Raw genomic sequence first — 288,358 nt, 5'->3', positions numbered from 1 at the left:
CCAAGCCTAAAGATGTGCAAAACTGTTAACAAAACAATTGCACATTAATAAAGGTAATTATGGCTTCAGCAACTTGATCCAGCACTGAAATTTGAGCAGTGAGATTAAAGGGATATTTTGGAATTTTGGCAATGCAGCCCTTTATCTACTTCGTCAGAGTCGGATGAACTCATGCATACCATTTTTATGTTTTTGCATCCATTGTGAAGGAAGTTAGAGGTAGCTTTGCGAACTAATGTTAACTAGCTTTAGCGCAATGACTGGAAGTCTATGGTATCCACTAGCATGCTAGAAGTTACCATAGACTTTCAGTCATTGCACTAACGCTAGCCAGCAACTTCCTTCAAACTGCACGCAGCGACATAACAATTGTATCCATACGTTCAACTGACTCTGGTGAAGCAAATAAAGGGCGCAATTGAAGTAGATAAAGGGCATAACATTATGAAGTATCCCTTTAATTTCTCCCCCCTTGTCTCTGCTTGTTCCAGGTTGAAGCACATCCCACCCAGACACCCGGCAGATGTAAATAACGTGTTGTAAACCTCCCAGCCACCAGGATAATGAGCATATCACGGAATATTATTCAGTATTGTGCAACATCACAATGTTGGATAGAAATAGATTCACCCATGTTATTGTTTATCATGCAGATTTGTCAGGACGTTGTAATTTATGAAGCTAATTCTAAAATATAGAAGTTATTTCTGTCCCAGGGAATTGCACTGTGTGCAAGTATTTTATTTAGACCACAATTAGTTGAATTAGGTTTTAGTGAAGGGTTGGAACAAAAATGTATTAACTCCCGTCCTGTCCAGCTGTGGTTGTCATGACTAAATTTGCCTCGTACTGAACAAGCGTATTAATGTTTGAGGTTAATCTCCCTGATATCCCTCACTTGGGAATGACTTATTTTGTACAATGGACTGTGTATAAGGACTCATCCACAGATACAGGAAAACCAGTACTTTTTAAACATTTATTGTGTTGATGTATCCACATGTTTCTAGTTTTGAGGCTTGACTGCAGTTCATCTGTCTAATACCCTGCAAGGAGAGAGAAATGTGTCAATAATATTACAATGCTGTATTCATTTCATTTAATATACCGTATATTCCTGTTTGATATGCATTTACAGTATGTAAGAGATAAATGCCAACGTTCTGTACATCACCTTGGAAATATTAAACTCCACCCTTTGCGGGGGAGTTTATCCCACTACTACCCCAGTTGTCAAAGAAAACAATACTCAAGCACAAATTTCCTAGTAGAAATAAAAGCATTTAAATGTCATTTTCATTTTTGTAAGCAAATTCATAATTTCTCATATTTTGGTTGCTAAAGACACCCAGCTGTTCATTCAATTAGTTGTATATTTATGGACACAACCCAGTTGCTCTGCAGTACCAGTCAAAAGTTTGGACACACCTACTCATTCAAGGTTTTTCTTTATTTTGACTATTTTCTACATTGTAAAATAACACATCAAACATTATTGTAAAATAACACATCAAAACTATGAAATAACACATATGGAATCATGTAGTAACCAAAAAAGTGTTAAACACATACAAAATGTATCTTATTTAGATTCTTCAAAGTAGCCACCCTTTGCCTTGGTGACAGCTTTGCACACCCTTGGCATTCTCTCAACCAGCTTCACCTGGAATGCTTTTCCAACAGTCTTGAAGGAGTTCCAACATATGCTAAGCATATATGGTTTTCCTTCACTCTGCAGTCCAACTCATCCCAAATCATCTCAATTGGGTTGAAGTCGGGTGATTGTGGAGGCCAGGTCATCTGATGCAGCACTCCATCACTCTCCATCTTGGTCAAATAGCCCTTACACAGCCTGGAGGTGTGTTGGGTCAAATACAAATGGTAGTCCCGCTATGCGCAAACCAGATGGGATGGTGTATCACTGCAGAATTCTGATAGCCATGCTGGTTAAGTGTGCCTTGAATTCTAAATAAATCACAGACAGTGTCACCAGCAAAGCACCCCCACACCTCCTCGTTGCTTCAAGGTGGGAACCACACATGCAGAGCTCATCTGTTCACCTACTCTGCGTCTCACAAAGACATGGAGGTTGGAACCAAAAATGTCAAATTTGGACTCATCAGACGAAAGGACAGATTTCCACTGGTCTAATGTTCATTGCTTGTGTTTCTTGGCAAGTCTCTTCTTATTATTTGTGTCCTTTAGTAGTGGTTCCTTTGCTGAAATTCGATCATGAAGGCCTGATTCATGCAGCCACCTCTGAACAGTTGATGTTGAGTATTGTCGGTTACTTGAATTCTGAAGCATTTATTTGGGCTGCAATTTCTGAGGCTGGTAACTCCAATGAACGTTTTCTCTGCAGCAGAGGTAACTCTGGGTCTTCCTTTCCTGTGGCGTTCCTCATGAGAGCCGGTTTCATCATAGCGCTTGATGGTTTTTGCAACTGCACTTGAAGAAACGTTTTGACTGACCTTCATGTCTTACCGAAATGATGGACTGTCATTTCTCTTTGCTTATTTGAGCTGTTCTTGACACAATATGGTCTCGGTTTTTACCAAATAGGGCTATCTTCTGTATACCACCCCTACCTTGTCGAAAACACAACTGATTGGCTCAAATGCATTAAGAAGGAAAGAAATTCCAGAAATTAACTTTTAACAAGGCACACCTGTTAACTGAAACGCATTCCAGGTGACTACCTCATGAAGCTGGTTGAGAGCGTGCCAAGAGTGGGAAAAGCTGCCATCAAGCAAAGGGTGGCTACTTTGAAGAATCTCAAATATAAAATATACATTTTTTATGTGTTTAACACTTTATTGCTTACTACATGATTCCTTATGTGTTATTTCATAGTTTTGATATCTTCACTATTATTCTACAATGTAGAAAATAGTAAAAATAAAGAAAAACCCTTGAATTAGTAGGTTTGTCAAACTTTTGACTGGTAGTGTATATGTTCAGTTCCCATGCTCGCTGGTAACGTTCTTATCCCTTGTTTGGTAGCTAGCCAACTAGCTACGGCAAACACAGTCACGACATCTGCAGCCAGAATAACAGCAAAGTAGCTGCATTTGCGTTTGTTTAAGCCGTTTTAGATTGACATTCATTTGGATATATTCAAATGAATGATGACACCCGATTTTGCCTCGCGTGGCTAGACACTCAACACTGTTCCCTGTAAGGAGATCGTATTGCATATCCAACACTAGGCTAGAAGCTACCATAGCTAAATAGTTTGTTGCTAGCAAACCTGCCAATATATGACAACTGACTTCAAAGATATCAGTTGCTGAAAACAGCTGGTCAAACTACATGTGGGAGGATTTGACAGCATAGGGCCACTTGTGTCATGGCTGCAACAGTAGGGTTCGGATAAATGAATGTTCGTCACTAACCACCTTAGGTCATCAGATGCTCCAAAAAAAGAAGTCTGCAAAAACAAATCAATGCTGGAAGTTTTTCCCTAGTTGAACCTACGTTTACCATGTATCCAATTTTGGTTTGTGTGGTTGTTGGTTTAGCTTTCTGTAACAAGTACGGTCTGCAAGTGCAGCCGCATATTGGGTCATGATTGCAAGGTGTCCCAGATACCTTTTCCAACTGTCCCATTATCTGGTTTTAATGTCCATTCTAGAATGCCCTTATAGCCAATCAGAAATAAGTATTTAACAATCCTGTGATATAAATAATTATCCAATGCATTTAGCTCACATTAAGATTAAGCCCAGCCTTCTAATCTAGTTAGACTGCGTCATACCACCTTTCAAAATTAGTTATCAACGAATATAAAACCATGGTATCTTGAACATCGGTGTCATTTAATATTTAATAATATGCACGGGTGTGATCGTTGTATGAATTATTCACAATGCAAGCCTGCTCATTGGAAGAAGAAAAAAACGTTAGTTCTAATGCAATATTAGCTTCACAGAGAAACACCCCTATTATTGTTATTAACGAAGTGTCAAAACGCTGGGCACTAACTGGCGATGCCCGGAGCTGAAGCATGCTGCTCAGGCCACTGCTCTATGGCAGTTCACAATGCTCTAGCAAGCCGTCAGAATACCTGATGATACTTGATAGTATGAGGTCAGTTGGTTTACAGAGCCTTCCCCAAACCATAGCCCCCTAGGTACAGTACTGCATAGCCTAAAAACACAGCTTCCACCTACCCCCTGGCGGTAATTCTAAATATTCATTATTCATTCAAATCCTCCTGCGGCAGGAATATTTTCCTACTGGGACGAAATGGGTCATATTAAGATCCAACAACTGAAGTCCATCTGAGGTCCAAAAGTTTTTGGAGAGTGACACGTTTTTGTTGTTTTGCCTTTGTTCTTCATCACTTTGAATTTGAAACTATACAATGACTACGAGGATGAAGTGCAGACTGACAGCTTTAATCGGGTGATCCGTTTAGAAATTACAGCACTTTTTGTACATTGTCTCTCCCCCCCCCCCCCCATTTTAGGGAACCAAAAGTATTTGGACAAATTCAGTTATATGCGTATTAGCATTTGGTCCAATATTCCTAGCACGCAATGACTACATCAAGCGTGTGACTCTACAAACTTGTTGGATGCATTTGCAGTTTGTTACGGTTGGGTTTCCGATTATTTTATGGCCAATAGAAATGAATGGTAAATAATGTCCTTTTGGAGTCACTTATACTGTAAATAAGAATATAATATGTTTCTGAACACTTGGATGCTGCCATGACTACGGATAGTCCTGAATGAATCGCGAATAATGATGAGTGAGAAAGTTAGAGAGGCACAAAGATAATATCCCCAAGACATAGTAATCTGTCCCCATTACCAATTGCAGTGGAGGTTCAAATTTTTTGGGAGGTATGATATTTATGCCTCTAATGTTCTCACTCATCAATATTCCATTATAACAGTACAGAGACGAAACAAAATTAAATGTGTCACTGTCCAAATACTATTTACTATTTTAGGATTTTAAAGGTGATGGAACGGTCACTAGAAACTTGTTGGTTTTCCATGATCCTTTTCAACAGATCTCAACACTGTACTCTGTTACCCATCGGCTCTCAGCCACTAAATGTGCTGAACAACCTCTGATCAGGCCCCACTAAGACTATTTTTGCGTTCCAAAGAAGAAGAACAAAAAACACTGTATTACAAAAGCTGTTCATCTCAAACTACTTGTGGTTCTCTTCACAAACCTGTGCCCTTTCTGAGCTGTGAACACACACAGTGCATTGCTACGACTGAACACCCAAACCAGCACATTAGATTTAGGATGTGTCATCGGCGGCCTGAGCTCCTCGGGGGTTCAGACAGTCTGGCGAGGATTACACTGTCATGTCCCTGTTTATCCTGCACAATGAATAAAGGCAAAGACAGACAGGCTAAAATTATTGTTACTTAATGGCCTATAATAGGGGGAATGTTTAAGATGTCTCTGAAAAGACATTTGATGAAGGCCTGAGTAAACAAAACATTAAGGATACCTGCTCTTTCCATGCCACTTGTTAAATCCACTTCAATCAGTGTAGATAGAGACAGTGCCTTCGGAAAGTATTCAGACACCTTGACTTTTTCCACATTCTGTTACGTTACAGCCTTATTCTAAAATGTATTGAATATTGATCATTCTTGAAATGTTTCTACAACTTGATTGGAATCCACCTGTGGTAAATTCAATTGATTGGACATGATTTGGAAAGGCACACACCTGTCTATATAAGGTCCCACAATTGACAGTGCATATCAGAGAAAACCTAGCCATGAGGCACAGATCTGGGGAAGGTTGCCAAAACATAATTCTTAAATTAAAGAAGTTTGGAACCACCAAAACTCTTCCTAGAGCTGGTCGTCCGGCCAATCTGAGCAATTGGGGGAGAAGGGCCTTGGTCAGGGAGGTGACCAAGAACTGATGGTCACTCTGAGAAAGCTCCAGAGTTCCTTTGTGGATATGGGAGAACCTTCCAGAAGGGCAAGTCTCTGAATGTCTTTGAGTGACCCAGCCAGAGCCCGGCTCTAACCTCTCTGGAGAGACCTGAAAATAGCTGTGCAGCAACGTTCCCCATCCAACCTGACAGAGCTTGAGAGGATCTGCAGAGAAAATTGTATAAACTCCCCAAATACAGGTGTGCCAAGCTTGTAGCGTCATACCCAATAAGACTCGAGGCTGTAATCGCTGCCAAAGGTTCTTCAACAAAGTCCTGAGTAAAGGGTCTGAATGCTTATGTAAATGTGATATTTCCGGTAAAAAAATAAGCTAAAATCTCTAAAAACCTGTTTTTGCTTTGTCATCATGGGGTATTGTGTGTAGATTGATGAGGGAAAAATCTATTTGATCAATTTTATATAATAAGGCTGTAACATAACAAAATGTGTAAAAAGTCAAGGGGTCTGAATACCTTCAGAATGCACTGTAGATGAAGGGGAGGACACGTGTTAATGAAGGATTTTTAAGTCTTGAGACATTTGAGAAATGGATTCTGTATCTGTGCCATTCAGCGGGTGAATGGGCAGGGCAAAATATTGAAGTGCCTTTGAACAGGGTATGGTAGTAGGTGCCTGGCACAATTTCCCGTGTGTATCAAGAATGGTCCACCACTCAAAGGACATCCAGCCAACTTGACACAACTGTGGGAAGAAGCACTGGATTCAACATAACTCAATATTAAGAAGGTGTCCCTGATGTTTTGTTCACTCAGCTTATGCATAGTAGTCTGTTTCTTCATACACAGTACTATATAATCATCCAGCTTTAATGCTAGATGATACAACTTCTCAATCAAATATCCTAAGATATAGAACTTATATAGATGCCATATGCCATTTAATGTTAAGCCCATGTAAACATTATTATGTACTATTTATGAACAATTACAGTTGAAGTCAGAAGTTTACACAAACCTTAGCCAATTACATTTAAACTCAGTTTTTCACAATTCCTGACATTTAATCAGAGTAAAAATTCCCTGTCTTAGGTCAGTTAGGATCACCACTTTATTTTAAGAATGTGAAATGTTAGAATAACAGTAGAGAGAATGATTTATTTCAGCTTTTATTTCTTTCATCACATTCCCAGTGGGTCAGAAGTTTACATACACTCAATTAGTATTTGGTAGCATTGCCTTTAAATTGTTTAACTTGGGTCAAACGTTTCGGGTAGCCTTCCACAAGCGTCCCACAATAATTTGGGTGAATTTTGGCCCATTCCTCCTGAAAGAGCTGGTGTAACTGAGTCAGGTTTGACAGCCTACTTGCTCGCACACGCTTTTTCAGTTCTGCCCACAAATTTTTCTATAGGATGGAGGTCAGGGCTTTGTGATGGCCACTCCAATACCTTGACTTTGTTGTTTTGCCGTTTTGCCACAACTTTGGAAATATGCTTGGGGTCATTGTTCATTTGGAAGACCCATTTGCGACCAAGCTTTAACTTCCTGACTCTTGTCTTGAGATGTTGCTTCAATATATCCACGTATTTTTCCTCCCCATGATGCCATCTATTTGTGAAGTGCACCAGTCCCTCCTGCACCAAAGCACCCCCACAACATGATGCTGCCATGGTGTTCTTCGGCTTGCAAGCCTCCCCCTTTTTCCTCCAAACATAACGATGGTCATTATGGCCAAACAGTTCTATTTCTCTCTTTGTCCCCATGTGCAGTTGCAAACCGTAGTCTGGCTTTTTTTATGGTGGTTTTGGAGCAGTGGCTTCTTCCTTGCTGAGTGGCCTTTCAGGTTATGTCGGTATAGGACTCGTTTTACTGTGGATTTAGATACTTTTGTACCTGTTTCCTTCAGCATCTTCACAAGAAGAGCGTCCTTTGTTGTTGTTCTGAGATTGATTTGCACTTTTCACACCAAAGTACGTTCATCTCTAGGAGACAGAACGCGTCTCCTTCCTGAGCGGTATGACGGCTGGGTGGTCCCATGGGGTTTATACTTGCGTACTATTGTTTGTACAGATGAGCGTGGTACCTTCAGGCATTTGGAAATTGCCCCCATTTTCTTTCCTGAGGTCTTGGCTGATTTCTATCGATTTTCTCATGATGTCAAGCAAAGAGGCACTGAGTTTGGTGCCTTGAAATAAATCCACAGGTACACCTCCAATTGACTCAAATTATGTCAACTAGCCTATCAGAAGCTTCTGAAGCCATGACATCCTTTTCTGGAATTTTTCAAGCTGTTTAAAGGCACAGTCGACTTAGTGTATGTAAACTTCTGCCCCACTGGAATTGTGATGCAATGAAATATAAGTGAAATAATCTGTCTGTAAACAATTGTTGGAAAAATTACTTGTGTCATGAACAAAGTAGATGTTCTAACCGACTTGCCAAAACTATAGTTTGTTAACAAGAAATTTGTGGAGTGGTTGAAAAACTAGTTTTAACATCTCCAACCTAAGTTCCAACTTCAACTGTACATACTATAATATGTAATTATCGATATGAACAGTCATATGAACTGAAGCTTTGACCAGAGCTCTAATCCTAACCTTCTCCAACTCTAATCCTGAACTTCACCTAAAATGTATTACATCTCAATGTGAGGCATACATTTAAGTCATTTATAAATTCAAGCTTACAGCAAAGTATTCCCAATAGGGAGAGGCTTTGATTGTTGGCTGTTGTAAGTTTGTTATCAACCTGGGAGCTTGTAGCTACAGTGATCCCAAAATGCCTGAGTGACCTAACAAAGCCGAAGTTATATTTAGTTCTATAAGAAATCTAAATCACAGTCAGTCTGCCCTCTTCAGTATTTCCTGCTTCCTTCCTTCCCTTCCTCCCTTCCCTTCCTTCCTTCCGTTCCTGTATCTGTGTCTTTACATGCCACACCTAGATTAATGGTAAAGTCACACACAACTGGCAGATGAGCCTTAAACCCAACTGGTCCCAGGGATTTCCACCGTGAAAAAGCTTGAATTCACTACTTTCATTCATCTGCTTGCTCTGCACCCATATTTAGACTCACATTAAAGTATTTTGCACATTTATATTCAGGACAACCAGAGCTACAAGTTGAACACAAAACAATTTAACATACACAGTTACAGTCATGAGTTTTATGAAAAATGTCATTCAAATAAAAAAATGGACAAAGATGCATTTATAAGAATGCTGTAAATACAGAAATTGCTCAGTGGGATATTAATATCCAACTAGTCACTGACAAATGTGTGATGTTTTGTGTTCGTGGCGATCCTGGGATTTCCTCTGATCTTCTATATAGAATAACCCCTTACCTTCTAGAGACTCTTGTGTGCCTTGTGGGTGTTATAGAGCAAAACCGATTACCTGTGCGTATTCGTGAGAGTCTCAGCTTTTTATATCCCTTGTCTCACAAACACCGCTCTAGCTCAGTCCCACGCACAGGTTACTGGTTGGTTAACAGAAGGTGCAGAAGAAATAGACAAACCCAATGCAACAACTCAAATGTCTAGCTTAATTTTGATTTATTTATATTTTTTTCAAGATTTTATTTTATTTTCCAAACAGTTTAAACAAACACAGACAGGGGATGACTGACAGATGCACACAAACATTAATGATGTCACCACTGCCCAGACACACATGCTCCAACTGCCTCCCTCCTCAGCGCCCGCAAGACTCTATTGCACATGACCTCAAACTGCTCCACTCTGACCTTTTCTGTCACCCACACCCTTTCAATATTCAAATAATAATGCATTTGATTCTTCCACCATCCCAACAACGAAACATCACTTGATTTCCAGTTTTTAAAAGCATTTTTTTGTATTCTTATGATTGACGAGAAAAGTACAGTCCAACCCATTGGGCATCTCACTGCACCCATATATGCCTTGTCTTGAAATATAAGGATTACATTTATTTTTTTTTGTCAAACTTCTGACAGCCAACTTTCTAACTCCGCCCATAACTTTTGGATTTCATAGCACTCCCAGAAGGCATGAATCATTGAGTCACTGTTAGTTTTAAGACATGATTCTGCTGTCATGCTGTAGAAATTGTAAATTTTGTCTCTTGTATAATAAATTCTGTACACGTTTACACTGGATTAAGCATGCATTTTTGTTACACTCAATGTTTAAAAGGGGTTGGAGGCACTAAATTACACGTGATTGTCACGCCCTGACCTTAGAGCTTTTTAAGTCTCTATTTTGGTTTGGTCAGGATGTGATTTGGGTGTGCATTCTATGTTCCTTTTTCTATGTTTTTGTATTTCTTTGTTTTGGCCGGGTATGGTTCTCAATCAGGGACAGCTATCTATCGTTGTCTCTGATTGGGAACCATACTTAGGTAGCTTTTTCCCACAGAGTTTTTGTGGGTAGTTAATTTCTGTTTAGTGTTTGAACCTTACAGGACTGTTTCGGATAGTCTCGTTTTTATTTTTGTTATAGTGTTCAGTTTTAATAAAGAAAGCATGAACACTTACCACGCTGCGCTTTGGTCCCGATGATTCCACATCTTCCGACGACGAATACCGTTACAGTGATTGTGGGACTCGAAGCTTCAAGCTCACCACAGTGAATGGAGATCCACCTCAAAAACATGCACATTAAAAGAGGGCTCGATGATAAACTGGGCCCAGTTAATAATCTGAATATATTGGTTCTGGATTTACATTGTCTGTGATACTTGGACTTTTTTCCCTTTAAACTGAAGTTCAGGATATAGTAGTGGCTCCCTAAAGTCAGAAAGACGAGAATGAAGCGACTCTGTTCTAGTTTCATTCATGTTCAATTGAACAGGGACGGGAAGCTTTTTGAAGTCGCATGAGTCATGCAGCCAGAAGCATAAACAAGTCATTGATGGATGGCAGTAAACAAAAGGAAAGGGGATTGAGAAGAGGCACGTAACGCAAACTCTCTCTGAAGGCTACTATTACTTATGAGAGCAGATTGTCTGATGTAGGTTAGAGCCCCCTCACCTAAGAGTGTCTGTCTCAACCTTTAAATCCATAGCTCCAAGAGTTACTCACAACTGTGAATCTTAATTCCTTGCGATGAGTGCTGTAGATTCTGTTAGACATTGAAGTAACTGGACATTTCAAGCTTTTTGGTGCACAAAAGATGCTATTGACAAAGGAGGTCAAATGACTGAACTCACAGCCCTTCTATAATCCAACATTTAGGGTTGTTTACAGTAATTAACACCAAATATATATTTTATGTTCAAAACATTACAATACTACAAAAGATTTACATGTTATGTTCCCACATATTTCTGCATGTATTGTGGGTTATCTTTCATTCTGTATTTTAGACAATATATTTTCTTTCTTCGACGTTTAGCCAAAGACATTTTCAAATTAAAACTCTCCTTCAGTTATCACAAAGTTTGAAAGAATCTTCTCTTTCTCCACAAAATCGTTTTTTGATCAAGTTTTTGCCAGGGGAAAAGAGAATAAGATCAAGGAGGACACTACAGAGACTCATCCTTTCAGAGGGAAACAATGGGGGGTTCTGGGTAAGGAACTATATCTAACAGGAACGTAATACAAACATGTGAAGCCCATCTGTTAAATTGTGCGTAAGTTGTTGCTGTTGTTGTTGCAGTTGTTTTTCCTTTAGTTGGCACAAAAGGACGTGCTGTGTTATTATTTTATCCCTTGTCCCCTGCATGGCAGCTTAGTCAGGGGCAGACGACAGTATCTGCAGCGCCATCAAAAGAGAAGCTCCCAGCTCCATCTCAATCACCAGGCTCCATTAGGAAAGACAGTCATGAGAGAGAAGGATGACTATAGTCGGAAGGGAAGTGGAGGGTAAGCGAGTAGAGGGAGGAGAGGCAAATATTCTGCCAGTTACAGTGACAGAGGGTAAGAGACAGAGACTAACGTCTGAAAGACGGAGAGGACGGTGTAGAGAAACGGTGAGTCAGAGAGAACAAGAAAGGTGGGAGAGGAATGGAGAGTGATGGACACATCGACTACGAGGAAGTGCTGGAGGTGGAACAGGAAGGGGTAGTGAATGAAAAGAAGGATTTAGGAGAGAGGTAGAGGGAGAGTCCTACTGTTCAGATGAACAGAAGAAAAAGGACAAGAGCGGCAGATCAAAGTAGACGGGTGATCTGTCAAGGGCCCACCTTAGATTTAATGAAGTGAAAACTTTTCCTACAAAACACATAAAACTGCCTGCCCTTCCGTAGATAAGAGAAGAAAATTACTTAATTTTCATGATGGCTCTGCTAAAGAATGAACATGTCAGATAAAGACAGCGTCATTTAAATAATGGTGCCAGGCAAAGGAAGTTGTAATCGCCTGCCCGTGCCAAATCTCTCCCTTCTCTTTCTTTTCTCTCCCTCTCCTTCTTTCTTGTTCATCCTCTTTCATCAACCACTTCTCATCCCTTTGCCTGTCCATTTTAACATCACCCTGGATTTCTCTCCATGTTACCATCTGTTATTTTATCCTTTCTTCCTTCCTCTGCCCTCCTTGACACTTCACTTTCATCTCTTATTCATTTGCTCTGTCTTTGATTTCGCTTCTTGAACACTGTCCGACTTCTGATCAAGATGAGGACGAGGCTCAGATGAGAATAAGGAGGAACGTACACCAACCCCCCCCCCCCCCACTCAAACTGCCTTATCCCGCCCCCATAAACAGACATCCTATGCTGCTATCCTATGCATTAGTTCTTAAAGGGAGGGTTAAACCAGGGTGAACTTTTTCTCCTGGCCTGAGGTTGAATTTGGCCTGAGCTACCCTCTTCCTTATCTCAGGGCAAAGTTAATTAGCTCTTACTTGTGCTCCCATATTTCTCTCCCTCCTCACACCCATAATCTCTCTCTCTCTCTTTGCTGAATGACAGTATTTACCAGTTATCACGTTTCATGGGCACATATTGTGCCCTTCCAACCTCAAAGGCTATTTGTCAGCAATATCGCAAAACCTCAATGAAAAATGGTAGGAAATAAGAAAAATACATTTCAAATGGCACAAATCCTAGCATTTACCTTTCGGTAGAAATGACAGAAAACATTTTATAATACGTGATGTTAATATACACATTTGACCACATCACAATTAATAAACCAAGATTTATTTACTAATTTAATGACATCTACAGTAATACAATACGATATTGTAGCAGTTATCTTTAGTGACAGCTACAGTAATGCAAAACAATATTGTAGCAGTTATCTTTAGTGACGGCTACAGTAATACAATACTGTAGCAGTTATCTTTAGTGACAGCTACAGTAATACAAAACAATATTGTAGCAGTTATCTTTAGTGACAGCTACAGTAATGCAAAACAATATTGTAGCAGTTATCTTTAGTGACAGCTACAGTAATACAAAACAATATTGTAGCAGTTATCTTTAGTGACAGCTACAGTAATACAAAACAATATTGTAGCAGTTATCTTTAGTGACAGCTACAGTAATACAAAACAATATTGTATCAGTTATCTCTCTTATCTGAGAGAATTGTAACTGACTAATAACTTCTACTACCATTCACATTGTAGCTGGTGGCCAGCAAATTAAATCAATAACAAGACTGGAGCTTAATCGGCAGACCTAGAACCTGTCACACTGAACGAGCCAAGACATTGGACAATCGTTTAGAAGACTCAAGAATTTACCCAGGATGTGAAATTTTTGTCTTGGATGGAAAAAAATTGTGGCATAAGACAATTAAAATCATATGGTCTGCAAAGAAGGAGATAGGAACTGCACTGGCATTTCCTTCATTTTGGGCTCTAGGAAAAGTCTTGGTGGTTCCAAACTTCTTCCATTTAAGAATAATAGAGGACACTGTGTTCTTGGGGACCTTCAATGCTGCAGAAATGTGTTGGTACCCTTCCCAGGACCTGTGCCTCGACACAATCCTGTCTCGGAGCTCTATGGACAATTCCTACGACCTTGTGGCTTGGTTTTTGCTCTGACATGCACAGTCAACTGTGGGCCCTTATTTAGACAAGTGTGTTTCTTTCCAAATCATGTCCAATCAATTGAATTTACCTCAAGTGGACTCCAATCAAGTTATAGAAACATCTCAAGGACAATCAATGGAAACAGGATGCACCTGAGCTCAATTTCAAGTCTCATAGCAAAAGTTTATTTTTTTTCATTTGTAACATTTTCTAAAAACCTGTTTTTGCTTTGTCATTATGGGGTATTGTGTGTAGATTGATTACGGAAAAAACGTATTTAATCAATTTTAGAATAAGGCTGCGATGAAACAAAATGTGGAAAAAGTCAAGGTGTCTGAATACTTTCCGAATGCACCGTATATGCCATAATGTATTACTGTAAATGGAGATGTAAGTGACTTGAAATATACATGATATGGAAAAATGTTCCATTCAGTTTCATTCTTCATAGCTAATATGTAAGTTTAATTGTCACCTTGGAGGCCTGAAAGAACAAAGGACATTTAAAGCTATTGGGAATGAGCCATTAATTTACAGATAGACACATTCAGTATGTCCCCCAAGGCCTGAGTTCTGGTATGAAAAGAATATCAAGCACACAACTCATCCCAGACGCCTCAAGATTTCCTTCAGTTTTAGGCAGTCTTATCATACCATTATTCAACTGAAAAGGGGTGATCCTAGATTAATGTATTAAGCAGAGGCATCTTTCCAAAAAATCCATTAGCCAATATGTCCATTACACCTGTGCAGACTTGCTTCCAGAAAATCAATATCTTTAAAACTAGCAATTTCTTGGCTAATCGAGTAATTCTGCTAATTGACAGTAATTCTACGCAAATTATTTAACTAGGCAAGTAAGTTAAGAAAAAATTAATATTAACAATGACCTGGACAACACTGGGCCAATTGTCTGCCGCCCTATGGGACTCCCAATCACAGCCAGATGTGACACAGCCTGGATACGAACCAGGTACAGTAGTGACGCCTCTGGCACTGAGTAGACCGCTGTGCCACTCGGGAGTCCATTATGCATGCATGAACTACACATGACACATCCAGCCCAAAGCGGGAGGTTTAAAAAATATTTAGTAGTCGCCAAAGTCCCGGAGCTTTAAAAGGCTAAGCATTCGCTTTGACTTTCAACTGAAAATTTGCAACCAGACCTGTCATTAATTCACATTAGGTGAAGTCTCAATTCCTGCAGGGCTAGCCTGAGGTGATTCTCACTATCAACAGGGTGAGTCCGAGTGGAGTCTTTGTTCTCTAATTCAAATATGCAACCGAGTACTATTCGCAATATTGATTGGTTGTTAGTGTGTCTCGCTGCTCCTGTCATGGAAATAACATCCTAAACTACTGTACACCCTATAAGAATCTGAGAGCCAAGAGCGACCAACAGGCCAAGGACTTCGATGTTTATCACATAAGAAGTGAAAGAGAAATTATATGAGCAACCTATGGTCGCCCACTTCCTTTGTATTTTGACCAATGTTATGAGGATGTGATGCAGATGAGGATGTGGTTTCTACAGAGCTAATAGCTTTTGATGTTCCAAAGAGCTTAAACGTGTGGGGGGCATGTCTTCAAGTCTGACCCTGTTAAAGTGAATGCATTGTGCAGTAACACCCCCACACCAGAAAGCTATGGGTACCAATTTGACGAGATGACTTTAAATGTTATTTTCATCACCTTAAAGTGTCAATTAGCTCTAAAGTAGGAAATACAATTATTGAAGGTTGCGTTTCTTTGATTTTAGCCTTTGACAAACACCGCAAATTCGGCGTACATTAAGATTAGGATTATTACCATCATGCTATCAGTTTATTATCAGTAATGATGCAGAGGAAATAGTGTTGCTAGCGTAACTGTATAAAATACGCAAAAGCAGTTCAGTCATTTTGAATTGCATGAGCAATTAATTTGTGAGCAAGTAGACTATACAATTCCATGCTTACTTCCTGTGAAAAAGTTGCACCTACAATAGCAAACATCTCATTTGAAACCGAGTTGGCCAAACGGGGCCATAATCATGGCTGTTGAACTCTAGTATTAGTATTGTAATTAAACATTTGCCAAGACATGAGGGATGAAACTGACAAAGAGAACATTACTTTCTATTTGTTGTGGTCAATTATACTGTCAAGGGAATGCCAACACGGATCGAAACTAAAGGGGTTGAGACATTACATGAAGAGTTTCCGGTGTAATTATATTTTGATTAATTATGGGGAACATTGGATGTTTAACTAACACCTGTGATGGATACTAGCAGAAGGTTGGTCCTGTACATAGCACATGCCGATCAATACAAACATATTAAGGGAGAATTGATTAAGGAAATTAAACTTTTAATAAAAAATACAGTGCATTTGGAGAGTATTCAGACACCTTGAATATTTCCACATTTTGTTACATTACAGCCTTATTCTAAAATTGATGAGGATTTTCTTTATTTAATCCATCAACACATAATACCCCGTAACGACAAAGTAAAAACGTGTTTTTTGAAATTCTTGCACATTTATTACAAATAAAACACTGAAATATTACATTTACATAAGTATTCAGACCCTTTACTCAGTACTTTGTTGAAGCACCTTTGGCAGTGTTTACAGCCTTGAGTCTTCTTGGGCATGACGCTGCAAGCTTGGCACACCTGTATTTGGGGAGATTCTCCCATTCTTCTCTGCAGATCCTCTCAAGCTCTGTCAGGTGGATGGGGAGCGTTGCTGCACAGATACTCCCAGTCCCTGCTGCTGAAAAACATCCCCACAGCATGATGCTGCCACCACCATGCTTCACCGTAGGGATGGTACCAGGTTTTCTCCAGACGGGATGCTTTGCATTCAGGCCAAAGAGTTCAATCTTGGTTTCATCAGACCAGAACATTTTGTCTTTAGGTGCATCTTGGCAAACACGAAGTGGGCTGTGTGCATTTTACTGAGGAGTGGCTTCTGTCTGGCCAGTCAACCATAAAGTCCTTATTGGTGGAGTGCTGCAGAGATGGTTGTCCTTCTGGAAGGTTCTCCCATCTCTGTCAGAGTGACCATTGGGTTCCTGGTCACTTCCATAACCCTAACCCTTCTCCCCCGATTGCTCAGTATGGCCGTGCGGCCAGCTCTAGGAAGATTATTGGTGGTTCCAAACTTCTTCCATCTAGGAATGATGGATGCCACTCTGTTCTTTAGGACCTTCAATGCTCAGAAATGTTTTGGTACCCTTCCCCAGATCTGTGCCTCGACACAATCCTGTCTCTGAGCTTTACGGTCAATTCCTTTGAGCTCATGGCTTAGTTTTTGCTCTGACATGCACTGTCAACAGTGGAACTTTATATAGACAGGTGTGGGCCTTTCCAAATCATGTCCAATCAATTGAATTTACCACAGGTGGACTCCAATCAAGTTGTAGAAACATCAAGGATGATCAATGGAAACAGAATATGCACCAGAGCAAAATTTCAAGTCTTATAGCAAATAGGTCTGAATAAGGTATTTAGTTTTTATTTTAATATGTTTGCAAAAATGTCCAAACTGTTTTCGCTTTGTCATTATGTGTAGATTGATGAGGGAAAAAAATATTTAATCCATTTTAAAATAAGGCTGTAATGTAACAAAATGCGGTAAAAGGGAAGGGGTCTGAATACTTTCCAAATGCACCGTACACAAACAACCCCATGATGGGACTCAAGCTGAGGCGCAAAAACCAGCAGACAACATATTCAATCTGTTATTCATACAAAATGTAATAATGTCTAAAAAGAAAGTAATTCATTATAGAACCAACTATTTCTGCTGTAGACAAATAGAAAAAATATTGATATGCTATTAAAAAATATATATTTTTTATTTGACCCCTTTTCTCCCCAATTTCATGGTATCCAATTGTTAGTAGTTACTATCTTGTCATCGCTACAACTCCTGTACGGGCTCGGGAGAGACGAAGGTCAAAAGCCATGCGTCCTCCGAAACACAACCCAACCAAGCCGCACTGCTTCTTTAACACAGCGCGCATCCAACCCGGAAGCCAGCCGCACCAATGTGTCAGAAGAAACACTGTGCACCTGGCGACCTGGTTAGCATGCACTGCACCTGGCCCGTCACAGGAGTCTCTGGTGCGCGATGAGACAAGGATATCCCTACCGGCCAAACCCTCCCTAAGGTTGCAAACCCAGAGTCTCTGGTGGCACAGCTAGCACTGCAATGCAGTGCCCTTGACCGCTGCACCACCCGGGAGGCCTTTGCTATTACATTTTGTATACAATAAGTCTTTATAAAATAATTCCCCCACAGGTACTTTTTGGTTCATGTTAAATCTCTAGTAACAAGATAGAGATAATTATTACTGGGAAGTCGTTGCAAACATGGCCACAATCTTTGTAATAATGGCCAAATCTATTGATCTAACAGCTTGAATACATTTAGTCAATGCAATGTATCCAAGGTATGTAAATCTGTATTGATCAAATATCCCTCGAAAGCAATTGAAAAGCTAACAATGGTCATGGGCCTGCAACTATAAATACAACACTCCATTCTATTAAACAAGTAATTCCACTTGGTGTTGCTTTCTCGTTCTCCTTTAAAACCTCTACGGGATCGGTGTCCCTATACCAGGACGGGTTAGCTAAAGTGCGCTAATGTGATTAGCATGACGTTGTAAGTAACAGCAAACTTTGTTTACATGTTTTATATGGGCAGAAAGCTTAAGTTCTCCTTTAACTTTGTCACTATAAACTGCGCAGGACTCCCACTATCTCTTAACCAGACACACATAGTCCTGTCTCTCACCTTACCTCAATTCCCCGGTAATTTCCCAGTTGAAGAAAAATGCTACATTTAATTTCAAACAAATGATAGTTCTTTTCTACTTCACAAGAAGTGTACTAAAGTCAGCCAGAGGTTTTTGGGTGGCAATAAAATGTATGTAATAAGATGCAGCTCGGTGGACTAATATTCTAAATGCCACGAAAACAACTAGACAAATAAAGAAACATTGCCTTTTTGTATGGTGCTATTCCCCTGTCTGTGACTTCAAGTGGCTTGTTAGCATGCCAGTGTGTTGTGGCTTACAATGGTGGTGCTAGCCCCCTGGGAGCTAACGGCTGTGGAGTTTGATTTCCTGTGCACACTGTCGCATTAGCGCCAAGGCTAATGCCCTGGAGTTTGTGTGTGCTGCATTATGAGGCAGAGGTTTGGCCGTCTCTCACTGCCAGCTTGAATAAGGGGGGAGTCAACAAGGGGAAAGGGAGATATGATTGATTTTGGAGTATTCACAGGCTACTTCAGGGGTGGCTAACCGCACTCCTGGAGAGCTAAAATGGTATGCACACTTTTGTTGTAGCCCAGCTCTATCACACCGGAATCTAATCAGCTGAATCAGGTGCTTTGTTGCAGGTCTGGAACCAAAGCCTGCACACCCTGTAGCTTGCCCTGGGTTACATGATCTGTGCAAGTATAGAGCACAATGTTTGCAACTGTTAGAAAATGGAAACGTGGTACCCGACCTGACCTTGTCAACTCAAGTCTGACATGAGATGCTTAACAACTTAGTGCCATTAGAAAGACAAGGGATGAGAATGGAGGAGAAAATGATTGTTTAGATACAATTGAGAGCCGATAATGAGATAAATAAGTGCAAACTCTGAACCTTTTGTTTTCACAAATGACAGACAGGAGGTAATTGATGCTTTTGTTAAGCCTGACCCACTGACCTTACCCTTAGAAACGCACTGTTTATGTCTCCACTACTGCAGAGTGGCATACAACTGTCACGGCTGTTGGAAGGATGAGGACCAAGGTGCAACGTTGTGAGCGCACATTTTCTTTATTTTAATCGAAATGACGCCAAACAAATCAATAAACACTACAAACACCAACCGTGACGCTCAAACGCAAAGTGCTCTAAACAAAGTCAACCTCCCACAAATACAGGTGGGAAAAAGGGTACATAAGTATGGTTCCCAATGAGAGACAACGATAGACAGCTGTCCCTGATTGAGAACCATACCCGGCCAAAACACAAAGAAATAGAAAACATAGAACACAAAATATAGAATGTCCACCCCAACTCACGCCCTGACCAAACCAAAATAGAGACATAAAAAGGATCTCCAAGGTCAGGGTGTGACAACAACTATGAATTATCAATCCATAGAGATCGCTATTAAATTACTAGATGGGCTATGTCATAAACCCTCAAAGTTCCAGAATGGGGTAAAAATGGTAGCCATATTGGTCAGGGAGAAATCCAAACCAATGCATGGATTGAGTAGCAGTAAAGGCATAATCCAAATTTTACTAATGCAGGAAAATAAAAGTAAGGCATGTATCAGAAATTGTGTAATAGAATTATAGTCATATAATTATAAATACACATATGGATTATATACAGGTTTAATACAGTTTTGGCATTAATAGCATCTAAAATATATGTAAACAGACCATAAATATCTACATTTTTTTGTTTTTTTTGGAAAGCTGTGAGTGCTATTAAATGATACAACATCAGTACTTGTTTACAACTTGTCTGTCCTATCATCAACTGATTTCAGCCAGTGTATGGTTGTGGATTGACGGTATTGTTTGAATGGAATGTAGGCATATTGGCAGTGAATTTAAAGAATGAATGGAATAATTCCTCTAAAACTGGATGGCTAGCTATCTAACAAACATACAGTGCAGATAGGGCTGTGGCGGTCACGACATTTGGTCAGCCGTTGTTTGTAAAGCAAATAACTGCCGTTCTCAAGGTAATTGAGTGTTAATTAACATGAACACATTTAGCACCCCCTGGACTACAAGCCACTGATGCAGACCTTGGGAACATCTACGTTTTAAAAAGTCTAAGAAATCCATTTAATATTGCCTACACCAACAGTACTCAACTCTTACCCTACGAGGTCCGGAGCCTGCTGGTTTTCTGTTTTACCTGATAATTAATTGCACACACACCTGGTGTCCCTGCTCTAAATCAGTCCCTGGTCGAAATCAGTCCCTGATTAGAAGGGAACAATGAAAAAATGCAGTGGAACTGGCTTCGAGGTCCAGAGTTGAGTTTGAGGGGCCTACACCATCATAATAAATGCATTATTTATTTTAGACTGGTCTAAAAAAAACATGAAAGGAAGAAAATGTAGTATATTCAAAAGAGAAAAATAGCATACTATGCCATATAGCTGTGGGCTACACCAGTTAATTTAGTAGACAAAATTAGCTTAGAATGCCGTGGCATTATTTTATAATATGAAGAATACAATTAAACATATCTGAATAAAATAGGAAATATGTTTTCTCCAAAAGATTTCTGATGGAGTGCGAACATGTGACTATTCTGTGTTGAGAGGTTAACAAAGAACTCAGGTCCTCCTATATGCTTCAGTTAGAGTTATTTATGCAACTTCAGTTGTGATACAAATGTTGGGCTATAGGTTTTGATTTTTAATACATTCTAAGGCTGCATGATCTGACTCATGAAAGGCATGAGCACTGCTTTGTTACTTGCACAGGCTGCACACACTTCATCAGTCTCTCATTCACAATTTTACAAGCACTTGATAATGCCTCGAATTTCCCAGTGGCATCCCCCTAGTGTGGCCGTCTCCCTTCTGCGTGTTCTGAAGCACCTCTCACTCGCATGGCTCTCTCAGATCTCAATTCTTATTAGCCAATGCCCGTCACGTGATCAGGTTCTTCTCAAAGACATCTATCTCAGCTCCGAAGTAGGCTGGCTACAAGTGAAGACAGACACATTGGGAAAGCAACTGCTCACATCCTTCTTATCGAAGAACTGTCCACATTTATTTTCGTCTGCCAACAAGATGAGTAGGCCTAACGAACAGCAAAAACACTAGTCTATGTTGATCTACTGCCCCCATAGTACAAATGTTGACCTATTCTATTTGTCAACTTGTCCTTCTGAGCGAGAAAGAAATATTCCGAACGTAGTCTGGGACAGTTGTGGTATGCGATATATTAATTAATACAACCACTAGCATCAAAAAAACGTTTAAAAACAACGAGGCTGATGCAATAGGTCAGAACGTCTAGCTGAAAATGTTTATAAACTATTTATATTGCTTCACACTATAAGCACAGCAATGTGCACACGGCAGTAGGCTATAAGCATGAATGTTCCAAAATGCAATCAATTAGCGGGAAAACACCGTACTCAAAAGTGACCACAAATGTGATTATGCATGTAATCCTGCATGTAAAGGTGTGTTTTTATGGTGAAAGTTATCTTCCCCAAACTTGAAACTCACGCTCTCGATGTTGCAGTTGTAGAACCTGTTGAGGATCTGATGACACGTGCCAAATATTTTTTGTTTCCTGAAGGGGAATACGCTTTGTCGTGCCATCTTCACGACTGTCTTGGTGTGTTTGGACCATTCTAGTTTGTTGGTGATGTGGACACCAAGGAACTTGAAGCTCTCAACCTGCTCCACTACAGTCACGTCGATGAGAGTGGGGGCATGCTCGGTCCTCCTTTTCCTGTAGTCCACAATCATCTCCTTAGTCTTGGTTAGGTTGAGGGATAGGTTGTTATTCTGGCACCACCTGGCCAGGCCTCTGACCTCCTCCCTATAGGCTGTCTCGTCGTTGTCGATGATCAGGCCTACCACTGTTTCAAACTTAATGATGGTGTTGGAATCGTGCCTGGCCATGCAGTCGTGGGTGAACAGGGAGTACAGGAGGGGACTGAGCATGCACCCATGAGGGGCTCCACTGTTGAGGAGTCGGCCAAAATCCCTGCTGCAGTGTGTGCAAACCTGGTCAAGAACTACAGGAAACGTATAATCTCTCCCCACTGTATGTGTGAAATTTGTTTTTAATTTAGAATGGTTCATTATCATGCACCTGTCTCGGAAGAGGGGCGGGGGGGGGGGGGGGGGGAGCATGTCATCTATGCACTTAAATAGCGAATAGAGGACACTTTTCCCATGGTTAATTTTCATGCCAGCCAGGTAGGCTATACTCCTGTTGTAAAGCAAAGCAATGTGCGTAATATTAGGAAAGTTGAGAAATAAATATAGTAGCCTAGCCTATAGAAAGCTGATGTGATCCTCCTCTTTTTAATAGAGGCCATCACTCTGTTTACTCACGCAATTGCATAGCCTAGAGAAATGTTGTGCAACATGAGCTCATGGGCTCTCATGAAATATTTGATTTGATTTTCGATTACATTTGCATTGATGTCAGAGTGATTAGAAGGACAATAAAGTGCTGAGTACCAGGCAGATAGCAAGTTTGGTAGGCTACTAATGATCATCAGCAGCATCAGAGCTTGGAGAAGCATATAGTAGTTACCGTGACTAAATGGTCACGTGGAATTTGACTGCGGTCATGACTCGTGACTGCTGGTGTGGCGGTAATGTGGTCACCATAACAGCCCTAAGTAAAGATAAAATCATCAAATTCATTATTTTACACAATATCTTATTACAACACTGGAAAACCATGGTTGACCAACTCCCTGACCAAAATGGCTGACCTTTATCCCATCATAAGAAGATTGATCCATTCTAGTATTCTAATTCCTAATTATATGTATCAAACGACATCCTGAAGTTCAACATGATGAACAACATGAATTTGCCCTGACCTGACTTCAAAGGATATTTGCCAATGACAACATAGTACATGCTGATACAGCTAGATGCAACTCAAAGCCAGCTGTACACTGAAAGACAACTTCTAGAAACTAATCTGAGGATCAATGATTCCCACACTAACCGAAAGAAAGAGAAGAACATCATTGGGTAGGTTTGAGTCTAAAATGTAATGGATTACAGTGTCCATGTTGTCCAAGATGGCTGTCGCAATCACAGTGAAAACATGTTGGACAGACTTTAATTTTAGACTGCCAAATGAGAACCAGTCATATCGTGGAGGTCACACACACATCACACACACACACACCTAAATAGAATTTGGTAGAGGAAGAAAAAGTGAAAGCAATATCCTGTTCTCACATTATATCTGACAAGACAGTACATTTGAGATGATATTGCTTTCAGTTGAGTCCATTCAGACCAGCTTCATGCACAGAACGCAATCCAGCATCACCAGCCCTATGGCTGTTGATAAAATATTAAATGCAATTTTGCCAGGTATGCTGCATCCCAAAAATAAATGCAGTCATGGCATAAACAACATTTACATAGGAATACAATTAAGTTCCGCCTCCTGAAGTGAATACATCATTTAGTAATGTAACGCATGAGCAGCATATTGTAGAAATACCACTGCTGACTTCAATAAACACCAGTGCTGGTGGCTCTTTCCAAAAACAGAATATTGTTAATATACTGTAGGTGGCAGTCATTTCTATGTGAAATATAAAGTATTTTAGATGCTATTCCAAATCTACTCAGTTGATCCATTGGATCTACACCTCTGAATCACATCCTTCACAGAGGGACCAGATACTAAAATTAAGTAGAGACTGAATCCAATTCAAGTACTGGAGCATTTGACCAATGAACCACGTTTTCTGTTGTCAATTCAATTCAGAAGGACAGATTTTTTAGCGTTTCAGCTCAGGGATTTGATCTAGCAACCTTCCGTTTACAGGCCCAACACTCTAACCACTAGGCTATCTGCCGTGTTGATAAAGAAAGGGAAGTCAAAATAGAATTTGTTCATCCCGGATCCCCCCCGGAGGACACCAGGGGGGCTGCTTGATGACAGCGGGGCCTAGGACGTTATCAAAGCTCTGGAATCAAAGCTGTGGAATTTGGGGTGGCAGGTAGCCTAGTGGTTAGAGTGTTGGGCCAGTAACCAAAAGGTTGCTGGATTGAATCCCTGAACGGACAAGTTAAGAATATATCATTCTGCTGCTGTGCAAGGCAGTTAACCCACTCTTCCCTGGTAGGCTGTCATTGTAAATAAGAATTTGCTCTTAACTGACTTGCCTAGAAAAATACATGTAAAAAAAAATCCAACTTGCTTCAGTTAAAGGCTAAATTGGGGATATAAAATCAAAGGCAGTGCTTAGTAACCTGTTATGCAAGAGTGGCTGGTTTTGGCATCCATTGTTAACAAATAGGGATGTTTCTCCTTTATTCACTGGAGGATAAATAGTATGAGTGAGGCCTATTTTGGAGGAGCAGAGGGAAGTCTGTGCCAAGCAAGAAGAAGTAGATGACCTGTGCCAAAACTGAGTAACTGAAAAGTACTCGCACTCAAACCATAAAGAAACAGAGGCCAAGATACGAAAAAGGCCTATTGTAACCTACCACTAGAGCAGTTGTTTTATAAACGATCAAAACGGTCTTCAAAATGTAAATCAACATTTCTTAGTGTTGCTCTCCTCCTACACAATGTACTGAAGCTTTGTTGAGCTGCAAATGGCAAACATCCCAAAATGCAAAGTGATGATTCAAACATAAAAAACGCCTTATGAGATGCCCAAGTCTTGCTGCGTTGGCAGGATTTTTTTTTTACTGCCACCTTCAAAAGATGCTGCTTCCTGTTTGAGTGTGCAACAAAAAGGCTTGGCTTCCCTAACCGAGAGATTTCCACTTTAGTGAATATGGAAGCGATTAAGTATCTGTTTTTCAAAGTCTCATAATGAACACTGGCATTGTTAACGTGTTCAATGTAAACACATCAAGATAGTTATGCTGCGAGCCATGATCAACCACAATTGAGCGGAATTAAATGATGTGATTGTGGCCAGACATCCAATTAAAGATGCTCTAGTGACATTGATGAGCCATTGTCAACTCTTTGGGAAAGATGTGTCCTCTAGTCAGGATTAATCACACGCATATTAACGTCATCACATTGTCAGCATTTCCTTTACAATCAATCTTTTATATATGTCTTTGGAATCAGTTTTATTTCAACAGCTCCCAGTCTGTGATGTTTTTCAAATGTAGGTGTTTTACCACCAATCCAACCTTTTTGCAACATTGTGTAATGCATATACTGTATATATATATATATATATATATATATATATATATATAATGGACCACTGAAATTATTGTGTGTCTAAAGAGGCAAAGGATTACAAGTGCGTTCGCACAACGGATCATGACTCGAATTGCCTGAAAGGTTATATTTCGCTAAACAATTCAAAAATGTAATTGGCAATCAAATAAACATGGTTTCTGCTCTGTCCCACCAATATATGAACATTGTTGCAAAATTTGTCAAACGTGTACATCAGAGGCAATGATCTTAAACAATTTAACAAACCCTTGAACAACGCATGGTGCTAAACAAGCAGACTCACTCCCACAAATGTCAACCATACACATGTAGAGCTGTTTCAGTACCTGATCTATAGAATATATAGATTTCAAACATATTTTTCATATAACTCCCCAAGGCTATTTCATCAGACTACTACTTCATTAATTTCCCTGTGATTTGAAAGAAATGTGACATTTATGTCCTCAACAATAATGATTAGTTCCCAATGCGGTTTGGGCCGTTGTATGATCAGCTTAATATGCAGTCCTCAGAGCACCACAGTCACTAATTGGCTGCCAAAATGTCCAGACATTTTTTCTGCCCTTCGTCGCAGCTCTCTTCCCTAATGAACTGTTATTCTCCAAATCAAGATCTATCTGGGTCTGTGCTGACCTCCGACCAAGAAGCACTAGCAGAAGCCACGTAACAGGCGAGGCCGAGATATAATCAAATTTCTTGCGGAAGTGCTATGAAAGGAATTTATTTCTCATTTTGGTAAATACATTAATGTCTGCTCACTTCTCCCGGGTCACCTCCACATAGACTTGGAATGATGACTCAGTATTGCACTCTGGGTAACCATATTGGCCATTATTGAAAAATATATTTAGATTCCATTCAGGAGAAACTTATTACATCAATATAAATTTGCCCTACATTAGAATTGAGGTGGTTGGCAACGCAGAGAGGAGAGTACTCATTGCCATGGTTAGCGGTGCCAAGCTTTTAAATCAGACTTCCGTTTCCTACAGAACAAATCATATTAGTAGTTGTTCTCTCAACAGAATTGTTCAACTGTGGTTGTATTGTTTTTATATTGTCAAATATATATATAATATAATCTATGCTTAATCATTTCATTAGCATAACTGGTATATACAGTAGTACAATGACTTGGTTTGCAGTATGTCCGTGTAATGGAGAAGTCTGCATATGCTTGTTGACTAGCCTTTTATTGATCCATTTCACTCCAGGTAAGTGCTGTTGAAGGGTTCCTCCACGTGTACTGCAGATCCGAAACAAGGTATTCAATTCTCAGAAAAGCTCAGTGAAAAGCCTAGTTCCAAAATGTTGATTCTGCACAGAAACCGACTGGGAGATTTCTCCCCTTCAGTTCCTTACATGGTACTATTTCAGTAGAGACTTTGTGAATCACACATGCACTGATACTATCACCATGACATCAGATAGACCTAAGTGCCTGGAAAACGAGTGTCAACTACATCCCCGCCCGTGGTCCCAGAGACAATCTTTGTAATGGAAACAAAAGAAGACCAAACAAGGGAGCTCAGTTACAATGGCACCATTGTGCCAAGCTCTGCATCAGTCCCGCAGTGGAAAACTGGCATCAGCCAATGATGGCATAGCTCCTGTGGAGCCACTCTCTGCTGGTGATCACCTGGGTCTACGCCCATCTCAGCACTGGCAGGCAGTTGGTGGGTGATGGCAGACAGACTGGCAGAGCATGGCCATCTGGTGAGGGTGGCAAAGCCTAGAGAGCTTTATCTCAGCACTACATTGCACACGAGGGCAGGCTTCCAGTCCACGCAAAGCCACCCCCTGTCAAACGTCTTCATTAGCATCACATGCACGCACACACACACACACACACACACACACACACACACACACACACACACACACACACACACACATCTTTTACACAGACATCTACACATAAAAACAAAAGAGTACTAAAATGACAAAGCCCGATTGCGACAGATAAGATTGAAAGGAAAACTGCAGGGAATATTCCTTGAATCCAGTATGCTGCTGGCCCGTCAGACACAGCTCCATCACTCAATGACTCACACTTAATCTAGAGCCCTCAAGCACAACGATGTCAGCTCTTGATTGTGTGATTGGTTTCCAGCTATAAACTGTCATTAATGTAACTACTGATGATTATTAGAAGAGATATCTCACTGGAGTAAACTGTAGTATTATGGACTTGAGGGAAATATAGAATGTGAATGTGGAAATGATGGCCCATTTAAAGCTCACTGTCATCATTTTAATAACAAAACGTCCAGTATAAAACGATATGTGAATATCCTATTGAGATATGACCAATGATGTATATAAACACTAGATTGCTGATGCTGTGTATTGGCTAATGAGAGGCCATATTGGCACTCCCCAGACTCAGCAGTCCTTCATAGGAATGAATGGAATTCTACAGTATTTCAATTAAATGTTTCAAGGACAAAATTAAATGTATTCAAGTATTTTGGCTGTGGTAAATAAATACATTTTAATTGAAATGTTTTCATATATTCTTTCATTTCTTTGTTTAACTCGTATAATTTAAAAGTATGCATTACGGTTTCTGTAATATAATAAATGTGGCAAAAACAAATGTAGATATCGATAAATGCATTTCTAAAGCTTCCAAAATATAGTTTACAATGGAGTGCCAAGATGGTGGCACGGTGGCTTTAAAACAGCACCGCCTGTTAGTCATCACCGGGGGCAAACTACCTGCCCTCCAGGACACCTACCCCACCCGATGTCACAGGAAGGCCATAAAGATCCTCAAGGACAACAACCACCCGAGCCACTACCTGTTCACCCCGCTATCATCCAGAAGTCGAGGTCAATACAGATGCATCAAAGCAGGGACCGAGAGACTAAAAACAGCTTCTATCTCAAGGCCATCAGACTGTTAAACAGCCACCACTAACATTGAGTGGCTGCTGCCAACATATTGACTCAACTCCAGCCACTTTAATAATGTAAAAATGTATGAAAAATGTATCACTAGCCACTTTAAACAATGCCACTTAATATAATGTTTACATACCCTACATTACTCATCTCATATGTATATGTATATAGTGTACTCTCTATCATCTACTGCATCTTGCCATCTTTATGTGTTACATGTATCACTAGCCACTTTAAACTATGCCACTTTGTTTACATACCCTACATTACTCATCTCATATGTATATACTGTACTCGATACCATCTACTGCATCTTGCCTATGCCGTTCTGTACCATCACTCATTCATATATCTTTATGTACATATTCTTTATCCCTTTACGCTTGTGTGTATAAAAGGTAGTAGTTGTGGAATTGTTAGGTTAGATTACTCGTTGGTTATTACTGCATTGTCGGAACTAGAAGCACAAGCATTTCGCTACCCTCGCATTAACATCTGCTAACCGTGTGTATGTGACAAATAAAACTTGATTTGATCTAGTGTATACATAGTAAATCATTGGATATGACAGGTGATATAGTGCAGGTGTTGGTAGGAAAGTAGGACCAGAAAAATAAGGAAGTAAAACAGGAGGAAGGACACTACAGGGGATCACAAAAAGAAGTAGGCAGGACATGACACAATGGGAAATGTACAAATATGAAATTATTACAAGAAAGTTGAGCGTACAGCATATATTGCGCAACGTTTTGGTTCAACCTTAGACCAAATGGCTAATAGGTCCTACATTGAAAATAGGAATGCGACCTAGAGATAAAGCCGCAAACATCCTTGCCACGGGAGACCTGGGAATAGACTATCAAATCAGTGGATGGGAGATTCATACATTAATGCTGCACCCAAAACAAGTCAACATTTCATCTGATTTATGATAATGACGGTTTGAGTCATGAAAACATGGTCATAAACTGATGTCGGCTGTTATTTCATTACGATGCCAGTGTTAAGTGTACATTATAACAGAGTGAGCTCCATCATTGACTTCCTAGCCTTTTGCACAATGATACAAGGTAATCCAGAGGCACAATCAATATCACTGACCCAGAAGAGTATTACTGGATGTGAAAGTACTTCAGGTCCTAGGAAGGCAGTTGCAATGCTAACTTAGCCAACCCCAATAATATCTAATGCAGAAACTGAATTAACCTTATGGGGTATCTTTCACTTTTCGGACTGTTTCTGAGAGTGAACTTTTGGCCCATCTGAATTATCACTAAAAAATAAACCAGTTAGAGGAACACAATTCACCTTGGCATGATGGCAATGCAAATGAACATTGGTGTTGCAGAGACTGGCAGAGTGTAATAATTGTACACTTTACTTCCAGAAAATGGAGCATATGTGTGACAGTCTTTTGTTTTTTTGCTCCAGTTGGCTGCCGTTGTCAACGCACTTTTGTAAGGCACCACTAATTATCACCCCCGCAGAGCCCTAGCAGATGCAGGCGATTACAGCACAGAACGACAAGAAATGCCCGAGATTACTTCTCAACCATCAAATTTACTCAGTGTTGCTGTTGAAACAGGAACCACTAGTATCCTGAACTCCTGTCACTCACTCCAAACAAACCCGCTGATAGTGAATCATATCTTAGGCCACACTGCTAATTATCTATGCTGCTGTGAAAATGAAGAGTGCCACTGAAATTTCCTATAGAGAGGAGCTGGTCCTCAAGGGAACTTAGCTTAATATATAAAACCACTTAGACCCAGAAGGTGTTGGATTTATAAATTGGAGATTGAACTATGTTTAGTTGATGCTGGCATTGTACATGGGCGTATTCCCTCGGCCCAGGAGTAGGTTATTGATATAATCAATAACAAAATAGATTTTTGAAACTGTGCAGCATATATTTCCTGGAAAACTCTGGATGCATGTCCCTTCATAATCCTCATTACTGTAAAACACATACGGTCTTTTGTTCGCAATCAGATCGATATCAAATACTCAAGCCTAATGGGGAAACATAATGGGGGAAAATAAACATGCAATCGAACAGAGGCAGTTCCAAATGGAGACACACGCTTGTCTTGTCTATTGACTCTGCCACAGTGAATGTAAGAACAAGTGTTTCTGGTGGGAATGGCTCATGGTCTGACAAACATGTCGGGTGGGGGGGAGCAGGAAATGAGCACATCATTAATCAAAGTCCACACAACTGTCACAGTAAAAAGGCTGGCAGACCCAGACACTGTGCCTCCTGACAGATAAAGACGTCTCAATAGAGACACACACACACACAGACATCAGTGTCTGGAGGCTGGCAGGTTCACTTCAAAAACCGAAAAGCTTATCACACGCCAGCCATATCAATTAACACTAATTGATCATTTGGAAGATTTTTCACAAACCTTGTGTTAGATAGAATCTACAAAGGCTCTACATGAGATCTGTGAGAACAGTTCTCTCTGACATATGCATCAATCCCGTAGTGGAGAGGGATGAAGAGACATAGTGGAACCATTGTGAAACACCCCAGGAGAATCTGCATGTCCTCAGGAATCTGTTTCAGGGCAGTGCCTTCAGTACCAGTACAGACACACACCAGCTTCATAAAAGTAGATGATGGTCATTGATCCTACATCTTAATAATCCTTAAGAGTCCATTGACAAACCCGTGAGTCAATCTAAGTAAAATAATGAAAAAATCCCCATCAAAATCCATCAATTTAAACTAGAGTTTTTGCATGGGCTGGGTCTCAATCCACTGCAACCGCCTATGTCGGCCTTCCGCATCTGAGGCGTTTGTCAGACCATGAGCCATCCCGAAAATCAGTCTTCTCATGAAAACGTATGTAGCGTCAAACTATTTTGACCACTCTATGGAAAGGGGAGACTGAAATGAACACGGTGGTGTTCTCCGTTTTGCTCTATGACCCTCTCAAGTGTCACGGGACTCATCTGACTGTAACCCATACAAACAAATGGAAGTATGGAGGTAGTTTTGTGCCAACAAAAATAAGGGTTTAAATATCTAGTATATCTAGTTTTCTTATATCTTCTAGATAAAGGACAGACACTTCAAAACCTTGTTCCTTATGATATATTTTTTTTACTGTCTTTTTTGCTATTTATGAATGAGTTATTCAATGCATTTCTATGGGCTATAGTAGGAAAGGCCAAATTCAATATTTAATCATCAAAAATATTTAGATTTTTTTATATACCTTACGGGGTCCTACAATTTAAAATCAAATAGCAAAATGATTCATGGTATGATCATTTAAAAATAATTCCATATGTTAGCTTAGACTTTTAGAGGTTTAACTTACATCTTCACCAACACGGTAAGGCAATTCAGTAGTGCATTCTAAAGATGTGAAAGTGTTAAATTAATTACGCTAAATGATTCTTACCTCTACTTAACAAACAATGTTTTGCTTAACCCAAAGTTACTTACATATTCTCCATTTGAACATTCGCTAAAGCAAATCACGTTAAATGCCTTCTCAAGGGCACAATAGCAGTTCTACACCTGGGATTTGGCCCGCAACATCCATCTGATCACTAAGTTGTCACAAGTCTATATCCCTAACCGCTGGTTCACAACCTATTGGATCACTTCCTGGGAACTGTTGCCAGGAAACAAAGGCTCTGTCAGGCCAGAACTAGTACAGGGCCTCCTACTGAGAGACGGCGGGGCCAGCCTCTCCTGTGGTTGGTCTTAATTGTGCTGTTTGCTCCAGCTGCCACCCCAGACACACAACGGTGGTCATTACTGCTGTCATCTCTAAACCCCACTGCACTGTCACTGACAGCTGTGCACATCTCGTACTTAGTGGCATGGGGGCACTTGAAAGACAAGGCTGTCTCTTAAAATCAATTCCAGATTGGGATTAAGTAATATTTTGGGACTCTTTGTTGAAGTTAGTTTCTTTTTTTCAGACACATTGGTCATTGTCAAGGAGAATCATGGGCAAATGTTTGATTAGTTGTGCCGATGCTCGTCTAGACTACATGTTGGAATAAATGCAGATTGCTGTTTGTGTAGATGAGACCTTGGCATTGTGCAACATCGGTGCTAGTCTCCAGTTCGATAGCTTTTCACTCCGAGCACCTTTTCCAAAATCGCAACCCTTCAATAAAAACTGACAGATTGAACTACCGACCCCCTGGTAGGTATGCTGGCACTGCAGAAGCGAGCATGAGTGTGAAGCTGGCATGTTGCCCTAACACCTATTATAGAGGCCCTGTCCTTTGCCAAGGTCTCTGCTCAGAGCTTTCCCCCCTCTCCTTTCAGCCCAAATGCATTACTTTGTGAAATGGACTCAGGCTAAATTTGATCACATGGCCCCAGAGACACCAAGCCTTTCACACAGGACTTTGAGGTTAAATGGATTGAGGTTTCATTCATCTCTGAGTATGTGTTTCACTATTGGGTTGTCTGCCTGGAAATAAATAAATGTAATATAAGATTAGATTATAGACTGTCCTCATTACTTATTGTGAGAAAGTGTCTCCAATAGGAACTGATTGGAACAATCAGGTTTGCCTCAATAGCACATCTGCTCATTTGAAGAGGGAGTTTGAGGAGAAGTTCAGTACTCTTGAAACTCGGCAGAAAGCTGATAACTATCTCATCAAAAGTGACATGGTGAGCAGTTTGTTGTTTTTTATTCTACTTTCTGTCCAAAACCATGACTGTCTGAATAGCAGGTGCTAATTATCCCTTGTCCTCTCCTTGGTCCCTGCTGGGTGCTTCAGGGAAAGAAGAGAGAGAGAAACAGATGAAGATGGCCAAGGTCAACTCCATTGAGCTAATGAGAAAACCAAGACGGCTTCTGAGCACGCTCACAGATCCACTCCAATCCCCCAAGCTCACCGGGGTTCATTAAATCAATATGTTAATGACACCAACACTACCAACTCCATGGGGGTCAGGAAAATAAGGCATGTGTTAACGGTAACAGGCCTCGAAGGATCCTTCTGGAAAATTCCATCTGCCTAAGTACACACTTCAAAGGTGTGTTCAATCAGGTCCAAAATGATTGTCACCCTTGATAAAGATGAGCAAAAAATAAATAACAAAAATACTGAGCTATATTGTATGTAAAAATTGGAAGATGAAATTATGTTATACTTATACAATTGATCAGTAAGTAAAACAAAATAAAACAAAATTATTTTTAAAAGATAGGGGTCCAAATTATTGGCACCCCTGTTTTCAATACCTTTCAATACCTCACCTAGCGAGGATAAAGGCACTGAGCCTTTTCCTAAAATGTTTTATGAGTTGGAGAACACATTGGGAGGGATCTTAGACCATTCCTCCATGCAGAATCTTTCCAGATCCTTGATATACTTCGTCTGCGCTCATGGACTGTCCTCTTCAATTCAAACCGAGATGGCCATCTCAGAATGTTGATTTTGGGATTGTTGTCTTGCTGGAAGATCCACTTGCGGCCAAGTATCAGCCTCCTGGTAGAGGCAACCAAGTTTTCTTGTTGTCAAGGTGCAAGACAATATGCTACTTGAAGGAAATGAGCAGACTCTGAATCTCTTAAGCAAAATGTTTGAAATTCAAGCAGTTACAGGACAGTAAGCAGGACAATCAGGACTGTACGTCCTAAACATTTCCAGTTTCGTTTCCACCTGCAAAGTGTGGCAATAGTACACCATCATTCACTGTCATCATAGCATCAAGCCACAGCTAACAGTTGTGTGACATCTAGTAGCAGTCAACCCCACAACAACACTGCCAACCTGACAACAAATCTTTCATTTAGGCTGTTTTTGGACATTGATAAGTACAGTACTTGTTTTATGAAGAAAGTGGTGGGAAGTGCTATACCTCATCGCCCAAGCTGCCACCTGCAGGGAGCTAAATGTCAGGTATTGTGAACATATACTGCGTTCTGGTGAACAGTATGCTAGGCGAGGCATCACACTGCTTTGGACTGACTGCAATAACAAACAACGGCTTCACATGCAGAGAATTCTGACCCGAGTTAAGCGGCGTATGAAATGTAATTCCCGTTTTATGCACTTTTCTCTCTTTGTGTATTCTGACCTTGAATTTAAGCATCACAATAGCATGCTATTCACCCGCTGTTCGTTCGGGGTGGATATTTGATTTATTTTATTGAACTACTTAAGTTTATTTAGTAAGTATTTTCTTCACTTTATTTCTTGAACTGCATTGTTGGTTAAGGGCTTGTAAGTGAGCATTTCACTGTAAGGTCTACACCGGTTGAATTCAGCACATGTGACAAATAGAATTTGATTTGATTTGATCAAATAAATTAAGGTGTGGCGGAGGGATTCAATGAGATTCAAATCTGATCTCTGGCTGGGACACTCAAGGACTTCCACATTCTTGTTCTGAAGCAATTCCAGCATTGCTTTGGCTATATGCTTGGAGTCATTGTCCTGTACTCTGAAGCAGGTTCTCATCAAGGTTTTGCCTGTATTTGGTTCCATCCATTGTTCCCTCTATCCTTACCAGTCTCCCAGTCCCTGCCGCTGAAAAGCATCCCCAGGTATTGTAATGTTTTCTTTATGTTGTCATTGTGGGGTATTGTGTGTGGATTGGTGAGAAGTGTGCAGGAAAGGTGTGTGTAAGAAAGGAGTACATTTCCTATGTCTGAATATACAGTGGGGCAAAAAAGTATTTAGTCAGCCACCAATTGTGCAAGTTCTCCCACTTAAAAACATGAGAGAGGCCTGTAATTTTCATCATAGGCACACTTCAACTATGACAGACAAAATGAGAAAAAAAATCCAGAAAATCACATTGTAGGATTTTTAATGAATTTATTTGCAAATTATGGTGGAAAATAAGTATTTGGTCAATAACAAAAGTTTATCTCAATACTTTGTTCTATACCCTTTGTTGGCAATGACAGAGGTCAAACGTTTTCTGTAAGTCTTCATAAGGTTTTCACACACTGTTGCTGGTATTTTGGCCCAATCCTCCATGCAGATATCATCTAGAGCAGTGATGTTTTGGGGCTGTTGCTGGGCAACACAGACTTTCAACACCCTCCAAAGAGCCACTCCTTCGTTGCCCGGGCGGTGTGTTTGGGATCATTGTCATGCTGAAAGACCCAGCCACGTTTCATCTTCAATGCCCTTGCTGATGGAAGGAGGTTTTTACTCAAAATCTCACGATACATGGCCCCATTCATTCTTTCCTTTACACTCAGCATTCTTTGTCCTCCAAACACGACGAGTTGAGTTTTTACCAAAAAGTAATATTTTGGTTTCATCTGACCATATGACATTCTCCCAATCTTCTTCTGGATCATCCAAATGCTCCCTAGCAAACTTCAGACGTGTACTGGCTTAAGCAGGGGGACACGTCTGGCACTGCAGGATTTGAGTCCTGGCGGCGTAGTGTGTTACTGATGGTAGGCTTTTTTACTTTGGTCCCAGCTCTCTGCAGGTCATTCACTAGGTCCCCCCCGTGTGGTTCTGGGATTTTTTCTCACCGTTCTTGTGATCATTTTGACCCCACGGGGTGAGATCTTGCGTGGAGCCACAGATCAAGGGAGATTATCAGTGGTCTTGTATGTCTTCCGTTTCCCAATAATTGCTCCCACAGTTGATTTCTTCAAACCAAGCTGCTTACCTATTGCAGATTCAGTCTTCCCAGCCTGGTGCAGGTCTAAAATTTTGTTTCTTGTGTCCTTTGACAGCTCTTTGGTCTTGGCCATAGTGGAGTTTGGAGTGTGACTGTTTTAGGTTGTGGACAAGTGTCTTTTATACTGATAACAAGTTCAAACAGGTGCCATTAATACAGGTAACGAGTGGAGGACAGAGGGGCCTCTTAAAGAAGAAGTTGCTTGTTTGTTGGTGACCAAATACTTATTTTCCACCATAATTTGCAAATAAATTCATTAAGAATCCTACAATGTGATTTTCTGGATTTTTTTTTCATTTTGTCTGTCATAGTTGAAGTGTACCTATGATGAAAATTACAGGCCTCATCTTTTTAAGTGGGAGAACTTGCACAATTGGTGGCTGACTAAATACTTTTTTTGCCCCACTGTAGCGTCACCTTTGACCTCTCTGTAGAAGAGAAAAAGGCATAGATGTGGTCCTGTTCGAGTACTCTTAAAATGCATCTTTCCTTCATCCCTTCCATCCCCAATTATGTCATGTAAGTTCAATGATTACTAAGTGAGGAAGGAAGGATGCATTTTAACAGTATTCCAACAGGACCTAGTGCTCGAACTAATGGAAAACTGAGTGGTAGGAGAAGAAAATTATGTTCTGCAAAAATGTAAGGAGGCAGGGAGGTATAATCAAATCAAATCACATTTTATTGGTCACATACACACATTTAGCAGATGTTATTGCGGGCAATGTCGGAGTGGCATTGACTAAAGCACAGTCAAATAGAATACAGTATATACATATGAGATGAGTAAGCAGTATGTAAACATTATTAAAGTGACTAGTGTTTCATTATTAAAGTGACTAGTCTATGTATATAGGGCAGCAGCCTCTAAGGTGCTGGGTTGAGTATCCATATGGTAGCCAGCTTGTGATTGCTATTTAACAGTCTGATGGCCTTGAGATAGAAGCTCTTTTTCAGTCTCTCGGTTCCAGCTTTGATGCACCTGTACTGACCTCGCCTTCTGGATGATAGCGGGGTGAACAGGTCGTGGCTCGGGTGGTTGATGTCCTTTTTTTGGCCTTCCTGTGACATCGGTTGCTGTAAGTGTCCTGGAGGGCAGGCAGTGTTCCTCCGGTGATGCGTTTGGCAGACCGCACCACCCTCTTGAGAACCCTGCAGTTGCGGACGTTGCAGTTGCCTCACCAGGTGGTGATACAGCCCGACAGGATGCTCTCAATTGTGCATCTGTAAAATTTTGTGATGGTCTATTTCAGATCGTCAGTGATGTGTACACCGAGCAACTTGAAGCTTTCCACCTTCTCCACTGCGGTCCCATTGATGTGGATAGGGGGGTGCTCCCTCTGCTTTTTCCTGAAGTCCACGATCAGCTCCTTTGTGTTGTTGACGTTGAGGGAGGGGTTATTTTCCTGGCACCACTCCGCCGGGGCCCTCACCTCCTCCCTGTAGGCTGATTACCATCATTGTTGGTAATCAGGTGGTTGTGTCGTATGCAAACTTGATGATTGAGTTGGAGGCATGCGTTGCCACGCAGTCATGGGTGAACAGGGAGTACAGGAGGGGGCATACAGTGAATAGGAGAGAGAGAGAAAGGGGAAGAGAGTTTTGTAAGAATTTGCACTTCATGAAAGAAGGAGGCGGAGACACTTCTGATAAAAGTTTCATGAGTACAACTGACTTTGAGTGAATATTTCATAGTTCTACATCTGTTCCCGCACACTCAAAGCACGGAAGAGGCGGCTGCCGTTGCCACTGTTCCTTTCTCACCAAGGTACTTATAAAGTGCTGTGCCTCACTCTTCATTCGAAACACAGCGTAATACAGAGGGATTCTACTCTTGACTGCGAACTTGATATTCAGTTCAAATCCCACAAAAGAATGAAACACTCAAACATGTCAAACTCCGTTCATAGGCGTTGTACTGTAAACTGGTATAAAAAAAAAGAAGACCAATAACAGCTCGAGTTACCATTTTTATTTACTCATCAAACCACTCAGATGAACTTGTTCCAAAATATCTGCATACACCAGAATGGAACGGGCATGTGTTCTTAAAAGAGTCCCCTTCAGGAAAAGCCTATACAGTAAAACACAAACATGCTATTCCACACAAGTCACCAAGGTAATAGCTTGGATTGTATTTCTCTACAGAGGCATCCAATCCTAAACAAGGTTAAATATTGAGTGTATGGTAGCATTATGTTATACATGTGCACCCCTCCTCATACCCCTCTGGCAGAGGTCCCGTCTGGAGATAAGTGAAGCATTATTCACAGTATGAATAATAAAACATGATTGTTATTGCCAAATGTGTCTTTCCAAAAATAAACAGCAGTGATGATTTACATCTGCCCAACAGTAAGGTACTGACTTACGTAAAACAAGCAAACAACCAATGCATTCACTACAACTTTCAATGGCCTACTGTTTGCGCACCTCGGGATGTCAATGACCTCTGGGTGTTGAAATCTCAAGTCAACCAAATGACCCTTTCCTCATGACCTACACCAATGCAGACAATTCATATTTAAATATGGGCCATGGCCATTAATCCAAAATGATCCCAAGAACACCTCTGCATTGACAACAAATCCTTAGAAAACGCTTGCTTAAAATTACACCCCCAAAAATGAATAGTCTCACTGGCTGAAGCAGAGTCCCCCTCTACCCCTTTAAAAGGAATTGGTAAAAGTGGGTCTGAAACATGAAAAGGGACCCAGTACAGAGGCGTCTACTTCTTCTTATCTTTCAAAGGCCAGATAGAAAGAAAATGACACCCACTGTTCTCTTTTAACCCCCTCCCCTCTTCCAGCCATTTTCAGATGAAATATTAATGATGCCTTTTGTGGTGAACCGCCTTAAGAAAGCTCTCTCAATATTTTGAAGGGGGGGAACTGGCGGAACTAATAAAGATGATCAGTCTCTTGTGTGCAAGACTCCTCCCTGAAATACATAGAAAAGGTTTGAGTCAGGGCAAAGTTGTGGGGGGGGGGGGGGGGGGTCAAGGAAAATGAGGGACGATATTACATTTAGGATGTCATGCTTCTAACAGACAGAATATAGGCATCTTCCCAAGCGATGAGACCAGAGAGATTCTACTTGATGATGCACAGCAATAAAGGAGATCTTACTACACTCAGGTACATCCTGTACTGCGTGTCAACTTATGTGCCGCTATGTTTTTCTTTGGTTCTATCTGTTGAGGCCAAACGGAAACACCAGCTAGGGTCATGTTTGCCGTCTCTGTGATGATGAAAGGAAACCGCAACATGGGGTGGTTGCTAACTGATCTCAGGTGGTGTCAGTAGGGTGGTCCTTCAAGACTATCCGTCGGCCCAGAACAATCAACACAGATTTTTTTTTCAAATCACTACGCTTTTAGAAAAAAGGGTTTCAAAAGGGTTCTAGGGCCATCCCCATAGATTAACCCCTTTTGGTTTCAGGTTGAACCCTTTTTGGTTCCATGTAGCATTCTTCTGGGTTCCATGTAGAAGGGTCCTACCTGGAACCAAAAGGGTTCTACTTGGAACCAAAAGGGGTTCTTCAAAGGGTTCTCCTACAGGGACAGCCGAAGAACCCTTTTTGTTTCTAGATAGCACCTTTGTCACTAAGGGTGTATGTTAAGATTTCTCTGGGGAGGAAAATGAGAACCAATGAAATATTGGGTTAGAGGTGGATTTCTGCACATGAATGGTTTCTAATATGCCCTCACCACATGAGCTCAGAGACTACATGCTCCTTTAACATACATTATGCATTATATTATACACTGTTTTAGATTGATCCCAATCATAACATATCCTCTCTGAACAATACATTGATATGTTCCACACCTGTCACTCATGTCCTGAGAGCAATGGACACTATAGGAACCGGTGACCTCATGACCTCAACATAAACACCACAGCTGTAAGCTTTCCTAATCAGGGGGGGGGGGGGGGGTATATTGTCTGAAAGACAGAGAAACAGGGGATGGTACTGTTTCGAGAGTCCCATTGATAGCAAATTTGCGATCAGAGGTCATCCATTTTATTATGAAGGGAAGTGGTGGCCATTTTTCTCTTTGTCTTAGTCTCACCAGGACGCCCGCTTTCCAGCCTCACTTTAGCCAGTGCTTCGTCTTGGGTAACCAGAGGATTGGATCGGAGGTACACAAAGAGTCCAGGGCAGATGAGATAAAGTCGAAGTTAAAACCAGAATTAAGGTTAGTAACTGCCAATCTAATGTTCAAAAGTTTTTGCCCATCATAGAAAGTGATAGAGGATACATTTCGTACAAAAAAAATAAAGATAAATGACAAAAGAATCAACAACAAAAAAATAGTTCGGAGCACGCAAGAAAGCAGCCATACAGTACGGCGCCATCTTCATAAAGGTGTCTTCAGCTAGTGCACATAATGTAATTACTGTCACAGCATGGCCACGGGAAGTAGTTTGGGGGAGCGACAATGCAGAAGAAAATAAATCCTTGCATTGATGACGTCTATATCGGTCTGCTAATACAGAACTAGTAAAAGCCCTGATCTGTTTCACCTGTCTTTATGCTTGTCTCCACCCCCCTCCAGGTGTCGCCCATCTTCCCCATTATCCCCAGTGTATTTATACCTGTGTTCCCTGTTTGTCTGTTGCCAGTTCGTCTTGTCTTGTCAAGCCTACCAGCATGTTTTTTCGTGCTCCTGTTTTTCCTAGTCTCTGTTTTCTAGCCCTCCCGGTTCCAACCTGTTCTGCCTGCCCTGACACTGAGCCCGCCTGCCTGACCATTCAGCCTGCCCTGACATCGAGCCTGCCTGCACCCCTCTACCTTTCTTAATGAACTTCTGCCTGTCCTCAACCTGCCTATTGCCTGCCCCTTCTATTCCAATAAATAGCAGAGACTCAAACCATCTTCCTCCTGTGTCTGCATCTGGGTCTCGGCCTGTGTTGTTATAGTACAAACTGGCAATGACTGACCCAGCAGACTCTTACCGGCTCCGCAACGCTGTCTCCCTGCAGGGAACCACCATTGAAAAACTCCCTAATAGCCTTAACAAAAAGGATCAATGGATGTCTACGGGAGCGAAGGAGGGAGAGGAGGTCTGTTTTCGGCCCCATTCGTTCATCCACGGCTGCTTGCTCGCCGCCGAAGAACCCCGGAAGTCCCTGACGCCTGCATTTCCGAAGGGATCCGAATGCACCCGGGTCCCCGCGGGAACGAGCGGCTTGCTTTCTACTGTGCCTAAGCAACGGGGCAGAACTAGGTTGTCACCTCAGCAACAACTACAGAGGCTTAACTCCAACAGTTGCCTGTATTGTGATGCTACAGGGCATTACAAATACGCCTGTCCAGAAAAGACCAGACTCATCAGCTAGGTAAGAGTACTATGGTGAGTCATACTGGGAGTTTTCTAACTCCCATTACTCGTACTCTCTTCCATATTATCCTGCTGTGGGGTGACCAGTCTAAATCTCTCCGAGTGCTCATTGAGTCTGGAGCTGATGAGAGTTTTATGGACTCTACTCTGATATCGGAGCTGTGTATCTCCACACAACTCCTCTCCGTTCCCATGGACGCCAGAGCACTGGACGGACGCACCATAGGCAGGGTCACTCATAGTACGGTGCCCATTAACCTGCATGTATCAGGCACTCACAGTGAGTCCATACAACTTCTTATTGAATCTCCCGATGTTCCTGTTGTTTAGGGATTCTCATGGCTCCAGAGGCACAACCCCGTTATTGACTGGACCACTGGTTCTATCCTGGGTTGGAGCCCGTTCTGACACTCACATTACCTTAAGGTGGTGCAGCCTACCCTGGGACGTCCTTCTGCAGGCTCTGGTAAAGCCTCTGATTTCTCATGCTTTCCCACGGAATACCAGGACCTCCTGGAGATGTTCAGCAAGGCTTGCGTCACCTCCCTCCATCCTCATTGTCCCTATGATTGCGCTATTGAATTCCTCATGGGCACAACACCGCCTCAGGACGGCTATATTCCCTGTCTGGCCCTGAGACCAAGGCCATGGAGGAGTACATTGAGGACTCTCTGGCTGCTGGGAGCATTCGTCCTTCTGCTTCCCCTACCAGCGCAGGGTTCTTCTTTGTGGAAAAAAAGGACAAAACCCTGCGTCCATGTATCGACTACCGGGGCCTCAATGACATCACGGTGAAGAGTCGCTACCCTCTACCACTCCTCTCCTCGGCTTTCGAACCTCTCCAGCGGGCAACCATCTTTTCCAAGTTGGACCTTTGGAAAGCCTACCACCTAGTGAAGAGGTGATTCCGGGATGCTGGCCTTATAGGCAGAGTTCCTCTGTCCAATGTCTTTGTTCTTTTGCCCATCTTAATCTTTTATTTTTATTGGCCAGTCTGAGATATGGCTTTTTCCTTGCAACTCTGCCTAGAAGGCCAACATCGCCTCTTCAACTGTTGACATTTAGACTGGTGTTTTACGGGTACTATTTAATGAAGCTGCCAGTTGAGGACTTGTTAGGCGTCTGTTTCTCAAACTAGACACTCTAATGTACTTGTCCTCTTGCTCAGTTGTTCCCTCGGGGCCTCCCACTCCTCTTTCTATTCTGGTTAGAGGCAGTTTGTGCTGTTCTGTTCTGTGAGTAGTACACAGCGTTGCATGAGATCTTCAGTTTCTTGGCAATTTCTCGCATGGAATAGCCTTCATTTCTCAGAACAACAATAGACTGACGAGTTTCAGAAGAACGTTGTTTGCTCCTGGCCATTTTGAGCCTATAAACGAACCCCTAAATGCTGATGCACCAGATACTCAACTACTCTAAAGAAGGCCAGTTTTATGGCTTCTTTAATCAGAACAACAGTTTGCAGCTGTGCTAACATAATTGCAAAAGGGTTTTCTAATGATCAATTATCCCTTTAAAATGATAAACTTGGATTAGTTAACACAATGTGCCATTGGAACACAGGAGTGATGGTTGCTGAAAATGGGCCTCTGTATGCCTATGTAGATATTCCATAAGAAATCTGCCGTTTCCAGCTACAATAGTCATTTACAACATTAACAATGTCTACAATGTATTTCTGATCAATTTGATGTTATTGTAATGTACAAAAAAAATGTTTTTCTTTCAAAAATAAGGACATTTCAAAATGACCCCAAACATTTGAACGGTAATGAACGGTAAATTAACTATGTTATTGCTATTCCCGTCGAACGCTGTAGGCCTACTGTGCAATGTGTAAACGAACAAACACCAGAGTCTGGTATTCATGTAATTTAATTAGAATGTATATTTATTTTGTTTGGTATTGCCAACCAGTCTACTCATCACAGGTGAGCGTGTGTGAGTCATCTTCACGGCTTTAGCACAAATTGTGCACTTCTCGTTAATTGGTTTCTCCCGTTTCGGGGGTGTTTTCGTTGTCCATCAGAAACGTTAATAATCCATTAACATCATTCCCAGTGGAGCCTAATACAACTGTGCATTAGGAATTGATCTGTTTAAAGATGTGAAGGTTTATACTAGGTTAAGGCAGATCCTTTTTCAGTTAGGAAGAGTTGCTTGTATATAGGGGTTGTTCGTATACTTAAAGTGTTGTCAGACTGTCTGTTAATAAATTCAGACTATTTCCCTCTCTGAGTTTTCAGAGCACACACTGGACACTCTGGCTCAGAAGTAGGGTTGAGCCGAGCATTCTGACCTCACAGATTCAGTTTCAGATAAACTTTATTAGCATGAATGACAAAGCCACCATTGCTAAAGGGAAGTGACATAATGCCACGAACAATATATTTTTTTAATATATAATAAATCATAATAATAATGATAATAATATTGATGGTTATTAGAGAAAGGGGACAATATATATATATGTAAGGCTGTAAATATATAAGGCTGTAAATGAACAAAATGTGGGAAAAGTCAAGGGGTCTAAATACTCTCCGAATGCATATATATACAGTGCATTCGGAGAGTATTTAGACCCCTTGACTATACATATACAGTGCATTCGGAGAGTTTTACCCCTTACCTTTTACCCCTTACCTTTTCCCACATTTTGTTCATTTACAGCCTTATTCTAAAATTGATTCAATCGTTTTTTCCCCTCATCAATCTACACACAATACCCCATAATGACAAAGCAAAGCAGGTTTTTAGACATTTTTGCAAATGTATAAAAAATACAAAAATTGAATATTACATTTGCATAGGTATTCAGACCCTTTACTCAGTACTTGTTGAAGCACCTTTGTCAGTGATTACAGCCTTGTGTCTTCTTGGGTATTACGCGACAACCTTGGCCCAACTGTATTTGGGGAGTTTCTCCCATTCCTATCTGCAGATCCTCTCAATCTCTGTCAGGTTGGATGGGGAGCGTTGCTGCACAGCTATTTTCAGATCTCTCCAGAAATGTTAGATGGGGTTCAAGTCCAGGCTCTGGCTGGGCCACTCATGGACATTCAGAGACTTGTCTCGAAGCCACTTGTCACGATTCTTCAAAGTCGAACCCAGAAGCAGACCAGGACAAGGAGAGTAGAAAAAAGGTGAGTATTTATTTACAAGTGAATGGGTAGATATATCCAGGTGGTGTAGCGGGTAGCGGTGATGAGTTGATGGGAGTAAATAGGTGGATCCAATGGGGAAGCGGAATTTTCTGACGACCAGGCGGGAATGGGGTAAATGATCCGGGTGAGTAATGTTCATGGCTAACGATCCGGCAGGGAATGGATGTCAGGTCCGGGCTTATGAAGAGGAGAGATGATCAGGACCAGGTGTGCAGATAGCTGATGGGATACAGGTGCGGGTAATCAGAAACCCCAACTGGCTACATTTCCCGGCAACCAGACAGGGTGCGTTCCAGGACGCCGGAAAAACTCTCCAGGACAGAACATAGGCAAAAAACAGACTCATGAAACGGGATTCGTGACACCACTCCTGCATTGTCTTGGCTGTGTGCTTAGGGTCATTGTCCGGTTGGAAGATAAACATTTGCCTCAGTCTGAAGTCCTGAGCGCTCTGGAGCAGGTTTTCATCAAGGATCTTTCTGTACTTTGTTCCGTTCAACTTTGCCTCGATCCTGACTTGTCTCACAGTTGCTGCCTCTGAAAACATCCCCACAGCATGATGCTGCAACCACCATTCTTCACCGTAGGGATGGTGCCAGGTTTCTTCCAAATGTGACGCTTGGCATTCAGTCCAAAGAGTTCAATCTTGGTTTCATCAGACCAGAGAATCTTGTTTCTCATGGTCTGAGAGTCTTTAGGTGCCTTTTGGCAAACTCCAAGCGGGCTGTCATGTGCCTTTTACTGAGGAGTGGCTTCCGTCTGGCCACTCTACCATAAAGGCCTGAATGGTGGAATGCTGCAGAGATGGTTGTCCTTCTGGAAGGTTCTCCCATCTCCACTGAGGAACTCTAGAGCTCTTTCAAAGTGACCATCGGGTTCTTGGTCAACTGTCAGGTTCTTGGTCAACTTCCACTATTGACAGGTTCCACATAGACAGGTGTGTGTCTTCCCAAATCATGTCCAATCAATCGAATTTACCAAAAGTGGACTCCAATAAATCTGTAGAAACATCTCAAGGATGATCAATGGAAACCGGAAATACCCGAGCTCAATTTCGAGTCACATAGCAATTGGTCTGAATACTTATGTAAATAAATTTGCAACAATTTCTAAAAACATGTTTTTGCTTTGTCGTTATGGGCTATTGTGTGTAGATTGCTGAGATGTTTTTCTTATATACTATAAAAGTATAGGGGTGTGAATACTTTCTTTAAGAGTGTGCTCCTAATCTCAGCTCGTTACATGTATAAAAGACACCTGGGAGCCAGAAATCTTTCTGAGAGGGGGTCAAATACTTATTTCCCTCAATAAATGCAAATCAATTTATAACATTTTTGACATGTATTTTCTGGATTTTTTGTTTTGTTTTTCTGTCTCTCACTGTTCAAATAAACCTACCAATAAAATGATAGACTGATCATTTCTTTGTCAGTGGGCAAACTTACAAAATCAGCAGGGGATCAAATACTTTTTTCGCTCATTGTATATTCAAATTTTGTTTTATGTATGGAAATTAAATTAAGAAATAAAAATAGGAATATTAATGTGACAAACTTAAAAGCATTTTGCTTTGATAAGTAAGCAAACAAAGTGTGTGTGTGTGCGTGTGTGCAAAAGTGCAAGCACATGCAAGCACACACTACCTCAACAATCTCATGGGTGAGTTGAGGAAACTTTGCTATTGGCCAATTCATTATTTGAAACAAGTTAAGTATTTTTGTCAACTGCTTTTTCCATGATTTTTCATTATTTGTATATTTTGTAAATATCCTCAGGATACAGTCTTTATCATCACCTACAGCACTGAAAATACCACATATTTTTGCCCCTAGATTCTCTGACTAGGTCTAAACTGTTTCTGCTCCACACCAACTAAATAGGCTGCCCGGCTCCTGGAGATAGGCGGTTGTTTTTTATTAGGGCAAAATGCATTTACAAATCGATGTTCTGGGGGAAAAAAACAGACATTTTGAATAGCATTAGGCCTATTAACCGCTGTAGTAGATCCAATCACACTAATGCCGTGAGGGAAATAAGGAGAGAGACAAGATAACGATGAAAAGGCTGAGGTAAGTAATCAGTAGTGTACCGTTTCCTGTAGTATGAAGTGAGTGAGCCAGAAGAGGGACGTAATATGAAAGGTGGGCGGTGGAAAACAGAAGAGAGCTTCAAAATGAAGAAAAACACGAGCTAAAGAATATGAACGGTTGTGGCAAATGGTGTTTCGTCAGTCTATTTTTTTTCCACTTTCAGGTGTCACAAGACTCAACTGGCAAGGTACAGCGATACACAATACAACAATGTGAGGGGACATGGACAGGAATTGGTAGATATTCAGGGGAATGTTGTAACATTTCAAATATGTGTTCTCGCTCTCAGTTTTTGTCAGAGCACTGTGCTCACAGCACCGTCCTGCTTTCCTTACTGTGTGTATCAGTGTTGGTGATCAGGTGTTTTTTCTCTGCGGTGGCGATGAGCCCAGGAGCACTGGTCTGTGACTGGTTCAGCTCTACCACGGACACCGGAGACAAGGGGTGAGTGATGATAACAGAATATGGTGCTGCATGCAGCCAGCAAGTTTTCTCCCCTATCCTTATCCGCGCACCAGGCATTACTATCCTTATCCGCGCACCAGGCATTACTATCCTTATCCGCACACCAGGCATTACTATCCTTATCTGCGCACCAGGCATTACTATCCTTATCCGCGCACCAGGCATTACTATCCCTATCCGTGCACCAGGAATTACTATCCTTATCCGCGCACCAGGCATTACTATCCTTATCTGCGCACCAGGCATTACTATCCTTATCCGCGCACCAGGCATTACTATCCTTATCCGCGCACCAGGCATTACTATCCTTATCCGCGCACCAGGCATTACTATCCTTATCCGCGCACCAGGCATTACTATCCTTATCCGCGCACCAGGCATTACTATCCTTATCCGCGCACCAGGCATTACTATCCTTATCCGCGCACCGGGCATTACTATCCTTATCCGCGCACCAGGCATTACTATCCTTATCCGCGCACCAGGCATTACTATCCTTATCCGCGCACCAGGCATTACTATCCTTATCCGCGCACCAGGCATTACTATCCTTATCCGCGCACCAGGCATTACTATCCTTATCCGCGCACCAGGCATTACTATCCTTATCCGCGCACCAGGCATTACTATCCTTATCTGCGCACCAGGCATTACTATCCTTATCCGCGCACCAGGCATTACTATCCTTATCCGCGCACCAGGCATTACTATCCTTATCCGCGCACCAGGCATTACTATCCTTATCCGCGCACCAGGCATTACTATCCTTATCCGCGCACCAGGCATTACTATCCTTATCCGCGCACCAGGCATTACTATCCTTATCCGCGCACCAGGCATTACTATCCTTATCCACGCACCAGGCATTACTATCCTTATCCGCGCACCAGGCATTACTATCCTTATCCGCGCACCAGGCATTACTATCCTTATCCACGCACCAGGCATTACTATCCTTATCCACGCACCAGGCATTACTGACCATGTCAGCCGTCGCTGTGGAAACAATGCCCTTTTTTTCTTCCACCTGCATCCAGGATTGTTTTTGTGGGACATTTCCTTCCTTCCTTGTCTGTAGGAAAGAGATCTTTCCCTGTCGGCAGCTGCAGCAGTGTGCTGCTGTTACTGCTGCAGGATAGAATACTCCAGATACAATCTCTGTAATTCCATCATTAAATTGGTGGAACAGCTATGTCTTTCTATTTCAAATAAAACTTGCTTTGTTGCAATAAGGCTTCCCAAGTACTGTTACGGTATATCCTACACTGCTTCGCGGTGTTATGGTAAGCACATTCTAAGATGGCAAAGATTGAACATTTTCCCTCAGAGAACTCTGATGCTGTCCCAGAAACATTCTGACAAGTGATTGCCCATTGTCCATGAACCCTGACATCCTGGCCTCGTTGAAGGAGGAAGGAACTTGGAATTATATTCAGTGCCATGGCATGCCTCTGAAAGAATGATCACAAATTGCAGGGGGTTGGATGGTAGCAAAGGTGCTGTTTGCAAATGTCCAGAAGTTCACACGTCTGGTGATAAGGCCAGGCTTGAGGAGACACAGAGCAGGAAACTAAACAGGACGGAGGATGCTAGGTAAAGAATGGGAGGAAGTGAGATGAGAATTTGATGGTGGCCTGCTACCGGGGGACACGCCGAAGGGCAAAAAAACAAAAGCATATCATCATAAGGAGATTGGGGGCGTGCCAAGATTCTCAAAACAAGAAGGGAGGAAGCAGGCGAATAAGAGAAATATACTTTTTTAAATGTTTGTTGTAATGGAGAACCCTGTGTTTTCATGTAGGCTATCAGCTTTGAAAGGTTCAGACAAAATGCTAAGAGAATGTTCACTGGAATCATGATGTCTGTAAAAAAAACGGACAAAAACAAAAAAATCTAGAATTGTTCTAATCACTCTAGGTAGTTCCCTGGAATAAGTATACTAACTGTCTCCAGATGGAACTTTCTCCAAATAATTTGAGAACTTGAGGAATAGACCAAGGATATTGTCAAATCTCAAGGTCTGTGGCCTTGGGTGCATTTCTTCCTCGACATAGCTGAAGTTCCTCAACTGTGTCTGTCTTTCCTCAAGTTCTTTAGCGCTTTCGATTTTCCCTTGAGCATTCAAAGTCACTGTCACTCAAAAGCTTAGTCATATATCTTAATGAACACATCTCCTGCCTCACTCTCTCTCTCCAGGGACCTATCATCGCTATCATCTTCCCACGAGGCATCAAAGTTTGCCAGCAAAGTCTTTTAAAGCTTCCTTTCATATGTAAACACTGACGGAGTGTAAATAGCATCTTTGCTTCCCTCTGCCTAACTGATTCCTCCCTCCAGACTTCTTCCTGTTGACACCCATTCTCGCTTTGTTGGTGGGGATCTTGAGGCGGAATGATTATGCTCCTTATCAAACAGACGAGACACTGTGAGTAATCTGGTGTCAGATTCGTGACACGCTGCATGGAAGTGAAATCAAAGCCTTCTTTTAGGCTCCCCCTACACGCTCCCTCTTCGGTTCCCAAACAAACATCTCAGTTATCAATTAAGAAGGAGCACATCGTCAGGGATGTTCAAAGCCCAAAATGAGTCTGTGGCTAGCACCGCTGTCGTGTTTGAAGGGATGGGACAAATAGGAATGACGGGGGAGGAGGAGAAGGAGGCGAGAGCTGCCGTGGTGGTAGAGCCAACTCCTTCTCGCCTCGCATGAACACAAGCGCCTTTGGTGAGGCAGTGGCTGACGGGACATTTCCACAGCCCTGAAAAACCTCATCTGTTTCGCAAAGAGAGGAAGTGTGAGGGAGAAAAGAAAGGACACGTGGAGATGTGAAGCCAAACACCTGAAACTGTCAGAGCCTCACTGCAGTCACACCGGTTATGTGGAGCTGGAACCGTCAATGTTCAGTTGTGTCAATCTGCTCCAAACCCTTTTTCAGTATGCAGCCCAGCTACAGCAAACAAACTGCAAGCTTTAAATGGTATCATCTGTTTCAACTCACACATTTAATATCGGATTAATTCTGACTGATCAGCTTGTTCAAACAGTTTATAGGCAATGCAGAATGCTATCACTTGTCTTGGCTATTTGTTGACATTATTTTGGAAAGAACTTACTCAATCGATTCATTGCATGAATGAGTTGTAGCCTTCAGGCCTTAAGAATGAGTCTGCTTCAGTATGACTCAGTCATAAACCATAAGTCCACGAGGGTTAATATGTTGAATGCCATGTTCTCTCCTAAAATAATGGGCTCGCTTATGGGAAGGACAGTTGGCTTTCTCCTTGTGAATACAGCATTACAGCATTCCACCCCACACCCACATCTTATTCCCAATTAATTAAGATCCTTAATAATTCCTTTATTGTTGTTTTTTTTAGATAAAGATATGGTAATTAGGAGATATGTTGGACTAAAGAGCTCAGAGATACAGTAGTACTTGAGTCTTCGTTTGTCGCTCTCATCCCCCACAGACTTAGCGTTTAAGCTCTTCCATAAAGGCTGTTGTATTCTTGCATTGTTTGTTTAGTTAAATCGTATTCTCTACGCTCACAGGAGGAGTGCTGGCCTCTTTCCAGTCACCTGCAGGTGTGGTTGCATGAGAGGCAGCGGAGGAGAGTCAGGGTAAGTGTTATTTTATATTGAGTGCAGCACTGGTTGCTGAAGTTAAAGTAGTCTTGCCGGCAGTCTTTCTAAAATGAAAAGGACTTTTCTATCTGTGGGCCTGGATGGATTGGCAAGCCATATCGAATTGGGAAGGAGGGAAGTGGGAAATAGACCAGTTAGCCTGAACAGCTGTTTTAAGCGAAGAGCTACCAGCACACACACACACACACACACACACACACACACACACACACAGAGCGAGAGAGACACAGGCACACACACCTCATCTGTCTCCCCCTTTCCCTCAAGCTCAGGCTGTAGCCTTTGTGGTGTGAAATGGCATTTACACACTGGCTAGTGAGCTTCTCTACACTTTATAGAAAATCCCTTTCTGTGTGTGTAGGCAAGGCAGGCAGAGGAGCATGTCAGCAACGCCTTACCTGTCAGAGCTACCTCATGGAGAACCTGTCAAGTCTAGGATGAATGGGTATTTTATTTGCTCCATATTCCTCCAGGGTGATGAAGCTGTAGGTCTTTGAACGTTAGCAGAATGTTTGCAAAGGGTTGCAAAATGATGTCTGGACATTGTTGTGAATACTGTAGCTTCCTTGCCACTTTGATCAGTCTTATAGAGAACATTGCTGCAACATTTACAAACATATTTTTAACCAAACTGACCAGTGTATAGGATAGTACGTCACATCGAATGGGAATTTAAAAAGGAATGCTTCCTCTTATGTGTCCTAAATGAATCATTACCAAAGTGTTAGTTGTTTTTCATGTGTTACTTTTTAATATGTTGCTGAAAAATGTGTTAGGCCAAAAACAATTTGAGAATGTTAAGGAAACATTCAATTATGTGGGGCCCACAATGGTTGAATCAACGTTGTTTCCAGGTCATTTCAAGGAAATTACATTGAACCGTTGTGGAATAGACATTGAATTGATGCCTGTGCCCAGTGGGGCTAGACTGTTTCAGATACCGTGTTTATTTACTCAGGCCAACAGCAGTAGTTTGACAGAGCAGACCTAATTAAAATAGAAACACTGCATCGCTAGTGTTCCTCCAGTCACTCAGGACTGTTGGGGCTGGCAGGAAGTGTTGTTCAGGGTTTCCATAAAGAAGGGGAAGCTGAGAGGAGTGTCAGTATAACTGAGATTCTTTGGGGAGTGTAAAGTGCATACATTACTGATCATAGGGGGATTCATCTGCCATACAGAGATTAACGCACATGCACACAAATATGCCCTCTCGAAAACATCTGTGTGCACACAAACACACACATACAAACGTGCACGCACACATCCACGCACACACACAACCATATCTTCTCCCTCATTTGGCCTCTATTCCCCCTGCTCCTCTTACACACACAATCCTAGACAACCCCCGTTGTTGGCTGGGTTCAGTACTGTGCCATCATTCCAAGGAATGCCAAGGTATCAGCTGTAGTTCCCCCTGCAAAAAAGCTCTCCTCCTTCTCCATCTCCACGTTTCCCCTTTTCCACTCTGCCCTGGCAGCCTCTCAGGTTAGCTGCTAGTCCTGATTCCTGAAACAGAAGTGCTGCATGTGGAAGGTCTGCTGTGACCACATCTACTCGCCCACACACACATAGACCAGCTGTCACTCACTCTGGGAGAGAAATGTGTCTGGGAGAGAAATGAATGGTGTGAGTGTGAAGAAAGAGACAGAGAGAGTTTGAGAGAGAGAGAGAGAGAGTTAGAGAGGAAGAGAGAGAGTTAGAGAGGAAGAGAGAGAGTTAGAGAGGAAGAGAGAGTTAGAGAGAGAGAGAGAGAGAGAGAGAGAGAGAGTTAGAGAGGAAGAGAGAGTTAGAGAGAGAGAGAGAGAGAGTTAGAGAGGAAGAGAGAGAGTTAGAGAGGAAGAGAGAGAGAGTTAGAGAGGAAGAGAGAGGGGGGAGATTCCAAGTGTTAGGGTTTCTGTGTCTCTGTATCAGAAACTCTACAATCCACCTTGACCATTATCTTGACACTCCATCCTCTATCAGATTCCCTGGCAGTTGAGCTAGAGAGTGAGGGTGGTGACAGACGCTACAGTACATTCTGACACAGAGGATGAACACAGGCAGCTGACAGTGCAAAGGGGCTAAAAAAGTAACCTGCCCAAAGCTAACAGATTATCTCACATGCCCTCCTCTGTGGCTTGCTTGGCACAGCTGGCCAAAGAGACAGTGCTGCTAAGAGGACACTACACCACCCTGATAGTGGATCCACTCCAGATCACCTGTCAATCTGAGATCTGTCATCACATAGACCTGGGAACAAGGAAATATACTGTATCCACATCCAACTGGTTCAAGTGCAGAACATGAAAAATGCATACAAAGACATGAAGGATGTTGGTAACTTATGAAGGATGTTGAAAACTGGGAATCATGCAATATACGGAAGTATGTGGACACCCCTTCAAATTGATGGATTTGGCTATTTCAGCCACACCCGTTGTTGACAGGTGTATAAAATCGAATACACATCCATGCAATCTCAATAGACAAACATTGGCATCAGACTTTCAGTGACTTTCAACGTGGCACCGTCACCTTTCCAGCAAGTCAGTTCATCAAATGTCTGCTCTACTAGAGCTGCCTTGGTCAACTGTAAGCGATGATAATTGTGAAGTGGAAACATCTAGGAGCAACAACGGCTCAGCCGCGAAGTGGTAGGCCACATAAGCTCACAGAACAGGACCACCGAGTGCTGAAGCGTGTAGCGCACAAAAATTGTCTGTCCTCGGTTGCAATACTCACTAACTGCGAGCCAGGCCTAATCATCCATATCAGTGCCCGACCTCACTCTTGTGGCTGAATGGAAGCAAGTCCCTGCAGCAATGTTCCAACATCTAGTGGAACGCCTTTCCAGAAGAGTGGAGGCTGTTATAGCAGCAAAGGGGGAACGAACTCCATATTAATGCCCCGTGATTTTGGAATGAGATGTTCAACAAGTAGGTGTCCACATAGTTTTGGTCATTTAGCGTGTGTGATTCAAAAATGTATAGTATAATCGTTTTATTCACATCAAACCATGTCCATTGATGTTGCCCAAGTAACATTTGAGTCACTTCAAACAGATTTGCTGGCAAAAAAAGGCAAATCCAACATGAAAACAGTGTATGAATTTGAAGCTACAAAGATGTGTGATGTCAAACCTCCTGTGAGTATGGGGGAGTTCAAACAATGGGGAAGAAGTGCAAAATGGAGCCATGAAGTTCCTGTGAATTGAGCGTTTTTTAATCACCTCTTCGCCTTGGTTACATTGCTGCTTAGCAGACACCCGCATAGTCATAGGGTGCCTTTATTTATACTGTAGCAAGACTGGGGTGGAATGACTACAGACTATGGAGGCTCAAGATGTGCGGCCTAATAGTTCTCTCTCTTGGCGCCAGCTACCCTCTCAGGACTGGCTGACGTCCTGGCTCAAGTCCTGTTCCCTAACCTCTGCTCTACACCTTTACCAATGTCTGTACCACACTGTGCTAGAATCCCCTTGAACAGTTATTCCCCAAAAATGACCAACCTGGGTATTCTTGCAGATGAGCAAGTGCCCAGAACTCTGGTTTGGGGTCAGTTTTTGAGGCTTTGAACTCTTTGCCAAATGTCACAGTATTGGTGGAATAAACAGATCTAGCATCAGCAGTAGAGGTACGCTACACCCCTGCTTTCAGTTTTATAAAAGTCAGTGGAGGATTCTAAAGAGCAACAGTGGCCCCTAGTGGACTTTGTATAGAAAGTATAGACACTGAAGCACATACTGTTGGGACCACAGTGCTCTAAAGTCAAATCAACTTAATACTTGAATCTGAGGTAAGCAAAATATGTCCATCAATACCTAACACATTCTGAAACAGCTGGTTGTTTTCTGATGACACAGCTTATTTGGGTAGGCTCAATTCAATCATCCTGAATACCGGAGGGAAATTACGGGGAGAAGTGAATGTCAGTGCTCAGACCAAGAAGGCCACTGCCATCTACTGGTAGACGCATACTATAATAATGATGTGTAACTGCACAAGGGAGAGTGAAATTAAATGTAGACTCAACAATAGGACATCTTCATACACGGTGGGGAGACTTCCTGCTTACAGAAATTAACAACACAATTCAAAATCTGCCATCACTGCCACGGTTACTACTCCTCAATATGGGCATGCCTCAAGAGAAGGCACAGATTTGGAAGGGACAATAGCGGAAGTCTTGTCAGATTTTGAATTCTGTAGAATTCTGTTGTTGTTGATGGCTGAAAGCAGGAAGTCGCCCCACTTTGTAGTCATATTCCTGAGTCTACCTTTAATGTGACAAATGTTAACTCAATACAACATCAAAGTAATGCACCAATGAGCTGAGCAATCACACAAAAATACTTCATCTTGGAGGATCACAGTTTATGTTCATTTGAATCTAGTGGTTTAGGGCCTTTGTTGAAGTAATTGCATGCTGATACTTTAGCTCAGGGTTTTAAAAAAACTTGCCTAATGTGCTGTAGAGGTGTGTCTAAACAGTGTTACATTGCTTCCTCTCCTCATTCATCTGCACTGATATATATATGAGAGAGAGAGAGAGAGAGAGAGAGAGAGAGAGAGAGAGAGAGAGAGAGAGAGAGAGAGAGAGAGAGAGAGAGGCTTCTGAGGTAGGCAGAGACAGGGTGGTCGGTATAGCGAGAGGGCACTGTGATCATCCAACCCCTTTATGTGAATCCTCCTCTAGGAGACTTATCATCTGACTCAGGAGCACTGAGTCTATCTGGAGCCAAGGGTCCATAGGCACTCAGGTAAGCATGTCATAGCACTGTAATTTCCGTGGAAGATGATGTGTGGTTTGTGAAGTTAGAGGTAGTTTTGTGAGCCAATGCTAACTAGCGTTAGCGCAATCACTGGAAGTCTACGGGTGTCTGCTAGCACGCAGTGTGTGAGTGTATGTGTTGTTGTGCATACTTGTGTGTTTGTGTATAAGCAAACGTTTGTCTGTGAGTCAGTGTACAGTGCAGCCATGTGCCTTCAAATGAGCTCAGACATTTATGCCCCAAAACAGCATTGTTTAAACTCCACAGCCTCAGTTTTATGTAAGACATTAACCATAATGTCAAACCTCTTTTTAAAGAGTGGGTGCTTGGCTACATTGCTAGAGGTGGAGAATGCATGGAAAATATGAGGTCATATTTTTAGTCCCATCGGTTTAGCGACAATGACCACGTCTGTGATTATCAGAGCCACTTAAAGACAAGACAAGACAAAGACAAAACCTTGGAGGGAAAAGAGTGATAATAGCTTTCTAGTAGCTTAAAAAGAACTCTGTGGGCAACTGTGTGTGCGTGTGTATACGTTTGTGAGTTTGTACGTGTGCTTTTGGGATTGTTATGCTTATTCTAGTATATTACATTTGATTGCTCCACTTTAAAGTTTCCCAATATCGTGGAAGGAAACAGATCATTATAGTATGCACCAATATCCTCAAGCTCCTTGGGTCTCTTACAGATGTAGGATCTTCATTTGAGCCAGTTTGCTAGAGCAGGGAAATTATCTCGCAGCAACCGGAAATGTGAATTACTATGTGGATTGAAATGAATGGACATTTTTGGAGGGGTTGATACTTGTACGGGGGAAATCAAGTCTGACATTTTTAAGTGGAATTTCAAACCTCAAATACACTACAAGTTTGAAATATCCTGAATTGCAGGGAAGTTATGCAACAGGGTGATCAAATTAAGATCATACATCTGTATCAAAACATCCTGTGTAAAGGGGTGGGGGATTGTGGTAGATATCAGAGTTAATCAGCCTTTGTAGGTCTGAATATGAACAAGAGATACAAGTTTAAGGGGATGAGTTGAAAATATGAACTTTGTGGAACTGAATAAATTTGGTGTAAAAGGATGAAGAAGAAAAAAGATTGTCAGTTTGTTCAGCTGTGACCTACAACTAAACTTAGGGGCTGAGTCATTGTGTAAAAGCTGATTTAAACACATTCAATTTGAGGTTATCCAAACATTGACAATGCAACTGGGTGTCCATAGGCATGATCTCAGCTATGATCCCATTCAAGGCAATAGATACAGTATGTGTAGCGAATGAACAAGTTAGCATGCTACTGCTTTCTTGAGACCTGAAGTATGGTCTACCCATGTGCTTCTGGCTAACCCTATGCCTAAACCAATCACTTGTTGTTGAAAATCATTAGATGCCTAAACCAGTCACTTGTTGTTGAAAATCATTAGGCATCAGCCAATCAAGGCAACCAAACATCTCCCATTTCCAAGTCGAGCACAGGCCATGAATAATTAACTGCTTGTTGTTTTTGGCGTTACTTCAAATTTAATTGCCCAATATATTTTGTGTAAGATTTGATTTCTACTTGAAACACTTGGAAACAAGTTTCTCCAGGAGGACACCAACACAGAAGGTCATGTTGCAAATTGAAATTGTCAGCCTACGTGTTATGAGTTTCTCAGACAGCTAACTATTAGCTCTGTTAGCTTTAGCTTACATTGACCCAACAGGAAATTAGACCTTCACTGTTTGAAGGAAGACAGTTACAGCATACAGGCACTGGTAGCCAACTTCTTCTATTTCATTTCAATGTCTCCATCTTATGACTGTTTCACACAGGAAGTCAGACACTTCCGTAAAAAGGTGCAACACATTTTGAAACAAAACAGCCAGACTTGTGAAGTAAGTCAGCTTTCATGTAGGTTGTTTCAAGGAATCACACATGAGGAAGGTGTGCAAATGCAGTTCAACATTTTAACTGTTCCAAGTTTTAACTCTCTGTAATTATTGGGACAGTGACACATTTTTGTTGTTGTTTTGATGCTGTACTCCAGCACTTGGGATTTGAAATGATACAATGACTATGATGTTAAAGTTCAGACTGTCAGCTTTAATTGTTTGGGGGTATTTTTTTTCATCCATATCGGGTGAACCGTTTAGAAATCACAGCGCTTTCTGTCCATAGAAAGCTTTTTGCACTTTTATCCATTTGTGCCACTGGACCTTGAGTGAAGCGATGTTAACCCCTGCAATAACAGGTCATACACACTCCTACAATTACAGTACTTTATGTACTGTGCAATGCTACATGATGAGCTATTCAGAAGATCATAGAGGGAATATGTCATCAGGAACAAGGTCATATGCCAACATTTTTGACATTTGCGCTTAGTTCATTTTTTCCTCGAACTGCTCCTTTGTTTATACTATACTGAACAAAATAATAAAACGCAACATGTAACAATTTCAAAGGTTTTGCTGAGTTACAGTTCATATAAGGAAATCAGTCAATTGAAAAAGGCCCTAATCTATGTATTTCACATGACTGGGCAGGGGCGCAACCATGGGTGGGCCTGGGAGGGCATAGGCCCACCCACTGAGGAGCCAGGGCCAGCCAATTTCCCCACAAAAGATCTTTATTACAGACAGAAATGCTCCACAGTTTCCTCAGCTGTCCTAGTGGCTGGTCCCGCAGGTGAAGGAGCCGGATGTGGAGGTCCTGGGCTGGCGTGGTTACACGTGGTTTGCGGTTGTGAGGCCGGTTGGATGTACTGCCAAATTCTCTAAAACAACGTTGGAGGCAGCTTAAGGAAGAGAAATTAACATTCAATTCTCTGGCTACAGCTCTGGTGGACATTGCTGCAGTCAGCATGCCAATTGCACAGTCCCTCAAAACTTGAGACATCTGTGGCATTGTGTTGTGACAAAACTACATATTTTAGAGTGTCATTTTATTGTCCCCAGCACAAGGTGCACCTGTGTAATGATCATGCTGTTTAATCAGCTTCTTGCTATGCCATACCTGTCAGGTGGATAGACTATCCTGTCATTTTTGAGTGAAATATGCTTTTTGTGCCTTTACATGTTGAGTTTAAATTTTTGTTCAGGATATATAGGATGTAATATTGGGCCATTAACTCAAAATGTAATACATTTCAACTGTATATCTGACATGGTACAGTTGTCTTTTTTTACGACCATAACCATGTGTGTGAAGTGTATACTTTTGTTTTAAAGTAGATTTGTTTAAGACTACCAAGAATCACTCTGTGTGACCAGATTTAGCCCACTACAGTAAAAGTATAAAGGTAATTTGACAGAGAAAACCAGCGTACATCAGTGAACTAACAGGACTGGGACCAGACAATGAGATATTTCACTTAACCCATTTATTCTGTCTCATCAACTGTAATTCCTTCCCAGAGTCAAAATGGAGTCCTTCAGCTCTAAGGACATGGCCATGAAGGCCCAGAAGAAAATCCTCAGCCACATGGCCAGCAAATCCATGGTGCAAATGTTAATTGACGACACCAGCAGCGAAATCCTGGACGAGCTCTACCGCATCTCCAAGGAACACTCTGGAAACCGCACAGAGGCCCAAAAGGTGGTCAAGGACCTGGTAAAGGTGGTGGTAAAGGTGGGGGTTCTCTTTCGGCACAACCGCTTCAGTAAAGAGGAGCTCAGCCTGGCTCAGGACTTCAAGAAGAAGCTGCACCAGGGGGTCATGACGACAATCAGCTTCCAGGAGGTAACTTTACATCAGAATATTCATCAGAACTCTTCAAAGACTTAGTTTAACCCAACCTAAAGCATGCGTGATAGAACTGACATCTCCCTACAGTCATTGATTATACCTACTAAAATGTCAAACTATCTGGACAAAATCCTAAGGGGACTTACAAAAGTCTATATCCTGAAGCCAATACCATAAACTAGCACCTTAAATGGTGATTACAGCTGTTCTAAGAACTGTAATTACTACTGTGCTGTCACTAATACTTTATTTGCCATCCCTCTGGCCCAGGTGGAGTTCACATTTGATAAGGCTGTCATGATGGAGCTTCTGACAGATTGTAGGGACATCTTGCTGAAGCTCGTGGAGAAACACCTGACACCCAAATCCTTTGGACGTATTCGGCATGTCTTCAACCACTACTCTGACCCAGACCTACTGACCAACCTCTACACCCCCGGCGGCCCACTCTGGCCTAATCTCACCAAGATCTGCAATGGCCTGAACAAACTGGTTGAGGAAGGCAAGCTTTGAGTGGGAATTACGAACAACGCTGGAAAAAGGAGAAACTGTGGCAGGCCTATTAAAGAATTCTGAATTCAGTTTGCCCGTGAAAATATCATTTTGGTAGCTTAATGGGGACATTGACTCAGTGTGAGTTGATGATGTAGATATGGATTTATGTTGGGATCTTTATGAGGGCATGGAATCGTCGCCCTTGCTTTACAACATAAGCCATCTGCATTAGGGCTGGGCGATATATTGTGCATTCATCATTATCACAATATGAATGTGATTGATATGCGTAGTCACATTTCACCATCAGGATATTACCTCTGCCTCTGCCTAAATGCATTTCAGTCAAATGCTGTTGGAGCTAAGTAAAGTCCATTCAAACATTTGCTAAAATCACCTGTGAAATCGTCCAAATATTTTTTGTTGACTTCTTTGTCAGGACTCCCTGCTTCCAGCACGATAAGAATGCATCTGTGGTCTAATTTCAATTGACTAGTCCTCCTGTTTTAAGACATTAGCTCTTTTATTAGCTATTTTACGAGTGAGTTAAGACTACAGGATGGGGTTGGGGGGCTAGCAGTTTAAACGTTTGTTTATAATATGTTACAAGTGTGTAGTATTTCAGCAGTAGCACTTAGTGGATGTTATGCAATGGGAGAAGAATGAGGCAACAATTAACCATGAACCATAACACTTTCCACAGGAGATACAGAACTGCACAGCAAGTGAACTCTAACGGGTGTTCCCTACCCCTTTGCAAGTTATCTGTTTTCTAGAACTGTCTTAGATTTCGAAAGGGAATATCTGCAATTACAGGACTTACGGGCCAAAATATAGTTTGTATCTATCAGGCTTGAAAGATTATTGTGAGTTCTGTTTTGTTAAACTTCAGACTACAAAATGTTTGGCAAAGAAGGAAACAGGAACCGTCAAAAAGACAGCACCCTCAGGCTTTCCCCGGAAAATGGCCTCAGGAAATGAGGCAAGCATGCATCACCTGCCTGCATTGTGAGACTAGATATGCAAACATTGATTAACGTGTCATTCCAGTTTCAGTACATGCCATTAATGCAACAGGTTATCATGTTCTTAGCCAAAACTGTGAACAATGACCGGTTCATGAAGCCATGCTGTCCTCTAGTGGGCTATAGTGAATATTGCACCTGGAGTTGGATTACTTACTGGCACTTGTAATTTACCATAATTCAAGATGCTTCTTTCAATTCTGATGAATATACAATCAGTACTATCACATAGGCAACTGTATTAATATCATTGAAAGCTACAATAAAAGCCTTAAAATAATCTGCTTCTTGTGAGGTGGGACTCCAATTTATCTTGTAGCAGTTAGGACAGAATTATTCTTCCAACATCCATTAGATATAATGATAATTTAATCCCTATTGTTTGAATCAGATCAGAGGCTTGTATCAAAACACAGATGACCAGTAAACTCCATATGTATCCAAAATCTACATAGGGGAGAGTGGGGCAATTTGAGCCAAAAGGATAAGTTGAGTTATCGTGTTAGAGGTTTTATGATGCTTGTATCTAAGCCGAAGTAAATCATTTAAGATTGTTTTATACTTCAGTTGGGGTCTCAATAAGTTTCAATGTGAGGTCCTAAATCTGGCTTGAAAGTAGCTGTGTGGGCTAATAAAATCAAAATATTTAGTCGTGCCAGTGGTTGAGCCAATGTTGTGCTGAAAAGGTATCAACAGGGCCTGGTCTATGTTAAAGGTGCATTTAAAAAGTACAAATTGTTTGTTAGGTGTTAAACCTGTGAGAAAGAGAGAAAGAGAAAGAGAAAAAGAGAAAGGAGAAAGAGAGAAATGTACCTTAACGAGGAGGTAGAAGTTTGGGCGGGATTTCCCATTGAATTCACATTAGTTGACAACTCAACCAAATGTAAATCAAAACCAGACATTGAATTTACATCTGTGCCCAGTGGGAACTATATATCTGGTCTGATGAAGTACAATTCTGAAATTGGTTACCTGCTGGTCGAGCTCGGACAGTCCGCTCAACACCATCCACACAGCGTGGGTGAGGTATTTGAGGGAGGTACTGTCTGCGGATGTCAGAGTCTGTGAAAACAAGTCAGTACATTTACAAATAATCCAGAAATGTTCATCAAGTGAAATACAAAATGTGCTAAATTCACACCTTCTCACCTCCACGTCGGATACCGACTATCCTCAGAGAGAAGTTGGTTGTCCCTTGGTTTGCAAAGTAACCCCTGTAAATAGAAATGTTTAAAAATAAATGTTAAACCTAGGAAGCTAAAACATAAACCAGTCCCATGAAGTTAAGAAATAATTTTATGTTAGCCTATGTTATATCTGCAGGATTCAGAAAGACCATACCAATGATCTAATTTGATCACTCTTTTGTTGCTGATAATTTCTCTGCACAGAAGGAAATGCAAACTTTAAAAAGTCTTTTCAAGTTTGTAATTTCCACTTTGAAATGTAAGACTTGATTTGCCTTAAAGAAAAATGTATTCTGTTGCTGCAGGATTTTTTTCCTGCTGTAGCAAACTGGCTCAAATTAAGATACTACGTCTGTATAACTACGATATTGGGCTGATTATTTAAGAATAAGAATAAGAAGGGAAAAGGGAAAAGGGGAGGAGGAGGGGGTGGCGGAGAATCATTGGGGAAGGAAGGCTCATGAGGGGTGGTGATGATGTCAGAGGTGGAGAGTTGATATGCCGTCATCTCATCTCCTGGAACCGCTCCACCGTGGTGGAGATATCCACCTGCTGTTTAACACACAACATGTGACACTGCCAGCTCAACACTGTGAAAAAAACCATATTGAGAACCCCCCAACCAAACTCTGAAATAAACCTGGGCGTCCTCATAATAGGTGAACTCTGACCTCCTCCTTCTACCAAGGTAATAAAAATGAGGCAAGAGATTAGAATGTATCATTTCATTTTCTGTCAACATGTATTTATGCAAATAGGTAAATGGACCTTTGCCACTTATTCAGTGAAAAAGTGCTTGACTGCACCTTAATACCAGTCACCTCCTTGTTGTTGAAGACCACCTGGACGAGACCCTTTAAAAGAGACACAGGGAAACATTACATTTCAGGCAGGAAATATAAGTAGACCTATAGTTTGTGCATCATTTGACACAAATCAGGTGCATTTCAGAGGAAAGATCAGTTGAGGATCTCTCACCCATGGGTCCAGGATTTTTTCCTGAATGACTCTGCTCCACCACAGCTGCTTCTCCACTCCCCTCAAAATGCACAGGTGATGCATGTCCTCTTCATTTTGCTAACAAGAAAAAAATGCCTTCAGACTCCAGACCTCTCTCTATATGTTAGCTGTAGATGTTCATATCATTTGGCAGACGATTTCAGTGTAATCCCTGGCATGATGTTCGTACGACAAGTTTCCCCTAGGTTTCAATTAGGGCCAGACATACAAAAGAAAACCCAGAGACAATTGGGAGTTCAAATACACAGATGTGTTTAGAAATGTTAAGAATATGGCTGAAGTACCAGCACTCATCCATAATGGATCTTCCAGTAATGAAAATGAAACGAACCCCAGTTCCCAACCAGCTGCAATTTCCCATAAGGAAAAGGAGTCTTCACTATTTGGCTGCAAAAAAAAAAACATCACCTAATATTAGAGATTGCTCTGTGATTAATAAGATACAAAATTGTGGCGCTAGAGGACATGTTCATGTGTACTATTACTAATCATCTATGACTGTCTAATAATGTGATTGGCTATGTAAGAATATGTTGAAGATAAATACACAACGCAGAGGACGAGAGGATTAGAATTAACGATCAATGGAAATAGTTGTTTTTCAGGTCAACATCTGTTTAGAAAATTTTCGGAATGTCAGTCCTGAACTCAGTGTGTGTGCTATGTTTTCATTGGTCTGAGTCTGGAGCAGGATACTTGTTATTTGGCCATTGGTCCAGTTGTTTTGCAAGGACTTCTAATCGGTCAGCCTCAGGCTAGGGTGGGGGGGTTATAAATTACATCTTGTTTCTTTGTTCTGTGGAGATAATCACTGAAGAGAATCACTGGGGAGAATCACTGAGGACAGGGGAGCATGAACATCTACCATCTACCTCCCCACATGAGTCATCCTCTTTGAATGAGAATAAACCTGTTTTCCACCCCTTTATTTGATTTGGGGTCAGTGTGATTGAAGAGTAACATCAACTGCTAACAGCTACCTGTGAATGGCAATCTGAAGGTGCTGACAGTTTGTCAAGCACTAGCCTCCCAGCTTCTGTAAGGTGAAGGGTAGGCTCCTCCATAACCAAATTGGAAGTCTGTGGAAAGAAAAGGTAAAAGGGTACAGCCATCAAACTAAGTAAATTCTCCCTATAACAGATGAGCTTTGGTTAATAATGTGTTTGGTTACCTGTGTGTTTAACACTGCAAGCTCTGTTACTAGCATTCTCCAAGCAAGGGTGAGGTAGTAGACTGGTTTGGCCTTGGAGAAGGCAGGCTATGAAGGCAAGGGAATATGTTTACAGACATTTTCATTATGTTGTTTAATAGAAAACGAGTGACTTGATGTTAATGTTTAATATCCTCTAAAGACTAAAGAGTATCAGAATGGATAGACTCGTGGAGATAGGAACATAAAAGGGTCCAGACCAAGGGATTAAAGCCAGACAGGTCCACTGACCAACCTCCTCATCCACATACTAAGGAACAAGACACGATCAAATTAAGAGTCCGTTTGAATGATAAACAGGTAGCCTACAGTATAGGACTGACATACTGGTATAAGGAGGATTGCATGAGGAGGCCACTGCATGATAGATTCTAAGACAATCGGCAGTTGAACTACACATGCCTGTGTTCAAAGGGTAAGGAAACATCTGAGGTACCTGCATATGAATGACTTCCTGTTCAATTTGAGAGGACAGTTCCTCCCATACCATCCTCCTAGCAGGAGTGAAACAGATAATAATGGGCTGCTCCATTGTGCAAATCTGAGAAAATGAGGGAACATGTGGAGGCAGGGTAGCCTAGTGGTTAGAGCGTTGGACTAGTAAACGGAAGGTTGCAAGTTCGAGCTGACAAGGTACAAATCTGTCATTCTGCCCCTGAACAGGCAGTTAACCCACTGTTCCTAGGCCATCATTGAAAAAAGGAGTTTGTTCTTAACTGACTTGCCTAGTTAAATAAAGGTATTTCCATATTGTTCTACAGAAAATGTCATGTTTAAGTTACATAAACCAGTCTAAAGACCAAAGAGTATCAGAATGGATGGATTTACAGAGGTCCAGACCAAGGGATTAAAGCCAAGACAGGATTAAATTAGGAATCAGTTTGAATGATAGACAGGTAGCCTATAGGACTGACAGACTAGTATAGGGAGGATCGCAAGAGGGGGCCACTGCATGATAGATTCTAAGACAATTGGCAGTTGAACTACATGTCTGTGTTCAAAGGCTACGGCAACATCTGAGTGACCTGCATATGAATACCTGTTTTAAGACCAGAGAGAAGACCAGAGAGTATCAGTATAGATGGATTTACAGACCTGGGAACAGACACAGGTCCAGACCAAGGGATTAAAGCCAGACAGGGCCAGTGCCCAACCTCCTCATCCACATACTAAGGAAAAAAATCTGGATCAATTTACTAGTCAGTAAAATGACAGTTTGAATGACAGATTGTTATTGACCCAATCCTGCTAATGAAGCAGTGTTGTTATAGCCTGGGTGCCAGTCTGTTTCAGCTCTCTGCCCACTCCTTATGGGTTTGTGATCCAAGAGAGCAGAAAGACTGTCACCCAGGCTATTGATAGGCCTACAGCATTCTTACCTGGACCAGGACTGGGTCCTCCTGGTCCAGAGTGGGCTGATTATCTTTATGAATAAACAATAAAGGATATTTTCTCTAAGTTTAGGAAATACCAGCTACAAGACATCAGACATTTGTCCATGTAGTTAGGCTGATCATATGTTTTACTTGTGTTTTATATTGTATGACATCAAATGTATTTATGTGTCTGCATAATATACTAACATGTTCAATTAAACCTAAAGCAAAGGTTTGGTTTCAAAGGAGCATGTTTGTTTGTTGTTGTTAATAGTGGAATACCATCGCATTTAAGGCTACACTGTAAACATATAAAATATCCTCTGGCCTTTGCTAGTCATCATCAATCTGCATCCAAAATGACACCCTCTTCCCTATTTAGTGCACTACTTTGAACAAGCGTTTGTTGACCATAGAACTATGGGTCCTGGTCAAAATAAGGTATAGGGTGCCATTTGCGACGAAACCTAAATATAGTTTCAGTCCGGACTTAATATGTATCTATTCCTATTTAGACATGGTCAATTAAGTAAACTAACCCTCCTCAACCGTGACTACACGGTCCACCCTCTCCACAGTGGCAGGTGCATCCTCACCGACTCCACATTTGCTATAAAAGTAGACTGCCGAACCGATCGTAAGCACCAGGCCAGCTGCACACAGAAGCCACTTCTCGCGGAGCAATCTCAGCGGGGTCGCTGTCAAAAAACGACTGAACATAGGCCTACTCATTATTGCCCTTCATACCGCAAAACCCGTCTGACCCTTATTTCTTAGAGTTACAGAGTTTATAGGGAACCATTAACACGTCAAATTCTTACATACGTCATGGTTGGCTATGTCACAATGGGCAATGGGATGAACGTGTTAACCAAACTGATTAAAACAAAACTCAACAGTGACATCAATTAAATTGAATTTTGGGCATGATTTGGGAGTTTATAAAAATGGTGTACTAAAAAATACTGTATCTATGGCTCTGAGTAGGAGTAGAAGAAGGGACTGCGCCACAATGCACGCTGCACTCTCCATGGTTCTGAAAAAGGGCAGGTTCATCAGCTCCGTGATGTTCTAGGCCGAACCCACTCACTGAGCCATTCTCCCTTTCACGTTCAAGGTGTCAATTCGTTCAACCACCATGCATTGGACTAAAACATAATTCAAACAGTTACTAAAAAGCACCACCTACAGAATTTTTTTTTAAAAAGTATTTTAAATCCCCTGCATAAATCAACTGAGATAGCCTACTCTTCTCATTTATTTTTTATTATTTCACCTTTATTTAACCAGGTAGGCCAGTTGAGAACAAGTTCATCATCTCTTCGCACTTGCGCCATGGTGGTTAACTGATTGATAATTTGGATAATGAATATCCAAAGTAAAATGCTGATTGTGTCATATTTAAAATGTAGGCCTAGCAGCCCACATTGCATGACACAATCCTAATCCTAAAATAGAAATCCTGGACACACAAAATATGGCTGTACAGCCGGCAACAATAATAAATCCAAAGAGGGTAGCTGTTGAGGAAAACGAGTAGACCAACACAAATCTTCATTAGGAGAGAAAAGTGATCAGAGGCTAAAAGACAGCAAAATGGCAGACAATAGAAATCGAATATGTATGTTACCGCTGGTTAGGGTTATTGTTGTAATTAGGAAGGACTCCCGTAAATATGTTGTCTCTCTAAAAAACTGTAGACTGCATATTGGTGATCAAATTGGTCAAAGCAGGGTAGTGATACTCACTAATATGAACCAGTGACCCATACTACAATTCTCACCAAATTGGCACGATTCGAAGGGTGCTTGCTTTTCACGCCAATGACCTGAGTTCGCTTTCCCGCCCCTCTATTTGCTACAATATTTTAGGAAAGGGACATCTTCATGACCAACAATCTTACTCTAAAAACTTTTGTCAAAAAATTTGGTCAGTCTGTGAAAGTTAGAAATGGTTGGTTAGTCTGTGAAAGTTAGAAATGGTTGGTTAGCCTGTGAAAGTTAGAAATGGTTGGTTAGTCTGTGAAAGTTAGAAATGGTTGGTTAGTCTGTGAAAGTTAGAAATGGTTGGTTAGCCTGTGAAAGTTAGAAACTTCCAGCATGAATTGACAGTCATCACTCTGACCAAAGGGAATCAAGGTGGATGTACAGTGGGGCAAAAAAGTATTTAGTCAGCCACCAATTGTGCAAGTTCTCCCACTTAAAAAGATGAGAGAGGCCTGTAATTTTCATCATAGGTACACTTCAACTATAACAGACAAAATGAGAAAAAAATCCAGAGAATCACATTGTAGGATTTTTTTATGAATTTATTTGCAAATTATGGTGGAAAATAAGTATTTGGTCACCTACAAACAAACAAGATTTCTGGCTCTCACAGACCTGTAACTTCTTCTTTAAGAGGCTCCTTTGTCCTCCACTCGTTACCTGTATTAATGGCATCTGTTTGAACTTGTTATCAGTATAAAAGACACCTGTCCACAACCTCAAACAGTCACACTCCAAACTCCACTATGGCCAAGACCAAAGAGCTGTCAAAGGACACCAGAAACAAAATTGTAGACCTGCACCAGGCTGGGAAGATTGAATCTGCAATAGGTAAGCAGCTTGGTTTGAAGAAATCAACTGTGGGAGCAATTATTAGGAAATGGAAGACATACAAGACCACTGATAATCTCCCTCGATCTGGGGCTCCAAGCAAGATCTCACCCCGTGGGGTCAAAATGATCTCACCCACGGGGGGACCTAGTGAATGACCTGCAGAGAGCTGGGACCAAAGTAACAAAGCCTACCATCAGTAACACACTACGCCGCCAGGGACTCAAATCCTGCAGTGCCAGACGTGTCCCCCTGCTTAAGCCAGGACATGTCCAGGCCCGTCTGAAGTTTGCTAGAGAGCATCTGGATGATCCAGAAGAAGATTGGGAGAATGTCTTATGGTCAGATGAAACCAAAATATAACTTTTTGGTAAAAACTCAACTCGTCGTCGTTTGGAGGACAAAGAATGCTGAGTTGCATCCAAAGAACACCATACCTACTGTGAAGCATGGGGGTGGAAACATCATGCTTTGGGGCTGTTTTTCTGCAAAGGGACCAGGACGACTGATCCGTGAAAAGGAAAGAATGAATGGGGCCATGTATCGTGAGATTTTGAGTGAAAACCTCCTTCCATCAGCAAGGGCATTGAAGATGAAACGTGGCTGGGTCTTTCAGCATGACAATGATCCCAAACACACCGCCCGGGTAACGAAGGGAGTGGCTTCGTAAGAAGCATTTCAAGGTCCTGGAGTGGCTTAGCCAGTCTCCAGATCTCAACCCCATAGAAAATCTTTGGAGGGAGTTGAAAGTCCGTGTTGCCCAGCAACAGCCCCAAAACATCACTGCTCTGGAGGAATGGGCCAAAATACCAGCAACATTATGTGAAAACCTTGTGAAGACTTACAGAAAACGTTTGACCTCTGTCATTGCCAACAAAGGGTACATAACAAAGTATGGGGATAAACTTTTGTTATTGACCAAATACTTATTTTCCACCATCATTTGCAAATAAATTCATTAAAAATCCTACAATGTGATTTTCTGGATTTTTTTTTTCTCATTTTGTCTGTCATAGTTGAAGTGTACCTATGAGGAAAATTACAGACCTCTCTCATCTTTTTAAGTGGGAGAACTTGCACAATTGGTGGCTGACTAAATACTTTTTTGCCCCACTATAGCTAAAGTGGTGCTATGGTTCCAAAAGTGCTGGTGATAAAATTAACATTACTGGCATACACATTTCAAAACAAAAGTCTATGATCATGTATGTAATTTTGGAAATGTTGTTAAACCCAACATTATATATTCTATAGCACAAAGTTTGATGTCCCCAATGATAAAATGGTATGTTACTCTAATTGTCAGATGTGTTACAGTTTACAATAGGCTACTTAGGCCTACTATACCTTCATCCTGATTAAATAAAGGTGAAATAAAAAATAAAATAAATGAGAAGAGTAGGCTATCACAGCTGATTCATCCTGGCTCCAGGTCATGTATAAATCTATGCTAGGTAAAGCTCCGCCTTATCTCAGCTCACTGGTCACGATAACAACACCCACCCGTAGCACGCACTCCAGCAGGTATATCTCACTGGTCATACCCAAAGCCAATACCTTCTTTGGCCGCCGTTCCTTCCAGTTCTCTGCTGCCAGTGACTGGAACGAATTGCAAAAATCGCTGAAGCTGGAGACTTATATTTCCCTCACTAACTTTAAACATCAGCTATCTGAGCAGCTAACCGATCGCTGCAGCTGTACATAGTCCATCTGTAAATAGCCCACCCAATCTACCTACCTCATCCCCATTTTTTATTTACATTGCTGCTCTTTTGCACACCAGTATCACTACTTACACACCATCATCTGCTCATCTATCACTCCAGTGTTAATTTGCTAAATTGTAATTACTTTACTACTATGGCTTATTTATTGCCTTACCACCTCATGCCATTTGCACACACTGTATATAGACTTTCTTTTATTTTTCTATTGTGTTATTGACTGTACGCTTGTTTATTCCATGTGTAACTCTGTGTTGTGGTTTCTGTCACACTGCTTTGCTCTATCTTGGCCAAGTCGCAGTTGTAAATGAGAACTTGTTCTCAACTAGCTTACCTGGTTAAATAAAGGATAATAAAAATTAAATTAAAGCATTCCGTTTCTAGCATTATCTCCACAAGCAAGGGTATCGTGGGGAAATACAATTTAATGGGAATTAGGCCTAGTTTACATAATTTAACTCAAATATCCACAACTCATGTCAGGGAGCCACATTGTCTGACTGACTCTCTCTCTGGTAGCCTATTTCATTGAACACAATGGCAATAGTGGCCAACAGTACTACACAGTGCCTCTTCTCCCAGGAGACTAATTGAATCAAAGCCAGTAGCCTCTAACATTACTGCTAGATAGCCATGAAAATACGAACCTCAGTGGCAGAGCTACTGAGATCTTGAATAGGCTGTTGTTTACCGTAATCAGGATATTGTTTTATTAACCTTGTCCTTGGCGATACTTTCTTTGTTCTCGATTCGATGGAAACATGTCTCATATGAACACATGTGTGAGTTGCAGGTGGAACTCCAAAAAACAGAGAATATTCAGAAAAATATTAAATCCACTTTCGGTATTGAGTGAGAAATGCCTATTGCATGTGTGTAGATCTTTATTTTGGTCGCGCTACGGGAAGTGCTGTAATTAAGGCTACTACTAAAAGCGCCGCAGCGACTAGTTACTGTAAAGATGTTGGGAAATGCGAGATGTGCAGCAGCTAAAATGCGGAGGAGCTCCTAGCACTATGCAAAAAGTGGATTTCGCGAAATCTTCAGTTTTTTGGAGTAGGCTACCTGCAACCACACACATACGTTTATGATATACACGTTTCTTCCTAGGTTAAGGGTCTAATTGTAAAAGAATTGTATTTGATTGAATAACTAGCCTAATCTAACTCTCGTGGTCATACACCTGGACTCTTCATCATCATAATCAACACTTTGAATTACCTAGGAATATTACTGTAGCAACTGGTTGCTAAGGGAACGAGACACCACCATTATCCTCTTGTTGTGTGACTGAGAGGCGGGATTGGAAAATTGCACGAGGAGGGGTGGGAAGCGGAGACGGAGCGTGGTTGAAATTTCACGAAATGGATAAGAGGCAGACAAAGTTTGACACGTTTATGTTTTCAGTGGTTGGCTGACACGAATGAACGAGTAAACGCTGCTTTTAGCCTAGTGGAAGTATCACAAATGAATACCTCCGTATTATTTATTCACTGCACTGAATCTCCACGAGGGCACAAGTCCGCCTGACAATTTTCGCGTAGAGAGGCAGCGCGGGAGAGCTCACTTGTAGCCTGGCAGGTATGTTCTGCTATTTTGAATAAAGCAAGCCATACATGTCATAAGTTTTAGGCTATTATTATTTTTAGTATAGCTAACTAAATAAATGAAGCTATTGTGAAGCTACGCTGTTGTGAGCTTTCACATGTAATTAACTACAACCAGGAGCCTATAACGAATGAAGTCAGCTTTTCAGTCAGTCCTATCGTTTATATTAAACATAGGTTATTATAACACAAGGTAAACACACATTTACAATAATTGTTAGGTCTATGTTATTAGCTTAAAATGTACTGATACAAGTACAGAATCATTCCCTCTGGCATAGCCAGAGGCATTCTAGGCTACACTGCAATTAACACTACTTATTATACAGGCTATATGTTCTTACAGTGCTGTTTTGACTCTAAGAACTCGGTTGTTTGCCATAAAGTCTTATTATCTCTGTCTCTATCACAGACATGCATGACCAAGGAAGATAGGCGACATAAACAGATACAAATAGAGAAATAAGGCGCAAGGTAACAACACCCACCCGTAGCAAGGTAGACAGAGGAAAATAATTAACAGTGAGAGGGTAAGAATTGGAGAGTACGCTCTGTGATGGAAATGCCAGAGCACATCTGCTCCGGACCGACGCCTAGTTTGATGTAAGGAAGTAGCCTCCTCGATTGCCTCTCCAGTGTGAGGGAGATGAGGCCAAACCCGGGGCATTGTATGTGATCAGACCTATTGAAGGGGTTCGTGTATGGATGTGAGTATGAAAGTGTGTGTATTCATAGCTGTAAGTATGAGGATGTATCCGTGTAAATACGTTGCCATTTGAGTTTTGCCACAATGTACTAGTATCCGGAGTATTTAAGTGTTAAACCTCATTCCTCCTGTTCTACTTCAAAATGATGTCTTACCATTTCTTCTGTCCTCCAGATATAGGGGTGCATTTTGTTTAACATATGTTTAATCATGAATTCATAGTAACTAAACATGTGTGTGTGTGTGTGTGGGGGGGGGGGGGGGGGGGGGGGGGGGGGGGGGGGGGGGGGGGGGGGGGGGGGGGATTAAATCTTATCTAAGTCTGACAAAAATGTTCAAATACAGGTCCAGGCGTTTTGAAAGACTGTTAGACAACTTGGATAGAGGTTACATTTTCTTTGGAATCGACCATACATATAGTTGGCCGTGACACTTCCTCAGGGGATGGCAGTGATATTTTTTTACTTTAAATATTTTATTTCAATACAGTGCCTTAACTTACTGTATTTTGTTGTATTGCTCAAGATACATAACAATACTATTAGTCTGTTCTTTGCATTGCGTTTGAATACACTTTAGTATCACACATATACAATCATCCAATGAGTGATATACTGTTTGAATCATTTGTCATCAGATGCCTATAAGTGTGAGAACAGAGTTTGGGGAGGACAAAGTGCCGGAGATAGGGCCGAGTATTTAAGTGTCAAACCGCATTCCTCCCGTTACACTTCTGAATGATTTCTTAACATTTTATTCTGTCGTCACATATCAGCCTCAGAGCATGTTATTCTCTGAGTAACGACTTGCGTGACCTGAGCTAGGTAAGACCTTTAGCTTGTTAGATGCATCACAACTGTGGCTATAGCTGGTCATACTGAAAACATTACGGGGCCTGAAAACATTGTCACGTGAAGAGAAATTAGGTTGTTCCGCTTCCAGGCTAACTCCATTAATCTTAATGCTGGAGGCTGAAACAGTTGTAGCGTAGGCTACGACTACTTTTTTCCCTACCCTGCAACCATAGCCATGGGAAGTAGTTTGTGGAAAATTCTGAAAATAATTATTACCAGAGCTGAAGCCGTCTATATCGGTCTACTAATACAGAACCAGTAAAGGCCCAGTGTGGAATATAAAAACACATGCTCTATATATGTTTCCCAGTTTCTTGAAATACTTTGCAAATGCAACTTATTTCTACGTGAAAACTAAAATGATCTTACACTAGTGAGTGCATTTTCATACTGGTCCCCCGTGGGAATTGAAGCCACAACCCTAGCATTGCAAGCTCCCTGCTCTACCAAATGAGCCACATCATCACAAACCACCTGATGCCTGAATGTACTCAATTACTGTGCTGTCCATTGTTTTTCTTCATGGTGATGGAAAGTCTACAGGTACAAACCTATAAATGACCAACCTATGTACAATACAGTAATGGACATTTACATTAAGAGGTTTGTAAGGATGCAAAATTAATACAACACAAACAGTTGTTGTTTTCTGAGTGGTGCAGCGGTCTAAGGCACTGCATCTCAGTGCAAAAGGTGTCACTACAGTCCCTGGTTTGAATCCAGGCTGTATCACATCCGGCCGTGATTGGGAGTCCCATAGGGCGGTGCACAATTGGCCCAGTGTCACCCGGGTTTGGCCGGGGTAGGTCGTCATTGTAAATAAGAATTTGTTCTTAACTGACTTGCCTAGTTATATAAAGGTTAAATAAAAAATGTGATCATGAAAAATATTTCATTTGATGTGGATGTTTTGTGTCTTTGCCCATAACTTTGCACCTTTTGATGTAAATGTTTGAGGACAGGGTTTTGTTCTTTCTGGATTCCATTAGAATGGCAATGGCAGAGAAAGGGACAGGGCAACAACTCTTGCAATTCCAACGATTGAATCCTGCCAGTTTCATTAAATAGTGCCCGCAAAACACCAGTCTCAATGTCAACAGTGAAGAGGCGACTCCAGGATACTGGCCTTCTAGGCAGAGTGGGCCAATAAAAAGAAAAGATTAAGATGGCCAAAAGAACACAGATACTGGACAGAGGAACTAGAAGGCCAGCATCCCGGAGTCGCCTCTTCACTGTTGATGTTGAGACTGGTGTTTTGCTGGTACTATTTATTATAGCTGCCAGTTGAGGACTTGTGAGGCGTCTGTTTCTCAAACTAGACACTCTAATGTACTTGTCCTCTTGCTCAGTTGTTCACCGGGGCCTCCCACTCCTCTTTCTATTCTGTTTAGAGCCGTTTTGCGCTGTTCTGTGAAGGGAGTAGTATACAGCATTGTACGAGATCTTCAGTTTCTTGGCACTTATGGAATAGCCTTCATTTCTCAGAACAAGAATAGACTGACGAGTTTCAGAAGAAAGTTCTTTTTTTTCTGGCCATTTTGAGCCTGTAATTGAACCCCCAAATGCTGATGCTCCAGATACTCAACTAGTCTAAAGAAGGCCAGTTGTATTGCTTCTTTAATCAGAACAACAGTATGCAGCTGTACTAACATAATTGCAAAAGGGTTTTCTAATGATCAATTAGCCTTTTAAAATTATAAACTTGGATTAGCTAACACAACGTGCCTTTGGAACACAGGAGTGATGGTTGCTGATAATGGACCTCTGTACACCTATGTAGATATTCCATAAAAAATCTGCCGTTTCCAGCTACAATAGTCATTTACAACATTAACAGTGTCTACACTCTATTTCAGATACATTTGATGTTATTTTAATGGACAGTTTTCTTTCAAAAACAACAACATTTCTAAGTGACCCCAAACTTTTGAACGGTAGTGTATATATTTTTGAAAGACTTTTAAAAAAAAGTTAAAGGGGTACTGCAGCACCCATACTTTCCTTGGCTATGCCTGCAACCCACGGTTGCCTGTGTAAGACAGTCTGTGGCATCAGCACTGTTCAGGCCCTCATTCAGTTCTTCAGGAAGCTGTGAGCGCCGTCAGTCGCCGATTACATAAATGTATGGGCCGTTACCGGCTGCAGAGCTCACCATGCTGGCTCACCGTGCTGGCGCCGCATGAATCATCCTAAGTGACAGCTGCCATTACCGCCACAGACAAAGAACACAATGGGAGATCGATAACGACTATGCAAGGCTAATAGCAACAGTGATACATGGCAGCGCGACGTTACCGTATCCCCCAAAGGGCTCGAGTGCGGCTGAGAGGGTCAACCAAAAGCAGTCATACAGTAGCTGACCATTATTTACCACGAGTAACACAAATGTTTTAAGCATAGGGTTTGAAAGGAAAGGGATGTGAATCAATCTTAATGAAGCCAATTCTGTACTCAAACCTTACTGCTGTTGTACAAAATGAAATGTAGTAGAATAAGGGTTGTCCTCGCCTGGGGGGCCCAACGACGATGTGGTTCATCAAACCAACTTTACAGTGCGGATTTAGCCTAATAATGTCAGTATTCTCTGCATTCCTGTTAAAAATAACCATTAGGATATATTTTTATTGTTGAAATTCTCTTCTAAATGCACAGTGTACAGACATACAGAATTGATACACTGGATGAGGGAGATAAAACATTGTAGGTTTTACATGATACATTGGACGCGTATAAATCCCAGAGGAAGAGGTGCGAGCCACGTGATCCAGTGTTCTCAGATGTGAGCCCGCACACATTGTTTTCTTGGAAATAGAGCCAGAGCATAATTTTAAACTCGCAGCACGCAGCATTGCTTTGCTCACACGGCCAGTGGAGCAGGTTTTCATTGACCGCAATGGAAGTGTAGTTTCACTTGCGGCTCACGCCCAGCAAATATGTAGCAGGTCTGTTAAGGTGACCCTAGTCTACATTTACCAGAAGTCATTGATAGTCTGAATATCATTAAATTCGTGGTGCTCTCCATAGCATTGTGTTACCCATAATTCCTATCCTAACCACTGAATTATTCCGTTTTTCATTCCCTTGTGTCTGTAATTGTCACTGGAAGACTGCAAAATCATGAGATTTATATTAGTCTCAAATAGTGGACATTTCCTATGCGTTCTTGTTTCACATTTGACTCACATTTCATATGGTGTTGTAATGCATATCGACCATGAGCCATGAACTGCTGTCGAATTTGTAGAAAAAAACCAAACCAGAGGCATTTATTTCAGCGTTTGTAAAGAGCAGCCCTATCTCGTATGAGCAACTCAAATGCTGATACGTTTTTACATTTTAATTCACTGGACTGAAGTATTGATGTCATATTATGAAAAAGTATAGTTGACCCAGAATCAACTATGTGTATTCTTGAATCATCCAGAAATGCTGAAGTGAACAATATTAATTAATCACACCAATCCCACTCACACATATTCACACACCTCTCCGCATTATAGAAACCTGCGTTCTTTCTTTTTTTCACGCGTAAATACTGACTATCTGCAGATAGATATGTATTCTCCCCCTCTCTCTGTCTCCCTGGCAGTGGAATAGATAACGGTAATCAAATTCCAGCCATGTTAATGTATTATACCATACTCCCAGATGGATGTTTGGGTGGGATGCCAAGAATGTGAAGTAAATGATTGGTCAGTATTCTCATCGTCTATGCGCTCTGTTGTGGAACTACATGAATGTCCTCTCAGACTGATCGTGTTGAGATGTAAGAGCCATACTTGATCCACTGAATAATGCAGTGGGTTTTCTGATTGGAAAGGCAAAGTCAATTTTCTATCCAATAGACGAAAACCTGTAGTCTTACAAGTCAGAATTAAGTATCAAGATTGTCAGATTGCCACCTGTTATTGTGAATTCATGGCAAAAATGAGCATTTATTGCACAATAATGGGGATATTAGTCAAATCAAATCAATAGCATTAGTCACATGCGCCGAATACAACAGGTGTAGTAGACCTTACAGTGAAATGCTTACTTACGAGCCCCTAACCGACGGTGCAGTTTAAAAAAAATATGGATAAGAATAAGAGATGAAAGTAACAAGTAATTAAAGAGGAGCAGTAAAAAAAATAACAATATATATAAATAGGGGAGTGCCAGTACAGAGTCAATGTGCGGGGCACCGGTTAGTTGAGGTAGTATGTGGGGGGGGGGGGGGGGGGGGGGGAGCGATATGAATATTCTGGGTAGCCATTTGACTAGATATTCAGGAGTCTTATGGCTTGGGGGTGTTTAGAAGCCTCTTGGATCTAGACTTGGCGCTCCGATACCTCTTGCCGTGTGGTAGCAAAGAGATCAGTCTATGACTAGGGTGGCTGGAGTCTTTGACCATTTTTAGGGCCTTCCTCTGACACCACCTGGTATAGAGGTCCTGGGTGGCAGGAAGCTTGGCCGTTCGCAATACCCTCTGTAGTGCCTTGAGGTCGGAGGCTGAGCAGTTGCCATACAAGGCAGTGATGCTCTCGTTGGTGCAGCTGTAGAACCCTTTGAGGATCTGTGGACCCATGCCAAATCTTGGGGAATAGGTTTTGCCGTGCCCGCTTCACGACTGTCATGCTGTGCTTGGACCATGTTAGTTTGTTGGTGATGTGGACACCAAGGAACTTGAAGCTCTCAACCTGCTCCACTGCAGCCCCGTCGATGAGAATGGGTGTGTGCTCGGTCTTCTTTTTCCTGTAGTCCACTGACATCTGTTGTAGGCTGTCCTCCCTGTAGGCTGTCTCGTTGTTGTCGGTGATTAGGCCTACCACTGTTGTGTCATTGGCAAATTTAATGATGGTGTTGGATTCGTGCCTGGCCGTGCAGTTATGAGTGAACAGGGAGTACAGGAGGGGGCTGAGCACGCATCCCTGGGGGGCCCCTGTGTTGCGGATCAGCGTGGCGGATGTGTTGTTACCTACCCTTGCCACCTGGGGGTGGCCCGTCAGGAAGTCCAGGATCCAGTTGCAGAGGGAGGTGTTTAGTCCCAGGGTCCTTAGGTTAGTGATGAGCTTTGAGGGTACTATGGTGTTGAACGCTGAGCTGTAGTCAATGAATAGCATTCTCACATAGGTGTTCCTTCTGTCCAGGTGGGAAAGGGCAGTGTGGAGTGCAATAGAGACTGTTGGGGCAGTATGTAAATTGGATTGGGTCTAGGGTTTCTGGGATGATGGTGTTGATGTGAGCCATGACCAGCCTTTCAAAGCACTTCATGGCTACAGACATTAGTGCTACGGGTCGGTAGTCATTTAGGCAGGTTACCTTAGTGTTCTTGGGCACAGGCACTATGGTGGTCTGCTTAAAACAAGTTGGTATTACAGACTCGGACAGGGAGAGGTTGAAAATGTCAGTGAAGCACATGCAAGCTGGTCAGCACATGCTCGCAGTACACGTCCTGGTAATCCGTCTGTCCCTGAATGCCTTGTGAATGTTGACCTGTCTAAAGGTCTTACTCACATCTGCTGCGGAAAGCGTGATCACACAGTCTTCCGGTACAGCTGGTGTTCACATGCATGTTTCAGTGTTATTTGCCGCGAAGCAAGCATAGAAGTAGTTTAGCTCGTCCAGTAGGCTCGTTTCACTGTGCAGCTCTCGGCTGTGCTTCCCTTTGTAGTCTGTAATGGTTTGCAGGCCCTGCCACATCCGAGGAGCATCAGAGCCGGTGTAGTACGACTCGATTTAGTCTTGTATTGACGCTTTGCCTGTTTGATGGTTCATCGGAGGACATAGCAAGATTTCTTATAAGCTTCCGGGTTAGAGTCCTGCTCCTTGAAAGCTGCAGCTCTAGCCTTTAGCTCAGTCAATGCCATTGGAGGATTCCCGGAACATATTCCAGTCTGTGCAAGCAAAGCAGTCCTGTAGCTTAACATTTGCTTCATCTGACCACTTTTTTATTGATCTAGTCACTGGTGCTTCCTGCTTTAATTTGTGCTTGTAAGCAGGAATCAGCAGGATAGAATTATGATCAGATTTGCCAAATGGAGGGTGAGGGAGAGATTTGTATGCATCTCTGTGAGTGGAGTATAGGTGGTCCAGAGTTATTTTCCTTCTGGTTGCAAATTTAACATGTAGATAGAAATGAGGTGAAACTGATTTAAGTTTCCCTGCATTAAAGTCCCCGGCTACTAAAAGCGCCGCCCCTGGGTGAGCGTTTTCTTGTTTGCTTGTGGGGAAATACAGCTCATTCAATGCTATCTTGGTGTCAGCCTCTGACTGTGGTGGTATGTAAACAGCTACAAAGAATATAGATGAGAACTCTCTCGGTAGGTAATGTGGTCTGCAGCTTATCATGAGAAACTCTACCTCAGGTGAGCAATGGCTCAAGACTTCCTTAGATATTGTTCACCAGCTGTTGTTTACAAAAATACATAGACCACGCCCCTTGTCTTACCAGACGCCGCTGTTCTATCCTGCCGGTACATCGTATAACCAGCCAGCTGTATGTTGATATTGTCGTCGTTCAGACACGACTCCGTGAAGCATAAGATGTTACAGTTTTTAATGTTCCGTTGGTAGTTTAATCTTCCCAATAACTTGTCCATTTTATTGTCCAAAGTGTGCATGTTTGCGAGCAGAATTGAGGGGAGTGGGGGTTTATTTGATCGCCTCCTACTCCTCAGAAGGCAGACCGACCTCCAGCCTCTCTTTCTCCGCCTCCTCTTCACGCAGATCACTGGGGTCAGGGCCTGTTCCAGAGGGAGCCGTATATCCTCCGCCTCGGGCTCGTCAGAGTCGTGAAAGAAGAAAAAGTTTTCTGCTAGCCTGTGGTGAGTAATCGCAGTCCTGATGTCTAGAAGTTATTTTCGGACATAAGAGACGGTAGCGGCAACATTATGTACAAAAATAGTTTAAAAAAAGAAGTTACAAGCAATGCAGATGAACTAACAAAAAAAACACAATCGGTTAGGCAACATAAAACTCATTTTAGCATCATTACGGAGTAGAAGTAAATGTTAGGACATTACGGAGTAGAAAATTGTGGCTGTCTGTAGATTGACAAGATTGCAAACATGACAGTCTCAGCCACACAGGCATGAAGTTGAATGGCATTAGTAACATGTGGTGGGATTGGTTTGGTAGTGTTCATATTTTACAGTAATATATATCTTTCATATCTAAAAGTAGCTTTGAGATGAAGTATTTGCGTAGTTGATAAAGATGGAACGATAGGGCCCTGATTGACCACTATCGCTGCAGTTTGCGCGAGGACGTCCATCGGGAGTTGACCTGCAGGGACACCACCCTCACCTTCGACCAGCTGGTGGACCTGTCCATTCGGCTGGATAACCTGCTGGCTACCCGTGGACGTCCAGATCGGGTTCTGTCGGTTCCATCCCCCAGCACCGCCACTCCGGTGCCCATGGAGCTAGGAGGGGCTGTGCGTAGGGAGACTGGAGGAGGTTCTGTCTCGTGCACCATCTGTGGCCGCAGAGGTCACACTGCCGGTTGGTTCTGGGTTGGTTCCTCTGGGGATCGAGGCAGCAGGCAGGGCACTCTGGCTTCATCCCAGGTGACCCGGCACCATTCTCACCCAGAGCCCTCTGTTGCACACATGTTTCTGTATGTTACTTTTCCTGAGTTTTCCCCACATTCATCGATTCAGGCGCAGCTGGGAATTTTATAGACAGATCGTTCGCCCTTAGTTTAGGGATCCCCATTGTTCCCGTGGCTGTGCCCTTCCCCGTTCACGCCTTAGATAGTCGACCATTAGGGTGGAGGCCACCGCTCCTCTAGCTATGGTGACGCAGGGTGGTCACAAGGAGAGAATCAGTCTCTTCCTCATTGACTCTCCTGCATTTCCCTTGGTGCTAGGCCTACCCTGGTTAGCTTGTTATGACCCCACTGTTTCTTGGCAACGGAGGGCTCTCACAGGGTGGTCGCGAGAGTGCTCGGGGAGGTGTTAAGGGTTTCCGTTGGTGCTACTACGGTGGAAAGTCCAGACCAGGTCTCCACCGTGCGCATTCCCCCTGAATATGCCGATTTGGCTCTCGCCTTCTCCAAAAAGAAGAATCAATTACCACCCTATCGACGGGGTGATTGTGCGATAAATCTCCTGGTAGACTCTGCACTTCCCAGGAGTCACGTGTTTCCCCTGTCACAGGCGGAGACGGCGGCTATGGAAACATATGTCTCCAAATCCCTGCATCAGGGGTACATTCGGTCCTCCACTTCACCCGCCTACTCAAGTTTATTTTTTGTGAAGTAGAAGGAGGGAGGTCTGCGCCCGTGTATTTACTATCGAGGTCTAAACCAGATCACGGTGAGGTACAGTTACTCGCTACCGCTCATCGCCACAGCGATTGAGTCAATGCCCGGGGCATGCTTCTTCACCAAACTAGATCTCAGGAGTGCTTACGACCTGGTGCGAATCCGGGAGGGAGACGAGTGGAAGACAGCGTTCAGTACGACCTCAGGGCATTATGAGTACCTCGTCATGCCGTACGGGTTGATGAATGCTCCATCAGTCTTCCAAGCCTTTGTAGACAAGATTTTCAGGGACCTGCATGGGCAGGGTGTAGTGGTGTATATTGATGACATTCTGATATACTCCGCTGCACGCGCCAAGCATGTGTCCCTGGTGCGCAGGGTGCTTGGTCGACTGTTGGAGCATGACCTGTAGGTCAAGGCTGAGAAATGTCTGTTCTTTTTGCAGTCCGTCTCCTTCCTAGGGTACCGCATTTCCACCTCGGGGTTGGAGATGGAGAGTGACCGCATTTCAGCCGTGAGTAATTGGCCGACTCCCACCACGGTAAAGGAGGTGCAGTGGTTCCTAGGGTTTGCCAATTACTACTGGAGGTTTATCCAGAGTTTTGGTCAGGTAGCGGCTCCCATTACCTCACTGCTGAAGGGGGGCCCTGTACGCTTGCAGTGGTCGGCTGAGGCGGACAGGGATTTTGGTCACCTGAGGGCACTGTTTACCTCGGCTCCCGTGCTGGCCCATCCGGATCATTCATAGTGGAGGTGGACGCGTCCAAGGCAAGGATAGAAGCTGTGCTCTCTCAGCACTCGGGTAAGCCACCGAAGCTCCGCACCTGTGCCTTCTTCTCAAAGAAGCTCAGCCCGGCGGAGAGAAACTATGACTTGGGGGGCCAGGAGCTGTTGGCTGTTGTCAAGGCTCTGAAGGCGTGGAGACATTGGCTTGAGGGGGCTAAACACCCTTTTCTCATCTGACCTGGCCACCGCAATCTGGAATACATCTGTGCAGCGAGGAGACTGAACCTTCGCCAGGCAAGTGGGCCATGTTTTTCACTTGTTTGGTTTTTTGCCTTTCCTACAGACCAGGTTCCCAGAACATGATGGCAGAAGCACTGTCCCGGCTGTATGACACAGAGGAGCGGCGCATGGATCCCACTCCCAAACTCCCAGCCTCCTGTCTGGTGGCGCCGGTAGTGTGGGAGCTGGAAGCAGACATTGAGCAGGCGTTACGCGCAGAGCCCGCTCCCCTCCAGTGTCCCGCTGGGCGTCTGTACATTCCGTCTGTTGTCCGTGACCGGTTGATCTATTGGGCCCACACATCACCCTCCTCTGGTCATCCTGGGATCGGTCGGCCGGGACGGTGCACTGTTTGATTGGGAAGTACTGGTGGCCTACCTTGGCCAAGGACGTAAGGGTTTATGTTTCCTCCTGCTTGGTGTACGCTCAGAGTAAGGCTCCTAGGCAGCTGCCCAGAGGGAAGCTACACCCCTTACCCGTTCCACAGCGGCCTTGGTCACACCTGTCGGTGGATTTTCTTACCGATCGCCCCCCCCCGGTTCTCTAAGTCCTGCCGTTTCCTCGCTCTGCCCGGTCTCCCTACAGCCCTACAGACTGCGGAGGCCTTGCTTACGCACGTCTTCCGGCACTACGGGTTGCCTGAGGATATAGTGTCTGCTCGATGTCCCCAGTTCACTTCGAAGGTCTGGAAGGCGTTCATGGAGTGAACCAGGATGTGGGCAGGTTTCTGCAGTCGTATTGCCAGTATCGGCCGGGGAGTGGGCAGCATTCGTGCCCTGGGCCGAGATGGCTCAGAACTCGCTCCGCCACTCCTCCACTAACCTCTCCCCCTTCCAGTGCGTACTGGGAGTACCAGCTTGTTCTGGCGCCTTGGCATCAGAGTCAGACCGAGGCTCCTGCGGTGGACAACTGGTTCAGGCGCGTGGAGGAGACATGGAACGCCGCCCATGTTCACCTCCAGCGGGCCGTGCTGCGCCAGAAAGCCAGCGCAGTGAGGCCACGGTGTTCGCAACGGGGGACCGGGTCTGGCTCTCGACCCAAAACCTGCCCCTCCGCCTGCCCTGCCGGCAGCTGGGCCCGCGGTTTGTGGGGCCATTTAAAGTCCTGAGGAGAGTGAATGAAGTTTGTTATAGGTTACAGCTTCCCTCTGATTACCGTATTAACCCCTCGTTCCATGTGTCTCTCCTCAGGCCGGTGGTGGTTGGCCCGCTCCAGGAGTCTGAGGTGTGGGAGGTTTCTCCGCCCTCTGGACATCGAGGGGGCCCCGGCGTACTCCTTCCGCTCTATATTGGATTTGAGGCGTCGGGCGAGGGGCCTTCAGTACCTCGTGGAGTGGGAGGGGTACGGTCCGGAGGAGAGGTGCTGGGTTCCGTTGGAGGACGTGTTGGACTCTTCAATGCTGCAGGAGTTCCACCGTCTCCATCCGGACCGCTCTGCACCTTGCCCTCCGGGTCCTCCCTGAGGCCGGCGTCGGTGCGCTGCTGGAGCCGAAGGGGGGTACTGTCACGGTACCCCATTTCTTTGTGTGTGATTGTTTATTGTAGTGCTTGTGTACGTTCCCCGGGAGCGCACGATGGGTTATTTTCTGCACATTTATTCTTGTTGTTGTGGATGCCGTTGGTTTTGCTTAATAAATCTCCGGTTATTACCCAGTTCTGCTCTCCTGCGCCTGCTTTCTCTGGCACCAATATTACCAATATTTGTACTGTGTACTTGAGCTTGTGTCCTCAAAAGTGACTACACCTCAGCAATTTTTACCAGAAAGGTGAGATTTGATTGAACCTTTCTTGGAGTATGCAGCATTACTAGTTATTGTATATGGCCCTGTCATAATACATAATTACTTTTGAGGATAACATAGATTACATTATCAATTACATTTAGTTACATTCAACAGTGTTAACAACCTTTTGTGACTAGGGGGCAGTATTTTAATTTTTGGAAAAATAACGTTCCCGTAGTAAACAGGATATTTTGTCAGGACAAGATGCTAGAATATGCATATAATTGACAGCCTATGATAGAAAACACTCTAAAGTTTCCAAAACTGTAAAAATATTGTCTGTGAGTATAACAGAACTGTTATTGCAGGCGAAAGCCTGAGAAAAATCCAATCCGGAAGTGCCTCATGTTTTGAAAGCGCTGCGTTCCAATGCGTCCCTATTGAGCAGTGAATGGACTATCAACCAGATTACTTTTTATCCGTATTCCCCAAGGTGTCTACAGCATTGTGACGTAGTTTTACGCATTTATGTTGAAGAATACCCGTAAGCGGCTACATTGCGCAACTGGTCACCTGATGGCTCCCAGAGTGATTCTCACGTAAAATACAGAGGTAGCCATTATTCCAATCGGTCCTACTGAAAAACCAATTGTCCCGGTGGATATATTATCGAATAGATATTTGAAAAACACCTTGAGGATTGATTATAAACAACGTTTGCCATGTTTCTGTCAATATTATGGCGCTAATTTGGAATATTTTTCGACGTTTTCGTGACTGCAATTTCCGGACGATTTCTCAGCCAAACGTGAAGAACAAACACAGCTATTTCGCCTACAAAAATAATCTTTCTGGAAAAAAGGAACATTGGCTATCTAACTGGGAGTCTCGTGAGTGAAAACATCCGAAGCTCAAAGGTAAAGATTTAATTTGATTGCTTTTCTGATATCTGTGACCAAGTTACCTGCTGCTAGCTGAACAAAATGCTATGCTAGGCTATCGATAAACTTACACAAATGCTTGTCTAGCTTTGGCTGTAAAGCATATTTTGAACATCTGAGATGACAGGGTGATTAACAAAAGGCTAAGCTGTGTCTCAATATATTTCACTTGTGATTTTCATGAATAGGAATATTTATGTTCGTTGCGTTATGCTAATTAGTGTCAGTCGATGATTACGCTCCCTCATGCGGGATGGGGAGTCACTAGAGGTTTTAAGGAGCAAAGCGTTCAAATATTGAGGCTGTCACTCTGTCCCACCATGGGTTTTTGAGGCAGCATTGACAAAATATCATTTGGAGAAAGAACTTTGATGGATTACCTGACAAAGAGCCCATAAGTGGCCTCTGAAAGGCAGACAGAGGCGAGAGAGTTGCTGCATTGGGTGACAAAGTGACAGAGGAGTAGAGTTATGAATAAATAGGCTGGGAACACAGAAGGGTATATTGCATTGGGGTAAGAGGTTATCAGATGAATAGATAGCAACAAAGACTGACGAGGATGGGGAACGTGGGGTCTGATCAACTGTGGGGGTAAGGAAGTGGTTGAAATGGAAAGAGACAGACAGTAGAGGGGAAAACAAACAGACTGACTGATGGACAGATAGACGTAGGGACAGTTTCACAGGGAGACGCAAACAGACTGATTAATAAAAACAGACACATGTAAATGTGAACAGAGAAAGCTAAAATACGAAGAGAGAAAAACATTAACAGTGATAGAAAAAGACAAACATAGACTTACAAACAGACAAAACAGAGACAAGACAAACAGAGAGAGAGCCAGACGTAAACATAAATCTGCACAGGGCTGTTGACCGTTTTGGAACATGCCCAGGTGCCCTGTGGCGCCTGCTTACGTCTACGGCTCCCTGGCGACCCCCTTCAACTCCCATTTCCCCATCACCATGACGCCACAAAGCGTGACCATGGATCAGAGACTGACTTGCCTCAGTGGAGCACTCCAGACCGCTGGCACTGGGGCCCCAGCTTTATCGCCAGTAACGTCTGCATGACAAAGCAGCTACACACTGGGGAGCACGTGGCACACTGGGGACTATGGGAAAAGACAGTAATCATAGCACGATTTATACACCCACCTGCCTATACAATACAATACCACCTGCTCATGATCCTGTTGCTCCCAGACAGTGGAACATTATGAAGCATACAAAAGGTCAGACTTCTGTTGCCTACAATTACGTAAGAAGCTAGATCTCTTTGGCATTTTGGTGAGTAAACACTTTTATGTCAAGCGTGCTGCTTAATAATCTTTTGATTTAACGATTACAGGTGGAGGATTAATAGTAATATTTGTCCAAAATATAATTTTTGCTTAAAAGCTTGCTATAATTTCAAGTTTCTGCAATTTAATAGTACTGGCCATATTCTGGGATATATATGGATATATCCCCACAAATCCCCCAAGCTTTGAGAGTAAATGTCCAGAAATAAAATTCTCTGCAATTGAATATACAGATGTAGGACGTTGATTTGAGGCACTTTGCTACAGCAGGAAAATAATCCTGCATCAACAAGAAATGTGCATTATTATTTGGATTATAATTAATGGATATTGTTGTAGGGGTTGATACTGTCGTGACGTTGTATTAGTTAATGTGACAACTGTTGCTCATCGAATGATTACAAGTTTCTAATTACGTGATTAACTGAATCAAGCAATTATTAACTCATTAACCTGGGGCACCATGGGAAAACTAGTTTTTATTGAGTTTCTATTTCCCAAATTAACTCAAAGAATATCAGAATATCGATTTTACAACAGCCGCTAATTAACCAGTTGCCTCTAACAATCTTGTTCTGAACGTCGTATAACCTGCGAAACTGCACAGACCCGGGTCCCACCAATGAATTTGTACCACACCAATCTTAGTTGAATATTTATTTACTAAAAAACTAAAATGATGGTAAAAGATACACATAGATAAAACACATTATAGGCTATTGATTAGAACTTTGTATAACGGGCCAACACACTATGACGCGTGTTACCCACAATGGGAATTTCAAAAGAGAGAGAAAAAAGAAAGTACACAAGAGAAATATTCATTTGGGTGAATTTGTCAGCTATGCTATTCTAACCCTAGCCTTGCCCCAAACCGCCGCTCTTATGGGTCAGAATATAATGATGTAATTACGTGGGGATGATCTCAGAGGATTCTCTGCGTGGACCGTTCCGCTGTTCGATGACGCACTTCTACTGCGCACCTCCCTGCTCGTCCTCCCGGTGTCAGTGTCCTTTTTTGGCTTAGGAGTCTGTTCCCTCACCCTTTTCTCTGGAAGGGGTCTTCTGAGGACAGACAGATCTATAGCTCAGAGCTCACAGCATAGGAATGAAACCCTTTAGATACCACGATTCGATGGGAGATAGAGGCTAGGTGGTTTGACTTGAATTCACCCGCTTAGACACAGCTACTCATCCGTAGCTTGGGTAGCAAATAATTTTTTTGTCCTCAAACTTCTGGGTTCGTTGACTTTTTTAGACCTCGCTGCAGCTGGGGTCACGTAGCCCTGCTGTAAATTCTACACTCACAGGTTTTATACCCTTGGGTCAGAAGTGGGCGTAGCTGCCTTTAGGGCAATTCTCTGGGCGTACCAAGTTAATGAGGTAAGGTCCAGATTTGACTCAAATCCAATTTTAGACAACTAACTTAACATTTCATCTTCCCCAAAACATTCTCTTTGATTTGGATATTTTCCATACAACGTACAATGTATAAACATCAAACATATACTAGGAAAACCCTTCACATTACAATGTTTTCGTAATAACGTAATCTATTAACCTTTAATAACAGAACAAAAATGACATACATTTTCATATTCCATCTATCGTCATGACCACCATTGTTCCAAAGTCCCTTTAGTTCATGTTTAATGTTCTGAGGCTGGTTCTCCATAGTAACAGGACAAAGGAATTTGTCTGTGGCCTGAGATTTACCAGGGGTGTGAGGTGCCATAAAACCTCCCACATCTTCAGACCCCTAGATCTCTCCTCCTCTGTTAGGGTTGAGAGATAATCTGTAGGGTTGTGGTCTTCTGTAACCTGACCTGATCAAGACAGTCATGACAATACTTTTTCGTAAGGGAAAATCAAGTCTGAAATATCTACATTGAAATGACTAACTTCAGAAGCCTTTTTCAACCTCACATACACTACAATTAAAACATGTCCTGCATTGTGAGACATTTATCCTGCAACAGGGTGATATATATATATATTTTTTTTTTACCTTTATTTAACTAGGCAAGTCAGTTAAATAGGCACACTTAACCAGCATGGCTACCATAGCATTCTGCAGTGCTACACCATCCCATCTGGTTTGGGCATAGTGGGACTATTATTTATTTTCCAACAGGACAATGACCCAACACACTTCCAGGCTGTGTAAGGGCTATTTGACCAAGAAGGAGAGTGATGGAGTGCTGCATCAGGTGACCTGGCCTCCACAATCTCCCAACCACAACCTAATTGAGATGGTTTGGGATGAGTCAGACTGCAGAGTGAAGGAAAAGCAGCCAACAAGTGCTCAGCATATGTGGGAACTCCTTCAAGACTGTTGGAAAAGCATTCCAGGTGAAGCTGGTTGAGAGAATGCCAAGAGTAAAATAGATTTTGATTTGTTTAACACTTTTTGGGTTACTACATGATTCCATATGTTAGAGCGATTTCAAATGTTTAGATGATACAGATAAAATGTTTAGTTGAGCAAGAGTAGTGTGGAATTTTTTGTTGTTGGGGGGCAGTTATGTGGGATTATGACATTGTTTCAGTATCTTACTTTCAACAACCTGATTGGTTGAAACACATACTTGGTTGCACTGACATGAGGGATATGAAAGCATCTAACTGACAGACAATACATGAAGCTCTTTCAAAAATGTTTTTAATTTGTGTAATACAACCTTTTGCTGGTAAACAAGTCAATCATTGCGATATCTTTGTTTCATTAAAGTCAAAACATTATCATTTCCAATTAATTAAGCCATTGAGATAACGACAGCCAGGCTAATTCAAATAAACCTTCCCTGGACATTTCAACCTCAAAATTCTTCCCCCGATTGACCTGTCCTCGAGCCAAATTGGCCTCAAGGCTAAATCTGACAGCAATCGCTTTAGCACAACATACAAGACTATGAGCTCTAGAATTTCTTCTGCCATTTTTTTCTCCCGTCATTTTTTCTCACATCCCAGTTTTTCCAAATTACTGAACAGCCTGCCAGTGGGAACCCTGAATCTAGGTATTGAAAGCCTTCCTTTGTCTCAATGATAATCTCTCAGCTACATGGGTCCAACAGGCCATGTAGGTGACATAGGATCTGTCTCAAATCTGCTCAGCCACTGAGAACCAGTCTACATGTATGTCACAATACTAAAACGATAGGTTTCAAGCCCTTTCTTTTGTCTGGATTCTCCTTTTGTCATTGTGAAACATTAGACGAGAATGTTTCCTGGACACTGTTCAAAAATGTTTCTGTACAGTAAGCATTGTTATTGAATACATTTTCTAAAATGTTTGAATGAAAATGTTCTCATTGTCATTGAATCGTGCATAATACAACCACATGGCCAATGGAGATTTCACTTCCTATGTTTAGCAAAAACATTATAAGTGCAGTGCAAAGTTGGCAGTCTGCATTTTTATTTTCTTTGTTCTGCATGTGTTTGAATCCCAGCTTCATAGTTTGACTTGGTTTAAAAGCTGATCAAAAGACTCATCCATCTTGTGTCTACGTAGCCTTCCTCTGAGTCTGGTCATATGTCTGGGAAAGGCACCAAAGCCCATGTCATTTGGTTGGTGATACCACACAGACTTGAGTCAAACTTTCTCCGACTCTCTTTTCAAGTCTGTTTTGCCTGTTTGAGGAGAAGTGAACCTGTCATAACCTCATCCCTCTTTTCTGAATCAGTGAGATTATCTGTCTGTTGCTGGGCCTTTGACAACACAGGAAGATTTTGGGGTGAAATATAATGCATTTCTTCAATGCCCCAAAAAAGCCTGTACTATACTTGAGTACACTAGTGAACCTGCAACTAAAAAGTTGGGTAATGTCATAGTTTATGGTGCAAAAATATCACTTGTATATGGGAGGGATGGCTTTACAAACCGAGCACCTCATATACTCTTGTGCTCCTTTCCATAATTGGACCGATGTTGATGACATGTTTACTTCCACTCAGTCTGGTCTCATAGATAGATGTACCATAATGTAAATGAGTATGACATGATGTGTTTAGTATGGTTACATAAGACAGACAGTTACTTAAGGGTGGGGGGGAGAAAGTAAGGTTGTGGGTGGGTGGGCATATAATGCAAATGTCTAGCAACCCAAAGGTGACGAGTTCAAATTTCATCATGGACATCTTTAGCATTTTAGCCAATGAGCAACTTTTAAACTATTTACTACTTTTTAGCTACTTTGCAACTACTTAGCATGTTAGCTAACCCTAACCCTTTGAGCTAACCCTAAACAAATATTAACCCTTTTAGTTAACTCTTCTCCTAACCCTAACTTTAACCCTTTGAGCTAACCCTAAACTAATCTTAACCGTTTTAGCTAAACCTTCCCTTAACCCTAACCCTTTAACCTAACTCCTGAACTTAACCCTAAATTAGCCTAGCTAACATTAGCCACCTAGCTAGAATTAAGCAATAAGGCACGGGGGGGGGGGGGGGGGGGGGTGGTATATGGCCAATATACCACGGCTATGGGCAGGTCTTACGCATGATGCAACGCGGCATGCCTGGATACAGCCCTTAGCTGTGGTATATTGGCTATATACCACAAACCTCTGAGGTGCCCTATTGCTATAATAAACTGGTTACCAACATATTTAGAGCAGTAAAAATACATGTTTTGTCATACCCGTGGTATACGGTCTGATATACCACTTCTTTCAGGCAATCAGCATTCAGGGCTCGAACCACCCATTTTATCATTCGTAACATAGAATATGAAATGGTTGATAGAAATCCACAAATTAATACATACCATACTATTGTTCGGTTGTTCCACTAAGCAATCTGATCTATAGCCATCATACATACATCAATATCACAGAAATTATAGGGACTTAGGTGTCCAGCCTTCATAATTTTCTCCTTAAACCATCCCATTTCATTTTATAATGCATTGCTGTAAAACTGCTACACACCCACTCCTGGTAAAGAGAAAGGTTCATTCTATTTTTCAATAGCAGAAATGTAACAACTTGCACCTACTTTGTATTCTCATTTTCTTCTACTTAAGAAACTCAAGATTTCCTTTGGTGAGTTTTGCTCTTGACCTTCTTGGAGTTGGATTCATATGAGACTGGGTCCTTATCGGACCACAGTTCCTGTCTCAACTGTCCTGGCATTCCAGGTCTCTAGGGACCTCTAGGGACACGCCCAGGGCTAATTACTTTCTTCCCATCGCCAAGAAACACTACCCTGATGGATCGATGAACTGCTCAACGTATTGCAAGACAATGCCTGCAATAAGAATTATTTAAAGGAAAACTCCACCCCAAAACTATATTTTGGTATTTGTTTCATTAGTCCATTGTTGATTTTGCCCCAAAAGTTTTCTATGTCAGCAAACAAGTTTCCAAGATATGTAATTTTCAATGACAGTGAGTTAACTGCTTTGTTCAGGGACAGATTTGTACCTTGTCAGCTTGGGGATTTGATCTTCCAACCTTTCGGTTACTATTCCAACACTCTAACCACTAGGCTACGCTGCCGCCCCGGCAGTATATGTATACATATATTTTTGGGCTCTCCATCCATACCAATATACATATATCAGGCACAGCTCAACACCCCCGTGATTATGTAATCACGTTGACAAGAACAGCTCTGTTGTCACTCACACTTTCCTACTTGTTTTTCTCCGTATTACGATCACAAACATCACACTGCATCGTAACATTGCACCCTTCACCATTCACACCATGCTCAGAGACACACGCAGTGAATTTACTTGGTCCAGCCCTCGAGCTGAAAGGATGGCAGCCTCTTTTCTTCGGTCTTCACAGTAGACTAATGAGGTCTTAGTGCTAACCCCATGCCACTGTTCATGCCCTCTCACACAGCAGGGCTAGGTTATTCTGAAAGAGGGAGGCAAGGGGAATTTTATTTTTTCAATCAATAAAATCAAGCGTCTCATGGCGCAGTTCGGGAGGAATAGCCCTAACAGGGAGTAAGGAGAGAAGGAAAAACTGTTGAATTTCTTATATTTTCTTGTCAGTTGGAGGTTACCTCCTGAAGTTGGAAAGAATAGTGCTTTTAAAGAACGACAACAAATGTGCAGTTTGTTATCTGAAACTCTTTTTGGAAACATTAAAGCTGATCATGAAATCATTTCAACAGGTTTTGAAAATGTTTTTAAAAAATGTTTTTAATTTGTACCTTTATTTAAGAAGAGAGTCACCATTGAGACCAGGGTCTCTTTCACAAGGGAGCCCTGCATAAACAATTTCATAAGATAAAAACAGAAAACATTGAAAAAAGAGAATGTATTTTTTCCACTTTCACTTACACACTACAAGACAATAACTCCTTTGGTTTTCCACAGCCGCCAGCAGCGTCACTATCCCTCTACCTAACACACTGAGTTGACCTCCTCAGTGCTTGTGTGACGGGTGGTGAGGGTGAAGAAGGAGGGAGAGTTTATCAGTGACCCAACTTCGCCCAAGATGGATGAGGATTTCCTGAGCAGTACCCTGACTGCCTCTGAATCAGACCTGTCCTCAACCTCTTTTTTGACATTGGAGGCGAAGGCGGCCTTCATCTTTGTCCTCATCCTTTTCCTCGTCTTGGGCCTCCTGATCATACGCTGCTTCCGTATCTTGCTCGACCCTTACCGCAGCATGCCCTCCTCTACCTGGACTGACTACATGGAGAAGGACACCTTTGATTACCGTATTGCCTGAGGGGCCTTCCTTATCAAAGGCTGCTGTACTGCATAGCCTGAGGTGCTGGTGACCAGAGCTGCTGCATTGCCAAAGAAGCATCAAAGATAACTATCTAAGAGAGTTTCCACGTGTCCGGATTCAGCACATTGAAACACATCTTCTGATTCCTGAGTGTTATCTTGAGATACGGGCTGACTATAGAATTGCCTGAGGACTCCTACTCTGAGGCAGGAACAATGGCAGTGGGAGGTTCTTCACCTTGGCCACAAGGGGATCACAGTGTTTCCTGAGCCCTTAAACATTTCCGAGATACTGCAATGCCAGTGGGGTCCTTCACTGGTGCTACGAGGGAAGCTGGTGTTTTGCCCAAGGGACAGGCTATAGTAACTGAAATAGAAAAGCTGTTTTTCTCTTGAAGGAACAGGGGGAGCCTGTCCTCTCCTGCAGCAAGTGATATAACTACTCCAGTGACTGAGCACAGCTTGATCACATCACCTCCTAAACCTGACCTGGCATGCTAAGAAGACCACCTTTTTGTACACAGCCCTTTCTGATTTGTGTTCTAAAATGTTGGTTGTTGGAAAGATCTTTAAAGCTGTAATTCTATGGCCTAGGTTTTAGGTTCCTGTACTTAGTCAGTCAGTAACACACACACACACACACACAGTCATACAGGCCCCCTGTACAAACACACTACACAAACTATTCTCCTACACAAAGACACCCACACAGACTCGCAACACTCATGCACTCTATGCTCATATATACTCAGAAACATGCAAAGACCTACAATGACCATCACACTTTGTCCAATATCACACCCCAGGAGCCTTTCGACAAACGTGGTTTTATTCTGGCCACGTCAGGGGAACGAGTGCAGCACTTTCCTCTCTGTGACAAGGGGTGGGAGTGTGTGTCGTTATCTCTCAAATTAGCCTGCAGTTGTCCTTTTTCTGGGAGTGCATTTCAGTTCGGCCACTGACGATGAGTCTTATTACTCTGGCTGTCACTGACAGTGCAGTGACAAGCCTGAAGAAAATGATTTCCACGTCATCTCAACAAAATAATTCAATGTGATGACGTTGAATCAGAGTGGAAAACTGGTTGAATTTGCAAACAGTAATCAATGTGAGGGAATTTCTGCCTAAATCCAATGACAGTGATTTTTTGTTGTTGATTTCACGTTGAATTCACATTAGTTGACAACTCCACCAAATGTAAATCAAAACTAGACGTTGAACTGACGTCTGTGCCCAGTGGGGCAACAATTCACTGAAACACGGCTATTACTACTACACAGATGTAGAATCTTAATTTGATCAGTCTTTTGTTGCTGAGAATTGACAAGCACAGCAGGAAATGCAACCATTTAGTGTATTTGAGGTTTAAAAATAATTTAATAATAATTTATTTGTTTCCATTTAGAAATTTCTAACTTGATTTATTAAAAAAAAAATGTTTTTATCAACCTTTACAAAAATGTCCATTAATTATAATCCACATAATAATTCACAATGTTCTGTTGCTGGAGGATGATTTTCCTGCTGTAGCAAACTGACTCAAATTAAGATCCTACATATGTAGCACAAGGCTCCTGAAAGTTCTGAATCCTAACTTGAAATACATTTGCGTAACTCATAGTTTCTGAACTGGGGACCTATCTCAATCGACTGAGAGTCATGTAACCAGGTGGCATTATTGATGCTGTATACCGGCACAGATGTTCACCGAATGCAGACTTTCTCTGTTTCTAATCCCTTTAATGCCGATTTTCACCGCTCTTAGTCTGTCTCCTCCTCTTTGTTAGCTCTTTGCCTTACATAAAGCTTGTTTACATTTGACAAACTGGTGGTGGAACAGCCTGGGAGCCTATAGCGTCATAAGACATGTATTACCCTTTAAGATAGTTGCCCTATTCTCTGATGAAAGTTCCTGTTATGATGAGCTGCTGCTCTACCTGCAAAGAGACTCGGATGATCTGTGTTGTTTGGTAAACTGGAAATGCGTGTTACTGTATGTGATTAAATTGGGATTTTTTTTTTTTGCAGATCCCAAACCTTAGAACATGTTTGCTCCTCCTTTGATGTTCTAGTCCAGGGATGGGCAACTTTGATGTGGGTGGGAGCCACCATAAATCTGAAGTCATTATGAGGGGCTGCAGTGGCTCACGGGTCTGCATACCCACATCCATAACCGCACATGCAGTCAGAGACAGCCCTAGACTTTTGGGGACCCTGAGCAGAATGTTTTTGTTTTTTGGGGGGAAATTCATCCGCAGGCGTGCAAAAGGACCAGTTTCCCATCCCTGCTCTAGACTGGCCGTTAGGCATGTCTCTGGATTACAGCATCTGCTAAATGACTAAAATGTAAATGTTAACCAAGGGGTGATTTTATTATTGAATTAGATCATAAGTCATTTGACATAAATATCCACACATGTTTTATTAGACAGCGATACTATGATCTGACATATTGACCACATACATATCTGTTTCATTGGAATGTCAAGAGGAGAGACGCAACTCAGTTGACTGTATTTTCCAAAAGGTTGTGGCATTTTTTTGTTTTTGCATATGTCTGTATACAAGTCCTTATTGTTGTACTCACTCATTGGCTTACTGCATTGGTGACATCAATTCACATTGATCACAAACAGGGCAGTGCATAAAATCTTTTTTTGTTTCAGCATTCAGTTGAACATGGGTAACTTCAAAAACATGACTTAAGTGAGAATATTGTGTTTACATTAGAAGTTTATTCCACTGCAACTCTGTTACTACATACACCGTCTCAATGCAAATGCTTTGATACAGATTTGGGATGGTGGTCAAATTACATTAGAAACAAGCCTATATTCCATTTTAGACTTTATGTACAGAGTTCAAATTACGACGTGTTGAATTACTTGACATGACTAGAAAAGAAAGTATCTTTACAATATATTTTGTTGTTATTGAGAGTTATTCTAATAGGATAAACCTGCTGTTTACGTACAATGGTCCAGCCTAATGTTTAATCTGTGATCTCTTTTACAAGTGTTTTTTTTTCTTATTGTTTAGTAAATAAATAAAGCTTCTTCTTGAATTGAGTAAGATTTATGTTGTCGCTCTCTGTTGCTCACTTCTGCACGGCCTCTCATATTGCCTTTTGATGCCAAACCCGGAGTTCAGCAAAGCACGCAAGCTAGCTAAATCTGAGTGAATAAATGGATTAAAGTCTCTGTCACATGGCAGAACAAACAATGCTGACCTTTTGGACTGCGAAAAGGTTGTCTGAATTATCGATCTATGAATCAAGCAGTAGTTGTAAACAAAATTGTCACAAAATGCTACTTTGCCTATTTAATTAAATGTTCATATATCACTATCAGGAAATTAAATGTGTTGTAGTATTGGGCCACTACAATGGGCAGCTCATCTATAGACCATTATGTAATTAAATACATCTCCAAATACTATCAAAATACAAACAATTCTACAAACAGGTCATTTCCATTACAGGACCTATATAATTACGTTTCTGCATACATGGAGGAGTCTAACTCTTGGCTTTGGTGCTGGTCAGCTGCATCTTGGGAGTGTTGACGGCCATGTTAATTAAGCCCCAACAGACGGTTGGTGCGGCGAAGCAAAGAAAAACTCAGCGCACGGCAAAATCACAGGGCGTCACCACAAGCCGCCATGCAAAATCTGTCACCACACTGTCTGCAGTGCCAGCCTTATCTGGGGGGTAGTGATAGTGCCAATTTGTTTTCAGTCAGTGGCACTTCTTTTTCTTGACAGACACACAGCTATTCATATCTGCCGCATAGAGAATCGGCTGTGGACTGATTCAGTGCTGAACAACTTCAGTCACCGTAGAATTTGGAAGTCTTTGGTGCCCTGGGCCAGCAGGAGCAACTCTGCCAGCTGAACCTCACTGTTCCATATGACTCCAAACTGTGCTTCAGGGCTTAGGCCTTTAGGTCTTCAGATAAGTGACATATTCTTTTATCAATATGTAATATATGTATTTCTCTCAAAATAAAAATCCTTTGCCATTAGAGTGAAGGTTTTAAGGTTTTCAGCATTATTGATTTTCGTGCACAGAAACATAATGAATTCCTTGAGGCAAAGGATCTCAACAACTTTAATATTACGTACCTGTTTTATTCTTATTAAACCTTATGCTATTTAATGCTTACTTTTTTGATTATGTTTGATTGATAGACATGCAAACTAATAAGAAACATTAAAAAGATTAGTTAGGTGACAGTATTCGTATCATAGTGTTTGGGCACCACTGGAATTCACTCACTTCACTATTTTGAAAGAAACTGCATAGTCCTTCCATACTCTGACTACAATTTTAGAAACTACTGATCCCAAGGCATATTATAAGTTCTGTAGGACGTTCCTGTAGTGCTCCCTCTGTATTTATTCACCTTGTCCTTGCTTCCTCTCTCTTCAGGTGGGTGAAGAACACTAGTGAACCCCACAATGCAATTACACTAAAAGGTCCTTCATAGTGAGGGAACAATCCGCAATCACTTTGAAACAATGTTGCAGACCTACCACTTGTAATGTGAGGGTAATGAGCCCACAGTTAACGAAACACTCATGTAATTACTTAATGGAGGAGGATCGTGGGGAGGCGCAATCTGAGGTTTCCTTTCTGGTGCGGTAAGAATATCCAGCAGTTTAGTCAGGAACGAAAGCGCCCCTTATGCATAATAAATGTGTAAAAGGCATCCAGCTTAGAATTAGAAGATTCAATCAAGACGGGATGGATTTCAGGTTCAAAGTTAGTTTGTGGTTTCCTATGATGAGCGTGTTTTTGGTTTTCAAGTTAATTCAAGTTCAACCTTTTATAAACACACTATGTAGGACAGGACACAGACCATGCCTATGTCCTCGCCTAATCTGAACGATAACGATAACAATTAAAACCCTACAATTCAATTCAGAGTTTAGAGGCAAATTTTGTTGTATATATGCAGAGTATTTAAGTAGTAAGGTTTTGCTGAAGAGAATATCTAAAATGGTGGCCGTGTTGTCTAACCATGAAAGTGAGGCCACGCGATAGATATATAGTGTTTGCCGGAGCTCTTTGATTGACAAGTCCACTTTGCCCCCTCCCACACCCTACTTCCCATATCACCACAACCTGCCTTCTGTTCTACCAATCCAGCGGTTCCCATGGAAACCAGACCCAAAATAGGACCTAGTGGTAACACCGTCTCCCACTTGCCACCTCTACTATTTATCAGGCATACGGACCGGGGAAGGGAGAAAAGAAAAGACCATGACCAAAAAATAGGATGAGAGTAAATCCATGGGAAAAGTGTTAGCATACCTGTAAACATATTCACGTAAGCTGGTTTTCTCCATTTCAGATATGTTGAGTTTTTGTTTGCTCTGAATAACTTTCCAGTAGCAAGTAGGGCAACTATCCCTCCTAAGAACAATGTCCAATTGCGGACACAAAAAAAACATTGCTCCATTGTAGGGGAGGGGGGCAGTTTCCCCCAACACAATCACCTTAACTTTTACTGCTTTATTAAAAACTGCTTACAATTTTTATCTCTAAACAAGTGGATTATTTGTCTTTAGGCTCCCCTAATGGTATATATTCACTACCGGTCACACGTTTTTCAGAACACCTACTCATTTAAGGGTTTTTCTTTATTTTTACTATTTTCTACATTGTAGAATAATAGTGAAGACATCAAAACTAGAAAATAACACATATGGAATCATGTAATAACCAAAAAAGTGTTAAACAAATCAAAATATATTTTATATTTGAGATTCTTCAAATAACCACCCTTTGCCTTGATGACAGTTTGCACACTCTTGGCATTCTCTCAACCAGCTTCATGAGGTAATCACCTGGAATGCATTTTAATTAACAGGTGTGCCTTCTTAAAAGGTAATTTGTGGAATTTCTTTCCTTATTAACACGTTTGAGCCAATCAGTTGTGTTGTGACAAGGTAGGGGTGGTATACAGATGACAGCTCTATTTGGTAAAAGACCAAGTCCATATTATGGCAAGACCAGCTCAAATAAGCAAAGAGAAACGACAGTCCATCGTTACTTTAAGACATGAAGGTCAGTCAATACGGAACATTTCAAGAACTTTGAAAGTTTCTTCAAGTGCAGTCGCAAAAACCAACAAGAGCTATGATGAAACTGGCTCTCAGGAGGACCACCACTGGAATGGAAGACCCAGAGTTACCTCTGCTGCAGAGGATAAGTTCATTAGAGTTACCAGCCTCTGAAATTGCAGCCCAAATAAATGCTTCACAGAGTTCAAGTGACAGACACATCTCAAAATCAACTGTCCTGTGTGAATCAGGACTTCATGGTCAAATTGCTGCAAAGAAACCATTGCTAAAGGACACCAATAAGAAGAAGAGACTTGCTTGGGCCAAGAAACACGAGCAATGAGCATTAGACCGGTGGAAATGTGTCCTTTGTCTGGAGTCCAAATGGGAGATTTTTAGTTCCAACCGCCATATCTTTGTGAGACGCAGTGTGGGTAAATGGATGATATCCACATGTGTGGTTCCCACTGTAGGAGGAGGTGTGGGGGTGCTTTGCTGGTGACACTGTCTGTGATTTATTTAGAATTCAAGGCACACTTAACCAGCATGGCTACCATAGCATTCTGCAGCGCTACGCCATGGTTTGGGCATAGTTGGACTATCATTTATTTTCCAACAGAACAATGACCCAACACACCTCCAGGCTGTGTAAGGGCTATTTGACCAAGAAGGAGAGTGATGGAGAGCTGCATCAGATGACCTGGCCTCCACAATCTCCCAACCACAACCGAATTGAGATGGTTTGGGATGAGTCAGACCGCAGAGTGAAGGAAAAGCAGCCAACAAGTGCTCAGCATATGTGGGAACTCCTTCAAGACTGTTGGAAAAGCATTCCAGGTGAAGCTGGTTGAGAGAATGCCAAGAGTAAAATCTATTTTGATTTGTTTAACACTTTTTGGGTTACTACATGATTCCATATGTGTTATTTCATAGTTTTTATGTCTTCGCTATTATTCTACAATGTAGAAAATAGCCAAAATAAAGAACAACCCTTGAATGAGTAGGTGTTGTATACTGTGGTGTATGTATAAAGTTTATAGATCTAACTTAATTCGATTATAATTATAACTGTTTCTAAAATGCAAAATATTAGATCAATTTATCTCAGAGTCGTTTTGTTGTTGGGGGGCAGTTATGTGGGATTATGACATTGTTTCAGTATCTTACTTTCAACAGCCTGATTGGTTGAAACACATACTTGGTTGCACTGACATGAGGGATATGAAAGCGTCTAACTGACAGACAATACATGAAGCTCTTTCAAAAATGTTTTTAATTTGTGTAATACAACCTTTTGCTGGTAAACAAGTCAATCATTGCGATATCTTTGTTTCATTAAAGTCAACCCATTCAAAATCCTACTCTGTGCAATAGCTTAGGGAGTCTGAAAACATTATAATTTCCAATTCATTAAGCCATTGAGATAACGACAGCCAGGCTAATTCAAACAAACCTTCCCTGGACATTTCAACCTTAAAATTCTTCCCTCGATTGACCTGTCCTCGAGCCAAACTGGCCTCAAGGCTAATTCTGACAGCAATCGCTTTAGCACAACATACAAGACTATGAGCTCTAGAATTTCTTCTGCCATTTTTTTCTCCCGTAATGTTTTCTCACATCACAGTTTTTCCAAATTACTGAACAGCCTGCCAGTGGGAACCCTGAATCTAGGTATTGAAAGCCTTCTTTTGTCTCAATGATAATCTCTCAGCTACATGGGTCCAACAGGCCATGTAGGTGATATAGGATATGTCTCAAATCTGCTCAGCCACTGAGAACCAGTCTGTCTACATGTATGTCACAATACTAAAACGATAGGTTTCAAGCCCTTTCTTTTGTCTGGATTCCCCTTTTGTCATTGTGAAACATTAGACGAGAATGTTTCCTGGACACTGTTCAAAAATGTTTCTGTACAGTAAGCATTGTTATTGAATACATTTTCTAAAATGTTTGAATGAAAATGTTCTCATTGTCATTGAATCGTGCATAATACAACCACATGGCCAATGGAGATTTCACTTCCTATGTTTAGCAAAAACATTATAAGTGCAGTGCAAAGTTGGCAGTCTGCATTTTTATTTTCTTTGTTCTGCATGTGTTTGAATCCCAGCTTCATAGTTTGACTTGGTTTAAAAGCTGATCAAAAGACTCATCCATCTTGTGTCTACGTAGCTTTCCTCTGAGTCTGGTCATATGTCTGGGAAAGGCACCAAAGCCCATGTCATTTGGTTGGTGATACCACACAGACTTGAGTCAAACTTTCTCCGACTCTCTTTTCAAGTCTGTTTTGCCTGTTTGAGGAGAAGTGAACCTGTCATAACCTCATCCATCTTTTCTGAATCAGTGAGATTATCTGTCTGTTGCTGGGCCTTTGACAACACAGGAAGATTTTGGGGTGAAATATAATGCATTTCTTCAATGCCCCAAAAAAGCCTGTACTATACTTGAGTACACTAGTGAACCTGCAACTAAAAAGTTGGGTAATGTCATTGTTTATGGTGCAAAAATATCACTTGTATATGGGAGGGATGGTTTTACAAACCGAGCACCTCATATACTCTTGTGCTCCTTTCCATAATTGGACCGATGTTGATGACATGTTTACTTCCACTCAGTCTGGTCTCATAGATAGATGTACCATAATGTAAATTAGTATGACATGATGCATTTGGTATGGTTACATAAGACAGACGGTTACTTAGGGGGGGGGTGAAAGTAAGGTTGTGGGTTGGTGGGCATATAATGCAAATGCCTAGCAACCCAAAGGTGACGAGTTCAAATTTCATCATGGACATCCTTTTCAACTATTTACTACTTTTTAGCTACTTTGCAACTACTTAGCATGTTAGCTAACCCTTCCCCTAACCCTAACCCTTTGAGCTAACCCTAAAAAAATCTTAACCCTTTTAGTTAACCCTTCTCCTAACCCTAACTTTAACCCTTTGAGCTAACCCTAACCCTAAACTAATCTTAACCGTTTTAGCTAAGCCTTCCCTTAATCTTAACCCTTTAACCTAACTCCTGAACTTAATCCTAACCCCTAGCCTAGCTAACATTAGCCACCTAGCTAGAATTAATCAATAAGGCACGAGGGGGTGTGGTATATGGCCAATATACAAAGCTATGGGCAGGTCTTACGCATGATGCAACACGGTGTGCCTGGATACAGCCCTTAGCTGTGGTATATTGGCTATATACCACAAACCTCTGAGGTGCCTTATTGCTATAATAAACTGGTTACCAACATATTTAGAGCAGTAAAGATACATGTTTTGTCATACCCGTGGTATACGGTCTGATATACCACGGCTTTCAGGCAATCAGCATTCAGGGCTCGAACCACCCATTTTATCATTCGTAACATAGAATATGAAATGGTTGATAGAAATCCACAAATGAATACATACCATACGATTGTTCGGTTGTTCCACTAAGCAATCTGATCTATAGCCATCATACATACATCAATATCACAGAAATTACAGGGACTTAGGTGTCCAGCCTTCATAATTTTCTCCTTAAACCATCCCATTTCATTTTATAATGCATTGCTGTAAAACTGCTACACACCCACTCCTGGTAAAGAGAAAGGTTCATTCTATTTTTCAATAGCAGAAATGTAACAACTTGCACCTACTTTTGTATTCTCATTTTCTTCTACTTAAGAAACTCAAGATTTCCCTTGGTGAGTTTTGCTCTTGACCTTCTTGGAGTTGGATTCATATGAGAATGGGTCCTTATCGGACCACAGTTCCTGTCTCGACTGTCCTGGCATTCCAGGTCTCTAGGGACACACCCTGGGCTAATTACTTTCTTCCCATCGCCAAGAAACACTACCCTGATGGATCAATGAACTGCTCAACGTATTGCAAGACAATGCCTACAATAAGAATTATTTAAAGGAAAACTTCACCCCAAAACTATATTTGGGTATTTGTTTCATTAGTCCATTGTTGATTTTGTCCCAAAAGGTTTTCTATGTCAGCAATCCAGTTTTCAAGATATGTCATTTTCAAAATACAGAAATCTGGCCTATGTGATCATCATCTTATAATGCAAAAACAGCATCACGTGATGCAAAGATTTGGGGGTGTAGTTTTCCTTTAAGGGAGATATATATATACAGTGGGGAGAACAAGTATTAGATAACCTGCAAAATCGGCAGTGTTTCCTACTTACATAGCATGTAGAGGTCTGTAATTTTTATCATAGGAACACTTCAACTGTAAGAGAATCAGAATCTAAAACAAAAATCCAGACAATCACATTGTATGATTTTTGAGTAATTAATTTACATTTTATTGAATGACATAAGTATTTGATACATCAGAAAAGCCAAATATTTGGTACAGAAACCTTTGTATGCAATTACAGAGATCATACGTTTCCTGTAGTTCTTGACCAGGTTTGCACACACTGCAGCAGGGATTTTGGCCCACTCCTCCATACAGACCTTCTCCAGATCCTTCAGGTTTCGGGGCTGTCGCTGGGCAATACGGACGTTCAGCTCCCTCCAAAGATTTTCTATTGGGTTCAGGTCTGGAGACTGGCTAGGCCACTCCAGGACCTTGAGATGCTTCTTACGGAGCCACTCATTAGTTGCCCTGGCTGTGTGTTTCGGGTCGTTGTCATGCTGGAAGACCCAGCCATGACCCATCTTCAATGCTCTTACTGAGGGAAGGAGGTTGTTCCTCCCCTCAATACGGTGCAGTCGTCCTGTCCTCTTTGCAGAAAAGCATCCCTAAATAATGATGTTTCCACCTCCATGCTTCACGGTTGGGATGGTGTTCTTGGTGTTGTACTCATCCTTCTTCTTCCTCCAAACACGGCGAGTGGAGTTTAGACCAAAAAGCTCTATTTGTGTCTCATCAGACCACATGACCTTCTCCCATTCCTCCTCTGGATCATCCAGATGGTCATTGGCAAACTTCAGACGGGCCTGGACATGCGCTGGCTTGAGCAGGGGGACCTTGCGTGCGCTGCAGGATTTTAATCCATGACGGCGTAGTGTGTTACTAATGGTTTTCTTTGAGACTGTGGTCCCAGCTCTCTTCAGGTCATTGACCAGGTCCTGCCGTGTAGTTCTGGGCTGATCCCTCACCTTCCTCATGATCATTGATGCCCCACGAGGTGAGATCTTGCATGGAGCCCCAGACCGAGGGTAATTGACCATCATCTTGAACTTCTTCCATTTTCTAATAATTGCGCCAACAGTTGTTGCCTTCTCACCAAGCTGCTTGCCTATTGTCCTGTAGCCCATCCCAGCCTTGTGCAGGTCTACAATTTTATCCCTGATGTCCTTACACAGCTCTATGGTCTTGGCCATTGTTAAGAGGTTGGAGTCTGTTTGATTGAGTGTGTGGACAAGTGTCTTTTATACAGGTAACAAGTTCAAACAGGTTTAGTTATTAGAGGTAATGAGTGGAGAACAGGAGGGCTTCTTAAAGAAAAACTAACAGGTCTGTGAGAGCCGGAATTCTTACTGGTTGGTAGGTGATCAAATAATATATGTCATGCAATAAAATGCAAATGAATTACTTAAAAATCATACAATGTGATTTTCTGGATTTTTGTTTTAGATTCTGTCTCTCACAGTTGAAGTATACCTATGATAAAAATTACAGACCTTTACATGCTTTGTAAGTAGGAAAACCTGCAAAATCGGCAATGTATCAAATACTTGTTCTCCCCACTGTATATACACAGTACCAGTCAAAAGTTTGGACACACCTAGTCATTCAATACTTTTTCTTTATTTTTGCTATTTTCTACATCTTTGAATAATAGTGTAGACATCAACACTATGAAATAACACATATGGAATCTTGTAGTAACCAAAAAAGTGTTAAAACAAATCAAAATATATTTTATATTTGAGATTCTTTGAAGTAGCCACCCTTTGCTCGATGACAGCTTCACACACTCTTGGCATTCTCTCAACCAGCTTCACCTGGAATGCTTGTCCAACAGTCTTGAAGGAGCTCCCACACATGCTGAGCACTTGTTGGCTGCTTTTCCTTCACTCTGCGGTCCAACTCTACCCAAACCATCTCAATTGGGTTGAGGTTGGGTGATTGTGGAGGCCAGGTCATCTGATGCAGCACTCCGTCAATCTCTTTCTTGGTCAAATAGCCCTTACACAGCCTGGAGGTGTGTTGGGTAATTGTCCTGTTGAAAAACAAATGATAGTCCCACTAAGCACAAACCAGATGGGATGGCGTATCGCTGCAGAATGCTGTGGTAGCCATGCTGATTAAGTGTTCCTTGACTTCTAAATAAATCACAGAGTGTCACCAGCAAAGCACCCCCACACCATCACATCTCCTTCTCCATGTTGTCTTATTTTCCTTTGGTGTTTCGCATTAGAGCCAGTTTCATCATGGCGCTTGATGGTTTTTGCGACAGCACTTGAAGAAACTTTCAAAGTTTGTGAAATTTTCCAGATTGACTGACCTTCATGTCTTCAATTAATGATGGACTGTCATTTCTCTTTGCTTATTTGAGCTGTTCTTGCCATAATATGGACTTGGTCTTTTACCAAATAGGGCTATCTTCTGTATACCACCCCTACCTTGTCACAACACAACTGATTGGCTCAAACGCATTAACCTGTTAGATCTCTAGGGGCGCTATTTCATTTTTGGATAAAAAACGTTCCCGTTTTAAGCGCGATATTTTGTCACGAAAAGATGCTCGACTATGCATAGTTTTGGAAAGAAAACACTCTGAAGTTTCAGAATCTGCAAAGATTTTGTCTGTAAGTGCCCCAGAACTCATTCTACAGGCGAAACCAAGATGATGCATCAACCAGGAATTAGCAGAATTTCTGAAGCTCTGTTTTCCATTGTCTCCTTATATGGCTGTGATTGCGCAAGGAATGAGCCTACACTTTCTGTCGTTCGCCCAAGGTCTTAGCAGCATTGTGACGTATTTGTAGGCATATCATTGGAAGATTCACCATAAGAGACTACATTTTCCAAGTGTCCGCCTGGTGTCCTGCGTGGAATTCGGTGCGCAATTGCCAGCTGCTCGTACTTTTCCATTTGATATAGGGGAGAAACCATGTGTCCAAGAACGATGTATCAATGAAGAGATATGTGAAAAACACCTTGATGATTGATTCTAAACAACGTTTGCCATGTTTTCAGTCGATATTATGGAGTTAATTTGGAAAAAAGTTCGCGTTTTGAGGACTGAATTTTCGGATTTTTTTTGGTAGCCAAATGTGATGTATAAAACTGAGCTATTTCTAATACACAAAGAATCTTTTTGGAAAAACTGAGCATCTGCTATCTAACTGAGAGTATCCTCATTGAAAACATCAGAAGTTCTTCAAAGGTAAATTATTTTATTTGAAGGCTTTTATGTTTTTGTTGAAATGTTGCGTGCTGGATGCTACGCTAATGCTAACGCTAAATGCTAACGCTAAATGCTAACGCTAGCTAGCTACTTTTACACAAATGATTGTTTTCCTATGGTTGAGAAGCATATTTTGAAAATCTGAGATGACAGTGTTGTTTACAAAAGGCTAAGCTTGAGAGATGGCATATTTATTTCATTTCATTTGCGATTTTCATGAATAGTTAACGTTGTGTTATGCTAATGAGCTTGCTGATAGATTTACACAATCCTGGATACAGGGGTTTTTTCATAGCTAAACGTGACGCAGAAAACGGAGCGATTTGTCCTAAACAAATAATCTTTCAGGAAAAACTGAACATTTGCTATCTGAGAGTCTCCTCATTGAAAACATCTGAAGTTCTTCAAAGGTAAATTATTTTATTTGAATGCTTTTCTGTTTTTTTGTGTAAATGTTGCCAGCTGAATGCTAATGCTAAATGCTACGTTAGCCATCAATACTGTTACACAAATGCTTGTTTTGCAATGGTTGAGAAGCATATTTTGAAAATCTGAGATGACAGTGTTGTTAACAAAAGGCTAAGCTTGAGAGCTAGCATATTTATTTCATTTCATTTGCGATTTTCATGAATAGTTAACGTTGCGTTATGGTAATGAGCTTGAGTCTGTATTCACGATCCCGGATCCGGGATGGGGAGATCAGAAAGGTTAATAAGGAAAGAAATTCCACAAGTTAACTTTTAACAAGGCACACCTGTTAATTGAAATCCATTCCAGGTGACTACCTCATGAAGCTGGTTGAGAGAATGCCAAGAGTGTGCAAACTGTCATCAAGGCAAAGGGTGGCTACTTTGAAGAATCTCAAATATTAAATATAAATTTAACACTTTTTTTGGTTACTACATGATTCCATATGTGTTATTTCATAGTTTTGATGTCTTCACTATTATTCTACAATGTAGAAAATAGTAATACATTTTAAAAAACTTTAAAAAACAACCTGGAATCTGTGTCCAAACTTTTGACTGGTACTGTATATTTATATTTAGTATATTTCTCTTCCTATTTCTGTTATTTCTATTCAGATTGTCTTCTGCTGCTTATTCTAATCGATAATTATCATTGCCAATTGTTAGAAAGGAGGATACCAGTAATTAGGGCCGGGATGATACCAGTATCACTATACTTGTTAGTATCATGGCAAGGAATCAAAACACGAAGCGGATTTAAATTCTATAGGAAAACAGCCCTAATGTTGGAAACAAGCAGTCACATTTATTTATTTTCAAAGCTTAGCACACAGTATTTTACATACAGAAGGTTTTTAAAGGGCCAAAGAGTTTGGTATGCTTCCTGTTTTCATTCAAAAAATATTGCGATATTTGTATCGTCATGGCCCTACCAGTAATAAATGCCAACTGTGTCATGCTTAGTCACAGATTAAAAAAAAAAAACTGTGTAAGATCTAGTAGCCAAGTCATTGGAGGGAGAGTCCAGAGAGGAGTTCATAAGATGGGTTGAGGGGTTGAAGGTGGCGTGGATGAAATGTAAGAATGCTGCTCATCTGTCTTCATCACCTGCTGTCACCGTGGGGCCGAGAAATGCTCTCTCACTCCCTACAGTCTGGCTGACAGTTCGATTTGGTCCCTCTCTCTCCCAATGCCACAAACCATTGGGGAGCTTGCCTCAAGGTGCTCTCGGCTCAAGAGGCCCCAGACTGGATCAATAACCGTCATCACTTTACTGAGGCAGGGGACTGAAAAGAGGAACCAAGGGGAAGATGACTCCTGATCACATTACTACCCCCCCCCCCCCCCCCCCTGAGAGGGTAAGGTATTGTTACTGTGGTTGAGTGTCAGCAAAAATACTGATTTCGCCTCCATCTCTACTATCCAACTCCTCAGGGGAATAAATGGTGTGAAAGCATTCATGACAGTTGAACAAAAGGGCAGCATTTATCCTGAAAAGGCTGGGAAGGGATGGAGGAAAACAAATCTACTCCCACTATCTTGGATAGGCTATATTGTTGGATTAGAGCATATTACAGAGGTGCTCACATGTTACTGACTGATGCTAAGCACCATTCTCTTTCTTGGTCTTAGCCTTGTAGCCAACATACAGAGTAAATGATATACTATATGTATGAGGGTTGGGGTCAATTCCATCTCAATTCGGTCATAGGGCTCTATTTCCAGCTGGTGCTAACATGCTGACCACACCAGTCGAGTCACACGAGCGTTGCAAAATAAATGTACACATACATGTTATTCAATCATTGCACCCACACTGCTTGCGGCGCCAACGAGCTTCTGTGTTGCCCAGCGCTAAAATAGAAGTCAGTTCTATTTGTGATGCGAACCGGTGCCAGTCCTGCCTCTCCCATCTCCTCATTGGTTTATAGAAGCAGATACCCACGTGCCATCTCCTCATTGTTTAAACCCACGTGGTTGATTGAAAGATGAACTGAGGTCGGTAGGGTCGGTTGTGGTAATACTATGAAAGTCAGATGCCTATCACCATATAAAGTCCAAAGAAGAAAAAACCTGGAAGGAGGAGAGATGACTAGAAACAATTTGGTTGTCCGTTTTATGTGTGGATTAATTGGTGGAGTAGAGGACCTTGTCCATTTCAGGTAAAATAACAACATTTATATCCCAGGACAAATTAGCTAACAACAGCAAGTTGCTAAATAGTACAAATTAGCTAGTAACTGCAAGTTGCTAAATAGTACAAATTAGCTAGTAACTGCAAGCTAGTTAGCTAAATTGCCATAAATCTTTAATGCTTTTCAACCTGTCCCCAAATGAATGTAATTGGTTCAGAGTTTGTTTCGATATTTCAACCTGATCACGTTTGGTGTGAAGGGACAAAATCAATTTTCGCACGATGGCGCTCGTCTGGTCTGGGCATGGTAATGGAAATGGCATCCCATTTCGTTTTATTTGATTGAAAACCATGCATAGCTTCACCTCCCCTTAATAAGGAAGGCTCTTTCTTATCCTGCCCAATGCATTTGACAAACAGCCAAGTCGATCAATAAAAGGGTTTTGCTCATGAGACTGCCTTGGAATAGGTCTAAATATTCATCACCAAAACTTTATTAAAAGGTGACGTTTGGACATTATTTTATCCAGCTCCTGTTATTTTATTTGGATGTGCGTAAAGCCCCCATCCATGCACGTGACCATTATGCTCATGGAACGAGTGATGCGATGATGTTGGTGACCCAGTGGCAATTGCTTGTTTTCTGTTTAATTAGATTTTTTTTTAAACAAGCCCTCCGTAGCCTACAATAACGAAGGCTGGTTCAACAGCAATGAGTCTGTGTGTCTTTAAAAAATATTTAAAAATTAGCCATTAGCTAAGTCAATAAAGGGTTTTTCAATTATCTACTCGTAAGAGTGCCTTATATATTTTGGAGGTTTTTGCCTGCATTATTCAAATTAATCACAATTCCCATACCTGCATAGGCTCCTTCATTTAGCTTGTTCAAGTATTCATCCCAATTTCCAAAGAGCGCCTCTCGTCCGATTAGCCAAAGACGCGTCCTCCAAACGTATTTAAATTATTCAGTCCTATCATGCCACATCAACGGTAGATTTATATCTCTTATTGAAAACGTGCCTCGCACATACAATGAGCCTGAGTTATTTTGTATTTCTGGAGAAGTGTAAATGTTGGCTATGTGATGACGAAAGACATTTGGCCTATGCTACATAGTCAGTTAGAACAACGTGAACTGGAAACATGCCAAACATACTGTATTTAGCAAAACTGGATGTATTTTGCTGTTTCTATTTTTTGATGCAGTATGCTGTCTATGCAGTATGCCTTATATACTATGACAGAGCTGATTCATTTTCCAGGAAGTAGCCTTGTCATTTCTTTTCTTTTGTCGGCTTTTTGAATGGTCTTCATAGGGAAAAGAACATAACACAATGGTCTTCAGCGCAAAATCTTAAAAGGCATCTGGCAGAAGAAAAGACATCTACAAACACAAAGGATGTATGGGAAGTTGGGAATCTTGCCCAAATGTTAGAGGGATGCCACAGACTAATCTAGTCAAAGCTTCGTCACTGCTGTTCACTGGTTCCACTTTCACAGACATACCGGGCTGAACTATGTAAAATACCGTTCCCTGTGCGATCAGCATACTTCGCTCTACAGTCCTCTTGGTGCTTCGACACCTGCATTGCTTGCTGTTTGGGGTTTTAGGCTGGGTTTCTGTACCGCACTTTGAGATATCAGCTGATGTAAGAAGGGCTTTATAAATACATTTGATTTGATTTAGTTCCTACCGGTCATAAACCAGGATTACAAAAGGAAACAGAAAAATCTAATTTCCACTATGGTTCAGGATATAAATACAGCGAAGGCAGTCCACATGTGGTGACAGAAGGAGTGACAGCCCTGGCTACTCTGCAAAATATACAACATACAGTGGCAAGAAAAAGTATGTGAACCATTTGGAAATACCTGGATTTCTGCATAAATTGGTCATAAAATGTAATCTGATCTACATCTAGGTCGCAACTATAGACAAACACAGTCGGCTTAAACTAATAACACACAAACAATTATACGCTTGGAATTCTTTATTGAACACACCATGTAAACATTCACAGTGCAAGGTGGGAAAGGTATGTGAACCCTTGGATTTAATAAATGGTTGACCCTCTTTTGGCAGCAATAATCTCAACCAAACATTTTCTGTAGTTGGGATCAGACCTGCACAATGGTCAGGAGGAATTTTGGACCATTCCTTTTTACAAAACTGGGATGTCTTGTATGAACTGCTCTCTTGAGGTCATGCCACAGCATCTCAATTGGGTTGAGGTCAGGACTCTGACTGGGCCACTCCAGAAGGCGTATTTTCTTCTGTTGAAGCCATTCTGTTGATTTACTTCTGTGTTTTGGTTCATTGTCCTGTTGCATTACCCAACTTCTGTTGAGCTTCAATTTAGCGGACAGATAGCCTATCATTGTCATGCAAAATGTCTTGATAAACTTGGGAATTCATTTTTACGTTGATGATAGCAAGCTGTCCAGACCCTGAGGTGGCAAAGCAGCCCCAAACCACGATGCTCCCTCCACCATACTTTACAGTTGGGATGATGTTTTTATGTTGGTGTGCTGTGCCTTTTTTTCTCCACACATAGTGTTGTGTGTCTCTTCCAAACAACTCAACTGTAGTTTCATCTGTCCACAGAATATTTTGCCAGTAGCGCTGTGGAACATCCAGGTGCACTTTTGCAAACTTCAGATGGGTTTTTTGGACAGCAGGTGCTTCTTCCACGGTGTCCTCCCATGAACACCATTCGTGTTTAGTGTTTTACGTATCGAAGACTCGTTGACAGAGATGTTAGCATGTTCCAGAGATTTCTGTAAATCTTCAGCTGACACTGTAGGATTCTTCTTAACCTCATTGAGCATTCTGCGCTGTGCTCTTGTAGTCATCTTTGCAAGGCGGCCACTCCTAGGGAGAGTAGCAACAGTGCTGAAATTTCTCCATTTATGGACAATTTGTCTTTCTGTGGACTGATGCACATCAAGGCTTTTAGACATACTTTTGTAACCCTTTCCAGCTTTATGCAACTCAACCATTCTTAATTAGGTCTACTGAGATCTCTTTTTTTTGAGGCATGGTTCACATCAGGCAATGCTTCTTGTGAATAGCAAACTCACATTTTGTAAGTGGTTTTTATAAGGCAAACCAACTCTAAACATCTCCAATCTCGTCTCATTGATTGGACTCCAGGTTAGCTGACTCCTGACTCCAATTAGCTTTTGGAGAAGTCATTGGCCTTGGGGTTCACATACTTTTTCCAACATGCACTGTGAATGTTTAAATGACATATTCAATATAGACAAGAAAAATACAATCATTTGAGTGTTGTTAGTTTAAGCACACTATAATTGTGACTTAGATGAAGATCAGATCAAATTTGATGACCAATTTATGCATAAATCCAGGTAATTCCAAAGGGTTCACATACTTTGTCTTGCCACTGTATATGTAATTGTAATTATTATCATAAGCTGTCCTTTTTAAAGGAGTTTTGCATAGTATACAGTATCAGTCAAAAGTTTGGACACCTGGCCTCCCGGGTGGCGCAGTGGTTAAGGGCGCTGTACTGCAGCGCCAGCTGTGCCTTCAGAGTCCCTGGGTTCGCGCCCAGGCTCTGTCCCGGTCGCGGCCGGGAGGTCGCGGGGGGTGACGCACAATTGGCTTAGCGTCGCCCGGGTTAGGGAGGGCTTGGTCGGTAGGGGTGTCCTTGTCTCATCGCGCACCAGCGACTCCTGTGGCGGGCTGGGCGCAGTGTGCGCTAACCAAGGTGGCCAGGTGCTCAATATACATGCAATATAGCATGTACTACTATTACTGTCATGCTGTTAAATTTAAAGTTGTATCTTGACATTTGTGTCTTGAAAGGTGGTTTGAAGTTTACACAATTGTCCTAACCTGGTGAGAAGTTAGTATGTTTTGGGGGCATGATCTTTGTGCATCTTTCGCTTTCTCACCAATCATTATTCACGATAAATTCATGATTATTCGTAATCATGGTAGCATCCACATGAATGTAGAAGTGTTCAGAAATATATTATATTCTTAATTACAATAGAAGTTACTCCAAAATGACACAATACATTATTTGCCATACATTTTTATTGAGCACAACACAATCCGAAACACACCCAAAGCAAACTGCAATGGCACCCAACAAATTAGTAGTCACAAGCTTGATGTAGTTATTGCATGCTAGGAATATGGGACCAAACACTAAACGTTTTACTAAATTGAATACACTATAGGTAAATATGTCCAAATAGTTATGACACCTTCAAATGAGGGGACTAGATACAGTACACAAAGTGCATTCATTTCTAAACGGATATGTATGAAAATACCCTCAAATAAAAGGTGACATTCTCGACTGTCACCTCATTTAAAAGTCCTCTCACATTTGATCTCATATTCAAAATACTGGCGTATAGAGCCAAACTAAACGTTTTAGCTTAACTGTCCAAATAAATACGTATTCATGGACATTTGTGTAGGGGTTGATACATTTCTTGAGGGGGCAAATCAAGTCTGACATTTTATTTGGAGTTGTTGGGAAAACATGTGGTAGCTCCTAAAGACAGATTAGCTTAGTATTCTCTTTTCAGAAATAGGCCTTTGCTTTCCAAAATCTGCGTTTTTACCTCAATTGCATTTTCAACCATAGAAATTGAATCCATAGATTGTCCGTGCCCATTCAAGTCAGGAGTTGCAGCCATCTTGAGTGTACCATACGTTTACCAGTCAAATTGCCAGTGTTAGAGGTTCCAACACCCTTCTATGGATTCTATTTCAATGGCCGCAACGCATAAAACTGCCCAAATCGCATCTTTCTCAACTATGCAAGACAGGAGTAATTATATAATTTTGTCAAATGTATGTACATTTATCAGAGGGGGCTGCAGCACCTTCAGCACCCCTACTTCCTGCAGATATGGTTGTACCTCTGCATAACACCATTCACTGTTTTCACAATAATATAGAAAACACAGAACAAAACAAAACATTAGTGTGTACTTTTCCATTTGATAAGGGGAAAACAACCTTATTTTACTGTAGGATGGGATCAATTGCAAGGTAGTACAATTGGGTAGTTTGTGAAAACAACATTTTTAAACAAAACATATACTTCTTCTCCGCTCACCCTAGGAGCTGTGTCTTCTTCTTCTTCTTTGATGAATTTTCCTCCACAGAGACAGAGGGAGTTGATGAGGACGAGTCCCTGCTGCAGTCCCCTGGGTGATTCCCCCTTGCTGCTGGAGTCTCCTCCTGATTCGAGCATGTAACCTACTGCTGGTCGGACCTTACACACAGACTAACTATTTAAAGCAGCAAATGAAATAAGTAATGTAGCGTTTGAAATCATGATACTCATAACAATACAGTCCATCTTTTAATCTTAGGACAGACTAATTCTCAATTGTAATTTAAATGTAAAAGTTAATTAAAAGATTATGTACCTCTTGGGTAAGCCAGCTGGCTTTAGAGGAAGACCTTGTCTGTCTTCCTTCAAGCTGGTTATGGTGTACAGCAGCACTTTGTTCTTGTCTTCTGCCTGTAGCTCAGCTCTCAGCTTTGGATCAGCTGTGATACACATTTTAAGTCAGGACTCCCGCCCACCAGACTGCTTCTCTCTCTCTCTAATCAACTGGAAGTGAGGCTATTGTAGGCTCCCCATGCATTGCATAACCACAACTTGTCTACTGGGATATTTTAATGGCCATCCCCCACTTAAAAAAGGGGTATGAATGAAAACTGCAAAATCCCAGTTATTTTTCATGTTTTGCCTACATTGTGACACACTAGCATCAATATAAACATATTATATTGTTAAATGTGCAATCAAAATAGTAAAAAAAAAAAAAAAAAAGATCCTTTCAAACGATGCTCATGTTTTAATTGCAGGTTGGATCACAACTTCAAAGTCATTTCCCTTCATCATATTGACCATGCTGAATACAGCAGTAACTATAGGCTAATAGGCAATGTAATTACTAATATTCTTTATATTCCCTGCAGAAACTCCCATAAACTCCCATAAAAAGAACATTCACTGAGACATCGTACTCTTGTTAAAAAAAAATGTGTCGCTTAGCTAAATTCTCCGGCCATCAAAGTATCATCTTAAAATCATTAATGAAATTAGTTCCCATCAGAGCCATCATTTATTGATAGAGTTGGGACATTGTGGCTTCTGCATTATGATACATTTACATGACACCACAACATTCTATTGCACCCTAAATATATGGCTCTGATTCTCATTATCTGGATTACCCTCTTCTATTACTCATTAAACTGAAAATAAAGTTCTTTGATTTTGAACATATAGGCTTCAATTAATTCTACAGCAATTTACCTAAGACTTACCACTCGTGCTAGCAACAGGCTTGTCATCTTTTTGGCGTTTTCCGCTGCCTCTGGTGTTCATCGTGTCTGAAAAAAGACTACTGTTATTAATAGAGAAGGGAGGGGTGAGATGACTTCTACTCGGGCTATGTTCCCATTCTCTTCCTTTTTCCTGAAGTGTGCACTCGTTCACTCCCCCTTATGCATTTAAAAGCTTTGGATTGGTGCAGGCATGGCTGGAAGGAGTTTCCCACCATATTCTTCACACCAGTCCATTCCTTTTAAATACATGAGGGGGAGTACACACTTTAGGAGAAGGGATGAAAATTGAAATACAGCCAGAATGTAAAGTGTAACACCCTGACTACACAGCTCGTGTCGCGTACTCGGGCGTTGCAAAATAATTTTAGAAATCTATTTTATTCAATTATTGCACCCACACTGCTCGCGCGCGTCAACGAGCGTCTGCGTTGCCAAGGGCTAAAATAGAAGTCAGTTCTATTTGTGACGCAGATCGCGCTGCAAGTCCTGCGTCTCCCATCTCCTCATTGGTTTATAGAAGCAGATACCCTAGGGCCATCTCCTCATTGGTTATACCCACGTGGGTGATTGAAAGACGAACTGTGTTGTCGATCGTCGTGGTAATACTATGAAAGTTTAGATGCCAATCACCATATAAGTTCAAAGAAGAAAAAGCCTGGAAGGAGGAGAGATGACTAGAAACGATTCAGTTGACCGTTTTATGTGGATTAATTGTCAGAGTAGAGGACCTTGTGCATTTCAGGTAAAATAATACATCAATGTTTATATCCCAGGACAAATTAGCTAGCAACAGTAAGCTAGCTAAATAGGAGAAAATAGCTAGCAAGTGCAAGCTAGCTACCTAAATTGCCATAAATGTTTTATGCTTTTCGACCTATCCCCAAATTAATGTAATTGGTTCAGAGTTTGTTTTGATATTTTAACCTGCTTGTCATGATCATGTTTGGTGTAGGGGGACAAAATCAATGTATGCACAATGGCGCACGAACACAGACGGTTTGGGTTCTGTGTAAAGCAAAAGGTTTCGTAGAATAACATTCAAGCATTTATGTGGATTCTTTTTAAAGACCGTATTGCAGATGAACAGCTGCAAGTCCTGCAAGTCCTGCGTCTCTCATCTCCTCATTGGTTTATAAAAGAAAAAAACCCACGTGCCATCTCCTCATTGGTTATACCCAGATGGGTGATTGAAGTTTGGTCGGTCGTCGTGGTAACTATGACAGTTAGATGCCAATCGCCATATAAAGTCCAAAAAAGAAAAAGCCTGGAAGGAGGAGAGATGACTAGAAACAATTCAGTTGACCGGTTTACATGTGGATTAATTGTCAGAGTAGAGGACCTTGTGCATTTTAGGTAAAATAATAACTCAACGTTATTAGTAACAGCAAGCTAGCTAGCTAAATTGCCCTAAATGTTTAATGCTTTTTGTCCCCAAATTAATACAATTGGTTCAGAGTTTGTATTTTAACCTGCGTGTCGTGATAGCGTTTGTTGTGGGGGGACAAAATCAATTTGCTCATGCACGTGCTTGGCCAGTTTGGGTATGGTGTAATACCATGATAAAGGAGGTCCCCATAGTTGTCTGATGTCTTACCCCGTTGTTGACCAGAGCTTTCCACGAGTGATCGTTCTTCTTCGCAAATTTGAGTAAAAACACAGGACATGGGTTACCACGGACCTACAGTAATGTATTCACAGTTTCACATAGCATACCCCACCAGACACACAAACACAGACAAAACTTCCAATAGACCTTCATGTACAATCAGAGCAGTGGTTACCTGTAGGACTGCAGAATGTCGATTATGCCGATATAGACTAGCATCCTCTCCCTCTTGGACTTCCATGTCGGGATACCCCCCATGCTGCAAAAACATACAGGGACAACCTCCTATATTATGGACCAACACACATTTTCCTCAACTGGACAGATCAGCTTTCAAATTCTACTACACTAAATATTCAAACAACTGAACAAACTAGCTGGACTGAGAAGTGTGCGGACTGCAAAGTGGATACTTACTGGTCCTCAGTGTCCAGTGCACCCAGAGCCGTTTGCCTCTCCCTGGATGGTATCAATGGTGGTGGAGTAGAAGGAACTCTGGCCCCTCTGGTGTGCTGACCCCCTGTCTCCTCTCCAGCCAGCTCCCGAGCCACCTGCCTGCTCCAGGTTGTGGATCCCCACTAGCAGGCTGTAGTCCATGATCTCAAAGCTCTGCAGCAGCTACAGGAAGAGCAGAGGGACAATATGCAGGGGTCAGAGAAACAGTTAAGTGGGTATGGAGGAGTACACCAGGGAAAATGTGTGAAATACCGTAGGCTTGGTGTAGCATTTACAGGCTGTACTCCATGATCTTAAAGCTCTGCAGCAGCTATAGAGGACGAAGGGACAAAGGAGTCAGGACTCAAGAGACAAACAGTGAGTACCAATTTAGGATCAGTTTAGCCTTTTAGATTACAATGAAGAAGCCAGGGGAGGACGATTGCCCCCTCTCATTTGAGCCAAGAAGTTCAAAGCTGACCGCGGTACTGCAGGCATTGTTTTCAGAAAACAGGATCCCTCATGGTGAATGGGAAAATGTCAATCTTCGTGTAAATAAAAATAAAATCGAAGACAATCATGGTACCAATAATTGCTTCTATTACACCTGATGTACGGTACCAGTCAAATGTTTGGACACACCTACTCATTCTGTCAGGCCCTGATCTATTTCACGTGTCTTTGTGCTTGTCTCCACCCTCCCCAGGTGTCGCCCATCTTCCCCATTATCCCCTGTGTATTTATACCGGTGTTCTCTGTCTGTTGTCAGTTAATTTTCTTCATAGAACCTAACAGGGTTTTGTTTCCTTGCTCCCATCTTTTCCTTTTGGGTTTGTTGCACACTTTTTTGGTTACTACATGATTTTATGTGTTGTTATATAGTTTGGATGTCTTCACTATTATTCTACAATGTAGAAAATAGTAAAAATAAAGAAAAACCCTGGAATGAGTAGGTGTGTCCAAACTTTTGACTTGTACTGTATGTCCTTGAACCAATTTATTTTAAGATCGCACAAAGAAGAAGTTCTAAGGGTCATTTAGTTGCTAATGACTGGGGGGGGTCAGCCTTCAACTTGAGATACTCAATGAAAGCTAGCACTGAGCTAGACTGCAACATCACTTCCTGGACTCAAACTGCGTATGTTATGTCTCCATGAGGCACCATCTTAACTGACTTCCTTGGCTTCAAATGCTATTGAAATGCTATCCTTCACATAGGAATGAATGGTGTCAGTTGATCGATGGCTTTGTCCATTCATATACAGTCATTGGAATAAGATTATATGGACAGGGGGATCTGACTCTAAATCTGCACTGTTATTCTAAGACACTTGATACATACAGCCCCTGGACTGAGACAAACAGACACGTGGTGGTGAAGTATCTCAGGGAAGATAAGAGAAATTAAGTAGGGTTAGTGTATAGCGCATGTACCAATGGTAGGGGACCAAGTTCAAGTCAACTCCACTACAATTTTGACATACAAAATGATACGTGATGAACATATGTTATCACAATCATTAAAGTAACTATCAGGTGAAAATCTAAATTTTAAAAGTGCATATTCTGTAAACTCATACCCAAATAATGTTGTTGACTCATCCTATACTCATATTTGAGGCCAAAGCATAAGTTAGAGAGAAAAAAAACACTTAAAAAAAACACCTTTAACTTGTATCTCAAACAGACTGTTTCAGAAATGCTTGCTATTCCTTCATAGAACATCAGGTCATGTTGGCTCCTTGGCTGAGCTGGCAAATGACAGGTATATGCCCACACCATTCTGCTGTTGGGTTACGCCCACACCATTCCAAAACAGAAAAGCTGCTTTTTAACATAATAAACCATTTTAGAAGGAAAACTATTGCACTTGTAATTTATAGGTCATTTTTCATAGAAATCTGAAAACACTGGATTGTTACTTTAAAAATGTATGGCACTTCTCAGCAACATTTCCATCCCATAAAAAAATATCTATAGGTCCTGGTCAAAAGTTGTGCAATATTTAGGGAATAGGTGCCATTTGGGACGCAGCCACTCTTCCTCACCAGGCAGTCTCTCTTGATGGTCTCCCTCGCCAGGCAGTCTCTCTCGATGGTCTCCCTCACCAGGCAGCCTCTCTTGATGGTCTCCCTCACCAGGCAGTCTCTCTTGATGGTCTCCCTCACCAGGCAGTCTCTCTTGATGGTCTCCCTCGCCAGGCAGTCTCTCTTGATGGTCTACCTCACCAGGCAGTCTCTCTTGATGGTCTCCCTCGCCAGGCAGTCTCTCTTGATGGTCTCCCTCGCCAGGCAGTCTCCCTTGATGGTCTCCCTCACCAGGCAGCCTCTCTTCATGGTCTCCCTCACCAGGCAGGCTCTCTTGATGGTCTCCCTCACCAGGCAGTCTCTCTTGATGGTCTCCCTCACCAGGCAGTCTCTCTTGATGGTCTCCCTCGCCAGGCAGTCTCTCTTGATGGTCTCCCTCGCCAGGCAGTCTCCCTTGGTGGTCTCCCTCGCCAGGCAGTCTCTCTTGATTGGTCTCCCTCACTAAGCAGTCTCTCTTGATGGTCTCCCTCGCCAGGCAGTCTCTCTTGATGGTCTCCCTCGCCAGGCAGTCTCTCTTGATGGTCTCCCTCGCCAGGCAGTCTCTCTTGATTGTCTCCCTCGCCAGGCAGTCTCTCTTGATGGTCTCCCTCGCCAGGCAGTCTCTCTTGATGGTCTCCCTCACCAGGCAGCTTTTCTTCTTGGTCTCCCTCACCAGCCAGTCTCTCTTGATGGTCTCCCTCACCAGGCAGCCTCTCTTGATGGTCTCCCTCGCCAGGCAAGTCTCTCTTGATGGTCTCCCTCGCCAGGCAGTCTCTCTTGATGGTCTCCCTCACCAGGCAGTCTCTCTTGATGGTCTCCCTCGCCAGGCAGCCTCTCTTCTTGGTCTCCCTCACCAGGCAGTCTCTCTTGATGGTCTCCCTCACCAGGCAGCCTCTCTTGATGGTCTCCCTCGCCAGGCGGTCTCTCTTGGTGGTCTCCCTCACCAGGCGGTCTCTCTTGATGGTCTCCCTCACCAGGCAGTCTCTCTTGATGGTCTCCCTCACCAGGCAGTCTCTCTTGATGGTCTCCCTCGCCAGGCAGTCTTTCTTGATGGTCTCCCTCGCCCGGCAGTCTCTCTTGATGGTCTCCCTCGCCAGACAGTCTCTCTTGATGGTCTCCCTCGCCAGGCAGTCTCTCTTGATGCTCTCCCTCGCCAGACAGTCTCTCATGATGGTCTCCCTCGCCAGGCTGTCTCTCTTGATGGTCTCCCTCACCAGGCAGTCTCTCTTGATGGTCTCCCTCGCCAGGCAGTCTCTCTTGATGGTCTCCCTCGCCAGGCAGTCTCTCTTGATGGTCTCCCTCGCCAGGCAGTCTCTCTTAATGGTCTCCCTCGCCATGCAGTCTCTCTTGATGGTCTCCCTCGCCAGGCAGTCTCTCTTGATGGTCTCCCTCGCCAGGCAGTCTCTCTTGATGGTCTCCCTCACCAGGCAGTCTCTCTTGATGGTCTCCCTCGCTAGGCAGTCTCTCTTGATGGTCTTGCTCAGGGCATTGTAGTTGTCTGGCTCCAGCAGTAGTCCATCAGGCAGATACTGGATGAAGTCCAGGACTTTGAAGGTGGGCACGGCCTTGTCCCGCTCCTTAGCTGAAGCCCGTCTCTTATAGGTAGAGCCCTTCAGGTCGTACTTGAAGTGCATGCACGCAGAGGCACGTTGTTCATGACAGTGATGCAGATGTTCTTGCCCCCAGCCTGGACGCAGTACAGACCATAAAACTTAGACAAGGTTCTCTTATTCTGGTGTAGGTTCTAGAGAGGAGGAGAGGGGAAACGAGAGAGGGTGTAAGTATATCAATCAAATCCACTTTAGAACTGGTCTATTAGTGTAGAACAAAACAGAGAATAAACCAGGAAGACAGTGAAGCCTAAACTTGAATTGAGTAAAGGGATTAACTTGGTAACTCAAAACACAAAACATAAGGTACACATTGGATCAAAAACATGCACACACTAGCTAACAAACTCTCTCTCTTACCACAAAGTAGCCAGGCAGTAGTTATTGTAAGAACTCAGCCTCTTTGTGATGCACAGTCTTAATGAGGAAGTGGTCATCGCTGGAGACAGAACTGAGATCCACTGGGTTCAGAGTTGGACAGCTCAATCAGTTCCTCATCACACAGAGAGTACTGGAACCAAAACAGTGATTAATTACACAGTATTTAAATAGACCATTCCACCTCCTGCATTCACATTCCCATCAATGATTTCTCCATTGATATAATTTATACTCCACTGTTGTTTTAATGTATTTGGAAAAAGCCACAGGATGATTTTTCAATACCGTCAATACTATTTCATTGATGTTTTTCAATACATTTTGAATATTGTTGCTACTTTAAGCTAATACCTGTAGTCAACTTGAGCAATACGTCAGGAGATAAAGCAGAATGCGTTCTTCATTTCAACTGTCACATTATTTTACATTATGAAGCTTACAGTAGTTCCCCAGAACAGCTGAGCCAGTCAGGTGTTTGTTTGTAAATGGCACAATGGGAGAAAGCGAGCTGGTGAGTCCATGGCGTTCTATATCTATCAGCGAGTCTCTGTTGTGCAGTGCACATGAGGTGAGGAAATTATGCAATTCACTACTAAATGTTTCCCATCAGATATCTTATAAAGGAATTCTGGCAGAAGTCAAAAAGCTCTGGATGAGTAATCTGTACAGCTGCCATTTTTTCCCTGTGCTTCCTACTAGCGTTTTTTTCTTTCTCTGTTCTCCCATCTGCTCCATGTACACGTTCCAGAAAAGAATCCATCAAAATGTTGTTCCTTTGCACAATTTCTCTCGTTCACTTCCGCTTGTAAATGTGCACACACAGTGAAAATGACATTCGGGAGCTACTAGTTATGCTTGTATAACTTTATGAGCAGGATTTGCCTGTCATTGCAATTAGTTTATGTTCATTTTCGCTCATTAGCATTTAACTAACAGCGTCCATGTGATTTTTTTATTAGTTTGTGCTAATTCTGATAGCATTCTGGTAATAGAGGCCCAATGGGCTTTTCTTGTATTTTTAGAGCCCCCTTATGCGGGTAGTACCGTAAATCCCGGAATGAGAGAAAGACAGTATGACATATGAAAATCTGGATACCGGCCAAGCCCACATTCTACACTTGTTCAGAATGCAATATTGACATAAAAACATAATAGAAACCCATACAAGTTTGCTTCTGAGAATATCTCCCACTCCCTCTATACCTCCCTCTCCATCAACCAACCAACCAACCAACCACACACACACACACACACCTGGGGAAAGAGATGCTCTCCACATCTTCAAAGTCCTTGAATAGTACATCTCTCTTTTGCCTCTGGCACAGGCTGCCAAATGTGTGGATGATGCCCAACTGGATGGCACATTTCAGGGCAGATGAGGTGGTCTGGAGGAGGGCAGAGCAGAGAAAGAGAGCAAGATGGAGGAGGTGAATAAAGAGTAAAGAGAAATAAAGAGAAAGTATTCAGCAAGTGCAAAATATAGTAACACCCAATCTAAAAGATGATTAACAATGGATCACAGGGTACAGAGAATGTGCAAACAGGCAGTTAAAATAAATTAAATAAAACAAGGAGAATTTAGATGTACATATGTGAGGGATAAAATGTACAGTGCATATTTCATTAAAAAAAATCACATTTGGCCAACATTTGGCCTCCCACAATGAATACAAAATTGTTTGACGTATTTGTCCCACTGTTGGTCCACACAGGACTGGCCGAGGCAAAGCCAGCAGTGCCAAACAGTTGCTGCAAGTGGCCCAGAATCGTCTGCTATCTGGGCAGGTTGAACATATGTATATATTAAATGGATACTTCAGGAATGATCTACTTCCCCAGTCAGATAAACTTGGGGATACCATCTTTATGTCTCGGTGTCCAATATGAAGGAAGTTAGAGGTAGTTTTGCGAGCCAATGCTAACTAGTGTTAACGAAATGACAAAGTCTATGGGTATCTACTAGAATACCAGCAGAATACCATAGACTTCCAGTCATTGGGCTGACATTAGTTAGCATTTGGCTCATTAAATTAAATGTAACTTCCTTCATACTGGATACAGAGACATAGAAATGGTATCCACAAGTTCATCTAACTCTGGAGAAGTAGATAAAAGGCCTCATTGTCAAAATCCTGAAGTATCCCTTTAAACTCAGAGGAGGAGTGCTCTCAAATCGGAGCAAAATGCAAAGGAAAACAAATGTTTTTATTCAACAAATTCAGGTAGGTCCCTCCCTGTTCCGTCCCACTTGGTTCCTAGTGAACCAAGATAAAATCACATAAACATTCCTGTCAGAATGCTCTTGTTTGTACAACAAGTCTCTCTTAGGTTTAATTTAGGGTCACATATGCTAAGGAAAACCCAAAGACACTTGGGAGTTGAAATACAACACATTTTTGATTTGCAGGAAGGGGAATGAAATTATTATTTTGAATGATCTATACCCTGTAATAATGTGATTGGATTCCTGTGAATGGCTATCTGCAAGTGCTGACTATTCGTCAAGCACTAGTTTCCCTGCGTGAAGTGAAGTGTAGGCTCCTCAATCACCAATTTTGAAGTCTGTGAAAAAAGAGGGAACAGGTTAAAGCCATCAAATTATACAAATTCTCCCTATAAGATCAGATAAGATTTGGTTAATAATGTGATTGGTTACCTGCATGTTTAACACTGCCAGGTCTCTCACCAGAATCCTCTCAGTACGGATGAGGTAGTTGACTGGTTTGGGCTTGGAGAAGAGGGAATATGTTTACAGACATTTCCAGTATGTTGTTTAATAGAAAACGAGTGACTTGATGTTAATGTTTAATATCCTCTAAAGACTAAAGAGTATCAGAATGGATAGACTCATGGAGATAGGAACACACAATGGTCCAGACCAAGAGATTAAAGCCAGACAGGTCCACTGACCAACCTTTTTAACCACATACTAAGAAACAAGACAGGATCGATTTAAGTCAGTTTGAATGATAGATTGTTTTTGAACCAATCCTGCTAACGAAGCATGGATTGCATGGATTGCCATGCCAATATCATATTGCCACGATTAAATTGGCAAGAGCAGAACAGACTGGTACCCAGACTATTGATAGGCCTATTCTTACCTGAACAAGGACTGGGTCTTCCTGGCCCAGGGTGGGCTCATGATCTTTATGAATAAAACAATTAAGGATTATTTTCTTTAAGTTTAACAGGTTGGTTTCAAAGCGCATGTTTGTTTGTTTTTATTAATGGCTTCTGGGCTACATTGAACAAAGTATCAAATCTCCTCTGGGCTTGCTAGGAATCATATCTATTCTATGTCCCAAATGGCACCCTATTCCCTATGTAGTGCACAAGGCTACTTTTGACCAAAGCCCTGGTCAAAAGTAGTGTACTAAATAGGGAATAGGGTGTCATTTGGGACAAACTAAGTGTCCGTCCAGACTTAAATATGTAATACTGCTGTCTGGACATTGTAAACTCTATAAACTTACTGTCCTCAACCGTGACACGGGCCACAAGGTGTTCTGTCGATCCTCGCCAACGCTGTGATATTTCCAATACAAGTAGACTGCTGAACCATTCGCAAGCATCAGACAAGCTGCACACAGAAGCGTCCACTTGCAGATCAATCTCAGCGGGCTCGCTGTCAAAAAACTAATGAACATAGCCCTACTCATTATCGCCCTTAATACTGCAGTGATTTTGACACTTATTTGTTAGAATTACAGGGTTTTCTGGGGAACCAAAAATATGACAAATTATTCCATACGTGGTTGTTTGCTGCCACAATGGGATAAAAATATTTACCAAACTGATTAAAAAACACTAAACAGTGACGTCAATTAAATTGAATTTCGGGCGTGATAGTTTATACAATTGTGAACTATGAAGCATGGTTGAGAGAATGGTAGCCTAACAGCAGATACATAACTATTTGTGGAACAATCTTTAAAATTATTAAATGTGACCTTTTGGTGCCTCTAAATCTAGGGCAATTCAGAAAGCTGATTGAGGACCTTAACTGATTGTTTTCTTTATTTTTTTTATGACTGTCTGTGTTTTCTTTCTTCTTGCATTTTATGTGTGTATTTCTGTAATTCAGGGCTCATCTGTAAAAGAGACATTGTGCTCAGTATGACTCCCTGATAAATATAAAGGTTAAATCTGGCTTAAATCAACAAAGATATTTGACTTTACCCAGAGGCCAAATCTGAGGGGGCTGGTACATAAAGCATACAGATTACATCACATACATAGTTATATACGAACTGACTATATCGATTTATCAATAAATTCAGGAACCCGCTCATCTTAAGGTGCTTGATGTCTTCTGTATCATACTATCACGTTTCAGGTAAGGCACAGATGCAGACAGTGTCAAAGTAACAAAAGTAATCCAGATAGGGTGCAAACAGGAGACAAAGGGCTGTGAGACATGGGTTTAATTCTGGAAACATGAAAAGTGGGATGTACACGGAGGGTACGAGGCAACAGAAGACGAACAGCAGAGGGGCTAATGATCTTGGAAAGGGGGAAGATTTTGCATGATTCCAACAGGAGGGGCAGATCCCAGGTGGACAGCCATACCTTCTGCCCGAGACGATACCGGGGAGTCAGGGTCCGGTGGCGATCCACTTGTCGTTGATACCTGGAGGTGGTATTGAGAAGGGCTGACCGGGCTCTCTTCCAGGTACGACGACAGCAGCGGACAAACATCTGGGCCAAAGGTATACCGACCTCTTCCTCCTGCTCAGGGAAGAGCGGGGGCTGATAGCCCAGGGAACACTCAAAGGGAAATAGACCCGTGGCAGAGCAAGGAAGGGTGATGTGGGTGTATTCGACCCATACTAGTTGCTGGCTACGGGTGGTGGGGTTGGCGGAGACCAGGCAGCACAGAGTCGTCTCCAGGTCTTGGTTGGCTTGCTTCAACTGGCCGTTGGACTGGAACCCGGAGGACAGGCTGGCTGACGACCCAATGAGTGTGCAGAACGCCTTCCAGAACCATGACGAGAACTGAGGACCCTGGTTGGAGACCATGTCCACTGGCAGTCCATGGATCCAGAAGACGTGAAGCACAATGAGCTGGGCTGTCTCTTTGGCTGAGGGTAGCTTGGGGAGAGGAATGAGGTGGGCGGCTTTGGAAAACCGATCCACTACAGTCAGGATGGCGGTGTTGCAATCAGGCAAGGGAAGACCCATGACAAACTAGAGACCAGACCCGGTGAGGGACAGGCAGAGCTTGAAGGAGACCAGCTAGAGCTTGCCAGGGAGTCTTGTCCTTTGCACAGATCGTGCATGCAGCGACGAACGCGGAGACGTCAGGAACCATGGTAGGCCACAAAAAGCTTTGTCGCTTAAAGGCCAGGGCCCACCGACTGGAGGACTGGAGGAGTGGGCCCACTCCAGGACCGAGGAGCGGACCGCGTCAGGAACGAACATCCGGTTATCTGAGCCCCCCGGGGTTCGGCTGGGATTGCTGCGCCTGACGAACCTGCTTCCCTATACCTCAGGTGAGATATTCCAATTTATTGTGGTCGGTCCACGCAACGAACGGATGTTCTGCCTCTTCCAGCCAGTGCCTCCACTCCAACGCCATCTTCACCGTGAGAAGCTCACGATTTCCCACATCTTAGTTCCTCTCCGTGGCATTGGGGGCGGTGGGAGAAGGCGGTGCAAGGATGTAACTTGAGGTCCAGGGCGTAGGCTGGGGACCAATCCACCACCTCTCTCACCTTTCCGGGATCCATCTGTACACTCCCTGCAGCGATGATGTAATCCAGAATGGGGATGGCGGAATGATGGAATTCGCACTTCTCCTCTTTTACAAAAAGCTGGTTCTCCAGGAGGCGTTGGAGAACCTGTCAGATGTGGAGAACGTGTTCTTGGGCGGAAAGGGAGAAGACGAGGATGTCATCAAGGTAGACGAAGAAGAACCGGTTCAACATGTCACGGAGAACATCATTAACCAGAGCCTGGAATACAGTGGGGGCATTGGTGAGACCAAATGGCATGACCAGACACTTTTAGTGACCGCTGGCCGTGTTGAATGCAGTCTTCCACTCGTCCCCTTCCCGTATCAGCACCAGGTGGTAGGCGTTCCGTAGGTCCAGCTTGAGAACACGGTGGCCCCCTGGAACGGCTCGAAGGCCGAGGAGATGAGGGGTACCGGTTCTTCACTGATGTCGTTGAGACCCCGGTAGTCGATGCACGGGCACATGGTTTTGACCTTCTCCACAAAGAACCCTGCTCCTGCGGGGAGATCAGTTATGATCTCATGCAACATATTTTGTGACTGGCATCAGATGATGAGTTCAAGGATATTATTTGAGAGAACCTTTGCCTCGTTCCCTTCACTTTGCCTCGTAGGCAAGCACCAAATAGTTTTTCACAGTGGTCTATGGGAAAAATAAGGTGAAGACATCCCAGATAATTTGTACACAAGTGATTTTTTTCCAACTCTGTCAACAAGAAACACTGCACCTAAATACTGCACAGAATTGGCAGTTTTGTACACAGTACACTATCTAGAACCCAAAAGGGTTCTTTGGCTGTCCCCATAGGAGAACCCTTTAAAGAAACCTTTTTGGTTCCATGTAGAACTCTTTTGGTTCCAAGTGAACCCTTTTGGGATCCATATAGGACCCTTTCCACAAAGGGTTCAACATGGAACCCAAAAAGGTTCTACATGGAGCCAAAAAGGGTTCTCCCTGGAACCAAACAGGGTTCCCTCAAATGGGGAGAGCCGAAGAACCCTTTTGGAACCCTTTTTTCTAAGAGTGTAGGCTATTCATCTCTCATACACTCTTACTTACGGACTACAAGAAAATAGATGTGAGAACACTGTGATCCAAGATTATTTACAGACATGTTCATTCACATAGTCATACATGACTTTATATATAGATTGACCTGTGGCTAGAAAAAGTTTTGATTATCTGGTGGTCACAAGAAAAAGTAGGACTTCTGGGAACCACCATAGTACAGCTGAACAGCACAACTACATTGGTATACCGCTGCATAATGTCTATGTAGATGAAGATTACTCTATTGTCCATTGTCACAGAGTAACAAGAGAAATACAGTGAGTTCCAAAAGTATTGGGACAGTGACACATTTTTTTATTTGGCTCTGTACTCCAGCACTTTAACTATGAGGTTAACGGGCAGACTGTCAGCTTTAATTTGATAGTATTTTCATCCATATTGGGTGAAATTTAGAAATTACAGTACTATTTGTAAATAGTCCCCCACCCCCCCATTTTAGTGAACCAAAAGTATTGAGACAAATTCGCTTATTTGTGTATTAAAGTAGTGAAAAGTTTAGAATTTGGTCCCATATTCCTAGCACGCAATGACTACATCAAGCTTGTGACTCTACACACTTGTTGGATGCATTTGCTGTTTGTTTTGGTTGTGTTTCAGATTATTTTGTGCGAAATAAAAATGAATGGTAAATAACATTGTGTCATTTTAAGAATAGATAATAATAAGAATAGAAGATGTTTCTGCTCGTCGAACATCTCATTCCAAAATCATGGGAATTCAAGGTGCTATTAGGAGCAACATGGAGTCACATTAAATCCCTCACGTAGTCTCTTTGGGCGCGATCCAAACATGTTCGAATCAATTTCAACTTAATGTGCGGATAATAGGAGAATGAGCGATGAACAAGAGGAACACAATTATTTACTCCTCTTCATTATCCACTGATGCCATTTCTGTGCTGTAGCCCCTTAGGGAGAACATTTACACGAAGCCTAAGAGCCACGGAGGGAAATAAGTCTAACTCCTTCACAAGGGATTTCTGTATTGTGAAATGTATATATCTTGACAACTTGATTGCTGACATGCAAAACATTTTGGGACTATATCAACAATGGACTAATGAAACAAATACCAAAAGATCATTTTTGGGTGGAATTTTCCTTTAACACAGATGTGAACAGGGGGTTACAGCAGCAGGCAGAAATACAATAGAAGCATCTATTACACAGGTTATTGTAGGGTAACCCGCATGGTGTTAGAAGAAAAAGCAGTTCTCATAAAAGAGTTTGCATTTATTTGATGCTTAAAAATAGTCCATACACTTCTCTTGAAATAACAAAACAATTATACAAAACCATCCTACATTATTCATTACACAACTTGTGGCAAGATCATCATTCCTTATCAAGAGGAAAGTCCCTAATAGTGTTCTGTTGATTTCAAAATGGTGTCTGCTGTGATGTCTGTTATCACAAAAACACTGCTATACTGTATCCCAATAGAGAGATCTAGTAAGAATTCTGGATCAGGTATATTCTATTATAATATGCTTTAGTGAGATGCTTTATGATAAAAGTCAAATGATTAAACATTTTGAGGCTTCACAGGAGGTGATTGCAAATCCAAAACAGTTGGAGAACTTGGCATGCACGCATCAAATGAGGGAAGTTGAAGGGAAATTACCCCCCAAAAACTATCAGTCCATTGTTGATAGAAACACCAAAAAGGTAGTTTGAGTGGAGTTTTCCTTTAAAATGTGGCTGGGCCTTTGAACCCAAGATCCACATCGCTTGAGCTTGTATTTTATATTATCTCGATAGAAAGTACAAATGCATTCTTACATAAATGACAACTTGTCATAGCGATAAGGGAGTTAGAAAATAAGTATTTAATAAAGCTTCAATATCACTGTGGGATACTCTACAGTTGTTCCACATTCTGTATTAGTAGCAAAACAACTGGATTGAGGGAAAGAAATATAGATATATGATCCCTGTTCAATGTCATTTCAGACCTCAGTCCGTTAGTGTAGTGCCACCTGCTGGTCAACATATGGAACAATGCATAAAACAGAGGAAATTGTACTGAGCCACGAGTTCTCCATCTCTGAGAAGACTGAGGTTATCCAACACTGAGGTTATCCAAGCACGTGGCAGATACCAGTTCTAACATTTTAAAGACAGTTTATCGTTTTTTAATCAAAGCAATCAAAGTACACAGTCATTCATGGCTCGGTCAAGTGGCCACAACTGTGAAAGCGGTAGCGAAACAGGTAAAGCTACAACAGTCAAATCATGGTAAATATGATTATTCATCAAATTGGTGCATACTAAACATGTTCAACTATACAATCTAGCAAAGAGATGCCAAATGAAAGATGTGCTCATATTTCATATATAGGCAGTTTACATCCCATTGCATTCAGATACACTTAAAAAAATACAATTTTATATGTACATAAGAAAAAGGCTTGTGGAGAGCTTATAAAATATAACTATTAGTCATGAAGAATATTGACTTCTGAACAAAGGAAGAGACAGGTCTTTGTTTACAATAGGTGAGTGGAGAGGGCAATAGGCCAGAGGAACGGTATTCCAGCAAAACAGCAGACCTCTTCCTCCAATAACTTCAAAAGGGGCAGTAGAGGTATTGGGGCTGGTAAGTAAAAGGGTTATCGGAGGGGGTTTCAATTCTGGAACCAAAAATTGGTGGTGTATTTCATCCGCCCAGTTAGCCATGGTGAAATCAATTGTTCAAGATGTACGCTCCTCTCAAAAACTGAAAACTCCTCTCAAAAACTTTTGGTAATGTGTATACACGCGCACACACACTACCAAAAGTATGTGGACACCTGCTTGTCGAACAGCTCATTCCAAAATCATGGGCATTAATATGGAGTTGGTCCCCCCCTTTGCTACAAAGTTGGAAACACAGAATCATCTAGAATGTCACTGGATGCTGTAGCTTTAAGATTTCCCTTCACTGGAACTAAGGGGCCTAGCCTGTCCGAGACGATTATTCCTCCTCCACCAGATTTAACAGTTGACACTATGCAGTCAGGCAGGTAGCATCCTCCTGGCATACGCCAAACCCAGACTGACAGATCGTGAAGCGTGATTCATCACTCCAGAGAACGCATTTCCACTGCTCTAGAGTCCAATGGCGGCGAGCTTTACACCACTCCAGCCAACGCTTGGCATTGCGCATGGTGATCTTAGGCTTGGGCGTGGCTGCTCGGCCATGGAAACCCATTTCACGAAGCTCCCGACGAACAGTTCTTGTGCTGACGTTGCGTCCAGAGGTAGTTTGGAACTCGGTAGTGAGTGTGGCAAGAGAGGACAGGAGACTTTTACGCGCTACAGCACTTGGCAGTCCCGTTCTGTGAGCTTGTGTGGCCTACCACTTCGCGGCTAAGCCGTTGTTGCGCCTAGATATATTCACTTCACAATAACAGCACTTACAGTTGACCGAGACAGCTCGAACAGGGCAGAAATTTGATGAACAGACTTGTTAAGGTGGCATCCTAGGACAGTGAAACATTGAAAGCCACTGAGCTCTTCAGTAAGGCCATTCTACTGCCAATGTTTGTCTATGGAGACCGCATGTCTGTGTGTTCAATGTTATATCCTGTCAGCAACGGGTGTTGCTGAAGTAGCCAAATCCACTCATTTGAAGTGGAGTCCACATACTTTTGTTTATAGTGTATCAACATCGTTAATTTTATGAGACACCCTTATTCCTGTCCGTCTCTGGGGAATGGGGCTACTAGTGATTAAAGCCACGGGGGCATTAAAACGATGGGAAGTTCATCTTTGTGTCAACATCAGCGGGAGGAAAGTTGTGGCTTGTTCAACAGTAAACCTACAATCACTACCGCACTATGGAAGTGCCACTGACGACAACTAGAGGACAAAGCTTAACGTGGTGCCACGAAAGGCAAAACACTGCCATTCACAACTTTGAAACAATTCATTATTACACTGTGAATGATGAGCCCAATACATGCGGAGAATGACTGTTGCCAACTACATGCGCTGTCATTTCTCATGTAAGAGGGTTATTTTGAAATAGGAAGTGGGCATGCTTAAGTACCATTCCCATTGCCCATGGTGGTGGGTGGTTGGATGGAAGACTGAGGCAGAGGGAGACTTTTGAGACCTGAAGGAGTTGAACAAAACAGCGTTCTCTCCAACAAACCTGTCCTCTGGTTCTATGGATGGACGTGTCTAATAAACTTTGGATGTGCATCTTGGTCACCTTAGGACATGCTGTTGGAACCATGAAAAATGCATTTCCCCACACAACATTGACATGTCTCAGACACCATAGATATCCGAGACCGAGCGCCCGAGGCCCCGTTTTTCCCAGGGAGCATAGACGTTCTTCAGCTAGGCAACCTTACAGAGTCACAGGCTGAGCAGGTCCCGTTCCTGCTCCTCAATCAATATAATCAGCTCCTCGCTTCGCTATTTGTAAAAAATAAAACACAAATAAACACAGTTGAGGAAAATAGAACGGCAGAAAAAGTAAATATTGTACAAAAACAAAACATAGCAGAAAAATAATTAACAAAAGAGCTATGAAACCACCAACAGGCTGGCCTGTCGCCTGAGTCCACGTGTCCATTTCTCCTTCAGTCAGTGACATCAGTCTGTCTGACATTATGAGATGACCTCGGTGTGGGAGGGCGCTGAGTCCACCAGCGTCACCTGCTCCTCGGCCGAGTCCAGCCCCTCCGTCTTGATGATGATGTCTCCCTCCTGGAGCATCACCTCCTCCTGCACCTCCTCCTCACCCCCAACCACCTCCTCCTGCTCCGAGGTGCCGTTGGTATGGCTGTGCGACATTGCCTCCAGCTTCATGCGGTACTGCTCTGCTTCCTGCTCCTTGCACATCAGCTGCTGCCGGTACTCCTGGGCCTTCCGGTTGGCCTCCTGCAGCTGCCTCTGTAACTGCTCCTGGATAGAGGGATGGATGGATGGAGAAAAGGAGACCGAAATGTCAGACTGCAGGTCACACACACACTTGCACCCCACTTGTGCCAACTCCACAGTATCAAAGTACCAAAATAATCTAAGGGTTTCATATAATCTATGCAAAAACATTTTCACAGCAGATTCAAAAATCTCTAGAGCAATATTAAATAAAACTGGTTAAATCAGTTAAAATGGCAGAAGAATATCAGTTCAATGTATTGCACAAGAGAGAAAAAAAATGATCTAAGAAGTGGTCCGCCCCTGACCGTGTCTCCAGACTCCATGTGGTTGGCCGAGGCCTCCAGTTTCCTCTTGCGGGAGGGCGGGGGCTGGGGTTCCTCATCAACCACCTCCTCTGTCACCTGATTGGCTGGCATCGCCAACACTGCAAATCAACAGACAACAGTTCAGAGCCTGGAGGATCATACAGTCTCAAAAGTGACTATATGTCACTTATTAAAATAGTGCATTCGGAAAGTATTCAGACCCCTAGACCTTCCACATTTTGTTACATTACAGCCTTATTCTACAATGTATGCAATCATTTCCCCCCCTCCATCTACACACAATACCCCATAATGACAAAAATAGGTTTTTACAAATGTATTATAAAAAAAAATAATAATAAAAAAAACACACATTTACACAAGTATTCAGACCCTTTACTCAGAACTTTGTTGAAGCACCTTTGGCAGCGATTACAGCCTGCAGTCTTCTTGGGTATGAATTTGGGGTATCTCTCCCGCTCTCTGCAGATCCTCTCAAGCGCTGTCAGGTTGGATTGGGAGCATTGCTGCACAGCCATTTTCAGGTCTCTCCAGAGATGTTCAAATCGGGATCAAGTCCGAGCTCTGGCTGGGCCACTCAAGGCCATTCAGAGACTCTTGCGTTGTCTTGGCTGTGTGCTTAGGGTCGTTATCCTGTTGGAATGGGAAGCGTCGCCCCAGTCTGAGGTCCTGAGCGCTCTGGAGCAGGTTCTCTCTGTACTTTGCTCCGTTCATCTTTCCCCTCGATCCTGACTAGTCTCCCAGTCCCTGTCGCTGAAAAACACCCCCACAGCATGATGCTGCCACCACCATGCTTCATCATTCAGGCCAAATAGTTAGTTCAGGCCAATCTTGGTTTCAACAGACAAGATAATCTTTTTCTTTTCTTTTTTTTTTTTTTATATATTTTTTTTACATGGTCTGAGAGTCCTTTAGGTGCCTTTGGCAAACTCCAAGCGGGCTGTCATGTGCCTTTTACTGAGGATTGGCTTCCGTCTGACCACTCAACCATAAAGGCCTGATTGGTGGGGTCCTGCAGAGATGGTTGTCCTTCTGGAAGGAACTCTGGAGTTCTGTCAGAGTGCTCATCGGGTTCTTGGTTACTTGCCTGACCAAGGCCCGCCCCCCCGATTGCTCAGTTTGGCCGGGCGGCCAGCTCTAGGAAGAGTCTTGGCGGTTCCAAACTTCTTCCATTTAAGAATAATGGAGGCCACTGTTCTGTTTTGGTACCCTTCCCCAGATCTGTGCCTCAACACAATCCTGTCTCGGGGCTCTACAGACAATTCCTTCAACCTCATGGCTTGGTTTTTACTCTGACATGCACTGTCAACTGTGGGGCCTTGTGTCAACTGTCACTGTCAACTGTGGGCACAAGTGTGTGCCTTCCCAAGTTATGTTCAATCAATTGAATTTAGCACAGGAGGACTCCAATCAAGTTTTAGAAACATCTCAAGGATGATCAATGGAAACAAGATGCACCTGAGCTCAATTTCAAGTCTCATAGCAAAGAGTCTGCTTACTTATGTAAATAATTTATTTATACATTTTAAAAAAAATCTAAAAACCTTTCCTTGCTTTGTCATTATGGGGTATTGTGTGTAGATTGAATAAATAAAACATTTTCCTCATAAATTTTAGAATAAGGCTGTAACGTAACAAAATGTGGGGAAGGGATCTGAATACTTTCCGATTGCACTGTACATTAATGATGAAGTAGAACACACAGTTCTACAAAGCAACTTGCACAAAAAAATCTGCCAGAAAGCTAAAAAATGTTGTCTACAAATTCAAGATTCACATTGTAACAACAATAAGGTTTCTTGTGGTTAAGTGGACATTCCAACATATTGCTAAACTTACTACTTTAATATTGCGTTCATAACCAAGTGAGAAGGGGGTAATTACCAGATCAGAAATCATAAATACCAGTTGGATGCATTCACGTTCTTTGAACTCGTTGAGAAACACAGATTGGCTAATGGCCAACAAGCTGCGTCAACCATACTAATAGATTGCTTTTTATAAATAATGTTTTGTTGTATTTAACAACCGAAAATGCTGTTATCGAGGTAATTGCCTTAATAGGTGACCTCAGAGGTCAGCATATGGGAGAGGTTGGAACTCAGGGATGATGGATGAGTTTCCCACTAGTAATAGTAGTACCAGTTGGAGGGGCGATAGTGGATTTTTCCCTGTCATATGTGGTAAATACCACCTTCCCACTTGGTTATGAACACAGCATTAGAACACCAGCCTACCCTTAGACTAAAAAGAGCTTTCAATTGAGATTCTCCACTGAGTGTGCTTTTTAGTCCAGGAGTAGGATCTGGGAAACTGTTCCCAAATGGATAGGGGCTATGGGAAGTGGCTACAGGCTGAAATGGAACAGGGTAACTGTTAAGTGACCAAAAGGGAGACGTTCGCTTACTCTGTTGTCCGTGCTGCATGGTGACAAAGAATGGCTGACCAAGCCCTCCAGTCTGCAGGTTGCCGTGTTGGTCGGTAACTATGGTGATAACCCTTTGACCTTGCTCGTTCACCATGTGCTGGATGCTGCCAGGGTCCAAAGAATTGGCTGCTATGGCTTCCTCAGATTCAACTGCTGTCAGACAAGGGGTCAAATAGGGAGAGAGAGGAGGGAAAAGTTCAAGTTAACTGTCGACTGCAGCTCTTGTCCTGGGAAATAGTTCATAAGCCTATATACACTGTAGTTTGTGGCAGTCAACATGTCGACTCAATATTCTCGTTTAAATAAGCATTACATACAGTAACATGCTAAAGCTCAAAGGAATTCAAGCTGTGAGAAAGTATTTACATCTGAACGCTGAGAATTAATGTTTATTTTCAGCATGACCTTTTACTCCCACATATTGCATATTGTGGTGGTAGCTACCCGTTTGTGTGGGTCCAACACAGCATCAGCAGACTTTATTAGCTTATAAGATCAGAGTGATAAAAGCCAGGCACTAGATTAGAGAAAACAAAGGAGCTTGGGGCATATTGCTCTGAGGCAGGGGGATCCTTGAACTCTTATGCGGCTATTAACTGGAGACACAGTTTCCATAACATAAAAGCAGTAAGATGGACACATTTCAGCCACAAAACCTTTTGTCTTCTGACAATAGTATGAACCCTAGCCTAGTCTGTGTGTATAAACCCAGTAGCTACCAGAGTTGGCCTTGGCAGCGTTGTTGAGGAGGTCGGCCAGGTTGACCACGCCCCCCTGGAGCCTACCAGAGTTGGCCTTGGCAGCGTTGTTGAGGAGGTCCGCCAGGTTGACCACGCCCCCCTGGAGCCCTGGGATGCCCTGGATGATAAACTGAGGCTGGGCCGAGCTCCCCGTCATGCCAGCCTCTGCATTCATGTTCACCTGGTTCTGCATTCCTTCCTATAGACAGACACATCGTCAACACTATCAGAGCATACATACAACACACCGCCACAGACAGGGGAGACCGTCAAGATAGAAATCATAAGAGTTCCTACAAACAAAAGAGAGGAAGTTGTGCATTGAAATAAGTAGTAATGAAAAAACGTCTGTATCTGGATAATTATGTAAATGCATTGTAATCCTAAAGGAGCATAATGTCAAATAAGTTCAAAATAATGTATTTTTGAGTGCAAGTCCTTTGGTACATTATTTTTGGAGTCCATAATAATTTTGCATGGAGAACTTTCAATTAAACTCCACATGCAACTTAAGGTCTCACCTGTAGTAGGAGCATAAGGTCTGCATTCTGGATGTCTCCTGCGATGTCGAACGGCGTCTTATCGAATTTACTGAGAGCGTGAACATCTGCGCCATGTTTGACGAGCGTCTCCGCTACCCTTTGGTGGCCGTTCTGGGCGGCCCAGTGGAGAGCAGTCATCTTCAGCATGTCTTTGGCATTAATGTCTGCTCCACTCTGTAGAGGGTGACCCAGGAGAAATAAGGAGAGGGGAAGGCACCTGGCAGATTTGGATGTTTTTTCGGCTTTCTTCACACATGTATCCACGTTTTCTAGTGTACTTAGATGGAAGACATTTTGGTCAGAGAAAGATTAGGTCTGCATCTGAAATTGGCATCTGGTCAAAAGCAATGCACTATATTAGGAATAGGGTGCCAGGTCAGACCCAACCTAGATATCAGGCCTAAACACAGAATAAACAGCTAAAACCTTAGAGACGTGTGTACCCTGACTAATAGATCCACGATGACTGTGTGGCCCTCTGAAGCGGCCATATGCAGAGGTGTCCTGTCCACTTTGGTTCGGGCGTCCCTGCTGACACCTGCTCTGAGCAGCACCTCGGCGGTGGAATAGTGTCCGTGTTGGGCGGCCAGGTGCAACGGAGATGTGCCCAGCTGCTCAGAGTGCCAAAGAATAAGAGGGACAAAGAGTCAAAAGACCATATAGGTGAATTGGACTGGCACTTTTTTACTTATGAACTTGCATATCTTGTTTTGCATTTAGATCACACAAACCAGCCAAAACCCTGGGATGGGTAAAAGTAGTTCAACTGAAGCAGTTAATAAAAATTGCCCGGATAGAGAAGTTAAGAGAGGAATCATTACCCAGTCTGTGGTGAAGGGAGCCCCGTTGGCCATGAGTGTCCTGACTTCATCGTCCTGGCCTTTCCGTGCAGCCTCAAGTAGCCGCTTCCCCAAATCCACCAGCGACATCTGAGACAACACAATTACAAAGGTTGCAGTATTTGTCCCCATGTGATTGTACACGTATACAACTGTTGCAATTATATTTTCCCTGATCTGGATTTTAACCTTTATTTGATGCTTTTTCATCAAACTGTCCCCTTTTCTTTTTATGTGAGATGGTCCGGCACCATCCTCAGACAACTGATTTCAATTTTGGTCCAATTCTCATTTCTGGAAAGGCTAAAAATAAAGTTTAAATCCAGGCCATGTGACATGATTAACCAAAAAACAGGGCCCTACTTGATAAAGTATTGTAAAGACCCTGGGTTTATAAGCGCGGAAATCGACTCTGCCGCTTGAGCATGCTTTTGCGGCACAGTCGATAGCGCGCAGGACCTCGGGCTCAAAGGTCGAGGGTTCGAGACCTGCTCCCTGCTGTTTCGTTACAGTATGTACTTTTATGCCTGCTTTTGAAACTCAATAATGGGTTAGGGAAGTATTCTAGTAGTAATGGAACTTACAACTTTCACTCCTCACATACTGCTGTTACCGTTTATCCTGCTGCCTAGTCACTTTACCCCTACCTATAGGCAGACACACAAAAGTATGTGGACACCCCTTCAAATTAGCGGATATTGCTATTTCAGCCACACCCGTTGCTGACAGGTAGGGCTGCACGATATATATAGTGTAACGATAGAAAAACGTCTATCATTTATTTCATTGTGTTGCAAATCACTCTTTACGGCAATAGTTTTTATCAATTGGATGACACTTCGCATGGAAATTTGCAACACAAACAAACATGGAGGAGAGTGAACGTGACACATAGCACAGAGATCGTGCCTAAGAGGGGCTACTTCGGTCACATGGACATGGTTTGGGTATGAAAAGTCTGACACAGACCAGAAAACCGTCCTCTGCAAAATATGCCGCAGGCCGGTCCAGACAACAGGCTCAAAACACCACTAACCTCTTACCACCTATGTAAGAATCATGTGAAACAGTACGGAGAGAGTCTACAGATGAGACCCAAAAAAGTAGTAGAGTGCTCAAAACAAACCCCCGACTCAGATGTTGCAAGAGGCTTTTGCTCGCCGCACACCATATGGCAAAGAATCACGAAGATAGGAGATAACAGCTGGCGTTACAACTTACATCTATCTGCAAAGACATGGTCCCAATTTACACGATCGAGAAACAGGGGTTTTATGAGTTGGTACTAACACTCGACCCAAACTACCAAATGCAAATAGATAAGTGACTTGTTTTAATGCCAAAATAACATGCAAAACAGGCAAGCCCCAAAAAATACATTTGTTTGAAACTATAGTTGAAGTGTTTTCCATTTACCTTTTTAGATTTGATACATACATTGTATATTTTGTTACATGCTTAATAAAAAGTGTACAAAGGTTTAAATAAAAGGAAAAATATTCAAATATGATTAAGTACCTTTTTGTTGAGTATAATTCAAAATGTAATAAGAAATAGGCCTTTACGTGTCATTTTATATAAACTATTTATTCATTGAATTTACAGAAAATGTGCTATAATCGTGATATGCGTTGTAATCGGGATATGAAATGACCTATATGGGGATATGAGATTTTGGCCATATCACCCAGCCCTACTGACAGGTGTATAAATTCAAGCACACCTCCATGCAATTTCCATAGACAACATTGGCAGTAGAATGGCCTTACTGAAGAGCTCAGTGACTTTTAATGTGGCACTGTCATAGGATGCCACCTTTCCAACAAGTCAGTTTGTCAAATTCCTGCCCTGCTAGAGCTTCCCTGGTCAACTGTTAATGTTGTTATTGTGAAGTGGAAACATCTAGGAGCAACAACAGCTCAGCTGCAAAGTGGCAGGCCACACAAGCTTACAGAGTGCTGTAGTGCGTAGAAATAATCTGTCCTCAGTTGCAACGTTCAAAACCAAGCTGCAAACCAAGTTGCAAACTACCTCTGGAAGCAACTGTTCGTCTGGAGCTTCATGAAATGGGTTTCCGTGGCCGAGCACAAGCCTAAGGACACCATGCACAATGCCAAGCATCGGCTGGAGTGGTGTAAAGCTCGCCGCCATTGGACTCTGAACGTGTTTTCTGGAGTGATTAATCACGCTTCACCATCTGGCAGTCCGAAGTACAAATTTGGGTTTGGCGGATGCCAGGAGAACTCTACCTGCCCCAATGCGTAGTGCCAACTGTAAAGTTTGGTGGATGAGGAATAATGGTCTGGGGCTGTTTTTCATGGTTCGGCTCAGCCCCTCAATGCTATAGCATACAATGGCATTCTAGACGATTCTGTGCATCCAACTTTGTGGTAACAGTTTGGGGAAGGCCCCTTCCTGTTTCAGCATGACAATGCCCCAGTGCACAAAGGGGGGTCCATACAGAAATGGTTCATCGAGATTGATGTGGAAGAACTCGACTGGCCTGCACAGAGCCCTGACCTCAACCCCATTGAACACCTTTGGGCTAAATTGGAACAATGCGAGCCAGTCCTAATCACCCAACATCAGTGTCTGACCTCACTAATGCTTGTGGCTGAATGGAAGCAGTTCCTGCAACAATGTTCCAACATCTAGTGGAAAGCCTTCCCAGAAGAGTGGAGGCTGGTATAGCAGCAAAGGGTGGACCAAGTCCATATTAATGCCCATGATTTTGGAATGAGATGTTCGATGAGCAGGTGTCCACATACTTTTGGTCATGTAGCGTTAATTTATCAACTGGGTGGTTTGAGCCCTGAATAGATTACAGGCAACAGTCGCACTGAGCTAAAGCGTAGAGCTGCCGCTTTCAAGGTGCGGGACTCTAACCTGGAAGCTTATAAGAAATCCTGCTATGCCCTCCGACGAACCATCAAAAAGGCAAAGCGTCAATACAGGGCCAAGATTGAATCGTATTACACCGGCTCCGACACCAGTCTCATGTGGCGGGGCTTGCAAACTATTACAAACTACAAAGGGAAGCACAGCCGCGAGCTTCCCAGTGACACGGGCCTACCAGACGAGCTAAAATCACTCCTATGCTCGCTTCAAGGCAAGCAACACTGAGGCATGCATGAGAGCATTGGCTGTTCTGGACGACTGTGTGATCACGCTCTCCATAGCCAACGTGAGTAAGACCTTTAAACAAGTCAACATTCACAAGCCTGAGAGGCCAGACGGATTAACAGGACGTGTGCTCTGGGCATGTGCTGACCAACTGGCATGTGTCTTCACTGACATTTTCAACATGTCCCTGATTGAGTCTGTAAAACCAACATGTTTCAAGCAGACCACCAGTCCCTGTGCCCAAGAACACTAAGGCAACCTGCCTAAATGACTAGACCCGTAGCACTCACGTCCATAGCCATGAAGTGCTTTGAAGGGCTGGTAATGGCTCACAACACCATTATCCCAGAAACCCTAGACCCACTCCAATTTGCATACCGCCCAAACAGATCCACAGATGATGCAATCTCTATTGTACTCCACACTGCCCTTTCCCACCTGGACAAAAGGAACACCTATGTGAGAATACTATTCATTGACTACAGCTCAGCGTTCAACACCATAGTACCCTCAAAGCTCATCACTAAGCTAAGGATCCTGGGACTAAACACCTCCCTCTGCAACTGGATCCTGGACTTCCTGAGAGGCTGCTCCTAGGTGGTGAGGTGAGGGTAGGTAGCAACACATCTGCCACACTGATCCTCAACACTGGAGCCACTCAGGGGTGCGTGCTCAGTCTCCTCCTGTACTCCCTGTTCACCCACGACTGCATGGCCAGGCACGACTCCAACATCATTAAGTTTGCAGACGACAACAGTGGTAGGCCTGATCACCGACAACGCAGAGACAGCCTATAGGGAGGAGGTCAGAGACCTGGCGGTGCCAGAATAACAGCCTGTCCCTCAACGTAACCAAGACTAAGGAGATGATTGTGGACTACAGGAAAAGGAGGACAGAGCACGCCCCCATTCTCATCAACAGGGCTGTAGTGGAGCAGGTTGAGAGCGTCAAGTTCCTTGGTGTCCACATTACCAACAAACTAGAACACACACCAAGACAGTCGTGAAGAGGGCACGACAAAGCCAATTCTACCTCAGGAAACTAAAGATTTGGCATGGGTACTCAGATCCTCAAAAGGTTCTACAGCTGTAACATCGAGAGCATCCTGACTGGTTGCATCACTGCCTGGTACGGCAATCGCTCGGCCTCCGACCGCAAGGCACTACAGAGGGTAGTGCATACGGCTTAGTACATAAGCTGCCTGCCATCCAGGACCCCTACACCAGGCAGCGTCAGAGGAAGGCCCTAAAAATGGTCAAAGACCCCAACCCCCCCGCCATAGACTGTTCTGTTTACTACCACTTGGCAAGCGGTACCGAAGTGCCAAGTCTAGGGCAAAAACAGTTCTCAACAGTTTTTACCCCCAAGCCATAAGACTCCTGAAAAGGTAATCAAATGGCTACCCAGAATATTTGCATTGTGTGCCCCCCCCTCAACCCCTCTTTTACGCTGCTGCTACTCTGTTTATCATATATGCATAGTCACTTTAACTATACATTCATGTACATACTACCTCAATTGGCCCGACCAACCCATACCCCCACACATTGGCTAACTGTGCTATCCGCATTGTGTCCCGCTACCCAACCCCTCTTTTTACGCTACTGCTACTCTCCGTTTATCATATATGCATTGTCACTTTAACCATATCTACATGTACATACTACATTCAATCAGCCCGACTAACCGGTACATGTATATAACCTCGCTACTGTTTTTTTCCCACTATTTTTTTTACTGTTGTTTTTGTTTCTTTACTTACCTATTGTTCACCTAATACCTTTTTGCACTGTTGGTTAGAGCCTGTAAGTAAGCATTTCACTGTAAGGTCTACTACACCTGTTGTATTTTGAGTATAAGAAAAGCCATATACCACACACCCTTGTGTATTATTGCTTAAATCTACATCAATTACCTCGTACCACTGCACATGGACTCAATATGCATTTCTCTTTACGAAGCATGTGACAAATACAACATGTGATTTGATTTTCAATTTGGCGTTTAATTGTAAGAAATCAATAGTGAAAGACGCCCTTTCGTTCTGTGGAGTGCATGTGTGACACTACTCCGGAGACAACACAGGTTTGTTTATATTACTGCTGCATAGACTCGTGCAATACAGGCGAATGAGTAGCCATTCCCGATACATGCTTATCAGACGTTCCATTTGAGCATGACACAATGAATGTTGTAAAATACGGAAGTCAGTTATGCTACATATAACATACATCACTCAAAATCCTTTATCATTCATTGCTGACATAAGTGAAGGTAGTTATCCGTAACGTCCAACGGGTAATAGGCTAACTCTACATTTGAAAAACGTTATGATCTGTGGCATGGGCAAACAATGACCCAGCACAAAGTAAAATGTGAATAGCAGATGTGCATTTTTTTTTTAGTTGTCGTTACATAGTAGTTCGCTGATTGGTTATCGGTGACTAATTATTGCTACAATCATGAAAGTCCACTAACATGAGGCTCTCTTCATTGCAAAAGCGTGATGATGATGATGCCATCATTGATGGAGAAGACGAGTAGCCATCTTATGCGCCTCCGTGGTGAAAACGAACAAGAGGCGGCCATGTGTCACATTATCCGTTAATTCTTTCACTCACATTATTTAACAACCACTAACAAAGACATTTAAATACATGACAGGAAACACTGATATTAAGTTGTTGTTTTTCCGGGGGAAGTCAGTAGAGAAATTCCTATTTTACACGAAGAGAAAAAACTACTTCCACATCCGGTTAACGGCATTCTTTCGCGTATGCCTCAAATGGTTTCGCGCAATTTCAAATTTGAACGTTCGATTTATTTAGAATTGCTTGTTTGTCAAAGACGTGAGAGGCAATCACCTTTGTGTACGAGTATTTCTACCACCTATGAGCCTGATGGCGCCAGGTTTGTTATCTAACCAACCATGTAGCTAGCTAGCTAAAGTTAGCAAGTAATAACTACACCTACATTGGCTACAGTAACGTTAGTTAGCAACGTTAACGATACTTTAAAAAGTATGAACATGAACTTTTAAGAAATGAGAAAGTTCTACAAACTTTTGTGCGCGTGATGGATGGATTTTCGCACAATGTGCCAACTTCGAAACTACCACGTTGCGGAGTTACTCGGTCTCGTTGCCAGTCAGATTTAAGATGTGCTCCACATAGTTAGCTAATGCCTGGCTAACTTTAATAACAGCAAACGTTAGCTAGCTAGCTGCAGGCGGAATCCCGAATGGAAGCAAGCTAACGTTGTGTAGTTCTTACCTCGATAAGGCTTCAAATGAATGCTCTTAGGCTGCGGACATAAGTTCCTATACCAAATTATTTTCTCAACTTAGTGAATGAAAATAAACATTATTTTTGTATTTGAACAGATACAAAGATGGCGGCTACTCGACACCGGAGGTGAAAACCGAGCCTTTTGAACCTTCTTGTGGGCGGGCGCATGACTTGGAAAAGTAGCAAGGCCAGATGCGAGATCAGCCTTTCCTCCTTCAATGCCCACTTTAACGCTTTACGGTAAAAATACGAAACTGAACTAATATCAGAGCACATGATGAGACCTGCACCCCTTGCCCAAGCTATAATATATACTGAAAAAAATATATAAACGCAATAATTAACGATTTTACTGAGATACAGTTCAAGAAAATCAATCAATTGAAATAGTTTAATTATACCATCATCTATGGATTTCTCATGACTGGGGTCAAGGTCCACCCACTGGGGAGCCAGGCACAGACGATCAGAATGAGTTTTTCCCCACAAAACAGGCTTTATTACAGAAAGAAACACTTGTCAGTTTCATCAGCTGTTCGGGTAGAAGGTCTCAGACAATCCTGCAGGTGAAGAAGTCGGATGTGGAGGTCCTGGGCTGGCGTTGTTACATGTGGTCTGCGGTTGTGAGGCCGGTTGGTCGTACTACCCAATTCTCGAAAATGAGGTTGGAGGTGGCTTATGGTAGAGAAATGAACATTATCTGGCAACAGCTCTTGGTGGACATTTCTGTAGTCAGCATGTCAATTGCATGCTCCCTCAACTTCAACTCATCTGAGGTGTTGTTTGAATCAGCTTCTTGATATGCCACACATGTCAGGTGGATGGATTATCTTGGCAAAGGATAAATGCTCACTAACAGTGATGTAAACAAATGTGTGTACAAAATTGGAGAGAAATAAGCTTTTTGTACCTCTGGAACATTTCTGGAATATTTTATTTCAGTTCATGAAACATGGGACCAACACATTACATGTTGTGTTTTATATTTTGTATATATATATATATACACACACACACACACTACCGGTTAAAAGTTTGTATACACCTACTCATTCAAGGGTTTTTATTTATTTCACTGTTTTCTACATTGTAGAATAATAGTGAGGACATCAAAACTATGAAATAACACATATGGGATCATGTAGTCCCCAAAAAAAGTGTTAAACAAATCAACATATATTTGTTATTTTAGATTCTTCAAAGTAGGCACCCTTTGCCCTGACAGCTTTGCACACCCTTGGCATTCTCTCAACCAGCTTCACGAGGAATGCTTTTCAAACAGTCTTGAAGGAGTTCTCACAAATGATAATGCCACAAAGCGCAAATCAGATGGGATGGCTTATCGCTGCAGAATGCTGTGGTAGCCATATTGGTTAAGTGTGTCTTGAATTCTAAATAAATCACTGTCACCAGCAAAGCACCCCCACACCTCCTCCTCCATGCTTCACGGTGGGAGCCACACATGCAGAGAACATCCGTTCACCTACTCTGCGTCTCACAAAGACACAACGATTGGAACTAAACAACCCAAATTTGGACTCCTCAGACCAAAGGACAGATTTCCAATGGTCTAATGTCCATTGTTTGTGTTTCTTGGCCCAAGCATGTCTCTTCTTCTTATTGGTGTCCTTTAGTAGTTGTTTCTTTGCAGCAATTTGACCACGAAGGCCTGATTCACGCAGTCTCCTTTGAACAGTTGATGTTGAGATTTGTCTATCACTTGAACTCTGTGAAGCGTTTATTTGGGATGCAATCTGAGGTGTAGTTAGCTCAAATTAACTTATCCTCTGCAGCAGAGGTAACTCTGGGTCTTTCTTTCCTGTGGCGCCCCCACACCATAACACCTCCTCACCATACTTTACGGTGGAAAATACATATGCAGAGATCTGTTCACCCAAACCACATCTCACAAAGACACGGAGGTCGAAACCAAAAGTCTCCAATTTGGACTCCAGACCAAGGGACAAATTTCCACCGGTCTAATGTCCATTGCTCATGTTTCTTGGCCCAAGCAAGTCTCTTCTTATTAGTGTCCTTTAATAGTGGTTTCTTTGCAGCAATTCGACCATGAAGGCCTGATTCACACAGTCTCCTCTGAACAGTTGATGTTGAGATGTGTGTTACTTGATCTCTGTCAAGCATTTATTTGGCCTGCAATTTCTGAGGCTGGTAACTATGAACTTATCCTCTGCAGCAGAAGTATCCCTTGGTCTTCCTTTCCTGTGGCAGTCCTCATGAGAGCCAATTTCATCATAGCTCTTGATGGTTTTTGCGACTGCTCTTGAAGAAACTTTCAAAGGTCTTGAAATTTTCCAGATTGACTGACCTTCATGTCTTATAGTAATGATGGACTGTCGTTTCTCTTTGCTTATTTGAGCTGTTCTTGCCATAATATGGACTTGGTCTTTTACCAAATAGGGGAATCTTATTTATAGTCCCATACCTTGCACAACACAACTGATTGTCTCAAACGCATTAAGGAAAGCAATTCCACAAGTTAACTTTTAACAAGGCACACCTGTTAATTGAAATCCATTCCAGGTGACTACCTCATGAAGCTGGTTGAGAGAATGCCAAGAGTGTGCAAAGCTGTCATCAAGGCAAAGGGTGGCTACTTTGAAGAATCTCAAATAAAAAATATATGTTGATTTGTTTAACACTTTTTTGGTTACTACATGATTCCATATGTGTTATTTCATAGTTTTGACGTCTTCACTGTTATTCTACAATGTAGAAAATAGTAAAAATAAAGAAAAATGCTGAAATTAGTAGATTTGTCCAAACCTTTGACTGGTTCTGTATATATCCAGTGCCAATTTTACCATGTAAATATTGGTGGGGCAAAAAAATACAATAATAATTGGGGATGCAACAGCAGTCCCAACGCCTTACCGCTTCTACCCCTGGCTATCAGTGGAACCTTATTTGCAGCAAAACAGTTAATTCAGCCTCATTTACTGCCTTTAAAAAAAACATAGCTGATATGGCAGACTTGTTTAAACAAATGTGATTTCTACTGACAATTGAGATGTACTAACAATGGAATAAGGGGACGACAAGAGGATAAGAGGCAATCCATCATTTTGATTAAGACATTGATGAGTGAGCTAGGACGGATGTAGTCAATATAACTATTTGTTTAGCACTTTTGAAATGTACAGCGACAGAATTCAGAACACGGGCCGTTCTTACAGAACCGTAGGATAAATAAAGGGGGCATATAAGCAGACAATGAAAGCTCTTACAATATTCAATGATTACATTTCTCTAAAACAGGTAATTTTTTAAAACTAGGCAAGTAATTTAAGAACAAGTTCTTATTTTCAATGACGGCCTAGGAACAGTGGGTTAACTGCCTTGTTCAGGGGCAGAACGACAGATTTTTACCTTGTCAGCTTGGGGATTTAGGGTTAGGGTTGATCTTGCAGTCTTTCGGTTACTAGTCCAACGCTCTAACCACTAGGCTACCTGCTGCCCCCCATTAATGGCTACATGTGCACCACCAAATCAGAACAGTAGGCGAAATTAAGAGGGGAAAATAGATCAAATTATTAGGGTGAGGTTCATGGGCTACTAACAGCTTACTACACAAGATACACATAGTATTGCTTTCTTAGCTACAGTATACATATCTCCCTGGCATATTACATCATTTATGCAGCAGCATACAAGACATTTTTGGACTCACCTTGTGCTCACTTGACAGGAAGCTGGTGCAACAGACTTGTGGGCATATTTTGTCATCAAACTTTTATCAAAGTCTGGCATTCTCTGGATGTACGGTGCATTCAAGACAACTGGGAACTCTGAAAAAAAAACAAGGTCGAATCATGATGACGTCCGTGATCTTCAGGTCGTAGCTCTAAAAAGGCCAGAGTTCCCCACTTACAATTCCGAGTTGGATGACCGTTAAACATGTATTTACCCAGTTGGAGCTCGTTTCTTCCTGAGTTCCCAGTTGTCTTGAACTCACTGAAGTCAGATTTCCCAGTTCTGAGTTAACAGTTGTTTTGAGCAGTGCAGAAATCATGCTGGATTGACAGCATGGCCAATGTTGAATGTTGATAATTTTAAGCTTGGAAAAGAGACCCTTAAACCGAGAATTGGGACCACACTCCCACTCCACTGAATAGCAGGCTAGTGATTGCTTTGCCATGCTAGCAGATAGCCACTAATTCCTTACAAACCACTCCTTGTTGAATTTGTGATTTCGAAGTTGTTGTGTAATGTTTATGTCCAATAGCAGATGAGCACCGATACGTTTTATCTCTTATTTCTCTTCATATGACAAAGATTAAAAAGGATTTGCCAGTAGATTGTTGACTTGATTCATGAGGAGGACTGCTATCTAAGATTTTGAAAGTATGATGTTGACATCCGTCCAATCAAAGCTACTGTAGATATAACGGGATTTGACGTCAAGTTATCTGTGGCCAATAACCTTGAGCCTTCTTAGATGGGCACTTCTAATGTAACTCTATGGCAGCACCCAGGGGGTGTAATTTTTTTTAGCTCTAACCTTAGATTTGACAGTGACATAGTGTCCCCATGAGTGACAGAACACTTAGTTAATCACTGCGCAACTAGAGAACATTACCAACCCCTACGCTCTGTATTTTCCGCATTTTCCGCTGGCTGCCGCACCACAGAAAGCACTGAGCTAGGCTGAAACACCTGCATTTTGGAGCTGCCTTACTCAAGAAAGCAAAAAAGAGACCATGTTTGTATAGAGGCTTTATTGACTCAAAGATTATTATTTTTTACATTGTTTGCCAACTGATATGTGACATCCAAAATAACATCTATAACAGGCAACCCCCCCCCCCCCAAAAAAAAAAAAATGTTTCTGCTATAAATGTGGGGCTCAAAACAGGTGGGGCTCTGCCCCTTGGCTGAACCACAGCGTTTCTAAAGCCAGAGGCGCAACATTGCGAGACTTCTGAGAGCGCTTGCGAAACAGGCCTGGTTTGGGGTTTATGAAGTCATCAAGAGAAGTGAAATTGTCTTCCTTTTAGTTGTTCATTTTCTCGAAATCTAAAGGCACAACGTAGATTCGAGCAAGTGTCTTAAGTAGTTCTAGAGAAGCCGTTTTAGCCTATCTTCAATCTGTACTGTCTTTGGTTACACTTCTTTCTGTTCGGGAGTGTCTCCACGCTTCACTATACCATTTTTTTCCTCCAGACAATTTATGATGTAGCACACATGTGTTCAGTGAGAGGTCAGGGTTCAGCCAAAGACACGTCGCGTTCAGAACAACTAGGAACTCTGAAAAATACTAGGTCAAATCATGACGTCAGTGATCTTCAGGTCGGAATGTCAGAGCTCTAGAAAGAGTTCTGAGTTGTAATGACTGTTCAAATCGATTTTTCCCAGTCGTAGCTAATTTTTTTCTCCAGGTGTTTTGAAAGCTCGGAAGTCGGCATTTCCGAGCTCCCTGAACAAGGCAACACTTGTAGGCATGAAGTCACTGGGACATTGGCTAGCTAAGCTCATGGCTTGAAACATAATGTTGGGTCTAATGCCGTGTTCAAAACAACTGGGAACTCGGAAACTCTGAAATCTGACTTTCAACTTCAGTGCATTCAAAACAACTGGCAACTCAGGACAAAAACGAGCTCCGACTGGTAAAAATCGATTTGAATAGTCATCCAACGTGGAATTCCAACTCGGGAACTCTGACCTCTTTCCAGAGCTCTGACTTTACGACCTGAAGATGACTGATGTCATGATTTGACCTCATATTTTTCTGAGTTCCCAGTTGTTTTGAATGTGGCACAATGGTCGTCTTGCGCCAAACTGAGAATGTACAGGCCGTCAACTCGAAACGTTTAAGAAAATATATTTAAACGTGTAAGTTTGTCATTTTCACGAGGTTGGAGTAGTAACATGTTCAACTACTTAAGACATATGCTTGAATCTAGGGAGTGCCTTTATATTTCGAGAAAACTAACAACTAATGAATCATGTTTTACTATCATTTTTTAAAATATCTCATTGACTTCTCAAACCTTGGTCTGGTCTGTTTGACAAGCGTTCCCGGAAGTCTTGCGATGTTGCGCCTCTGGGTTTAGAAACTGGTGTACTGACACTTGCCTAGGTAGGCCTGTCAAGATCCACCAAAAGGATTAACCTTTATTAGAGCAGTGGTTAGCAGGTCTTGCCTGCCTACGTGCTAGGAGACTCGGGTTCGAGACCTGCAAGGAATGTTGCCATTCGCAATAATTGCTACAGTAAAAACGCTGTATTCATTTATTGTACAAAGGCAGTAAACCATTGCAATTAACTAAATGCTGGTATTGCTATATCTACGGTTATACAGTAACTACTGTGGATTTGAACTATGTAAAATCAATTAATAAAAACAGTTTCAAAATTTTACCAATGTCTGTAAGTGAACAGGCTACAATGAATACTAATGTGCACTGCACCTACAGTTGAAGTCAGAAGTTAGGTTGGAGTCATTAAAACTTGTTTTTCAACCACTCCACAAATTTCTTGTTAACAAACTATAGTTTTGGCAAGTCGGTTAGGACATCTACTTTGTGCATGACACAAGTAATTTTTCCAACAATTGTTTATAGACAGATTATTTCACTTATAATTCACTGTATCACAATTCCAGTGGGTCAGAAGTTTACGTACACTAAGTTGACTGTGCCGTTAAACAGCTTGGAAAATTCCAGAAAAGTATGCCATGGCTTTAGAAGCTTCTGACAGGCTAATTTACATAATTTGAGTCAATTGGAGGTGTACCTGTCGATGTATTTCAATTTCTACCTTCAAACTCAGTGCCTCTTTGCTTGACATCATAGGAAAATCAAAAGAAATCAGCCAAGAAAAAAATTGTTGACCTCCACAAGTCTGGTTCATCCTTGAGAGCAATTTCCAAACGCCTGAAGGTACCACGTTCATCTGTACAAACAATAGTACTCAAGTATAAACACCATGGGACCACGCAGCCATCATACCGCTGAGGAAGGAGACGCGTTCTGTCTCCTAGAGATGAACGTACTTTGGTGTAAAAAGTACAAATCAATTATAGAACAGCAGATGCTTTAGGAAACAGGTACAAAAGTATCTATATCCACGGTAAAATGAGTCCTATATCGACATAACCTGTAAGGCTGCTCAGCAAGGAAGAAGCCACTGCTCCAAAACTGCCCTAAAAAAGACAGACTACAGTTTACAACTGCACATGGGGACAAAGATCGTACTTTTTGTCCTCTGGTCTGATGAAACAAAAATAGAACTGTTTGGCCATAATGACCATCGTTATGTTTGGAGGAAAAGGTGGAGGATTGCAAGCTGAAGAACACCATCTCAACGGTGAAGCACATGGGTGGCAGCATCATGTTGTGGGGGTGCTTTGTTGCAGGATGGATTGGTGCACTTCACAAAATAGATGGCATCATGAGGATGGAAAATTATGTGGATATATTGAAGCAACATCTCAAGACATCAGTCAGGAAGTTAAAGCTTGGTCGCAAACGGGTCTTCCAAAGTTGTGGCAAAATGGCTTAAGGACAACAAAGTCAAGGTATTGGAGTGGCCATCACCAAGCCCTGACCTCAATCCTATAGAACATTTGTGGGCAGAACTGAAAAAGTGTGTGCGTGTGAGGCCTACAACCTGACTCAGTTACACCAGCTCTGTCCAGAGGAATGGGCCAAAATTCACCCAACTTATTGTGGGAAGCTTGTGGAAGGCTACCCGAAACATTTGACCCAAGTTAAACAATTTAAAGGCAATGCTATCAAATACTAATTGAATGTATGTAAACTTCTGACCCACTGGGAATGTGATGAAAGAAACAAAAGCTGAAATAAATCATTCTCTCTATTATTCTGACATTTCACATTCTTAAATTAAAGTGGTGATCCTAACTGACCTAAGACAAGGGATTTTTACTAAGATTAAATATCAGGAATTGTGAAAAACGGAGTTTAAATATATTTGGCTAAGGTGTATGTAAACTTCCAACTTCAACTGTAGGTATTTTAATGAAAGTGTAATGGTCCCATGTACTGTCATAGGCAGAGCTTTTAATACCAAATGCCCCAAAGGAAGTGGTTTCATATTATTCGAATAAGAATCCTGAAAAAGCTAATAATTATCCAGTAAACCATATATTTTACTGGGTGTCTGATGGACAAAACATGAGTCCATAGCCTACTCTGGCAGCTGGAGGTGTTCAAGAAGCCTCTTTATTTAACAAGACCTGTTCACATACTGTCAATTTTAGGCATATAAGGTGCATGGACATTGTTACACTGAAGCCGGTTTGATGAGACAACCTTGCCTATGACATGTTTTTGTAAGTGTCATGAGAAATGAAACCTTAAACATTTTGAAATAAATTGAGAAGTTAAATATTGTTTAATGCTTATGTGTGTACAGTGCATTTGGAAAGTATTCAGACCCCTTGACTTTATCCACATTTTGTTACGTTACAGCCTTACTCTAAAATTGATTAAATCATTTCCCCCCTCAATCTACAAACAATACTCCATAATGACAAAGCAAAAACACGTTTTCAGACATTTTTGCAAATGTATAAAAACAAAAGAATGGCAATATCACATTTACATAAGTACTTTGCTGATGCACCTTTGGCAGAGATTACAGCCTCAAATCTTGGATATGACGATACAAGCTTGGCACACCTGTATTTGGAGAGTTTTTACCATTCCCACAGCATGATGCTGACCCCATGCTTCACAGTAGGGATGGTGCCAGGTTTCCTCCAAATATGACACTTGGCATTCAGGCAGAAGAGTTCAATCTTGGTTTCATCAGACCAAAGAATCTTGTTTCTCATGCTTTGAGAGTCTTTAGGTGCCTTTTGGCAAACTCCAAGCGGGCTCTCATGTGCCTTTTACTGAAGAGTGGCGCATATCTGGCCATTCTACCATAAAGGCCTGATTGGTGGAGTGCTGCAGAGATGGTTGTCCTTCGGGAAGGTTCTCCCATCTCCACAGAGGAACTCTATCACAGTCACTATCGGGTTCACCTCCCTGACCAAGGCCCGTTTCCCCCGATTGCTCAGTTTGGCCAGGAGGCCAGCTATAGGAAGAGTTTTGGTGATTCCATACTTCTTCCATTTAAGAATGGAGGCCACTGTGTTCTTGGGGACCTTCAATGCGGCAGACATTTTTTAGTACCCTTCCCCAGCTCTTTGCCTCGACACAATCCTGTCTCGGAGCTCTACAGACAATTCCTTCGACCTCATGGCTTGGTTTTTCCTCTGACATGCACTGTCAAATGTGGGACCTCATATAGACAAGTGTGTGCCTTTCCAAATCATGTCCAATCAATTGAATGTACCACAGGTGGACTCCAATCAAGTTGTAGAAACATCTGAAGCATGATCAATGGAAACAGGATGCACCTGATCTCAATTGAGAGTCTCATAGCAAAGTGTCTGAATACTTATGTAAATAAGCCTGTTTTCACATTGTCATTATGGGGTAGTGTGTGTTGAGAGGATTTTTGTATTTAATCAATTTTAGAATAAGGCTGTAACGTAACAAAATGTGGACAAAGTCTAGGGGCCTGAATACTTTCCAAAGGCACTGTATCTCCTCAAAAAATGCTGCATGTTCTAGCCCTTTAGTTTGAGATTATTGCTCACAGTAAACAAAGTGTATCGATATCCTGTGCATATCTTAATCTCCATTTATTTCAGAAAAGTCAGACCAAGTACGATATGTCACATTTGGGAATCTACTGCTCATTGCACAAGTTAGCTTTATGATTAAAAGTATCCAAAATTTGAGTGTGTACTACCGTACTTTCAAGACCATGTGTAACATCATTAAAAACATTCCTTTCCCTTCTTTCATTAAAACATTTCAATCCATTCTTTCCTTGACATTCAGACGGTACAGTAGTCTATGCAGAAAGTAAAGAAAACAGTTGATCAGCTCTGCATTGGAATCTCTAACATTTATCCTCAGTCATTGCACTCTGTTGAGGCCTACTTATGGTAGGCTAAAAGCAGCATACTAAATTAATTAATTGGGTGGGTTTGAGCCACCCAATGTCTGTTTCAGACACTGAACAAATCAATACAAAGTGCAAAAGACAGTCATACTTGTGGCTCCCTAAGAGCTTCTAAAATATCTGTTCTGTGTGGAGGTGCTTTACTTTCTACTACTTAAAAATAACTACTTATAAATACAACATGCGGACACTCTCCAAGGCTCGGGTTGGCACTACCCTTCAAGCCTGTTTTAGGTGAGGCTAAAAATGAGACAGCACTTTACATTTGTTAAAAAATGTGATGTAGCATACTCAAGTTCTCTCACAAATTATGAATGTGTAAATCCTTAATGTGAGACAGGAGCCTTGCAGTCAGTGTGCAATTTAACTATTTATAATAATTTAAAGGCTCACCTTATTGCCATTTCTAGTTAGTTATGTTTGTTGAAATTAGTGATCGAGTCATGTAGCCCTCATGTGGAGAAAACCTAAGCAGAACTCCCTAGAATGTTCTTTCAGTATTATTTGGAGGTTATCCTCTACGGGATCAGTCCCCCGGGACATATATATTTTTTTTACCTTTATTTTACTAGGCAAGTCAGTTAAGAACAAATTCTTATTTTCAATGACGGCCTAGGAACTGTGGGTTAACTGCCTTTTTCAGAGGCAGAAGGACAGATTTGTACTTTGTCAGCTCGGGGAATTGGACTTGCAACCTTTCGGTTACGTTCTAACCACTAGGCTACCCTGCCACTCCTAGTTGAGCTAAGTAGGCTAATATGATTAGCATGAGGTTGTAAGTAACAAACAAAAAAATACCAGGACATGGATATATCTGATATGGGCAAAAAGCTTAAATTCTTGTTAATCTAACTGCACTGTCCAATTTACAGTAGGTATTACAGTGAAAGAATACCATGCTATTGTTTGAGGAGAGTGTACAATTATAAACTTGATTAGGCACATTTTGGCAGTCTTGATACAACATTTTGAACAGATATGCGATTGTTCATTGGATCAGTCTAAAACTTTGCACATGCACTGCTGCCATCTAGAGTCCAAAATCTAAATTGTGCCTGGGCTGGAATAATGCATTATGGCCTTTCTCTTGCATTCCAAATACAAAAAAGAGAAAAGCTTCTTTTTTTTTGTACCATCTTTTACCAGATCTAATGTGTTATATTCTCCTACATTAATTTCACATTTCCACAAACTTTAAAGTGTTTCCCTTCAAATGGCATCAAGAATATGCATATCCTTGCTTCAGGTCAGGCAGTTAGATTTGGGTATGTAATTTTAGGCGAAAATGTTTTTTTTAAAAAGGGCTGGATCCTATACAAAAATGCACAGTACAGACTAATACAGATTCAGTACTTCTTCTTGGGACCAGAAACTTAACAAAATCCATGTTTATCCAGATAGGGTCCGTGTGAGGAGAGGGAGGGTCTTATGACTGGGGGGCTGAGATGGGGATGGTTCTCACAGAAGCAGGTTGAAGTCGAGGAGGTCGATGCTGGGGATAGGCTCTCTCCAGTAGTTGAAGGTGGTGTACTCTGACAATTCAGCCTCCTGTGCCTCTTGCTGCTTCCTTGGCTTGGCTAAGGCAGCATTCTGTTTCTTGGTGGCCTTCTTGCTCTTCTTGGTTGGCTTGCTGTTGGTCACACCCAGGTCTTCCAGCTCGGACAGGTCCGGGGCTGAGATGGGCTGTCTCCAGTAGAGGAAGGAGTCATACTCGCTGTTTGATTTCACCAGCATTTTTACCTGAATGTAAAATAGGAAATTAAAATGCGATTTGGGATCATAGTTTAAAATAGATTAGACATACATACTGCTCTAATCTTAGTCCCCACATATACAGTATTTCATTCCAGTACTATGTCTCTATAATTTCAAATGGCTACCTGATATTTTGTCTTTATTCCAAAGGGCCCCTATACTGTAGATGCCATGGTTAGGAGAACGTTTTGTCTTGACTGGCTTTCTCCCATAGCAGAGTTCAGGTTAAGAGAAGTCTATGCCATTACATAAGAACAAATGGGCACAGGATCAAGTTGTTTTTTCTTGAGATGCAGATTTAGGTCAATCCTTGTTGCTCATTTAAACCTGTTGGTAAACTGAAGCGAACTAGGTTACATAAGCTTTCTGGTGATAGGTTTTAAAACATAGAACACTAACGTTCAAGTTGTAGGTCTAGAATGCAATAATGTTGAGTCGCACATTTGTTAACATGACCTGATTTGGCATTCCTCATAATCTGATCTAATCTTGAAATGTTTGTGTGATATACATTATCAGTCAAAAGTTTGGACGCACCTATTCATGCAAGGGTTTTTCTTTATTTTTTATACATTGTAGAATAATAGTGAAGACATCAAAACTATGAAATAACACATATGGAATCATGTAGTAACCAAAAAAAGTGTTAACCAAATCAAAATATATTTTGAGATCCTTCAAAGTAACTACCCTTTGCCTTGATGACAGCTTTGCAAACTCTTGGTATTCTCTCAACCTGCTTCACCTGGAATGCTTTTACAACAGTCTTGAAGGGGAGCCCACATATGCTGAGCACTTGTTGGCTGCTTTTCCTTCACTCTGCATTCCAACTTAAACGCAAACCAGAGGGGATGGCATATCGCTGCAGAATGCTGTGATAGCCATGCTGGTTAAGTGTGCCTTGAATTTTAAATAAAATCACAGACAGTGTCACCAGCAAAGCACCCCTTCACCAGTACACCTCCTCATCCATGCTTCACGGTGGGAACCACACATACGGATATCATCTAGTCACCTACTCTAAATCTCACAAAAGACACGGCGGTTGGATCCAAAAATCTCACATTTCGACTCATCAGACCAAAGGATGAATTTCCACCGGTCTAATGTCCATTGCTCATGTTTCTTGGCCCAAGCAAGTCTCTTCTTATTGGTGTCCTTTAGTAGTGGTTTCTTTGCAGCAATTCGACCATGAAGGCCTGATTCATGCAATCTCCTCTGAACAGTTGATGTTGAGATGTGTCTGTTATTTGAAATCTGTCAAGCAATTTGGCCTGCAATTTCTGAGGCTGGTAACTATGAACTTCTGCAGCAGAGGGAACTCTGGGTCTTCCGTTCCTGTGGCGGTCCTCATGAGAACCAGTTTTGTCAGCGCTTGATGGTTTTTGCGACTGCACTTGAAGAAATGTTCAAAGTTATTGAAATTTTCCAGATTGACTGACCTTCATGTTTTTAAGTAATGATGGACTGTCATTTCTCTTTGCTTATTTCAGCTGTTCTTGCCATGGACTTGGTATTTTACCAAATAGGGCTATCTTCTGTATACCACCCCTACCTTGTCTGACTGGTACAAACGCATTAAGGAAAGAAATTCCACAAAGTAACTTAACAAGGCACACCTGTTAATTGAAATCCATTCCAGGTGACTTCCTCATGAAGCTGGTTGAGAGAATGCCAAGAGTGTGCAAAGCGGTCATCAAGACAAAGGGTGGCTACTTTGAAGAATCTGAAATATATTTTGATTTGTTACTAAAATGATTCCATGTGTTATTTCATAGTTTTGATGTCTTCACTATTATCTACAATGTAGAAAATAATCAAAAATAATGAAAAACCCTGGAATGTGTAGGTGTGTCCAAACTTTTGACTGGTACTGTATGCGTAATACTTTTTGAACATTACTAAGTTAATTGTGACCACATAAATATAGGTTCCCCAAACGTAAGAGTGCAAACAAGGGCACATTTATTCTATTTTAAAACATATTATTTTTAGGCTTTAAAGCACCCTCAACATTATATTTACAGTAATGGGCTACCTGTTTACAACTGCAAAACAGATCTGAAAGAAAATGTGAATGGTGTGAATGTGAATTTCCTAAACCAAATGATAACACAATAAAGTCTAACGTTATTATACAATAAGGCTACACGTCTGTGGTTAAACACAGTTAAACACTAAAATTATACAGCAATTCAATGTAAAATGCACATAGTGAAAATGGACAACAGACAAGATCCTGTTGTTAAAATGCCATTACTGTAGCATGAAATCAACATTTAGGGAAGAAATGACCCCACCCTGTCAGTAGGTTATGCCATTTTAAATCGGTTAAGGATGATAGTCTATTGGTGGATAAAGGTCCCTGTGTCAAGTTACTCTATACATTTTTTGTTTATCCTATTGAACAAATCGTTCTTATCCATTAGGTCATAATATCGTGTAGAACGGTCAAATAATGACTAAGAGCGTCACCCGTCCTCAATACGACACCAATGTATATCATATCAACAGATACAGTAGTATGCTACAGATAAAATTCACCATATTAAGTAGACATAAAAGCCTCAACGGGGCGGTTGACGCCTATGGGGCTTGAGACATTACAAGCCATTTTGACAGTTATTCTTTACTCATGTAAATATAGATTCACACATGACATCTCCGTTTTTGACAGAATGTCATCTGTGCGAACGATGGAGACTATTCCAGAAACTGGGTCATGCAGTCCTAAAAATATCTGAGATAATGTGCCAAGCATAAAATAAAACACGATAGAGCGTTATCTATCTACCATTGACACTCAATTCGGAGCTTACCCGTTTTTAATGTGTGGTTTTATGATTTTTATTTAACAGGCTATCCGGCCTTGCCAGCCTAATGGGCAAAATTAGGTTATAGGCTATTGTATTTAGTTTCTTTCTTATGCCTACTGGGAAAGATAAATAGTTAATTCTAACATTACTATTACAGGCTATATAAAAATAAAAAAAATTAAATCAACATTCAATATTGTTAGTTTAGTCTACATGTAATTTTGTATCCACTATCCAGCACAGGTGCACTAAATGCAACACCATATCACTAATGTAGGTCACTGACAAGGCGGAAAAATTATGAAAATGCAATTAAAAAACATATCAATTTACATTTCAACAATGCAATGAAAATAAAATATTGTCTTACGTCTTGAGAAATCTTGGCTGACAAGGCTCCTCTTTGTTTGTCGCTGGGTACGCTCCACTGGGGTATAATAAATAAAAAAAACGTACGCTCGTGCGAGTGCTGTGGCGACGCTGTAAAATCATCGCGCACAATCTTGCTTTTTCAGAACCAGCCACGCCCACACTTTGTGACGACACTGCGCGTGCATTGGGTTTTTGTGACGTAAAATCAAATAGGCCTACTGTTTTATTAACTTAAAATCAAATAAAATCAAATAGGCCTTAACTAATTATTGTGCATAAAAAAAATGCAATTCTTGTACATAAAGAAATAATGTGGGTTGCTATTCAATTATGGCAAAATACAGTCATTTTTGCGAAAATCGACCAATACTGATCAAGGCTATACCGATAATGTAATAATAATAATGTAATATAATGATAGGCTAATAAAGTTGGACAATTTGCTGATAAACGTTGGGCTATATCATCATATGATATTATGAAAAGCATAAATAGGCACATCCTGGGTCCATATTCAGTCCACTACATACGGCGTAGGTTTATTGAAAATGGGATTGGATTGAATGGTAAGAATAGGCCTATACCTGCAATTGCCCTGTAGGTTGCAGTGTTGACTTTATGATGACACGAAGGAATTAATCTAATTTCAAAACGCAAAGTGCTTTTATGTCCATAAGGGGTGCTGTTTGACTTTACCGGCAAAAATATGCTTTTGAACAAGTATTTTAAAACATCTGAATTTCCTGATTGAACAACTTGGAACCACACCTCAAAAACGGAGAGAAACAGCATACGTGCGGTCGGTGCTATATGTTGGTGTTTGAAAAGGCATCAAACGGATACTTTTGCTGGCTATCCAAATTGTTTAGGCACATTTAAGAACGAAGGTAAGATAGCTCCATACGTATGCCGCTATTTAGAGTTTCCTCTTCATGTAGGCTAGCCTACTAACTATGTCAATGAATGTGGGTACGTGGTCATTGTTTCTCTAGCTGATTAAGGTTGTAGTTGGCCAAACCCAGAGACAATTTTGTTAATGTTGCCTAGAATCTAGATCTGCCTGCACTTTGATATTTTCAACATTGATTCATTTGTTTTAAAATACCTGATTCTATCAAACTCAAGTCGTTGCTATTTGAAGGATAAATTATGCTTTCCGTGGGGAAGGAAGTGTTGGTAAAGTTCATCAGAAACTTCCTCCGCCGTGGAGAGCCTACCGTTACTCGTTAAGGTCAAAGGACCTAATGTTATTTTCAGCGGTAGACTGGCTCTGGTAGGAAAAACAGCCAAATACTCCATCTCTAAACATGAATCGATTCTCAATTGTGATACGGTTCTAGAAACATAAAGCCTTTTACTTTTTATATCACTTCAAAATAATTTAACACATTCAAAATATACACTTCCTGTACCCTGTTTAAACTGCCTTTATCACAGTTGCAACTGACAGTATTATTCAGTGACAACACGTTTCTGGCTGCCTTCTTCCATTACACACACAGGTGTTAGGCGCATGCTAGATAGATAATTAGCATAGGTGGTATTCTTTAATTAAAACGCGCTGTAACATGGAGATTTAGCTGTTTGGGAACACTGACCCAAAAAGATGTATCAATAAAAAAAAATTATACACTACCGGTCAAAAGTTTTAGAACACTTACTCATTCAAGGGTTTTTATTTTATTTTTACTACAATGTAGCGATTCATCAAATAGCCACCCTTTGCCTTGATGACAGCTTTGTACACGCTTGGCATTCTCTCAACCAGCTGGTATGTATTTCAATTAACAGGTGTGGCGGCATAAGTTAATTTGTGGAATTTATTTCCTTCTTAATGTATCAGAGACAATCAGTTGTGTTGTGACAAGGTAGGGTTGGTATACAGAAGATATCCCTATTTGGTAAAAGACCAAGTCCATATGGCAAGAGCAGCTCAAATAAGCAAAGAGAAACGACAGTCCATCACTACTTTAAGACATGAAGGTCAGTCAATCTGGAAAATTTGAAGAACTTTGTAAGTTCTTTGTAATGCAGTTGCAAAAACCATCAAGCGCTATGATGAAACTGGCTCTCGTGAGGACTGCCACAAGAAAGGAAGACCAAGGGATACTTCTGCTGCAGAGGATAAGTTCATTAGTTACCAGCCCCAGAAATTGCAGGCCAAATAAATGCTTGACAGAGATCAAGTAACACACATCTCAACATCAACTGTTCAGAGGAGACTGTGTGAATCAGGCCTTCATGGTCGAATTGCTGCAAAGAAACCACTACTAAAGGACACTAATAAGAAGAGACTTGCTTGGGCCAAGAAACATGAGCAATGGACATTAGACCGGTGGAAATTTGTCCCTTGGTCTGGAGTCCAAATTGGAGACTTTTGGTTTCGACCTCCGTGTCTTTGTGAGATGTGGTTTGGGTGAACAGATCTCTGCATATGTATTTTCCACCGTAAAGTATGGTGAGGAGGTGTTATGGTGTGGGGGTGCTTCGCTGGTGACACTCTGATTTTATTTAGAATTCAAGGCACACGAAATCAGCATGTCTACCACAGCATTATGCAGAGCTACGCCATCCCATCTGGTTTGCGCTTAGTGGGACTATCATTTGTTTTCAACAAGACAATGACCCAAACACACCCCCAGGCTGTGTAAGGGCTATTTGACCGAGAAGGAGAGCGATGGAGTGCTGCATCAGATTACCTGGTCTCCACAATCCCTCAAACAAATGAAGATGGTTTGGAATGAGTTGGACCATGGAGCGAAGGAAAAGCAGCCAACAAGTGCTTAGCATATGTTGGAACTCCTTCAAGACTGTTTGAAAAACATTCCAGGTGAAGCTGGTTGAGCGAATGCCAAGATTGCTCAAAGCTGTCATCAAGGCAAATGATGGCTATTTGAAGAATCTCAAATATAAAATATATTTTGATTTAACACTTTTTTGCTTACTACATGACTCCATATGTTATTTAATAATTTGTCTTCACTATTATTCTACAATGTAGAAAATAGTAAAACAATAAAAACCTTTGGAGTAGGTGTTCTAAAACCTTTGACCAGTAGTGGTTTATTATTATTTGTCGCTGATATGAAAGACAAGGTCCTTTTTATGCTTCCAAAACCGTACCACAAACGATGTGTGTTAATGTTCAGACTGAGTGTCAGGGCTCTTAACAAAACTTCCTCCATACAGAAGATGCCTTCATCAAATGACTCTTATGTGTAATGGAACGGAGTAATGATCAAGGGCTTGAGTAATTCAAGCCCTCTCTCAGCTTTCATTCAATGTTTTTGTTGTGTATTGTTCACTTACATTTAACATTTTAAACTAGACACTGAGTATTCATTCCTTGAAAAGAAGAGCGCTTGACAAATTGCATAGCCTGTGCATGACTCGACAAAACATTTTTGGGCAGTCCCAAATTAGAGGTCTAAGACTTAAGGAAGTCAGGCTGGCGACAGTGGCTCAAAGTCGGTTGAATGCATGGGGTAAAGTAAGCCATTGTGGTCTATTTTCAGGAGGGCATAGTTTTGGGATGAGACTGGAAATGGTCTGACTATTGCTTCTCCATTATGGGAAAGCCCGTTGGTCAGTGCTGGATTTGGCTCCACTTCAGTACTCTGCTCCAACCTCCATGTTGAGTTCTTCAGCTTGATAATATTGTAGCGAACGGCAGGAGAGTGAACCAGGGTCGCTGGTGTGAAAGACAAACACTCAGTGCATCGCACCAATCGGGATAGTCCACTTGGTAGGAATTGTAACGTTTTTCATATAGCGAGGATTGCTACACGGTGGATGATTGTAAAAATGTCTTCATCAATCCGTGCAGAATCCAGTTTTGTTTACTATTACTTTACGTCACCTCAAATTCCAACCACTGGATTTGGAAGTTGTCTCTACTGTTGTTTCTACTCTTTGGTATAATAGGAAACTTTAAGTATATGTAATATATGGTAGCAGTAAAGTATAAAGAGTATATAAACTTTATGCAAAGCCATGAGTATTCTGTCTGTCTTTGGTTTGTTAGGGTTTTCAGTTCATGTCTGAGGTGATCTGAACAGCCAACATGCACAGCTGAGCCTGGTATATGGGGAGTGTACTTTAGCCTTGCTAGTGTGGAACTCTGTGGTGTAACCTATGACCTGTCACACACTGGGTTGATAATTCCAACAAAGATGGCAGGAAATGTCAAACTAGCTGCATTGAGTCATGGAGGTCGTGGATCCCACTGTGACATTAACTGCATTCTTTCCTGTACATTTTACTTTGTCCTTGTTGCAGATAGGAATGTTTGAAGTTGCTCCTTTCTTTAGGACACCCTAATGTACACTGTCATGTTAGCGACAGGTAGTGGGGGTGAAGAGAACATTTTTTTAGCATTTTTCTGTATTATAATCAATTTGAAGCGCAATGTTAAATTCAAATCTCCATACCATCATATCTAACTAAGCCAGTTGAGCAGTAGCAACTTTTTTTTTTTTTTATCTACATTTCATGGTGTGCAAGACATCGGTCTGATTTGCGCCTGTTTGAGTGTACTAATCGATTGTTTACCTTTATTTAACTAGGCAAGTTCTTATTTTCAATGACGGCCTAGGAACAGTGGGTTAACTGCCTGTTCAGGGGCAGAACGACAGATTTGTACCTTGTCAGTTTTGGGATTCCCCAGCTTGGGGTTCCTTTCGGTTACTAGTCCAACACTCTAACCACTAGGCTACCCTGCCGTGGGGATGGCACAGTCCATCACTCTAAGGCGTGCTATTGAAATTGGGTGTAATATAACCATATACAATGGTGCAACACTAATAAAAATATAAATTAATAACAAATTGGATAGCGGACGCTGTCCGCGGTTATGAAACATCAGTGCGGTGTTTAATTGGCGCCTTTTCCTAGACCATGTTGCTATGTGCATAATAGCGAAGTTACTTAGTATATTGATGTTGAGAACAATGCGGATGGAGGCAGCAGTGGAGTCAGGAGACGAGAACCGCCGTTGCCTTAATTGTTTAAGAAAATTAAGAAAAGCGAGCGAGAGGAAACTCCAACTTAATTAGGTCTATAATCAATAGCCTAACTGTTAAATGTGCCTGGCTATCTCTGTCTATCCAGAAATAAGACAGATCCAGCTTGTGTTGCCTGTTTGAGTGTTCAAATAATGTCGGATAAACAATTTCACAAATTCGGCTGTTTTTTTCCACACAATATACACACAGCGCTTGCTCCTTCTTTTTCTTGATCTCCAATATTTTCCACAACCTACTAGAGTAACTATGTTGGTCTATTGTACTTCAAACAATTTGTAGGCAGGTTTCTCAGGATTCAAACCTCCTCAAACAGGCAAATTAATACTCTTCAGCGGGATAATTTACTTTAGTGTCCTGATATTAAAATAATGTATATCTATCATTAGGCAGTAGGCATATCTAAAAATACATATTGTAGTTCTAAATGTGTTTTATTGTAGTGTCACCATCTTTACTACAAAAATAAGTACAAATACAAACAACTTTAAGATGCATATTTATTTGACATTGAACTGTCCCTTGATCAGCACAGCAATTGATAAAACAGGACCATGTTTGCAAAACAAGTGGTTTTGAGCCTCAATCAATATTACACAGATTAGCTAATGGTTACAGACATCAGGAATGCAGATAGAGGCGAATAGAACTGAGTGACGGTCCAACACACAACCACTTGTTATGTTGCACACCTTTTGACCGTAAATGTATGGGATTATTAAATATTTTTCTTAGTGACATGTATTGCTTAAATAAATTACCATTTGAAATGGAAAATAACAGGCACGTACCACATACATTACTACAAGACAAAACTGCTCACTCAATCAAGCCAGATGGTCTTGTAAGTATAGAAGCAAAGCTTGCTTTCAAATAATCAAATAATAAAAAAAACTTAAAGAATTGGATTCTTCCTCTACTTTTATCTTGTATGCAGTACAAATCACATTATTGTGGGAGCACCTCTAAGAGTATCAATTAGGCTGTTTGAGAAGGTTTGAATCCTAAGCAACTTGCCTGCACATTGTTTGAAGTACAATATATCAGCAGATCTACTGTCGTAAGTAAAAGCTGTTTGCTGGAAAACCTTGGTAGAGCATGGGTGAAGTAGGCAATGTAGTGCTCATGTGACTTACCTTTTTTTGGCTTCAGACCAATACCTACTTCTTACCTAATTTTTTAGTTTCAAATTATACTGTAAGTGAAACTTTCATGTGTACATTGACCATACTTAACCTTTCATGAGGGGAGTGTCTTACTTTGGAGACCTTTTTCAGTAGGCCTACCGGTAACTCATTATGGGTGGACAGAGCACTATGATAACTCCTGGTATGGACTAATGGTTCTCTCCCCATTCACTTGAAATTGAAACATAGTTGCACACTACACAACAGATAATGTGGACAATGGACACATCAACACTAGACCTCTTTCAGACCTGAAAACATCTAACTTGATTTTGAAGAGATCTATCATCACCTACTATATCAATTTAGGCCTGCCTGCTTTAAATTTACTGCCAGGCGGGCATCACTACACAGATGCATTTCAAATAAAAATATATTATTTGTAAAAGCAACCGCCCCAAAGACCTCAGCGTTCCAAAGCAAATATAAACACCTGAACCATCCGTCTAATCGTGGATAGCAGTGCACTGGATTCCGTGAAAGAGCCATGTTGTTCTTAAGCCGTTGCTTGAAAACTGACGTCGGACAATTTTTTTTTAAAAGGTGCCGTTAACCAGTTGGAAAGTTTTAACCAGACCCCATGAAAGGTCTCATTGTAATTCCTCCATCAAAGACCACTCCCCTCCTTTTCCACTTCTCTTGGATGTGGCTCACTGTCTAGATTTGACCTAGTTGGTAGGTAGGTAGCTGGCAGGACTATTTCATTTGCAAACGTTTATTTTATAGGGGTGTAGCTATTGAGCATGTCATCTGTTTGTGACCATTAAAGGGGCAATCTGGAGTTGCTACATACACCACCGTTCAAAAGTTTGGGGTCACTTAGAAATGTCCTTGTTTCTGAAAGAAAAGCACTTTTGTCAATTTTTTTAAATAACATCAAATTGATCAAATACAGTGTAGACATTGTTAATGTTGTAAATGATTATTGTAGCTAGAAATGGCAGATTTGTCATGGAATATCCACATAGGCTTACAGAGGCCCATTATCAGCAACTGTCACTCCTGTGTTCCAATAGCACGTTGGGTTAGCTAATCCAAGTTTATCATTTTAAAAGGCTAATTGATCAGTAGAAAACCCTTTTGCAATTGTTAGCACAACTGAAAACTGCTGTGATGATTAAAGAAGCAATAAAACTGGCCTTCTTTAGACTAGTTGAGTATCTGGAGCATCAGCATTTGGGGGTTCAATTACAGGCTCAAAATGGCCAGAAACAAAACTTTCTTCTGAAACTCGTCAGTCTATTCTTGTTCTGAGAAATGAAGGCTATTCCATGCGATAAACTGAAGACCTTGTACACCGCTGTGTACTACTCCCTTCACTCCAGCCCCATCCCTCAGCTTTTTACTGAACAAGTGGCAGTTAGTATGCTTTGTTTCAACTGCAGATTGTCACTTTAATACAGAGAACCTGCTAACAAGGGCGTAATACTGAGAGTTTTAGTCTCAATGCAGTTGTTGCTAATAAGCCTTGTTCACATTGGCAGTTTGAATTAACTCAAATCTAATTTTTTTGTGCATATTCGAATCTGTTATTTTTCCTGAAATCTGAACAGCCAAAAGCCACATGGAATCAGATATTTCAAGATGCATTTCAAACCACCTTCGTAGGTGGTTTTAAGTCCAAATTTAAAAAAATCTGATTCCTGGCCATGCGACTTGTCTTAACGGTCAAATGTGGTTTTAGAGTTATTTGGCATATTTTGTTGCTTGCTAGATAGCTACTCTGACAGTTTGACAAGAATGTGAGATGGTAGCTTGTTAATTGTTTACAAACAAATTAGTGCATGTACTACATAGCTAAACAGCTAGCTAGTTGTCTGCTGTGGTTAGCCAAAAGGACTAGTTTTGAAAGTTAGATCTTATCCTTTTTGTGGCTTTAAAGTTGTTCTTACACAATGATTTTGAACATTCAAAGCAACTGGTAAACGTCCATGACCGGCATTGGTGTCACCTTAGCTTGCTACATAACTTCTGAATGATAGGAAGCACGAGCACCACCACCAATCGGCCTACACCACTGCGCACACACCTGTTGTTACTACACTGAACACATATAAATGCAACATGGAAAGTGTTGGTCCCATGTTTCATGAGCTGAAAGAAAATATCTCAGCAATTATTTCTCTTAAAAGTTGTGCACAAATTTGTTTACATCCCTGTTAGTGAGCATTTCTAATTTTCTAAGATAATCCATCCACCTGACTTGTGTGGCATGTCAAGTAACTGATTAAATGGCATGATCATTACACAGGTGCACTTTGTGCTAGGACATTAAAACAACACTCTAAAATGTGCAGTTTTGTCACACAACACAATGCCACAGATGTCTTGAGGGAAGGTGCAATTGGCATGCTGACTGCAGGAAGGTCCACGAGCTATTACCAGAGAATTTAATGTTAATCTCTATCATAAACTGCCTCAATGTCATTTTCAAGAATTTGGCAGTATGTCCATCTGCCCTCACAACCGCAGACCATATGTAAACACGCAAGCCCAGGACCTCCACATCCGGCTTCTTCACCTGCGGGATCGTCTGAGAAGAGCCACCTGGACAGCTGAAGAAATACTCCTACATTTCAGTCTGTAATAAAGCCCTTTTTGTGGGGGAGAAACTCATTCTGATTGGCTGGGCCAGCCTCCGAAGTGGGTGGCCCTATGCTCTCCCAGGCCCACCCATGGCTGTGCCTCTGCCCAGTCATGTGACGTTCATAGATTAGGGCCTAATGAATCTATTTTAATTGACTGATTTCCTCATATGAACTGTAACTCAGTAAAATCGTAGAAATTGTTGCATGTTGCCTTTTTTTAATATTTTTGTTCAGTATATGACAACAAGCATAGCCATGTCAGCAAACGACTGCTGTTTGAACACACACTTGCTGTTTTTATTTAACTGTTTGGACAGTCAGTAATTCCAAAACTGATTTGAGCATTAAGGCTTGCAGTTTGAACAAGGCTTTAGATATCGTTGAACGAGTTGAGGTTTGAGGGTCACGACCAGTGTATGAAACCCTACAGAACCTTTGCCAGCTCACATGTAGCGCTATTAGAGCTGGATCGATTAATTGGTTATCGCATTGTTAGGTTACTCTCTACTAGCCTTGGTGTGTGTTGTGAGCTGGTCTTTAGTCAGGGTTCAACATCTTTTTCATCAGTATCGCTTGTCTGTTGTATTGTTTCTCAATTAACTAAAATCCCAGCAAGTTATAGCAGGATCTCTTTTGAATATAGACTGAGGGTAGTCATTGATGTTTTTATATAAATCTGCTGTTCATTCTGACTATTTGGAAGAAGGGGCTGTAATGAAATGTGTTTAGCCACATATATCTTACATGGGGAGTATGTGGGCAGGTCTGAGGAATTTTTTTGCCACGTCAGTGTTGTTAGCAGGAAGTAGCATCACTGTCAGCCTACCCATGGGGAAATGACATGAACAAACCCATACTGAGAATAGCAGTTATGCTAACTGCCTTAGAAAGGTCAAGTTGTTGACTTTTCTGAAAACGTATTTTCTTGAAGGCAATAATTTAATCAATTTCCCCTTTCACGAGAGAAACTGGGTTAGGTGTGAACTTCTGAAAATGGGATTCATGATGCATCACATGCTACTGTAACTATATTGTGGTGTTTGTCATGTCACGCTTAGTGTCATTTAATAAGGTTAGTCTCACAGTGCTTCTTTTGTCATCCTTCTTGTTTTGGCTTTTCTGCCTGTTCAGCACAGATAACAGGGACGCCTTGTCTGCACTAAGGATCATGTTAATGTAGACTGACATGGAGTCCAGTGAATGAGGGCAGGAGGATTCCATCATGTGTGTTTTGGACAGTTGACTTTTGAAATCTACTAAGGTAATACACTCTCAGACAACCTCAGTTTTCACTCTACTTTGTGAGTTCTCACTCTGTCAATACAAAGACACACATGCGTTCGTAGAAGGTCGGCCGCTGGATGGTTTTGGCACCAAAGGGGCATTGTCTCAAGGGATCCTGGCAGGGTTATGAACTATTTTAAACTGTCAACCATTTGTACATTTTGTATGGTCTGAAAAACCACATTGGCCATTTTTAATGCTAAGATGACAAGAAGTTGGGTGGGGGGAAATAATCTCTTCTGGGGACCCAGAAGGATTCTTCCCAGTTCCCACATGGTTGCCAATGGTAGTTGAACAAATAATCGGCTGCGGACTTGGACATCTACAATTGGCACCATCGTATCAAGGTCTAACCAGCACTTTAACAGATGAGACTCCAGTAGTACAGTACTGTAATTCAACAGAACTGGACTGGCACTCTTCTGAAGAGGTTAGGCTGCTCCTCGTTGCTCTTCGGGGGAAACCTCAAATTAGAACGAGATGGCCCCAGATCTCTTGAGAGCCGGTTTATTTATACAAGATGATGAGCATACCGTCAGAGACCAGATGAGCCCAAAGCGGGAGTTTCCGTTAATCCTTACCTCACGGGACAAGTATTTCAACTGCACTGAGTTTGTCCCCCCCCCCACCCCCTTCATCTGTTCTTGTCGTCCTGTGAATCATGGGAAGCTTGGTCATGAGGTTCCTCTCCTTTTAAATAGTGTGCCACAGGAGATATTCTGAGCCCCAGTTCTGTCCTACAGACAGTTCACAGTTCTAGCCCTCCTTCCGAGTACGGTGTTCTCACAATTCTGTGTGTCCTCACTATAATCATTAAGTGCACCTGCTTCGGGGGAATACGGTAAGAGGTCAATGTAGAGAGAAGTTCGACCCAGACTTTGCCTGTCTGAACCCCACAGAGCAAGGATGGCTCAACTAGTGTCTACTCTACAGATGCCAGTGTCCTGTTTGACTTGTGCCAGCCTGGAGGGCCTTGGTGATATAATGATGTGCCAGTGTTTTTGGCAGTGCCTGCCTTGCCGTCCATCCACGCCCCTTATATCACCATACGTGTGTGTGCAGACTTCCACCTCATCCTTGGGGGCCATGGGGGTTGAGAACTTCTCCACGTCCACTGACACCCATATTCTACAACCCAATGCTTTTACTGTACATCAGGATACTAACTTTCTGACTGCCCTGATGGACTGTTAACCAAATAGACTTTTTAGTAACTATACAGTGAGCGGCCAGTTGACTCGAAGTAGTGTCAGCTTACCTGTTAAAACCACGGTGGTGCCCATATGCCAGCAATGTGCTATCAAGCAACCCACACTGTGTAGTTTTAATCTTACTTTGCCCCGCCCAAATGTTTTCCAGAACAATGTGCTAATTTTAATGTTTGAAGGAGGTTATTTCTACAGTATTTTTGTATCGGGTTTGAGAGAGAGAGCGTGTGTGTGAGTGAGAGAGTCGAGAGAGAGACTCCACCACACACATTCCTTAACAGTTTCCTCCCTGTCTCACACAGCCTCTGGGCATGATAAAACAGAGCTGGACGAGAGCCATGTCATTATGAAAAGGGTAATCAAATGATCGGCAGCGGGCCCAAAGGAAACTGAAGTCCAAACCCAGTGGTGAAAAACAACCTGTAGAAAGAAGCTGAATCGTCACAGCAAGCGGTAACCACTACTCTCAAAAAAAAAAGCTGCAGCTCTAATTTGGCTTAGCGGATCATCAGTGACAATCTTAAACATAGCAATAAACGACGACACTAAGTAGTATAAACCAACTTTATGAAGTGTAATGGAACTTTCTTTCACACTGCAGAGGGAATATAAATGGCTTCAGGGATGGACCTCCGGTGTGTTTTTGGCTTTTCCATGGGACGAGACAGGAACAACCTAGAGGCGAATGGAGGATGCTTAGATGTTTTCCACCCTTGGAATGTCTTTCCCATGTCTAATGTGCTTGTCACTTGTTTGTGAAGCAATATGTTAGACATGTTATGCCTGATTGTGTTCCCTTCGGTTGGAACCTGGACCAGAGGGTGGGAGGGTGGGGCCCAAATACTCCCAAAGAATTGCATTATTTTAAAATGGTGCAAAAGCAAAACACTGTTCAAGACGCTGGTTTGGGCAGAATCAAGTAAAAAGTATGCCGGTACGGCGCTGCCTTAGTAGGTTTTCAGTGATATGTTGCATCAAAATAAAATGAACTAGTAGGACCATGTTCACATTACATTGGCTATTATTTTAATAAACTCCTGTCTCAACAGATTAAACCCTAAGGACTTTAATCTGACTGGATACCAGAAGAAGGATTAAGACACCGGGAGGCTTGAGAGAATCAGGACCTGATATTTTGCAGGTGCTGGGTTTGGGGATTGACCCACTTTGGCTATCTGATGCAAGGGATCTGGATGCACCAGGACTATCCCAAGATTGAGGGTCACAGGGGCTACCTGTCTTCACCAGCCTGCAAGGCGGCGACAGAGAGCAGGGCGCTGAACCGGCGGAGCCCGGGAATGAGCGAGTTCTGGCACAAGATGGGCTGCTGTGTGGTGGCCAAACCCCCACCGGTGAGTCTGGGCCAGCTGCCTCTTATTTACTCATGTAGAGTCTTATATAAAACGTTCTCTATGTCAGGTTTCACAAAATTCCTCATCTAATAGTTGTATAGAGACTAGTAATAGACTATGGACTATACTCCACAAGCATGCTCTATGTTAGACCCTGACCACTTCTATTCAACCCTGTCATGCCACAATATGTTTGAGGTTGTAGAGGTCCCTGGCAAGTCTTGCAAGTATAGTACCCAAGGGCAAGGTTTGGGCATCCCAGGCAGCCAAGCAAGCTTACTCTGACCACACTAGAACTTGAAAACAAATATTTTTGGAGTCTTAAATGCATGCTTAGAACAGCCTAAAGTGAACCACTGCCCGAAAGACCTCTTTACCCATTAGATTTTACGCCAAGATGTTATGGGGGACCCTTTTTTTAAATGCATCAAAGTCCAATAAATCTGTTGGCAAAGGCTGATGTATTTCTGGTGTTTTTCAGACTCCATCTGCAATCACTTACCGGCTGATGTCTTTAAACGGGTGACGTTTTATAGCTTGCAGTTCAGTGGCATCCACATCATGAGCGATATCTTGAAGGAGTGCCATCTTTGATTTATTGCACACTCACTATACTTAGAGTGAATTACAGCCATTAAAATTCACTGACCATCTGACCCATAGCACATGTTCAACAAAGAGACGTTGCCTGTGCTATACAGTGCGTTTGGAAAGTATTCAGACCCCTTGACTTTTTCATTTTCTTACGTTACAGCCTTATTCTAAAATGGATTAAATAGTTCCCACAATACCCAATAATGAAAAAGCAAATGTGTGTGTATATATATATATCTATCTATCTATCTATCTCCTCGACTTTTCTCAAACACCTGTATTTGGGGAGTTTCTCTCCCTTTCACCTGTATTTGGGGAGTTTCTCTCAAGCTCTTTCAGGTTGGATGTGGAGCGTCGCTACACAGCTATTTTCAGGTCTCTCCGGGGCGGCAGGGTAGCGTTGGACTCGTAACCGGAAGGTTGCAAGTTCAAACCCCCGAGCTGACAAGGTACAAATCTGTCGTTCTGCCCCTGAACAGGCAGTTAACCCACTGTTCCTAGGCCGTCATTGAAAATAAGAATTTGTTCTTAACTGACTTGCCTAGTAAAATAAAGGTTAAAAAAATATATATATATATTTAAAGTCCGGACTCTGGCTGGGACACTCAAGGACAAGAGACTTGTCCCGAAGCTCTAGGAAGAGTCTAGGTGGGTCCAAACTTATTCCATTTAAGAATAATGCAGGCTGCTATATTCTTGGGGACCTTCAATGCTGCAGACATGTTTTGGCACCCTTTCCCAGATCTGTTCCTCGACACAATGATGTCTCGGAGCTCTTCAGACAATTCCTTTGATTTCATGGCTTGGTTTTTGCTCTGACATGCACTGTCAACTGTGGGACCTTTATATAGACAGGTGTGTGCCTTTCCAAATCATGTCCAATCAATTGAATTTACCACAGGTGGACTCTGCTCAAGTTGTAGAAACATCTCAAGGATGATCAATGGAAACAGGTTGCACCTGAGCTCAATTTCGAGTCTCATAGCAAAGGGTTTAAATTCCTATGTAAATCAGGTATTTGTTTTTTTTGTTTTTGCCAACATTCCGAAAACTTGTTTTCGCTTCTTCATTATGGGGAATTGTGTGTAGGTTGATGATTTATTTGATTTAATCCATTTTAGAATAAGGCTGTAACGTAACAAAATGTGGAAAAAGTCAAGGGGTCTGAATACTTTTCGAATGCACTATTGACCATGCGTAGTTGTGTCCATCAGTAATGTAGGCATCATATGGGGACGCACTGTATAGATAAGCATGTTCTTACTATCTTACATTCTTGTCTGATGTGGAGACCCTAACAATTGTATTGATCTGTCCAGAGAAGTATAATGCCTGGACCTAATAGTAGCTTGATGTTTCAAAGCAAAACATTTTATGGAATCCTAGTGCACATTATATGGGTGAATAGAGGTCCTATTGATGACACAAAATATCAGTTTCACCGGAAAGTGTAAGAACTTCCCTTTTGCTCTCCAGAAGCGACCGCTGACCCTTGACCTCCTCAGGGCGGTACCCTTCCTGACCCTCACTCTTTCCTGGCCCAGGTTTTGCAGGGAGTGTTGCGTAATGGCGGGTTGTGTCCGTCCGTTCCCACTCATCAACAATGAAACCCGGCGGCTCAGGAGAGAGGATGTGGTCTGGGCCTCTGTCCCATGGGAGGGCATTTTCCCTCTCCTTCCTCTTTTATTTTTAGGGCCTGTGTTTGTTCTATTGTGGGGGGAGGACAATACAGAGACATCGCTTTCAATAAACACAGGCAAGGATTTACATGTAACTGTCTCGAAAGGGTAGGGGCGTGTCAATTTTGGAAGAAGACTATTGAGACCCTTTTTACTGATGTTCTCATGAGATGTTGGTAGTTGGGGTATGCCTAACTTCCTAAATGTAAGTCATGTAATTGCTACCCACTTTTCTAAGCATAGCCTATGCCAAAGGGTTACTGACACCAAGTGGTTGCTATACACAACATATGCTGAAGGCATCCCCTAAAATAAGTTGCTAGGCGACTTTCTCTTTTGCAGCACACACAGCTGACCAATTTAGCTAGACATCCATGAATCAGCCACGGGATGGCATTCCTCCCAATTAAGCGACATTATAGTCCAGGGCTTATTTCTGAGGTTTGGTATGACTCATGGCCTGCATGGCTGCAACTTCAGTGGATGCCAACCAGCTGGGTATTTGGTTAGGTTGGGTATGCCTTGTAATGTTGCCGTATTGATACTTCGAAGTCGATATACACAGATGTTCCTACTTGATTTAACAAAGAATGTCAAAAGAGTATAGATTTACCTTATGCTGCCTAGATTTGATTACATATGTTCATTGATTTCAATTCCTGGCATTGCTGGGTGTTCACTGACTCAATTTGGTAGCAAAATATGCTTGCTAAGATGGTCATAAGGCTGTCTTTATGAGTCTGTGGGAATGACACCTGATTTTCCTCTGCAATGACGATGTAGCAACAAGAATGGGTGGGTGAAATGCCTGATTCATTGGGTATGTATGCATGCGCCAACAGATCCTCAGAATTCAAGATGACAAGAAGAAAAGTCTATGGCATCTGCCAGTCTGCATAAACTAATTAATATAATGAAAAATTAAAAAGCCTTTATTTTTTTATGGCTTACGCATCGCAAGAAGATTAATTTATTATTCTTGTTATACATAAGCCACTTTTTTGTTTTGTTTAAAATGACTTTTTAATTTTCCCGCTGGATTACTTCTGGAAGTTTTCTCAGAGGCTTTTTCGACATGGTTTACTATCAAGCATAAACTTCTGTTTGTTCTATAGTATTTCATCCCATGATCAAAAAACACCTCATGGTATACATATATAACCAAATAAGCGTTCCTCTCCTGTATCTCTAATAGTACAAGCTGCTTATTTGGAGACAGAAAAATGGTAGATCATTGTTCGGTTAATTGCATGTTTATGTTATAATTTCAGAGCATCTTCTGAATGAAAATCACAATTTGGTTGCACAGCCACTGTCCTATGCAGTTGTCTAGTCATATTTTAATTACTATAGGTCACTGGTCACTGACCTCATGCATTTGTTTCAGAAGAAGAGGAGGAGGAAGATTGACCGCAGCATGATCGGAGAGCCCACAAACTTTATGCACCTCACACACATTGGCTCTGGGGAGATGGCAGAAGGTTTGCCGCCGGTATGTATAAGGTTTTGGCTACTTTAATGAAAATCATCCTTTTACACATTTCGTAATCATTGTTTTAGAAGAATGATGCGCCAGTCAGTGATCATGACCGATCAATCTCTTAACAATTGCCGTTGGGCTGCCCATAGTGAATTTGTTATTTGTCCTTTGCTTTACACACAAATTGCATGTCAAATTAGTTTAATTTGCACCATACCTGAACTGTTATTTCAACACTTGGATCAAGTCTTGTCTGCAGCAAAATTGTATAATTGAGTGAAATGGAGGATATTGCGTAAAACATAATTGCAGCATGTTACAATCCAGGTAACTGGTATCGTCCAGAGGTTTTCTTTGGACAACAATTAATACAAAAACACTAATGAAGCTTTGATACATTAACTGCTACACTAGTCCCACCCCCATTCGTTGGCTAATAGACATTCAGTTAACTGGCCCATTGCCAGCCAGCCACCTGCCCACGTTTGAACAAGGCTTAGCCTGTGCAAGAGGCGGAAGTGTTCCTACCACTTCATGCCATGATGTTCGCTAGGTTCTATTGCTCAGTCCCTCCTCCCTCCCTGGGAGGGATTCCAGAGGGCACACAGAGAAGGGACAGTGACAGGGGACACAGCTGGAAGGCCTTGGCTGCTAAATGAAAGGCCCACTCTGTGTCCCGCGACACTGGTAAATGATTCCCCCCAATCGTCTAGCACAGGAACGCAAAACAAGAGCTACTTCCTGTGCCTGGATGAAATGGAACTCTGACATCCCGCTGAAAATCAAGTCAACTCACCAGGGACCAAGTCTTGTTTGCTTAGCATTGACGACCTTTAAACGCATTAATGAGCTTTTAATGCCGAATGAGAGTCGTGTATATGTTTTGTGTTTGCACTAAGCCAGCGGCTCCATTGCAAACAATGACAAAACCCTGATAGTGATAGAAGGCCCATTTGAATTGGAGTCAATGCACTGGAACAGTGCAAACAGGTGTGGTAGACAAACACGGCTGCCTTTTGTTTAAGCTGGGCTAAAGTGCGTTTGAGCATACCTTTTTTCCCCCTGCTGCCTATGTCTTATTGTGCAGCATGATTACATAACGCCATTATGAAACATCTCTGTGTAATCTTGACACTGCCTCACCTTCTGTGCCGTCAGTGTTCCCACTACAGGTTTGTTTTAAGTTTGAATGTTGCAAAGTTAGTTTGTATTTACACATGCGCACACCTAGTTTATCCATCAACTATTTACTTCTGCTAGGGATTGTGGGGCTACAGTGTGTTCCCATTCGGGATATGAAATATCAACATATCGTTGTGAGTGAACAAAGGGCACTTACTTAGCAACCACAGTGTTGTCCCAGTATCATGAAGGTGCTGTCAACCAACTCTTTAATAGCACTTTTGTGACACGATTGACTACATGTCATATAATACCAGAAAGCAGGTCAGATTGTCAATATCCCCGATTCTTGCTGGCTGATACTCCCCTGTATTTTACATAATTCTACCAGGGAGTGATGTTTGTGACTTTTTGTCTCCTCTGCAGTCAGGGTCAGTCCAGGAACAGATGAGGTCCAAAGGACCCAGCACCAATGGCCGAAGCAGCCTCTTATAGCCAGTAAGTACCTTCTATATATTCCAGTACACCCACTTGTGCACACACACTCACTCTGGATAATACTTAGGGGTTAAATAAATATGATGAAATTCTGGGGAAAATTTGGAAAGTCCAGCTGAAAGTGTTTGTTTATTTTAGATGGGGGGGTGTGTATGTTAGTGAAAGCCATCCATTCACATTGCTTGACAATCTTTTGTACTTCCCCAAAAGTTGACAATGAACTTATCCTAAGCTCTAGGAAAATGTGTTTTAAACACTTAACTACATACTCTGTGGATTTAAGATCATTATTTTGGGGGGGGGATCTGATATTATTCAACAATGTTAGACTTTTTATTCAGAAACTGCTGTTGTCCAATGACATGAGGTTTTGTTGCGGTTTCAGACAAATGGACCAATCCAGAGACTCGATGTGAGTTCCTCATTTCCCCCTTCCTCGGACCCAGCCTCAAGCCAACCTGCATGGACCAACTCTGCATATTGCACTTAGGCCCACAATGACCACCGCAAATGGCAGAATAAAAAAACAAAGATCTAAAACAATGACTTTATTTCCCAGAATCCCTTTCAGCCCCCATCACCAGTTTAAAATGGGACATGACTCCTGCCATGAAGAGGGGAAAGTACCCTGGATTCTCACTCAGCACTGGGGACTGGATGGGATTATTTGTGGGCTTTTATGTTGCTTTGATTAAACATAGGAGGGTTCAGCTACTGGCGGATACGGAGTTTCCCATTTTTGTCTCGGTCTCAAGCAAGGGATTGTCCGAACATTTCATATTTCTCTAACAAGACCGTCTCACAAGTGTGATACTGATCTTGCAATAACGCAAACAAACAGGTCTTCTTTATTCTTGACTCGGAAGTGGTGCGTTTGCCCTTTTAAAAGTGTTGTGCCTTTAACGATTATAATGCCTTTATAAGTAGTGCATGGTGGAAATTGAGTCCATCTGTTTCCTGACAAGCACGCATTTTTCATATGTATTGCTAAAGTGCAGTGGCCAAATTGATATTTTTGGAAGTGAAGTTTCTCAATTGACAAGCAGGATGTGGCATCTACCTTGGCTCCACCCACTACTTGTCTGTAGTAGTTTGAGATCCAATCCTAGCAGCACTGTAGACATCCAGGGGTGGGAGTGGTCACTTGTAGGCCTACAGTGCTAATGTTTTGGCACTTTGCATGTTTCACGTGGACAGTTCTTAGACATCATCTCACACATTCCACCATTAGTCACTGTCTTTCTTACAAACACGCCAAGTTTCTCATAGACACCCCCTCGTGTACATACTTCTACCTTAAGTGTTATTGCCAAAGTTATGCCTTTTATATATTAGGTGCTTTTTTTACTACCATGCATGATTTAACACCAGCCAATCTGAACACTGGATAGCATTGGCAGGTAGCCTAGCCATTAGGGAGTTGTGGCACTAACCCGAAAGGTTGCTGGTTTGAATACCCAAGCTGACAAGGGGGGGAAAAAAATCTTATCGATATGCCCTTGAGCAAGGCACTTAACCCAAATTTGTTCTACTATGGCTGACCCTGTAAAAACAACACATTTCTCTGCACCTATCCAGTATGTGACATAACATTTTATTTATATTTTCATTACCTTCTGTAGTGTCCCTGTACGCTCGCTTGGTGTTTAAAGAAAATGTGTGTGGTGTGCACAATTCTACACTGAATGCTTATAGAATTGACCCATCCCGAATTCTCCTTTTTATTTGGGGGGGGGGGGGGGTAGTAGTCTTGTTGAGCAGTCCACTTCTAAACATTTGCAAGCTGAACGTAAGATGCAGTAACTAATCTCGATCTCAATTGGCTTTATCTAAAAGCTCTCAGGCAGTTGGACTGTCAGTTCAGCAGGGTTATGTCAACAACGCCACAAATTGATCAAAAACCATGGCAACTTGGCTTTGGGTCTCCTATTGCACAGTGTTAGTCTTAGAATTGGCCCCTGTCATTCTAAGCTGAGACATGCTCATTAGCTTTTTAGCTATTCTGAAAGGTAACCTTATGGGCTTTCTGTTTCAATGACAATCTACAATTCAGGTTAGAGGAAATGGCAGAGCCTATAATACTGCAGAGAGAAAGTGATGGCTGATTTTTGTTATACGAAAAATAACAGGTCACAAGTTGTCTTGACTCATGACCGCTAAATGGACCAACTGTTGTCATATTCTATTTAGATGCCTACTACAGTTCAAACGCTTGCAGTATGAGTGAGTTTGCATAGAAATTATTATAATTATTTGTTTTTAATGTTTTACGACTGCCCTTATTTTTATCAGCTTTGGAGCCAGATTTTTAAGTTCTTTGTTAACGTTTTGTTTCATATGCTGAAGATTTCTAATCTCAGACAGTAGAGATTCCAGGATGCAATGTACCTACTTTTCAGTCTCTCTGTTAATGTTGCAGTCTTTTCCTGGGTCTCCCTCTTTGCTCTGTTTTTAATTGGTCATGTGTTACACAGTCCTCCTAATGAGAACGTTGGTGGACAGATGTGTGAGAGGAGAGTAAGTGTTTCGCAAACCTTTGAGTGTTTTCTCGGCTTCTGGCCTTTTTCCCCTCCTGAAAATACAGTCAATATTTTATGTATGTGTTTGTTTACTTGAAAGAGCCATTTACTTTTGAAGGTGCACGTCCTCAAGTGTATAGGAAAAAGTAATTTGTCTGTCTGTCACTTAAGGAATCCTGCACAGACAAATTATACCCAGTTGAACAGTTTAGGGATAACTGTAGACTGTAGAACTGTTAACTGTATAATATTTTAGGGAGTTTAGGGAAATCAAACATTTTCAAGTTTGAATTAGTCTTCAGACTCAGATTGACAGCAAACATCTCTAAAGAAATCACTGTTGATAATAACTTCTGTTACATTTGCTGTGAGGAACTAAACTCAAATTTAAGTTCCCCTGTTTCAGTCTGAGCTACATTTCACTGCAAAGTTGCAGGAAGATACTTTTACTGTTACGAGAGGTTTCACCCAGCCTGTGCACATTTCATCCTCCATCTTGTGTTTTATTACAAGCAGCTGTTTCTGATACCACAGTAATCTCAACAACCTATAATAATGCTTTTAGTCTGAGAAGCCCAGAGTCTAACCATGGGGCAGAGCCCAGGATAACACATTCATTACCTACTTCACTAGGGGGGGGGGGGGGGGGGAAGTGCTCATGGGAAAACTGAAGATGTGGTAGGTGTAGTAGTTTGGTGGGAAAAGTCTGAAGCTATTGTCTTTGCAATGACTAGTGTAAACTTGACACGGCAAGGATGAGTGCATAAACAAACTTCTGGCTGGCCATAGTTAGCTATTTGTAATGTATCACAACAGACTAGAAATATATTTCACTTGAAAGTAAATTTGTTTGGGAACCATAAAGTATCACTTACTATTTCCAGATTGTCCAATAAAGATGGACAAAATAGATTTTAAAAATGATCGTTAAAGGTTTTTGAATGTTGAGAGCATTCTAAACTTCCAACTGAACCATATGAGACTAAATGTAGACCGGATATTCGTCACTACGTGTTCCTTTGCTCAGCATCACCCCTTTTACTATGGGCCCAATACATTGGAATCTCTTTTGCACCCAAGAAATTGAAAATTCTATCTACCCCAAAATAGTTTTTTTTTTTTGTTTGTTTTGCCCAGTGATTTCTCTCCTGTCCTCACCATGTGCTTTTCAGCTTCTCTTGCCTGTCACTCTTCAAGGCGTTTCTAGAGGATATTTAAACCAACAACACTCCCTCTTTCACAATGGACTCTGTTCCTATATAAAACATTGGGTATAGGCAACAGTCTCAGGCCTTGGCTGCATGTATACCACTGTACACACACACACACACACACACACACACAGGGCCTGTCCTTGGCAGAGCTCAGCAAAAGTCCATCGCCTGAATGAAGGAAATATATGGCCCATTGTGCTTCTTGATTACACTAAGGGCAGCCGGCAGATAGGATCGGGCCTGGAACAAGATAACAGTGCCTTTATCAATGTTTTTCAGCATGAGAAGTTGGAGCTGTTGGTTAATATGTAACATGGGGCTGTTTTTATATCGGGCCTCCAAATAATGACTTCTGTAATGAATCTTACACAATGACTGATGGTAGGCATCAGACTACTGAGCCACTGCGGCACTTACTGTACTACAGGTCCTGTTTTAGAGCCCAATTAATGGAACATGCTGTATTGACGGATGAAGTTATCATAAAATTATAATGCGTTAAACTAAGGATTGAAGGATCCAAAATGTATGTACATTCGTTTGACTCATGCAGAGACATTTATCATATAGAAAGAAGTGTGTGTGTTTGCAAATGTGTGTTGATATAATACCCCATATGGTCATTGAAAACACAAGCTAAGGAGATACTATCTGAAACTAACCATCTACGCCGTATTCAACCGAGAACAGTATTACATGTTTTTCTAATCAAGGGCTTGAAAACAAATATTGATGCATGCTAAGTAAAGAAAGTGGCAACATCAGTAAATTCTCTCTAGATTCAAAACACTTTTAAAGGCTGAATCAATCAAACTTTGGACTTGTTTTTCCTAGATGGGATCTGTCAAGCCTGATTTCCCCCATAAACGGCAATTATCTGTCACTTTTCGTACTCAAAACTCTAAACATCAGCCTCTTCCCAATCTCACACTACTTCATACACTGTTCTCTGTTCCTGTTTGAGTTGCCCCACAGCTACCTCACTTCCTTTTCACTGTCAGGTTCCATTTCCTGTGCATCCGGTGAATTCGCACAGCCAGTCTCACCTTCTGCGCTTTGGGCCAAATCCCCCTTTCCCTCCCTCTTTCTCCCTCCCCCTGTGCTCCTTTTATTAAGTTCTGTGTGGAAGGAGAGGAAGCGGGTAGAGGCTAAACACCCTCCCTCCGTACCCAACAGCGCTCTTAAACAACCCATTCACTCATGCACTGGAAAACAAGTCCCCATGTATAAGGAGTTCTATTGAGAGAATGACGTTGAACACGAGACAATCGGGTTTATTCATAAACGTGTCTATCGCATGGACAGCAGACAGCAGACTTTGGCCAAATACAATTTAGTAAACTTAGTATTTTAAAGTGTTAGTATAATCTATAGAAGTGCTGTAGTTGTATTTCCAATATATTTGATGTGTTATTTACACTTTTTTTTTTTTAAACTAGGCAAGTCAGTTAAGAACAAATTCTTATTTACAATGACGGGCCTACCCCGGCCAAACCCTAACCTTGACAACGTCCCTATGGGACTCCCGCTCACGGCCGGTTGTGATACAGCCTGGAATTGAACCAGGGTCTGTAGTGACGCATCTAGCACTGAGATGCAGTGCCTTGGACGGCTGCGAAACTCGGGAGCCATATTGTTTTCTCTTGGTAGACAAACATTTGAGAAAGTTATGCTATTAGGACGAAAATAGAAAAGGACTAAATAAATCACATTTGAAAAGAAACGTCCCAGCCAATGCTTCCATCAAAGTCAGTCAACTCATTGTCAATGAGTCATATGACAGCTTGCTTATCTAGCTTTGTAGACACCAGCTTTCTCAGTTAATTTTGTATTATTGCAGATTAAGGAATCAATAAAGACCATTTAAGCACACATCCTTATCAATGTTGACTTGGAGCATACATTTTTTTTAAAAATATTTTTTATAATCCAATAACGTCATGAGTGGATCACAATTTATCTGAAAACTATTCACTGGTGTAAAGTGAGATGAAAAGATCAATGTCGCCAGAGGAATTAAAGCCAGTGAAGTCATAGGTTTTACATTGTAGCTGAGCCAGAGCTTTGGCAGGAAGTCATTGTCAATCTGCCCAGTAACAGTAATGAGAGCCATACTGTATCTGATGCCAGTGTAGTTAAAAAAAAAATACAGTATAAAATCCTTCCAATATTACGCAATAGTTGGGAATGAATCTGATTCAGAACTGTGTTTAAAAAAAGGTCCCTCCTTTATACATTGATGACAGTAAGAAAGGGGACCACAAGGAGTGATGTCAATCTATAAAATGTATTTTGTAACAGAGAAAGATGTGAAAAAAAGGCCTCACTTTAGTGTCCTAAAACCCATGTATTTACATGGTCAGTGGTGATTTTAGCTCACAAAAAGGTGGGAATGCCAGCTAAGCCACTTCACAACACTAAACAATACATTCATTGCACTATAACAGTGCCCACAAACTGTTAGGGCCTACATAAAGCTGTCCCAACACCTTACCACTGCTACGCCTGGATATCAGAGGAGCCTTGTCTGGCAGCGAAACAGTTAATTCAGCCTCATTTACTAACTTAGCTGATATGGCTGACTTGCTTAAACAAATGTGGTTTCTACTGACAATTGATGTACAAACTATGGCATAAGGGGACGACAAGCAGATAAGAGGCAATCTGTAATTTTGATTAAGACAATGACCAAGCTAGGATGGACATAGTCAATATAACTATTTGTTCAGCACTTTTGAAATGTACCGCAACATAATTCAGAACATGGGCCATTCTTTGGTTCTGACTTGGTGTACAGGGAGAACACTTAGGATAAATAAAGGGGGCATATAAGCAGAATGAACGCTCTAACCATATTTGATTATTTCATTTCTCAAAAACACTTTATAGGCTACATATGCACCACCAAATCAGAAGAGTTTGCGAAATAAAAAGGTGAAAATAGACAATTATTAGGGTGAGGCACATGGGCTACTAAAAGCTTACTACACAACATACTTATGTATAGTGTAGCTAAGAAAGTAATACTATCTCCCTGGCATATTACATCATTTATGCAGCAGCACACATGACACGATTATCGAAAGGATACTAGGACCAAAGCGCAGCGCGATATGGGTTCCACATGTTTATTCAATGAAAGGCACAAAAACAAGAACAAACTAAACGTGATGTTCTGGAGTGCTCACAGGCAACACAAAAACAAGATCCCACAAGACACAGTGAGGAAATGGCTGCCTAAATATGATCCCCAATCAGAGACCGATAAACAGCTGCCTCTGATTGGGAACCATACCAGGCCAACATAGAAATAAAACAACCTAGATTACCCACCCTAGTCACACCCCCACCTAACCAAAATAGAGAATAAAAAGGCTCTCTATGGTCAGGGCGTGACAATACCAGACATTTTTGGACTCACCTTGCTGTGCTGTGCTCAGTTAAACAGGAAGGTGGCGAGGCGGTCCTTCATGAGCAAATTTTGTCATCAAACTTTGTCACTAAAGTCTGGCATTCTCTGGATTTATGGTGCTTTCAAGACAACTGGGAACTCCAACAACAACAAAAAAGTTGAATCATGATGACGTCAGTGATCTTCAGGTCATAGCTCTAGAAAGAGGCCTGAGTTCTGAGTTGGGTGAAAGTTCAAAATGTGTTTTCCCAGCCATAGCTCGTTTTTCCCCGAGTTCCCAGTTGTCTTGAACTCACTGAAGTCAGATTTTGCAGTTCTGAGTTAACAATTGGTGTGAGTGCGGCACAAAGCATGCTTCAGTGACAGCATGGCCAATTTTGAATGTTTATAATTTTAAACTAGGAAAAGAGACTCTTAATCGTAGACCACATAACCACTCTACTGAATAGCAGGGTAATGATTGCTTTGCAATGCTTGCAGTTAGCCACTGATTCCTTCCAAACCACTCATTGTTGAATTTCCGATTTCCAACTCGTTGTGTAATGTTTATGTCAAATGGCCAATGAGCACCGGTACATTTTGATCTATAAATTCTCTTCATTATTTCTCTTCATATGAGAAGGATTAAAAATAATTTGCCAGTAGATTGTCGACTTGATTCATGATGATGACTGCAAGCTAAGATTTTGAAAGTATGATGTTAACAGTCCAATCAAAGCTACTGTAGATATGTGATTTGATGTCATTTTATCTGTGGCCAATGACCTTGAACCTTCTTGGATGGGCACTTCTAATGTAACTCTATGGCAGCACCCAAAAGGCTTAAATTTTCTAGCTCTACCTTTAAACTTGGCGGTGACGTAGTGTCCCGATGAGTGACAGAACACTGAGCCAATCACGGCGCAACGCTCCGTATTTTCTGCTGGCTTGCCCCACCATCACAGAAAGCACTGAGCTAAGCTGAAACACCTGTACTTTGGAGCTGCCTTAGGAAAACAAAAAAGAGGCCATGTTTGTATGCGGCTTTATTAACTCAATGATATTGTTTTTTACGTTGTTTGCAAACTGATATGTGACAAGTATTAACGCCATAACATGAAGAACAGGAAAGCCCCAAAAATGTTGGGCTCAAAACAGGTGGGGCTCTGCCCCACTTGCCCTGAATGACGGGTCGCCACTGTACATGGTAGTAGATAGTAATGTAATAATTAGTGTATGTACACATTGTTACATTATACTTAAAACTGAGTGTACAAAACATTAAGAACACCATCCTAATATTGAGTTGCACCCTCACTTTGCCCTCAGAACAGCCTCAATTTGTCGGGGCATGGACTCTACAAGGTGTCGAACGTTCCACAGGGATGCTGGCCCATGCTGACTCCAATGTTTCCCACAGTTGTGTCAAGTTGGCTGGATGTCCTTTGGGTGGTGGACCATTCTTGAAACACAAAAGACACAGTTGAGAATGAAAAACTGTTCATAAAGTTTTTGTACACAGTGCATCTACTTGTGGTCCTTCAGTAGATACTTTGCCAAGTGATGTATGACTAAAGTTATCTCATAGGACAACAGATATCAGATTGGGCAGCCCGGTTCATCCTCAGTATCAAAGTCATGGGTTGCCAGATTTGAGCCTTTTTAGTCCACATTTTTGGCTTCGTGTACCTAACCTTATACTGTGTTCCAGATCACCATTCTGAACGTGTCACCTGTCCATGTTCTCGTCAAACCTATGTGAATGGAAATAGATTGAAAAAACTATAAATACAGTGCCTTGCGAAAGTATTCGGGCCCCCTTGAACTTTGCGACCTTTTGCCACATTTCAGGCTTCAAACATAAAGATATAAAACTGTATTGTTTTGTGAAGAATCAACAACAAGTGGGACACAATCATGAAGTGGAACGACATTTATTGGATATTTCAAACTTTTTTAACAAATCAAAAACTGAAAAATTGGGCATGCAAAATTATTCAGCCCCTTTACTTTCAGTGCAGCAAACTCTCTCCAGAAGTTCAGTGAGGATCTCTGAATGATCCAATGTTGACCTAAATGACTAATGATGATAAATACAATCCACCTGTGTGTAATCAAGTCTCCGTATAAATGCACCTGCACTGTGATAGTCTCAGAAGTTCGTTAAAAGCGCAGAGAGCATCATGAAGAACAAGGAACACACCAGGCAGGTCCGAGATACTGTTGTGAAGAAGTTTAAAGCCGGATTTGGATACAAAAAGATTTCCCAAGCTTTAAACATCCCAAGGAGCACTGTGCAAGCGATAATATTGAAATGGAAAGAGTATCAGACCACTGAAAATCTACCAAGACCTGGCCGTCCCTCTAAACTTTCAGCTCATACAAGGAGAAGACTGATCAGAGATGCAGCCAAGAGGCCCATGATCACTCTGGATGAACTGCAGAGATCTACAGCTGAGGTGGGAGACTCTGTCCCTAGGACAACAATCAGTCGTATATTGCACAAATCTGGCCTTTATGGAAGAGTGGCAAGAAGAAAGCCATTTCTTAAAGATATCCATAAAAAGTGTTGTTTAAAGTTTGCCACACGCCACCTGGGAGACACACCAAACATGTGGAAGAAGGTGCTCTGGTCAGATAAAACCAAAATTGAACTTTTTGGCAACAATGCAAAACGTTATGTTTGGCGTAAAAGCAACACAGCTGAACACACCATCCCCACTGTCAAACATGGTGGTGGCAGCATCATGGTTTGGGCCTGCTTTTCTTCAGCAGGGACAGGGAAGATGGTTAAAATTGATGGGAAGATGGATGGAGCCAAATACAGGACCATTCTGGAAGAATGATGGAGTCTGCAAAAGACCTGAGACTGGGACGGAGATTTGTCTTCCAACAAGACAATGATCCAAAACATAAAGCAAAATCTACAATGGAATGGTTAAAAAATAAACATATCCAGGTGTTAAAATGGCCAAGTCAAAGTCCAGACCTGAATCCAATCGAGAATCTGTGGAAAGAACTGAAAACTGCTGTTCACAAATGCTCTCCATCCAACCTCACTGAGCTCGAGCTGTTTTGCAAGGAGGAATGGGAAAAAATTTCAGTCTCTCGATGTGCAAAACTGATAGAGACATACCCCAAGCGACTTACAGCTATAATCGCAGCAAAAGGTGGCGCTACAAAGTATTAATTTAAGGGGGCTGAATAATTTTGCACACCCAATTTTTCAGTTTTTGATTTGTTAAAAAAGTTTGAAATATCCAATAAATGTCGTTCCACTTCATGATTGTGTCCTACTTGTTGTTGATTCTTCACAAAAAAATACTGTTCTATATCTTTGTTTGAAGCCTGAAATGTGGCAAAAGGTCGCAAAGTTCAAGGGGGCCGAATACTTTCGCAAGGCACTGTACATACACAAAGGCCATTAATTTTCATGAACCGTCACAATAGAAGGGCTCCCTGTTTTCTCGCTGTAAGTGAATAATTTTATTTGCTCAATAGTAGTTAGTGATTAGGAATAACTCTTATATTAGTCACACAATACATATAGGTGTTGGGCTTTTCTATTCATGGATTCATTAACATAGCTCTTTGTGAATGTGTGAGAGTGTCTGATGAGGTCACTCACTGTCTGACACAGTCGGGGATCTGCACACGCTCAATAGGGATGTGCTGGGACAGCTCCTGAAACCTGTCGATAAACTGAAGCTTGCGACTGAATTTGGAGCTGTGAGGAGGACGGGACCAGAAGACATTCGTTTTATGTGAGGACACAGAGCCAACATGTCAAAAATAAAGACAAGAGTAGTGGACAGCATGATTTAGATCAAATATATACACAAAATGTGTACTCTTACAGCTACCAGATCAGGGCGGCTGCTCTAACAGTGGCCATTGTTCTATCGCTGTCCCTTTTTGCTTCATGTAGTAACAGGGCCCATTTGACTCAACAACAATAACAACAGCAACCCTGAAAGACTGGACTTGGTGTCTCAGGGGATGGTGGTCCTCACCTGATGAAGGGCTTGATGATGGTGATCAGGGCCTTGATGTACCAGGTCGGGTGGACAATGTATAGATCTTTCAGACTCTTCCTCAACCTATGAGAAAAACATAATCAAGTGTAAGAGTAAAGGTTACAGTTGTTCTTTCAATCTGTCAGCATATCTACTGCGGTTGTCCACTACCTCTCTCACACACCTGTCACATCACCATGATTGACAGTTTAAACCCTTCCGTAAGACCTGTATTTTTACCAGAGGTTCTTTGGGGCCCAGTCTGTGTGACTCCCCAGACAGGCGCAAACTGCTGAGTAAGGAGTCTACCTCTCACACTAACAGGGGCCAAGCCAAACAAGAGGAAGTGAGAGGGGAAGTTGGATAGACACTGTCAGGTGTCAAAAGGCAGACCGCTAGCTCTATTGGTAGAGAACACATCACAAAGGAACATGTCTGTAGACTCTAAGGGCCGCTTTGCCAGACACGGGTGAGACCTACTCATGGACTGAAAAGCATGTTCTATGTAGAACTATTGAAAGAAGAGGTCGACCGATTAATCGGAATGGCCAATTTAATTAGGGCCGATTTCAAGTTTTCATAACAATCGGAAATCTGTATTTTTGGACACCGATTTGGCCGATAAAAAAAAAAAAAAAAAGTTTCATTTTTTACACCTTTGCTTAGTCTTTATTTAACTAGGCAAGTCAGTTAAGAACACATTATTATTTTCAATGACGGCCTAGGAACGGTGGGTTAACTTCCTTGTTCAGGGGCAGAACAACAGATTTTTACCTTGTCAGCTCGGGGATTCAATCTTGCAACCTTACAGTTAACTAGTTAACTAGTCCAACGCTAACCACCTGCCTCACTGCACTCCACGAGGAGACTGCCTGTTACACAAATGCAGTAAGCCAAGGTAAGTTGCTAGCTATCATTAAACTTATCTTATAAAAAACAATCAATCAATCATAATCACTAGTTATGGTGATGGTTGATGATATTACTAGTTTATCTAGCGTGTCCTGCGTTGCATATAATCGATGCGGTGCGTATTCGCGAAAAAAGGACTGTCCTTGCTCCAATGTGTCCCTAACCATAAACATCAATGCCTTTCTTAAAATCAATACACAGAAGTATATATTTTTAAACCTGCATATTTAGCTTAAAGAAATACAGGCTAGCAGGCAATATTAACCAGGTGAAATTGTGTCACTTCTCTTGCGTTCATTGCACGCAGTCAGTGTATATGTAACAGTTTGCACCGCCTAATTTGCCAGAATTTTACGTAATTATGACATAACATTGACAGTTGTGCAATGTAACAGCAATATTTAGACTGATGGAGGCCACCCGTTAGATAAAATACGGAACGGTTCCGTATTTCACTGAAAGAATAAACCTCTTGTTTTCGAGATGATAGTTTCCGGATTCAACCATATTAATGACCTAAGGCTCGTATTTCTGTGTGTTATTATGTTATAACTAAGTTTATGATTTGATAGAGCAGTCTGACTGAGCGATGGTAGGCACCTGCAGGCTCGTAAGCATTCATTCAAACAGCACTCTCGTGCATTTTGCCAGCAGCTCTGCTGTTTATGACTCCAAGCCTATCATCTCCCGAGATTAGGCTGGTGTAACCGATGTGAAATGGCTAGCTAGTTAGCGGGGTGCGCGCTAATAGCGTTTCAAATGTCACTCGCTCTGAGACTTGGAGTGGTTGTTCCCCTTGCTCTGCATGGGCTGCGGTTTTTGTGGAGCAATGGGTAACGCTGCTTCGAGTGTGGCTGTTGTCAATGTGTTCCTGGTTCAAGCCCAGGTAGGGGCGAGGAGAGGGACGGAAGCTATACTGTTACACTGGCAATACTAAAGTGCCTATAAGAACATCCAATAGTCAAAGGTATATGAAATACAAATGGTATTCAGAGAAATAGTACTCTAATTCCTATAATAACTACAACCTAAAACCTCTTACCTTGGAATATTGAAGACTCGTGTTAAAAGGAACCACCAGCTTTCATATGTTCTCATGTTCTGAGCAAGGAACTTAAACGTTAGCTTTCTTACATGGCACATATTGCACTTTTACTTTTCTTCTCCAACACTTAGTTTTTGCATTATTTAAACCAAATTGAACATGTTTCATTATTTATTTGAGGCTACATTGATTTTATTGATGTATTATATTAAGTTAAAATAAGTGTTCATTCAGTATTGTTGTAATTGTCATAATTACAAATTAATTTTTAAAATTGAACGATTAATTGGTATCGGCTTTTTTTGGTCCTCCAATAATCGGTATCGGCAGTGAAAAATCATAATCGGTCGACCTCTAATTGAAAGTGCTTTTTCATCCACAAACACTTCATCTTGTCCCGGAAACCAGTTCTTAAACACTGTGAACTTGGCAACCTATGTAAAACATGATGATGTTAGTACATCACTGTCCCCTGTTTTCTCATGGGCAGCTGTAAGTGGCGGTCATGTCAGCAGAGGTACCGTCGCCGAAATCAAAGACGGTTCTGCCGAGTTCCTCTGTGGCGTTAATCGAGGAAATATAGAGAGGAAGGCTCCACTCTCTCACTTGAATATCTTTGTTATTTTCAGATTCTCATGTTGCTCTTTTGTAGCTTTTCAACTATACAGAACCAAAATATAAACGCAACATGTAAAGTGTTGGTTCCATGTTTCATGAGCTGAAATACAAAATCCCAGAAAAATTCCAAACGCACAAAAAGCTTACTTCTCTAAAATGTTGTGCACAAATTTGTTTACATCCCTGTTAGTGAGCATTTATAACCTTTGCCAAGATAATTCATCCACCTGAGAGGTGTGGCATATCAAGAAGCTGATTAGACAGCATGATCATTACACAGGTGCACCTTGTGCTGCGGACAATAAAAGGCCACTATAAAATGTGAAGTTTTGTTACCAACACAATGCCACAGATTTTGAGGGAGCGTGCAATTGGCATGCTGACTGCAGGACTGTCCACTAGAGCTGTTGCCAGAGAATTGAATGTTCTTTACCATAAGCTGCCTCCAATGTTGTTTTAGAGAATTTGGCAGTATGCCCAAATGGCCTCACAACCACAGACCATGTTTAAGCATGCCAGCTCAGGACCTCTACACCCGGCTTCTTCACCTAAGGGATCATCTGAGGAGGGGTGCTGAGGAGTATTTCTGTCTGTAATCAAGTCCTTTTGTGGGGAAAAACTCATTCGGATTGGCTGTGCCTGGCTCCCAAGTGGATGGGCCTATGCCCTCCAAGGCCCACCTACTGTATGGCTGCACCCACACCCTGTCATGTGAAATCCATAGATTAGGGCCTAATGAATTTATTTACATTTACTGATTTCCTTACATGAACTGTAACTTAGTAAAATCTTTGAAATTGTTGCATGTTGTGTTTATATTTTTGTTCAGTATATGTGTGTGTGTTCTATCCCAGTTCGCTCCTCTCCGTGTAGGCTTTAGACGCTCCCGCTCCCCTTGACCTTCTAATTTAGTGTACCCTCCATGCACAACCCATGTGGAATTCTTGGACTCCACCAGCGTTTGGAACTGCCGATCTGTGGTCAAGAACACAGTTAATCTCAGCCTATGCTGCCCTTCAGTCCCTTGACCTTTTAGCCCTGACGGAGACATGTATCAGCCCAGACAACACTGCTACTCCAGCGGATCTCTATTCATCTGACTATGTGTTCTCTCATAGTCCGTGAGCATCTGGTCGTCGCGGTGGTGGCACATGGCTGCTCATTTCTGCTTGATTTTCACTCACCTCTCCATCTCCTCATTTGAATTCCATGTGGTCACTGTCACTTGTCCTCTCAAGCTTAACATTGTTGTCATCTATCATTCACCAGGTGCCCTTAGAGTTCCTCAATGAGCTTGATACCTTGATAAGCTCATTTTCTGACCATGGCTCACTGCTCCTCATATTGGGCGACTTCAACCTCCCGACGTCTTCCTTCGATTAATTTCTCTCCAACTCTTTCTTTCCCCTCCTTTTGCCACTTTGACCCTTTCCCAGTCCCCTCCCACTGACAAGGCAGGCAATACACTTGATGAGCGCAAACGACACTTCCGGAGGACCTATCATCCCTTCATTCCCTCCTCTCTAACTTCTCTTCCTCTGTATTCACTGTTTAAGCCACTTTTTATCACTCAATTTCAAGATCTGCCTTTAACCCTAGGAAACACTTTTCCACCTTCTCCTCCCTCCTTAATCGTCCAGCCACTCCCTCCTCCCTCTCTGCGGACAACTTTATCAACCACTTTGAAAAGAAGGGTGATGACATCAGCTCATTCCCTCAGCCTATCCACTGGTCCTACTCACGCAGAACTACCGTAAGCCTTGGCCTCTTTCTCCCCTCTCTCTCCAGATGAAATCCTGCGACTAGCGAGGTCCGGCCACCTGACAACCTGCCCGCTCAACCCAATCCCCTCCTCCCTTCTCCAGACCATCCCTGGAGACCTCCCACTCCTCACTTCCCTAATCAACTCACTGGCTGCGTCTCCTCTGAGTCTCTCCCCTCCACAAGAAACCAATGTCCGACCCCTCTGACATCAAAAACGACTGACAGGTATCCCTTGTTTCTTTTCTTTCCAAAACACTTGAGTGTGCTGTCTCTTACCAACTCTCTCGCTATCTATCTCAGAACGTCAGGCTTTAAGATTGGTCACTCAACTGAGACTGATCTTCGTTGTATCACAGAGGCTCTCCCTCTCCGCACTAGCAAAGCTGACTCTCTCCTCTGTTCTCGTCCTCCTATATCTATCCGCTGCCATCAACACAGTGAACCATCAGATCCTCCTCTTCACCCTCTCAGGGCTGGGCACCTCAGGGTCTGTAGGATTACATCCTACCTGGCAGACTGCTCCTATCAGGTGAGGTGGAGAGGATCTGTGTCTGAACCACGTATTCTCACTACTGGTGTCCCCCAGGGTTCGGTTCTAGGCTCTCTCCTCTTCTCTCTACTGTATACACCAAGTCACTCGGCTCTGTCATATCCTCACATGGTCTCTCCTATGATTGCTATATTGATGACACTTTTCTCCCCATTCTGCTACCCAGGTGGTGATACACGTCTCTGCGTGTCTGGCAGATATCTCAGCTTAGATGTCGGCCCACCACTTCAAGCTCAACCTCGACAACATGGAGCTGCTCTTTCTTCCAAGGAAGGCCTGCCCGCTCCATCACGGTTGACAACTCTGCGGTGTCCCGCTCCCAAAGTGCAAAAAACCTTGACGTGACCCTGGACAACATCCTGTCATTCTTTGCAAACATCAAAGCAGTAACTTGCTCCTGCAGGTTCTAGTTCTACAACATCTGTAGAGTACGACCCTACCTCACACAGGAAGTGGCGCAAGTCCTAATCCAGGCACTTGTCATCTCTCGTCTGGACTACTGCAACTCACTGTTGGCTGGGCTCCCCGCTTGTGCATGAAACCCCTGCAACTTATCCAGAACGCTGCAGCCCGACTAGTGTTCAACCGTACCAAATTCTCCCATGTCACCCCGCTCCTCCACACACTCCACTGGATTCCAGTTGAAGCTCCCATCCACTACAAGGCAATGATACCTGCCAACCGAGCAGCAAGATATACTGGCCATCGCATCGGCGTTGTCGCATCGGCGAAGTCGTACCCACAGCAACTATTAAAACATTCCCAAACCAGAAACCGTGGATTGATGACAGCATTCGCCCGAAACTGAAAGCGCAAACCATTGCTTTTAATCAGGGCAAGGTGACCGGAAACATGACCGAATACAAACAGTGTAGCAATTCCCTCCGCAAGGCAATCAAACAAGCTAAGCGTCAGTATAGAGACAAAGTAGAGTCGCAATTCAACGGCTCAGACACAAGAGGTATGTGGCAGGGTCTACAGTCAATCACGGATTACGAAAAGAAAACCAGCCCCGTCGTGGACCAGGATGTCTTGCTCCCAGGCAGACTAAACAACTTCTTTGCTCACTTTGAGGACAATACAGTGCCACTGACACGGCCCACTACCAAAACCTGCGGACTCTCCTTCACTGCAGCCGACGTGAGTAAAACATTAACCCTCACAAGGCTGCAGGACCAGACGGCATCCCCAGCCACGTCCTCAGAGCATGTGCAGACCAGCTGGCTGGTGTGTTTACGGACATATTCAATCAATCCTTATCCAAGTCTGCTGTTCCCACATGCTTCAAGAGGGCCACCATTGTTCCTGTTCCCAAGAAAGCAAAGGTAACTGAGCTAAATGACTACCGCCCTGTAGCACTCACTTCCGTCATCATGAAGTGCTTTGAGAGACTAGTCAAGGACCATATCACCTCCACCCTACCTGACACCCTAGATCCACTCCAATTTGCTTACCGCCCCAATAGCTCCACAGACGACGCAATCGCAACCACACTGCACACTGCCCTAACCCATCTGGATAAGAAGAATACCTATGTGAGCATGCTGTTCATCGACTACAGCTCAGCATTTAACACTATAGTACCCTTCAAACTCGTCATCAAGTTCGAGACCCTGGGTCTCGACCCCGCCCTGTGCAACTCGGTACTGGACTTCATGACGGGCCGCCCCCAGGTGGTGAGGGTAGGTAACATCTCCACCCCGCTGATCCTCAACACTGGAGCCCGACAAGGGTGCGTTCTGAGCCCTCTTCTGTACTCCCTGTTCACCCACGCCTCCAACTCAATCATCAAGTTTGCAGACAACACTACAGTGGTAGGCTTGATTACCAACAACGACGAGATGGCCTACAGGGAGGAGGTGAGGGCCCTCGGAGTGTGGTGCCAGGAAAATAACCTCACACTCAACGTCAACAAAACAAAGGATATGATCGTGGACTTCAGGAAACAGCAGAGGGATTACCCCACCATTCCACATCGATGGGACAGTAGTGGAGAGGGTAGTAAGTTTTAAGTTCCTCGGCGTACACATCACGGACAAACTGAATTAGTCCACCCACACAGACAGCGTGGTGAAGAAGGCTCAGCAGCGCCTCTTCAACCTCAGGAGGCTGAAGAAATTTGGCTTGTCACCAAAAGCACTCACAAACTTTTACAGATGCACAATCGAGAGCATCCTGTCGGGCTGTATCACCGCCTGGTACGGCAACTGTTCCGCACACAACTGTAATGCTCTCCAGAGGGTAGTGAGGTCTGCACAACGCATCACCGGGGGCAAACTACCTGCCCTCCAGGACAACTACACCACCCGATGTCACAGGAAGGCCATAAAGATCATCAAGAACAACAACCACCCGAGACACTGCATGTTCACCCCGCTATCATCCAGAAGGCGAGGTCAGTACAGGTGCATCAAAGCAGGGACTGAGACACTGAAAAACAGCTTATATCTCAAGGTCATCAGACTGTTAAACAGCCACCACTAACATTTAGTGGCTGCTGCCAACATATTGACTCAACTCCAGCCACTTTAATAATGTAAAAATGTATGAAAAATGTATCACTAGCCACTTTAAACAATGCCACTTCATATAATGTTTACATACCCTACATTACTCATCTAATATGTATATGCTGTACTTGATACCATCTACTGCATCTTGCCTATGCCGTTCTGTACCATCACTCATTCATATATTTGTATGTACATATTCTTCATTCCTTTACACTTGTGTGTATAAGGTAGTTTTTGTGAAATTGTTAGGTTAGATTACTCATTGATTATTGCTGCATTGTCGGAACACAGGCATTTCGCTACACTCGCATTAACATCTGCTAACCATGTGTATTTGACAAATAAAATTTGATTTGATTTGATTCCCTACCTTCAGGCTATGCTCAAACCCTACACCGCAACCTGAGCACTCCACCACCCCTGGTCTCTTGAGTCCAAAACCATATCACAAATACAGTTGAAGTTGAAAGTTTACCTTAGCCAAATACATTTAAACTCAGTTTTTCACAATTCCTGATATTTAATCCAAGTAAAAATTCACTGTCTTAGATCAGTTAGGATCACCACATTATGTTAAGAATGTGAAATGTCAGAATAATAGTAGAGAGAATTATTTATTTCAGCTTTTATTTCTTTCATCACATTCCCAGTGGGTCAGAAGTTTACATACACTCAATTAGTATTTGGTAGCATTATATTTAAATGGTTTAACTTGGGTCAAATGTTTCGGGTAGCCTTCCACAAGCTTCCCACAATAAGTTGGGTGAATTTTGGCCCATTCCTCCTGACAGAGCTGGTGTAACTGAGTCAGGTTTGTAGGTCTCCTTGCTCTCACACGCTTTTTCAGTTCTGCCCACAAATCTTCAATAGGATTGAGGTCAGGGCTTTGTGGTGGCCACTGCAATACCTTGACTTTGTTGTCCTTAAGCCATTTTGCCACAACTTTGGAAATATACTTGGGGTCATTGTCCATTTGGAAGACCCATTTGCGACCAAGCTTTAACTTCCTGACTGATGTCTTGAAATGTTGCTTCAATATATCCACATCATTTTTCATCCTCATGATGCCATATATTTTGTGAAGTGCACCAGTCCCTCTTGCAACAAAGCACCCCCACAAAATGAAGCTGCCACCCACGTGCTTCACGGTTGGGATGGTGTTCTTCGGCTTGCAAGCCTCCCCCTTTTTCCTCCAAACACAATAGTTCTATTAGTAACATAATAGTTCTACAGTTCTATTTTTGTTTCTTCAGACCAGAGGACATTTCTCCAAAAAGTACGATATTTGTCCCCATATGCAGTAGCAAACCGTAGTCTGGCTTTTTTATGGCGGTTTTGGAGCAGTGGCTTCTACCTTGCTAAGCGGCCTTTCAGGTTATGTTGATATAGGACTTGTTTTACTGTGGATATAGATACTTTTGTACCTGTTTCCTCCAGCATCTTCACAAGGTCCTTTGCTGTTGTTCTGGGATTGATTTGCACTTTTCGCACCAAAGTACGTTCATCTCTAGGAGACAGAACGCATCTCCTTCCTGAGCGGTATGACGGCTGCGTGGTCCCATGGTGTTTATACTTGCGTACTATTGTTTGTACAGATGAACGTGGTACCTTCTGGCGTTTGGAAATTGCTCCCAAGGATGAACCAGACTTGTGGAGAGCTACAATTTTTTTGAGGTCTTTTGATTTTCCCATGATGTCAAGCAAAGAGGCACAGAGTTTTTAGGTAGGCCTTGAAATACATCCACATGTACACCTCCAATTGACTCAAATGATGTCAATTAGCCTATCAGAAGCTTCTAAAGCCATGACATAATTTTCTGGACTTTTCCAAGCTGTTTAAAGGTACACTCAACTTAGTGTGTGTAAATATCTGACCCACTGGAATTGTGATACAGTAATCAGTGAAATAATCTGTATGTAAACAATTGTTGGAAAAATGACTTGTGTCATGCACAAAGTAGATGTCCTAACTGACTTGCCAAAACTACAGTTTGTTAACAAGAAATTTGTGGAGTGGTGTGAAAAACGAGTTTTAATGACTTAAACCTAAGTGTATGTAAACTTCCAACTGTATATGAGTGTCTGAACAAAAGGCAACCTCTAGAAATCTTTACACATATTTGATATGTGACTAAGTATATTCAGGTAACATAAAGGGACATGAATAGTCAAGTTTAGACCTTCAGTTCAACAAGATACTAGGTTAGTGTGATGGTCTTAGCAGTTGTTTTCCTCCTGCAGTTCACTTGAAACCTTTACTGGGTCCAGACATTTAGTCACATTATTAGGATCAAGGAGACCCAGGTCGAGGTTTAGAACATCAAAGCTTTCTCGAAATGTATGTTAGTGGCCATACTGCACACAAGCCTTTGGACACTGTTGTAACCATCCTGAAAAAAATAACACTCATGACAAGGTTGTGTTCATTAGGGCACGCAATGTCAAACGTTTTAAAAGTCCATGTAGTCCGTACCTGTTTCAGTCCATTTTCTTCCATTTGGTGCCTAATGGACACGACCCTGGAATCTACTTCCTCCTAGCCTGAGAACTATAGGTTGGCTGTGAGGGAAGTCAGGAGGAAACTCATAACTACACTTTGGCTTTGACGCCATCCTCTGGCTGAAGAAGGAGGAGTTACAAAGCAGGCTCTCGTGAACTTGTTGGATGCTAAGGCCCAATGGGACACTCTTATGGCCAGCTACCAGCTGTGTGTTGCTTCCTATACTGTACATACAGTATGGTTGCTACACTGCACATTCAAACTCTCATACACAATTTGTTTAAGTATACAGTACATGGCATTACTTGGGAATATTTACTGAGGGTTTAACTGCAGGTTTATTCTTTAAGTTGTTTTTTTTGTTTTTTAAAAGTTGTTTAAAAAAAAATACAAGTACTGGTAGTGGTATAAAAGTAACCTACTGGTATTACTTTGTGATAGTATGGTTAAATATTCATTACATAGTAATTACCTAATGAGGGGCAGACTTGAGTTAGATCACGATGAGTCACAAATTTGATGACTTGAGACTCGACATGGTAGCTGATATTCTGTTTCACTAAAGGAGAGCGCAGCAATCAGGATGGGTGTTCAGGCTACTAACCTGGATGTCACAACCCATGTGACTCACAGCGCAGGGAGAGCTTTGACCACACTGGTCTGATTGGTTCTCTCAAATGTAGTTATTTTCCTCGGGGGTTGAGACCTCTTGTTGTTTGGATTTGAAAATCAAAACATTGTAATGAAAGGGGCAGCACTCTGGGGCTGTGCCTGTGGGTGTTTGAGTGACAGACACAGAGTAGAGCCAACCTGTAAAAGCACAGCCCCCATCATTGACGCATTGTGACGACAACATCAAAGAGCCATTCCTGACTCTAGAGGACTTTTGAGTGTTATGTGTTAGCCAGACTAATCAACTACTAGGCTTACATGCCTTTGAGTAGGGACACTACTATATCATTCATACAACAAATTGCCCAGCTGAATAAAATATGTAATATAATGATATAATTTATTTTAATGGACCATAGAATACTACAAATTAACAGGTTTTGGGTGGACTGTTTTGCCCTGATTTGCATACAGCCAGATCATATCAGAGCAAGTTGGACTTTAAGGACTACACCCTGGATCATTCACATTCGATACAATAATTATTCTTCTACACAACTTCCTAACACAAACAACACGTTCCCACTAGCCGAGTCCTACATTTATTTCACTAGATGCCAAGTTGGGGAAATTACAAGTTGGGCAATAAAGAATATACATATACAATTTGCGCAATGCTGCTACAGCAAGACTTTCGAATCAGCAACAAGCTTTATGTAATGATCGCATGCGTCCATTTTAGAGGAATTGCGGAAACATTTGTTTCAGAAGTTTCATTCTAAATTATCGTTCTTCCACCTGCTTTACTCTCGCTGTGTGGAAGTGAAGAGGAACATATAGCCACCGCTTCCGTTTGACGGAACTGCATTGTTTTGAACGTCAGAATTCTGGGCTACTCGTGAAAATCGATTGATTCTAGAGAATAGCGCTGAAATTCATTGTCTCCACAATAAGACATCGTGGGAATTTCGATTTGAAAACACATAGCCTATATTTAGATTCATTGCTGAACATTTACATCTTCATTATGCTTGATGACTTCATTGCGGATTCACAGTGAAAACGTTCTAAGAATCAACTTTCTGAGAGGGGCAGAGGACGCGTTCTGTGTCGTCCCACTTCGTTGCCAGACACAGAGTGCCATTTTAGGGGAGGAAGGGGTCTGTTGTAACACTTTGCCATTTTCTTAATTTCTCAGAATGAAATTAGACTTATTTTATATATATATATATATATATATATATATATATATATATATATATATATTAAATGTACACTTATCAACTAATTAGGGAAAGTGTATAAAGAAGTAGGCTTAACTGATACGGTCAAGGCCTTAATCAACCGGTTGTATTTTAATTGTAACTGGCAATAGGCCTACAAACGTAACTAATTCTAACATTTTGAAAAAGTTTGTTTTTCTTTGGTAAGTCTCGGAATCTAGTATTATTAATTTAATATGGGTTGCCTGTGCAGTAAAGACCAACGTGTTCAGAAGGCACAGAGAGAAGCAAACAAAAGGATTTAATAAACAGCTACGAGAAGACAAGCAGAATAACCAAATAACTTGCCAGCGCCAGTTACTACCGTTAGGAGCTGGTGAATCTGGGAAAAGCACGATAGTAAATCAGATGCCATATTTACATGTGGAAAATGCATTCCATACAAAACAACAGTAAAAAGGCTTCAGGGATGTGAGATGTTTTCAAGGTTTAATTTATCTAATGTTAGAGGTCAGAGGTACAAAAGCAGAAAGTGGATGCAATGTTTTGCTGATGTGTGGGATGTTCTTTTTGTGGTGGACAGCAACAGCTATGACATGGCGATGCAGGAGGCACTAAACCTCTTCAAGATCATCTGGAACAACGGGTGGCTAAGGACCGTTCCTGTCTGGGTCTTACTGAACAAACAGAACCTGCTAGCAGAGAGGGTTTCGGCGGGAAAATCTAAAATTGCACACTTGAATATGCAACACACTAGGCACTATTGTCATCCAGTTTTCACCTGTACAGTTGACACGGAAAACATCCTGCTCTCCTTCGAAGTCTTGAGATAGCCTGCTTAGTTGATTTTCCACTCTGATACATATTTTTCACAGACTGAGACAACTTTCAACGATTTTGATTACTTGAGACTTAATTACTTGGCATAAAATAACTTGAGACTTGACTTTGGCTGCATTCCATGCCAACTACATTGCAGTTTCCAGATCTCACAATGCCTGGATAGCTGTTAAACATATCCACTAACCACATCCTGAGCATTCTGATTGCACAGTTGATGACGGTAATGTAGACGGCTTGGAACGTGGTCTACAACTTGGAGACTTGACTGACATGAGAGACTGATGAGTTGAATGATTTTGTACTGTTTTGTTACTCACTGTGGCATATAGTTTTCTGAACTAGGACCACAAACTAAGCCCATTTGAGTAAACAGAACTAACCTTCTGTCAATGGTGGTATAACACTCTCTGAGCCAGCCAATGCCGGGGAGCTTGTTGCGCTGGGCCATGGCACACAGGTACACAATGACGTAGTTCTCCGCCACCATCAGGTCCAATGTTCCCACAATGTACCTGCAATGTTTAGTGGTGCTGGGGTTAGTTATGTTGACCTGAAGAGTGGCCAATTCAGATTATGTTTTACTATTAGCTCTCACACCTGAATAGGTTGTCCATGACATACTGGTAGTTCTCCATGGTGTTTTCAGGGAGATAGCAGGAAGAGAACACAATGATGTCATTAGACCCATCTCCAAAGTAACCTGGAAGGAAAACAACATTTGGATGAGGGAAAAATAAAGATGAAAAAAAAAAAGTTAAGATGCTCTTTGTGTCATCAAAGTTGATCTCACAACAAACGCTCACATTAGCCAAATTCCATTGGCCTGAAAAAAACTCACATTCTCGCATAATGTCCGATAGGTTAAGTAAGTGCTGGGAATCTGGACTCACCCCCATGGGACAAGACTCGAAGGTAAGGCTCCAGTACACTCATGTTGACCAGACTCTCCTGAGGAGGGTCTCCCATACAGAACCTGCGCCACCTAGTGCCCTGGCTGTCCACCTGGTCTTGGTCAAGAGAGCCCACTCCTATCTGCTCTGGTACTGACCCACGGGCCTTATGGCAACATGATGCCACTCCCAGATCATCTTTGAATGGGAATAATGTTTCAATGGTAAATTTCCCATAATGTCTGGTAGGTAACACAATGCATAGACAGAGAGTGGTTGTGTACTATCTATAATATATTATATATATATATGAGGTCAAGATCACCTAATACAAAGCATATATAAAGATAATAGCTATATTATGTATTATCCAACATTTGTGTCTTATCTAATGTGAAAAATGTCAAATATAATCAAAGTGAAAGTGGTTCAATAAGTTAATGGGTTGATCTTGAACCTGTGAGAGTGAAGAAACAGACCAAAGATAAAGGCTGTTAGTCTGTCCTGTCCCCTGCACCCTGTCCTCACCCTCCAAATCCATGTCGTGCACTGGAAAGTGGAGGGACTCGCTGTCCGAGGGCGTTTCCATGGCATCCAAGTCGAAGTCCAGTCCCAGGTCGTCGTCGTCGGGGGAGGGAATGAGGGCAGCGGTGGCATAGTCGTCGGACACTGCCGAGTCACTGCGATCCAGTGTCAGACTTAGGGCAGGGGCCATCAGGCGTTTCTTCCTGGGTTGGGGCTCCATCAGAGCCAGGCTGCTGGGCGGGTCTATCATGACATTTAATTACTAGGATTTGTATTTATATGTAGCTTTATAACAGTGACTGTTCTGTTACAACATTGCCATTTTGAATTGAAGTGTTACCTGGTCTGTCATCATCAGCTAATGTGGGGTTCCCCAAGACTTCATTTGTGCCATGAGCATTCCTGGGAGGTGACCTACAATGTTAAGAAAGGTCAACAATTATATATCTACGGATTTGTAATTAGATATAGATGTTTCATTGTACAAAAAAAAACAGATGTTTGGATATTTAGTATGTTGATAATATAACTGATGTATTGAATTTAGTCCAACCAAAACAATTCAGTCTGATGACCATAACCTCTGACCTGGGAATGTGCATGTCCTTCTCCTCCTCCTCCTCTTCTTGCACCTCCTCTCTTTGCTCCATGTTGTTGCTGTGTAGGTTCACAGTGGCAAGTTTCCTGATAGTAGCGGTGAACACAGTTGATGTCAGAGTATCAGCAAACCAAGTCCAAACAGCTATTACAACTGAGGAGCAACTTTTGCTGTAACTTCATATTTTAATTTGAGAAGAATAAAGAGTGTGAAAAGAAATGACGATACAAAAAAATATAACACCAACAAGTTAATGTCTGATCAATTCTGCCAAATTATTGGATACTGAGGGATTTTTTCCTATGCTGGCCTCTAGTGGAAAACGTAGAGACGTACACTGTTCAGTTTTATGGATCGCAATAAATGTACTATAGTACGGTATCTAAGGCAAGGCATTCAACACCCCTGACTTTCACCGTTTTGGACTTTATTTTTCAAAACTTGCATTACAATGGAAATGTAAAATGACTTTTGTAAGACCCTTAAAAAACACATTTAAATTGCCCCAATATCACCACGTTTGTCTTGCTTAGATTCATGCGATGAAGTGGTAAACACAACTTGAGACATGAATGCATGTGCGTAGATACAATACGAAGCAACACATGTGTAACATTACCTTGTTGATGGTATTTGGTTCACGGGCCGACAAGCTTTTCAATGTCTTTGTAAAAGTACAGTAACTTTTCAGTGAAAGAGGTAAACGTTATGGCTTTGCTGAACTCATAATTGCGCGGACACAATTGCCACACCTGAGAGTCAGTCAAGGTGTGGTGTATTTATTGCCAGTGGAGCCCATCCCTGTAACCAAGGCAACATGGATTGACTGCACAAACTCTAGAGTGAAAACGTGTGCATGCTTGTTCAGTAATCAGGCTATTGGACTGTGTGACATCTAGAATCAAACAAAAACGTCAGCACTGAAACAAATGATTACAACATGGGCAGAAAAAAAGCTTTGTCTCAATGATATTTATACTATAAAACACATACAAATATCATAACCCCTATTCTGATACTAAAAGGTATGTGCTTCTGTAGATTTGAAAGGCCCGTAGAAAATTGACATAATAGATTTTGTACCCAGGGATGTTTTGGGCACAAAACATCCTTGAGTTGTCAACTAATTTGAATTCAACCAAAACATTCACCATGACACTGGATTTTAGTTGGGTGTAACCTTTACAAAAAAAGATGGCAGTTTTGAAACTGCAGTAAATGTGCAATAACTGCAGTCTGGTATTTTGGATGCAATAATTGCAGAATAACTGCAGTGCACTGCATTTGCAGTTATACTGCACTCTAACTGCAGTTACACTTCAAAATTACTGCAGTAAAATAAACAGTGTTATTTTGGATGAAGTATTTGCTGCATACTGCAGTTATACTGCACTCTGACTGCAATCTTTTTTCATAATGGAAAAATCTTTTCCACATTGATTCAACGTCATCACATGACAATATTGGGGTTGATGACGTGGAAACAACATTGATTCAACCAGTTCTAGCCTACATGGGTCCCATTATGTATGGCGAAAACCAAAACACTACATTCCATAGTAAGAACCTTATACCAACGGTCAAGCATGGTGGTGGTATTGTGACGGCTTTGCTTCCTCAGGATCTGGATGACTTGCCTTAATAGAACGAACCATGAATTATGCTCTGTATCAGGTCATTTTACAGGAGAATCCGTCTGTCAGGTCATCCATCTGTGAGCTGAAGCTAGAGCGCAGCTGGGTCATGCAGCAAGAAATGATCCAAAACACACAATCAAGTCTACAAGAAAATCGCTAAAAAGCCACACATTTGAAGTTTTGTAATGGCCTAGACAAAGTGCAGACTTAATCCCAATTGAGATATTGTGGCAGGACTTGAAACTAGCAGTTCATGCTTGAAAACCCACAAATGTCTCTTGAGCTAAATCAGTTCTGCATGGAAGAGTGGGCCAAAATTCCTCCAGTGATGTGAGGAATTGCAGCTAAAGATGGCACAACCAGTTATTGAGTGTAAGGGCGCAATTACTTTTTCACACAGGGGCATTTGGTGTTGCATAACTTTGTTTATGAAATAAGTATGAAATTGTTGCGTTATTTGTTCACTCAGGTTAACTTTATATAATATTAGGTTGTGGTTGAAGATCTGATAACATTAAGTATTAAAAAAATATGTAAAAGTGGACAAAATTAGAAATGGGGCAAATACTTTTTCACAGCCCTGTATATTCACACAATAGCATGTTGGGACATGACCAGGAATGGCCGGGCGTGGAAGCACACAGCATATGGTGGGGAAAATGGTGAGAGCGCACTCTAAACAATGTGACACAGCTGACTGGAGGGGTGCGCGTTAGTGACAGGACACTAAAGATTCCAATAGTGCCTTGCAGAAACGTTAGCTTTAGGTTATGATTTTGAATCAGCTCAATGACCCAGAATCAGCAAGAAGCCTGAATGAAACTGGACTACAACACAAACTCTTCAAATCCATCTTTAATAGAACAGCATATTTTTACTCTTAGAATATTTTCTTACACGTGGTTTTCACATTCAGTTTTTTTCTCACTTAAATAAAGGAACCACACAGCAAACACTTCATATTGCATACTTGAATACAAGGAAAGTTGAATCCTGATTGTACTGCATAAAATTCACAAAACTACCCATGCTGAAAGGAACTGCATGTTGAGGGGGGGCATCTTTTGATTTAAACCATGAGAAGCTGAAAAAGGGAACCAATTTGGTAAAAAAAAAAAACATTGTGAATGACTTGTCTTTGTTCAACCTGTTTAGAAGCTAAACAAGTCGAGCTAGCTAACATTTCAAACCTTAAACACATGGAGAAATTAGAACACCACAGAGCACATACAAAAACATGTAACCATGACAAATGGTATAGGAAAGGCATTCAAATGAAAAGGCAAACTAGTGTTTAGTGTTCATATTAAACTGCACAGTCACTGAGCCATTGCATTGTAAATACATTTCCCATGAAACACTTCCACAAAAGGTATGTGGACTGGAGATATAAAAATTAACACAAACATAATTAGCTTTGCTTTTTTGTGACCCCTCTTGGGAACAATGGATTTGGGATACAAGATACAGTACATTGGTGTTGACATTGTCAAAAACAAATTTGCTCATGCATGTTTAGCTGGCAAAACATTTTTTACATTTTTAAAAATCTAAGCTTGCTGAACATCTACAAGCCAATGATTGCCAAATCCTTAATACCTGAGGCTCAATATAGAAATCTTTCAGAGTATGTTTATTAGCAAACTCATTATCAATACCATGCTAGCTTAGACGCTATATATTGTTTAACTATGAACGAGATGACTGAACATACCTTCTCACTGTGATGTAGGGAGGTTATCAATGAAACTGCATGGTTGATTTATATAATCAAGTATCTTCAACTATACTATCTTAATTTAATATCTTAATTAAATGGTTCAACACAGTGCTAGTCAACACTTAAAGATGTTTTCTTTTGTCAAATATATTAAATCAAATTATAACAAAATCCAATTTTAGTCCCTACCATCCTCCCTGCATTTGATCCAAGATCCTAAAGGACTGGATAGGTGAGAGTAGTATGGTGAAAGCTTCACATAGCCTATCAGAGGAAGCCATCATCTTATTACTTCCACGTGACGAAACATTGTGATCTGGGAACACTGAAAGGGTAGGATCCAAAGGAAGAGACAAGAGACTGAAATGCAATAGTGTCTCTGTCTTTTGCTCAGTTTCACTTGGTCAACTGAATTTGAAGATTTTCACACCAACTAGATAACATTAGAGCTGCAGTGTACTGTATGTAGAGAACAGAGGTCTACCCAAACAGACATATAATGACTCCACATCCTCAACGATTAAAACATGGCAAGGCACCAGCCTGAACATAATTACCATGCATAGCAGCCAATGTGTTTGTGTCTGTGCATTTATCTGTATGTGGGTTGGCCTGGGTGTGTTTGCACGTCTCTGTGGTACAGTAAGTTGAAAACTACTCCTCAGCCCCAACTACAGCCAGCTAATGAAGCAGACATCTGAACTAATGTTAACTCAAATTAACTGCCACGAGGCTCTCTGGGTATGCGACACAGATTACAGATCAGAGCAATTCATCACTAACTCGGTCCCAGATCTGTTGGTGCTGTATTGTCAACTCTGATGATAGGGGTTGGCAAGAATGCAAACAGATCTCAGATCAGGCTAATTCCTCACTGGTAACATAATCAATGGTGATTCTAGATGATAAGTATATTTGGACAGCTGAAGTAGCATTGCGATATAAATCTCAGTCAGAGAGAGAGAGAGAGAGAGAGCAAAGGTGACTGAGTATAGTTAGGTCTCTGAACGGGGGCAGGAGGTTCGTATGCATGAATTAGCAGCAGAGTTGCATCCATCATCTGGTATCTATCTATCCACCTCTCTCTCTCTTTGTGGGGAGGATGTGAATTCTTCCACCCTTTTCAGATGGATCCCGACAATGAGGAGAACTTTGCGACTGGTGATAATGTCATCAAGACGTCCCACTAACCATGAAAACTCCACACACACGAAACAAACACATGTGCTCGCACACACACGTCAAGAGATATCACGCGTCCAGTCATCAGCCCAATAACGCACATATGAAGCTGTACATAGATTGGTTGCACTAAAAACCAGCAGACTCAGCAGTCTTCCAGGACCAGGACTGCTGAAACACATGCTGTCATAATGGATGAAGTCACTCTCCACTGCAAGATTCTCCCCCCTCATCATAAAGGTTCACTCAAATGCCTGTGACATTGAAATAGGCCCTTCAAAGATGAATTATGTTAGTCCATTATGTATTCTCCACATTTCCAATCCACTCCCCCTACACTTGGAGATGGCACCAACTAACCAACGAGGCAGTCCCATGTACTCAGATGCGATACAGAGAAAACACACACTTCATTCAACCTCCATCTGGAGTCCTTGATACAGTGCTACTAGTTATCCCCTTTTTTCTTCCGGTTGCCATTTTTTAAAAGAATATCCTATTCTTCATAATGTTCTATGGTGTTGTTAGTCCTGACTTGAGTAAAGCATCCATAAGAGCTTGGTGATCAGTCTGACAGCCACAGTAGTCCAGGGTTGTGTTCATTCGGGCACACCGCAGCAAAACGTGTTGCAACGGAAAACAAAAACAAGCATTTCTTAGTTCAGATGGTACCTCCCTGTTTTGTTCCGTTTTGTTCCTCCTGAACAGGGCCCTGTTTCCAGTTAATGTCAACGGATCTGCCGATAGCAAACCTAGGATTGCTATATAACCAGTGAGTTACTGAACATGGCCCCTTTGGATTGTCATTATAATTTGCTATGAGATGTCCCTTATGAAACATACAATTGATTGATATGCTTCTGAATATGAACTTTGAACACTCCTTCTTATAGTCTGTTGGTTGGATTGAGGTGCATGAGGACAGTCAGCCAGGGGTACTAGGATTAAAAGGCATCAACAGAAGGTTATTGTTCACCTGGCCAGTTGCCATCTTTATTTTCCCCTGCTTCCCCTCCCATGCGGCTGAACTTCTCCAAAATGGCTTCCGCGCTGATCCGGGGAAGGCCGGCGTCCAGCGGACAGCCCTCCACCAGGCTGTTCATGGGAGTGGCCGGCACCTGGAAGTCCTCCTCCATCCCAGAGTCCTCGGTGCCCAGCAGACGGCGGCGGTGGTGCCGGGAGGCTGAGAAGCAGCGGGGGCGGGCGTCGTCGTCGAAACTAGGCGACCCCGTGGGGTCAACGTGGTCGTCCAGCTCCTCAAAGTCCTCCGCCTCCCCACAATGCACTTGCTTCTTGTCCCACTCTTTCAGGAAGTTCTTGAGAATAGGCAGCACTTTCTTGCGGGAGGCCAGTGCGTTGCCTTGGAGATAAGACTTGATGTTGTTGAAGGGGCTGCTCATTGGAGAGAAGCTCAGAGAGGGGTTGCATGACTTTTCTAATGCTTGGCTCACCTACAGCAGAATGAGAAACACACAGTGTATTGCTATTTCATAGTTGCCTTTTTAACATTGACTAATATTCTCAAATTGTCATGCCTGCATTTGTCCAAAAGGCAACTTTGATATATCTCACTTACAGACATATCAAAGAATAATACATAACAATACCATTTATTTTCACACCAAGGAATAGTTTCTGAGGGCCAATATTAAACTAACTAAGATAGGTTGGTTGGCACAAAAGTAGACCATTTTTGGGGGATATTTTTAAACAGTGGGGAGGAAAGATTCACATCGATATTCAAATGGCCTCTTTACAATAAACTGAACTCCTATAAAATACCTTTCATGATCATGAACACAAATGTGCCGCATATTTAGGAAAGCACAAAATGGGTCAATTCAGCCAAGTCTATTAGAGGGCTACGTGGAACTACTACTTATGATATAACTACCCCTATCAAATCTATTATATTACTACCCCTATAAATATTAAATCATTACACATCATATGGCTTAGGGGTCAATATATTGTAAGAGTGGGCATGACAGTGCAGTTCATACCTCCTCCCTATAGAGGGTGCTGGAACTGTAGACCGCCAGCTGCCGATGGGGCTCACTGCGTTCGTTAAAAGAGATTGTCATGGCGACCACCGCACCGAAACGATGTTTGTGACAGAACTCACAAAGCTCCTGTTGTAGGCTCCTCCGCTGTAGGAACACCTGTCGAACGAACGGGATGACGTACAACAGCAAACAAAAAAACGTTATTATATAGAGAACAGAAATTGGTTCAAACACAATTCAAAATCTTTACTTTGAGCGTTTGCTTGGTTCCGTTCCAAAGACCAAGTTCAATCAAGTACAGATACAGTATAAATTATTTCAAATAGTATTTCAACCGAGGTCTGATAGAGAAATATTCTGGCATGCAACAAAACTGTGTCATGCATGTGTGTACAGTCAACGCATGATACATGTGATGGCATGGGGCTGAAGCCAGTAAAATAGAAAGTATTTGTAAAAAATAATATATTTGGCCTCCTGAATGGCGTAGCGGTCTAAGGTACTGCATTGCAGAGGCATTACTACAGACCTGCGTTCATTCCCGGATACAGAAATGAACCCTGGAGTCCCATAGGACGACGCGGCTTAGGGGAGGGTTAGGCCGGTGGAACTTTACTTGGCTCCTCATGCTCTAGAACCTGTGGGCTGACCCCGGTCGTTGCCGTTTCCTCCGACATATTGGTGCGGCTGGCTACCGGGTTAAGCTGGCGGGTGTTAAGGAGTGGGGTTAGGTGGGTCATGTTTCGGAGGATGCGTGACTTCGCCTCTCCTGAGCCCTTTGGGTAGTTGCAGCGATGAGACAAGCTAGAAAAAGCGGTACATTTTTTTACATTCTGGGATCTACTGCATTGCAGCAGCGACGGCCACTCGTGTTCTTAACTAACAGACATGACTCCTGTCACTATTGTTTAGCCTGGTCTGAAGCAACACAGTAGCTACTGATCTATTTTGATTACGCTAATCAGACTCTACATTTTACACTCAGAGACGTTTAATATAGGTGTCATTTTCTGATAAGGGAATTATATATTTAAAGGTAATGATTAAAAAATTCCGCCCTGAAACGTAACTATTAGTGATTATTAGTTTATGTAGCATGTATAATGAATGATTAAAGTACTAAACGTACGTCCAATAAGGTTTGGTAGAGACGTGAGGGAGAGAAATGTGTGTGTGTGTGTGTGTGTGTGTGTGTCTAAGAAAATACCAAGAACAATTCAACTGTGTTTGAACCGACCTGGCTAGAACTCTGAGAAACTTATGATAGGACAGGGAATCCTTTCAAGGTTCCTCTAATCTCGGGGGAATGGAACTGTCGGCTTGGTAGTGATAAACAGTGGTGAGAACTATGGGGAAAAGATACAACTCATCTACTGTTCGTGTGTATGTATGTGGGTAGGATATCTACGGTTTGTGTGAAGGTATGTGCATAAATAGGGAGTGAGTTATAAAATTGATGTTTTTGAATTATGGACTTCAGAGCGCTCTCGTGAATGAAGTATACGAGCCTTTTACATAAGCTGAGTCTTTGCCTAATTATTATTAAACCCAGGGTCTTACAAACCTCGGGGATTGGTCAAAGCTTATTGATTGTTAGTTATTATCATTGGGATTGAAAATTCACATGCCACTTTCACTCCTAGATGGCATGTCACTGCATATACACTACATGGCCAAAAGTATGTGGACACATTGCTTGTCAAACATCTCATTCCAAAATCATGGACATTAATATGGAGTTGGTCCCCCTTTGCTGCTATAACAGCTTCCACTCTTCTGGGAAGACATTCCACTAGATGTTAGAACATTGCTGCAGGGACTGGCTTCTATTCAGCTACGAGAGTATTAGTGAGGTCAGGCATTGATGTTGGGAAATTAGGCCTGGCTCGCAGTCGGTGTTCCAAGTCATCCCAAAGGTGTTCGATGGAGTTGAGGTTAGGGCTCTGTGCAAGCCAGTCAAGTTATTCCACACCGATTGTGACAAACCATTTCTGTACGGACCTCGCTTTGTGCACAGGGGCATTGTCATGATGAAACAGGAAATGGCCTTCCCCAAACTGTTGCCACAAAGTTTGAAGCACAGAATCGTCTAGAATGTCAATGTTTGCTGTAGCGTTAAGATTGCCCTTCACTGGAACTAAGGGGCCTAACCCGAACCATGAAAAACAGCCCCAGACCATTATTCCTCCTCCGCCAAACTTTACAGTTGCCACTATGCATTGGGGCAGGTAGCGTTCTCCTGGCATCCGCCAAACCAAGATTTGTCTGTTGGACTTCCAGATGGTGAAGCGCTATTCATCACTCCAGAAAACGTGTTTCTACTGCTCCAGAGTCCAACGCTTGGCATTGCGCATGGTGATCTCAGGCTTGTGTGCGGTTGCTCGGCCATGGAAACCCACTTCACGAACGCTCCCGACGAAAACAGTACTTGTGCTGACATTGCTTCCAGAGGCAGTTTGGAACTTGGTAGCGAGTGTTGCAACCGAGGATAGACGTTTCAGCACTCTGCGGTCCCGTTCTGTGTGCTTGGTGTGGCCTACCACTTCTCGGCTGAGCCGATGTTGCTCCTAGACGTTTCCACTCCACTATAACAGCACTTACGGTTGACTGGGGCAGCTCTAGCAGGGCAGAAATTTGACAAACTGACTTGTGGGAAAGATGGTATCCTATGACGGTGCCACGTTGAAAGGTAATTCTACTGCCAATGTTTGTCTATGGAGATTGCATGGCTGTGTGCTCGATTTTAAACGCCTCTCAGCAATGGGTGTTGCTGAAATAGCCGAATCCGCTAATTTGAAGGGATGTCCACATACTTTTGTCTATATAGCGTAGCTGCACCTCCCTGAGGCAGAGGCTCCATTGCCAAAATGAATTAGAAAATTGATATTCTCCCAAGATTATAGAGAAATTGGTAACATTGTTGCATTAATGAAGACTTAAGATTATAATAGTGGAATACAATTCTCTCAAAGGAGTAGGAAATATGACTTGGTGAATCATCTGCAAACTCAAATTTGTTAAAGAGTTGGTTGGTCATTCAAAGGCAAATTAGGCAATTCTAATGCATTGTTGTTAATGGGGAAGAGTAAATGTTCACATACACCCAGTGTGATCCTGAGAGGGTGCTGTTAAAGGTAGACTCAGCCATATTCCTTTACCACAAGGAGCAGGGCAACTTCCGACACAAAGACCGCGTGAAGCAGGAGGCATTTGTTGTCAGGCAGCTGTCACAATGCATTAGAGAGATGCAAACTCCTGTGCAGATGTTTAACAGTGTATGTGTTGGTGCTGACGAGTGCAGCCACTCTCTTTTTCACTCTCTTGCTGCACTGCTCTTGTGATTATTAATGTCGTTGAGTCTCAGTTTGAAGCATGGTGGCTTAAGCATGGTGGTGGCAGAGTGGATTAATTGAAGTAACAGCATGGCTAGACAGTACGTACATCTAGTGTCATATACACAGTGCAGACTGCCAGTCTCAGGTCGCCCCCAGAGACAGCCTTCATGTCCTTTAGCAGGATCTGCTCTGTAGAAAGACCTGTAACACAAACCAATGGGACAAGCAGTATTACAATGGCATTACAATGGAATTGGGTATAGACACTACAAACACCACATGACAAACACTACAGCATATCATAAGTTACCATGTAGATCATATATACATATATTCCACTTTGACATTATGGGATATTGTGTGTAGGCCAGTGACTAAAAATCTAAATTTCATCAATTTTAAAATCAGGCTGTAACACAACAACCTTTTGAAAAAGTCAAGGGCACTGTATAACATAACACAAACCTGGAATTTGGTCAACACAAGGCAGAACGACCATCACCTCGGATTGAAGCTATGGAAGATCAAGGCCGACCGACCAGAAAACGGAATTGCAATCTTTGTGTGAATACATTTTTTAAAGAAGACAATAGTGGTACCAATATCATGGTACCCCGGTCGGCCTTCAACTTGAGTTACTCAATGAGAGGGGGCAGCACTGAGCTAGCCTGCAACATCACTTCCTGGAGTAGCTCAAACTGTGCATGTTAATTCTCTATGAGATGCCATCTTAACAGACTTTATTTGGCTTCAATGTGCTATTGAGTTTTACATAGGAATGAATGGTGTCATGTGATCAATGTCTTTTTCCAGTCATTGGGTCAACAGAGCAGAGGTTCCCACCTAAGGGGTTTGACATATTACTTTGTTTACTTCTAGATGGTCACTCCACAACATTCTTTTGAGGTTGTGTGAAATCTCAAACTTACTCTACACCATTCACTTGAAATAATGATACATCTTTATTCGAATGATATATGTCATAACAGTGTCATAATACTGACATAATAATGTCATATTGTCATGACATCTTATGTCAAGTGACAAGGCAGATTCATTTTGTGCACCTCTCAACACCTCTCCCATGGCATGTTTTTCCCACCTTTTTACCTGAGATGTCAAACTTGGCGCTTTGTAGGGACTGGAAGAGGGCGCCCCTGGGCGGCAGGTCAGGGAAACGCGACTCCAGCAGGCAGGACAGTTGTCTGTCCTTGGGTGTGACCTTGCCCGCCTCAGGGGCCATGTTGACACAATCCAGCACGATGGCTCCTGTGTGGGCACACTGCCAAGTATAGGTGAACTGAGCCAATGGTTACTGCTGGTATTGTCAAACAAGTGCAACTACAAGAGAATTGTCGGATTCAGTGATAATTCATCCTGCCATATTCCCCACTGCCTAGTTCTGAGGTATACATTGATTAAAAACCCTGAGACATTGTGGCCCTCGAGGACTGGAGTTTGACACGTTATAGAGAATGCTGGATGTAAGAGAATTATTGCTGTGGCAACCTTACCGTATAATAATTGAGCCACCTGTCTGTCTAGCACTTCAGGTGCCTTGTGGTGAATGTGCTCTGTCACCAAGGTAGCACAGGAACCCACGGTTTCCACGGTGACGGAACAGGACATGGAGGGTGTCCTCTCGAGGTGGTGGTGGTCAATGACTTCCACAACTGCATCCTCCAAGTCGATGTCGGCACTACAGGGAAAAGTCAGGGTTGAGTGAATGTTGTGAAATACGTTGAGTCATTCATCTTTAACTATGTGTTTCCTCAATCTTGGTCCAGGAAACTGGCCCTCCACATATCAGGCACTTCCCATAACTTTGACCTGTGTTGTCAATACTACTTGATACTGTAGGTATCAGTGAAAGAAAATCTGAGTGAGAGAAAGGCAAAGCAATGGCAACGGAGAGAACGAGAGAAAGAGAATGAGAGTTTAGAACAGAAAATAAATAGAAAGAGTAATGTTGCAACCGATGACCTAGGAAGCACGTTGTGGTCCACCAGGGTGAGCATCAACCTCTTGGCTCTATGGAGCCCTGCAAGGTCCACCTCGTCACGGAACACCAGAGCCTCAGGCGGAACACCGCTCTCCTTCAGTAGGAACACGTTGTCAGACCGCAGGGGGAACTCAGCCCTCGGGATGTTCAGCACCGGCACCACAGTCTTACCTGAGCTGCCAGACGTCTGGGAACAAAGGGGGACGAAAGAAGAGGAGGAGAAAAGGAGGGAAGGATAGAAGAGGGAAAACAGATCAAAACAGATATCTGACACCAACGCACCTTCCTGCTGAGGCTAGCTGGGATTCCTCTGCAATGTTTTTGTCCATCTTCTCAGGCCTTGGGGGATCTTGAGTATCTGAGGTTGTGTGAATATTTCATGAGTAGCGGGGGCGTATAGGCTAGCGAGCAGCTTAAACCAGGGGTTAGGGAGGACGGATGGATCAATGCAGTAATGAAAGATAAGAAGAGACTGGTGCCCGATGGCCAGGGCACCGACACTGTTTTTATGCTTGAGTGACTCTGAGGGTTGTCTGCTCCTATTTTGGAAAATGCTGTGCATTTTGATTACGCTTGGTCAAGCTATTCATGGCCCTCAGACTTACAAATGAGTCACTCAGCGCAAATTCCGCGCCTGCGGTGCTTCAGGACTTTGTCCCAGCTCTCTCAACTCTGTTCACAAGTCAAAGAGAAGATACTTATTCATTACCGCATAGCAGGACGTATTCGTCCACCAATTTGCTTTCAAACAACTGCACTATAGAGTTGTCATTTTGCTTGTATGGGACTTAAAAGGAAAATTCCAGTCAAAAACTATCTTTTGGTATTTGTTTCATTAGTCCACTGTTGATACAGTCCCAAAATGTATTGCATGCCAGCACTCAAGTTTTGAAGATATAGAACTTAAAAATATATATTGTTCATAATTACATAAGCTCATTCTAGAAGCCTCTGGATAGGCTAAAATGTTGTCAAGGGCCCGCGGGCCCCAATTTCGGCAGCCCTGAAGTAGTGTCAATATTTATTACCGTATAAAAACCTAAACATATGAGGGGAATGAATAATTCAGGTATGCTAACTTATTTCCGACCTGGGTTGAGGGATTCCCTAATGAGAGGCGGTACAGGCTAGAAGCTAGCTTTGGACTCACTTTGGACAGAAAGTAGGCAAAGGCAAGGGACGACACCATGGAGTCGAGGTCACAAGCCTCGTTGCCAAGGATGACGTGGATCCCAGAGCTTCCCTCCGCACTGCCCTAAGGAGGTTATGAAAAAATAAAGGAGGAAGAAAAAGAGCAAGAGGGTGGTAAAATTCTGTCAGCTTTATACTTTGCAGATTTGTAAACAGTTTTTTTTAACACAGCCAAGGCTACACTAGTTAAAATGTAAAAAGTATTAGTATAATCTAAACCAAGGGTTTCCAACCTTTTATAGCATGAGAGTTTCTTCATGAAATGAGAGCTACAAAATTATAAAACGTTGCGAGCTACTCATACATTTTCTCTAGCTTTCAAATAGGCACACTTCATACTTTTCCAAATTCGTTTTTCTTGGTTTTACACTCTCAAAATTACAATTGTTCATAGGGAAACAATGGAATTGGATGTTCTGAGCCCATGTCAATGCTTAAATCACATCAGAAGACCATTTTTGAGGGCATTTTGCTAAAAAGTCCTGTGCTTGTCTAACAATTATTTTGCTGCTGCATATGTCATGACAGAGTTTGATAAACAAAAGCCAACCCGATTGATAGAAATAATCATGGCATAATTCTGCCAGGTAAGTGTTACGCTCGTCGAAATGATCGGACCAAGGTGCAGCGTGGTAGGCGTACATTTTGTTTTTATTAAAAATGAACACCTAAAAACAACAAAAGGAAAACGAACGTAACGTTCGGTAGGCTACAAGAGCTGTACAAAAACAACATCCCACAAAACTAAGGTGGCAAAACAGGCTGCCTAAGTATGATTCCCAATCAGAGACAACGACAGACAGCTGTCCCTGATTGAGAACCATACCCGGCCAAAACAGAAATAAAGAACATAGAGTTCCCCACCCGAGTCACACCCTGACCAACCAAACATAAAGAATAAAAAGATCTCTACGGTCAGGGCGTGAAATTAAGCCTACTTTTCAGTTAATATTTAATTAAGACGGTGTTGGAGAAAGTCTTTCTGTCTACGCAGAAGACAGTTATCATGATTGCTAACTAGCTACACGAAGTGAATGGTAGAGACATACGCGTGCACCACACAAAACATACAGGGTCAATATAGCTTGAAATTAATTGGCAGATATAGTGTTATGTTTGTCTTTTTAAGCCAATTGTGGCTAACTAGGGGCGGGATAATGAACTTAAGGTGTCTGATACTTGTGAGATTTGTTTATGACAGTTTGTGGTGGAACACGTGAAAAATACATGCACTTTCAGAATTGTTTAGTGAGTTACTTATAGGTGTGCTGCAAGCTTCTGGTAGCTCGCAATCAACCTGTTGGAGACCCAAACAGTCGTCAGAATGTTTGATACCTACCTGCAGTCAGTTATTGATTAGCCAAAATGTAGCCTACTGAAACAAATCCTATTTTGACAGCCTGAAATGGTTGCCAGTCAGGCTCACAGTAGTTAGTTAGCATCTAGCCTATGCTAACATTTTTGGACTGCTGATTATAATCTAATTAGGCGTATCAACGAACATCAACTACCTTAAGTTTAATAACAGTGAGTGAATGTGCAGCTGAAACTGTGATATAGCCTTATTGGACTCAGCGGGATGTTTTCATTTGGACCATTTAGCTTTCGGTTGATAGACCCACTGTGATAATGAGTGTGATTAGTCTTGCTTTATCTGTGACATGATGTAAGAAACAGTGTTATTACTGACAACGGGGGGGAGATGGCCTTGCTGTGATGTGATGATTCAAAAGCAGTGAAAGCACTAATTTCCAGTGTGTGTGGAAGCATTCAGTATAAACACAAAAAATGAAAAACAGCCATCTGGGTTCAGCAAAGTTCTTCTGACCCCTATCCCCTGCATTGTGAACACTTGAATGACCTAGTTCAGTTAGTTTCTCAACCTGTATTTATCTGTAAATTAGGAGAAAAGGCCCAAACACAAACGGTTTAGCAGGTATGATATGCTAACAACTACTTCGCCCCTTCAGGCCACCATAGATTTAACAATGAATCTATAAGGTGGGTCCACAATTGTACTTTGTGAACCAGCGTAACAAGGATAGGATCTCTCCTGTTGATCTCAACATATTGGGAGTTGATGTGTATCCTATTGACTTCAATGGTAAATCAAGAAATATAGCCAGGTCTGTCTCCTAGACTGGTTTTTCTCACCATCAGTATGGGGTGTCGCTAACTGGGTGGAGAGAGCCATTCCGCCCCATGTTAAGGGCCCCAAGGGTGACGGTAACGGGCAGCCAGTGTGAGTGTACTACGACATGGTGTCATGGCCGCCCAGCCTCCCCTTCCCTCGCATCTCCCTCTTCCCAGCATGCCTGTCACCTCCTATAAGCCGTAGTAGTGGTCAGACCCGGGCAGGCAAGCAGGAACCAAAAGGAGGCTATATTTAACCACAGAGTGTGTGTGCAGCAGAGCTCTCCAACTGTGACTCCACGACTGTTCCATGGCAAATAGAACGATTCAGGGCCACCTCTACTACAGCTATAGTAATCCAGTATTGCAGTATCCATTCAAGGACAAGGCCAGAAATATAAACAAGGGTTAGATAAGAGATGAACAACTTGGTTGGTGGGAAAATGTAGGCCTGTGACACAAATATGGAAGTGCAGAGGGGGAATGTTATGATAGTAAAATGATCATGATAGGATGCTCTGATTCACGCAGCTCTGAACTTTATGCATGTCCCTGTGCGACTGTTTTGTTCGCCATCAATTGTAGATAATGGCGTTAATGGGAAATGCTAAGTGTTTTGCAACGGGCTTCATATGCAGCTCACTCTATTACTGAGAAATGTCAATTACTGTTTTATAACAGGGCACTGCTGTTTTCTAACAGTTATCCTCATATCCCACGCTAATGTGAATTCTACCACTTTAACAGAACAATCCATGTAGGCCTGCATTTGAGTGCAGCGTTCTGGGCAAGGATCACTGAGACACTTTGTCAGCTTCATTGAGTTGATATTGATGAGTCAACAGTGTTCCATTATTACCCAAGCACAAATCAAATGCAGTAACGCACACTGGCTACTCTCACTTGTCTCCCTTTCAGAGTGACCTATCATATCTCTCATTCCATCTGGTTAATGTAAAACCACACCACACTGAGGCATTCTCTCTCCAATCCACTTAGAACAGGCCTCAGGGATTTGGAGAGGTAAGGCTAACACCCTGTTAAACCGTGGAATTGGTGGACAGAGTCGCAAGGCGTGTGGAGAGAGGGAGGAGAGACAAGCCCTATTCTTCCTCATTCTACATTTCTTTCTCATCCTCATCATCAGTATAACATTTCAGTTAAATACATTCCACTTTGAGTCCCCTTTTGTTGGGAATAGTGTTATTTTATGTAGGTAATGGTGTAATTTTAGGTAACGGTTATGAACTTCGGTAGTTGGAAATACCTTAGATAGGCAAACATGTATTTTAATCTGTCTGTCGGCATATTTCAAGACATGACATATGAGGGTGCAGTGAGATACCCGACGGGTTGGACGATACTTTTCTCGTCAATCATATTTTTTAAAAACGTATACTTAAAAACTGGAAATGAACCAATCGTCCGTCGTTAACGGAAGTGTGTGGTCTACGGAGAGAAACAAAAATGGTGCAGTTTGAGGCCATGTGGCGGAAAGTGATGCGGGCGCTGGAGATGGGGGTGTGTGCTCCTGGGTAGTTGATGTTTGTATGATGTTGTCGTTTGTATGTATATGTTTTAATATTGTGTTTGTATTGTTTATAAAAGATCAAATCAAATCTTAGGAAAAGAAATGGACCATTTCAACAATGTCAGAATTTCCCAATACCAATATATCCTGCCGGTAATTACAATGTCATAACAACAGAATTATGGCACACATAGTCAAGGAAGGAAATGTCTGACCTCTACAGATCTCTACTGTCTCGATCTATTGAACATACCCGTAGTCTTGCCCCATCACTGAAAAGAAAGACTTCTGCAGCCAATAACCTTATATTGACTCTAAGTGTTCTATTATGGGAAAGGTGAGCATGTTGATGAACATGTGGATGCGCATGTTGTGGGCTCCCCAACCCCAGTGTGTGGGCATGAGACAGGACAGGCGTACAAAACGTTAGGCTAGTTCTCTTATACTAGCTCCACAGTAGGCAGAGTAGTCAGGGATGACCCCAGACATAAACATTAACACATAGGGCTGGTTTCCCAAACACCGATTAGTCTAGTCCTACAACTAAAAATCCCATTTAATTAAGAATCTCCATTGATATAGACTTTCAGTCCAGGACTAGGCTTAATCCATGTCCAGAAATGTGTATTTATTGATTTTTATTTAACCCTTATTTTACCAGGTAAGTTAGCCGAGAACACATTCTCATTTACAGCAACAACCTGGATGAATGAGACCAATCCCTTACACCATGAGGTATGAGGGAAAGACTGGGAATTTAGCCAGCCCTACTCTTAAGATAAGTGCCATTGGATTTTTAGTAACCACCAAGAGTCAGGACACTCGTTTAACATCCCATCTGAAAGACAGCACCCTACACAGGGCAATGTCCCCAATCACTGTCCTGGGGTATTGGGATAATTATTTTAGGCCAGAGGAAAGAGTGCCTCCTATTGGCTCTCCAACACCACTTCCAGCAGCTTCTGGTCTCCCATCCAGAGACTGACCAAGAACCAACATTGCTAAGTTTCAGAGGCAAGCCAGCAGTGGGATGCAGGGTGGTATGCTCCTGGCCCAAACCAGCCCTTAGTCTCCAGCCATGTGAGGAAGCAATAATGTGAAGTGACAGTGGCTAAACTAAGGTTGCCCAGTGCCCACCAGAATACAGAGACCTCCTGTATGGCAGTATCCAGACATAACCTGACCTAAGTGGTTGATATGAACTAGAGGTCGACCGATTATGATTTTTCAACGCCGACACCGATTATTGGAGGACCAAAAAAGCCGATACCGATTACTCAGACTATTGTTTTTGTTTATTTGTAATAATGACAATTACAACAATACTGAATGAACTTAACTTTTTTTTAAACTTTTAACTTACATCAATAAAATCAATTTAGCCACAAGTAAATAATGAAACATGTTCAATTTGGTTTAAATAGTGCAAAAAACTAAGTGTTGGAGAAGAAAGTAAAAGTGCAATATGTGCTATGTAAGACGAGCTAACGTTTCAGTTCCTTGCTCAGAACATGAGAACATATGAAAGCTGGTGGTTCCTTTTAACATGAGTCTTCAATATTCCCAAGTTAGAAGTTTTAGGTTGTAGTTATTATAGGAATTATAGGACTATTTCCCTCTATACCATTTGTATTTCATTAACCTTTGACTATTGGATGTTCTTATAGGCACTTTAGTATTGCCAGTGTAACAGTATAGCTTCCGTCCCTCTAGTTAGCACGCGCTAACTAGCTAGCCATTTCACATCGGTTACACCAGCCTCATCTCGGGAGTTGATAGGCTTGAAGTCATAAACAGCGCAATGCTTGACGCACAATGAAGAGCTGTTGGCAAAACGCACAAAAGTGCTGTTTGAATGAATGTTTACGCGCCTGCTTCTGCCTACCACCGCTCAGTCAGATACTTGTATGCTTGTATGCTCAGTCAGATTATATGCAACGCAGGACATGCTAGATAATATCTAGTAATATCATCAACCATGTGTAGTTAACTAGTGACTATGATTGATTGTTTTTATAAGATAAGTTTAATGCTAGCTAGCAATTTACCTTGGCTTACTGCATTCGCGTAACAGGCAGTCTCCTTGTGGAGTGCAACGAGAGAGAGGCAGGTCGTTGTTGCATTGGACTAGTTAACTGTAAGGTTGCAAGATTTGATCCCCCGAGCTGACAAGATGAAAATCTGTCGTTCTGCCCCTGAACAAGGCAGTTAACCCACCGTTCCTAGTCTGTCATTGAAAATAAAAATGTGTTCTTAACGGACTTGCCTAGTTAAATAAAGGTATAATATATATATATATATATATTTTTTTTTTAATCGGCCCCCAAAAATACAGATTTCCGATTGTTATGAAAACTTGAAATCGGCCCTAATTAATCGGCCATTCCGATTAATCGGTCGCCTCTAATATGAACCAAACAGAAGCATCTGACTGGAGGGCAGAAACATTCAATCTAACAGGCGACAAGAGCCAGGAAGTATGCCACAAAGTTTTGATTACGCCCACATAAAATGGGAAATCATACTTGGAGGATGCCAGGAGTGAAGAACTTTTAAGTGAATAGATCATAGCCTATTGGCTTGGGAGTAATGGTGGGTTAAGGAATGCTTGCCCCTTGCTCGCTGCACTTCCAAAAGAAAATAGGCACTACAAACTACAACCTGGGCTACTACAGTCCATACTGTACTACAGTGTCATACAGGGAGGGTTTTAAGAAGGGAATTCAATTCAGCCCATTTCATGTTTTGATTTGTGTTACGTCATGTCTCAAATGTGTTCTCCCACCACAGCTGTTCTCTAACGGAAAGAAAAAAACTAAAGTGAAGAGCGTTAATGGTGACTACTAAAAAGAAATGGCCGACCCCTTGAAATTAGACACCTTCCCTTTAAACATTTGCTGTGCCTGACAGCCAAAGACAGTGGAAGGAAGGGGGGGATGAGATGTCTGCCATCCAGGCATAGTGACAGAGGTGCCACCTAATGTCACTATTAATGTCACATGCACAACAGTAAAGCAGTTGGGCCACAGGAATTTGGATGTGAGAGCTTTAGCCCAGACTACGCCCACCTAGACTACAGAAAGTATTCAGACCCCTTGACTTTTTTCACATTTTGTTACGTTACATATTCTAAAAGGGATTAATATATTTTTACAATTCCTCAGCAATCGACACACAATAGCCCATAATGATGAAGTGAAAACAGGTTTTTAGACATTTTTGAAAATGTATTAAAAATAAAACACAGAAATACCTTATTTACATAAATATTCAGACCCTTTGCTATGACACTCGAAATTGAGCTCAGGTGCATCCTGTTTCCATTGATCATCCTTGAGATGTTTCTACAACTTGATTAGAGTCCACCTGTGCTAAATTGATTTGATTGGACATGATTTGGAAAGGTACACACACCTGTCTAAATAAGTTCTCACAGTTGACGGTGCATGTCAGAGAAAAAACAAGCCATGAGGTCGAAGGAATTGTCCGTTCTGCAGCATTGAAGGTCCACAAGACCACAGTGGCCTCCATAATTCTTAAATGGAAGAAGTTTTGGTGGCCTCCCGAGTGGAGTAGCGTTCTAAGGCACTGCATCTCAGTGCTTGAGGCATCACTACAGACCCGCATTCGATCCCAGGCTGTGTCACAACTGTCCGTAACTGGGAGTCCCATAGGTTGGCGCACAATTGGCCCAGCGCCATCCGGGTAAGGGGAGGGTTTAGCTGGGGGGGCTTTACTTGGCACATAGTGCTCTAGTGACTCTTTATGGCAGCCAGGTGCCTGCATGTTGACCTCGTCGTTAGTTGAACGGTGTTTCCTCCGACACCTTGACGAGGCTGGCTTCCAGGTTAAGCGGGCAGATGTTAAGGAGTGCGGTGGTGGGTCATGTTTCGGGGACGCATGACTCGACCTTTGGTGAGTTGCAGCGATGAGACATGATCGTAATTGAAATTGGGAGAAAAAGAGGGTAAAATACCCAAAAAAATTTATAGAAGAAGTTTGGAACCACCAAGACTTCATAGAGCTGGATGCCTGGCCAAACTGAGCAATCAGGGGAGAAGGGCCTTTATCAGGGAGGTGACCAAAAACCCGATAGTCACTCTGATAGAGCTCTAGAGTTCCTCTGTGGAGATGGGGAAACCTTCCAGAAGGACAACCATATCTGCAGCATGCCACCAATCAGGCCTTTATGGTAGAGTGGCCAGAAGGAAGCCATTCATCAGTAAAAAAAACTCATGACAGCCCACTTGGAGTTTGCCAAAAGGCACCTAAAGACTCTCAGACCATGAGAAACAACATTATCTGGTCTGATGAAACCAAGATTGAATTCTTTGGTCTGAATGTCAAGCGTCACATCTGGAGGAAACCTGGCATCACGTCTGGAGGAAACCTACGGTGAAGCATGGTGTTGGATGCATCATGCTGTGGGGATGTTTTTCAGCGGCAGGGACTGGGAGACTAGTCAGGATCGAGGCAAAGATGAATGGAGCAAAGTACAGAGAGAGATCCTTGGTGAAAACCTGCTCCAGAGCGCTCAGGACCTCAGACTGGGGTGAAGGTTCACCTTCCAACAGGACAATGACCCGAAGCACACAACCAAGACAACACAGGAGTGGCTTTGGGACAAGTCTCAATGTCCTTGAGTGGCCCAGCCAGAGCCCGGACTTGAACCCGATCTAACATCTCTGGAGAGACCTGAAAACAGCTGTGCAGCAACGCTCCCCATTCAACCTGACAGAGCTTGAGAGGATCTGCACAGAGGAATGGGAGAAACTCCTCAAATACAGGTGTGCCAAGCTTGTAGCATCATACCCAAGAAGACTCAAGGCTGTAATCGCTGCCAAAGGTGCTTCAACAAAGTAATGCGAAAAGGGTCTGAACACTTATGTAAATATGATATTTCCGTTATTTTATTATGAATTTACACACATTTCTAAAAACCTGTTTTAACTGTGTCATTGTGGGTGATTGTGTGTAAATTGATGAGGGGGAAAAAAACTATTTAATACATTTTAGAATAAGGCTGTAACGTGACAAAATGTGGAAAAAGTCAAGGGGTCTGAATACTTTCCAATTGCACTGTATATAGACAGGCGAACCCACCACACATGGCAGCTTTCGTCTTGATTGGGCACACACTGAGAGAATACATGGTCAGTAAATGCCAGGAATGGGGCAGATAGGGAATTGCTTAAGAGATTGTTTTCCATGTCTAGCTCTTTGCACTTGACTCAAAGTCACACAAATGATTAACCCTCACGGCATCGGTTATCTGACTCTACTGTGACAACACTTTGCTAAATATATTGAAAACATACCAACGAGGCCTGGTGTAGGGTTTGCTGTGCAAGAACTGCATCATGCAATATTCGACAATGACTGTAATGGAAGTTACGGTGGGCAATATTCTACCTCTTGCTCTCTGACAACTCATCCACACACTACCCCCTCATTAGTCATGGCGCTCTGTGGTTTGTGTATGTTAGACCTTTTACAACAGGAAGATGCAAAAATATAATTGAATATTGAACCAAACTGCATTTGACTCTATGTTCAATCAATAAACTCTCAATTTTAGTTGACAGTTGGCTGTCAAGACTAAACTTTTACATTTCACTCCGTGACAAGAGTAACTGACTCAAAGCCACAAGAGGGTAGAATACATTTCAAACGGTACTTGTTAGGGGGAGGTAGTTGCAGAAACGTTGGAATGGTTTAGTAATAGAATAGTACATGATGAGTAATATATTAGTAATACGCTAGCTAATTCAATAGGAAAAAAAACAAATATGGCATGACAGACAGCAGAGAGAGCACGCGATGGACAGGGCTAGTTATTGAGCAGAGCAACTGAGACATTTGTAAAACATGCAATGCATAGTAAACGTGTTCGTGTGTTTGCCTACCTTTATTGCAGCACTACATCTCTGTAGAAACCCCTCCATTTTCGCCAGCGTAGAGCACGCCCGGGATATTCTGTAAAACAGAATGTTTACAGACCTGGGTCCTGTGCAAAGACAAGTTGACAAATATTTCAACACCACGTTTTGAAAAACAGCAGCTCCTGAAGTGTAGCGGCTATAATGTAGAAAGTGGCAGTGGTGGGTCCTTCGCGAATGAACGACTCTTTTTGGTGAACGTAAGGATCCGAATTGCATCTGTGAAAGAGCCGTTCATTTAGCTCCCTGATTTGCATATTGTTACTGCTTTTTCAGCTACAGACAACGATTATCTGCAGATAAGTTATAAAAACATTGTATGAAGAGTGTAATTCCTCACTGCAGGAAGAATAAATAGTGAGGTGAGATACGTTTTCAAGTCCACACGCATTTAGCTGTACATTCCTTTTTTTGCAGGTCATCTAATAATATGCTCCGGTAAAAAAATGTATTTGAATACATACAATCTGACACAATGGGAGGTAACTTTGTTGGCTTAAATTTGATATTTGCATGGTTTTCATGGTTTTATGTTTTTTTTTTTTAAAGCGCTACTGAACGAAGAGCCGTTTAGGCGCCAAATGAGCGGCTCTTTTAGCTTAACGGAGGCAATGAGCCGGTTCACTGAAAAGACTCGGAACGCGGGTAAATATTCCACTAAATTCATGATGTCACAAACGGAGTTGGCCAAAAAGCAATCCACTACAGAACTGTGTGGTAGATATATATATATATATATATATATATATATATATATATATATATATATATATATATTTATTTGATAAGTTAAAACATAATACAACCACACATGCATGTAAAATGATCGAGAATGACATTAAAAAAAGTTTGAATTGTGGTCCTCTTAAAAATGTCTCAAAACATTTACGAACAAATAACATCGTAGGCCTAGGCTACGCAGTAGATCTAGCGTACTAGGCATACTTAGGTATATTGATGAATAACATTTTTAACTTATATTGCGATTTTCAAAGAATCAAAAAAAAAAGAAGCAAACAAACAAAACATGTTAATGATGGAGATTGAAAGTCAGTCGGCTTCGGATGAAGTTGAGGCATTTGGGGCTGGAAAGGCAGTCTAGGTTCATCGTAGGTTCAATAGAGAGGGCATTGATGGGACAGGCAAGGATAAACAATGACAATCTGACAACAACAAAAAACAGGTTAACAACGCACCACACCTGCTTCTCGGGAATGGTCAGTCGTTCCATTAGAGCCACTCCTCTGGTACTGGTCCTCAATTGCCAGGAATGTAGCACTCACCTGGGTGATGCCACGGCTGCTAAAAAGCTCACGAAAAGATACCACAATTTGGAAGTGGTTAGGAGCATTCCCTGACAAGTCCCTGAACTTCCTCTGCTACCTCTGGACACAGCATGCTGTCCATGGTGTAATAGTTCCAAACAGATTAAACAAAATGCCACATGATTTGAATTCAAACAGCCAGCTACCTAGCTAGCTATCAAGTCAAAATGTATACTTTTAATCACGATCCTGCGTCTCTGAGCGTCAAGGTAGGATATAGTGATTAAACTCTAGAGCAGCCCGAAAAACAAAACAAAAATACGCTTCAAAATAATTATAATATATTTATTCAGAGCTCCTATGGCTATGTATGTGTCCCTTGCTTTTTGCCTAATGACAACATCAACAGAAAATATTTCCAGAACTTTGCTAAGTATTCTACATTTTGCCAACACAAATCCTATTATTAGAATCACATTGATGGTCAAGACAATAAATGGAACAATTAAGCTGTGTGAGAATTTGACAAATATACTATTTTATTCACTTCAGGTGTTTATAGTCTTTATACACACACAGTATGTGACACATAATTAAGCAATAAGGCCCGAGGGGGTGTGGTATATGCTAACATCCCACGGATAAGGGCTGTTCTTAAGCACGAAGTGCCTGGTGGTATATTAGCCATATACCACAAACACCCAAGGTGCATTATTGCTATTATGAACTAGTTACCAGTAAAAATAGGCATTTTGACATACGGTCTGATATTATTATTTTTTTACCTTTATTTAACTAGGCAAGTCAGTTAAAGAACAAATTCATATTTTCAATGACGGCCTAGGAACTGCCTTGTTCAGGGGCAGAACGACAGATTTGTACCTCGTCAGCTCGGGGATTCGATCTTGCAACCTTCCGGTTACTGGCCCAACGATCTAACCACTAGGCTACGCTGCCGATATATCACAGCTGTCAGCCAAACAGCATTCAGGGCTCGAACCACCCAGTTTATAATCCATAATACAAACACATTTTAGACTTTTGTCTCTGCAATGCTGCGCACTACGCAGCAAGAAGAAGACATGATGCTCATGAACACTACCAGTATATTAACACCTGCAGTTCAGTACTCCAACCACTTGTGTCCCCATGAAGATTAACTTCAAAATAATTTAAGGTAGCTGTTTTTTAAATTAATTCGCATATTTGCTATGTTTTTTTCTTCAGTTTTTCTGAAATATCTTTGGTTGGCATATTATACGCCATGTATTTTATGTATGTAACTTGGTGCTTGACATCTAAAAAATAGTTTCCCCCCTGTGGCTAATACAGCTCGTGACATCATTGTTTACAGACTGGTAGAGGAAGTGGAGTAAAGCGAAGTCAAGATTGCGAAGAGACCGTGGAATGTAAATATCATGCCCGTTGTCAGCCAGCGAAGCTCGTTAATGTGGACAAGTCGGTCAGTATCTTTTCGTAAAAATCTCAATTTGCTCTTGATTGGACCAACACCTGTCTAAATTTCACGACGTTTTGCCAATTTACGCTGTCAACTGGCTTTGATGGTAAGTTGTTTTATTTTCTGCTGGTCAGCTAGCAAGCTAACAAGCTGCCACCATCATCAAGATATTTGTTGCATGTTAGTGATGGGCGCTACCAACTTCTGAGCGTCAACACGAGGGTATAACGTTAGCAAGCTATGGTCAGTAGCCAGTTCTGGTGTCACTTGACAGATGCAATATTTTCTACCACGGTTTTATAGTTCCGTTCTCAGTATTTTGTCAACCCCAGGGTCAGGAATGAGATGTGTTGTTGGAGAATAGCGTATTATTTCACGGACTGATCACTGATCTTTTTCTTGCAGGTCTGGTACAATTTAAGAGTATGGTTACTCGCATTCTGGGACGAGGTTAAGATGACAACCATGCCGCGTTAATATCCTAAAAACCTACGAGTCATTCATGTCACAAGACAAGGGGCAAGCTTGACTAGCGCCATCCCGCTCTTCACTTGTTTTCGCTGCAGCTTTTCTGTCAGTCTTCAATTGGTATATTCCCTTGTATCGTCAGGAAAAGCACAACTTTTATAACTAGTTAGATAAGTTTTGCATCCCCCCCAAAGATAACTTTGCTCTAGTTTGCAGCTGTAGCTTGCCAGAAGCTATCAAACCAAACCTATTTGACAGGGAGCTGTAGGTATCTTACTCTATAACGTTAATTGACAGCGGCAGTGCTGAAAATGATCTATAAGATATTTGTTGTTAAAGTTTAAATGTGTGTATATATATTTTGTGTAAAGATAATTATTTATTTTTTGTTGGAGGAAAGCTTGTAGTTTTACACTTGCACTAAATTTACCAGAAGCCCATGTGCAATGTTGAAAAGATAGCCTATTTGTTATGACATCCCACACTTGAACTGAAAGAAAATGTGCAAGTAGATATTTAAGCCCGTATGAAATCCACTCTCTCTTAGTCTGTATGACATAAAACAGACAGAGCCACTGTGGATTCTGCTGTAGCCATCCATCAACCCCGTCTTGCAAACTAAGGACACTGTTACTCAGGAATGCCAGGGAACTGATCATCAAGATTTCCTTCAAGGTTCACCTATAAGGTCACTGCCAACTTTTAAATCTGGGAATATACTTAATGTAAAGGGCTGAGTTTGTTTTTCTATTCGTATACAACCTAAGCCTGAAGTAGTCTTTACCGACGACTTGGCCTTATTTTCAGTTGATTAAGTGCTACATTGAACATTGCCCAGCTATGGCGGATTCTGGCACAGAGATAGTTGGAGGAGATCTCCTGAGCGTTGTCAAAGATGACTGCTCTCTGACAGAGGCCATTTCTAAAGAGGGCGGCCTTACAGCAGGATCGTCTGCGGCTAAAGAAATCCACGAAGCAGAGCCCTTGGACCATGAAGACTCCACCAAAGACCCATCAGTTAAGACTCCAATTATGGAAGCAGAAGGTTTTGACGGATACAGGGAAACCTCACTCACACCAACCACCACGTGTGCGGCCATGTCTGAAAACGGCACGACAGAAGACGCTCGATCCACCCTGCAGAGCCAAACTCTGACAGAAGGGAACGGGGAGAGCTCGGAGGCCACATTTGGAAGGTCAGACGAGTATAGCCAGTCAGCAACCACCGACTCCGCCTCCTTCTCCATCCCCAGCCTAGAGTTCTTTGAGGGCAACAACGGGAACGACGAGCCATTGTCCTCCTACTCTGCCCTGGGCGTCGAGGGCAGCTCCCTGTCTGCCGACGTCCCCTGCCTGGCCGACGATGTCCTGGTTGGCGTCGCTGCTGCCGCAGCCACAGGAGGGGCCACCGCCGCGGACCTAGAGCCCATGATGCCGGCCTACTACTTTGTGAAGTGGATCACCTGGAAAGAGAAGAAGACCCCCATCATCACACAGAGTGAGAACGGGCCCTGTCCCCTGCTCGCCATCATGAACACCCTGTTTCTGCGCTGGAAGGTAAAGTCGGACTGTAGAACCAGCTAGCTGGGACTAATGGGGTCCGTGACTACGCATCTCAATCGTCTTAAGTGGCTTTAGGCCTACTTCATCTGCACTGATGTCAAACCATATGATAGGGGAAAGCACTATATTGGAGGACTATTGGGGGATTTTGCATTCACTGGTCCAGATCGGTGCAGATCAAAGAAATGAGCCAAGAGAGGAAGCCACTTTAGGCTATTGAGATGCACTTTTGCTGTTGAGGGACTTCAGTGGCCTTCTTAAGGTGACTGAGAATAAGGATGAGATTGACACACTCTGAGGATGACACAGCCGAGGTGTGTAGGCAGGCCAGAATTAGTGATATGACACTGGAGGGAGGGAAGTTTCTAGAGTCAGGAATTACAGGTTCATGTTGGGGAGTTGTATTAAGAGAGGACAGAGGACTTCTGAATCCAATAATCTTGTTTGTACTATCAACATGAAAGCAGTCTGTCACTTTTAGCTTTTAAAATCAAGCAACGCAGAATTAAAGTTTATGAAGGGCCGCATGTCTGTGTCAGAGAATGCATTTTTTTTGTGACAATTTCAATTTATTTTTAAATTTATTTTGTTAGGGGGGGGGTTAGAGGTACAGTATTCCAATTCATATATAATTTCATATTCCCTTCATATTACATTTCTTCCACATATATTTATTTCACTCAGAAGAGAAAAAGCCCTCCCCATTCCACCCATTCCCGTGGGCCTGAAAGTAAAAAGATACAAATAGGTATATATATGTGTGTGTACGTGTTGGGCTTTATAGTTTGTTTCTATGTGTGTTAGGCTTTAGCTGAGATCGTTCTTCAGAGTCAAGTATATTTGTCCAGGCCTCGATTGTTCCTTGACCAGCACCATTCATTCTAATGTTATAACTTCCAATAACATCTGTATCCAACTTCACAGAATCTGTTGATAAACAAACATGGATCAAGGAAAGGGCTTATGAATGAAAATCGTGTGTGTGATTTGTCCCCAGGCCAAGCTACCTGCCCAGACAGAAGTTATCACCACAGAGGACCTGATGGCTCACCTTGGTAAGAAACATGTGTATTATTATTACGTGTATTATCTGCACTTCCATACAGACTTTAACACTGAAGCTATTGTATTTTTCACACATTTATACACTGAGGTTGTCACTGGCACATGAAAATGCAACCAATGCATGAAAGAACAGGCAACTAAAGAGGTTGCTTATTATCAGGCCGTAAACAAAAGCTCATCCCTGGCCCTGTGCTCCAGGAGCCAAGGGCTTACGTCATTGAAATATCTAGCAGATTTGATAAATCTGACCATTACCATAGGGGAAATAAATTATAACACACATTCCTGTTTGGTCTCTGACTGTCTGAGAACCACATTATCGTTAAACAACCCACAATTTGTCTTTCTGATGTTTCTGCCACAGGAGAGTGTGTATTGTCCATCAAACCCAGGGAGAAGGCTGAGGGAATGGAGCTCAACTTTCAGCAGGTAAACTCACCTGTATTTAACACACAAACACAGCAGGTAAACTCACCTCTGTATTTAACACACAAACACAGCAGGTAAACTCACCTCTGTATTTAACACACAAACTCAGGCCGGTGTCTGTCCACTTACTTGACACTCACTTATGTGTGTTGTCAGAACATTTTTCTGAAGCTGTGCGCATGCGTGTTTTTCTGCAGGTGCTGTCTTATCTATTTTGTAGCTGTGTGGCACAAAATCGTTTGTGGTTGAGACTGAGTCATTTTTAAGGGGAAGCGGAGTTCACTGCAGAGGCAGAAGCCACACAGGGGCTGTTCTCACAGTAAAATCAGCTGTGTCATCGATGCTAAGCCTCACCAGCTGCCACTAGAGTACAAGAATAAGGAGTTTAGGGAACAAGGATTAAAACATACTATACTGTACCAAGGTGGCAAGATGGTGCCTGTGTGGATGCAGCCAATTAACTTAATGATGTGGTCATTAGCAGCTTTTTAATACAATGTGACTTACAGTCAGCCCATTCTATTCAGTATGTGTGGCTGACTGCAGGAATCAAACCCATTGTCCTTGGTGTTGTAAGCACCATGATCCAACCACCTGGCTCTGACACTTGAAGCTCAATTAGATGTGCTGTTTCGACTGGAAAGCTTTTGTTTTCTGACATCAGAGCTGTGGGTGTGTATAACCACAATCTGGTTCATTATTCATGGCTGAGCTCAGAGGATTGTCATTCGCTGCTCGACAGTGATAAAGAAACTATAGGCAAAACCGATGTGGACCGGTATGATTGAGTGCCGGTCCCTTACAAGCCCTTGTGAATTTTGTACAACAAGATTAACCTGCATATTCGCTTTGCCTCTTCGCACATCAATCTAATTTCCATACCGTACATGTCACTGGAACCGTGGTGTTAACCATATGAGAAATCAATCTAGGAACAGCTGATACTGGCCTTCTGTGCAACCAACTCTACGTGTCATGCATGTACGATTCCATTCCAGCTCAAAATATGAATTCAAAATGGTCTGATCTCCAATTCACGAAGTTAACCTTCGTTCAATCTCTGAATCGACTGTAATCGAAACGGAAGTAACCCCCTGACCCTGGTTTCCAACTCAGTTTCCAACCTCTGTATGATATGATATGTATTTTTATCTTTGATTCCGCAGAACATGAGCGATGCCATGGCAGTCCTGCCAAAGCTGTCCACGGGCCTTGATGTCAACGTGCGCTTCACGGGCGTGTCAGACTTTGAGTACACTCCAGAGTGTATCGCCTTTGACCTGCTGGACATCCCACTCTACCATGGCTGGCTGGTGGACCCTCAGGTAAGCGACATTGTAGAACATGTGAAGGTAAAAGCCCTCCTTTCACAATTAATGCCCCAAATCCCTTGTTTTGGGCATCAGTTTCAAAATATTTTCTTTCTCCAGAGCCCTGAGATGGTGGCAGCGGTGGGAAAGCTAAGCTACAACCAGCTGGTAGAGAAGATCATTGACTACAAGCATTCGGCCAACAGCAGCCGTGTCAGTGAAGGTACAGGACTTTCCAAATCCTTACTTCACATACATTTGAGTTGTCACTAACCCTTGTCCTGGTGAGCTACACGTGGTTCAGACTTCAATTCAAGCCCAGCTCTAATAAACTGGTTTTATTTACGAGGGTCTTGATGGGAAGTTGATCATTTAATCCCAATTGCATTCTGTACTCTCTCCCCCCTCTTTCTCACAAGCATACATGTTCACTTGGCCATTTCCTCTGTAATACAACCATTCCCCTTGCTTTATTATGCCTCTACTTCTCCATCTCCTTGCTGTCAGGTTTGGTGGCAGAGCAGTTTCTGGAGTCCACAGCGACCCAGCTGTCGTATCATGGACTTTGTGAACTCAACACTACGGCCAAGGAGGGCGAGCTGTCTGTGTTCTTCAGAAACAACCACTTTAGCACTATGATAAAGCACAAGGTGCGTGTGTTTGTTTACCAATCTATAGTGTGTGTGTTTATCAATCTATAGGGTGTAACATATAGAACCTTGCAGATAGAAATGTAATATATAAAACAGACTATTCTACATGAGGCACGTAGCACGTTCTGTAACGTTCCCTCCTCGGGTGCCCTGCAGTAGCACAACATTATCTAAAACGCTGCTCACTCCCCTCCAGTGAATTACTTTTGACCCCACAGGGCCACCTGTACCTGCTGGTGACAGACCAGGGCTTCCTGCAGGAGGGGGGGCTGGTGTGGGAGAGCCTGCACAATGTGGAGGGTGACGGCAACTTCTGCGACTCAGACTTCCGCCTGTGCCACCCGCCCCAGAGGAGCGTCCCCGTGACACAGCCCGAAGACCTCACGCCCCAGCAGCAGCAGAGACAGATCGACCAGGTCAGTAACCCACCCCACTCCACCACACAGCCTCACCGGTTTCAGTTTGAGGATACCTTTTATTTGAGAAGCACCCAGATGCAGTATCTAATGCACTACTGAGACAATCTCCGTATCTTAAGCTGCATCTAGATACTTATTAAGGTTTTTTATGGGTAGAACTGCCACGCTGTCTGTGTCTAACTTGATCCTAACTTGAGATCTCTATGTACAGGAAATCATGCATTGATATTAAGGATTTAAGCCTCTCTGCACATTTCCATGACTACACGTTCACTCACCCTGTGGTGTATGCTTGGTTGCCAGGACTACCTGGTGGCCATGTCTCTGCAGCAGCAGCAGGGGGTGGCCCCGGGGCCCCTCAGTGACCTGGACCTGGCCAGACAGCTGCAGGAGGAGGAGTACCAGCAGCAGCAACAACAACAAGGAGGTCCCTCCCAGGCCCCAGCACAGCAGGTAACCAACCACACTGTCTGGGCATATACTAGAAGGAAAGAGACTCCTCTTTAGGCTTTAATTCAATACTTCAACAGTATGAAAGATAAATACAATACACCAGTATAGACCAGTGGTATTCAAAGTTGAGGGGGAACTGCAGTGGGGTCGCCATATTTATTTTTGTCCAAACTTTAAGAACTAAAATGTAAAAGTAAAGATTATTGTATGGCATAATACACAAATGTTTTTGAGAAAGATTTGAAAAATGTAACTGAGTAAATGTATTTATTTGTTTTAATTTGGGTAAGCAATGAAAATGTAATGAATTGAAGGTTATTTCTTGATGTAAAAATCTACATGTTCAGATTTTGAAGATTTGTCATTCGATTTGGGGTGGGGTCGCGAGAAATTATTGTGGTAAAAAATGGGGTCCCCAGAAATTCTGGTGGAAAAAGTGGGGTCCCTGCTGTAAAAAGTTTGACCACTGGTATAGGCGATTGGTAAAGAAACAGTGCCCACTGGTGCTTTTTCAATTACACTACAATTTATTTGAGCAGAAAACACATTCTCTCACCACAGAGCATTATTGTACTTTTCTGGTACTGGGCTTCTGTTATCTTTGATTCACATCTGCTGAAAAAGTCCCATTGATCATCACAAAATACCTACATAGAAGCTTCTCCACTTCCTTACTCTATGACGGTTTGTTTTGCTTCAAGGTGAGAGGTCAAGCGGCGGCCCAGCCGGGAGGTTCGAGGAGACGGGAGAAAAAGGATGATTCGGACTGTGCCATATTATAGCGGCATCTAAACTTACCCTAGTCTCCATGATCTCCCTATGATTTTAGCCTGCCCTTCTTTGCATTAAGCCAACCCCTAACACACACACACACACACACACACACACACAGAGAGTTAGGGGATTGTGCCCCTGCCACCTCAATGCCAAACCCACCCCTCACACTGTTTCCTTTGAACATCCAGGCCAGAAGGTGGCAGTACTAGTCACGCTTCGCAAAACCATAGAATAGAATATAAATGTCAATTGAGGCACCAGACAGGAAATCCTTTGCAGTTGGTGGGTTGCCGCAGCTGAGTTGTCCAAGACCCATTACAACCCAGGTAGAGTCATGAAACACATCTGTAACAAATGTGTAAAGAAAGCTAAGATCTAAATTAAAGGGCAGTCACTACAGCTCAGACCAGATGATGTATCTTAAAATGGATAATGCAGCTTTTTAAATTGTGTATAGGAGATGCAAAAAAGTTTGGTTAAAATTAGAGCACAAAGACGCTCCCCCCCTCTCTGCTACACTCTTTTGCCATCCTCACAGCCTTAGAAAGCCCGGGTTTTTAAGCAAACTCTGGGGAAGTCGCCATCTGCATTTACGCCATGATGGAAACTCGAGTACATTCCTGTCCTATACAGAACGGTGCACAGTTATGCTTGGCTCGAGGGCCCGAGACGAGGATTCTGCGAGCCCAAACAAAGATATGGCTTTGAGGGCTGAGTTCCCAAAGGTCCTATCTGCTAGACTAAGCATTGGCCTTACTTTCCCTGTCCGATAGTGTACTGTGCTGTAGTTAGTAGCAGGGAGGAATTATGCAAAAGGTGAATGGATAAGGACAGTGAAGGTGTTCTTCTGGAGCATCTGTTATGGACGATTTAAGACCAGTAGGGGGCGGTGTTAAAGATAACTATATGGGAGTAAGAGAAGTCCCATTAAAGGTCCAATGCAGCTGTTTTTTTTTATCTCCATTTAAAATTGTTTCTGGGTAACAATTTAAGTACCTTACTGTGATTTGTTTTCAATTAAAATGGTCAAAAAGAAACAAATAGCTTCTTAGCAAAGAGCCATTTCTCAAGCAAGGATTTTGATAGGACCGTTTTCCCCTCCCCACTCAAGACCATGTTTGATGTCACCAGGCAAGCCAAAACTTTCTCATCACAGAATGACATTTCAGGCGGTCTTTTCAAATAGCCCTTATTACTAAAACGGCATTATAATCTTTCAGAATTTCACAATATTATTCCAACCTCAGTGTGGAAATATATAACACAGGAAAAGCACGTTGACTGCACTAGATTTTTAAGCAAACCTGGCACTTGAACCAACTGTAAGAAGTCTGCATTTGATTTACAGTACTTAGGAACAAAGGCCAGGTCAGGCGGTTACTGCAGTTTTGCAAAGGTCAGATATACAAGCCCTTTTGAAGTAGCTTTAGGGTGGAAGGGCTTTTAGCAACGCTACAGTACTAGACCACACCTTGACGCCAAGTCTTAATCTTCGCCACTTCTTCATTTGTATTTAATTTTTCATGTCAATAAAGGAAAATCTAAACAAACTGTCATGGTGTCCAATGACTCATTTATTGTCTGGTGAATGTCATTATTTCACATCAACTCATAAAACCAGCTCCGTATCCTTATCTGCTGTTTTCACCTGCAAAACTTCATTTTCCAGTTCTTGTGGGATAGTTTATGTTAAAGGGGTACAGTGGAACTGGACACTAAAGTGGAAGTTAATCACACGCATACAAACACTTCCACTTGTTGCAGGACCATTGCATTTTTTCAAAATCAATCATAGGTTTTTCTTGTTTTAGCTTCTGCTCTTGCAGCCTCTTCTGGCTTTGTTTTTGGTTTCTTCCTTTCGAGGTCCTCCTGTTTCTTGTCCACTTGAACCCGTGTTTGTGTAAGTTTGTCCCACTCATTCTCTCAAAAGCAGCCAGCTACTTCGACTCCTTGACCCTTTTATAAAACATTTTTTATTGAAAAACCTCTCAACTTCTCTGCCCCTCTTTCATTTCCATCTTTGGATGGGAGTCCAAGAAAGGCATTAACACCTCTTTTCATGACCAGATGAATCCTATCATCCCTTTGAGGTCACTTGTTAAATCCACTTCAATCAGTAGATGAAGGGGAGAAGACAGGTTAAAGAAGTATTACGCTTTAAGGCGTGTGATTGGGCAAGAAAAGAGCCTTTGAACGGGTTATGGTAGGGGACAGACGCACCGGTTTGAGTGTCAACTGCAATGCTGGTTTTTTTCACACTAACAGTCCCCGTGTGGATCAAGAATGGTCCAAGGACACCCAGCCAACTTGATACAACTGTGGGAAGCATTGGAGTCAACATGGGCCAGCATCCCTGTGGAACGCTTTCGACACCTTGTAGAGTCCATGCTCTGGCGAATTGAGGCTGTTCTGAGGGCAACACAATAAAAGGTGTTCCTAATGTTTAGTTTGATGAATTTTGGATAAATGTGCAGAGTGGAATGTCATTTAATTGGGAAACTAGAAACCTACTGCAACACAAATGACTAGTCTGAATATGTAAATTATCACACGTTAAAAAACTATTTGATTTATTGAACGAGTCATGCATTTAGTCTCAACCACAAATGAAAAGTTAAACAATCAGACAGCTTAAGTGTTAGTGTTTTGATACAATGCAAAGTAGACAATTGCTTCCCCTGTACATTCTAAATGTCTTTAGTATCAAGGACAAAGGCACTCCATATCAACCACAGTTAATTACTGGAAAAAAATGCTTTGCTTTGTGTGGACCAATTCTGTATAAAACCCATGTCTCTTTCAGGAGGGCACAATGTTCAGAACTTAGAAGGCAAAAAAAACATTCATATAGAGCAGACATCACTTTCTATTTGAAAACAAGTGATCTATACAATACATTTCTATCTGGAGCAGTCTGAATTTAGCCCTTGGCCTCAGTGTCATCTGAACGGACAAGCATGTATCTGGTGTGACACTGGACAAGGACAAAATTCTGCTTCTCAATGGGGAGACATCAAAATCAACACAAAGGTTTGACGGACAGCACCCGCTCCAGCAAAGATAAAATGCACTTTATAGAATAAGGTTAGGGTTGGAATTAATGAAGGGAAAAGCAATGCAGTAGTAGTGTTTAGAGAAGAGTAAGCAGGAGTGTTCAACTTCTGATAAAAGCACTTCCTGGGTCCATGACCTGCATGCCCTTGTCCCAACTGTTGCATTGATAAAAGTTGTACCTCTTGTACGTCAAGGCATCGGTTCTCTCACAGGAATGACTGCATGAGAGAAAAGTTGTCACTTTTGCTACACACAAAAGCCCCCCCACCAACGACTCAGCTTTCAAACATGAGACATGAGCAGGTAATATAAGTTATAGGCTATCCAAGCATGTAGCTCTTGAAACCACTCTTCAATACTGAATACATGTGTGTTTGAGACCGCAAGAAAAAGAAAAAAAAAGTTTATAATTAAAAAAAAGTCACAAAGGAAGTAGACTTGTGATAGTGAGCTCATACTGTTCAAAACAAAGGAGAAATAAAACAGACCAAGACAAACGGACAGGAATGAGAAATCACTCCCATTATTTACATAATCTGCTCAAGGACAACCCTCGCTCTAGATTGGCCCAAGTTATTCACAGGAATACATCTGAGCCAACCAGAGAGGAAAGTGTTGAGCATTCTTTAAATATGCAACCTAAGTTAACAAAACATACAATAATAATGCATTAATAATCACATTTCGTTAGAGATTAGTGGAACATCAATGTTGAGTGTTTGCATAAATTTAACCACAGGTAGCCATTTTGGTTCAACATAACTCAAGTGCATGAGGCTCATCACTATGCTAGCGTTCCTTCAAGTATGGTGGTTTAAAGAGTGAAACAAGCAAAGCAAAGTTCTACATGATTCATGTTGGTATAACACAGTCGGCATATTAAATGGTAAAACATTCTGCCCTTTCCTGATCGTCTGTGATGCTTGGTGCTTATTCAGTAAGGACAAGAGTCCCTGGAGAACTGAGATAAAGAACTTTCTATTTCATGGTATTTCTATCTATAACACTAAATGTGTTACATATGTGCTCTACTGAACGAGCCCCAGTTGTCCAAAACCCAGATTGAAATGAAACTGCACCTGTTATCAAGGATGGGAACAAAAACACATACAACCAGCAGCTTTGCTGCATATGCTTGGACCCCTAATAAGAGGAGTTGGTCCTAGTTCATAACTTTCCAGTTTAAACATTGTTCAAAATGCATTAAACCTTGGATTAAGGAGTTGTTTTCCCTGACAGATAACACTCATACACCAATGGTTTTTAATAGTCTTCCCCCCCCCCCCCCCCCTCTCTTCAGGCTGGCTCATTCTTGATAACCATAGGAATTTTCAGAGAACAAAGAGAATGTCCATTAGAAAACGTCCGCAAATGATATGTCTTGTGCTTTCTTTGTCGTTACACAGTGGGTTCTCAAAGTCCATTATGCTGTCTAAGAACAAAAATAAGTCAATATATTCAATATGCACTGCTTTGTGACGCTCTTGCACAATTGGTCCACAGTTATTCGTCTTTCATCCATTCTGATAAAAGTCTTGACTCCTCTGAATATAGACCACACCCTCTCCAGTGTTGCCCCTCCCCCTTTCCAATGAAGTACCTCCTCCGATATTGATACTTAAATCCTTTTCGTGTGTGTGATTTGAACTGTGCGTTATGCCTCGTTTTAGAACAGTCAATGCGCTAAAAGTCCTATGGATAGGAGGACAAGAGGGAGAGAAGGTGCGGACTCCCCCCTCCACAAGGCTAAAACAAGGAGGGGGAAAACAGAGGTCCGTCTAAGACAAAGAACATACATAGTTCACAAACAGGACCTTGTTGCACTTGTCTATACAAGAGTCCATTTCCCTAAATGTGCTGCTATGGCAAGCACACATGCGTGAGTCCATATGCACAGGTTACCACCATCTTTATATGCATGTTCGCTTGCTCGCACATGTGGTTGTCCCATGTGGTAGAGTTTGGTGGGAACTGTTCACATGATGCCGTTGGTGAAGTACTGGAAGCCGTCGTAAAGCTTGGTGGTGATGGAGCGCATGGAGCCATCCACCATCTGCTCCACCAGCACCTGTAGCTGCTCCTCCGTCAGGCTCATGTGGAAACGCTCCTTCAGGTGGCGGATGGTGCTGGAGCCATGGAAGCAGGGCAGGTGAGAGCCTGGTGGGGGGGGACCCAGGGAGAGGGAGTCAGAGGAGTTGCAATACCAAGACCACAGAGAAAGATAGATCATGTTTATGGAAAACCAACACAACACACTGATCATGCTAATATACGGTTTTAGCTAACAGTACCTTGCTGCATGATCTCCACTATTTGGACCACCTTCTCCATGTGTTTGCGAGCAGCGATCAGGCCCTGGAGCATCAGCACCTTGTAGTAGTTGAACATGTCTCCATCCAGGCCTCCCATCACCTGAGAGAGAACCACAGACAAGAGGTTAGTCTTTACACATACAAAACCAGCAGGCTACTGCAGCTAACCAGCAAACTCATTGTCGCCAATAGCGTCTTCGAACACTGACAAATGTATTTACGCAGATTGTTAGGGAGCTAGTTGTATGATCAATTCCACAGTGTTTTCCGGTTTACACTTTTATATGACAATGCAATTTTGCATGCAGTAGGATTTATTTGACTCACATCCACAAATTCGCTGGTGAGCTTAAAAGCAGAGGTCTCAAAGCCCAGGTTCCTGGGAGAACTGGACAGGATGAAGCCAAAGTCAATGTGGATGATGTGGCCCTCCGAGTCTAGGAGGATGTTTCCATTGTGTCTGGAAAAATGGAGATAAGGGATAGGGGGACTGAATAAACAGTTTAGGAATACAGGAGAGGGTGGGATGTGGTAGTTGAGATCAGACCACAAAAACAGTTTACACAGGCAGCCCACTTCTGCCTAATTATTGGAAAAAGATCAGAATTGTGCAGCCTGTGTAAACGCAGCCAAACAGGCTCAAAGACAAAGGAAGTGGGGAAATGGAACATGAGTAATAGAACTAGTGAAACTGAAGAGGGGTGAGAAGGGAGGGCTGCCCACCTGTCTTTAACCTGCAGCAGGTAGCAGATGAGACTGTAGCCGGCGCAGCTCTCCACAAAGTTGCGCCGGGCGGTGAGGAAGGCCTCGTTGGTGTAACTGCCATGCTCCTGCAGGAAGTAATCCAGCAGAGACAGCTGGCTCTGCTTCCTCACCTGGAGCACAGAGATAGCATTTTGCATAAAATAGCAACAGACACAGTAGTCCATTAGAAAAAGCTACCGACACGGCATTCCATTAGCAACCGACACGAAATTCCAGTGTGTGATCAAACCATTACTAATATTACCAAAATCTGTCATCCCAAGAGGAACTGGACTACAAAGCTAAACAAAACAGCCTGAAGTTATTGTTAGGCAACTTTGTCATGAGAGCAAGTGCCCAATTGGGTCCATTTCATTTTCTCTGCTCACCTGGTGCAGAGACACAGCGTTCAGCACAGGCTCAATCATCCCGCTGTCTGATGACATCACCAGGATCTTATAGGGCTTGATCCACAGGGGGACGCGCTCCTGCTCCCAGATGGACTGGAGAGGAAAGAGGAGAAGTGGAGCAAATTAGTGAGTGAACACTAATAATACTACCACAGAGGACTTTTCTGTGGAATGGGACTCTACTGTGGAGAGTCAAGTACCTGTAGCTGGCTGAGCACCTGGAAGGCCAGTAGCTCTTGCCTCAGGTCGTCCCCACACTTCACGATGACTGACAGCAGCCGCCAGTTTGGCAAGTGACCGTAAGGGGAGCCCTCCCTTATCCGCCTGAGGGATGGAGAGAGAATAAGGAAATAGTAAGGACACAGCAAATTACTTGACAATGCATTGTTCTTCGCTGAACTAAGGGAGGTGCACAATTGGCCCAGTGTCGTCCAGGGTAGGCCGTCATTGTAAATAAGAATGTTTTAACTGACTTGCCTAGTTAAATTAAGGTTAAATAAAAAAGTGGGATAGACATGCATCCTCAGTGGGAGATTGTGTATGCCCACCAATTTTTTGTATCTTCTAGTAATTCCATTTCTATGTACCAATCACCCACCTGACTTTCTCCTTCCAGGGCTCCTTGAGCGCCACAGCGGACGGGTCCTCTGGATCTTTCCGGAACGTTGTGGGGGTGTGGGCCAGGTTCTCTGACAGACGTCGCCTAAGACAAAAGAAACATGTGGTTGTAAAACTATAACAAGAATGTCTTAAAGAGAAACAAGCTAGCAGAGAAATTCTGTCTGACAGTGACACTATACCTGATGTCGCCGGCGGCCATGAAGACAGGCTCCTTGCTCTCCGTGCTGGTGATGCTGTCCACAGAGAACTGGGAAATGTTGTCACTGCTACTGGTGTGGCCTTCTGGGAGCTGGAACCATAGGACCCCAGGGTTAAAGTACATTCAAATCTGATTCCCTCCCTCCTTCCCTTACAGCCTAGTCATCAAAATGTTACTTGAAGAAGTCACATTGTGCCACACGGTACCTCCACTTCCAGCTCGCCAATGTCATCCACAGACCAGGCCTCGTCGTCGTTGTCGTAGTTGGGCACAGTGGAGAAGCTGACGGCGCGCTGCTCGGCTGTGATGCCAATGCACTCCGGGAGGAGGTTGTCCGCAGAGCGGGCACTGCGGATGCGTGTTTCTGGGATGCGCAGGGGAATGCCGGATGTCTCGAACCTCTCGCACTCAAGCACCTCCACGTAGATGATGTATGGGGCCTGAGAGGAAGGGGAGAAAGAAGAGGTCAGAAGGCATACTTAGGGACTGGAGTTCTAGACCTATTTTTCTAAGACACATTTAAGCAGGAAGTTCCATTGACAAAGAGCATTGGGGCCCACTCCATTTACACTCAAGGCTCCTCAGGAAATTAATAATAACAAAAACTAACGTGTCAAACTACTAGGTTTTCTGGTCACCTTGTTTTTGGAGCCTGTAGTATGTGTTTACCTCATACATATATATTACAACAAGTCGCCTCACCTTGTCTTTGGAGTTGAGCACCACGGCCTGTGTGTGGGGCATGCGCACCACGTGGTGGTCGAAGGCTGCAGTGGGCAGCCAGACGCGGGCGGGCAGCTTGTGGTTGAGCTGTGACAGCTCTGAGATGAGCTGCCAGGTCTTCTGCTCCTTGGTGGGCAGTGTGGCCAGCTGCTTTCCGATGCTTATAAGAGACTTGATGAACTCCCTCTGCGGCGTCAGGCGCAGCGGCTACAGAGAGGAGAGAGGTAAGGAGGAGAGTTAGAATCTCGATCAAGACCGATGTCTTTTTGTGTTCTGAAGAAATGTACAATGAGTTACAGCAAATAACAAGTGGCACAACTTTCAAGTCCTTTCTTGAATGACTACAAAAACAAAATTAAAAGGCTGAGAAAGGAGGGAGGAAGATGGGTATGATGGGAATTGAATGGAGGATTTTTTAGGAGCGGAATCAGAAGAGAACCAAGGGAGGTATAAGACTAAGAATGCATGGGCACAGGGAGAAGGAAGCAAATCAATTCTGTCAAACCATTGCAGTACCACAATAGTTAAAATGATAGAGTTGAGCGACACCCAGATACCTTAGGCCTTGGAGATGTTTAGTCAACTTATGGTGTCATATCTAAAGTATGAGCAATATTCAATACCATTATAATAGGTAAAACGACACTGAGGAAGTTATTTCATTCTACAGTCCACCATTTTGGCTACTTTGAAATTAGATAACCTTATGATTGAGATGTTACCATTTAAAAACGTACTTAAATGTAGTTTTTTTTTATGGAAACAATGAAACAAGCTCCAAGTAGGCTAACATATGGGACGGTTAACATTGTTAAAATACTTAAGAAAAAAAAGGTAGACTCAATGAAATTTGTTGCCACGAGCAGCACTGCAGATATTGAGATGAGCGAGATACAAGACTTTGCGCTCACACAGTCGCACTGCTACGGCACGGTAGCCAGGTGACCAAAACAACGAAGATGTTGAGCCTCGCGCTTCAATACTCCTCGTTGCTGCGGAAATTCACCCACAATGCAGTTTACTTTCTGCATCTACATCATACCGCTGAGTCTACCTTTACTACCAGGTAGGACCATTTTTGCAACATGAACTACTGCCAGTGGCATGATTGTGGCTTAGGACTACCATATAAAATGTGTAAACATTGTGTGTCAACATTGCATGTGACACAGGATCAAGGACAACAACCACACGAGCCACTGCCTGTTCACCCCGCTATCCACCAGAAGGCGAGGTCAGTACAGGTGCAGCAAAGCTGGGACCGAGAGACTGAAAAACAGCTTCTATCTCAAGGCCATCAGACTGTTAAAACAGCCATCACTAACAGAGTGGCTGCTGCCAACATACAGGCTCAAATCTCTTACCTTTTTTTAAAATGAAGTAATCTTAAAAAGTGGTTTCACTAGTCACTTTAAATAACACCACTTCAATTATTGTTTACATACCCTACATTACTCAACTCATATGTATATACTGTATTCTATACCATCTACTGCATCTTGCCTACGGCCATTGCTCATCCATATATGTACATATTCTTATTCATCCCTTTACATTTGTGTGTGTGTATAGAAGGTAGTCATTGTGAATTTGTTAGATATCACTGCACTGTTGGAACTAGACGCATAAGCATTAACATCTGCATGTGACCAATAAAATTGGATTTCAATTTGGAGCTTTCCATTCAAACATGTTCCCATACTAACCTTTCATTTAGTACAGGTTACTCCAGGTGTCTTTACATTTAGCCGAGTCTCCCAATTCCAAAAATCCCAGGAGTATTTTTTTTTAAAAACATGACGCAAGTTATCCGATTACAGAGCGAAAATGCAAGGGGTTAGAGACCATTGAACTATATGCCAATGTCCATATTAGTATCCTACAGAGAAATCATGCCCAATGCATACATTTTTTTAGTTGGTGTAGACATTGAAACAGAGCCTTAAAAAGGTGGCGTTGACATACATGGGTTAGGCCTTGGGCTGTATTACCGCCACACCGGCAGTCACGGGTCTTGACCGCAGTTAAATTCCATGACCGTTGGGAATGGTAATCCCAATCCAAAACTGCACAAATTAATGGCACTGATGGATTGCCTACCAAACTTGCTAATGGCCCGGAACTCAGCACTCTATTGTCCCTCTAAATCACTCTAAACACATCATGATTGAATTTGCAATAATCTAAATGATGAGGACAAATAGTGACTGGAGTTAAAGTTCCCGTTCCCGAAATGGACCAGACCCAATATGCATATTTTTAAAACATCTTCCCGAAAAGACAACTGGTTCGAGCAGAGTGAGGGAAGCAGCAGATCCAATTGCTTTGCTACTTTATTCAACCGGAGCCATAGAGACAGAAGCTGTAGGCTGTTAGTGAGTGGAGAAAGTTCGGTGTGTGTGAACATGTGAGTAAAACACGGGAGGCTCGGAGCACTATGAGCTTGGAGGCACAGGAGGTAGAGACCGCAACCCCTTAACTTCTTGCTAGTTATTCATCCTCCCATCTGATTACACAGTACCTGTCTTGACTGCATCAAACCCAGAGAAGCAAGCTAACTAGGCTAATTGAGGCTAGCCATAAAGTTAAACACGCTTTTCACCGTCCTACAGTTAGCCTACATATAACTCCACTCAGATTATAGCGTAAATAGCAGCATACCGGTTGGCTTTTGGTCGTTGTAACCCTTCTCTCATTTCCCTTTTAATTCCATAGATTAGATCTCCCCCTCTTACAAATCATCAAGATACAGAGCTGCATCATGCAGCCCATTTTGAATTTTAAGACATTCCCAGGTTTATAGGCCTATCACAACTAAATCATGGATTTTATTGTGATGGCTATATAAAATGTATTAGACTTTCTAAAATCTAGATGTCCCAAAAAGGCACACTAAACATGTTTATGTGAGAACGGCAGTCATTTGCATGACTATTACCGCCGACAATTTCATGACTGCCACAGCCCTAGTTAGGCATATTCAAAAGCACAGATTTTCCAGAATGAGGAACCCATAGTTCATAGGATTTCCTTGGTATTTTTGTGTTGACAGGCAAACCAAGCAGCTTCCTTTGTGTTTTACTTTTGTAGTCAAATGTCAAAATGCCTTTCCTGTGAAGATGTGTATTTTTCTGGATCATGACCAAACGGCAGACTGCCTGAGCATTATTTCCAGTGGACAGGACGTCCTGTTGAGGAAGGGTCCCTGAGTGTTCCTGGGACCCGATTCAAACCAATCAACTGTTATAAACAGAAAAATAACTAAACTGATTCTGGACCAGTGCTTAATGAGGCAAAAATAATTTGTTTTCCAAACAAATAAAGTGGCTGGGTAATACTTCCCTAAATTAAATTCATAGATTTGAAAAGGTTGAGTGGATACCTGCTCTATCATAGAGTCGAGATTAGGCCTGGCTTGCAGTCAGCGTTCTAATTCATCCAAAAGGTGTTCGATGTGGTTGAGGTCAGGGCTCTGTGCAGGCCAGTCAAGTTCTTCCACACCGATTGACAATTTTGTATGGACCTCGCTTTGTGCATGGGAGCATTGACATGATGAAACAGGAAAAGAGCCTTCCTCAAACTGTTGCCACAAAGTTGGAAGCACATAATTGTCTAGAATGTCATTGTATCCTGTAGCGTTAATATTTCCCTTCACCAGAACTAAGGGGCCTAGCCTGAATCATGAAAAACAGCCCCAGACCATTATTCCACCTCCAAACTTTACAGTCGGCACTATGCATTTGGGCAGGTAGTGTTCACCTGGCATCCGCCAAACCCAGATTCGTCTGTCCGACTGCCAGATGGTGGTTAGCCTAGTGGTTAGAGCGTTGGGCCAGTAAACGAAAGGTTGCTGGATCAAATCCCAGAGCTGACAGGGGACAAATCTGTTGTGTTGCCCCTGAACAAGGCAGTTAACCCGCTGTCCTCCGGTAGGCCGTCATTGTAAATAAAAATTTGTTCTTAACTGACTTGCCTAGTTAAATAAAAAAAGGTGAACGCGTTTCCAGTGGCGATGAGCTTTACACCACTCCAGCCGACGCTTGGCATCACGATCTTAGGCTCGTTTGCGGCTGCTCTGCCATGGAAACCCATTTTATGAAGCGCCCGACAAAGTTATTGTGCTGACGTTGCTTCCAGATACAGTTTGGAACTCGGTAGCGAGTGCTGCAAGAGAGGACATACAATTTTCGACGCACTTCAGCACCCGCCACTTCTGTTCTGTGAGCTTGTAGCGCCTACCACTTCGCGGCACATCCGTTGTTGCTCCTAGATATCTCTACTTCACAATAACAGCGCTTACAATTGACCAGGAGCAGGGCAGGAGCAGAGCAGAGCAAGGCAGAAATTTGACCAACTGACTTGTTGGAAAGGTGGCCTCCTATGACGGTGCCATGTTGAAAGTCGCTGAGCTCAGTAAGGCCATTCTAATGCCAATGTTTCTCTATGGAGATTGCATGGCTGTGTGCCCCGATTATACTTTTGGTGCGTAATGACACAAAAATAGGTTGAGCTACTCGTGTCGCCCTCTTGTGATGCATTTCAGGAGTCTAGCCAAAATGAGCAATTAGCTGCGCCCCCAATAGACATGTAACCAAAGTACACGTTGCTGATGACAACTACATTGGGGATAGAGTCGACAGGGAGACAAGAGCCCGAGGCTTGGGTTACCTGCAGAACGCAACAAGGTGTGGCAGAAATACATGGTCTGTGCATATACGTCAGCAGTAGAGCACATGTCCTTTGCAGCTGCAGTCCAGGTGATTTTTGTAACACGTTGCCCAGTGCTTAACACGGTATTCTGAGGGTGGAGCTAATCTGGTGACAACAGATAGGCTAGTACAGAGGAGCTGTCTGATAAGGAAGTCAGTCTAAAGACTTACAACTGATTTCACAGCAGTCAAATCAATGTTGAGGCATTTGCCTTCCACCAAATGTCTTGATGTCCAAGTCAACAACGCAGGGCTCGACATTAACACTTGTTCCGAACGGATAAGTAAAACATTTATATAAACACATACAAAACCAGTCAAAAGTTTTAGAACACCTACTCATTCAAGGGTTTTTATTTGTACTATTTTCTACATTGTAGAATAATAGCGAAGACAAAACTAGGAATTAACACATGGAATCATGTAGTAACTAAAAACATTAAAAAAAAAAAAAGAGTGTTAAACCAATTAAAATATATTTTATATGAGATTCTTCAAATAGCCACCCTTTGCACTGATGGCGGCTTTGCACACTCTTGCCATTCTCTCAACCAGCTTCATGAGGATGTCACCTGGAATGCATTTAAATTAACAGGTGTGCCTCGTTAAAAGTTAATTTGTGGAAGATAGCCCTAAAAGTTAATTACACAGAAGATAGCCCTATTTTGTAAAATACCAAGTTCATATTATGCCAAGAACCGCTCAAATAAGCAAAGAGAAACGAGTCCATCATTACTGTAAGAAATGAAGGTCAGTCAATGAAGATCAAGAACTTTGAAAGTTTCTTAAAGTGCAGTCACAAAAACCATCAAGCTCTATGATGAAACTGGCTCTCATGAGGGCCACCACAGGAAAGGAACTACATGATTCCATATGTGTTATTTCATAGTTGATGTCTTCACTATTATTTCTACAATATGGAAAATAGTAAAAATAAAGAAAATCCTTGAATGAGTAGGTGTTCTAAAACTTTTGACTGGTAGTGTATGTTTACATTGAAACCCACTCTGGGGAAAAGGGGAGCCATCTGAATCCACCAGTGCCCCAGCCCAGTAGCTGTTGCCAAGACAACACGAGGGGGCAGGAAGAGGGAAGTAGTGAGGCAGAGAAGGCATGCTGGGCACTGACAGCTGAGCCCAGACTGTAAACAAAAGGGCCGTTATGCAACACACAACCCAACCTGCACTGTGGGGGCGGTCCCACTCACATTACAGTGCGGCTCAAAATGGTGGACATATTTCACAGCATTCTTCTTCCTCTTCACTGTGATTGGTGCCTCTTGGTTTTTCCTCACTATTGCAATCCAGCCAGAGGCCAAGTAAAAAGATCAAAACAAAATTAGTCAGTTCTTAGGCAAATAACCAGGACTAACAAGATGGCGAGTGAAGCCTTAGCAATAAAGACTATCAGTACAGTATTTATTATTACAAAGCAAAATGGACTGCTTGCTATCCAACTAGTGATCACTAGTTTCTAAACAGAGGCGCAAACAGCGAGACTTCCCGTAACGCTTGCGAAGCAGACTCTGCAGACCAGACCGGGGTTTGGCAAGTCAATGGGAGAAGTGACAAATCTAAACTTCGTTGTTCATTTTTAAAAAATCCCAAAAACATAGATTCGAGCCGAGTTTAAGTAGCAGAAACTGTAATTACTACAACCTCGAAAGTGACACGTTTTTATTTCCAACAAAACCAACTTTATATCAAAAGGAGTGCCTTTGATTTGACAGCTTGCACGACCGTTAGGTCCTGTGCAGAAACACACTGGGTCTTCGCTAGCTAACATTACCATGACATCACCTACTAGGGTGATCGGGTATTTCTATTGGAGAAGCAGTTTCTACCCATCTTTGCTAACAAATCCTAAAGAGCAAAGTCAATTAAATGAAGCGCCCTTGAACTCCTTTGGGCTGTGGATTGTTATTGTGCCCTACACAATTCTTCACAGCACCGACACAGATTAAACAGGGATCACTGGCCACAACGTCAGCAGGGAGGTTTGATGCAGGCAGAAGTGGGGAAGGGAGGGGAGGAAAAGAGAGAGGGAGAGTGAGAGGATATTAGCTGAGAGAGGGATTGGTAGAGGATATTAAAAAGGATGACAAAAACAGGCACAAAAACAGAAGAGGTGGGAGGGAAAACATTGGTAGTAGGGAGGGAAAACATTGGTAGTAGCGAGATAATGCATGACGCAGCAAGATGTCTTGGAGTCCCCTTGCCCAGAAAGTATTTTATTTTTTTAAGGCATGTAACTGTGAGGACAGTAAAATATATCAAGGAGGGGAGAAGGACCATCTCTCTGCTCTGGTTCAGGACATTGTCCCATCTAAAACTACCCCATTTTATTTCTCATAAAATAACTGATCCCTGATGAGAGAGAGGACTGGCAGAAGGCTGCAAGCCAGAGAAACAGTGAGACTGAGAGAAAGGCCAGACAAGGGGAAGCACACAAACTCTCCATCATTCTTTCCCTGTGCACTCAAAGCAATCATAGGGAAACTAGTCTGAAAGTATCTCTTCCAACCAAGAGGCATGGCTTTCATACGATTTACCACAAGGACTATATCACTCGTCAACACTGACAAATCCTGCCAACACACAAACATGCTCACAAAAGCATCTGCTAAAACAATCCATTGTCTGCAATGATAGAAAGTGACCGATTTTTTCACCATCTCTCCAGTCGAGAGGGACCCACCCTCAACCTCACTCTGACACCAGCTGCAGAGCAATCTGGCTGAAAAGTCCAGCCAAAATGGAGAGGGAGGAGACTGCACGCCCAAAACAATAGGGAGGGAACTCTGGAGATGTGGGACAGATGCTACCTAACCCCAACCCCTTTATTAGTTAGGCTGAGGGTAGTCTGGCTAGACCATAAGAAAGAGCTGGAATAGAGCTCCTCAAGGTCCAACACGTGTAATCCCGGGCTCCCAGAGAATGTTCAATTTTGACAGAACAGTTTTTCCATATGGAAGAGGCCGCACCTGCAAATAATAAAAGTATTGCTGGCACAGCACAATCCAGAACGGTTGAACCAAGTTTCCCAGTGTTTTGTAGGACAACTACTTACTACTGACACAGATGGAGAAAAACTTGGGATTCAGGGTAGGGGTTCAGATTCCTCAACTAAAATCCACACAGGGTTTACTGTGCTTTATCATACATAGGGACTATAAAAAGTGAGAACATGTATGCAACAGGCCTACTATTAAAAGACATGATTAAAAACAAAACATAAAGACATTCTATACTCAACAACTGACACCACTCTCCCGTCCCTCTTAGCATGGCAAAATATGTTAAGCCACTCACCTCATCGTAGCCGCTTTCCACCTTGGGGTTGCTGGCTGTTCTCTTGAGGCTAGTCCCCAGGCTCGTGCAATGCGTGGCGTCTGACTTGGACCGCTGGTGTGTCCGCTTGGAAGGCGAGAGGTAGGCATCGGCGGGGTTAATTTGGCTGTCGGGGGCCAGGGACGGCTTCATGGTGTGCCGCTGGTGGTGGTGAATGCGGGCACCGACCCGCAGGCCAGGCCTGGCATCCGCAGCACCCACACCTTTAGAAGCTGCATGGGGCTTTAGTTCATCTGAGAGGATTAGCTTGCGCAGCTTGGTGCCGCGAGAGTGGCGCTGGGTAGAGATGTGCATGTCGGAGGAGTAGGCGCCGAGCAGCCATGCCGTCTGCAGGGAGAAGGCAATGCTCTGGCGGCAGCGATGCACCACATAGGGTCGGATGGCGTCGCCCATATCCTCGTCCATGTGGACGTACATGTTGAGCAGCTGGGGCAGGTGGAAGTCCACGTCTTCGTCCGAGAAGCTAAAGAGGCGGTTGCCAATGTAGGCCTGGACACCGGGCTCTTTGGACTTGTACAGGTAGGACATGGCCATGGAGACGTCAAAGAGCTTAGATTCAAAGAGCCGCAAAAGCAAGGACTGCTTGGCCGCCGCAGAGGACTGGTCGCCATTCTGATGTTGCGACTGAGGGCATGTCTGCGTAATTTGTCGGGGAGGGTCACGCTTTTCTTCTTCCTCCTCCTCCTCCTCTTTAATCGAACCTGTGTCACAAGGCTGTTGTGACGGAGGGCATTTCTGCGTTATTTGTTGAGGAGAATAACATTGTTCTTCCTCTTTAGTGGAACCCGTGTTGCAAGGCTCCATGTATACGGTCTCTTTGGGCAGCCGCCATTGTGGGCTGCACTTTTGCAACAACTCCGGTTCTTCCTCAACCTTCAGGAGTTTAACCTTCTGCAGGACCTCCTGGCAAGCCTTCAAGGCCACTTCGGGATTGATGACCAAGTCCAGCACCACAGCGTCCTCAGATATGATGTCCAGAGGAGGGCTGCAGCCCCGCATGCCATCGCTGTCGCTGCTGCTGCAGCCACTGGGGCTGGAGCTTCTGGGACTGGAAGACGACTGGTGCTGGTTGGGGCAGTCTGAGGAGCAGTCTGAGCAGGAGAACGAGGAAGAAGAGGATCCAGGTGAGGAAGGGCAGGAAAATGTGGAGGTGGAGGACAGCGAGGGGCTGAGGTAAAGTGCCTCGATCTGGGCAGGGGAGAGAGACACTTCCATGTCAGCCATGGCGGCAGTCAAATCTGGAAGAAGGAGAGATGAGTCAGTGAACCAAGAGACCAGTGTACAAACAGGGGGAAAAAAAATGACATCACATAGATTTGTTAAGTTATGCTTGCTCTTGAAGTCATACATACATTTTATAATTTTACTGAACGAGTCAGTTTTTCACCATTTGAAAAATGTTCATTATCTGGAATATAAGATGGGTGCCTTTCTCCATGACCAAGTATACTGAACAAAAATATTTTTTAAAATGCAACATGTAAAGTGTTGGTCCCTTGTATCACGAGCTGAAACAAAAGATCCCAGAAATGTTCAATACGCACAAAAGCTTATTTCTCACATTTCTGTTAGTGAGCATTTCTCCTATGCCAAGGTAATCCAGCCACCTAACAGGCATGGCATATCAAGAAGCTGATTAACAGCACAATTATTACACAGGGTCACCTTTTACTGGGGACAATAAATAGGCCACCAAATATTTTAGCAATTTTGTCACACAACACCACAGATGTCTCAAGTTGAGGGAGCATGCAATTGGATATTCCGGCAGTCAGCATGCCAGATAATTTAATGTTCCTTTCTCTACCTTAAGCCGCCTCCAACATAGTTTGAGAATTTGGCAGTATGTCCAACCGGCCTCACAACCGCAGACCACATGTAACCACGCCAGCCCAGGGCCTCCACATCATTCTTCACCTGCGGGATTGCCTGAGACCAACCACCCAGACAGGTGATGAACCCGTGGGTTTGCACAACCAAAGAATTCCTGAAACAACTGTCAGAAACCATATCAGGGAAACTCATCTGCATACTTGTCCTCCTCACCAGGATCTTGACCTGACTGCAGTTTGTCATCATAACCGACTTCAGTGGGCAAACGCTCCCCTTCAACAGCCACTGGCATGTCCCCAAACCAGGGACCCTCTGCACACGTCAACAACTGACACCCACAAAGCATCGTTACCCATCGCTCCACAAAAGCCACGGCCCTTGCAGAGCTAGGGGAACAACTACTTCAGGTCTCAGAGCGAGTGACGTCACCCGATTGAAACGCTATTAGCGCGCACCACCGCTAACTAGCTAGCCATTTCACATCGGTTACACGAACACAACTGCATTTTAAGATCCTGAGGCCCATTGTCGTGCCATTCATCCGCCGCCATCAACTCATGTTTCAGCATGATAACGCAATGCACCATGTTGCAAGGATCAGTACACAATTCCTGGAAGCTGAAAATGTCCTGAAAATGTCCCAGTTCTTCCATGGCCTAAATACTCAGACATGTCACCCATTGAGCATGTTTTGGATGCTCTGGATCGACGTGTACAACAGTGTTCCACTTCCCGCCAATATCCAGCAACTTTAGACAGCCATTGAGAAGTGGGACAACACTCCACAAGCTACAATCAAAACCCTGATCAACTACGCGAATAAGATGTTGCGCCGCATGAGGCAAATGGTGGGCATACAAAGCACTGACTGGTTCTGATCCACTCCCCTACCTTTTAAGGTACAGTGGGGCAAAAAAGTATTTAGTCAGCCACCAAATGTGCAAGTTCTCCCACTTAAAAAGATGAGGCCTGTAATTTTCATCACAGGTACACTTCAACTATGACAGACAAAATGAGAAGAAAAAAAAAAAAAAATGAGCATCAGAAAAAGGATTTTAAATATATTTATTTTGCAAATTATGGTGGAAAATAAGTATTTGGTCAATAACAAAAGTTTCTCAATACTTTGTTATATACCCTTTGTTGGCAATGACAGAGGTCAAATGTTTTCTGTAAGTCTTCACAAGGTTCTCACACACTGTTGCTGGTATTTTGGCCCATTCCTCCATGCAGATCTTCTCTAGAGCAGTGATGTTTTGGGGCTGTTGCTGGGCAACACGGACTTTCAACTCCCTCCAAAGATTTTCTATGGGGTTGAGATCTGGAGACTGGCTAGGCCACTCCAGGACCTTGAAATGCTTCTTACGAAGCCACTCCTTTGTTGCACGGGCGGTGTGTTTGGGATCATTGTCATGCTGAAAGACCCAGCCACGTTTCATCTTCAATGCCCTTGCTGATGGAAGGAGGTTCACTCAAAATCTCACGATACATGGCCCCATTCATTCTTTCCTTTACACGGATCAGTCATCCTGATCCCTTTGCAGAAAAACAGCCCCAAAGCATGATGTTTCCACCCCCATGCTTCACAGTAGGTATGGTGTTCTTTGGATGCAACTCCGCATTCTTTATCCTCCAAACACGACGAGTTGAGTTTTTACCAAAAAGTTATATTTTGGTTTCATCTGACCATATGAGATTCTCCCAATCTTCTTCTGGATCATCCAAATACTCTCTGGCAAACTTCAGACAGGCCTGGACATGTACTGGCTTAAGCAGGGGGACACGTCTGGCACTGCAGGATTTGAGTCCCTGGTGGCATAGTGTGTTACTGATGGTAGGCTTTGTTACTTTGGTCCCAGCTCTCTGCAGGTCATTCACTAGGTCCCCCCGTGTGGTTCTGGGATTTTTGCTCACCGTTCTTGTGATCATTTTGACCCCACGGGGTGAGATCTTGCGTGGAGCCCCAGATCGAGGGAGATTATCAGTGGTCTTGTATGTCTTCCATTTCCTAATAATTGCTCCCACAATTGATTTCTTCAAACCAAGCTGCTTACCTATTGCAGATTCAGTCTTCCCAGCCTGGTGCAGGTCTACAATTTTGTTTCTGGTGTCCTTTGACAGCTCGTTGGTCTTGGCCATAGTGGAGTTTGGAGTGTGACTGTTTGAGGTTGTGGACAGGTGTCTTTTATACTGATAACAAGTTCAAACAGGTGCCATTAATACAGGTAACAAGTGGAGGAAGTTACAGGTCTGTGAGAGCCTATATTCTTGCTTGTTTGTAGGTGACCAAATACTAATTTTCCACTGTAATTTGCAAATAAATTCATAAAAAAAATCCTACAATGTGATTTTCTGGATTTTTTTTCTTCTAATTGTCTGTCATAGTTGAAGTGTACCTATGATGAAAATTACAGAACACTCATCTTTGTAAGTGGGAGAACTTGCACAATTGGTGGCTGACTAAATACTTTTTTGCCCCACTGTATCTGTGACCAACAGATGCATATCTGTATTCCCAGTCATGTGACATCCATAGATCAGGGCCTAATGAATGCATTTGTAACTCAGTAAAATCATTGAAATTGTTGCATTTATATTTTTGTTCATTGTTGATACAATCTAGTTCAGTACATTTACCAAAATCAATTCACAAAGCATGCAGTTCCAATCAGCATAAGATCTACTGGGTCACAAGGTCAGAGTCTTCCAGACATCTGTGATCACACTCATGCTATAACTAAGTCCAAATCCATGACAAACAGCACTCTACACAGCTGCACGGCCAAGGTTTCCCAGAATGGGTCTGAGCCAATGAATCAAAAGCCTCACAGATGTGCTTGAGGCCCTTTCGAATTCCCGGGGAACAGAAAGGGTTAGAGCATTACGCAACCAGGCAGATTCAAGGGGAGAGGATGGTACTTATGTGACAGTGTCCATGACAGCATTTCCAGTCAAAATGTCTGGGAAAGTAAGCTCAAGATTTCACATCCATTGTGTGTCCATCATTCATAAATAGAAATGTCAGGAGAACAAAATGCTGGTCATTTTCAGCAAACAGGGAGATGGGCACTTTTCATAAAATCTCTGCTAAAGCTAGGGTTTTGCCTTAAAATACTATCATGTAGTATTTAATAGGAATTCAAGGGGGGGCTAAACGATGGAGGCTAAAACCAGGCCTTTTTGGATGGATAGATTTCTATAATGAGAATTTGGGGTGAAATGTACTCAATTCTGGCAAAAATGTCAAATGTATTCAAAATAAGACACTGTGCCATAAACTAGGCATCAGTCTTCAGAATTACAGTGGTTTGTTGCAAATACATAATGGTATTCTAACGGAATTTGCTACTGCCATTGTTAAAACTGGTTTAATGAGAATCACCCGCATGCGTGTCATTCAACAAGTTTCAGCATGCAGTCAGGTACAGGGCTGGAAACTGTGTGCAAATGTCACCTATTTATACCACAGGTCTGACCAATAACAGTGAAAAAGACGATAAATCCCTTATTTTATCTGTACCTTCAAAGTTTGACACTTATAACCGACTGAAAGTGGACCTATGGCTTCCACGTCATCCCCATTTGCTGCCATTACAGCTTCCACTCTTCTGGGAAAACTTTCCACTACATGTTGGAACATTGGAAGCAAGTCCCCGCAGCATTCAGCCACAGGAGCATTGTATGGACCTCCCTTTGTATACAGGGGCATTGTTATGCTGAAACAAGAAAGGACCTTCCCCAAACTGTTGCCACAAAGTTGGAAGTACAGAATTGACTAGAATGTCATTGTATGCTGTAGCGTTAAGATTTCCCTTCACTGGAACTAAGGGGCCTAACCCAAATCATGAAAAACATACCCAGACCATTATTCCTCCTCCACCAAAGTTTACAGTTGGCACTATGCAGTTGGGGAGGTAGCGTTCTCAAAGCATCCGCCAAACCCAGATTAGTCCGTCGAACTGCCAGATGGTGACGTGTAATTCATCACTTCAGAGAACACGTTGACACTGCTCCAGAGTCCAATGGCAGTGAGCTTTACACCACGCTTGGCATTGTATAGGCTGATTTTAGGCTTGTGTGTGCCTGCTCGGCCATGGAAACCCATTTCATGAAGCTCCAGCCGAGTAGTTCTTGTGCTGACGTTGCTTCCAGAGGCCGTTTGAAACTCGATAGTGAGTGTTGCAACTGAGGACAGATAAATTGTTATGCACTACGCACTTCAGCACTCAGTGGTCCCGTTCCGTGAGCTTATGTGGCCTACCACTTTGCGGCTGAGCCGTTGTTTCTCCTAGACGTTTCCATGTCACAATAACAGCACTTACAGTTGACTGGGGCAGCTCTAGCAGGGCAGAAATTTGACAAACCTTTTGTTGGAAAGGTGGCATCCTATGACAGTGCCACGTTGAGTGTCACTGAGCTCTTCAATAAGGCCATTCTATTGCAAATGTTTGTCTAGGGAGATTGCATGGCTGTGTACTCAATTGTTTACGTTGAGTACACAGCAACGGGTGTGGATGAAATAGCCAAATCTACTCATTTGAAGGGGTGTCCACACACACACAATGTTGTGTAGAGGTTGTTCTCTCCAGCGATGTCTGTCCAAAGGTCCCGTCCGTCCCTGCAGTTTCAGAGAATCAGAGGGCACTGATACGCCACAGCTAAGCTGAACAGTTTGTGGCAAACACATTGCCATTCCAGCTTCAACTTTGAAAGAACACAAGTAATCTACTTCCCTCTCAATGTTTGCGTTTTAACACTTAGCCTACATGTTAAGCACAGACCACAATACAATATTCTGACACTTATTTCAGGTCCCAAGAGCACATTGTGCTATTAGCCTAAGCCTGTTCTTATTACTACAGCTTTAGAGTCAAAAGGTATAAGCTAGGCCAAGCCTAATTAATTCAGCCAGCCAATGTTGTTTTAGAAGCCGATCTGAGATTAGCACACAATGGAGATTGACTTTCCCATGCCTATAGGCCTAGAGTATCAATTAACAGTGACACGTGCCCAAAGCTCTGATTTGGTACTGATAAGATTACACATTGACCTCCAATGACATTCCCACAAATGTTACTACAGCACAGAAAGCTCTTTAAAAAAAAAGTATTGCTCAGAGATATGGATAGACCTGCCTATTAGTTATTCAGATAAATGTTTAACCGACTTTACAAGCTGTAACCTAGGACACGACTCATTCTTGTGGGATGTGCTTGATGTTCCAATTTCATGAGTGATGTGCCAGTTGACACCATCAGAAATTCTTTATGCGGAATTTCTGGTAGTAAATATTTACAGCAATTAAAAAATATATATTTTAAAAAGTGCACTTCGACAAGTGAAGGCCATGCGAGGCTCTGTGGTTGTAATGGTTGCACACTCGGCCAACTGTATAATACAGCACAGATGCGAAACGGTCATGATTAAACAAACATTATGAAATAATGGAGCCCGTGTCGGCTCCTCCAGGCAGTGTATGGGACGATGGCTTCCAGATGTGGGGTTTGGAGGATGTAAGAGTGGGCGTCTGCCTCCTTTCTTCCTCCACACAGCTGCTGCACTCTGCAGGAAATTGGTCTGCTGTGCCACAGAGCAAGTCAAATACAGTACAGGCAAGAGAGCCTCCAACAAGAAGAGAGCGTCAACAAGTGTGGGTGTGAGCATGTCAGAGGCAGTGAGAAAGTTATTTACCAGACCAAAGGTTTGAGGCAGATTTGCACTTGATAATTATGAGGACTCATGCTGGCACCTCTGTTTCTCATTTAAGGAAAGTATTACAACTGCCAACTGGGCTGGAGATATTTGCAGGTAAATGTAGGCCAAACCATGGCAGTAGACAACTTGGCCTTCAAGTCTATGTAATGTAGCCCCTTAATGTGTTATGCACAAATAGTCAGTGTGCCAGCCTGAATGGCTTTTATTGTGGATGGGTGGTAAAGGCTGGAGTGAAATGCAGGGTGCTCACTGTTACCAATCTCACTCCAAACACAAAAAACATCTGACCTAGTTGGACTGACCAACCAGCGATGTAGCAGGAGGAGCCCATCTGCTGTCCTTCCCTCCTGAATGCCAACCCTCAGTTATCGGGAATCTACAGTTGAAATTCTGTCTTCAGCCAGTGTACATCACCCCTTAAACAGCATGTAAAACCTTGTTGGAAAACGACCATTCCACTGACCCCGTAACATACAAAAGCTTGTATGTATAGAGCATTTTCACTGCCAGAAATTACGGCATTTAGAGAAGGTGAAAATGAGTGTGACAGGTGGTCCTGTGTAGCTCAGATGGTAGAGCATGGTGCTTGCAATGTCGGGATCGTGGGTTTGATTCCCGTGGGGGACCCGTATGAAAACGTATGCACACACTACTTAGTAAGTTGCTATGGATAAGAGGATCTACTAAATTACTCAAATGTAGGAGAAATAGAATTTCAGCCTGTATTTACTATCTTTAATTTGTTTTCATGTACAGTGCCTTGCGAAAGTACTCGGCCCCCTTGAACTTTGCGACCTTTTGCCACATTTCAGGCTTCAAAACAAAGATATAAAACTGTATTTTTTTGTGAAGAATCAACAACAAGTGGGACACAATCATGAAGTGGAACGACATTTATTGGATATTTCAAACTTTTTTAACAAATCAAAAACTGAAAAATTGGGCGTGCAAAATTATTCAGCCCCTTTACTTTCAGTGCAGCAAACTCTCTCCAGAAGTTCAGTGAGGATCTCTGAATGATCCAATGTTGACCTAAATGACTAATGATGATAAATACAATCCACCTGTGTGTAATCAAGTCTCCGTATAAATGCACCTGCACTGTGATAGTCTCAGAGGTCCGTTAAAAGCGCAGAGAGCATCATGAAGAACAATGAACACACCAGGCAGGTCCGAGATACTGTTGTGAAGAAGTTTAAAGCCGGATTTGGGTACAAAAAGATTTCCCAAGCTTTAAACATCCCAAGGAGCACTGTGCAAGCGATAATATTGAAATGGAAGGAGTATCAGACCACTGCAAATCTACCAAGACCTGGCCGTCCCTCTAAACTTTCAGCTCATACAAGGAGAAGACTGATCAGAGATGCAGCCAAGAGGCCCATGATCACTCTGGATGAACTGCAGAGATCTACAGCTGAGGTGGGAGACTCTGTCCATAGGACAACAATCAGTCGTATATTGCACAAATCTGGCCTTTATGGAAGAGTGGCAAGAAGAAAGCCATTTCTTAAAGATATCCATAAAAAGTGTCGTTTAAAGTTTGCCACAAGCCACCTGGGAGACACACCAAACATGTGGAAGAATGTGCTCTGGTCAGATGAAACCAAAATTGAACTTTTTGGCAACAATGCAAAACATTATATTTGGCCTAAAAGCAACACATCTCATCACCCTGAACACACCATCCCCACTGTCAAACATGGTGGTGGCAGCATCATGGTTTGGGCCTGCTTTTCTTCAGCAGGGACAGGGAAGATGGTTAAATTTATGGGAAGATGGATGGAGCCAAATACAGGACCATTCTGGAAGAAAACCTGATGGAGTCTGCAAAAGACCTGAGACTGGGACGGAGATTTATCTTCCAACAAGACAATGATCCAAAACATAAAGCAAAATCTACAATGGAATGGTTCAAAAATAAACATATCCAGGTGTTAGAATGGCCAAGTCAAAGTCCAGACCTGAATCCAATCGAGAATCTGTGGAAAGAACTGAAAACTGCTGTTCACAAATGCTCTCCAGCCAACCTCACTGAGCTCGAGCTGTTTTGCAAGGAGGAATGGGAAAACATTTCAGTCTCTCTAATTTTGCACACCCAATTTTTCAGTTTTTGATTTGTTAAAAAAGTTTGAAATATCCAATAAATGTCGTTCCACTTCATGATTGTGTCCCACTTGTTGATTCTTCACAAAAAAATAGTTTTATATCTTTATGTTTGAAGCCTGAAATGTGGCAAAAGGTTGCAAAGTTCAAGGGGGCCGAATACTTTCGCAAGGCACTGTATATAGTGTGGACACTGGACAGTCAATAACAGGAAGGGCAGTTATATCAAGCGCACAAAGCCCTACATCGCTCATGTCCCTGTTTATTATTTAATGAGGTAGCGGCACACTGGCCGCAGAAAACCCTGATTGGGGTCTCGCTTACGCTCCGAAACCGTGACCAGGAGGATCAGTTACTTCGGTCTTTCCATCACAGCACAGATGGTAAAGTTCCTCTGCTATAGCAGGGGAGTGAGTAATCTGGCACCGGTTCAAATCATGATCTCTCACACATTAGGACTTCACCAAGAAAATCCCCTGGCTATTAGAAGACCTACATTGAATAAACTGAATGATATTACATTTTAGAGTGGGAATGTGTGGTTGTGTCATCAATAAATCAACAAAAACCATCCAACATACATCTCCAGTAGGCAGCTTGTCCATATAGGTCTAGCCTAGTAAGATGTTATTCAATAGAAGCGAGCAACCAAACAGGAAGAGAACTGGCTGGCTTATTCTTTTAAATTACTCTTCCATGTCCATATGCCGGTAGACAGCACTTCCTGATACTAACTGTCCTTTTTTGTATTTCTCTTGTGTTTTTGTTCTATTACATTGTTATTGATCACTGCATTGTTCGGTTTAGAGTTTACAAAAACGGTATTTCACTACTTGTGCATGTGACATTGAAACTTGTGCTCTTGAAATTCAGTGTTCGATTGAACACAGATGGGCAGGTAGGTAGGTATACAATGCCTGAACTAAATGTCACATTGTCACCAGCTAATACAAGTAATGTTTGCAGTGAACTTGGTCTATCTTGTCTGGATAAAACACAATCCTGATTTATACACCATTTTGGTGTTTCTTTTAGGGGACATGGGTTGGTATCAGAGTAAGTGAGTTGAGTGGTCGGAAATCACGTTCATCGCTCATGGAGCAGTACTTACACACCGCTCCAGCGTTCCACCACTCCGCTAAAAAAAAAACGTTCCTAGAGCAAATGGAGAAAAAAATAACTGCCATTAAAAATAACTGCCATTCATTAAAAAAAAGAGATCACAATTTAACCAACACCCATCTAGTTGTGTGACTACCTGGACATACCATTTGGTTTTGAAATAATGAAACCAAACTATATGATTTGAATGAAAATTAGTTTAATAAATATGAAAGGGTGAATGTAAGAAGCAGTCATTTCAAATAGGCTACATGTATTAAAAAGCATATAAACACTAAATTGGTTAGGAGACAGGAAGCCTAAGAAGGAACGAAAAATGAATGATTATTTAGGCTATTTTCTTCAAGGCTATAGCCTACAAAGAAATACATTGTGAAGCATTTGCGAGTGCGATACTGGGCTGGTAGGGCCATTTAGTTGTATTAAATCCTTATTAGTCTATAAAATGTACATATATGCTGTGACTTCGAATTAAATACAAATTAAATGAAGAATGCCTTATTAGGCTGTCTACAGTGTCGTTGCATTAATTATTTTGAAACACAAGTTAGGCCAGGCTCATGCGATGGTGCCAGCAGCGGAGAATATCCTGTCCACATTCTTGCCAGGTGAGCAGAGAAAGAGAGAGAGCTATACATACACGTTTTGTTTAGGCAAAATAACCTAATCAAAACAGAAAGTGAGAATATGCCATGGCTATTGGGCCAAAATAAATGTATAGATAATAACAAAAATGAAGTAAACTTAACTTTATTTATTTTAGCATGTGCAAGTAGCAAGTACACCATCATGCTTTCGGGATATGTGCATTTTCTGATCCCACAATGATTGTTTCGTTGTGGACACTACATCACTGCTCTCCATCTTGGTCCTTATCTTTGTAAGTCACCTTGATTTTGGACCTGTGTGTTTCATCAGTTTCTTTATGAAAATATTTAGTGAACTCCATGACGAGTAGCTTAATAAGCAAGGGACTATAGCAGTATACATGCAGACTACAAATGCATGCTACCCGGGCATGCCCTGAAGTGAGCGCTACTGGAACGAAATCGGAGTCGCTCCAGGCTTTGGAAATCTCGCCCAGCGCTCCAGTCAAATGGGGCACGCTCCGTTGGTTTGTATTGCAAATGCTTGGTGCACTGTAAGATAAACCACCTGAAAGTGAATCAGTTTGCTTGGACATGACCAAGGGAACAAAGTGCATTATTCTATATTCTTCAGTTACAAATGACCAGGCAAATAATCAATTTACCTAACTAGGAGGAATGATGACATCTCCATGAAACTCATAGAGGGGTCAATTCTCGAGCGTTAATGATGGACAGCGGTGTGACGTCTCGTCCTGGGCAAAGTGTCAAGAGGCACGTGCAGTTCAAAACAGTGCACTAAGGTAACCATCCGTCATGTTAGACTCCTAAACCGGCATTATATATATTTTTTAAATGTTTAAAGTACATAGACGATAGCTAACTGGTTACGCTTTAAAGTCAGTTGTTGGCTATAGCCAGAGAGGAATAGGCGAAACCAATCAACTATAATATACTTACTATGGAGATTTAACTTAGGCAAGAATCTGGTTTACTAGCTATCAAGGCGTGCCACAACGCCATCGGCATTAGTCACAGCAGCTAAGTAGCTAACGTTACCTATCAAACAATCAAAATCCACGTCACTGCCCAATGCACACCTGAGCATGACTAGCGTCCTATCTGTATTCAATGCCCCGTCTCCGTCGTACGTACATTGTTCGGCTAATGTTCACAGAAGGCCAGTTCAACAATATCTCACATTATCCGTTTTTTTTTGGCACTAACGTTAGCTAGCTGCGTGAGAGAACCAGGCTAGCCGCCCCCATAGCCCAACACTTCTGCTAACTAGCTACCACTTAAAATATCCTGAATGCTATAAATAGTAGGCTAGATTCTTCAAAATCACTGGCTTCAACCTCCAGTCGTAAAAAAATTTTTTTTTTAAAAGAGACAAATCCATTCATATTGCTAAACTCAAAGAGCAAATAAAGGCTTGCTTCTCTGACTGATTTGCTCGCTAACGTTACTGCGTCGCCCAGGAAGAGAAAACATTCCTTGCTAAACAGACCAGCTGGAGCAACAAATATTAGTTGTTGAAACACTAACGTTGGGTAAGTAAATTGATTAAATACATTAAAACAAACTTACCTTCTTGACAAACAATGTCGATTTTAGGGTCTCAATCAATCCATTTGATTTGTAATTCCATTTGGAACGACTCTAGCTCCCCAGCTCGAATCTCATTCTAATGCTGCGCAAATTCCGAAAGAAATGCCTTCCTCCAGCTGACGGATCCGCCTCAAAATATTTAAAAGAACTGTTGACGCCAGCGTTATCACATCAATGGGCAGAGAATCTGAGCGAACACACATCCCTTGGCATGAAACCAACGTTTGATGCGTCATTGGTCCTATCTGTTCAGTACCAAAGTCATACATACATAAACCCAAATGATGGTTTATGGTCTCTACTTTACATTGTGTGATTTGAAAAGAAAAGCTCAGAATAACCAATGTTGGAAATAAATAACATTGGAATATCAACTTGCTATGTCACAACTTTCTCCAAGACTCAACCTAGAATAAAATCACGAGTCTTTGGAATCTTCCAAACTGAGTTGTGTGACTTCTCTCTGCGTATCAGGAAGATTTTATATTTGTCTTGTGCACTCACTGCGTTAATTTGCATATGTCCGTGGCAGTGGAGTCTGGTGGGAGGAGCTATAGGAGGATGTGCTCATATTTGCGTTAACTAATTGTATGTATGTGGCAGTGGAGGCTGGTAGGGGGAGCTATAGGAGGATGTGCTCATTGTAATGGCTGGATTGGAATGGAACAGTATCAAACACATCAAAGATATGGAAACCACATTTTTGATTCAGTTCCACTAATTCAATTCCAGCCATTACAAAAAGCCTGTCCTCCTATACCTCTTCCCACCAGCCTCCACGGGTCTGTGCATAGTATGCCACCCGGTGGTCAATGTGGGAAGAGACACCAGTCCTTGGCCTGAACCCTCATTTCCCTTTTACTCCACTGTGGTACAGTAAAATCACTGGTACCAGTAAAACGGGTGAATTTCTGTAAATTGGTTGATCATTGGGACCAGAAAGGGCATTGTGGTACACTACCCAAACTACAAGGAAATTAATAGACAATACATAACATACCTTTCATAATTCAGGGCTGCAATTCTGAAAATACTTTGGCAGGAAAAAAAAACATTTTGGGACCCCTAGCCACTGTGGCCAGGCAGAGCAAACTTCAATTCAATCATTGATTTACCTCTTGTCAATCATTGACTGAATTTGATTCATATGACTGTAGAATCTCCTTACTCTCCAGTGATAGCATCTGGTCTGGAAGAGCTTAATATGGGTTCCGAGATTAGGAAGAGCTCAAAGTAAAGGCCTCTTGAACATGAATTATACGTACCCATTAATTATTGGAAGAATATAGCTTCCCACTGGGCACAGACGTCAAATCAACATCTATTCCACGTTGGTTCAACGTAATTTAAATGAAGTGGAAACAGCATTGATTCAACCAATTTGTGCCCATTGGGTTATAAATGCCTCATGAGCTTAGTTCAACTCGCATACCCTCCCAGAACCCAAAATATAAGCTTGTTTTACTCCCAAAGTAAATATACACTGTATAGCCTCAAAACATGACTAAAACTATAATTGTGATATCATGGATTGCCAGTCCTTGCATCCATAGCTCTGTCTATGAAGTGGTTACATTTCTCTAGCCCCATCCCTCAGCTTTTTAGCAAAACAGAGGACACTTTCTTATTGTTTCAATTGCTTATTGCCACTTCAAGAGAAGAGTTAAAAAAAATGACACAGAAACGATCAACACCTACTGTAACATCTCTCCAGTTACCTTTAACAACATTTATTACAGTCAGCATAGGAAAATATATTCACATTAGTCGTTGGCATCATTTTGTTTAGTTGTGTTTTTTTAAAGGACGCATAGATGTAAATGTCACAAAATCTCTGAGACGATGATTTACAAAAAAAACAAATTGGAAACAATTTCAAACAAGGGCATTCAGAGTCGCATGTATAAAATTACTAACATGTAAGGTGTGACACTTATTTATCAAATCAGGATTCTGTTTTTTATGTGTACACCAATTATAAATGACTTAGTCTTCCGGTATGAATAAAGTGCAAAACACAACCTGGGGGATTATACATGTAAACTAAAACAGATAATACATCCCATTTTTAATAAACCCCCTAGTCAATACATTTTATGTTTTGACATGTTTCTAAGCTAGGAGTAACAGTGTTTTTATTTTTTATTTTAGAGTAATAGAATCTCTGTCACATAAAACCATGCATGGATAGGTTTCTTTGAACTCTAAGTGTCTTTGAAATTCAAAGACATTCATGTTAAAACAGCACATCAAGTGACCTGTACAATACATGAAACTTCACAGACGTATATCAACAAAAGCACATATGATAAAATGTTTTCGTAGATTTGATAAAACAACAATATTAACAAAATTACTCATTTGCAATCTTTTTATTTGCATGAACTCAAACAAACTGCAAAGCAAAGCTATGAAGCTACTTAACCCCTACATAGCTAGCCGGGCTAGTTTAGAGTGTTACCACCATCAACAGAGCATCTGCAAAGCTTGACCGTGGTCGGTCATGATGTGGTTTAACCGGCAGTTAAGGTCAAGGCACTGCTACCCGTATCCCGATCCTTATCTTTGATTCTCTGACCCGTTTCTTTTGAGCACCGTGGCTCCACAGTGAAAGTTCTCCCACTCACTCATTCACTTACTGCAATACTCATTTAAATGCACACTAAAGGACATGTACTTATTTATGGAAGAGGTTCCCCATGTAAGTCCCCTGGGCCTGCAGTTAATCTGTAGTCGTCCTTCAAACCTACCTCTTTTACTGATATTAACTTGATCTGTCGATTGACTAATACAACTCAGGAGATCATTGCTAGCTCATAGTCCAATGTCATGAATGAGGATAAGGTGAGTTACTATAACCATGTACATGTAATTACACAATTAACAGACCAATAGAATATACTAGATCAGGGGCGGCACACCGTCCTCACCGGGGAGCTACAAAGTGTGCAGGATTTCGTTCTAGCTCTGCTTTAACACAACTGATTTAGCTAATAATGAGCAGTTGATTAGTAGAATAGAATCAGGTGTGTAAGAACAGTGCAGGGACAAAAGCCTGCCTACAAGAAGGTTGGCCACATGTATGTCTATGGTTGGTCACCCCTGTACTACATACAGGCAGGGAAGAAAATCGTCAGGGTTTGAAGACAGACATAGGGAATCCCTGTTTTCCCGGGAAAATAGCGTAGTGTGTAGACAATCTTGAGTCATCACCATTACAGCACCAAATGCATGCACCATGAATTTACATCCAGTTTGTCTCTTCATAAGCCCATAGTTTACAGAAGGACAATAATGTGGCATAAACTAATAATAAAGTATAATTCTGTTGTGCTTATTCTCAATTCAGTCAAACCATCAACTCCATTGAAAAATAAAGCTAACATTGCTTGTTCCAAAACTACCTCAAGCATAACAATCATGTTTTTAATCGTAGTTTAATTAAGAAATAAGGCCCGAGGGGATGTGGTGTATGGCCAAAATATCACGGGCTAAGGGCCGTTCTTAGTCACGACGCAACGGGGAGTGCCTATACACAGCCTTTAAACATAAACCCCCGATGTGCCTTATTGAATTTATAAACTGGTTACCAACGTAATGTTTTGTCATTCCTATGGTATACAGTCTGATATACCACAGCTTTCAGCCAATCAGCATTCAGTGCACAAACCACCCAGTTTATAATTTCTAGTAATCATTACTATTATTAACTAACAGGCTCTTCCCTTTTTGCTTTCTTCATATCAGTGCAAATATTCTTGACATCTGTTTCAATTTAATTCCAAAAGGGCTAAGGCTGGAGATTACAAATTTAAATCTACCCTTGTCAAAGGATGGAAGGTATAAAAAAAAACACATAACCAGCCTATTTAAGGTTGATCATACTTTGGATGATATGCTGGATTTGGAGAGAAGGGTATCAGTATCTTACATTATCATGTACTGCTACGTAATGCATATAAGATGTATGCACCCCTAGGCAAAGCCAGAGTTTAAACGTTTGGCAATGGTGGCTAAAAAACAGTTGTCTCTGCCAGACAGTTTGAATTTGTGAAAATTATATTATAGTACTAGAGTGTATACAGGTACTTATAAAAAAGGGTTTGGCAACCTACATTAGCATCAGGCTAAATTATTTACTAAATCAGCTCTAATATTCCATTAAGTCTCTTTGCCACGCTCAAGGTTTTACACAAGGCTCGTAGGTTTGTGCTTTAATGCTTTCGTCTGAGGTGCTGTAAATTCAAAATGCAAAGGCAAACCTAAACGACTGTTTGTCATAGTCTTGCCTATATGGTGTCTATAATCTTTTGTCATTTACACTAAGTCGCTAACAGGAAGTGCTGTAATATTGGAATTACGCCCAGGTAAGTGCTCGCTTTTCCGTCATACTCCAGTTTAGGGGTTTTGGGGAAGGGGGGCAAACTCACAATCTTGTCACACAATGTTTTAGAATACAGTCGCAGATCCAGTTCCGATGCCTGACAGGGGCATCATTTAAATGTAGTTCCACCAGCAGTGTCATGCCTTCTCCTTTCTTAAGGCGTCAGCATGCTTCAGTCTGGTTGGCGACTAGCCACACTTGGCTTGGCAAACCCAACGAGTGTGCAGCAATAGTACTTTAGTACTAGTAGTTTGTCCATTTTGAGATGCCGTAGCCAGTATACACTTCCTCTAAATAGACAGAATTAATCTAAGATAACTCAAGAAATCTGTCATTAATTTGGACGTTTTTACAAAGATCTTAGTCGCGCAATTTTACATCTAACTAAGATGTTTGTTGCAGTATTTCTCAATGAAATAATGTGCATGAAAATTAGTCGTCTCTCGTTAAATGACAACAAAGACTTTATTGAAGAATCCCGACTGTTGACCAATTACTGACGAATGGGCGTAGACTTCGGCTACCGACTTTGGCTTGCCTCTAGAATTTTTTGGGGTGTTCCCGAACAGCCGAAAAATCCTTACCGAAGTCCAAAATGAACAGAAACGTCACAAAATGTCATCATAATATATGCACAAACTCTTCCTAACTGTTTAGTCTGGGAAGCATGCGGACGCCTTTACTCTGGAAGTCTATTTGAAAGCACAACTACAAACATCAACATAACACAACCAAAGATATAAAAAAAATAACGCTTTGAGGGAAGTTCCTCTCGGGGAGAGTAGCACTTAGAACCTTGAATGGTCTGAACCCGTAAATAGCCCCTCCTCGTCATCAGAACTACAAGAAATCCAATCTCAGGAGTATGGAGCCGCCTTTGTCTATATCTTCGCTCACAATTACAAAGAAAAACATGCAGTTAGAGTCACAGCAAAGAGTTATAAACGGCCCTTTTTACATTGTCAAATGCAAGGGCTAATGGAAGGTCAACAGGGGTATGTAGCGGTTTGGCTTCATCAATCCTTCTTGGCTCTCTGTGCCGCCAATCTTTGATTTCCACCAATCGGTAAGATGGGAGAGGGACTGTGTGGAGCCAGATGAAGCTTGCTACCTGGGAGAAGATGATTGGGGGATTGGGGGTGGTTATCTTCATGCTGAGGGTAGTATAAAGTCCCTTAGTGCTCCCTAGTCTCTGGGACAAGGAGGGTGAGGTTCGGGACTGGGAGGGCCAGTGCTAGGGTCTTTCAACCTTAGTGCTGTCATCAGGCGCAGGGCGGCCCTCCGAGCTAGCCTGGGTGGTGGGGGTCGGCAGATCTTCCGAAGGCTCCATGGGGGTGAGGGTGATCTCCACCTCACCTCGATCCTCCAGCAAAGTGGGCAGGGGCAGGCGGTGCTGGGGGATAGACTGGGAGTTGTTGTTGTTCTTGGTGGTGGGGGGTCTCGGTGCCCTCTGGATGACCTCTACCATGGCCCTGCCCATGTCCCAGTTTGCGTGGCTGGTCCCTGGCAGCAGCAGCAAGGGCCGTGGGTCAGTCTCGAGCACCACATCCCGCTGCTCTGGGTTGCCAGAGTCCGCTACCGAATGTAGCTGGCCGAGCACCACGGCATGCTGGTCCTGGAACACGACCTCCACCACCTGGGAAGAGGAGGAGGACGAGCAGGCTTTCTGGATCACCCCTCCAGTGAGGGACTTCATGATGTGGGCTTGGTTGACCAAAGGTAGGGACGGAGGGGGCGGTTGTGGAGAGGTGGTGTCCTCTGGCCGTGGCTTCCTGGGTCGTCCTCGTTTCCGTTTGGCCGGCGTGCCTCCCGGCTCGGGGCCCCCGCAGGTTGCAGTCGGAGCCTCGAGGGCCCGTTTGGTCACGGCACGGGCCCTCTGCACCACCGACGTTGGTGCCACGGGCACCATGGTAACCGGCGGGGCTTTTTCGGGGTAGGATAGGCTGACGGTGTGGGGGAGGATCATGACGGTCCCGCCTTGGGACTTATCCGGGACGGAGCTGCGAGGCAGGATTCGGGGCAGGTGCTTCATCAGAGCCTCCACCTGCAGGTCACGATCCCCCGGGCGTACTGACTCCGCCCCTTTGGTTGGCTTGTCACTGGACTGCAGTGTCCCCGGCGACGACTGATCCCCAACTTCTTTATCTCTCTGAGAGAAACAACATCATTGTGTTACATAAAGTCGATATGAGTAGATATGGCTCATTATTACAACTTCGAGAAGTATGTTTCTGTACTTTGCATTTAGTCTTTGAAAGGGTATTGTTGATGCTCTACCTTAGCATCAGAGCTGCTCCCTTCTGTCTCCGGCCCACCTCCTTTTGACGGTACTGGGTTCTTCTTGATCACCTTGTGGGGCTTTGCAGGTCCTCCTGTGAGACACAAAGAAAAATGACTGATGGTTACAAGAAATTCCAATCATGAGACGGTTGCGGATGGTATTGGAGATGACTGAACACAGTGTAATGGAGATGAGGAAACTGAGACTCACCTGCCATCGCGGCAGAAGTGACGAGTTCAGCCTGGCTGCAGCGTGGGTTGACGATGTGCTCCTGCACAAGAAAACGGGCAATCTCGACCACTGTGTCAAAGGAACGTTTGAGGATCTTCTGGGCCCAATCACAGATGAGCTCACAAGCCGCCTCCGTCACCTCTTGCTTGTAGGTCTGCACCAGCTCCGTCAGCTCCGACTATATGGAAGAATAGTTTTAATCACCATTGACTGTCATTTTTGCACACAACTATAGCAAAAGCAATGGTTGTGTCCTATCATATAAACAGGATGTGCAGTTGACTAGTCATACGTACTGGGTCATTTTTCAGGTCCAGGTTTGGCAACAGTGGCATGTTTAGCACTGTCTTCCTACGAATTCCACTATAACAATATGTGTCAGCGGAGGAGTTAAGGATGAACTGTAAACAGAAAGGGGAACCGCAACCTATTGATAAGTGGAGAGGGTATGGTAATACTTGTTTGATCCTTCGTACTCGGTGGCATCATTCTATCCACATTTCCCACATTGTGCAACAATATAAAAATAGGATGCAAATAGGATGAATTGAAGTATAGGTGAATCCCTGAATTCCATCTAGCATTCAGGGAGACGCTTGAATACTTAATTTGCAGGTGTCAATGCAGTTGTGGCAAGCAAAAGTAAAATTGTGTTAAAATACTTAAAGGGCCTCCCAAAACAACCTCCTGACAGACTAAAAGGATATTTGGACTGTCCCCTGCCACCGAGCCTCCGGGCTTTGATGTTGGGGAAGATGTCACGGATGATCTTCCCAAAGTTGGCAGCACTCAGAGGCCGGTGCTGCAGGTTTTCACAGTATCTCCTGGGTTATTACGGGGCAATAGATCATAACATTAGCTGTGTCGATTTCATTACGGCACACCGTGGCAAAGCATTTGCAATGGAAAACAAAAAACTAGTATTTCTTATTGATGTCCAGGTAGTCCGGGTTCACAAGTACATTTCTAATTCACAGTCACAGCTGTGCCTCATTACAATAACTTACTTGTATGTCTCGTAGACGTCTTGCTTGGGCAGGCAGGTGTCTACGTGCTCCTCCAGGTGGCTGCGGATCCAGTTGCAGGTGTGCAGCTGGTCAGCTGTGTTGAAGGAACTGGGGTCACTGCTGCTGCTGCTGCTGCTGCTGCTCAGGACAAACATAACCAAGCTATCAGTATATCTCAGCAGCCATCTTTTGCTGATAAAACAATATATTTTTATTGTGGAGGAAAAAAGTGACAGTTCAATGTCGACATTTTGAAACTACACTGAACAAAAAATATAAAACGCAACATGCAACAATTTCAGAGATTTTACTGAGTTACAGTTCATATAAGGAAATCAGTCAATTTAAATAAATTCATTAGGCCCTAATTTATGAATTTCACATGACTGGGAATACATACGTGCATCTGTTGGTCACAGATACCTTTTTAAAAAAGGTAGGGGCATGGATTAGAAAACCAGTCAGTATCTGGTGTGACCACCATTTGTCTGATGCTGCGTGACACATCTCCTTCACATAGAGTTAATCAGGCTGTTGATTGTGGCTTGTGGAATATTGTTGAAACCGGGATTCATCCGTGAAGAGCACACTTCTCCAGCGTGCCAATGACCATTGAAAGTGAGCATTTGTCCACTGAAGTCGGATACGACACCAAACTTCTGTCAGGTCAAGAACCTGGTGAGGACGACGAGCACGCAGATGAGCTTCCCTGAGATGGTTTCTGACAGTTTGTTCAGATATTCTTCGGTTGTGCAAACCCTACAGTTTCATCAGCCGTCAGGGTTGCTGGTCTCAGACGAGGTCCTGGGCTGGCGTAGTTACACCTGGTCTGCGGTTGTGCAAACCCTACAGTTTTATCAGCCGTCAGGGTTGCTGGTCTCAGACGAGGTCCTGGGCTGGCGTGGTTACACCTGGTCTGCGGTTGTGAGGCCGGTTGGACGTACTTCCAAATTTTCTAAAACGACGTTGGAGGCAGCTTATAAAATGAACATTCAATTATCTGGCAACAGCTCTGGCGGACATTCCTGCAGTCAGCATGCCCATTGGACTCTCCGCCTAAAACTTGGTGGCATTTGCACGTGGAACATTTCTTGGATCTTTTATTTCAGCTCATGAAGCATGGGACCAAGACTTTACACGTTGCCTTTATATTTTTGTTTAGTATAGTTAAGGTGGTGATTTTTTTTTTTTAAATGTAAGAAGATATGCACATCCCAAACTTTTCAGAGCCCCAGAACATGTTAACAAATAATAAGATGAAAAGCCAGCACACGGTTCATGTTGCTGCTGTTTTATTCCAGATCAAACATGCACTGTGGAACTGGCAATAATAATAGTCAATGTGCACTCACATTTTGACATGCACCAAAATAACAATCACACAATTTCAATCATTGTGTCATAACTGTTTTTAACCGATTGATAAACTATTAACTAAATAATTAAGAGTTTATAAACTACTTATAACAGCATTTATAAATATTTTTAAGTGTTACTGGGGAAAAAGTCTATGTGACTGGGTCACTGGTTATCAAACAGATGTAGTACATCTCTGACCTTTATTGAGCTTTGTATGCTCCTTGAGTTTCTGTGTGTACATGTTGACAATAACACCCTTGAAAATGTGGATCTCTTCCCTTACCTTGGCAGTGTTCTGTCCTCCAAAGCTGACATCGATGCAGAAATACACCACCGCCTAAGTTGTGCCAGCGGGGCCATTGCCAGACTGAGAAAAAGAGTTTGTGGAATTTGGAGATGTGTGCATGTTCGAGATACATAGATCTGCATGGTCTGTTGAAATCTGTTGATCTGTGCAGAATCTTTGCATCTCAAAAGCACACAATAACATCCAGATCAAAACTCCTTCTCTACAAACCTTAAACCACCAGTAGGTAGGTACAGTACACCCCCCTCTGGATGGAGCACTGCTTCAATGCTTGATTGCATGACACCTATTGCATCTCTAACAGACTGAACGGAAATAAAACAAATGGGGAAGGCCATCCACAGTGGGGCTTCACAACATGAAAAAGACCTCAACCATGCCACTGGGGACAAGCGGCAACAACAAAAGGAGAGGCTAAACATCAACCACTATCAACCACTACCGCCACATACACTGGCCTCTTTAGTGGGATTTGTGGGTCATACATCAGCCTCTTCAGTCATCTGAAGAGACACAAATATGTCCCACCAGGAGGACAATCATAGAGTGCTAGACCCAGAGTGATTGCTGATGATAATGATGCTCACCTTTTCTCCCCTGAACTGGGGCCAGAAGGCAGCTGGAGGTAAAGGTAGAGTTTGTCGTTGTCAGAGAAGCGCTGCACATCTTGCTGTGGGTAGGAGAGACATAGGAAAATCTGGGTCTTAAACCATTCATAGACAAGGCCATTCATACACAATACAATACCAAAGATGTTTCGGCACTCACCAGGATAACATCCACTTTCCCCTGTATATTCTTACTACGAAAAGAAACAACAATTACTGTTATACACAAACACATTTCTGAAGACTTTCTAATGACACTGATGGATTAGCTGTATGAGATAAATAGCAGGTAATGTTGGAGAGGGTGCTGATACGACACAATACTTTATTGTCCATTTTGATCATTTAAGCAGTGGCTGTGTGGACAGAGGGGTGGGACTTACGAGATGTTGCTCTTTAGTTTCTGCAGCAGCAGGCTAGGCTCTGTGTCTCCCTCTCCTGAGTCCAGACCCTCCCGCTTGGAGGGGTCTGCCTTCAACCTGTCCTCCGTCATTGTTTGCTCACACAGCGGTGGCAAACGCACCCTGAGGCCTCTGAAATTAGGAGAGGAGGGTAAATGTGATAAAACTGTTCCAAAGCACTATGACATTTGGCTGGGGGCTGTCATTTTAAAAGTACATTTTAGTTTTAGTTGAGGACGGAAAATATATCCCTCCACATCCAACAATGCTGGTTATTGGACATGCACAATGTTAGTGATTTTTCATCTGATAAGCTGCCCAAGAACAGCAATGCTGCCCAGGGCATTGGACTAGTAACCGAAAGGTTGCAAGATCAAATCCCCGAGCTGACAATGTAAAAATCTGTTGTTCTGCCCCTGAACAAGGCAGTTAACCCAGGCTGTCATTGAAAATAAGAATTTGTTCTTAACTGACTTGCCTAGTTAAATAAAGGTTTAAAAGAAGAAGCCTTCAATTGAAATCTAAATGCAAACTGACAATAGCAGCTGTTTAGGAAGGTAAAACTTGAGGATCATACCTGACTATGATGGTAGTACTGATATGAGTTGGCAGGGTTCAATGTAGCTGACTAAACTAAACTCCATGGTGAAGGAAGTTTCTGATAAATTCCACCAACAGAGTGGAGCAAAGACAATGCTTTGTGGAATTCAGCTCAGACAACATGCCCACAGTCAATAAAAAAAGTAAAAATATTATGCAACGCTTCCATTTACCTATGTTTATCCTCTAGAGTTGCGTGCCTTTGTTAGGTTCTGACAAACACAGTGAAAAACTAACAGACAACCAGTCAAAGCTCAAACCAAGTTTATTCACCCATTGGGTCAAACAGCTGAAAAGACATGTTTACACAGGCCCATATATTTATACCCTCCTTCTAGGTGGAGGCTCCTCCTTGCACATCTGGATAGCCAATACATCTCGGCCCACATTCTTCACTCCTCCCTAACTCATGGCTGTCCTGCCTTACCAGTGACTGAAACCAGGCTGTTGCCCTTCTCCTCTCCAAAGGATACATGAGATTTAACAATAACATGTTCTGATAGAATGTAAACTTTTTGCACTCCCATTTCTCACTCAGTAGATTTCCATACACCCAGTTCTAATATGGTAACATGAATAAGGGTATTTCAAGTTAGAGCCCAACAACTTAAATCCATACTTTTTCAATAAATGTTAGTCAAATACAACCACAGACTGTTTGCTCATCGCTGTTGCACTAAGATGGCAAATCAGAAACAAGTGTGCATGTGCCAATTGAATCTCAACAAGGAACAAGTCGGCGGTTTTTGATTAAAGTATATTAAAAAAGTATGGATTTCAGCAAACAAAGAAAGACACGCAATTACAGAGGACAAACATATGTACAAGGTAAGCATTTCATAATTGAAATGTTTTGAAGTATTGACCTTGAGCGAATCGATGTAGTCGGAGCTGAATTCCACAAAGCCTGTTCTCTGCTCCGCTCCGTTGGTGGAGTTCATCAGAAACTTTCTTCACCCTGGAGTTGTCAGCCAGGTTCAATTATAAGATTTAATGGAATGCAATGAAGTAGGGTGTTCAATCAAAACCGCATATTCTGACCAATGGATCAAATAATCTGTTCCAAAGTATTCCCAAGCATAATAGAGAGAGAGATATGTGACTAATAAAATTGGATTTGGTATGATTTTGTTTAACAAGTAATACTTTTTTTCTCAAAAAGATAGGGGTCAAAATTACTGACACGTCTAAAGATTCTTATAAATAAAGTAGTCAAAAGATTAGAATTTTGTCCCATATTCATAGCACGCAATGACTACATCAAGTTTGTGACTACAAACTTGTTGGATGCATTTCTACTTCGTTTTGGTTGTGTTTCAGATACTTTTGTGCCCAGTATAAATTAATGGTGAATAATGTAGTGTCATTTTTGAGTCACTTTATTGTAAATTGGAATATAATATGTTTCTAAACACTTCTACAATAACCTAATGTGGATTCTACCATGATTACGGATAATCTCGAATTAATAGTGAATAACGATGAGTGAGAAAGTTACAAAGGGCCAAAGATCGTACTCCTCTCCTGTTATTGGTAATGGGGAAAGGTTAGCATGTCTTGGCTGGGGGTATGATATTTGACCCTCTGTAACTTTCACTCTCATCGTTATTCACGATTAATTCAGGATTATTCATAATGGATTGTACTGCAAAAGTGAAATTGAATATATTAACAGGAAAAAAATATTCTATGTACTATCAATATTTGCATTTTATTATTTTTAAAAAATGATAAAAGTCTGGTGTGTACTGTATAGCCAAGATCTAGTACAATGAAGCGTGCAACTGCTACAAGGCTTTCACCAAAATAGAAAACACATCAGTCAATTGAACAGCCAGGGACACTCCCACTACGGCACTATCAGTGTCTGGAATAATAATAACAAATGGGAGTAAAACATGCACGATGCTGTCTGCGTTTCCAAAACATGACAATAGGGCGATTAAGTAGGATAATTAAAACAGAAGTGTTCATTATTATAAAGCTTGATAGGCATAATGCAATGGCGCATTGAGCAATGACAGAGTGCAGCCGCTGTGAAGCTGGCTCACCAGGCTGTCACTACAGTAGCACGGTGCCGAAATACTATAAGAGGCATGGTTTTGGAGTAACACTACCAGCCATGACGGGTCTTTATCTCACTAGCGTTGCAAGCTATTCGCTTCGCCTTCTTAGCTAGCTACCAACTTTCATTATTTGAGACCGTTAACAATGTATGTTTCATGTCTCGGCATATGCAATTCCACAATTTGCATACTTCCCGCTTTTTGGGTTTATCGACACAACATGTTTCAATTCACTGTGGCTAGCTAGCCACACACTGGTTGTCAGTTTTCGGGGGATTTAAATGCACATATAACAAAGATAACAAAACAAATTCGACAGGCATTTAACACTTGTAGATTCACGGAATGCTGTTATTTAATCTTAGCAAGTGACTGACGTTAGCTAAGCTTAATAGCTAGCTAGCTGGGCTAGCTTTAAATGCTAACATTAGCAAGCATTGAAACATCTTTTGAAACATGAATTGTAACAGAATTCAAACTTTTTCAACAATATATCAAAGTAATGTTTAAATTGCACATACTATTCTGTGATATATATGATAAAAACCTATTTAAGTATTTATTTTATAAAAGAAAAAGAAAGTACCTGAGCCAAAGCTACAGCAAAAATCCCCTTTCAGAATTTTTTGTGATTGGACAACTATGTTATGTCTGCCTGACTACAAAGCAAACGTCAATTCCAATTGGTGGATTGTTCTAATTCTACTCAGATACCAAGTGCAACTTAAATTCTATTGGTTCAATTGCTTTATTTTCTTGCTAAAGATTATTCTGATAGGAGGCGTTATGACTGGTCTGCCCAGTAACTGAGCTGATGGCTCGTCTGGCAATATTCTGCCTAGTGACAGAAACTTGATTGGTTTACACGTATGGGAATATGTTATTTCCTATTGGGCCGGATTTTCAGAATCAGTTTACTACGGGTGCGTTCGTAAATTCGCTCTGGCTATCCGTTTTAAAAGCACTCTCGACTGAGGGTTTATTTATTTTATTTAACCTTTATTTAACTAGGCAAGTCAGTTAAGAACAAATTCTTATTTTTGCCAGAGCGCACTGCTGAATTTACGAACACCCAACACCCGTCAGTAAACGTCGGCAAAAAAAAGCGTAATGAAATTGTTGCACAGTTACAGTCACCAACGCTCAGGATAACATGAACACTGCCTAACCAGCTCTGCTAGGTCGAGGAAAATGGTCAGAGTGAGGTGTTCTCTCATTTATGTCTGGAAGTAGATAGCAAGCTAGCTAACTTTAGCTTGGGTGCTTGACAGCTGTTGTGAGGTCAAAACACTCGGATCAACTATACTCCCCGTCCAATGTGCGCTCTGAATGCTCCGAGAGCTGAACGCTCAGAACTTACAAACGCCCAGACCACACTTTCAGTGCAATCTGGCACCCCAGAGTGAATTTACGAACGCACCATATGTAAACTTGACCTTCTACAAGCATTCAGCACAATTTAACTCCACTCTGTTTCTACTCCTTTCATTTGGACTAAATCATCGAACATTTATAATAAAACTAATACAGCTATTGTTGAGTTTCTTGTTGTATTGATTATGCTACTGGTAAACGTTTACATGTGGTTAGAAATAAGATATGTAATTTTGTGCTTCAGTTAAAATTATCTGCCTCCTGTTTCCCACAATTCCATATTCTTTGCAGCAGAACACGAAACAAGGTTTGTCGTCACATCCGCAAATTTGCAACATGGATTCAAGCGGGTTGAAACTCAATTTCTGGGAAAATGGACCAAAACCCGGACAATTTTATTCATTTCCAGGCAGTAGTCTAACCCCAGGATGCGGACCTATCAAACACACGCTGTAAGCGAATCATTTTGAGTAATTTGAGTAGAGATCCCTAATAATGTCCTCACGCTTTCAATTTTCTCGGTAAGCTGCATCATCATGGCGGAGCAAGCCGATGGAGCTACTCTAGCTAGTTATGTTGAGCTACTAACGCTAGCTAGGTAACGTTATCTAACTAAACCTGATATGCTCTCGGGATTTCTTATTCTATTTCTAACAAATTGGCTGATGATAAATTGCCCATCTATGCCTCGCTAGCTGGCTACCTAATCATAGTCACCAGATTGTCTGTAGTGCTGCCTCAAGCACTCAGATGTAGTGCCTTAGACCGCTGTGCCACTCGGGAGCCCAATACGTGGTTAATGCTAGCTAACAAAACTCACCACAATAAAGGATACTATTGAAGCATATTATTTAACTAGTCCTACTCCCGGCATGGTTTCATTATATATGCATGAGTCTAAATAAACGTCCAGCATGCATCGCTCTGTATTGCATTGTAGTGTAACGTTAGACTTACTCATGACAAACTTTCACATTTTTCCCACCCTGAACTCAAGAAACCCCATGGTGACGGGAACATCAGTACTGGGAGTGAAGTTTACAGGTGGCGTCATAATCGCAGCTGATATGCTAGGCTCCTATGGTTCCCTAGCACGGTTCCGTAACATCTCTCGACTCATGAAAGTGAACGACAGCACCATTCTGGGTGCCTCCGGCGACTACGCAGACTACCAGTACATGAAGCAGATCATCGAACAGATGGTGTAAGTTTAAGGTTTCTTTCAGAAACCTAAATCTTTTTTTTATTCCTTTATTTAACTAGGCAAGTCAGTTAAGAACAAATTCGTATTTACAATTACAGCCATCACTGGACAAACCCAGACGACACTGGGGCCAGTTGTGCACCACCCTATGGGACTCCCAATCACGGCCAGTTGTGACTGGATTCGAACCAGATTGTCTGTAGTGCTGCCTCAAGCACTCAGATGTAGTGCCTTAGACCGCTGTGCCACTCGGGAGCCCAATACGTGGTGAATATTTCCATTCACAATCATGGACCAAGGCACATGTATAGCAAATACACAAGCAGGCACATACACAACAAATAGAGTAGTTCATAGTATATGTAGTGGCGATTCCCTATGAAAAGTTACTGGCACAGGAGAGAGCCGTCCATAACACGTCCACAAGAATCAGCTTTACAAACGTTAACCTTTTCGGGTGAAGTTCCCATTTTATTGCACATATGAAATATAAATAGCTCCAATACACATTCCTATACAGAAGGTGCAGAGAGATGCATTCTATAAGCTGTATCTGTGATACCGTAAGAACTGTATGTCCTGTTCTCTCACCTGTGCTAATCCTTCCTAGTCACCTGTGCTAATCCTTCCTGGTCACCTGTGCTAATCCTTCCTGGTCACCTGTGCTACCTACAGTGCATTCGGAAACTATTCAGACCCCTTGACTTTCCACTTTTTTTTACATTACAGCCTTGTCATAAATAAAAATGTAACTAGGCAAAAACAGGTTTTTAGACTGGGAAAAAAAACTGAAATATCTCATCTACATAAGTATTCAGACCCTTTACTCAATACTATGTTGAAGCACCTTTGGCAGTGATTACAGCCTCGGGTCTTCTTGGGTATGACGCTACAAACTTGGCACATTGTATTTGGGGAGTTTTTCCCTTCTCTGCAGATCTCTCCAGAGATGTTCGAACGGGTTTCATTTTTATATTTTTATTTTATTTAACTAGGCAAGTCAGTTAAGAACAAATTCTTATTTTCAATGCCAGCCTAGGAACAGTGGGTTAACTGCCTTGTTCAATGGCTGAACTATTTGTACCTTGTCAGCTCAGGGATTTGAACTTGCAACCTTTCGGTTACTAGTCCAACGCTCTAACCACTAGGCTACGCTGCCGCCCCGGGTTCAAGTCCGGGCTCTGGCTGGGCCACTCAAGGATATTCAGAGACATGTCCCGAAGCCACTCCTGCATTGTCTTGGCTGTGTGCGTAGGGTCGTTGTCCTGTTGGAAGGTGAAACTTTGCCCCAGTCGGAGGTCCTGAGTGCTCTGGAGCAGGTATTTTTATCAAGGATCTCTCTGTACTTTGCTCCGTTCATCTTTCCCTTGATCCTGACTAGTCTCCCAGTCCCTGCCACCGAAAAACATCCCCACAGCATGATGTTGCCACCACACTTCACCGTAGGGATGGTGCAATTGGAGGTACCGGTTGGAGTTGGGTGTGATTCTGCAAATGGAGAGAAATAATAGGGCCAAATCCTAATTTATTTAGATTGTTTCAGAGGAACATTTGTAATCTGTGCAGGTCAACTTGACAGTTGCATGCCATGACAAGGAAGCTTCTGTATTTAGCCAAGTAGCAAGTGAATGCAGAGCAAATTGAAGTTTGGGAGGCTTATTCCACCTGAGGTCTTTTGTCTCTGTAATATGGATTTTTTTTTGTTTTGTTCCTCCAGATACATGGGAGTTTAAGGAGTACATTTTATTTCAATCTCCATCAAGTGGTGTTGAAACTGGGGGGAAAAATATATATTAATGGATGTTCAACCACTGAAATGTGAAATTGTAAGATGTAGTCCATCTGTTTCTACATCTTCTAAATACTTTTTATTAAAATGTCAGTACAATATTTAGCAAGGAAGGATACATTCAGACAATGTATAAAACATTGGACTACTGGGGGATGTATAGGAAGAGACGACTCTGGGTTATTGTTCAGTGGTAGTAATGCAGACTTCCACCAATTGATCTTGTGTCCTGCAATTTTTCTAGAAGCATTAAAGATATCTTAAAGGTGGGGAAGAGACTGAGAAACATTCTGGAGGGGCTGCTTTGTTTGAATGGTTTCTGGCATCGTTTCCTTTGCTTGGTTATCTCCCTGAGGACCACCAGTGATCAGATCTCTCTGGTTGTGTCCCAGGATCGATGAGGAGCTCCTAGGTGACGGCCACAGCTACAGCCCAAAAGCCATCCACTCCTGGTTGACGCGGGTAATGTACAACCGCCGCAGCAAGATGAACCCACTGTGGAACACTGTGGTCATCGGTGGATTCTACAATGACGAGAGGTGGCTTGAGTTTCCAGCATCTTTAACTAGTCATTTTTTGTTGTTGTCCTTATCAGAGTTCATGCCAAGAGGTGGAGCTCTTAAAATTGCTTAGAAATGTGGGAGTGCCCGTTGTCATGTTAGACTATTTTAACCATGATCCTGGTTAGTTTTTGCCTTTAACAAACCTCCTACCCTGGTTTCGAAGTTAACATCAAACTGACTGGGGATCTGCAGCTATAAATAATTATAGTAGCTAGCTACAATAAAATAGATTAATAACTTGTATTTTTCTCTAGCTTCCTGGGCTACGTGGACAAGCTGGGTGTGGCCTATGAGGCACCTACAGTGGCTACAGGGTTTGGCGCTTACCTGGCACAGGTGAGAGGACAAATGAGCTAATAAACACGAGGGGACTACTACTGTGTGGCAGTATTAACTTCTATACATTTCATAGTTTTATAACTTATCTTTAGCAATTGAAAGATAAGATGCCATAGTTTATATTTGAAAGATTGGCTAAAGTTGTAATTCCTTTTCCAAGTTGTAGAGCTGAGCTACACTAGTTCATATTGAAATAGTGGCAACCCCTTCTGGGACAAGAAATTGTATGAATATAATTGGAAGTAATCTGTACTGCATGATGCTTCTGCATAAAATTAAGATGTTACCTCATGTTGATACTGTATGTAAAAATGGATGTTCCACAGTTGGAAGTACTACACAGAACCTTGCAGTATGTCTGGGTTTGTTTAGTGTACGGTTATTCTTTGTGTCCATGCAGCCCCTGATGAGGGAGGTGGTAGAGAACAAGGTAGAGATCACGAAGGATGAGGCCCGGGCTCTGATTGAGCGCTGCCTCAAGGTGCTATACTATCGCGACGCTCGCTCCTACAACAGGGTGAGTCGTTAGTCTCGGGAACTGTCCAGAATTTAATGTTATTTTCAACAGCACATTGACATTCCCAATGTTTCTATTTTGAAGCTACCAGTCTCGTAGCTATTTGTGACGTTACTGTTTGTCTATTTCTAGCATGAAATTGCCATTGTGACAAAAGAAGGCGTGGAGATTGTTGGCCCCATGTCCTGTGAGACCAACTGGGAAATTGCCCACATGGTCAGGTAAGTTATAGCCACATAACTTGTTTCGACTGTCCAGTCAGAAGTGTCAAAGGCCCATAGAGTTGGCATTGTAGTATCACTTCAGGAAAATTGTTTAGTTGTCATTTCTTTGTCCTAAATTGAACAACTATGTAGAGCTTGTGGAATATTTCACACAGCATGTGCCTGTTATATATAATATGACAATGTAATAATGTACATTTTCTTTTGCAGTGGGTTTGAATGATGACGATAAGGACTGTACGTTAAGCCACACTATTGGTCTGTCCATTCTACAATGTTACCGCTTTGATAGAACTGCTATGTAACAAATTTACACCCCCCCCCCCCCCTTTTGTAATATGAAAAATAAATGTTGTAAACTTCTGAATGGGTGAGTTATTTAAACTTGAATGACAGTCAGGCTTAAATTAAATCTGGTGAAATTGAGATTATATTCATATACTGTAATTGGAAAGGTCCACACAAGCAGAGCTGCAGGCAAACATTCATGAGAAGAAATTACATCTTTGGACTTCTGTAATACCCAGATTTATCCACATCAGGGGTAAGAAGACCCTGTGTCAAGAACAAATCTAGTCTGTTTCCATGTTAAACACATTTTTGGTTCAACCATACAGAACTGCACCAGACTATATGCTGTTAATACCACAAAGAGAAACCCACCATTAAAGCAGACCCAACACTTTATTTCATATTTTAAAAAATAGTTAATCGTTCAGGTGGAGAAAATAAAAGACAAACCTGAGAGGTAGACTGCCATCTCTTGGATTCCATCCTAAGGCATGATCTGAGATTTCCTGTGAACGGCATGGTTGGTCTGAGGTAATTTCTCATTATGGCTACATTTCTTTCAATAAATTGAAACGATGGCCAATTGATAAGGGATGGGCTGTTTGTCTTAGCAAAATCCATCACAGCTTTATAAATAAAGTAGATCGGAAGATGTCAGAGCTCTGGCACCATTTCTACATCCACATACAGTCATACATTTGAGTTAATAGAATATCAAACATTCCCTACTAGAAGTGACATTCTGATCTCACTGATAAGAAATTAGAGTACAAGTTATTTACAAAGCGTGTAGTCTAGTGTTGACAGGAAGAGACTGTTTTTAATTGCATAAGACAATGAAGGATTTTTATCAATAATGACTAAATGTATACATTTGGCGTCGAGTTATAATTCACGGCGTGGTCTGTTAAAGAATGTTGGTACATAGGCCAAGAGGAAGGGTCAACAGACAACTCATGATCACAGTAAAACAAACAGTAAAGATGTCTGGTCCCCAACCAGGGAGGGGAGAAACCGTTGGGCGTGCAGTAGATTCTGTAACATATGGTAGCAGAAGATACGCAATGTGTATGTGTTGGAATTGAATTGAAAAGCAGCTTTGTCATGATCCAGGAGGAGGGACATTTTTGTAAGACATGACGTTATGTGTGGTATATAAACAAATTTTATAAAAAATAAGAACCTTAATTCTTAAGTGGACAAAGTATTTTGCTTTGTCACAAGTGAATTGGTTAATGAACATAGAGGAATTTAATTCCTCTAACAGACAGGTTGTATTAGTCATTGCTGAACCTTATAGGGTTACATGTAAAACACAGCAGCTTGTCATTGAAAGTTGCATCACCTTCCCAAGTGAAAGGAACAAGCATGTGCAGTTTAACGGGTCCGGTACAGTCTTCAGAGCTATCCCATCTCTGCTTCAAATGTCACAAATCCCTTGGTTTGAAAGTGTCAAAAGATCCAAGTCTGTAGTCTGAGGTGTCGGTCCGCCAATGATGAACAATCAGTTTCCTCAAAACCGTGAAAAGACTCCAGATCGCTGTCCTTCTCAAACACGTGCTTGCGGTTTGGGTGGCGGCGAGGGCAAGGTGTACGCCGACGTAATGTCCGAGCTCACCCCTTTGTCCTTCATTAGCACTTCAGCGCTCTTCGACCTTGCTGGAGAAAACATGACAAGAGCCTCGGTCAGGCTCTGCACCAGTTCTGCCGGACCTTTCTCTCCTTCCTCATGCGGTGTGCAAACCATCATGAAGGACTGCTGGAAGATCTGGGGCTGCGTTGCCAAGCACGAGACCACGTCACCTAGACATTCCACCAGCAGTAAGGCCAGGTCACCTGGCCCCAGAGTCACAGCTCCTTCATTCTGGGTGTGCATTGCACACCAGCGGGCCTGTAGAAACTCCTTCGTAACAGGCGCCACGCACAGCTCCAGGGGCTGCAGGCGGCATGAACAGCCGATGGGGATCACCGCCGGCAGGGTGTTGCTGCTGTTGAGGGCAGCCAGGAAGTCGTCAGCCAGGTGGCCGTGGTGGGTGTCCATGATCAGCAGACCTTTTCCCCCTGCCTGGGGGTTCACATGCTTCTGCCACACCTTAGAGAGCCACAGCTGGAGCCGCTCGTTGTCCGTAAAGCCTTGCGGGCGCGCCTCCAGGAAGACAGAGTCCGGGATGGCCTTCGGGAGGTGTGGAGGGTTGCCTTTGAGGAACACCATGGTGGGCAGCATGGTGCCGTCGGCCAGCCCTGCTAGGACCACCTCTATCAGGGGCTCCCCAGTGCCGATCAACTGAAACGCCTCGGGGTCTGTCTTGAGCTTATCCAGGTCCACGAACACAGAGAGCTCGTCAATGCATCCAATGGAGGTTGGCCGGAAACCGACATCTTTGACTTGCTTGCAGACAAAGCGAGTGAAGATGCGGACGCTCTCGTAGACGTTGCGTGGCAGCGGGTGCTTGGCCGAGCAGGTGGCCTGCAGGCTGAGGTTGTGGCGGAGCATGAAGTCCACAGCCCACTCGTAGAACTCACCGATCTCATGCGACTCCTCCAAGGCCTGCGCGGCTGTCTGGAGCAGGTTTTCCTCTGTGACTGGCAGCTGCTGCTCCCGCTGGCACATCACCCACTCTGCGATGCGGTCTGTGCTCCAGATCCAGTCCTTCTGGAGGCGCTGGATCTCCTGCTGCAGCATCCAGGCCTGGATGAGCTCTGGCTGGGTGCCAAAGCGCAGGGATGCCTGGGAGAAGCCATTGCACAGGGCATAGAGCATCACCTTCAGCTGGTGCACCGTTAATTTGGTTGACCCTTCTTTCCTGGATTTGTCCATCCTGGCCTCTCCTCCGTGGAAAAGCTCTCTGTGGCTCAGCCCCTCGGACCCCACCCCTTGGCCCAAGCCACCAACCTTGGGGGTTGTCCAGACACCATTGGATGCAGCAGGGACAGTGGAGTGCATGGTTTTATTGGGACCAAGGACCGTGATGGTCATGCTGGGTTTGGAGGATAGGAGCGGTTTGATAGAGAGCAGGGTGGAACTATTGCCAGCTGGTAGCAGATGGATAGGCACAAAATACCCCCCTTGACCTGGGTTGATTTCTGGAACAACAATGCTACAGGGGGAAAAGAGAAACATTTTAGTTTTCAGGAAGCTCAGTCAATGACACACATTTGATGAAGAAGCAATGGAGTGTCACAGTGCAACCAAAGTGTAACTAGGCTTCAACTTGAGAGCCAGTTCAATTCTGTCCTACTAAGTTATTTCACTATATATAAAGAGGATATTAAATACCTTTGAGAAGCCTTCTCGGGCACATCTGAATGAGAGAGAAAAAAATCAACAAAAAGGTTGCCATATAGAAAGGATTGACCTTTTACAAAGATAGTTAAATATCAGAAGGTGGAACTCAAAACTTAATAACCTTCCACCTCCAGGTTGCTGAAGCTTGCAGCATCATGGTCTGGGTGATCCACCAGGTGGTTGGCCATCATATCACCCACCTTGGTTCTGTAGTTACAAGACATGCACCTCATCTCATCCATTCTGAAATGGGACCAAGAGGGTTTTGAGCAATCAGGATTTAAAAAAAAACACTACATTCAATTAAACACTACCCCCCAAAAATTGAGGAAATGACTGTTACCTTGAGTATGACTCGTACATGGCCAGATATTGGGTGGTGCTCTTGTGAGTCACGTGGTTACTGCGAAGAGAGACAGAAAACGTGTCATACACCTTTCTCCAAACCAACATTTCAGGAATCTTCAGTTGAACAATGTCACTCACTTGATC

At 42.3% G+C, this 288,358-nt stretch overlaps 10 protein-coding genes and 1 long non-coding RNA gene across 50 annotated transcripts; 5 read left to right on the top strand and 6 right to left on the bottom strand.

The window, feature by feature from the left end:
• The first annotated feature begins 55,522 nt into the window (after positions 1–55,522).
• On the top strand, positions 55,523–61,352 carry LOC110488307 (tumor necrosis factor alpha-induced protein 8-like protein 2). Its single transcript, XM_021560495.3, has 3 exons — positions 55,523–55,803; positions 59,222–59,546; positions 59,823–61,352. The coding sequence occupies exons 2-3, from the start codon at positions 59,229–59,231 to the stop codon at positions 60,063–60,065; spliced, it is 561 nt and encodes a 186-aa protein (XP_021416170.1). The 5' UTR covers positions 55,523–55,803; positions 59,222–59,228; the 3' UTR covers positions 60,066–61,352.
• Positions 61,353–71,143: 9,791 nt separating this feature from the next.
• On the top strand, positions 71,144–96,332 carry LOC110488306 (uncharacterized). The gene is made up of 2 exons (XR_002468386.3): positions 71,144–71,767; positions 92,908–96,332. It is a non-coding gene; the product is annotated as an uncharacterized LOC110488306 (long non-coding RNA).
• Positions 96,333–129,634: 33,302 nt separating this feature from the next.
• LOC110488302 (GA-binding protein subunit beta-1) lies at positions 129,635–144,882 on the bottom strand. Of its 11 annotated transcripts, none has more exons than XM_021560481.3 (8): positions 144,700–144,882; positions 138,287–138,394; positions 137,909–138,076; positions 137,445–137,639; positions 136,903–137,122; positions 136,163–136,333; positions 133,735–133,853; positions 129,635–133,450 (listed from the first exon to the last, which is right to left on the bottom strand). In XM_021560481.3, the coding sequence occupies exons 2-8, from the start codon at positions 138,392–138,394 to the stop codon at positions 133,154–133,156; spliced, it is 1,278 nt and encodes a 425-aa protein (XP_021416156.3). In that variant the 5' UTR covers positions 144,700–144,882; the 3' UTR covers positions 129,635–133,153. The 11 variants fall into 11 exon arrangements, with proteins under 11 accessions (XP_021416156.3, XP_021416158.3, XP_021416157.3 ...); XM_021560483.3 differs by having other exon boundaries at positions 136,969–137,122; XM_021560482.3 differs by having other exon boundaries at positions 136,163–136,336; positions 136,969–137,122; positions 144,700–144,874.
• Positions 144,162–180,588, top strand: LOC110488303 (CDC42 small effector protein 1). Of its 20 annotated transcripts, XM_090228401.1 has the most exons (8): positions 144,162–144,337; positions 144,810–144,954; positions 169,587–169,716; positions 171,250–171,400; positions 171,997–172,299; positions 175,960–176,064; positions 177,601–177,672; positions 178,058–180,588. In XM_090228401.1, the coding sequence occupies exons 5-7, from the start codon at positions 172,126–172,128 to the stop codon at positions 177,667–177,669; spliced, it is 348 nt and encodes a 115-aa protein (XP_090084527.1). In that variant the 5' UTR covers positions 144,162–144,337; positions 144,810–144,954; positions 169,587–169,716; positions 171,250–171,400; positions 171,997–172,125; the 3' UTR covers positions 177,670–177,672; positions 178,058–180,588. The 20 variants fall into 20 exon arrangements, with proteins under 20 accessions (XP_090084527.1, XP_090084528.1, XP_090084539.1 ...); XM_090228402.1 differs by lacking the exon at positions 171,250–171,400 and having other exon boundaries at positions 144,176–144,337; XM_090228405.1 differs by lacking the exon at positions 171,250–171,400 and having other exon boundaries at positions 144,254–144,337; positions 175,963–176,064.
• On the bottom strand, positions 154,376–159,834 carry mllt11 (MLLT11 transcription factor 7 cofactor). Of its 4 annotated transcripts, none has more exons than XM_090228416.1 (3): positions 159,658–159,828; positions 158,091–158,197; positions 154,376–156,456 (listed from the first exon to the last, which is right to left on the bottom strand). In XM_090228416.1, exon 3 carries the CDS (start codon positions 156,448–156,450, stop codon positions 156,175–156,177), a length of 276 nt encoding a protein of 91 aa, XP_090084542.1. In that variant the 5' UTR covers positions 156,451–156,456; positions 158,091–158,197; positions 159,658–159,828; the 3' UTR covers positions 154,376–156,174. The 4 variants fall into 4 exon arrangements, with proteins under 4 accessions (XP_090084542.1, XP_021416166.1, XP_090084543.1 ...); XM_021560491.3 differs by lacking the exon at positions 158,091–158,197 and adding an exon at positions 156,597–156,809 and having other exon boundaries at positions 159,658–159,792; XM_090228417.1 differs by having other exon boundaries at positions 156,597–158,197; positions 159,658–159,771.
• A 3,924-nt stretch (positions 180,589–184,512) lies between the features above and the next one.
• Positions 184,513–204,210, bottom strand: LOC110488301 (BCL2/adenovirus E1B 19 kDa protein-interacting protein 2). Its single transcript, XM_021560476.3, has 10 exons — positions 204,025–204,210; positions 203,396–203,491; positions 203,148–203,221; positions 202,811–203,050; positions 202,283–202,480; positions 201,990–202,092; positions 201,773–201,904; positions 188,810–188,896; positions 188,425–188,523; positions 184,513–186,550 (listed from the first exon to the last, which is right to left on the bottom strand). The coding sequence occupies exons 2-10, from the start codon at positions 203,455–203,457 to the stop codon at positions 186,526–186,528; spliced, it is 1,020 nt and encodes a 339-aa protein (XP_021416151.3). The 5' UTR covers positions 203,458–203,491; positions 204,025–204,210; the 3' UTR covers positions 184,513–186,525.
• Positions 204,211–205,878: 1,668 nt separating this feature from the next.
• On the bottom strand, positions 205,879–226,704 carry LOC110488300 (exopolyphosphatase PRUNE1). Of its 2 annotated transcripts, XM_021560474.3 has the most exons (8): positions 226,049–226,704; positions 216,438–216,542; positions 215,269–215,474; positions 214,800–214,984; positions 214,396–214,554; positions 213,392–213,486; positions 209,948–210,106; positions 205,879–209,395 (listed from the first exon to the last, which is right to left on the bottom strand). In XM_021560474.3, the coding sequence occupies exons 1-8, from the start codon at positions 226,298–226,300 to the stop codon at positions 208,910–208,912; spliced, it is 1,647 nt and encodes a 548-aa protein (XP_021416149.3). In that variant the 5' UTR covers positions 226,301–226,704; the 3' UTR covers positions 205,879–208,909. The 2 variants fall into 2 exon arrangements, with proteins under 2 accessions (XP_021416149.3, XP_090084521.1); XM_090228395.1 differs by lacking the exon at positions 216,438–216,542 and having other exon boundaries at positions 226,049–226,293.
• Positions 226,705–228,487: 1,783 nt separating this feature from the next.
• mindy1 (MINDY lysine 48 deubiquitinase 1) lies at positions 228,488–237,492 on the top strand. 4 transcript variants are annotated; one of them, XM_021560473.3, is made up of 10 exons: positions 228,488–228,911; positions 229,211–230,830; positions 231,834–231,891; positions 232,266–232,330; positions 233,497–233,655; positions 233,761–233,863; positions 234,148–234,290; positions 234,512–234,709; positions 235,016–235,165; positions 235,867–237,492. In XM_021560473.3, exons 2-10 carry the CDS (start codon positions 230,114–230,116, stop codon positions 235,945–235,947), a joined length of 1,674 nt encoding a protein of 557 aa, XP_021416148.3. In that variant the 5' UTR covers positions 228,488–228,911; positions 229,211–230,113; the 3' UTR covers positions 235,948–237,492. The 4 variants fall into 4 exon arrangements, with proteins under 4 accessions (XP_021416148.3, XP_090084516.1, XP_036827582.1 ...); XM_090228390.1 differs by having other exon boundaries at positions 228,526–228,808; XM_036971687.2 differs by lacking the exon at positions 229,211–230,830 and having other exon boundaries at positions 228,526–228,808.
• Positions 237,493–238,481: 989 nt separating this feature from the next.
• Positions 238,482–265,584, bottom strand: LOC110488297 (phosphatidylinositol 4-kinase beta). Its single transcript, XM_021560472.3, has 12 exons — positions 265,015–265,584; positions 252,026–253,302; positions 243,985–244,212; positions 243,489–243,722; positions 243,263–243,372; positions 243,061–243,165; positions 242,663–242,786; positions 242,442–242,555; positions 242,032–242,183; positions 241,636–241,768; positions 241,288–241,408; positions 238,482–241,153 (listed from the first exon to the last, which is right to left on the bottom strand). The coding sequence occupies exons 2-12, from the start codon at positions 253,286–253,288 to the stop codon at positions 240,972–240,974; spliced, it is 2,766 nt and encodes a 921-aa protein (XP_021416147.3). The 5' UTR covers positions 253,289–253,302; positions 265,015–265,584; the 3' UTR covers positions 238,482–240,971.
• A 1,146-nt stretch (positions 265,585–266,730) lies between these two features.
• On the bottom strand, positions 266,731–278,950 carry LOC110488296 (DNA-binding protein RFX5). 4 transcript variants are annotated; one of them, XM_021560467.3, is made up of 11 exons: positions 278,866–278,950; positions 277,080–277,171; positions 275,596–275,745; positions 275,373–275,406; positions 275,192–275,274; positions 272,939–273,079; positions 272,639–272,755; positions 272,228–272,306; positions 271,911–272,109; positions 271,697–271,791; positions 266,731–271,568 (listed from the first exon to the last, which is right to left on the bottom strand). In XM_021560467.3, the coding sequence occupies exons 3-11, from the start codon at positions 275,703–275,705 to the stop codon at positions 270,654–270,656; spliced, it is 1,773 nt and encodes a 590-aa protein (XP_021416142.1). In that variant the 5' UTR covers positions 275,706–275,745; positions 277,080–277,171; positions 278,866–278,950; the 3' UTR covers positions 266,731–270,653. The 4 variants fall into 4 exon arrangements, with proteins under 4 accessions (XP_021416142.1, XP_021416145.1, XP_090084515.1 ...); XM_021560470.3 differs by having other exon boundaries at positions 272,939–273,076; XM_090228389.1 differs by lacking the exon at positions 277,080–277,171 and having other exon boundaries at positions 272,939–273,076; positions 278,866–278,920.
• Positions 278,951–279,984: 1,034 nt separating this feature from the next.
• Positions 279,985–284,652, top strand: LOC100135967 (proteasome subunit N3). The gene is given in 7 exon segments (NM_001124307.1): positions 279,985–280,105; positions 280,651–280,857; positions 283,039–283,185; positions 283,464–283,545; positions 283,949–284,065; positions 284,198–284,286; positions 284,500–284,652. Coding segments are annotated over 7 exon segments (771 nt in total). The 5' UTR covers positions 279,985–279,989; the 3' UTR covers positions 284,513–284,652.
• Positions 284,653–288,358: the final 3,706 nt, after the last annotated feature.

This window comes from Oncorhynchus mykiss, chromosome 30 (assembly GCF_057628025.1).
Source record: "Oncorhynchus mykiss isolate SJ-2025 chromosome 30, ASM5762802v1, whole genome shotgun sequence".
Taxonomy (NCBI): domain Eukaryota; kingdom Metazoa; phylum Chordata; class Actinopteri; order Salmoniformes; family Salmonidae; genus Oncorhynchus; species Oncorhynchus mykiss.
This window is presented reverse-complemented; position numbering and strand designations above follow the sequence as displayed.

Bases quoted from the DNA above. Each gene is read 5' to 3' on its own strand.
- LOC110488296 (XM_021560467.3), bottom strand. From the start codon at position 275,705: ATGACGGAGGACAGGTTGAAGGCAGACCCCTCCAAGCGGGAGGGTCTG. The intron at 273,080-275,191 runs GTGAGCATCATT...GTTTGTCCTGAG, and splicing joins CCCAGTTCAGGGGAGAAAAG to CAGCAGCAGCAGCAGCAGCA. The intron at 272,307-272,638 runs ATATCCTTTTAG...CTCCGCTGACAC, and splicing joins GGTGGCAGGGGACAGTCCAA to ATATTGTTATAGTGGAATTC.
- mindy1 (XM_021560473.3), top strand. From the start codon at position 230,114: ATGGCGGATTCTGGCACAGAGATAGTTGGAGGAGATCTCCTGAGCGTT. The intron at 233,656-233,760 runs GTAAGCGACATT...TTCTTTCTCCAG, and splicing joins GCTGGCTGGTGGACCCTCAG to AGCCCTGAGATGGTGGCAGC. The intron at 233,864-234,147 runs GTACAGGACTTT...CCTTGCTGTCAG, and splicing joins CAGCAGCCGTGTCAGTGAAG to GTTTGGTGGCAGAGCAGTTT.
- LOC110488300 (XM_021560474.3), bottom strand. From the start codon at position 226,300: ATGCAATTCGGATCCTTACGTTCACCAAAAAGAGTCGTTCATTCGCGA. The intron at 216,543-226,048 runs GTAGGCAAACAC...TAACCTCCTTAG, and splicing joins GATGTAGTGCTGCAATAAAG to GGCAGTGCGGAGGGAAGCTC. The intron at 209,396-209,947 runs GTATGAACTGCA...ATTCTGCTGTAG, and splicing joins GCACCCTCTATAGGGAGGAG to GTGAGCCAAGCATTAGAAAA.
- mllt11 (XM_021560490.3), bottom strand. From the start codon at position 156,450: ATGCTGGTGAAATCAAACAGCGAGTATGACTCCTTCCTCTACTGGAGA.
- LOC110488303 (XM_090228401.1), top strand. From the start codon at position 172,126: ATGCAAGGGATCTGGATGCACCAGGACTATCCCAAGATTGAGGGTCAC. The intron at 172,300-175,959 runs GTGAGTCTGGGC...CATTTGTTTCAG, and splicing joins TGGTGGCCAAACCCCCACCG to AAGAAGAGGAGGAGGAAGAT. The intron at 176,065-177,600 runs GTATGTATAAGG...TCTCCTCTGCAG, and splicing joins TGGCAGAAGGTTTGCCGCCG to TCAGGGTCAGTCCAGGAACA.
- LOC110488301 (XM_021560476.3), bottom strand. From the start codon at position 203,457: ATGGAGCAAAGAGAGGAGGTGCAAGAAGAGGAGGAGGAGGAGAAGGAC. The intron at 203,222-203,395 runs GTCAGAGGTTAT...TTAACATTGTAG, and splicing joins AAGGACATGCACATTCCCAG to GTCACCTCCCAGGAATGCTC. The intron at 188,524-188,809 runs GTGAGGACCACC...TCCTCCTCACAG, and splicing joins ATCATCAAGCCCTTCATCAG to CTCCAAATTCAGTCGCAAGC.
- LOC110488297 (XM_021560472.3), bottom strand. From the start codon at position 253,288: ATGGCTGACATGGAAGTGTCTCTCTCCCCTGCCCAGATCGAGGCACTT. The intron at 244,213-252,025 runs GTGAGTGGCTTA...TCCTCTCTGTAG, and splicing joins TGGAAAGCGGCTACGATGAG to CCGCTGCGCCTGACGCCGCA. The intron at 242,184-242,441 runs GTGAGCAGAGAA...TCTGTGCTCCAG, and splicing joins ACGCTGTGTCTCTGCACCAG to GTGAGGAAGCAGAGCCAGCT.
- LOC110488307 (XM_021560495.3), top strand. From the start codon at position 59,229: ATGGAGTCCTTCAGCTCTAAGGACATGGCCATGAAGGCCCAGAAGAAA. The intron at 59,547-59,822 runs GTAACTTTACAT...CCTCTGGCCCAG, and splicing joins CGACAATCAGCTTCCAGGAG to GTGGAGTTCACATTTGATAA.
- LOC110488302 (XM_021560478.3), bottom strand. From the start codon at position 138,394: ATGTCGCTGGTGGATTTGGGGAAGCGGCTACTTGAGGCTGCACGGAAA. The intron at 137,123-137,444 runs GTGAGACCTTAA...GTCTGTCTATAG, and splicing joins ACCTTATGCTCCTACTACAG to GAAGGAATGCAGAACCAGGT. The intron at 136,337-136,902 runs GTAGCTACTGGG...CTTGTCTGACAG, and splicing joins CGCTGCCAAGGCCAACTCTG to CAGTTGAATCTGAGGAAGCC.